General features: G+C 53.1%; 11 protein-coding genes, 2 long non-coding RNA genes and 1 pseudogene across 22 annotated transcripts; 8 read left to right on the top strand and 6 right to left on the bottom strand.

Moving 5' to 3' along the window:
• Nucleotides 1-46963: 46963 nt before the first annotated feature.
• On the top strand, nt 46964-47393 carry LOC308591472 (large ribosomal subunit protein eL30 pseudogene; annotated as a pseudogene). The gene has a single exon. The product of its transcript is annotated as a large ribosomal subunit protein eL30 pseudogene (transcript).
• A 2531-nt stretch (nt 47394-49924) lies between these two features.
• Nucleotides 49925-50950, top strand: LOC308591465. Its single transcript, XR_014010183.1, has 2 exons — nt 49925-50452; nt 50564-50950. It is a non-coding gene; the product is annotated as an uncharacterized lncRNA (long non-coding RNA).
• An 8271-nt stretch (nt 50951-59221) lies between these two features.
• LOC308590728 lies at nt 59222-59844 on the top strand. Its single transcript, XR_014009888.1, has 2 exons — nt 59222-59283; nt 59440-59844. It is a non-coding gene; the product is annotated as an uncharacterized lncRNA (long non-coding RNA).
• A 19455-nt stretch (nt 59845-79299) lies between these two features.
• DHX34 (DExH-box helicase 34) lies at nt 79300-242769 on the bottom strand. Of its 3 annotated transcripts, none has more exons than XM_081200170.1 (17): nt 242164-242769; nt 96455-97100; nt 94643-94954; nt 93157-93414; nt 92935-93037; nt 91901-92118; nt 90858-91032; nt 89430-89629; nt 87541-87642; nt 86292-86510; nt 84434-84607; nt 84167-84284; nt 82924-83030; nt 82454-82723; nt 81561-81740; nt 81202-81355; nt 79300-79852 (listed from the first exon to the last, which is right to left on the bottom strand). In XM_081200170.1, exons 1-17 carry the CDS (start codon nt 242346-242348, stop codon nt 79719-79721), a joined length of 3555 nt encoding a protein of 1184 aa, XP_081056296.1. In that variant the 5' UTR covers nt 242349-242769; the 3' UTR covers nt 79300-79718. The 3 variants fall into 3 exon arrangements, with proteins under 3 accessions (XP_081056296.1, XP_081056298.1, XP_081056297.1); XM_081200172.1 differs by lacking the exon at nt 242164-242769 and adding an exon at nt 98478-98526; XM_081200171.1 differs by lacking the exon at nt 242164-242769 and adding an exon at nt 98405-98500.
• C5AR1 (complement C5a receptor 1) lies at nt 107440-111886 on the bottom strand. The gene is made up of 2 exons (XM_081202333.1): nt 111664-111886; nt 107440-108980 (listed from the first exon to the last, which is right to left on the bottom strand). The coding sequence occupies exon 2, from the start codon at nt 108972-108974 to the stop codon at nt 107868-107870; it is 1107 nt and encodes a 368-aa protein (XP_081058459.1). The 5' UTR covers nt 108975-108980; nt 111664-111886; the 3' UTR covers nt 107440-107867.
• Nucleotides 112884-130534, bottom strand: CCDC9 (coiled-coil domain containing 9). 2 transcript variants are annotated; one of them, XM_081200373.1, is made up of 14 exons: nt 130391-130534; nt 130074-130178; nt 128065-128223; nt 127700-127957; nt 127537-127620; nt 127248-127427; nt 126114-126313; nt 125021-125067; nt 122668-122809; nt 122453-122552; nt 120310-120682; nt 119358-119513; nt 119194-119258; nt 112884-113486 (listed from the first exon to the last, which is right to left on the bottom strand). In XM_081200373.1, the coding sequence occupies exons 1-14, from the start codon at nt 130391-130393 to the stop codon at nt 113466-113468; spliced, it is 1893 nt and encodes a 630-aa protein (XP_081056499.1). In that variant the 5' UTR covers nt 130394-130534; the 3' UTR covers nt 112884-113465. The 2 variants fall into 2 exon arrangements, with proteins under 2 accessions (XP_081056499.1, XP_081056500.1); XM_081200374.1 differs by having other exon boundaries at nt 127248-127424.
• Nucleotides 144223-146610, top strand: LOC308591426 (uncharacterized protein). Its single transcript, XM_081202162.1, has 4 exons — nt 144223-144350; nt 144579-144795; nt 145861-145997; nt 146262-146610. The coding sequence occupies exons 2-4, from the start codon at nt 144594-144596 to the stop codon at nt 146376-146378; spliced, it is 456 nt and encodes a 151-aa protein (XP_081058288.1). The 5' UTR covers nt 144223-144350; nt 144579-144593; the 3' UTR covers nt 146379-146610.
• SAE1 (SUMO1 activating enzyme subunit 1) lies at nt 147698-176138 on the bottom strand. 3 transcript variants are annotated; one of them, XM_081200491.1, is made up of 10 exons: nt 175827-176138; nt 170389-170548; nt 161413-161524; nt 156050-156223; nt 155207-155349; nt 154839-154938; nt 152287-152392; nt 149099-149243; nt 148235-148304; nt 147698-147979 (listed from the first exon to the last, which is right to left on the bottom strand). In XM_081200491.1, exons 3-10 carry the CDS (start codon nt 161491-161493, stop codon nt 147887-147889), a joined length of 912 nt encoding a protein of 303 aa, XP_081056617.1. In that variant the 5' UTR covers nt 161494-161524; nt 170389-170548; nt 175827-176138; the 3' UTR covers nt 147698-147886. The 3 variants fall into 3 exon arrangements, with proteins under 3 accessions (XP_081056617.1, XP_081056616.1, XP_081056615.1); XM_081200490.1 differs by lacking the exons at nt 170389-170548; nt 175827-176138 and adding an exon at nt 169214-169369; XM_081200489.1 differs by lacking the exons at nt 170389-170548; nt 175827-176138 and adding an exon at nt 166152-166540.
• On the top strand, nt 169770-195408 carry ZC3H4 (zinc finger CCCH-type containing 4; the record flags this gene model as incomplete). Of its 3 annotated transcripts, none has more annotated exons than XM_081200160.1 (14): nt 169770-169954; nt 180331-180547; nt 181525-181638; nt 182306-182522; nt 183153-183295; nt 183900-183996; nt 184191-184330; nt 185385-185498; nt 187859-187970; nt 188287-188396; nt 188607-188965; nt 189277-189551; nt 190112-190366; nt 191173-195408. In XM_081200160.1, the coding sequence occupies 14 exons, from the start codon at nt 169770-169772 to the stop codon at nt 192696-192698; spliced, it is 3864 nt and encodes a 1287-aa protein (XP_081056286.1). In that variant the 3' UTR covers nt 192699-195408. The 3 variants fall into 3 exon arrangements, with proteins under 3 accessions (XP_081056286.1, XP_081056288.1, XP_081056287.1); XM_081200162.1 differs by lacking the exon at nt 169770-169954 and adding an exon at nt 170320-170351; XM_081200161.1 differs by lacking the exon at nt 169770-169954 and adding an exon at nt 176409-176575.
• Nucleotides 196042-208927, top strand: LOC308590545 (cdc42 effector protein 2-like). 2 transcript variants are annotated; one of them, XM_081200688.1, is made up of 2 exons: nt 196042-196628; nt 205422-208927. In XM_081200688.1, exon 2 carries the CDS (start codon nt 205685-205687, stop codon nt 206348-206350), a length of 666 nt encoding a protein of 221 aa, XP_081056814.1. In that variant the 5' UTR covers nt 196042-196628; nt 205422-205684; the 3' UTR covers nt 206351-208927. The 2 variants fall into 2 exon arrangements, 1 of the variants encoding a protein (XP_081056814.1); XR_014009788.1 differs by lacking the exon at nt 196042-196628 and having other exon boundaries at nt 204580-207039; nt 207073-208927.
• On the bottom strand, nt 212466-220461 carry PPP1R14A (protein phosphatase 1 regulatory inhibitor subunit 14A). The gene is made up of 4 exons (XM_081200774.1): nt 220225-220461; nt 214865-214945; nt 213955-213987; nt 212466-212892 (listed from the first exon to the last, which is right to left on the bottom strand). The coding sequence occupies exons 1-4, from the start codon at nt 220444-220446 to the stop codon at nt 212752-212754; spliced, it is 477 nt and encodes a 158-aa protein (XP_081056900.1). The 5' UTR covers nt 220447-220461; the 3' UTR covers nt 212466-212751.
• SPINT2 (serine peptidase inhibitor, Kunitz type 2) lies at nt 225475-238820 on the top strand. The gene is made up of 7 exons (XM_081200650.1): nt 225475-225596; nt 230652-230816; nt 233017-233067; nt 233720-233776; nt 233896-234063; nt 235526-235600; nt 237222-238820. Exons 1-7 carry the CDS (start codon nt 225527-225529, stop codon nt 237386-237388), a joined length of 753 nt encoding a protein of 250 aa, XP_081056776.1. The 5' UTR covers nt 225475-225526; the 3' UTR covers nt 237389-238820.
• Nucleotides 242770-245854: 3085 nt separating the features above from the next.
• On the top strand, nt 245855-248059 carry LOC308590553 (uncharacterized protein). The gene is made up of 3 exons (XM_081200699.1): nt 245855-246194; nt 246338-246465; nt 246571-248059. Exons 1-3 carry the CDS (start codon nt 246050-246052, stop codon nt 246931-246933), a joined length of 636 nt encoding a protein of 211 aa, XP_081056825.1. The 5' UTR covers nt 245855-246049; the 3' UTR covers nt 246934-248059.
• A 566-nt stretch (nt 248060-248625) lies between these two features.
• YIF1B (Yip1 interacting factor homolog B, membrane trafficking protein) lies at nt 248626-253388 on the bottom strand (the record flags this gene model as incomplete). Its single annotated transcript, XM_081202281.1, has 8 exons — nt 248626-249294; nt 250098-250191; nt 250469-250624; nt 251372-251429; nt 251571-251649; nt 251846-251950; nt 253053-253237; nt 253340-253388. The coding sequence occupies 8 exons, from the start codon at nt 253386-253388 to the stop codon at nt 249139-249141; spliced, it is 882 nt and encodes a 293-aa protein (XP_081058407.1). The 3' UTR covers nt 248626-249138.
• Between the last annotated feature and the right edge of the window lie 24738 nt (nt 253389-278126).

Genomic DNA, 278126 nt, shown 5'->3' with positions numbered 1-278126 from the left:
TCTTGCTGGATCTCGTCGAGGGCTTGAGATTCTCTCTCCCCCTCCCCCCACCCACTCTTTGAAATCTGGAGGTGCAAAGTCATCCCTGGCACTTGGGCGACCTGGGATGCGGTTGCCATGGTGACAAGGTGAGCTTGCTCTCCTCGTCACTGGCTGCACAGGCGAAAAGTGGCAGCAACGCACGCGCGCGCGCACACACACACACCCATTTCTGCCTAGTAACCCTTGGGCTGTACTTTCCATTTCTCCTTCTTTCCCTCTTAATTTGCATGTCGCCTTTCCACATTGCTGCAGGCCAGCTGCTTTGCAAGCTGAGGAGATATATGCATCAAATATGCACTGCAACAGTGCAGAAAAGTCCCAGTGAAAAGGTATGTCTTTAAAACAAACAGGTTATCTCCCATAATGCATTAAAAAACCATGTAAAGGGACTGAATTGAGCAGGGAAGAGTCGCAGAACTTACATTTAAAAGTTATTATTTTTTTAAGCTACAAGAAAGGAGATTCCAGCTTAAACATTAGGAAGAACATTTGAAGGGGAAGGGCTGTTCAACAGCGGAAAGGTCTCCCCAGGGAGATTGTGGACTCTCCTTCCTTTGAGGCTTTTAAACAGAGCGGCCATCAGTCCTGGATGATCTAGCTGAGATTGCTGCAATGCAGGGGGTTGGACTAGATGACCCTCGTGGTCCCTTCCAGCTCTATCATTCTTTGATTCTCAGGGTGGTAAGGTGGGGCTCAGGAGCCCTGAATGGGACCTCGTTCTCCTCACCACCTTCCCACCCAGCAGGAAAGAGGGAGGGAGAGCGCTCTTGATTCAGCAGCCCGGCTCTTCTTATGGAGGCCTATTGTGACAGCAGAACCTCCATGCCCAGGGACAGTCTACCTCTGAATACCAGATAATGGAGAACTACAACTGGAGACTATACTTGCACCCAGGGCTTGCTTGTGGGCTTCCCTCGGGGGGCATCTGGCTGGCCACTGTAAGAACAGGACCCTGGACCAGAGGAGCTCCCTTTGGCCTGACCCAGCAGCCGGGCTCTTCCGATCTTCCTATGGAACCTCCAGGTCCTGTGGCAGTCTACTGGTTTTCCCAGTCGTGATGTATGGAAGTGAGAGCTGGACCATCAAGAAGGCTGATCGCCAAAGAATTGATGCTTTGGAATTATGGTGCTGGAGGAGACTCTTGAGAGTCCCATGGACTGCAAGAAGATCCAACCTCTCCATTCTGAAGGAAATCAGCCCTGAGTGCTCACTGGAAGGACAGATCCTGAAGCGGAGGCTCCAAGACTTTGGCCACCTCCTGAGAAGAGAAGACTCCCTGGAAAAGACCCTGATGTTGGGAAAGATGGAGGGCACAAGGAGAAGGGGACGACAGAGGACGAGATGGTTGGATAGTGTTCTGGAAGCTACCAGCATGAGTTTGACCAAACTGTGGGAGGCAGTGGAAGACAAGAGTGCCTGGCATGCTCTGGTCCAGGGGGTCACGAAGAGGCGGATACGACTAAACAACAACAAAAAGGATTTATTGGGTATTTGGCCAGCGTGAGAACTGGGTGCTGGATCATGTGGGGCCCCATTGGGCCTGATCCAGCAGCCGGTCTCTCCTGCTCTTCCGTTCCTCTGCTCCCTCCGTGCCTTGGACTCCCTCAACCTTCTTCCTGCAATAACGCTGTCAATATCACTCAGGGCTTTTATGGGGCATAATCTTGTTACAATCTCGCAAAGAGGGCTCTTTATCTCCAGCATAAAACGCTCCTGACATTTACAATCTCGAGGTCAGAGGAGGTCCCTCCCCCAACCCTCGCTTTCTCCAGATGATCCGGGCAGAGGAGAGGAGACCTGGCCACCAGCTGTGGCTTGCGCAGGGGGAGGGCCCCCACCCTCCCTAAAAGGGGAGCCCAAGAAGCCCTTCCGCCCAGGGGCCACGTGGCTTGCTTAGTCGCTTGGACTGAAGCCCCCTCTGAAGCCCCCACCCCACCCCTGATCAAGTCATTTCCAATGCTGGGTGGGGCAACGGGAACAAGCAACATAATCTCTTGCCCCTTCTCCCCCAGGAGGCAGGCAGGGGCCAAGCAGGTGAGGCTGAGAGATGCTGACTGGCCAAGATCACCCAGAAAGACTCCTGGCCAACCGTACAGGCTGCCCCTCTTGAGCGCCATCCATATGGGTGTCCGTACGGGATGCCACACATGCGCAGTCTCTACGGGATGCTGTGCATGCGCAGTCCTTTTTTTTAAAAAATAAATTTTTATTGGTTTTACAACATTTTTAAGAAAAACAAACAAACACAAACAATAACAAACATATAAAATAGTTTCAAAGATATTTTCATAAACCTCTTTTCTTGGACTTCCCCATACCCCCCCTCTCCGCATCCCAATGTCCATATTTGAACTAGCAACTCCCAATTGTTACTTTCTAATCTCTGTCATCTTAGTCCTCTTTTATTGTCTAACCTTGTATCCCTGTACCCTATTGCTTCTGGGTGCATGCGCAGTGCAATAGGTGCATGCGCAGTCCATACGCATGTTGCGCATGTGCCACCAGATGGTTTGCCCTGCCCCTCGGCGTCCTGCCCCGGGTACCAGAGAAGGTTTCTCCACCACTACATCTTCATCCAGCAGAGTTAAATCGGTGGAACTCCCCACTGCAGGAGGCAGCAATGGGCACCAAACTAAAGGTAAAGGGACCCCTGACCATTATGTCCAGTTGTGGCTGACTCTGGTGTTGCGGTGCTCATCTCACTTTACTGGCCAAGGGAGCCGGTGTACAGCTTCCGGGTTATGTGGCCAGCATGACTAAGCCGCTTCTGGCGATCCAGAGCAGCGCATGGAAACACTGTTTACCTTCCCGCTGGAGCGCTACCTATTTATCTACTTGCACTTTGACGTGCTTTCGAACTGCTAGGTTGGCAGGAGCAGGGACTGAGCAACAGGAGCTCACCCCGTCACGGGGATTCGAACCGCCAACCTTCTGATCAGGAAGTCCTAGGCTCTGTGGTTTAACCCACAGCGCCACCCGCGTCGCTGGCCACCAACCTATACGGCTTTAAAAGAGAATGAGGAAAATGAGACTATTGATGTCTACCAGCCTCGATGGCTGGACTCTGGCTCTGCAGTCAGAGGCAGCGATGCTTCTGAATATCAGCTGCTGGAAACCACAGGAGGGGGCAGCTGCTCTTGTATTCGAATCCTGCTTGAAGGATTCCCCCAGGCAGCACTTGAGCTACTGTGGGAACAGGACGATGGCCTCTCCTTCCTTGGAGGCTTTGAAGCAGAGGTTGGGTGGCCACCTGCCAGGAACGCTGCAGTCGTGATTCCTGCATTGCAGGGGGTTGGGCTGGATACCCCTTGGGGGTCCCTTCCAACTCTACAGTTCTCTGCTTCTATGACTAGTTGGGCCATGGAAGAAGCTGGGCTCTTCTTCTGTCCTTATGGAACCTCCAGGTCCAGAGGCAGTCTATCCACATTCCAGGGTTCCTGTGTGCATTTGGCCAAAGTCAGGACAAGATTGTGGGATGTGAAACACAAGAGCAGCCAAGGACAACATTCCTAGAGTGAACATGTTTACACAAGGGGAGGAATGTTTGTCCAGCCAGCAGGTCAACTTCTGGGCTGGGACAGACTTCCTCTGCATGTGACTAGAGGTGGGTGTGGCCTCACCTGTGAAGGTAACGACAAAAGCATAGGGCAGGGCAGCCATCTCTCTCTCTCTGACTACATGCATTGAAGAAGCAACATCTGCTTAGCCAAAGATGCTCTCTTGACCTCCAGCCAGGAGAGGACAAAGGGACTGTCTCCTTATGAAAAAGTTTCCAGGTGTATGTTACCTTTCTAAGCTAAGTCTGCCTTCTGGGATCTGATTGTGAACAGAATGTGAGTAAACTCTTTTTATACTTTTATAGAAGACTGTGTTGTGTCTTATCTTTTATGAGGGAATAAGAGGGAAATACCAGAACAGTTATTATGGAGGCTTTAGTGAGCCTGAGCAAACGCATCTGCTGTGAGTTTAAAAAGGGGAATGTTACTCTGCTAAATTGTGAACTTGTTAACACAAGTTGGAAAGGCTATAATCAGGCAATATATCCTCTCCTGCATCCCTGAACATTCCCACAAAAAGGAGGCTGGAAGAGATGGGCCCTGGGCTCTCCTTATGGAACTTCCAGCTCCAGAAGCAGTCTACCTAGAACACCGGCTTCTTAGGGGCGTTTGGCCCTTGTGAGGACAGGAGGCTCGACTAAGCTGTGCCTTTGGCCTGATCCCGCCAGCTCTGTTTAGGCTCACCAACTTCCCTACAGGCCTTTCACAGCTGCTGCCTGAGCTCCTGGGGGGGGGGCTGGGGGGCGTCTTCCCTCAGCATCCTTTGCCAGGCTGAGAGCAATGCCCCTCTGGTGGGCAAGAGGAGTGTGCGAAGCAGCTGCCTGGTGTTGGGCTCGCAGGCACGTGCTCTGGGGGCGCTAATGGGTCCCCCCCCCCCGCAGCAGCAGTTCTTTGCCAAGAGAGTGTCTCTTTGTCTTGATAAGGGCTGCGGATAATGGCAGCGTGTCCCTGAACCGCATTTGCAGCCCAGCCGCCACCTGTGCAACCTGGCGCTTGCGCTGGAGACACACGTGTGTGTGATCTGGGAGCCTGTGAGGTCCAGAGGCCCTTGGCTGACCCCCAATTTGTGCCTGGGATGCACACACACACACACACACACCGGATTTCTCTCTTGCAACCAGAGGGGTGTCCTGTGGGCCTGGACCCATGGCAGGCACCCACCCTCACCTGCCTGAGCCATGCACACAGAAACGCCCCTCTGCCGCCCTCTTGACATGGGTTTGGGCAGTTTGGGGGATCGGCTCACCCCCCCCAATTCCTTTTGCAAGCTGGGAGTCCTGCTCTTAGAGCCAGCCCTATCTTCACAGCCGTGGCTGCCTCTCTCTGGTCACAAAAGGTGCTAGAAGGGTGTCCTATAGCATGGGTAGGCAAACTAAGACCCGGGGGATGGATCTGGCCCAATCGCCTTCTAAATCCAGCCCATGGATGGTCCAGGAATCAGCGTGTTTTTACATGAGTAGACCGTGTCCTTTTATTTCAAATGCACCTCTGGGTTATTTGTGAGGCATAAGAATTTGTTCATTCCCCCCCAAAAAATGTAGTCCGGCCCCCCACAAGGTCTGAGGGACAGTGGACCGGCCCCCAGCTGAAAAAGGTTGCTGACCCCTGTCCTATAGAATCCACGAATTGTAAGGGAGGAAGGGGACCCAAGGATCATTTAGTCCAACCCCCCCTGGGCTCCCTCCCAACCCCACAATTCTATGAGTCATTGGAGGTCTTTAGGCAGGTTGGATGCTGCCTGCCAGGGATTCTTGAGCTAAGATGTCTGCATTGCAGAGGGTTGGACTAGATGACCCCTGGAGGCCCCTCCAGCTCTACAGTTCTGGGATTCTGCGCTGCTCCTGCATTTATCTCTCCGCCAGAGATAAATGACTTTCCGGCGCAGCTCCCCCCCTCCCAAAGGCCGCCTGAGTTTCACTTTTTCTCTTTTGAGATTGAGACTGGCGACTTCCCCATTATCCTCTCCAACCATCTTTCGGCGCTTTTATTCCACTCTCGCCAATCAATTACAGCTGATGCTGTTCAAGATCACAGCTCCCAACACATCAATTCAACCCTGACCTGACTTACAAGCGCTTGGAGGTTTTTCCTCCCCGTGGCCCGAATCCTGCAGCTCCTGCAAGGGACGCACAGCAGATCTGCGCAAACCCAGAACCACTTCAGACGGGTCTGGGGGCTTGTCGGGGCTGAAGTGGGGTCTCTCCTGAGCCCCTGAGCTGAACTGAGGGCCTTCAAAGGGACGCAGGTGTTTGGAAAGGAAAAGAGAGCTGGGCAGGCAGCAGGTCTGCAAAAGCTGGAACATTTCTCCCCAAGAAGAAATGCTTTTGTGACTGGCGGGGAGAGCGTCCAACCAGAAGGTTTGTCGGGGCCATCCAATCACAGTATTTCGGAGGAGGGATGCTGAAGTACCCTATCCCCTTGTCCTCCTGCGATCCTTGATTGCATAGGGACATAAGATGCTGATTTATACAGAGTCAGACCATTGGCTCCATCCAGATCAGTATCGCTTACACTGACTGGCAGCAGGGGCGTTCTATGGTGCCTGGCCGAAGCCCAGTGTGGAGCTGCCAGTAGTGCTTGCTTGGGCAGCGCTGAGCATTCAAGCCCTTCTGAAATCTTGAGAAATCACAGAATCACAGACTTGGAAGGGGCCCCCAAAGGTCATCTGGCTGAACCCCGTGCAATGCAGGAACCCAGAACAAGAGCGGTTCTTTACTGCAGTGGCTGGAAGTGCCTTTGGCCAGCTGTAACTAGTTCAGCAGCTGCAGGCTTTCCTGGAGCAGGCAAGCCTTGCCACAGCGGTTCATGCGCTGGGGACTTCAGTGCTGGATTCCTGCAATGCACTCTTAGTGGGGCTTCCCTTGCACTTGATCTGGAGGCCGCAGTTGGCGCAGAATGCTGCAGCACGATTGCTGACAAGAGTGAGGCCTTGAGGGGAAAAACACCTCAGTGCTCAGAGCTCTGCACTGGCTGCCCATTTGCTGTGGGAATGTTCAGGGAGGCAGGAGAGGATAGATTGTTTATTAATATCCTTCCTTACTTGCGCTAGCAAGTTCCTTAATTTAGCAGAGTTTTACATTCCCCTTTTAAACGCACAGCAGATAGCTGGTTGCAGGCTTGTGTAAGCCTCTCACTATTACGTCCCTGGCAGGTTCCCTTATATCCCTCTTAAAAGAATAAACACACGGCAGTCTTGTGTAAAGTATATAAAAGAAGTTTACTCACATCATCAGTTCACAGTTGGATCCCTGAAGGCAGACTTAGTTACAAAGGATATACATGTGGATCTATCCCATATGGAGTTAATCCCAATGTACTTTGTTGGCTGGAAGCCAACAGAGCATCTCTAGCTAAAAAGCTGCTCCAATGAGGGAGGAAGTCAAAGAGAGAGTGTGCTGTGTGCCTTGTCCTTTTGTTACCTGGACAGGTAAGGTCACGGCCGCCTCTAGTATGTCCCAGCCAGGAGGAAACAGGAAGCTTTCAACTGGCTGGTCTAAACATCTCCTTACACATCCACTCTAGGAAAACAAGGAATGTTGTACTCAGCTGCTACTTACATATCACCATCCCACATTTGCTACCAGGCTGAGTTCAAGGTGCTACTATTAGCATATGAAGCCCTTAAAAACTTGGGTGCATACTCCATATATATCCACATGACCACTTTGATCAGCAGAACTGCTGCTGTTGCAGGAACCATATAATCCTTTTTTATAATAATTTTTATTAATTTTCTAATTTACATTATTCATTTAAACGATCTTAAATCAATGACTTCCCTTCCTCTCATTCCATGGTTCAGTTTGCACGCCATACATCCCTGCATATTTTACATAATCCAAACCATTCAGAATTCCAACATTGCATCCATCAAACCTGCCTACGCTGCTGAATTTATCCCAGTGCTGCCAGTGTTTTCATATCCCGTCTAAGTCCAATGGCACAGCTGACATCATTGCATTATGACAACTGTGTTGTGACATCACTTTCTCCTTGTGTCTTTGATCTTAGCTGACAATGACTTGGAAGGAAGGCCCCCAGACTCTGGCAGGCTCATGACACGACCCTTCCATCCTCCCTCCCTCCCTCCCTCCCTCCCTCCCTCCTTCCTTCCTTCCCTCCCTCCCTCCTTCCTCCCTCCTTCCTCCCTCCCTCCCTCCCTCCCTCCCTCCTTCCCTCCTTCCTTCCTTCCTTCCTTCCTTCCTTCCCTCCTTCCTCCCTCCTTCCTCCCTTCCTTCCCTCCTTCCTTCCTTCCTTCCTTCCTTCCTTCCTTCCCTCCTTCCTTCCTCCCCTCCTTCCCTGGGGGGGTGGGCTGGAGAGGAAGGTGCTCAATTGCTCTCCCTGAAAGCCTCTGATATCCCTATGTGCAAAACGACTTCTATGCCCATTTCTAATTTCCAGAGAAATTATTCATGCTTTTAAAACAAAATTATGGCAATTCCCTATTCTTTTCTCTGTGGGATATAATGAGTACTTTCTCAATCGGCTTAGCGGCTAATTCTCTTGCTTTTATTACTCAGAGAAGTCATAGGGAAACTGGAGGTCTCTCTCTCACACGCTTGCTCCCTGCCTGCCTTCTGAGCCAGAGGCCTCTCTCTTTGGAATGGATCTCCTGCCCCCTGCCCCACAAAGGGGCAGCCCCTCTGCAGCCAAGTGGTTGGTCTGCATCAGGGCTGTGGGAGAGGGGAGCAGTGGGGGTCTGGCGCCCAAGGGAGCCACGCTGAGCTTCCACAGAGGGAAGCCTCTGGAGAGACACTCTGCGTGTCGGCCAGAGTAGTGCCTGCCAAATGCCTGGCTTACACCACGCAGGGCTCTCAGCTCAAGCGTCCATGACAGAGGCCTCTGCTCAAAAACCTCCAAGGAAGGAGAGTCCATGGCTTCCCAAGGGAGTCTAAACAGGGAGCTCCGCTGCTGAACTGCTCTTCCCGTCAGAAAGCTCCTCCTGATGTTTAGTCAGAAGCTCCTTCCTTGCAACTGGAAAATGTAAGATTGGATTAACAACAGATAAATTAATAGGATATGAATTTGCTGAATTAATTTCTAAAAGGGGATACAAGAATGGGAGACGTGAGGAAGTTGGGAAAATAAGTTAATTGAAGATGAGAAATTAAGAAAGAGGGAATTTTTGTTTTTTGTTAATATATGTGTTTTTATCTCTTTTTTCTTCTTCTTTTGATGTGTTTAATGTTTGTATTTTGTATTGTATTTTTTGTGTGTGTGTGATTTTGTATTTTCTTTGTCTTTGTATGCTTTTTTATTGTGAAAACTTAATAAAAAAATTATTGAATAACTACAAAAAAAAGAACCTCCTTCCTTGCAACTGGAATCCATTGAATCGTCATGCAATCTTAGAATTGTCGATTTTGAAGGGTCACCTGGTCAACTCCCTGCAATGGGTCACTTGGTGAACTCCCTGCAATGGGTTCGAGTCCTACCCTCCAGAGCAGGAGAAAAGAAGCTGGCTCCACCTTCCATGGGACAGCCCTGGAGATATTGGAAGATGGTGGCAATATCTCCTTTTCAGTCCCCTCTTCTCCAGGCTCAACAGACCAAACTCCAGACCCTTGATCATCTGGATAAGCTGGAGAATTTCTCCCTCCATCCTTGAACATCCTTTCCCCACCAGTACAGGGCAGGTGGGGGTGTATATCAAGGGGTGAATCTCTCTCTCTCTCTCTCTCTCTCTCTCTCTCTCTCTCTCTCTCTCTCTCTCTCTCTCTACAAGTGGTTATAATTCTACTGCTTAATGGCACCATTAATTAGTGCTGTAAAAGCCCCAAGAAATATCTACAGTTTGCTTGTTTGAGTCCCAATAAATACCCACCTCAGGAGACTATTTCTGAAAGCGCAGACAAATCTTCCCGGGCTGTGAGGAGAGGAGATGATAGACTTTAATGGGCTCTAGAGGCTCTGTGTGTGTGCGTTTGTGTGTTTCCCAGGCGCCTTTGCGGTGGGTGAGGTGGTGCCATGGGGTGGAAAGCAAGGAGGAAATCATAAAAGAGCATTTAAAACATTTTTGAGCTTGCCTTAATCCTCATATATTGCCAGCTGTTCTTTATTTAGTGCAATGAATGGGGGCTTCCTGGAGAAACCACCATCAGGGGGCTGCTTTATGGGCTGGTTTTAATTCCTATGATTGTAAAGGGATCCCTGAGGGTCATCCAGCTCAAAGCACTGCAATTCAGGAATCACAGCTGAGAAATCTATGACAGACAGCCAACTTCTGCTTAAAAACCTCCAGCGAAGGAGGGTCCGCCACCTTCTGAAGAAGAAGAAGAGTCTGGATTTGATATCCCACTTTATCACTCCCCTTCAGGAGTCTCAAAGCGGCTAACAATCTCCTTTCCCTTCCTCCCCCACAACAAACACTCTGTGGGGTGAGTGGGGCTGAGAGACTTCAGAGAAGTGTGACTGGCCCAAGGTCACCCAGCAGCTGCAGGTGGAGGAGCGGAGACGCGAACCCGGTTCACCAGATTACAAGACTACTGCTCTCAACCACTACACCACACTGGTGTGGTCCTTTGTTTCAACCTGCCATAGTTCTTAGGAAAGTAAGAGAAGATCTCTGCTCTCAAAGCCCATGTAAAGCAGAAATGTTTTGCCCAACATGAGACTCGAACTCATGATCCCAAGATGAAATCTTACGCTCTACTGACTGAGCTATCCCAGGTTTGGCTTTTGTTTTATTACGCATGCCCTTTGAACTTTGGATATACAAATTCAATAACTATTATTATTATTATTATTATTATTATTATTATTATTAATATTATTATTAATTGTAAGCTGCCCATCATCATCACCCCATCATTGCTATTATTTATCTGTCCTGAATCTTCCAACCTTCATATATCCACAAGTTCTAGCGTTATGGGAGAGAGAGGGGGAAAACATTTCTCCATCGACTTTCTCCTGTTATAAACGTCCATCATGTCGCCTCTTCCTCGCCTTTCGCCTCAATTCTCAAACGCTGCAACTTCCTTCAGAGGGGAGCCTTGCACTGCTGTCGCGGTTCTTAAATGACAGCGAGTGGCAGCAGGGGTGACTCTCACGCCAGGCCATTTGACTTGGCCCCCGAGCCTTGGAGGGAGAGCTGCCTGCCCCCCCTGCCCCCCTGTTGCCTCTGTTGGTCCCCAGGCAGCCCCTTGACCACGGGTGACCTGCCTTGCTCTCCTGCTTCTCCCCTGTGGAAAGGAAAATCAATTTCTGGCCAGGCCAGCTGCCAGGGTGTCAGTCAGCTAATGAAAAGATCCATTTTCACTTAATCTGCCCTGACTGGAGCTGCAGACCTCCCGAAGCAGCTACCTTCCTCCTCCCTCTGCCCGATCGATTGCTCCCAGACATGCAGGTACCCATCCATCTCAGGAGATCACTTGGTGGATAACAAGCGGGGGCTTGTTGGGGTCGGGGGCTGGCAGAAGAAGGTCTCCTGGTGACGGTCATTGAATTGTGGAGAGGGAAGGGACCCTGTGCAATGCAGGAATCACAGCCAAATAATCCCTGGTGGGTGGCCCCCCAGCCTCTGTGGAACAAAGGAGAGTCTCCCCACCAGAGTAGAAATCGTATATCGAACAGAAGGAAAGCTCTTCAATCTGAGCAGGCTGACAGCAAAGAGTAAGGTTACTGTAACTTCCATCAGAGAGCTTCAGTATGCTGATGACAACATAGTGTGCGCACACTCAGATGATGACCTCCAAACCATCCTGAATATCTTCCCAGAAGCTTATGAAAAGCTTGGCATATCACTTAATGTAATAGGTATGAGTTACTCGTGCGTAAGCTGGTGCCTTTCTCGGTTAATTTGCCTTGTTAAACCTTTCTGACTGCACAGCCCCTTCTCATGGTGGCTGCCTCAGTCACTGGCAGAATCCGTCAGTGGGCGTTTCTTGAACCTCTTCCAGCATAAAAGTTGTTTGACACCCAGTCTCCTCCTCCTCTCACTGAGCGGGAGTCTTCTGCGCAGGGAAGGCGTGGGTAGCGGAGGACCTGGGCTCTCCTCACTGATGTCCAGTGAAGAGTCCTGGAGCCCTCTCTCCACTTCCACCGTCTGCCCCCCTTTATCCCCGGTGTTGCGCTGATTGGCTTCCCCCTCCACTGAGCTGTTTCTCCCCCTGCTGCTGGGTCCTTCGCCCGCATCATCTGGGAGGTTCCCCTTCACCTCTCGCTCCGATGTCAGTTCCCTGACACTCAACATCCAAAAAACCAAAGTGCTGCACCAACAAGTACAAAACAACCCCTCTGCAGCGCCACAAATCCAACTCAATGCTGCGACGTTGGGAAATGTTGATCACTTCTCCCACCTGTGCAGTAGGAGGGCCGACACTGATGCCAAAATCCAGCATTGCCTGAGCTCTGCGAGTTTGGCTTTCTCCTGATTGAAGTGCAGAGTCTTTGAGGACTGGGACATTCACAGGGAAACCAAAATGCTTGTTTACAAAGCTATTGCACTACCAACCTTACTATACGCTTGTGAAACATGGACCACTTATAAACGCCTTCCCCAACTCCTCAAAAGATTCCATCACTGGTGTCTCTCTTCTCCAGGCAAAACATGCCCAACTCCCTTAACCTCATAAATAAGGCTCGGTTTGCAGGCCCTTCGCCATCTTGGTCGCCCTCCTCTGCGCACCTGCCAGCTTGTCAGTCTCCTCCTTGAACCAAGGTGCCCAGAACCGGACACAGACTTTCCAAACCAGCAGTTCCAACTAATTAACCAGTTTGCTTTTTTAAAATCACCTTAAGAGATTCCTGCCTTCGACTGGACGGATCCCAGCCAACTTGACAGTTATTTGATTCTACTATTGCTGATATTTTAAGGTGTTTTTTTCCTCCAAAGAAAAGCATTCTGAGCTGGAACGGAAAGTGTGAGCATAATTTCTTGCACTCTTTGGAAGGTGAGTGGCCGATGGCGTTAGCCTCGCTTGCGGCAGGCCAGCGACTCCAGGCTCTGGCTGAGTTCCAGACCTCATGCAGCCCCTGTGACCCCAGCCCCCCAGATCCTGCGATTTACAGCCCCTCGAATGACCTTCTCTAGGAACCAGCTTCCTTCCCAGCCACTGCTCAGAAAAAGCCACATGTCATTTCTCAGACACAAACTGAACGCGGCTGTTAATTAGTTGGAACTGTTGATTTGCAAAGCCTGGCGTTTTGGAGGGGGCAAAAAGCACTTGCCACCATGTCCTCTTTTGATTAGAAGAATGACACGATGGCCGCAGCATCCGCCTGGCACAATTGATCCCCTCCCACAGGCAGCCGTCCTTATTGGTCGATGGCGAGGATGGGCACCTCCGGGCAGACCCCTCCCCCGACGAGTGGCACCCGCGTGGGCAGAAGCAGGGCGACGTGGGAGCCCACCCACCTCCTGCCCCTCTGCTCCCTCCTCCCTGCCAGGGCAGCGTGGCAGGACTCCCAATTACGGAGATTGCCAGCTTTGCTTTGGGAAACCGAGGCTGGACTTAATTGGAAAAAGGAAGTGTCTTGTCTCGTGTTGCCTTTGGGCAAATTGCACGCTGCGGCTTAATAGAAAGTGTCTAGAGTTGCTTTCCAAGTAATTAAGCAATAATGTATGGCTCTGCCGCGCGGGTCCCTCTCGGGCGCAAAGGTGATGGAGCTGGCACGAAAGGCAGGCAGGCAGGCTGGAGTGGGCCACGCAGGGGAGCAGCCTCTCTCCCCCAGGATGGGGGCCGCTGTGGGGCCAGAGAGCTCTGCAGGGAGCTGCCCTGGCTCTGTGGTGGGACACCTGCTGGGCATGCAGAAGGACCCGGGCTCATTCCCCCTGCTGCTGCCCCTTCAGGTGCTGGATCTCACGAAGCCAGGGAGCCTGGAAGGGGAGTCGCTGCTGCTGCCGGCCTGAGCCAATGCAAGGCCACTTGACTGGGCAAGCAGAATTATGCCTCACAATTGCCACCTTCAGTCTGAGGATAGGAAGAGCCATCTAGTGCCGCCTCCTGCTCTCGCAGTGCCTGTGGGAAGCCAGAAGGAAGGATCTGACCACAGGAACAACACACACACACCCCTCCTGGGGTTTCCAGAATAATCTGGGATTCAGAAGCCCCGCCGCCTCCCACTGAGGAGGGCAACTGAGGAGCCATCTTGGTCAGGAGCCATTGGTAGCCCTCTCCTCCTCCAATCCTCTTTTAAATCCATTTAGCGCTGGATCTAGATACATCAAATAAGCATTTCGGTTAATTGCGTTGCAAACTTTGTGTGAGAAATCGGGTGAGCAAAAATGGGACTCCCCAGCGCCATCTGGCGTCACAGTGCCAGAATGCATAAACAATGCATATAAAGGGATTTTTCTTTGCCAGTGCAGCTGAGTCCTAGGCTGGTGGCCATCGCTGTGTCCTGTGGCAGGGAGTTCCGTAGTTCAACTTTGCATTGCTTGAAGAAGGACTTTCTTTTCTCTATCCTGAATCCTCCAACAGTCAGCTTCATTGGACGTCCCCAACTTCTAGTGTCATGAGAGGAGGAAAGCCTTACTTCGTAAGAGAGTTCCTCCATCCTGTTGATCATTTTGGATGTCCTGGGGGGTCAGAACAAGTCTCCCAGGGGCCAGATTTCCTTAGCAAACCTCAGAAGACAAAAGGGCTGTTTCAGGACATTCTCAGAACCAAGACTGAGGGGATGGAGTGAGAGCACCTGGCCATATTTTCTCCTCTTCTCTCCTCGTTTTTTTATGTGACTTGAATTTTCCCAGACAGCTCCCTTGTGAGTTGCTCGCTGAGTAAAGGGGCAGGTCTGGGCCAAGTCCTGAGTAAGTCTGGCCTTGTTAGGGACTGACCTGGCCTTCAGCAGCAGCAGCAGAGTCAGACCGGAGGCTCAAGGGATACGCTTCTGTCCTTCCTTGCTCACGGGGTGACCTGCAGGATTCCTGCCTGCGGAGCTGGGGCCCTGCCGCTGCGCTTCAGGCTTCCAGGGTGCCCCTGCGAGGGGAAAGGGGGGCTCGCCATATTAATGTAAACAAAATCTGCTCCTTATGGGGTACCCAAGAGCCCGTACAGAGTCCTTAAGTGGGTTCCCTATCATAGGAGAAAATAACAGAGGCCAACCAGAGAATATTGAGAAGCAAAGCAGCTTGTAAGCCTGATCTTTATTGATCTCTTGCAACAGGGTCCCCCACTCCCCACACGCAGGAGGAGGAGGAACCCAGAACAATGGTGTGCAAGCCCTTATATAGACTTTTGGAATTGCCCACCCTGTAGCTCAAGACCACCCCCCAAAACATCATACATACATGACAGAAGGAGGCGGTCTGCAGCAGGAAACCTGTCTGCCAGGATACCTGACAATGGTCACTGATGGCTTTTACCTGGGCATCCTGGCCATTCTTTTGTGATGGTAAATACACAGTTCCTGAATCCAGATCACAGGCTCACCCTATTCATACACAGATAGGCCCTTAAGACAGGATTTCTGAGCAAAGAGACAATGAGGAGGCTTTCCCATTTCCTTCCTCCTTGCAGAGAAACATTTGAGGTCCATTTGGGAGTCAAAATGGTTTCAGGACTATTTTCCTGTACTATTACAGACACGTGGTTTATATAGTTACGTATGTGTTTGCCTTGTAAATTTATGAACATTTATTTTATATATATGAGATCCTAGAATTCCTATCACACTTGCACACAGGGTGACCTGCAGGCTTCCTGCCTATGGAGCTGGTGCGCTGCCGCTGGGCTTCAGACTTCCAGGGTGCCCCTGCGAGGGGAAAGGGTGAGTCTCTTCGAGACGAATTCTTTGTAGGAAGCAATAAATCAATGGCAAGGGCTGTGGCTCAGTGGCGGAGGGTCTGCCTTGCAAGCAGAAGGTCGCAGGATCAATACCTGATGGTGTCTCCTTCAGGTACAGTCCAGAGAGACTCCTGCCTGAAATCCTGGACAGTCGCTGCTGCCAGTCAGTGCAGGCCACACTGAGCCAAGTGAAGCAAAGGTCTGGCAATATCAGAGGCAGATTTCTGTGGTTTCTATAACAACAGCAGCAGGATGCCTTGTGCCTGAAAGCAAACAGGCTTTGAAGGGATGATTCCCCCCCCCCTTCTCCGCAAAGATGAGGGGGTGGAGCGTGCTTGTGAAAAGCAGGAGGGGGGCAGTGGTGTGGGGGGACAAGGAGGGACCCCCGCAGAGGCTGCCTGCTGAGATGCTGGTGGGTCTTGAAAGGCTTCATTGCAGGACAAACCCAAAAGGCTCCAAATTGATCATTATCATCCCCCAGAAGGAAAGAAAGGCTCTCTGGCTGTTCTTGCGATTGGCAAGACTTGGGTGGCGAGAGAGGAGCCACGCGGAGCTGGCAAGCGAGGGAGTCTGGATGACGCCCAGAGGGCGGACCCCCGGCTGCCAAGCCCTGTGCCACCCTGGGGGGGAGGCACATCCGTCCGCCAAGCCTCGGGTTGTGGCTTGGCTGGCATTGGGGGCCTGGCCTCGCCAGCAGGGCACAGACCCAGGCCTGGCATCTGCGCTGGCCCTGCAAGGGAGCGGCAGCCACAGCCTCACATGGGAGGGGGGAGGCGTGGATTAGGAGCCAGCAGTCAAGCAGGAGGGCAAAGCAAGATCACCCCCCCACCCCCGGCCAGGCTGCTTTAGGAGCTTCTAAGAACTCCTGCTGCTGCCTGGAGATGGATCCTGGCCACCTGCCCAGAGGAATGGGCCAAGGACAGGCATTTTCCCAGCACCCGGAGCAGGAGGAGGAGGGGGGGAGCAGCTGGGTTGAAGGCTGCCAAGGCTGCCTGGGAGTCTGCTTCTGCTGTTTCTTCTTCGGCGATCACTCGTAGCATCACTTGTAGCCAAGTAAGATTGTCTTCCATAAACACGGTTTTAACAATGAGTCGGTAAGTGACTGTGGAGGCCAATTCTGGATCCACACATCCTTCCAGTGGGGACATTGGTTTCCGGGCAGGAGTTGATCCTGGTGTGGATTTGCCAAGCATGGCTTCCTCTCCGCACGTTTCTCCCTTGCGTCCTGAGTTCGAGTGTCTTCAAAGCCCAGGACACCTATGACGAAGGCTGTTCTCCAACTGGAGCGCTCGCAGGCCAGTGTTTCCCAATTGTTGGTGTTTATACTACATTTTTAAAGATTTGCCTTGAGAGAGTCTTTAAACCTCTTTCCTTGATCACCAGCATTATGCTTTCCATTTTTAAGTTTGGAATAGAGGAGTTGCTTTGGAAGACGGTCATCAGGCATCTGCACAACATGACCAGTCCAACAAAGTTGATGTTGAAGAATCGTTGCTTCAACCCTGCTTCATAAATATGTTGGAACCAGGTCACCTTGATACAGTGGCGTAGCGTGGGGGGTGCAGGGGGGGCGGCCACACCGGGCGCAACATCTGGGGGTTAGGGGGCGCAAATCCACGGATTAGGGGGCGCAAATTACTTGCCTTGCCCCGGGTGCTGACAACCCACGCTACGCCACTGCCTTGATATGACCCTCTCTTCTGACTTCCTTCCTTCCTTCCTTCCTTCCTTCCTTCCTTCCTTCCTTCCTTCCTTCCTTCCTTCCTCCTCCAATGCCAAATGTAGATGACTGGAGCAGGGAAATGGGGGGGGCCTCCGAAGCACCTAAGCAGAGGCTGCAGAATCAGGCCAAGAGCCCATCTAGCCCCTCATCCTCTTCTCAGAGTGGCCGACCAGATGACCATTATCAGGATCTGAGCACAGAAGCAACTCTCCCCTGCTGTAATTTGCAGCCCCTGGCTACTTTTTGCAAGAGGAATTCCACCCACCCCGTGGGAGAAGCAGGAAGAAGCCCAGAACAAAGGGGTGCTCCTTCTTTTATAAGTTTCCCCTTTTCCCCATAAACGCCTCTGGTGAAGCATCATGCAGACATCATGGATACATCACACATATGTCACAAAGGAGGGAGGTCTCTGGCAGAAACCGGTTCCTCAGGTTCTGCCAGCCTCCTCCTCACACCCACCGAGATCCTGCGCCACCGGAAGCAGCACCAGGCGCCCCCCTGAGAACTGCGGCCCTGGCGGGGGCCTCTCGAGGTCAGGTGAGCCTGGCATGGGGGTCAAATTCCTCCTCCCCCTGGTGCTTTCCCTCAGCCTCATGAACTGACCCCCTGCCCCTCTCCTTCCTTCTTGAGCTGCCCTGAGCCTGGACTTGGGGGGGGGGGCTCTTTACACCTGGAAGAGCATAAATAAAAAGGTGTGGCTTTGATTAAAGAGCTGGGCTCTGCCTTGTGGCTTCTAGTGGGGCGTCACGCAAAGGGCCCCTCGATTTCCCCAAATCCAAGAGTCCTTCTGGGTTCAGGAGCAACACTCTTCACCAGTGGAGAGACACTTGGGTCTTTCTTAAGAGTAGCCTCCTGGATCTGGCCTGCGGCCCATTGTGAACACCTTTGGTGACGCATCATGTGTACGTCACAGACACATCACACATATGTCACAAAGAGGGAGGGGTTTTCAGGCAGGTTTGCCCCCAACTCTCCCTTGCCCACCCCCAGACACCCCAGACATCAAGTGATGCAGAAGAAACATCTACAAGTCCCTGTTTTCCTGGTCAGGGTAACCACACTCCTTTGTCCTGACGGAGGACCTAATCCATCCTGGAGGCTCTGCCATTGTCTGTGGGATAGACCAGTAAGAAGTAAGCAGCACACAAAACACTACCAATCCATTCTACGTTCTAAATCTTATATTAATAAGATGTGCTGGTGTGCTTTCGAACTGCTAGGTTGGCAGGAGCTGGGACTGAGCAACGGGAGCTCACCCCGTCATGGGGATTCGAACCACTGACCTTCTGATCGGCAAGTCCTAGACTCTGTGGTTCAACCCACAGTGCCACCCACATCCCTGCCCCCTCCCAACCTTTACATAAATTCTGGTAACGCCCCAAACCTTTCCCAGCCCTGCAATATCCCTCATGAGGTAAGGCAACCAGAACCGCACATGATATTCTTCCGAATGCAGATGCACCATAGATTCCTGTAGCGACTTGAGGTGCCAGCGCTCTGATCTCACCCAGCAGCCGGTGTGGCAGGAGAATAAGGAAGGTCATCTCTGGCAAGGTGACTCTGCTTATCAGCTCCCCTTAGCAGAGGAAGCCGCTCTCTCGCCCTGACACTTGATATATGGCCTCAGCAGCGTGGATCCGGCCCCCCACTGCGCATGAGTGATGCCTCAGCAGTTCCACTGCAATAACCCTCCCGGGCACTTTGCAAGTTGCCTGCGAAGAAGTCGCTCCAGGCTCCAGGCTGGCACATTTTCCTTGACTAGAAAACTCTGCTAGCGAGAAACCTCTCCAGCTCCCTGCCTGCCCCTTCGCTGCAGAATCATAGAAATGTACAGTTGGAAGCGGCCCCAAGGGCAGGGCCGGCCTTTCTCATTTCACCGCCTGAGGCAAGACAGGACGGTGCTGCCCTGAGCCGCCGCTGAAACCTCGCTTGCTGGGGGGAGGGGGCAGCGGCAGCGGCAGCTGCTTCCGGGATCCAGCAAGAGCCTTGTGAGATCTCATGGGGTTTTCCAAGGCTCCCACGAGATCTTGCTGGAGCCTGGAAGTCCATGGCAGTGCCCCATGGATTCTGCCGCCTGAGGCATGGACCTGCTCCTTAGTATCACAGAACTGTTGAGCTGCAAGGGACCCAAGGGTCATCTAGTCTGACCCCGTGCAATGCAGGAATCTCAGCTAAAGCCTCCATGACAGATGGCCATCCCACCTCTGCTAAGAAACCTCCAAGGAAGGTGCCACCTTCCAATCCACTGTCAAACAGCTCCTGCCCTCAGAAAGTTTTTCCTGACGTTCAGCTGGAATCTCCTTGTCACTTGGAGTCATGGGTTCGAGTCCTGCCCTCCGGAGCAGGAGAAAACCAGTCTGTTCCCTCTTCCAGCCCTTGAGATGTTTGAAGATGGCTATCACATCTCAAGTCTCCTCCAGGCTAAACCTGCCCAGCTCCTTTGAGCATCGATTCCGGACCCCCGGCCTTGGTTCGGTGGAGTGTGGGCTCCCCCCCACATCAAGGGCTGGCGGTGTGTGTGTGTGTGGTTCCTCATTGCGAGGAGGAGAGGCCCAGTTGTCGATTGCTGCAAAGCGATGCCATTAAGTGGGTCAGGCTTGTGCGATGGAGGAGGGAGGGGGCAGCGAATGCCGCACGAGCAAAGCTTTGCAGGGATGGTAATGAGCTATTTACAAAGCAAGGCCATCTCTGCAGTGAGCAGCGCAGCTCTGAGCCGGTCCACCTCCCAAGGGCTCCTGGTCTCGGCTTGGCTGGTGGTTTCCCACAAGGGGCATCCGGTTGGCCTCAGGGGGAACGCGGTGCTCCAAAAACCAGATTCTTCTTGTGTTCTGAAGGAGCCTCCAGGATTGACCTGTATTTCAATGTGAAATCCTACATCCTGTATTGATACAGTTTTATCCTGTATTTCAGGTCCCCCCTCTCTCTCTCTCTCTCTCTCTCTCTCTCTCTCTCTCTCTCTCTCTCCTAAGATAGGGATCAATTCCAAATGCATGTGTTTGAAAGCATATGTGGAAATTCATTGTTATGGAAAAATCTAGGTGTGAGGCTGCTCAGTCCCCCAGCTCCTTGGGCAGAGTCCGCAGGTCCCTGCAGAAGAAAGAAGGAGTCCAGCCAACCGGAGCAAATAGCTGTAGACCAAAGTTTATTGCGCAACAGGTTCAAAGGGGAATTTTGAACCCTGAGGATGGGGTGACCAGGACTTCTAAACGTTTCTATCTTATCTCAGTATACAGTTCATTAAGCATCATCACTACATCATTGCTACATCAGAAAAGGGGAAGGTTATACATGATGGTGTCAGCAGATACATGATGTATACAGCAGATGGTGACAGCAGTCACGAAATTAAAAAACGCCTGCTCCTTGGGAGAAAGGCAATGGCAAACCTAGACAGCATCTTAAAAAGCAGAGACATCACCTTGCCAACAAAGGTCCGTATAGTTCAAGCTCTGGTTTTCCCAGTAATGATGTATGGAAGTGAGAGCTGGACCATCAAGAAGGCTGCCATCGCCGAAGAATGGATGCTTTTGAATTCTGGTGCTGGAGGAGACTCTTCAGAGTCCCATGGACTGCAAGAAGGTCAAACACATCCATTCTGAAGGAAATCAGCCCTGAGTGCTCACTGGAAGGACAGATCCTGAAGCTGAGGCTCCAAGACTTTGGCCACCTCAGGAGAAGAGAAGACTCCCTGGAAAAGACCCTGATGTTGGGAAAGATGGAGGGCACAAGGAGAAGGGGACGATGGAGAATGAGATGGTTGGACGGTGATCTCAAAGCTACAAACATGAGTCTGACCAAACTGTGGGAGGCAGTGGAAGACAGGAGGGCCTGGCGTGCTCTGGTCCAGGGGGCCACGAAGAGTCGGACACCACTAAACGACTAAACAACAACAACAACATAATACATGATTAACATAGGAGGGATGTGTTGGGGCAGCAGGCAGATACAGGATATGTGTTGGGAAGTACATTCTAAGCACCTACTACAAAGGGACAATAGAACTTTGGTTTGCATAGTCTGTCACCTGGGCAAGTCCAGAGGAGTGCCTTTGCCCAGCGATTGACATCTATGAGTACTTTCCTGTGAGCAGGTGACCTCCCGCTTGAGGGATTGTGGCAGGGACCGAGTGGCTTCCAGTTCCTTGGCCAATGAAGCAAATTGGCGGTGGAATGAAGGAAAGTGGCAAAGGAGTTGATTTTATATGATTTTTAAAGCTAGGTAACTTCCCTGAGCTGTCAAGTCGAAAGGATCATAGAATCATAGAATCATAGAATCCTAGAGTTGGAAGAGACCACAAGGGCCATCGAGTCCAACCCCCTGCCAAGCAGGAAACACCATCAGAGCACTCCTGACATATGGTTGTCAAGCCTCTGCTTAAAGACCTCCAAAGTAGGAGACTCCACCACACTCCTTGGCAGCAAATTCCACTGTCGAACAGCTCTTACTGTCAGGAAGTTCTTCCTAATATTTAGGTGGAATCTTCTTTCTTGTAGTTTGGATCCATTGCTCCGTGTCCGCTTCTCTGGAGCAGCAGAAAACAACCTTTCTCCCTCCTCTATGTGACATCCTTTTATATATTTGAACATGGCTATCATATCACCCCTTAGCCTCCTCTTCTCCAGGCTAAACATGCCCAGCTCCCTTAGCCGTTCCTCATAAGGCATCGTTTCCAGGCCTTTGACCATTTTGGTTGCCCTCCTCTGGACACGTTCCAGTTTGTCAGTGTCCTTCTTGAATTGTGGTGCCCAGAACTGGACACAGTACTCCAGGTGAGGTCTGACCAGAGCAGAATACAGTGGCACTATTACTTCCCTTGATCTAGATGCTATACTCCTATTGATGCAGCCCAGAATTGCATTGGCTTTTTTAGCTGCCGCGTCACACTGTTGGCTCATGTCAAGTTTGTGGTCAACCAAGACTCCTAGATCCTTTTCACATGTACTGCTCTCAAGCCAGGTGTCCCCCATCTTGTATTTGTGCCTCTCATTTTTTTTGCCCAAGTGCAATACTTTACATTTCTCCCTGTTAAAATTCATCTTGTTTGTTTTTGCCCAGTTCTCTAATCTGTCAAGGTCGTTTTGAAGTGTGATCCTGTCCTCTGGGGTGTTAGCCACCCCTCCCAGTTTGGTGTCATCTGCAAATTTGATCAGGATGCCCTTGAGTCCATCATCCAAGTCCTTGATAAAGATGTTGAATAAGACCGGGCCCAAGACAGAACCCTGTGGCACCCCACTAGTCACTCTTCTCCAGGATGAAGAGGAACCATTGATGAGCACTCTTTGGGTTCGGTCAGTCATCCAGTTACAAATCCACTGAGTGGTAGCATAGTCAAGACCGCATTTTACCAGTTTCTTTACAAGAATATCACGGGGCACCTTGTCAAATGCCTTGCTGAAATCAAGGTAGGCTACATCCACTGCGTTCCCTTCATCTACCAGGGTTGTAATTCTGTCAAAAAACGAGATCAGGTTAGTCTGACATGACTTATTTTTCAGAAATCCATGCTGACTATTGGTGATCACAGCATTCCTTTCTAGGTGCTCACAGACTGTTTGCTTAATGATCTGCTCCAGAATCTTCCCTGGTATTGATGTCAGACTGACTGGGCGGTAATTATTTGGGTCCTCTCTTTTCCCCTTTTTGAAAATAGGGACAACATTTGCCCTCCTCCAGTCTGCCGGGACTTCGCCAGTTCTCCAGGAATTCTCAAAGATGACTGCCAGTGGTTCTGAGATCACATCTGCCAGTTCTTTTAATACTCTTGGATGCAGTTCATCTGGCCCTGGAGACTTGAATACATCTAAACTAGCCAAGTATTCTTGTACTATCTCCTTAGTTATACTGGGCTGTGTTTCCTTTGCTGAATCATTTGCTCCAAATTCTTCAGGTCGGGCATTGTTTTCTTTATCGGAGAAGACTGAGGCAAAGAAGGCATTGAGGAGTTCAGCCCTTTCTGTGTCCCCTGTTTGCATTTCACCATCTTCTCCTCTGAGTGACCCCACTGTTTCTTTGTTCTTCCTTTTGCTACGAACATACCCATAAAAGCCTTTTTTGTTGCTTTTAACCTCTCTAGCAAGCCTGAGTTCATTCTGTGCTTTAGCTTTTCTGACTTTGTGTCTACACGTGCTGGCTATTTGTTTGAATTCCTCTTTGGTGGTTTCCCCCCTTTTCCATTTTTTGTACACATCCTTTTTTAATCTTAACTCAGTTAAAAGTTCTTTAGATAGCCACCCTGGCTTCTTTAGGCACCTTCCATGTTTCCGTCTCAATGGTATTGCCTGACGTTGTGCTTTTACTATCTCCCTCTTAACAAACTCCCAGCCATCATGAACTCCCTTTCCTTTTAGTATTACTGTCCATGGGATCTCACCCAGCACTTCCCTAAGTTTTATGAAGGATACATTTATGCATAATATTTGTAACATTTAACAACTTTAAAGATGTGCCCCCCCTGTAATTTTTGTAACATCATGCATTTAAGTTCTGGGTAGCCCAGCACAGTCAGATTTGCAAATTTGTGTGTGTGTCTGTGTGTGACAAATTCCAGAGGGGCTGTCCTGTGAGGCTGAAATAGATTGCAATGGATTGCTTGGAAGCCACTTCCGCACCCGATGGAGAGAAAAAATCAACCCCCCAACTGCCTCGCCCAGCCCTGCCCTGTATTCCTGTATTTTGCCAGAACAAAGGCGGCAACCGTCCTCCAGGCCCAGGAGCAGTCTACCTGGACTTCTAGGTCCAAGGGGGCATTTGGCCAGTGTGAGACCAGGAGGCTGGACCAGAAGGGCTCTCCAAGGCTGACCCAGCAGGCCTGGCTCTTCTGATATAATAATAATAATAATAATAATAATAATAATAATAATAATAATAATAATAATAATAATAATAATAATAATAATAATAATAAATTTATACCCCGCCCATCTGGCTGGGTTTCCCCAGCCACTCTGGGTGGCTTCCAACAGAACAGTAAAATACAATAACCTATTAAACATTAAAAGCTTCCCTAAACAGGGCTGCCTTCAGATGTCTTCTAAGAGTTTGGTAGTTATTTTTCTCTTTGACATTTGGTGGGAGGGCGTTCCACAGGGCGGGTGCCACCACCGAGAAGGCCCTCTGCCTGGTTCCCTGCAACTTGGCTTTTCGCAGGGAGGGAACCACCAGAAGGCCCTTAGAGCGGGACCTGAGCGTCCAGGCTGAACGATGGGGGTGGAGACGCTCCTGAGGGTCTGGCATTGTGTCCCGAGAGAGTCTGAGAGAGGCACTTTCCCCCTGATACGGAAGGGGGGGGGCATGTCTTCTTCACCTCCTTCTTCGCTACAATATATCCATTTATTTCCAATTGTCAATGTCAAAAGGGACTAAAATCTATAAAATCCATAGAAAATCAACGTGCCAATTTGCTCAATTTCTCTAGGACCCCATGACACCCCCCCCCTCCATAATCCCTCAAGCAAGGTGTCAAGACCCTAATCCGGTCAAATCGCTCTGCCAAGCCTTTCCTCCGGGCAATGCCAGGTGGCAGACCATGCATACATGGACCGTTGTCTTCTCAGGATGTGCTTATCTGCGCATATCTCCAGCTCTCTGCATATTCCCCCCTCCCTCCTCCATATGTTAATCTGGTGTAACCCAACCTCTTCTTAATGTATTCATGATGTAATCTGTGTAACCCAACCTCTTCTTAATGTATTCATGATGTAACTGGGATGTATTTTGCACTGTATTCTGGGACATGGAGGGAAGTTACAAAAGTTCATGTCGCCCCATTCTCGGGGTTCAATCTCGCCTTGAACCTGTTGCGCAATAAACTTGGATCTTCTGCAGTTTGCTCCTGTCTCCGGCTGAGCTCATTTTCCTCCGCAGGGACCCGCGGACTTAGTCCGACCAGCTGGGTGGCAGAGTAGCCCCGCACCCAGATTTTACCCCAGAGGGCCAGGCGCAAGTGGTCAGCCCTGCAGCCAAGGCAGGGGGGGGGCTGGAGTGTTTGTGCCGCTGATATTTCCCAAAGTTAAGAGCTCATTAATTCCAGGCCTCGAACGTAAGCACAAACACCAAGCCGGTACATATTTAATGTTTTATTCCGGCCCTGTAATTAAATTAAATGAAAGCAATTTCCCATCAACTCAGGTTACCCAAAGAGAGGGGGTTGGAATTAAAATGCAGGTCTGCATTCTCAGCTGCATCAGCAGAGCAATTACAGGGAGAAATTAAAACCCCTTTAGTGAAATAATGAAATGTTGCTTTGTATCAAAAGTGTCCAAGATTTCATTTTGAGCTCTGACAGGTTATTACAGATTCGAGGGCCGGACGGAAAGCATATTTTAATTGCAGGCTCATTTGCATTTGAAGCAGCACCTGATCTCAGCTGCGCCAGGGTCTTCCCCGCCTCCTCCCACCCTTTCTGAGCAGCCCTGGGGGGCAGTGCTGGGACTGGGGGGGCAGGACAAGGGGGCAGGCGCAGGGAGGGGCTTTCACCAGCCCGGAAGGGAGGGGCGGTTTTTCCTCCTTGCAGGAAGGATTCGTCAGGGTTGGAGCTTTGATATCCCCCAGGTATCAGATCCCTTGGGAATGGTCACGGGAGCAGGGTGGCATTTATTGTGGCACACCGTATGTTGGCATGTGATATCCATGCAGAGCAAAACGTGGCGCGAAAACTCAGTCAAATCCTGCTCCCACCAGCTCCACGTGATTCACAAGGATGTCAGAAGAGCCTGCAGCCCACCTGCGCCAGACTCCTGTCCCCCCAGGGGCCCCCCAGGGACCTCAAAGGGGAACCGCAGCCAGGATCCAAGCCCCTCTGGTGGCTTCCAGGAACTGCAGCTTAGAAGCATCTCTGCCTCCAGCCATCCTGGTGTTATAAGAATTCGAAGGTCCCAAATATAAAATAACATTCATAAATGTAAAAGGCAAACACATAAGTATATAAACCACGTGTCTGAAGTAGTACAGGAGAGCAATCCTGAAGCCGTTTTGACTCTCCCAAATGGACCTCAATATATTTCTCTGCAAGGAGGGAGGCAAATGGGGAAAGCCTTCCCTCTGTCTTTTGCTCACAAATCCCGCCTTAAGGAGTATCTGTGTATGAACAGGATACCGTGCCAAGGCCTAAAACCGCCAAAGTTGTGACGAAATGCTACGGGGAAGGCGAAACCTGCCAATGCAGGAGAAATTCCTTCCTGGTTCTGAATACACCAACCATCTTACAACCGCAGCAGCGCCAGCTGAACTGGAATGCAAAATAATAGCCTGTAACGAAAAGAATCATTAATTTGAAGACCACTGACCTAAGATGTCTTGAGAGTCCCATGGACTGCAAGAAGATCCAACCTCTCCATTCTGAAGGAAATCAGCCCTGAGTGCTCACTGGAAGGGCAGATCCTGAAGCTGAGGCTCCAAGACTTTGGCCACCTCAGGAGAAGAGAAGACTCCCTGGAAAAGACCCTGATGTTGGGGAAGATGGAGGGCACAAGGAGAAGGGGACGACAGAGGACAAGATGGTTGGACAATGTTTTCAAAGCTACAAACATGAGTCTGACCAAACTGCAGGAGGCAGTGGAAGACAGGAGTGCCTGGCGTGCTCTGGTCCAGGGGGTCACAAAGAGGCGGACACGACTAAACGACTAAACAACAACAACAACCTAGGATGAAATTATGGATGCAAGAAATTATTCATTTGAGGGAGGGTGGGTGGATGATCCTGGGAGGAAGAACAGGAAAGAGGCTTGAGCAACAGAGTCATCCTCTGTCCATTGTCCTCCCTGGCCAAGGGCGGGTCAAAGGCCGGCCCAAGCAGGTGGGTGGCACCTGCCCAGGTGGGTGCCGCAAACCTCGCCCACCTGTGGGGAAGGGAGGGCAGATATTGTGTATGAATAGGGTGAGCCTGTGCCCTGGACTCAGGAAATAAACTATTAACCATCACCAAAGAATGGCCAAGCTGCCCAGGAACACAATCAGTGACCATTATCAGGTATCATGGCAAACAGGATTTCTGCTGTGGACCGCCCCTTCAGTGATGTATGTATGATGTTTTTCGGGGTGGTCTTGAGCTACGGGGGGGGGAGGGGGAGTTCAAATGTCTATATAAGAGCTTGCACACCAATGTTCTGGGTTCCTCCTCCCTCCTGCGTGTGGGGAGTGAGGACCCTGTTGCAACAACTTTAATAAAGATCAGGCTTACGAGCTGCTTTGCTTCTCAATATTCTCTGGTTGGCCTCTGTTATTTCTTTCAACTCTGCACACTTTCTTCCACCTGTCCTGAGAACCTCCCCGCATTCAGCCTCCTTTTCGCCCCTGAGTTCTGCTGAGAGGGAGGGAAACTTTTCTCAAGGCCAGGCACCATCTAGTTCTAAGAAACTAATTTTATGCAGCCCAGCTTCCTGAGACTCCTCTCTCAGCTGGATTCCAAAAACCAAGAGCTCGTTTTTCTCTCTTCCTCCTTGAGCTCCAGCCAGGGAGGGGGAAGGAAGACTTGCCCCCTCTGGGCTCACCCTTTGCAGAATAAGTCCCTTCTGCTGCATGGAGTCCCTTCAGAAGAGACTCTGGATATTGAGGTCCTTGTTGCCCCAAGATCACATTACAAAGGAGATGCTTAAGAGACCGGGGGGGGGGGGCTATTGACTTAACAAAATAAAATGCTTTCACTGGACCCAAGCTAACAAAATGAATTTCCATAGGGACAAACGTAAGGCTCTGCACTTAGGCAGGAAGAACCAGATGCACAAATATAGGGTGGGGGCACCTGGCTTCCTGGTTTTCCCAGTAGTGATGTATGGAAGTGAGAGCTGGACCATCAAGAAGTCTGATCGCCGAAGAAGTGATGCTTTTGAATTCTGGTGCTGGAGGAGACTCTTGAGAGTCCCATGGACTGCAAGAAGGTCAAACGCATCCATTCTTAAAGAAATCAGCCCTGAGTGCTCACTGGAAGGACAGATCCTGAAGCTGAGGCTCCAATACTTTGGCCACCTCATGAGAAGAGAAGACTCCCTGGAAAAGACCCTGATGTTGGGAAAGATGGAGGGCACAAGAAGAAGGGGACGACAGAGGACGAGATGGTTGGACAGTGTTCTCGAAGCTATGAACATGAGTTTGACCAAACTGCGGGAGGCAGTGAAAGACAGAAGTGTCTGGCGTGCTCTGGTCCAGGGGCCACGAAGAGTCGGACACGACTAAACAACCACAGCCTGGCTTCCTAGCAGTGCATGTGTTATAAGAATTTTAAGGTCATATTAAAAATATGTTCATATCTTTATATATAAACCATATGTCTGAAACCCCACAGAAAAGGTCCTGAACAAACTGACCTCAAATATTTCTCTGCAAGGTCAAAGTGGGAAACCTCCCCGTTGTCTCTTTCCTCACAAATCCTGTCTTAAGGGCTCATTCAAGATATGAATAGGGTGTGAGCCTGTAACCTGGCTCAGGAACTAAGAATTTATCATTACAAAAAACTGGCCAGGCTCCCCAGGCAATCCAATCAAGTAAGCATTAACAGGTAACCTGCCAGACAGGAGATAAACAATGCACTCAGATTTCTGTTGTAGACCGCCCTTTCTGTGATGTAGGTATGATGTATCTGGGGGGTGGTCTTGGGTTACACCCCTTCTGTGATGTATGTATGATGTATGGAGGGGTGGTCTTGAGCTCCAGTGCAGACAATTTAAGATGTCTATATAAGGGAAGGCACACCTTTGTTCGGGGTCCTCCTCCTTTCCTGCGTGTGGGGAGTGAGGACCCTGTTGCAACAGTTCAATAAAGATCAGGCTTACAAGCTGCTTTGCTTCTCAATACTCTCTGGTTGGCCTCTGTTATTTTTCTCCGACCGATGGAGAACCTCAAAGGACTCTACAAGGGCACTTGTGTCCCCCATAAGGGAATAAGGGCAGATTTCCATTTATTACAGAATCAAATAGACTGCCTCTGGAGCTGGAGGCTCCCTCTTCCATCCATCGCTCCCACCGACCCCCATTGCATGGGGTTGGTCTAGATGTTTCTTGGGGGGGAGATCTCTCCCAACCTGAATGTTCTGTGATTCTGCAGCTCCCTGTCTCTTCCATGGCCCTGTAATGCTAAAATTAACACGTTTCTGATTCGCAGTTTCCTGCAGAAAAGGTCCCTTGTGGGGAAGAAGGGAAGGCTTCATTTAAAGTAGCTAAGCTGCTTTTTATTTGGGGTGGGGGTGGAGAGGACGCATTTTCCAGCCCCCGCCCCCCACTTCCTGTGCCGCCACCTCCTGCCTTGCCAGTAGCTCTTTGGCAAGTTGCCTCAGACGGGACCAAAAACGTGCTGAGTAAAAGCTCAAGAGGAACAAATAAGTAAATGGTGTGCTATATTTTTGTTTTATTGATCCGGCTCCTGAGGAGACGCTGGAGGCCCAATAAGCAGCGGGAGAAGATCAAGGAGGTGGGGAGGAAGCCGGGAGGCTCTGGAGATGTGCCAGAAGGAGAACCTACGGGAGGGGTCCTAAACGGCCCAGTGGGACCCCAAATACCGAGTTGGAAGAGTGGTTTTTTAAAAAGGAAGATGGGAACCTCTGGGAGCCAGAGACACCAGCCGGGAGGATTCATAGGAACACCAGAAGCGCCCGGCTGCTGGATCCGGCCAGAGGGGGCCCTTCTAGCTCAGCATCCTGTTCCCAGTGGCCAGGTACCCCAAAGAACCCAGGAACCCAGATAGACTGCCTCTGGACCTGGAGGTTCCACCAGAACATAAAGAGGCCTGTTGCCCAGTGGGGAAGCAGTCAGGACGATAAGGGAGGGCCACCCGTGTCACCAGCCCAGCCCCTTCCCTACCACTCCGTGGGGCACCTGCTCTTTGGGGTGGGGGCAGCGGCTTCCCACCCCCAGGGGCAGCCATTCCCCTCCCCCTGGAGAGCCTCACGAGCCCCAGGCACAGGCTGGCGCTGGGTGCAAAAGCGTGTTTGTTGGGGAAACCGTCCTGCTCTTCCTTCTGGGAAGCTCAGCTCAGCGGACGACAACCTCCAAAGAGCATTCAGGCATTTAGGACAACGGTGGCGAAAAAATTAGGATGGCAGAAGCAGGAGAGAAACACAGTTGCAGGAATTTATGTATAGGTGGGGGGGTGTTGCCCCTCCAGCAGATGTCATGCACATGCAGCCCACTACCAAAATCAGCACAGTCGCTTTTGTGACTTGTCCCCACAAAACACTTCATCGCAGTTTCTTCCTATCTATTCAAAGGGCCTTTGCTGCATGATACCAAATGTAAGAATTCACTGATAAATTATCTATGTACTGGCTCACTGGAAACCTTCAGAAATTCATCTAGACCTGTGAGCTCAGCTCCTCAGCAGCCCCTCTGCCTGAGGGATAATCCCTGGCCTCCTGATACCTGAGTGCCAGACAGGTAGCCATTCCAGAAATAACAGACCCAGGGTGGGATTGACTTGGCTGGGAAACAAGGAAATGTAAAGATCTCTTTTCTTACACTTGATGGGTGTTTGGTGGAGGGCAAGGGGAACCATGGGGCAGGGTCCAGGATGCTCATATTCCTGCCACCAGACTTCCCCTTTCATGATGTAACCGTGATGTATTAGTGACATAGTTTGGGGGGGTGTAACGTGGGGATTGGCAGCTAATAAAAGTTTGGTGGCTCTTTTGTTCGGGGCTTCCATCTTGTTCCACCTGGTGGCAGGTGGGAGTCCTGTCGCCACAGTCTTCAATCAAGACCAAGCCTACGGGCTGCTGTTTTGCTCTGGTATTCCTGGCTGGGGTCCTTGTTTTTTGTCCAAGGGAGCCCTCAGATTTCTCCTTTAACACCGCTTGGGGCGACCTCTGAGCCCCCCCTCCAGCCCCCTCCTTTCCTGAATCTGCACCCCAAGGCAGATAGAAGAGTTTGCTAATAAGCAGCTAATCCAGGTCAGATGCTGATGGTGCTGATTTCTATCCCCGCAAAGGAGCCTGGATGGGGCTGGTGAGCCAAGCAGGGTCTCCCGAGGACCAGGATTGAGACCGGGCCTCCTAATTTGTTTGTTAATGACACGGAGGGCTGAGCAGTGAGGTGGCCAAGTTTGCTGAGGAATGCAGAAAAGAGGAAGGTGGGAGCTCCAGAAAGACATTTCCCACCAGGGGGGAAGGGGCAGGGAAATGGCAAATGGAACTCAACGCAAGAGAGCGGAAAGCAATGCAGACCAGAGAGAGAGGAAGGAAGAGTCTGGATTTAACACACATGCCTTTGGGGGTCTGGACTGGCTGGGAGCAAGGCCTGCAGGTCATAGCAGAGAGTTCATGGGCCCCGTTTGCAACATCTGTGGAAAAGCCCAGCTCCATGCTAGGGCGGGAATTGAAAATAAAACTGCTGATGTCCTAATGCCCTATTATGTAACTCGATTTGGAATAAACGTGTCCAGTTCTGGTTGCCTCCCCTCCAAAAGGATATTGCAGAGCTGGGAAAGGTCCAGAAAAGGGCAGTGGGGTGTCAGGGACAGGCTGAAGGAAGAGGAGCCAGCCGGGGAACCCCCCCCCCAACGGAATCCCAAATGGAGGAAGGCTCAGAGCCAGGGGGTTGGTGGTGGGACACTGAGGAAAGGTCAGAGGGAGAAGACTGGGAGGAGGGACCGGATGCTGAAGGGGCAACAGGGCTTAGTGAGCAGGAGGAGTCTGTGACAGGGAGCGGTTCAGACTCCGAGGCTGAAGCAGAGGAGGGGGATCAAGAGAATGCTGAAGAATCCAGGGGGGTCTCCCTCTCCGTCTGCAACAAGCACCACCCCCTCTGGTCTCCAAGAACGTGCAGGATAATGAGGAGAGCAGAACAGAGGCCAGAGGTGCGCAGGTGCAGTTTGAGGCTGCTTGGGAAACATCCGGAAGGGGAGGGGCCTTGAATAGTCAACTTCACCCAACGGCATCAAAGATTTGCTTCCTTTCTTGCTGACCTGCATCTGACTCAGGCGTGGAGAGTCCTCCCTCCCTTTGGTAACTTCACAGATAAGAATTAATGAGCAGTTGATATATTTATAGTCCTTTTATTACAGAATCATGCTGCAAGCATAAATGCACAGCTCTTCGCAAGGAGGGCAGTTGGCTACTCTAAACCCTCCTTCTGACTTCCGCAGCATTTTAGGCGCCAACGGGAAGTTCCTCCCTCCCTCTGAATCCTTTGCTCTCTGATACGTTGGGACCTCCGAGTCCGTGGTGAAGGGGGGGTCCCCCCACACTCTCTCCTTGGTGCCCCCTCCCTTCCGGCTCCCTTGTCATTATCTCGTAACTGGGCAACTCCTCCCTAATCTGTTCAGCTTCTGTCTCTCTGCTTCTGAACACGCTGTGGGCGGGGGGGGAGGCAACTCTTCTCCATCAGAGAGAAGCTGGTCTGCCCCAGAAGGCGCCCCCCACTCCTCATCTTCAGACCATCCCCTGACACTCCAGCCCTGTCAAGGCACGGCTCCCTTAGGAAGAATGGTTGCAGCCTTTGGGACTTCTTAGTTTAGCAGAAAGGTTAGGAAGAGGCAGCATGAAGAAAGAGAGAGAGAAAAGGTTTTCTCCCTCTCGCATAACGCTCTGCTCCTTTTGCGAAGAGCCTGATCCGTGAAAAGCAGCTGACGGGACTCCCCAAGTGTGGAGACTGCAGCTGTTGGCTGTGGTGGCGCTAGGGGCTCCAGCACCCAGAGCGGCACACATGCTGTGCGCCCGGAGGAGGGCTGACCTGCCCATGGGGGTGGGCATGATCCGCCCAAGGGGCCGATCACAATGGCTGCAAGATCCTCCCCAGGAGCCGATCTTGGCATGGGTGGGGTGCCGAATGTCCCCCCCCTTCAGGCTGAAGGGGGGACATTCAGCATGCCCCCGTGACTCCCAAGCCTACAGTGAGCTGGGGTAAGGGGGAGAGCTGCAGCAGCTGCTTCGCTGTTTGCCGCTTGGCCCCTCGCTGGGCTTGGGGGACGTGGATGGGGTGGGCCACGCCGAATGTCACCCCCCTTCAGGATGACACCCGGTGTGAGCCGCACTCCCGTTGCTACGCCCCTGGCTCTTGGGTTTGCAGGCTTCCCAATGGGGGAATCCGGTTCAGTGGCGGAGCAAGCCAACTGGGAGCCTGGGGCGGTGTGCGTGCCCAGCTCCCCGAGGCGGGGCCAGCTCCCCACTGGGGTGGGGCGAGCCAGGGCAGGACGCTCCGTGGGGCCTCTGGAGTCTGCCTGCCTCCTCCCACTCAGCTGCCCTACAGATGAGGGGGAGGTGGTGGGGGCACCGTCTGGGCAGTGCGGAGCTTGCAGACGCCCAGGCCACCACGTCTGTGCCAGGAGAGATGCGTGGCTCGGGCGCTATGCAGGCCCCACGGCAGTGGCGTAGCGTGGGTTCTCAGCACCCGGGGCAAGGCAAGTAATTTGCGCCCCCTAACCCGTGGATTTTAGCACTCGAGTCTCTTCCGCGCGCCCCCCAGATGTTGCGCCAGGTGCACCCCCCACGCTACGCCACTGCTCCCACCACAAGTCTTCAGGACAGCCATCCGAAGGCTGACGTGAGGAGAAGGTCTCTCCGCCCCACCGCCAGGCTTCGGAGCAGCCTTCCGAAGCCTGGCGGCGGGAGGAGGTCTCCCCGCCCCACCGCCAGGCTTCGGAGGAGGTCCAAGGACAGTGGGGAAGACGCGCTGCGCTTCCCCGCTGTCCCGGAGATTTCCCTATGGACTTTCGTCTTGCGAAGGGCCGGCCAAACGCGCGCCCCCCCCCAATGTTGCGCCCGGTGCGGCCGGCACCCCTGGCACCCCCCACGCTACGCCACTGCCCCACGGTGAGTGCAGCCCAGCATTTTGCCCCACCCCCACCACGCACCCCTCCCTCCCCCCTGATCTGGTCAGGCCTCTGACATCAGCATGCTGGACTGGACAGGCCAGATCCAGCTTCAGGGATCTCCTTACTGTCCGTCCCCCCCCCCCTTTGCTGTTGTTGCATTCAGGGCTGCTTCCGTTCCGTCTCTGCCAGCGCTGAGAAGCCGGCACTTCCTCCAAAGACCTCCATCCAGCCTTTCCGTTTAAAAATATCCACAGCAGCTTAACCGTGAGAAGACAACATCCAAACAAAGCAAAGCAGCGGAGGCTGGAACACACAAAATCCATCAGCAGAGGAAGCAGCAGCGTGAAAAGGCGCACCCCCCCCCAATTTAGATGCCCCCAGAGGGCAGGGAGCTGAAGGAGCTGAAGGCTGCTCATTTGGGGCGGAAAGAGTGACCTGGATTAGCCCTTTGCCATCTGCGACGCAGCAAGGAAACAGGAGAGGGGCTCTTGGGCTGGGGGCTGGGGGCCGCCCAGAGGTCTTGGGGCTTCAGGCTCCCTTCAGGCCCAGGCGGGGGGGGGGGGCAATGGCCAGGGAGGAAGATGGGAGCTGGGATCCAGCCACCTCTGAAGGACCAGAGGGGTTCCCCATCTCCAGTCTAAGAAACTGAAGCACTGGGCTGTTGGCCATCATCTCTGTGATGCTCAGGATTAGGGATGTGCCCCCATGACCTGAGGGCAGGAGGGCAGTTCTCCTGCACAGCAGCCAGCAGGGACAGGCCTGGGAGGACTTTGCACAGCAAACCTCCCCTCAGTGCTCTCTCCTTCCTTGGAGGCTTCTTAGCAAAGGTTGGAGGGCCACCTGCCATGGCTGCTTTAGCTGAGATTCCTGCACGTGTGGATTAAATGAAGACTAGGACCTGGGAGAGAGCCGGGTTCAAATCCTTACTTGGCCCTGAAGCTGCCACACCTGGAATACTCTGTCCAGTTCTGGGCACCACAATTTAAGGAGGATGTTGACAAGCTGAAAGGTGAGCAGAGGAGGGCGACTGAGATGATCAAGGGTCTCACAACCGGAGTGAGTCTGCCTGGTCAATAGAGGCCCAATATGTTCCCTCTCAAGGGTCAGGATGGAGCCCAGCCCCCCCCCCCTGCTGCCCTAGGGAGGCCAGAGGGATGCTCGGTCGGAGCGCAATCTTCCTCTTCCACCTGGAGAATTGATCCCATCCTTCACACCAGAGGAGGAAGGAGGCCCCCGGTCTGGCGGCAGCGGCGGCGGCAATTTGGCTAAAGTGGGCAGATCCATCACGGAAAGTGGCAGCAACCAGCCAGCCATCAGGAGAAGAAATCAATGAGGAAATGGAGATTAAACACACACCAGCCTCCTCTGCCCAGCACAGACCCATTCATAAAGGCAGAGCTGAGTAGCAATCATCACCGCAGGAGTTGCTGGAGAAGGGGGAGGGTTGGTTTTTTTGCTGTGACTGAAGGCCATGGCTTTGGGGGCTCCCAGTAGACCTCTTTGCCCGCCCGCCCCCTTTGCCCCTCCCCAGCCTCTTCCTCCAGCCCCCCTCCCTCGCCAAGCCTACCTTTCAGGACCAGCTCATCATCAGCACCTTTCCCTCTCCACCTGCCCTAAGAACCTAAGAGGACCATCCAGTCTGTCGTTGTTGTTTAGTCATTTAGTCATGTCCAACTCTTCGTAACCCCCTGGACTAGAGCACGCCTGTCTTCCACCGCCTCCCTCATGCTGGTAGCTTTGAGAACACTGTCCCACCATCTCGTCCTCTGTCGTCCCCTTCTCCTTGTGCCCTCCATCTTTCCCAGCATCAGGGTCTTTTCCAGGAAGTCTTCTCTTCTCCTGAGGAGGCCAAAGTCTTGGAGCCTCAGCTTCAGGATCTGTCCTTCCAGTGAGCACTCAGGGCTGATTTCCTTCAGAATGGAGAGGTTGGATCTTCTTGCAGTCCATGGGACTCTCAAGAGTCTCCTCCAGCACCATAAAATGCCACTGGCAACCTAGGAATCCAGGTACAGTGGTCCCTTGGTTCTCAAACGCCTTGGTTCTCAAACAACTTAGAAACCAAACACTGCAAACCCAAAAGTAAGTCTTCCAGTTTGCGAACTTTTCCCCGAATGTGCTCTGTTTTGAGTGTTATGCTTCTGATTTGAGTGTTACGCTCAGGTCTGTCTGTTTTTGCTATTCATTTTGAATATTTTGCGTTTTCGCAGCTCTTTTGTTGTTGTTTTGTTTTTGTGACTGTGTGGAACCCAGTTCAGCTGCTGACTGATTGATTGATTGTGTGACTGCAGTACATTGTTTGTTGCTTTCGTTTTATGGATCAATGGTCTCATTTGATAGTAAAATTCATGTTAAATTGCTGTTTCAGGGGTTGCTTTTAAAAGTATGGAATGGATTGATCCGTTTTGCATTACTCTCCCTGGAAAAGCGGGCCTTGGTTTCGGAACACTTTGGCTTTAGAATGGACTTCTGGAATAGATTACGATTGAGAACCAAGGTACCACTGTAGACTGTCTCTGGGCCTGGAGGTTCCAGAAGATGCCGCTGCAACAGGCCAGAGGGGGACCCTGAAACCCGGGCTCCTCTTCTCAATAGTGCCAACCAGATGCCCGTCAGGGGAAACCCTCAGGGCCAAATCCGACCACAAGCGCCTCCTGTGGTTTCCAGAAGCTGGTATTCGGAAGGATCTCTGATTGTGGAGAGTTCTGAGAGATCCTTTACAGCCCTGTGATTCCCAGTATGTTTCCCAGCACAATTCAAAGTGTTGGTGCTGACCTTTAAAGCCCTAAACGGCCTCGGTCCAGTATACCTGAAGGAGCATCTCCACCCCCATCATCCAGTCCGGATGCTGAGGTCCAGCTCCGAGGGCCTTCTGGCGGTTCCCTCCCTGCGAGAGGCCAAGATACAGGGAACCAGGCAGAGGGCCTTCTCGGTGGTGGCGCCCGCCCTGTGGAACGCCCTCCCACCAGATGTCAAAGCGATAAACAACTACCTGACATTCAGAAGACATCTGAAGGCAGCCCTCTTCAGGGACATTTTAGTGTATTTTTCATCTTTGTTGGAAGCCGCCCAGAGTGGCTGGGGAAACCCAACCAGGTGGGAGGGGTACAAATAATAAATTATTATTATTATTATTATTATTATTATTATTATTATTTATTTTTATTATTATATTGATTCAGGGGCCCTGGAGAAAAGGAGGACCTGCTGAAAAATGGTGAGAGCATTTTCTTTTGTTAAGTCAATAGCCCCCCGCCCCCCCCCCGTCTCTGAAGCATCTCCTTTGCAAATGTGATCTTGGGGCAAGGAGGACCTCGATATCCAGAGTCTCTTCTGAAGGGGCTCCATGCAGCAGAAGGGACTTATTCTGCAAAGGGTGAGCCCAGAGGGGGCAAGTCTTCCTTCCCCCTCCCTGGCTGGAGCTCAAGGAGGAATCTGCAGGAGGAAGAGAGAGAAACAAGCTCTTGGTTTTTGGAATCCAGCTGAGAGAGGAGTCTCAGGAAGCTGGGCTGCATAAAATTAGTTTCTTAGAACTAGATGGTGCCTGGCCTTGAGAAAAGTTTCCCTCCCTCTCAGCGGAACTCAGGGGCGAAAAGGAGGCTGAATGCGGGGAGGTTCTCAGGACAGATGGAAGAAAGTGTGCAGAGTTGAACTATGGAACTCCCTGCCACAAGGTCCTCTGGGATCAGCTGGGCTGCAGCCAGGACTGGAATGAGATTTGATGTGGCCCTCAGCTCCTGAAGGTAATGGGGCCCTTTATATGTCCAGCTGTCCTTGGTCAACAACAAATGGTCAGTGTTTTTCTGTTGAATATATGCTATATGGTAATTTATGGACCTAATAATAATTTAATAATAGGTATCTAAAGCAAACCAGTGATATTTTGGGGGCAGACAGGCAGGCGGGGCCCATGACTTGCATCATAGGAGCCGACACAACACAAAACACGGCTGCTGGATGTAGGTTTTATTTTATTTGTTTTTTACCTTATATTTTGGAAATGTACATCCAGGTTTTTTCCCTCCCTTTAAATTTTTTGGGGGGCCCCAAGAGAGTGGGGCCCTAAGCTAGAGCTTGTTTAGCTTATACGTAAATCCGGCGCTGGCTGCAGCTCATTTGTCTTAGAATCATAGAATTTTGGTGCTGGAATCGGAGCCCGGGGTCATCTAGTCCAACCCCCTGAAATGCAGAAATCGCTCTTCCCCCCCCCCCAACATAGAGCACAAACCCATGAGATTAAGAGTCTCACGCTCTACCCACTGAGCTTTCCCATCTCTCTGCTGGATCTTGCCCTGCCTGGAGCTGCTCCATCCTCAGCCTTTGAGCCCAGAGAAGCCAATATAGATCTGCAGATAGCGGGATTGCCTTCTTGTCAGGAAGCAGAGCCCCCCCTCCCTGGAGGAGTGGGCCTGGGGAAGCCAAGCCCCCCTCCTGCCTTGGACCTTTCAGCCGAAGTGCAGCTACCCAGAGGAATCTTGTAAGTGTTCCCAGAAACCAGCCATGGGGGGGGGAGGAGGAGGAAGGGAGAGGCCAGGAGTCCATTTCTGCTGCGGTTTTGCTCCCGAGGGCAGAAGCTACTGGTCAAAACAATGATTGTAGAGTTGGAAGGTGCTGCCCAGGGGCATCTAGTCTAACCCCCTGCAATGAACATAAGCAGAAATAAAGCAGCAACAAGAGGAAACTTTTGACACGTCAAGAACACATGGCAGGAAACCAGTTGGGGGGGTGTATTAAATTTGTCTTACTTTGTGGTGAAATTTGGAAAATCAATATATATTTATGCAGAGGCTGCTGGATGGAGCCAAAGGGACACTATCTAGTCCAGCCTCCTGTCCTGGAAGTGGCCAGATGCCTTTAAGACCCTAGGAACCAAGATAGACTGCCTCTGGACCTGGAAGTTCCATCAGGACATCAGAAGAGCCCAGATGCTGGACTGAGCCACTGGCCGACTGGGTCCAGCCTCCAGTTCTCACAGGCTGACCAGGTGCCTCTTTTGGGAGGCAGGATCCGACCACCAGACAACTCGCTCCTCTTGCAGCTTCCAGCAGCTGGCTCCCCAAAGCGCTTACTGCCTCTGACTATGGCGCCAGGGCAGAGCCGTCCTCCCTAGTAGCCCCCTATAGTCCTCTCCTCCTCCTCCGTAAATAGGTCTGATCCTCTTTCTAGGGCCACCTGTTGTAAACAAACATCTGCCCTTTTCCCTTATGGGGTACCCAAGAGCCCATATAGAGTCCTTTTGTAGGTTCTCTATCGGTCGGAGAAAATAACAGAGGCCAAGCAGAGAATACTGAGAAGCAAAGCAGCTAGTAAGCCTGATCTTTATTGATCTGTTGCAACAGGGTCCTCACTCCCCACACGCAGGAGGGAGGAGGAACCCAGAACAATGGTGTGCAAGCCCTTATATAGACTTTTGAAATTGCCACCCTGTAGATCAAGACCACCCCCAGAAACATCATACCTACATAACAGAAAGGGCGGTCTACAGCAGAAATCTGAGTGCTTTGTTTACCTCCTGTCTGCCAGGTTACCTGTTTAATGGTCACTTGATTGGATTGCCTGGGGAGCTTGGCCAGTCTTTTGTAATGATAAATGCTTAGTAAATGATAAATTTTCTGAAGGAAATCAGCCCTGAGTGCCCACTGGAAGGACAGATCCTGAAGCGGAGGCTCCAAGACTTTGGCCACCTCATGAGAAGAGAAGACTCCCTGGAAAAGACCCTGATGTTGGGAAAGATTGAGGGCACAAGGAGAAGGGGACGCCAGAGGACGAGATGGTGGGACAGTGTTTTCGAAGCTACAAACATGAGTCTGGCCAGACTGCGGGAGGCAGTGGAAGACAGGAGGGCCTGGCCTGCTCTGGTCCAGGGGGTCACGAAGAGTCGGACACGACTAAACGACTAAACAACAACAACATCAAATGATAAATACTTAGTTCCTGGGCCAGGCCACAGGCTCACACCCTATTCATACACAGACAAACCCTTAAGACAGGATTTGTGAAGGAAAAGACAAGGGGGAGGCTTTTCCAGTTTGACCTTGCAGAGAAAACATTTGCTCAGTTTAGGAATCAAAATGGTTCCAGGTAGGCCTTCCTGTGCTGATCTATGTACATGCTTGGTACATTTATTATATATCTAAGACCTTAAAATTCTTATCAGAATGGTGCATGCTCTGGTTATCTCCCGCTTGGACTACTGCAATGCGCTCTACGTGGGGCTCCCTTTGAAGGTGACCTGGAAACTACAACTAATCCAGAATGCGGCAGCTAGACTTGTGACTGGGAGCGGCCGCCGGGACCACATAACAGCGGTCCTGAGAGATCTGCATTAGCCCCCAATACGTTTCTGAGCACAATTCAAAGTGTTGGTGCTGACCTTGAAAGCCCTAAACGGCCTCGGTCCAGTATACCTGAAGGAGCGTCTCCACCCTCATCGTTCAGCCCAGACACTGAGGTCCAGCGCCGAGGGCCTTCTGGCGGTTCCCTCATTGCGAGAAGCAAAGCTACAGGGAACCAGGCAGAGGGCCTTCTCGGTAGTGGCGCCCGCCCTGTGGAACGCCCTCCCATCAGATGTCAAAGAGATAAACAACTACCTGACATTCAGGAGACATCTTAAGGCAGCCCTGTTCAGGGAAGTTTTTAACGTGTGATATTTTATTGTATTTTTGGTTTTTATGGAAGCCGCCCAGAGTGGCTGGGGAGGCCCAGCCAGATGGGCGGGGTATAAATAATAAATTATTATTATTATTATTATTATTATTATTATCACACACCCAAGTTGGTGGAACATCACCTGGGACTTCTGAGCCCAAGGCCTCCCATTGGTTGAGGCTGGAGACCCCAGACATTCCCCCTCCAGCCGGCAAGAGGCTGTCCTTTAAGACCCCCCCGGCTGCCCAGGATGGTTGGGTCTGGCTTGGAGGGGGCAGTCCCTGATGGCTCTGCTTCCCCCCCCCCATTCTGAGGTGGTTTCTCATCTGCCCAGGCCCCCCTCCTCTCCCGCCCCAAAGGGGCTTGTCCCCCCCCCACCTGCGGCAAAGGAGAGCCAGAGCATGTTGTGCTCGCAGGCAAATTGGTAGAATAATGAGAAAACAATTAAGTTTAATGAAACTGAACAAGCGCTTCCCCCCCCCCCACAGGAAAGCCCTGGGCATGAAATATGCAGCAGCCAGAGCAAATGCAGGGGCGGCCCAGAGTCACAGAATTGTAGAGTTGAACTGGGGGGGGTCCCCAAGAGTCATCTAGTCCAACCCCCTGGGGTGCAGGGATCACAACTAAAGCAAAGCTCTGCTTCCAAACCTCCAGGCCTTCCAGTCTTCTTGGTTTTGGGGGGAGGGCAGAGCCAAGGATGTGCCAAGGCCATGCCAATCATCATCATCATCATCATCATCATAAATAATAATAATAAATTTTATTTATACCCCGCCCTCCCCAGCCAAGACCGGGCTCATAAAAACAATATATATAATAAAAACAAATTGATTGAAATGCAACTTTAAAAACAAGATTAAAATACAACTTTAAAACATTAAAATGCCCCCCTCTGCCATATTGGGGGGGGGGCGTTTTCTTTATTCCAAGAGGTGGGGAGACGGTATCACTTGCAGCCACTCCCTCCCTCTTCTCCTTTTGAGAACAGAAGATGGAGAAATGACTGAAGGGAGAGAGGGAGAGACAATCACAAGGCACTCCACCTCCCCCCCATCTGGGGGAAAAAACACCCCACCCATCCTAGGTGAAGAGCACAGCAAGAGTGGGATGTGACTCAGATCGCCATGGCAACAGGGACCAAAGCACCAACAAGGTTGGAGGAGCCTTTCAGCATCTCCTCATCCCATGAAATTCATTTTCTCTGGTCAAGGCCAGATTCCAGCAGCTGGAAATGTCAGTGCTAAGTGGGAGGTTGTTGGTGGGGGGGGGAGAGAGACGCCCAGGAAGAAGACCCCCCCTGGGAACCCCCTGGCCAGCCCTCCCTGCAGAGTCCCCTTTGGCCAAGGCGAGAGGGTTGGCTTTCTTCACATGCTTGTGGGGTTGGCAGCTGCAACGCACCCCTTCTCAGGACCCCCACCCCAAAGAAGGATGCCGGGGGGGGGGGCAGGAGCTGAGCAGCTGCAGCCATAACCCAGTTGCTACCCAAGAATTCATCTCATCTGCTTTTAAAGCCGCCCTGTGGGAGGGAGTTCCACAGTTTAACTCTGCGGAGCACGAAGAGCGCTTGGACCTCTGACCAGCAACAAGAGGACACCATCACCTGTGAGCAAATGGAACAGCTGCCAAGAGGACACCTGGGCTTCAGGGTCAAGGACCACCTGCACCAATATAGGATGGGGAACACCTGGCTTACTGGCAGTACATTTTAAAAGGATCTTGGGGTCTTGGTGGGCCACAAGATGAACATGAGTCCACAGGGTGAGGCAGCAGCAAAAAAAGCTAATGCTATTCTAGGCTGCATCCACAGAAGTCTAGTGTCCAGATCAAGGGAAGTCATAAAGGTAAAGGGACCCCTGACTGTTCGGTCCAGCCGTGACCAACTCTGGGGTTGCGGCGCTCATCTCGCTTTATTGGCCGAGGGAACCGGCGTACAGCTTCAGGGTCATGTGGCCAGCATGACTAAGCCGCTTCTGGCAAACCAGAGCAGCGCACGGAAACACCGTTTACCTTCCCGCCAGAGCGGTACCTATTTATCTACTTGCACTTTGAGGTGCTTTTGAACTGCTAGGTTGGCAGGAGCAGGGACCAAGCAACGGGAGCTCACCCCGTCGCGGGGATTCAAACTGCCGACCTTCTGATTGGCAAGTCCTAGGCTCTGTGGTTTAGACCACAGTGCCACCCACATCTGTGGGAATGTTGTGGATAGTAGGAGAGGACATATTGATTAAATATTATCCTTCCTCACTCACGCTTGTGAGTCAGCAACAGGGCAACATTCCCCTGTATATTGCAGGGAGCTGGTTGGTAGATTCGTTTGAATCTCTTTAGTAAAGCAATCCAGTCTGGCTTGTCCAGATTGGAATATTCCTGGTAATTTCCCCTTTAATCCCTCTTTAAAATAATAAAGACACAACAGTCTTCTATTAAGAATAGCAAGAAGTTTACTTACATTCAGTACACAGTAGGTTCCTTAAAGGCAGGCTTTAGCCTGGAGTTACAGAAGGGAGAGTTTATCCCGTATGGGAAGGAGCCCATGGGCTGCTGGCTGAGAGCCAGCAGACAGCAAAGCATCAAGATGGTATAAAGTGAAGAAGAAGGGGAGATGGCTGCATGACCGGCCCTTTTATGGGGTCTCCCAGGTTCACACCCACCTACCTGGTCAAACACAGGGGGAGGATGCGCCAAACAGGTGTGACAGGAAGTTCTCCTGGCTGGAGTAACAACCCCTGGCGTGTCCACTCTGGGCAAACAGGAAATGTTGCACTTGACTGCTTATGTTACATCCCACACACCCAAGTTGGTGGCCATCATTGCCTACTGGTGGAGGGAGTTTCCCAGTTTAACTCTTCGCTGTGTGAAGAAGGACTTTTAACCGCCTTCAACCTTCTGACATTCAGTTTCATTCTCTGTTTCATAGTTGCAGTGATATGAGAGAGGGAGGAAAACTTTTCTCACTCCGCTTCCTCCAGGCCAGACATCATTTCACAAACTCCGATCGCGTTGCCTCTTCCTCGCCTTTTCTCCAAACTAAAACCCCAAATGCTGCAAACTTTCTTTATCTCCCCCCCCCCTTGATAATTCTGGTGGCCCTTTCCCAACCCCACAATATCACTTTGAGGCGGTCACTCCAAAGTCCTAGGAGAGGCAAGAGGGGAAAATGGTCCCAGCATGCTTTTGTGTAGTGTGGTGCAGTGGTTAAGAGCGGTAGTCTCGTAATCTGGGGAACCGGGTTTAAGTCTCCGCTCCTCCACCTGCAGCTGCTGGGTGACCTTGGGCCAGTCACACTTCTCTGAAGTCTCTCAGCCCCACTCACCTCACAGAGTGTTTGTTGTGGGGGAGGAAGGGAAAGGAGAATGTTAGCTGCTTTGAGACTCCTTTGGGTAGTGATAAAGCAGGATATCAAATCCAAACTCTTCTTCTTCAACACCGTCCACCACCCGGCCACCTGCAGCTTCTCTCTCTGGCACACCTGGCCAATGGAGGCTGGCACTTCCTGGGACAAGGAGATCAGGGCCCCCTCCCTCACAGGGGGTTGGACTGTATGACCCCTAGGGCCCCCCCCTTCCAACTCTGGATTCTATGACACAGAAGGAGGAAGCGAAACGGGAGCCTGGGAGGTTGCAAAAGCATCCCGGAACTTTTTAAAGCTTATTTCTCGGGACCTTGAAAGAGAGCAGAGGAGAGTCTGCAAAAGCAGCAGCAGAACAGCCAAGCCAAAGCTAAACCTTTCTGGCAGGCATTATTAGATCAATAAAGAGTTTGTGCGTGTGTGTGTATAGATATATATATGTATAGGAGGTCTTCCTGCTCTCTCTCTCATGGAGGTTGAATCTCCACAATTTACTGGAGCTTTGGTCAGGGGTGGGGTGGGGGTGGCAGGGTGAGGAGGGCAGTGGCGTAGCGTGGGTTGTCAGCACCCGGGGCAAGGCAAGTAATTTGCGCCCCCTAACCCGTGGATTTGCGCCCCCTAACCCTAACCCCCAGATGTTGCGCCCGGTGCGGCCGGCCCCCCCTGCACCCCCCACGCTACGCCACTGGACGAGGGCCCTGCTTGAGACATGGGCTGGATCCTGACTCTCCTCCTTTTCCTCCTGGACAGCTGGCTTCTCCCTCCTCCTCCTCCTCCTGCTCCTTGGGGTGGGGAAAAGGGAAAGTGGGGCAGCCTAACTCATCTGCAGTGAGGCTTCTTGCCCTGGGGGATCCCAACAGTTGCAGGAAACCCCCTCAATCATTCAGTTTATACAAACATGACACACACACACACACACGAATGAGCCATACATCAGATCTGTACCATTCCACTTTTATTTTACACCATGAGGGAAGGACTATCAAAGGGGGGAGACTTGACACAAGGCAGCCAACACGTCCGCAGTGAGCCTTACCCAGTTGGCATGCCAACCTTGATGGTCCTGGACAGAAGACCATCACACTCACAAAGGACCTGCATATGGAAGTGGATTCAGTATGGACTGAAACACAGGACAGTGACCAGCCCTTCCCTCTGGGGGCAGGAAACAGTGAACTCCCCTTTGTCCTCAGGAATGTAATCGTGGGGAGGGGAAAGGAGGAACTGGCCAGGTGACAAGACACTCAGGTTACCACCACAACTCCTCCCTCAACCCCTCCTCTTTGTGATGTGTCAATGATGTAGTTGTGATGCAGTCTTGGGGGTGTAACATGGGGGCTTAGCAGCTAATAAAAGTTGGGGTTCTCTCTTGTTCTGGGCTTCCATCTTGTTTCTCCTGGTGGCAGGTGGGAGTCCTGTCGCGACAGTCTTCAATCAAGACCAAGCCTACTGGCTGCTGTTTTGCTCCGGCATTCCTGGCTGGGGTCCTTGTTTTTTGTCCAAGGGAGCCCTCAGATTTCTCCGTTAACAGAACCCATGGCTCCAAAGAAGGGAGGTTCCAAATAGACATCAGGAAGAACTTTCTGACAGCAGGAGCTGCTTAACTGCAGAACAGTCTCCCTCCTTCCTTGGAGGTTGGATTATGGCCACATTCCCTGGATGCTTCCTCTCTCTCTCTATGGGTCCAGGAGCCTCCAGGAATTGCTCTAGGGCAGGGGTAGGCAACCTAAGGCCCAGGGGCCGGATGCGGCCCAATCGCCTTCTCAATCCGGCCCCCGGACGGTCCGGTAATCAACGTGTTTTTACATCAGTAGAATGTGTCTTTTTTATTTAAAATGCATCTCTGTGTTATTTGTGGGGCATAGGAATTTGTTCATTATTTTTCCAAACTATAGTCCGGCCCCCACAAGGTCTGATGGACAGTGGACCGGCCCCCTGCTGAAAAAGGTTGCTGACCCCTAATCTAGGGGATAATGGCCATAAAGGAGACCCCCCCCCTCCACCTTCCACAACCAACCCCCTTCTCAGCCCACCCCCATGATAAGGTGGAAGAGCCAATCTGGCCCTGACGCAGAAGGTGGGAAGAATATTTTCTGTTTTGCAAGTTGATTGGTAACGATGAAGGGATCCCAATCCCACATACATATCAGGCAAGCTTTGCTGTTTCAAAGTTTTGACCCTGCTTAGGAAATGACAGCAAAATAAACATGCTAAATTAGATCTCTTTTTCCTCCCCAGCAGATGAGATTATTATTTTCCTGATGCTAATTACCCTTGTTTGATATTGGAAGAGTTTCCAATAATTCAGAATATCCCAGGAAGCCTCCATTGATACGTGCTAGATCAGCCAAGAGGCATCGTTCTGGTCTGGCTCCTTGTTCTTTCCCTTCTGACTAACCCTGTGGACTCTGTCGTGGGAGCTGAGATCCCTGCATTGCAGGGGCTGGACTAGATGCCCTCAGGGTCCTCCCAACTCTGTAGTTCTATGATTCTAACTCCCACGCCTCCAAAAAAAAAAAAAAGGGTATGTAAGCAGGAACAGGAAGGCCACAGCTCGCCCTGAACCTTTCTGGCCCCCACATCTCCTTGCCCCCCCTTCTGTCCTGGGCAGGAGGGAGGTAACGGAGAACTCTGAGGGCTCCCTTGGACCAAAAACAAGGACCCCAGCCAGGAAGACCAGAGCAAAACAGCAGCCAGTCGGCTTGGTCTTGACTGAAGACTGTCTCGACAGGACTCCCAGCTGCCACAAGGTGGAATACAATGGAAGCCATGTACAAAAGAGCCCCCAAACGCCAGCTCCCATGGCCAGTAAAGCGAGATGAGCGCCGCAACCCCAGAGCCGGCCACGACTGGACCTAAGGGTCAGGGGTCCCTTTACCTTTACTGTCCACAACATTCCCACAGGGTGGCTTCAAAAGAGGCAAAGACAAATTTGTGGAGGGGCAGAAGGCCATTGCAGGCTGCTAGCCAGTTCAGGGGCAGAAATGTTTCTGAATGTCTTTTGCTGGAAACCTCAGGAGTTCGGTCTTTCTCTTGCGCTTGCGGCTTCCCCTTTGAGGCCCCCGAGTGGCCCCTGGGGGAAGAAGATGCTAGATGGGCCATGGGCAAGATCTAGCATGTTACTTACTACCTACGTTCAGAAAGTAAAATACCCGGATGTGCCTCTCTGGTAACGGCAGAGCCGACAGGATGGTGGCCGCCAAGAAGACGAAAAGGTCCCTTCGAGTCCATAAAGACTTCAGCTGGTTATGAAAAGTGGTAAATATGTATTGGGATACAAGCAGACTCTGAAAATGATCCGACAGGGCAAAGCCAAGTTGGTCATCCTAGCCAACAACTGCCCAGTTCTAAGGAAATCAGAAACAGAATACTATGGTATGTTGGCCAAAACTGGTGTGCACCACTGCACTACAGAATTGGGTACAGCTTGTGGAAAGTACTAGAGAGTGTGTACACTTGCCATCATCGACCCAGGTGATTCTGGCATCATTAGAAGCAGGCCAGAGCAAACCAGTGAGAAGCAGATATTGCTAAACTTTACATTTTGTGTAATAAAACTGGTTACAAATCTAAAAAAGAAAAAAGAAAAAGAAAGGGAGCAAAAGACCCCCTGAGCAGCTGGGAAATGTTCCAGGCTTATTTTTACTCCCACAAAATCCAAGTGAGAAGTCAGGTTGCGCTTGGGGTCTCCTCCCTCTGAGACGCACCTGGAGAACAACACCCCACAAACTGCCGCCTTTTAGCCGGAGGGCACCGCCAGTTGCCACCCTCCCACCAGCGCCCACCGGGCCCCTCGGGTGACCTTCGTCGAGCCACCAGGTGCGGGCAGGGAAGGCGCACCCAGAGGCCCCCCCCAGCAGCGGGGAGGGGGGGTTCAGGAGCTGGTACATCTTCCAAGTCAATAAATAAAGATAATCCTTAAATGCCCATTTAGCTCCACTTCCCGGCAGAACCTCAACTGAATTTAAAGTAAGCCTCCGGCGAGCAAATGCGCCGCTTGACAAGGACCTTCAGGGAGGCTCCGAGAGTCGCCTAACCCCGCTGGCAAATGCGCCCAGATTTGCAAATCGTGCAGAAAGCGAGCCTTTTATCCAGCGCCATCTGCTCAGAGCGGCATCGCGGAAGACACAGCCTGCCTCGTGGAGATAGGAGGGGGGAGCGGGAAACATGGGGAAGGGGCTTCGGAGATTCTTCTCCACCTCCCCACACCCTCCCAGCTCCTCCTCCTCCTCCTCCTCTGGGCACGCGGAGAGGAGAATGCCATACTCCAAAGGAGGGAAGAACAGGAGCAGAACCGAAGGAGGCCCGTCTAGTCCATCTAGTCCATCCTCCTCTTCTCATGGTGAACCAAGCAGAAGAGAAACCCACAAGCAGGATGGCGGCCAACAGGTTGAGGCTGAATCCTGACAAGAAAGAAGGACTGTTTGGGGGGGACAGGGGGCAGGTGGGTGTGGAGGACTCCCTGGTCCTGAATGGGGCAACTGTGCCCCTGAAGGACCAGGTGCGCAGCCTGGGAGTCATTCTGGACTCTAGCTGTTGATGGAGGCATAGGTCAATTCTGTGTCCAGGGCAGCTGTCTCCCAGCTCCATCTGGAACGCAGGATGAGACCCTCCCTGCCCGCGGACTGTCTGGCCAGAATGGTGCATGCTCTGGTTATCTCCCGCTTGGACTACTGCCATGCGCTCTATGTGCGGCTCCCTTTGAAGGTGACCCGGAAACTACAGCTAATCCAGAATGCAGTAGCTAGACTGGTGACTGGGGGCAGCCACCGAGACCACATAACACCGGTCTTGAAAGACCTACATTGGCTCCCAATATGTTTCTGAGCACAATTCAAAGTGTTGGTGCTGACCTTTAAAGCCCTAAACCGCCTCAGTCCAGTATACCTGAAGGAGCGTCTCCACCCCTATCATTCAGCCCAGATACTGAGGTCCAGCACTGAGGGCCTTCTGGCAGTTCCCTCACTGCGAGAAGCAAAGCTACAGGGAACCAGGTAGAGGGCCTTCTCAGTGGTGGCGCCCACCCTGAGGAACGCCTTCCTGTCAGATGTCGAAGAGAAAAACTACCAGACTTTTAGAAGACATCTGAAGGCAGCCCTGTTTAGGGAAGCTTTTAATGTTTAATAGACTATTGTATTTTAATATTCTGTTGGAAGCTGCCCAGAGTGGCTGGGGAGACCCAGCCAGATGGACAGGGTATAAATAAATTATTATTATTATTATTATTATTATTATTATTATTATTATTATTATTATTATTTGAACACAAGAGCATCATTCTCCCCTCCTTTGGCTTCCAGCAACTGGGGTTCAGAAGCCTTCATAACCTAAGACTAGCCTGCTGGAGCTGGCCCAGCATTCTGTTCAGAGAGTGGGAAAACACCCCTAAAAGCCAGAAGAGTCCAGATAGGCTTCCTCTGGACCTGGAGGTTCCATCAGGTGTTCCCAAGCAGGGCTTAGCAGGGCCGATTCCCATGTTGAATTCAAAATCCTCCCTAAGGGCAGTCATCTCCCCTTTCAGACGTGCCAGCAGGGGGGCGGGCGAGCCAGGCCTCCTGCCTGTCCCCTGTGATGCCCAGAGGGGGGTGAGGCAGACCCTCAGAGGCAGGACATGGGCTTTGCCCAGTTCCCATCTCCTCCAAGGGGGAACAGGTGACGTGCAGAAGAAGGAAAGAGGAGGGGAGTCCTGGTCCTGCCTTGCAGGTCTTTTCCCACCTGGCCTGAGAGGGCAGGGTCCGGACTGACTCCAACTACAAAAAAACCCCTGAGGCTGCTGAACAGACTCTTGGGCTGGGGGCGGTACTGTTTGGAGAGGGGGGCATTGTTGCTGCTGCTGCTGCTTTTGGCTTTCTGTGGTTTTGTTTTTCATTTTGTTGTACAGTAATTTATGTGGCAATTGTTCAGTTTGGTTTTGTATCCTTTAAAGCTTTATTTATTCTTTATGAATGACAACCTAAGTTATGTTGCAGATACACTTTCTTTTCATGCTGTAAGGCAGCCTCAACACAGTTTGAACCGTGGAAATGCAGCATGCGAAGAAGGAGGGAGGGAGGGAGGGAGGGAGGGAGGGAGGGAAGGAAGGAAAGGAAGGAAGGAAGGAAGGAAGGAAGGAAGGAAGGAAGGAAGGAAGGAAGGAAGGAGGAAGGGGAGGGGAGGGGAGGGAAGGAAGGAAGGGTGTTTCTCTCCTGCACTCCTGCAGTGTCTCCCAAGACAGAATGGGGGTAGGACTCGAACCCATGGCTTCAAGTCACAAGAAAGGAGATTCCGACTAAACATCAGGAGGAACTTTCTGACAGTCAGAGCTGTTTGACTGTGGGATGGAAGGCGGTGGCCTCTCCTTCCTTGGAGGGTTCTAAGCAGAGGCTGGATGGTCCTCTGTCATGGATGCTTTAGCTGTGCTTCCTGCTTTGCTGGGGGGTTAGACTAGATGACCATTGGTGTCCCTTCAGGCTCTGCAGTTCTATGATTATACCTTTCTACCATGTTTTCTTCAGAGTCGCCTCCTGATTTCAGAACTGGTCCTGTCACAGGCGCCACAGAACACCTGCTCCGCCTTCGAAGTGGTGGCACCTGCACTCTGGAACTCCCTGCCACTTGATACCAGGCCTTCCCTGTGCTCTTTTCCACACCTGCTAAGAACATTTTTGCCTACCCAGACACGGACGGTGCCAGTGTACGTTTTAATCTCTTTTCATTTCATTGCTGACTTTATTTCTGAGTGTTTTAAAGAGCTGTGTTTACCGATCACTTCATTGTTTCCTTCTCCTTGCGGACTGCTGCGCAGCTGTTGTGTTTTACAATCGAGCCGTGTCTAAATTTCACGGAATAAAACCCAAATAAAGCCCAGAGTCTCCTGCTGCACTTTCCGAGTTCGCCAGAGGACGGTTTCTCCAGACATCTCTTTTTCAGAGCGTCATCTGAAGAGATGGCGAAGAGACTGGCCATCACTGCCTTGCCCGACATTTGCCTTTGCTGCAGTCAGCCTCCTCTGGAGTAAAGCCATGGCAGCCAGCTGCCTGCCAGCTGCCCCTTCCCCTCTGAGCTGCAGTTAAGCCAGGCTCCTCCAGGACAAGGCCAGCGCCAGATTGTCACTTAACTCTGCTTTGCATTCATCTACTTAAGCCTAGATGGTTTCTGTCTTGCTGTGCTTTGTAATATAGAATTTATTCCATGTTTGCCTTTGCTGTCATTTGAGTTTACCGACATGCTCCGTGTTTTGTCTCTTTGAATTTCCAAGGCTCTGTGTTTCGATGTTTTGAACGTTTGCTGGAATCAGCTAAGGGTGGATCTCCTGCTCAGAAAGCAGCATCTAAGTAATCTCAGTCCGTCCGTCCGTCAATCAATCAATCAATCAATCAATCAATCATCTTTGCTGATGCCCCAGAGGTATGCAGGGAGGGGGGAATGGAGGGGGTGTCCCTTCCCTTCCCTTCCCTTCCCCTTTTATGAAGATGACCCGCTCTGAGACCCCACAGCTAATTCTCCCCAGCCTCCTCACTGGCCCAGGTAGCACCAATTCAGCCAGCTAGCCCTGGGGATTATCTAACTGATTTTTTTTATTTTTATTGTTATTCATATTTTTATACTGTATTGTCTGCTGCTTTTATAATTAAGTGTTTTAAATTATCTGCCCTGAGCCCGGTTTTTGAACTGGGAAGGGTGGGGTATAAATAAAAATAAAATTGAGTGGCTGGGGAAACCCAGCCAGATGGACAGGGTATAAATAATAAGTTGTTGTTGTTGTTGTTGTTGTTGTTGTTGTTGTTGTTGTTGTTGTTGTTGTTGTTGTTGTTGTTGTTCAGAGGCACAAAAGGCCCCCAGGTGGCCAGGAGGACGGGCTGGGATCAGGGAGGATGACAGAGCAAAGGGTTTCCGTGGGGTGGGGAGGAGAAGGGGAAATTCTGGTTGAGGAGCTGAGAAGGTGATGGAAGAAGGGGAGTCATTCTTGGTGCTGCTCCTGCAGTGTTGCTGAGCGATAAGAGGAAAACTAAGGGGCCCCGCTTTGATGTGTGTGCCTATGGAGCCAAGAATCCAAAAACACTCATTATTCCAGGTTGACACCAAAACAGGTGCAGGGGCAGATTGAAGCACCCTTTGAGTGCTGGATGGTGCCTTGCAGGGCTGGAGGAAAGGCAGCAGGGCCCCCCATTCGATCCAGCGCAGGATGCGGCCTCAAAAGGTGTCAGCTGCCTCTTCAGCTTCAGGCCAGAAGCTGTTCAGGGCACAGCGCAGCTCCTGCAAAACCCTGCTGCAAGAGGCTGGGAAGTGGCTCTGCTCCACGACCGAGGGTTGCCATATTTCGAAGAACGAAAAAGAGAACACACCTGCCAACTTTTAACTAGCGATCACTGTGATGATTCTCGTTTTACATACCCATGGAAAAGAGGACGTGTCCTGGGAAAAGAGGACATATGGCAACCCAGGCACCACCATAACTTCTCCCAGCACTAGGCACAAGAAAATAAGCAGAGCCTGGCTGCTGGATCAGGCCCACCTAGTCCAGAATCCTGTCTTCACAGTGGCCAACCGGACGCCTCAATGGTGTTACAGAAAAATCTAGGTGTGAGGCTGCTCAGTCCCCCAGCTGGTCAGGCAGAGCCCGCAGGTCCCTGCGGAATAAAGGAAGGAGTCCAGCCCCCAACCGGAGCAAGACCCAAGTTTATTGCCCAACAGGTTCAAAAGGAGATTGAACCCAGAGGATGGGGTGACAAGGACTTTTAAAACTTTCCCACCATATCCCAGAATACAGTTCATATAGCATCATTGCTACATCACTGACATGTCACAGAAGGGGAGGGTTACACGTGATTAGCATAGACAGATGGGTCAGGCAACACACAAGTATAAGATGAGCATAGAGAAATATGTCTTAAGTACCCACCACCCAAAAGTACAATAGAAGTTCCTTTGCATGTCTGGAGCCTGAGGCGAGTCAGGTGATGAGATTTGGCTTCCTTTGGCTGACAAGGAGCCCAGCAATTGTCACCTCTGGGAACTTCCTGGAGTCCTTTTTCAAGGGTAAAATAGCTTTGGAATGGAGGAAACTGGGAAAGGAGATGATTTTATATTATTTTTAAAGCTAGGTGACTTCCCTGAGCTGTCAAGTTGGAAGGATATATTCAGGCATAATATTTGTAATATTTAACTTTAAAGATGTGCCCCCCCCCCCCGTAATTTCCGTAACAATGGGAAGTGTGCAAGCAGGATTTGAACACAGCAGCAGCTCTCCCCTCCTCTGGCTTCCAGCAACTGGGAATCAGAAACATCTCTGCCTCTGACCACAGAGGGAGCCTCTGGCCATCGAGCTGAGTAGCCATCAGTGGCCTTAATTTCCTCTATGAATGTGTCTAATTCTCTTTTGAAGCCATCTAGCTTGGTGGCTTTCTTGGGAGAAAGGCAATGACAAACCTAGACAGCATCTTAAAAAGCAGAGACATCACCTTGCCGACAAAGGTCCGTATGGTAAAAGCTATGGTTTTCCCAGTAGTGATGTATGGAAGTGAGAGCTGGACCATAAAGAAGGCTGATCGCCGAAGAATGGATGCTTTTGAATTCTGGTGCTGGAGGAGACTCTTGAGAGTCCCCTGGACTGCAAGAAGATCAAACCTCTCCATTCTGAAGGAAATCAGCCCTGAGTGCTCACTGGAAGGACAGATCCTGAAGCTGAGGCTCCAAGACTTTGGCCACCTCATGAGAAGAGAAGACTCCCTGGAAAAGACCCTGGTGTTGGGAAAGATGGAGGGCACAAGGAGAAGGGGATGACAGAGGACGAGATGGTGGGACAGTGTTCTCGAAGCCACAAACATGAGTCTGACCAAACTGCGGGAGGCAGTGGAAGACAGGAGGGCCTGGCGTGCTCTGGTCCAGGCGGTCACAAAGAGGCGGACACGACTAAACGACTAAACAACAACAACAGCTTAGTGGCCATTGCTGCCTGCTGTGGTAGCCCCATGTAGGGGCATGACAAGATCCAGTCCTGGGGGGCACTGAAGAATCTGGGGCAAGATCCCTCTCCTTCAGAAAGGTGTGCCACCTGCACAGAGGGTGGGCATTCAGCTGCAATGTGAGAAGTGGGTCTGGAAGGGGGCAGCCCCAAAGCAAGCATCTCCCAGAGCCCACCAGTGCCGGCTGGGCCTGAAAAGCGGAAGGGATGGGGGGGACATTTTACCACATGTGGTGGGATTGTAATGAAATTAAGAAATTTTGGGAAATGATATACAATGAATTGAAGAAAACGTTCCATCTAACATTTGTCAAAAAACCTGAAGCATTTCTGTTAGGGATTGTAGGAAAAGATCTGCCAAAGAAGTTGAAAATATATCTTCATGTCTGTGACAACAGCGCGAGAGTCTTAATAGCACAAGGATGGAAGAATGAGGAAATCCCGACTAAAGAATTATGGCAAGAGAAATTGAGGGACTATGCAGAACTGGCAAAATTGACACATAAACTACGGGACAAGGATAACTGTGACTCCAAAGATGAATGGGAACCCTTTACAAAATACCTGAAGATGCAACCAAGTGAATTGGACTCCTTGGCAGGCTTTGAATAAACACTCACAAACTTTTTATTGATAATTATCAGTTAGATAAATTAAGGACTTATACAATTCTGTAACATGCAGAGAATAGCATTTATAGAGAAACCAGAGATTGGAACTGGGGGAAGTGGGGGGGGGAGGGAGGGGGTTGTTTTATGGGAGGGAGGGGGAAATGGGGGGGGGATTAAGGATGATATGTTTTAAGATAATATGTTTTGTTGAATTACCTAATAAAAAAGAAAGAAAAGAAAAGTGGGAGGGAGGTCAGCCTGGCCTTGGCAGCGCCTCTCAGGCCCCTGGCATCTCGCAGACAAACAAGCCCGGTTCCTCGTTTGCATGGCTTGGCAGGCGCGGCGGGGTAAGGAAGAGCCGTCCGTGCTCTCGGCAAACACCTCCCTGCGCGCTGCCAGCGTGGAAACTCATTAGATGAAGCTTTAATATCAGATCCATCCATGCACGCCAAGGCCTGATTGGCAGGAGGGCTTTGCGAGACGTGCCAGGCAAGGTTCTCCCCCAGAACAAGGCAGACTGATCCGCCCTCATTGGGATGCAGAGGCAGCTGCCGGCTGTCAGGCGGAGGAGGGAAATCGGGGGGGGGGAGGGACCTGCGGAGAGAGGCGGCCAGAGGCAGGCGGGCAGAGAGGCCCCTTCCAAAGGGAGGACCGGCCCCTCCAGCCAAAGCCCAGCCTGCCGTCCAGATGATCTCCATCACAAAAATGGGGGGAATCTGCAAAATCCATCCCTTGAATTGTGGCATAAAAATGTACGCAACACAGCAGTCGCTGAGAAAATAACTCATAATCTCCACATCCTAAAAGGAAAAGAACCCAGGGAATGTTTTTACACAATGTGGCAGGACTTGAACGTTTTGCGTCTCAACTAGCAAACTGCAGGACTCCGGTGAAGGAAAGAAGAGAGACAATCAGACTTCCTGAGGAGGAGAGCGCTTTAAACGTCTAGATGGGAATAGGGGGAAATAAGGTAAAGGACCCCCGGATGGTGAAGTCCAGTGAAAGGCGACTCTGGGGTTGCGGCGCTCATCTCGCTTTCAGGCTGAGGGAGCCGGCGTTTGTCCACAGACAGCTTTCCGGGTCATGTGGCCAGCAGGACTAAACCACTTCTGGTGCAACAGGACACTGTGATGAAAGCCAGAGCACATGGAAACGCTGTTTACCTTCCCGCCAGAGCGGTATCTATTTATCTACTTGCACTAGTGTGCTTTCGAACTGCTAGGTTGGCAGGAGCTGGGACTGAGCAACGGGAGCTCACTCTGTTGTGCAGATTCAAACCACCGACCTTCTGATTGGCAAGCCCAAGAGCCTCGGTGGTTTAGGCCACAGCGTCACCCACGTCCCTATACTTCCCTGTACAACATAGACATCTCAATATTGACTTTCTAGGCTTGCATATTAGTTTTGCTGTTGTTGTTTGTAAAATATAACGAGCGTTCTTCATTTTATAAAACTAATAATATTAATAATAATAGAGTCATAGAGTTGGAATGCACCCAAGGGTTATCTAGTCCAGCCCCCTGCAATGCAGGGATCACAGCTGAAGCCTCCAGGACAGATCACCCAATCTCCGCTTAAAAGCCTCCAAGGAAGAAGAGCCCACCCCCTCCTGAGGGAGACGGTTCCACAGCTCTGACTGTCAGAAAGTTCTTCCTGCTGTTTAGTCGGAATCTCCTTCCTTGCAACTTGAAGCCATGGGTTCGAGTCCTGCCCTCCACAGCAGGAGAAAAGAAGTTTGTTCCCTCTCCCATGTGAACAATAAACAAACCTGTCACTCACATAATCATAGAACCGCAGTATTGTAGTGTTGGAAGGGACCCCCAAGGGCAATCTAGTCCAACCCTCTGCTATTTTGGTTCTGGAGCATCCCTCGGTAACATCCAGCAGAGATTTGCAAGCTGCCGGGTCCGGCTAACACTCCCCTGTTCTGCTCACAAATAAAACAGCAGCAGCGTTTCCTGCATTTTGTGTATCCCAGTTGCAGACCAAGGAGCACAGCTACTTTCAGATCACTGCAGACGTGCCAAGCCAAGTTGAGCTGAATGAATTCTAGAAGAATTGGCAGGTTGCCGTGCAATTCCTACATAGGGACGGCGTAAGCACCTCAGTTTAAGGAGGAGATTGGCAAGCCTGAAGGTGGGCAGAAGAGGGTGGCTGAGAGGGTCAGGATTCTGGAAACCAAGCCTTGTGAGAAACGGCTGGGGGAATTAGGCATGTTTAGCCTGGAGAAGTGGGACGCGGGTGGCGCTGTGGGTTAAACCACTGAGCCTCTTGGGCTTGCCGATCAGAAGGTCGGTGGTTCGAATCCCCACGACGGGGTGAGCTCCCGTTGCTCGGTCCCTGCTCGTGCCAACCTAGCAGTTCGAAAGCACATCAAAGTGCAAGTAGATAAGTAGGTACCGCTCCGGTGGGAAGGTAAATGGCATTTGCGTGCGCTGCTCTGGTTCGCCAGAAGCGGCTTAGTCATGCCGGCCACATGACCCGGAAGCTGTACGCCGTCTCCCTCGGCCAATAAAGCGAGATGAGCGCCGCAACCCCAGAGTCGTCCGTGACTGGACCTAAGGGTCAGGGGTCCCTTTACCTTTACCTTTCAGCCTGGCGAAGAGAACTCTGAGAGAAGACATGAGAGCCATCTTCAAATATCTGAAGGGCTGCCCCATGGAAGATGGAACCAGCTGGCTTTCTCCTGCTCTGGAGGGTACGACCCAAACCAATGGATTTGAGCAACAAGGAGGGCGATTCCGACTAAATACTGGGAAGACCTTTCTGAAGGTAAGAGCTGTTCAGCAGTGGAACAGGCTCCCTGGAAAGGGGGTGGACTCTCCTTCACTGGATGTTTTTAAGTAGAGATTGGAGGGCCACCTGCCAGGGATTATTGAGTTGTGATTCCTGCATGGCAGGGGGTTGGACTAGATGACCCCTGGGGTCCCTTCCAGGTCTACCATTCTATGCTTCTAAGCTAGTGGAACAGAAGGGTGCTCGTTGCCAGTGTGGAGCAATGGGGCTTTCCAACCAACTTTGGCAGAACTGACGAACCAATGCCAGCCGTCCGGGTTGTGTTGTTGCCAAGCGCTTCCTTTAGTTTTCTCACATGGTTGCGATATTCAAGGTCACCTTCCCGGGGGCAGGGAACTGTGCTACTCTGCAGGAGATTCTGGACTTGTCATCCGGAGGCTCGAAGCTCCAACTGAGCTTTCAGTTCAGCTTGAGAAGTCAAATGGGGTTCAGTCAAAGAACAAGGTCCTTCAATAAGGGATGGCCATCGTCATGCTGTTCTCCACACTGAGCTTCCTGGCCATTTCCAAGATTGTCACCTCCAGTGTGTCTCTCAGTAAAGATTTTGGTGATTTTGGTGGTAAAGGTAAAGGGACCCCTGACCGTTAGGTCCAGTCATGGCCGACTCTGGGGTTGCGGCGCTCATCTCACTTTATTGGCCGAGGGAGCCGGCGTTTGTCCGCAGACAGCTTCCGGGTCATATGGCCAGCATGACTAAGCTGCTTCTGGTGAACCAGAGCAGTGCACGAAAACGCCCTTTACCTTCCCGCCAGAGCGGTACCTATTCATCTACTTGCACTTTGACATGCTTTTGAACTGCTAGGTTGGCAGGAGCAGGGACAGAGCAACAGGAGATCACCCTGTCGCGGGGATTCGAACCGCCGACCTTCTGATCAGCAAGTCCTAGGCTCTGTGATTTAACCCACAGCGCCACCCACGTCCCACGGCTTTGGTGGTACTGGAAGCTATTACTATGTTCAACGGGTCTTAGAGCAGATGGCGAATTCAGATATTGTACAGTACGGTGAGATTTCGTCTCAAGGCTTAGCTTGGAAATCGCCATCTGGGACAAGAGCTTCTGCCTCTCGCCAGACCAGCAGTATAGCAAACCCCATTCTGCAAGATCCGTCTTTCAGCCAAGCTGTCAGTGGAGTTACAAATATGTGGAGCCCGTGGTTTGTCTTGTCTCCTGCCTTAATTTGGAAATAAAGTTCAAGAGCCTTTTGCACAAGCAAAACTTGGTTTCTGAGATTTAAGAAAATACGAGGCCTGTTGGCTGAGACTAAGACCCCTGATCTCACAGTGGCCAGACTCAAGTCAGACCCCGGCCCAGGAGCCTTCTCCCCTCCTATGGTTTCCATAGGAGTTCAGAAGAATTGCTATCTCCACTGTTAAAGGCTGGGAACTGTTCCTTTTCCCTTATGGGGTACCCAAGAGCCCGTACAGAGTCCTTAAGTGGGTTCCCCATTGGTAGGAGAAAATAACAGAGGCCAAGCAGAGAATATTGAGAAGCAAAGCAGCCAGTAAGCCTGATCTTTATTGATCTGTTGCAACAGGGTCCTCACTCCCCACACGCAGGAGGAACCCAGAACAATGGTGCGCAAGCCCTTATATAGACTTTTGAAATTGCCCACCCTGTAACCCAAAATATCATACATACATCACAGAAGGAGGCGGTCTACAGCAGAAATCCTGCCTGCCAGGATACCTGATAATGGTCACTGACTGCATTACGTGGGCAGCCTGGCCATTCTTTTGTGATGGTCAATATTTTAGTTTCCTGAGTCCAGGTCAGGGGCTCACCCCATTCATGCACATATACGCCCTTAAGACAGGATTTGCAAGCAAAAAGACAATTGGGAGGCTTTCCCCATTTGCCACCCTTACTGCAGAGGAATATTTGAGGTCATTGGGAGAGTCAAAATGGCTTCAGGATTGCTCTCAGACACACATACTTAGTTAGATATGTGTGCATTTATGGATATTTATTCTATATTTGAGACCTTAACATTCTTGTAACACCGTGGAGGGAGAGCGTAGCTGTCATGGCTCATAGCCAATGATAGCCGTCTCCTCCTCCATGACTTTCTCTCTTACTCTCATGCAGGCTGTGGCATCAGTCGCAGCTGGTAGCCAGCATTTCTGGGCCTCCCGTGGCAGAGGCAGCTCCAGACAGTGGCGTAGCGTGGGGGGTGCAGGGGGGGCCGGCCGCACCGGCCGCATCATCTGGGGGTTAGGGTTAGGGGGGCGCAAACCCACGGGTTAGGGGGCGCAAATTACTTGCCTTGCCCCGGGTGCTGACAACCCACGCTACGCCACTGGCTCCAGAAGCACCCAAACGGTGTTCCTGCCCTTTCACGGAGAATGCAAACCCATCCAGGCGAGGGGAGCAACCCGTTTTCCACACGTGAGATTTGTTCACTCCCATGGCCTCTGTCTTGCCAGATTCAAGCGCAGCTCATTCCCCCTCATCCAGCCCAGACCCCACACAGCCCCTCTGCATTCAGGGGCCACATGGAGAACCACGGCCAAGTCTCACCAGCCTCCTTCGCCCCCAAACTCATGAGTTTCCCCTGAGGCTTCGAGTGTCAGTGGGGGCGGAGAGGTTCCCTAACTAAGCATCAAGGCAAGAGAGGTTTAAAGAGAGTGTCACGGAATCAAGCTCATCCATTTCGTTGAATTAAATAAACTAAATAGGTTTAATTGGGTTTTGAATAAATGTGCAATTAGCTGCTACTGTTTTGAATTTTATTGCGTTATTATATTCCTGAGCTGGTTGTGCAAATCGCTATTCCGAATAACGCTTTTATGGGGGGGGGACTGGGGATGAATTTAGGGAGCCAGTGGGGTGAGGCCCAAAAAAAGTTCGGGAACCGTTGATGTAGATGTGAAATGGCATTGGGAATAGACTAGTGCCCAGTGGCACCCCATAGCATAAGTGCCAGGGGGTCCAAAAGCAGGGGCGGAGGGGGAGCTTGGGATGGGGTCGCTGAGGGGCCTAGGAGGTGGGATGAGGCTCTGCTATGGGTTTCGCTGTGGGTGCTGGAAGGTGTGGGTCCACAAGGACCTTCCTGTGGACAGAATGAATGACAGGCACCACAGGACAAACATCTGTTGAACATAAGAGGAGCCTGCAGTCAGGCCAATCTTCTTCTTCTTCTTTGGTGATCCTTCATAGCTGAGTAAGATGGTCTTCCACGAACACGGCCTTAACAATGAGTCCATAAGTGACTGTGGAGGCCAATTCTGGATCCACACGTCCTTCCACAGTGGGGACATTGGTTTCCGGGGGGGGGGGAGTTGATCCCGGTGTGGATTTGCCAAGCATGCCTTCTGCTTAGCACGTTTCTCCCTTGCGTCCTGAGTTCAAGTGTCTTCAAAGCCCAGGACACCTTTGGTAAAGGCTGTTCTCCAACTGGAGCGCTCGCAGGCCAGTGTTTCCCAATTGTTGGTGTTTATACTACATTTTAAAAAATTTGCCTTGGGAGAATCTTTTAACCTCTTTTGCTGACCACCAGCATCACACTTTCCATTAGTAAGTCCGGAATAGAGGAGTTGCTTTGGAAGACGATCATCAGGCATCCGCACAACATGTCCAGTCCAACGAAGTTGATGTTGAAGAATCATTGCTTCCACACTGGTGATCTGTGCTTCTTCCAGTACACTGGCATTAGTCCGCCTTTCTTCCCAAGTGATGTATAAAAAATTTTGGAGACACCGTTGATGAAATCTTTTGAGGAGTTGGGGATGGCGTTTATAAGTGGTCCATGTTTCACAAGCATACAGTAAAATTGGTAGTACAATAGCTTTGTAAACGAGCATTTTGGTTTCCCTGTGAATGTCTGGTCCTCAAACACTTCAAACGGGAGAAAGCCAAACTCACAGAGCTCAGGTGATGCTGGATTTCGGCATCAGTGTCGGCCCTTGTGGAAAGACAACTGCCCAGGTAGGAGAAGTGATTGACATTTTCCAACGTTACACCCTTGAGTTGGATTTGTGGCGCTGCGGGGGGTCATTTTGGGGGCCCCCTGGTCCAGCCCCCTCTGCTCACGGGGGCCAACCAGCTATGGAAGGCAGAGCGGAGCCACCCTGCCTCGGAGCCCCCAATGGCTCTCTCCTCCTCCACCGCCTTCCACCTGCTGGACTTCCGTCTTGGTCTCCAGTGGGGCGCGATCCCAAAGGGGGCAAAGCTCAAGGCGCCAGGCGCTATCTTTCCCAGCGCTGGTGCCTCCGTTGCTCCCTCCTCCCAGCAAACTGCTCTCCAGATCAAAGCGAGGAGGGAAAGTTAAATTGGCGATTGATCTTCAATTTCGAGAAGATTGCAGATTTATCTTCTGAAGGCACCGCAGCCCAAGGAGCTGGAGGGGGAGGCGAGGCGCCACCAGGAGAGGCCATAAATTATCCCGCCGCCCAGATGACAACGCCGTATTTCAAACGAGGGCGAGGCGGTGTTAACGGCCTAAGAGGAGCGATTCTCGTTTGAGATACAAGTTGGCAAACAGGATGAGTGATGGCTGCACATGGCAGGCGGCCGATGAATTAATTACGGTTTCAAAGGCATGGTCAGAGGCAGCGGGGGCAGGGGGGGCAGGTTTCTCTCTTTAAAAATACTACTCAAGTTTCACTTTGTCCTTTATACTCGTTTGAGCTCCGCAGCCCTGACAGATGTGCTGCGTCTCAGCAGCAGGGCCTGCCGTGACAGAAGCATGCTTTCCTGACATGGAGCCAATTAACCCCTCCAGAGTTAAACACGCATTTTGCAGTTGTTGGAGCCCAAGGCTTAACTCCTGCTCCACCCCCCACCCCCACCTGCTTCCTCTGAAAGGGTCTCAATCTCACTGGAGATGGGAAAGAGTCTTCCCTGACTGAGAGAGCCCTGGAGGGCGGCTGTCAGTTACGGCTACATACCAGGCAGGTTCAGATGTCCAGAGAGTCAGGCAGAACTGCTCCCTCCTCACAGCAGCGGTGGATCCCAACAGAGAGGGGCGATTAAGGGCCTGGGAATTGTGGGAATGTTCAGGGGTGCAGGAGATGATATATTGTCTGATTATAGCCTTTCCGACTTGTGTTAACAAGTTCACAATTTAGCAGAGTAACATTCCCCTTTTTAAACTCACAGCGGATGCGTTTGCTCAGGCTCACTAAAGCCTCTATAGTAACTGTTCTGGTACTTCCCCCTTATTCCCTCATAAAAAATAAGGCACGACAGAGTCTTCTGGTATAAAAAGGTTTACTCACACATCATTCTGTTCACAATCAGATCCCAGAAGGCAGACTTAGCTTAGAAAAGTAACACACACCTGGAAACTATCTCATAAGGAGACAGTCCCTTTGTCCTCTCCTGGCTGGAGCCAAGAGAGCATCTTTGGCTAAGCAGATGTTGCTTCTTTGATGCATGTGGTCAAAGAGAGAGAGATGGCTGCCCTGCCCTGTGCTTTTGTCGTTACCTGCACAGGTGAGGCCACGCCCACCTCTAGTCACATGCAAAGAAAGTCTGTCCCAGCCCAGAAGGAAACAGGAAGTTGACCTGCTGGCTGGACAAACGTTCCTCCCCATGTGTAAACATGTTCACTCTAGGAATGTTGTACTTGACTGCTCCTGTGTTTCACATCCCACAGAAATCAGTCCTCATGAGGAAGGGTTGAGAGAGCCGGGGATGCTTAGCCTGGAAAAGAGGAGAGGTAACATGAGAGCCATCCTCAAATATATGAAGGGTTGTCACATAGAACCGTAGAAGAGTTGGAAGGGGACACCGGGGGTCATCCAGTCCACCCCCCTCTTGCAATGCAGGAATCTCAGTTCAAGCGCCCACAACAGATGGTCATCCAACATCTGCTTAGAAACCTCCAGGGAAGGAGAGTCCACCACCTTCCGAGGGTGGCCATCAGACAGGGATTCTTTAGCAGTCAAAATGCATGAGGACTAGTTAGTGCATGAAGGAATTAAGGCCACAGAGTTGGATTCCTAGACTCAGCTTGGTCATGGCTCTTATATTCCAGCAAAGGAGGAAGTAAGCCTTCTCTTCCTATTCTCTCTCCGTGCCGTGCTACTCATGAAAGAAGCCATGCCCAAGCAAACTCCAAGCTCACAGCATGTGTTTGGAGCTATCTTTCTGTATTTCTTACCCAAGAGTATTCTGCCTGTGTTTTCCTTCCTGCTGTTTGGATTCATGCATGAATCTGACCTTTGTAACATTTTGTAAGTAAAACATTTTAAACTTACTTAACAGTGCATGGTCTGTTCATTGCAAGAAAGGCAGAAAAAGAGGAGGTGTTTGCAAGCTAACTAAATGGGATAAAAAGGCTTAACAGCCTACATTCCTAATGCTTCACTGTGCTGCGTGACTTTTATGAGTTTCAACTCTGCTACGAGGGGTTCTCTCCTGCTGGAGTGCGTGCGCTGCAAAGACGCACGTTTTGGAACCAGGCACCAAGCTGGTTCTTTTTAAAATTCCCCCCACAAACGTGGGTTACAGGGTTTCACATTCTCCCTCCCACAGAGACCTGCATGACTGGGGGTTGGACTAGATGGCCTTTGGGGATCCCTTCCAACTCTACAGTTTTATGAAATGTTCAGAAGAGCCACCCAGAGTGGCTGGGGCAACCCAGTCAGATGGGCGGGAATAATAATAATAATAATAATAATAATAATAATAATAATAATATATTATTTATACCCCACCCATCTGGCTGAGTTTCCCCAGCCACTCTGGGCGGCTCCCAATCGAGTGTTAAAAACAATACAAACAACAACAACAACAACCACAACATCGTCATCATCATCATCATTATTATTGACAGCAATGCTTTTGGACTGTCTGAATGACTGATGCACAGCAGGGGGTGGGGGTGAGGGTCTTAAGCCCCCTGCCAAGGCCAGGCTCCTGAGACTGCCTCCAGGGGGTGCCAAACTGTTAGCGGAGAAATCTGAGGGCTCCCTTGGACAAAAAACAAGGACACCAGCCAGGAATACCAGAGCAAAACAGCAGCCAGTAGGCTTGGTCTGTATTGAAGACTGTGGCCACAGGACTCCCACCTGCCACAAGGTGGAACAAGATGGAAGCCCCGAACAAAAGAGCCCCCAAACTTTTATTAGCTGCTAATCCCCACGTTACACCCCCACAAACTACATCACTCATACATCATGGTTACATCATGACAGGGGAGGTCTGGTGGCAGTAATCTGAGCATCCTGGACCCTGCCCCATGGTTCCCCTTGCCCTCCACCAAACACCCATCAAGTGGAACAAAAGAGATATTTGCATTTCCCTGTTTCCCAGCCAAGTTCATCACACCCTTTTGTCTTCATCTGGGTTTGTTCTTTCTGGCATGACTACCTGTCTGGCACTCAGGTATCAGGATGCCAGGGATTATCACTCAGGCAGAGGGGCTGCTGAGGAGCTGAGCTCACATGTCTATAGGAATTTCTGAAGTTTCCCCTGTGAGCCAGTACAGAGATAATTTATCAGTGGATTCTTACATTTGGTATTGTGCAGCAGAGGCCCTTTGAATGGATAGGAAGAAACTGCGATGAAGTGTTTTGTGGGGACAAATCACAAAAGTCACAAGAGTGATTGTGCTGATTTTGGTAGTGGGCAGCATGTGCATGACATCTGCTGGAGGGGCAAGCCCCCCCCCACCTGTACATAAATTCCTGCAACAGTCCCAAAGAAGCCCTCCCCGCGAAGCCCAGGTAAGCGCAGAGCACCTTGGGGGAAAGCCGTGTCAGTCCCCCTCCCAGGGCGGAGGAGGAGGAGCCCCCCCTCTCTGCCCAGGGATGTGAGCTGCAGCGCGTGACTAATGACTCCTGCAAGGGAAGGCTGGATAAACAGGGGAGGAGAGAGAGAGAGAGAGAGAGAGAGAGAGAGAGAGAGAGAGAGAGAGAGAGAGAGAGAGACGCCAGGAAAGGAGAGCAATGCCGCCGCAGCAGCGCATTCCCCCCCCCCCTCTGGGAGACGCTGCTCGGAGGGAGGGAGACAGCGCCGCTTGTGCTGATGCGAGGAGACAAGGCTCTTCCGTGTCAGCTGCAGGCGCTCGCAGGAGAAGCACCGGCCCCACTCTGGCTGCTCAGACTCAGTTTCCACACACACACACACGGTTCTTCCAGGGCTGGGGCTTCGGCAGCCCTGAGGCACAGCTCCCCCTGCTTCTCCTTGCAACGTGGCAGGTGTGGTGCTGTGGGGGGGGGGGTCGGTCGGGCTGGGACCTGGGAGAGACCGGGGTTCAAGTCCGCCCACTCCATGACGGAGTGTGTGACCTTGGGCCAGTTAAACAAGCTAAATCTTAGGGCCCTATTCTCCTGGGGGCCTCTGTTAACGGAGAAATCCAAGGGCTCCCTTGGGTAAAAATCAAAGACACCAACCAGGACAACTGGAGCAAAACAGCAGCCAGTAGGCTTGGTCTTTATTGAAGACTGTCGCGACAGGACTCCCACCCACTGCAAGATGAAGTAAGATGGAAGCCCAGAACAAAAGAAGACCCCAACTTTTATTAGTTACTAATCCCCCAAACTACACCCCTAAAACTACATCACAACTACATCAATGATACATCACAGAAAGGAGGGGTTGAGGGAGGAGTTGTGGTGGTAACCTGAGTGTCCTGTCACCTGGCTGGTTCCTCCTTTCCCCCTCCCCATGAGTACTTTCCAGAGGACAAAGAGGGGTTCACTGTTTCCTGCCCCCAGAGGGAAGATCTGATCACTGTCCTTTGTTTCAGTCCGTGCTGAATCCACTTCCATATGCAGGTCCTTTGTGAGTGTGATGATCTTCTGTCTAGGGCCATCAAGGTTGGCATGCCAACTGGGCAGGTTTCCTGCAGACGTGTTGGTACACTCGAGAGATTATGGCTGCCCTGTATCAAACCTTCCCCATTTTGTAGTCCTTCCTTTGTGGAGTAAAATAAAAGTGGAACTGTGCAGATCCGATATATGGTTGATTTTCTATGAATTTATAACAGAAACGTCGCATATGTCGTGGGTGAGTGTGTCGGGTTTGTACAAACTAAATGTTGGGGGGCGGTTCCTGCGACACCTCCAAAAAATTTAAAGGAAAAAACCCTGGATGTACATTTCCCAAATATAAGATAAAAAACATATAAAATAAAACCTACCTACAGCAACCGTGTTATGTGTTGTCTAGGCTCCTGCTGCTGCTGCGGCTGCCACCACCCATTCTCTGATTCCCTGGCCAGTGAGACGTTCCGGGGGCAGGAGACAGCACTGGAGATCTAACTCTGCCATCATTTTTGTAGTATTTGCTTTATTCCCAAATACACACCACAGAGAGCATTAAGTGGAGTGAAAGAGGAGACATTCCTGCAAGATCCAGTAGCCCAGAGAAAGGGAGAGGAAGGGAGGCAGTGTTGTGTGGTAGTTAGGGATGCGGGTGGCGCTGTGGCCTAAACCACTGAGCCTCTTGGGCTTGCCAATCAGAAGGTTGCCGGTTTGAATCACTGCAACCGGGTGAGCTCCCGTTGCTCAGTCCCTGCTCCTGCCCACCTAGCAGTTCGAAAGCACACCAGCGCAAGTAGATAAATAGGTACCGGTCCAGCGGGAAGGTAAACGGTGATTCTGTGTGCTCTGGTTTCCATTGCGGTGTCTCGTGCCAGAAGCGGTTTAGTCCTGCTGGCCACATGACCCGGAAAGCTGCCTGTGGACAAACGCCGTCTCCCTTGGCCTGAAAGCGAGATGAGCGCCGCAACCCCATAGTTGCCTTTGACTGGACTTAACTATCCAGGGGTCCTTTACCTTAGAACAGGCACCCCCAAACTCGGCCCTCCAGCTGTTTTGGGACTACAACTCCCATCATTCCCTAGCTAACAGGACCAGTGGTCAGGGATGATGGGAATTGTAGTCCCAAAACACCTGGAGGGCCGAGTTTGGGGGTGGCTGCCTTGGAGTGTCAGACTAGGACCTGGATGGGGGACCCAGACCCAGGCATGCAAGAAGGGCTTCCCTCTCCCATCACACGGCTGAGGGTGACTCTGGGGTTCAAAATCCTGCAGCAGCCCCCTCTTCAGTTGCTGCAAGGGATGGTCTGGCCAGGGCCAGAAAGGCCTGAAGCTGGAAGGGAGCCATAATGGCTACTAGCCCTCAATAGCCCTCTCCTCCTCCTCCTCCTCCTCCTCCTCCTCCTCCTCCTCCTCCTCCTCCTCTGTGAATTTCCCCAGTCCTCTTTCAAAGCCATCCCTGCCTCCTGTGCAATCAAATTCCAGAGTTTGTGCTGTGTGAAGAGAGCTCTGACCTCCCGTTCCAGATGTGAAGGATGGAGGAGCAGGTGGAGGCCAACAGCTGCCTGCCTGCCCAGCTGCCTGCCTGCCTGGCTGCATCACTTCAGAATTTACGCTGGCAGAGCCGCTACTGGGGAACCACCACTTTCCTTGTGCACCTCAGCGCCCAGCAAGCTGATTTATTTATCAGGATGTCTCTTTTGATGCCAGGCTCTGGCGTGGCCGCCTCTCGGCACACTTTGATTTGCAGCCTCTCGAACTGAGCCGAAGCAGCGAGGAGCGGCTCCCTGGTGGCGTCGTTTGCAGGCCCAAGGATGTGCCAGCGGTGCAGCGCATAAATCCCGGGCAAGGCAGGGCTTATTTCATAAACATTTCCGATGAAAGACAAGCTCTGAATGAGCTCCTGTAAATCCATCGTCAGGTTTGGGGTGGGGGGTGTTTGACACATCCCCTTGAAAAGAGGCCACATCGCCTTTGCAGCGGGTTCAGGGGGGGCCACAACTGTGGGGGAAGTTGGTTCATTGGTGGGGGGCAATTTTAATTAAGAGAGACTTAATTAGGGTCTGTCCACACTTGACGAGAAAATCCAGTCTTTTGTTGTTCAGTGTGTCGTCTTTGGGACCGGACTTGAGTGCTTTCCATTTGGAATTCTCTCCGGAAAAATCTGAATTTCTCCACACACTCTTTTCCTGCTCGTATCTGCCTCCAGCTCCTCCCACTTGTCAGGGCCGAGAATTGCCCTTTAATTTTGTGTGTGTGCCAACCAGTGGCGTAGCGTGGGTTCTCAGCACCCGGGGCAAGGCAAGTAATTTGCGCGCCCTAACCCGTGGATTTTAGCACTCGAGTCTCTTCCATGCGCCCCCAGATGTTGCGCCAGGTGCAGCAGGCCCCCCTGCACCCCCCACGCTACGCCACTGCTCCCACCACAAGTCTTCAGGACAGCCATCCGAAGGCTCTCCGCCCCACCGCCAGCCTTCGGAGGAGGTCCGAGGACAGTGGGGTTCCTGCTTCCTCGAGGAGGGCCGGCCAAACGCCCCCCCCCAAATGTTGCGGCCGGTGCGGCCGGCACCCCTGGCACCCCCCACGCTACGCCACTGGTGCCAACAGTATTTTGTGTAAAATCGGGCATCCGGACGTAAGCAGAGAACTCTCTACTGTTTGGGATTCCTCTTTGAAGAAGCGCAAAGCAAAAAAAGGAAAGTTTTTAATAAATAATGATGATGACGATGAAGAAGAAAGGGAAATCAACGCGCACACTGCTCAGAAGTCAAATCCCCAAATGGTGGAATGGCAGAGTTGTACTTGGTGGAAAACAGGAGAGGAGGAGGAGGTGGTGGTTTTCAAGGTCTCCTAGCCAGTATGAAGGCATCATGTTCCTTGCTGGAGACCACGGGGGGGGGGGGGAGAGGATTCTCACACCTGGGTCCTGCCTGGAGGTTTTCACTGGGGAGGACAGGAGGCTGAACTGGATGAGTCCCCCCTGGCCCGACCCGGCAGCCTCTCCTGAGGTTCTTATGGTGCTTTCTAACAATATATAGATATGGTTTTAGAGGACTGATTACATAATTATCTCCATGAGTCCTTTTGTCCCCCTCTCGCTCTGCTTACCATCTCCTCCACCACCACCCCAAACAATTCTGGAGAACAGCTTGATGCACCTGCTGTGGTCCCCTCGTGCTTTGTGCCATGAGGAGCCAAAAGAGTCTCTGCTGCTGTTTTCCTCCTCAAGGAAGACGCCCCAAGCAAGGATTTTGCTCCTGAGGAGATGGGGAATGTGCCTCCGTGACAGAGCACGGCCTGACTTATCTCCCCCTGCAGCTGGAACATCTGCCTACTGGCAGGGCCGGCACTTCAGGGCCTCCCTGGCTTTGCAGAGGGGACGCTGCACGCCATGTCTCAAGTTCAGCAGCGGGCGGCAAGTGGCAAAGGCAGCAGCCAACCAGCCTCTGGTCTGGGTTCTGCTGAAGCTGCCAGTCTTCAGGGCACCCCCTAGCCCCACAAGCTCCCCCTTGCCCAGGACCTGCCCGATACAGCCAAGGGGCGCCCTCCTCTCTGTGAGGCTGGCATTCCTCCTAAGAAGAGACCTGCCAGCCTTTTCCTGGAGGGAGGGGGCTGGCAAAGGCTGCTTCCCCCAGAGGCTACGCCCTGCCCTCCAGTTGGAGGCAGCCCTGCTTCTGAATAGCAGCTGCTGGATGAAGGGAGAGGGCTCTGGGTGCGAATCCTGCTTGCTCCTTTGCCACAGGAACCTGGCCCGCCGCAGTGAGAATCTTCCTATGCAAAGAGGCGAGGGCTCCCCATTCTTTAAAGCCACTATATACACCCTCATTGACTCGTCCCTCCAAGCGGCCCCCAAAACTGGAGGAAACCAGAGCCCCCTCCTTACTCCTCCTCGCGCCCCCCAACTCCAGCGGAGTCTGCAGCAAGAAGACGAAACGCCGGCCTCCATCTCCGCCAAGCCAAACGTTGGATGGAGAGAAAATCTGACAGGCAGAGCTGCGGGGGGTGGGTTTGCTGACACCCCCCCCCGATGTTCTTGACGGTGCAATTACAGCCCCCCAGGGCGCCTGTGGCAGCTCATGCCAGCATCAACCAGCCGCGCAGCGCCTCGAAGCCCTCCCCTGCCGCTCCTTCTGCCTGGGCTTCCCAAGGAGCCTCTGCCCCGAAGAACCTCCTCTGGGCGGAAGCGGACGAGGCTGCTGCTGCTACTTCAGCGCCGCTGCCTAGTTTTGGGGAGGGGGGCGCAGGATCCGTAGGAACAGCATACCAGCTGCGTTATACCGAGTCAGAGCGCAGGTCCATCTATGTCCTCGGTACTGTCTGCACTGGCCGGCAGCAGCGCCTCTCCGGGTTTCGCGCAGAGATGCTCTCCCGGCCTTGCCTGCCAAGCGGCCACTCAGCTGCGCTTCCCCCTAAAAAGAAAGCGGGATCCTGGTCCTGCTTGGGGCGGACAGAGTAGCAAACGGAAGGAACGGGAGAGCTCTAGTTTAGCTGAGCGGGAGGGGCTCGCTCGCTCTCCCCTCCCCTTTCTTTCTTCCTTCGGTTTCCAGGCGCATCTCCGGAGCGTGGGCGGCGGCGGCAACAACAGAGCCCCCCCTGCGAGGCTGGTACAGCTGCCCCCTCTCTGGGGGGCGGCGGGTCAAGAGGCTTGTTTCTCCCCCGCTTCCCCCCACCCCGCACCGTGGGCTCCCCGGCAGCGAATCCAGCGTCGAGGGCCTTCTGGCGGTTCCCTCGCTTCAAGAAGCCAAGATACAGGGAACCAGGCAGAGGGCCTTCTCGGTGGTGGCACCCGTCCTGTGAAACGCCCTCCCACCAGATGTCAAAGAGAAAAACAACTACCAGACTTTTAGAAGACATCTGAAGGCAGCCCTGTTTAGGGAAGCTTTTAATGTTTAATAGGTTATCGTATTTTAGTGTTTTGCTGGAAGCCACCCAGAGTGGCTAGGGAGACCCAGCCAGACGGGCGGGGTATGAATAATAAATTATTGTTATTATTATCATCATCATCATCACCACCACCGGCCGTTCCGTCGGGCGTGTTGAGGCCAGAGCGATGCGCTCCCGTTGCGCGCGACCCCAGAAGCGGAGCCGCAGCTGCCCGCCTCCCTTCCCGAAACGGGGTGGGGGTTCCTGGACCTCGGGAGGTGCTAATGGCTTGCCAAGGCCTCCCTTTTGGGGATGCCGCGCACGCACCCGCCCTCCCTGCCTCCGCCGGCGGACAGCTCCTCTTGGCAGCTGTGACCTTTCCCTGCAAGGCCGCGTCTCTGGGTCGCTGCTGCAGCTGCTGCAAATGTTTCCCTTCGCCTCATCCATCTTGCGGGTCCCGGAGGCCGCGGAGCTTTCCAATTCCTGCTTACTCAGACAGGCGCCGCCGCCGCCGCTGTGCAAGCAGGCAATTAGGATGGCGGTGATTAGCCATTAAACTCAGCGGTGCCAACTTGAATAAAATATTGGGGTGCCCAGGTAGGCTCCGCCCCGCATAATCAATCACATGGCACGGTGCATGCAAACCAATTCAGTGGCAATGGCCATCAACTTGTGGGGGCCCTCCAATATTTTATCGGGGGGCCGAAGACCCCCTAGCCTCCAGGAGTTGGGTCCTATGATGAAATTTAAATGCGGCCCTTCATCCAAATATCACAGGGTGGTTGACAATGTAAAAGCACAGAATGCATAACATGACAAGGAAGAAAAACCAATAACGCCCCCCAAAAACACGCAAAGGGTGGATCTACATACTGGGGGGAGGGGGACGCTATAAATAAGTCATAAATTACATTGTCATAACAAAAGGAAAAAACACCATTTAATATCACATAGAAAAGTTTTGTGCTCGACAGCACCACCTGGTGTTGCGTGCTTAGAACGTGTTCCAAACGCTGTGGTTTTTTTTTACTAATGTAGCTGTCCTTTAAAGTCACATTTTAAAGGCCACCCAACTTATTTATTTATTGCAGTTCTAGACCCCCCCCCTTTTCTCCCAGGACCTCAAGGTGAGTTCATGGTTCTTCCCCTCCTCGCTTCATGCCCTCGCTGCCCTGCCACGTAGGTGAGGCCAGAGGCAGAGCGACTGATACCCAAGGGGAGCTGCCTGGTCTTCCAGCCGCCCTCTTCCTCTGTCCTCCCGCCCCCCCCTCCTCCCATCACCCTGCGGACGCAAAAGGAGCCTGTCTCTGGGGCCAAGCGAGGTCCTCTCCCCTGGTCCTGCCCGCCTCGGGTCCTTCTCCGCAGACTCCTGGCTTCCACAAGATCAGCAGCTTTGGGGCTCCTCCAACCCGCCCCAAAAAATGGTGTGACAAGATTTATTGACTAATTAAAGGGCGAAATCCCCCCCCCCCCGTTTTTATTGCCTCCGATGCTCTGCTTTCATTAGCGTGGCTGCGGCTAAATTAATCCCGCTCCTTTATGGGCAGCCGAGCCTTATTTAATTTTCTGCGATGCAGATGCGCGTCTCTGCCGGTGGGTCCAGAGGAGGAGGACGGGGAGGCGGCGGCCACGAGCCGGGAGCTCCTCGCCGCCGCCGCCGCCTCCGTCCTCCTCGCATCCCGGCCGGGCGCCGCCTCGGATCGCTTTCCCGGCTGCAGCGCCGCGCCCTCGCTTCTCTTTAATGAGGAGCCGTCGAGGAGGGCTCGCCTTTAATCAGCAGCTTAGTGTGACTTCTCCAAACCATCCTTCGGCTGCCTCCGCGAAGGAGAACCCACAGCCCGGATCCTGACACAAACACGCAGCGGCAGCGGGGAGGGGGCGCCAGGAAGCGGCACAGGAAGGGAAATGGGTGCAGGAGGAGTCCCGGACTCCTGGGTTCCTCTCCCAGTTCCGAGACGGAGGGGCTGGCCCTGGGCCCAGTTTGTTGTTTTGGTTGCTGGGAGCAGCTCCGGAGGGCCCGGTCCCCTGCCTGCCTCTGGGGCCTCTGCCGCCCCCCCCCCAAGGGCTGGAGACCCCAGGAGGGGGGAGGCCTCTTGAGCTGGGGTCCACAGAGGCATCTGGTTGGGCCCCGTGAGAAGGTCAGGTGGGCCTCTGGCCTCATCCAGCAGCCAGGCTCTTCTTAGCTTCTTCTCCAGCTGCAGAGGCACTCTCTCCCCATTCCTGGGCTCTCCCCACTGGAGGAAGAGTCCCCTTGGCCTGATCCAGCTGCAGGTTCTTACGAGCAGCGCAAGAGAAGCAAACAATTCACTCTTGGGTTGGAAGAAGGACAGACGAGTAGCAAGTGTCATGTGAGAGGCATCTCTGGAGCAAGCCCCGAGAAGACTCTCTTATTGAATAGGACAACATTGCCACAGGTGCGCTCGTTGCTGATTGGTTGATATGAATACAACGTAAGGGCATTAATCATGAAGGCTGGGAAAGGGAACCCATGGTTACGAATGACTGATATTGCACGACTTGAAAGAACATAACAATCGCAGTCCGTAGATGTGGTCAACAATGCCTTAAGACCAGGTCAAGGTACACTGTTTCATGAACTCAGTGGGAACTGTTCAGAACATTCTCAGACTCATGTGCAGAGGCAAAAACTTCCCAGCAATTCACCAGCCCAACTTCCGGGGGCAAATTATCCTGTCTGATACTGAGCACCCCCTAATCTGTGCTGAGGGACCCACTTCTTTTTTCCCCCAGAGGTCCAGTGGTGGTTTCCTGCTGGGGTCCAATTTGCAGCCGTTGATCCTAGCGCCCCCCCCCGACCCCACTGCTCCCCCCTTGAAAAGGCCAAAGAACTCCCAAGGTGCCCCCTGTCCCGCTGGGCCCCTGGAGGCCCCTGAATGAGGAGGGGCTCTGTCTGGGGGACGATGCCTCCCCCCCACCATCGCAGGAAGCGGCAGCGCCTCCACTGGGAGAGCTGTGTCCCCCCCCCCCGGCTGCCTCCTCTAATGTCCCCCTAGGCAGCACTCGGGATAATTATCCTCCCCTACAAATAAGTTGTAAATGAGATGAACAGAGTAGCTTTTAATTATGTCAATTAAAATGCAGCCCATTACGGTGCCTGAAACGCAAGCCAGGATGGCTTCGCACGGCTGCCGTCAGGAAGGGGGCACCTCAGGAGGGGGCGCCCCCTCTCTGCCCACCAGAGGGGCCCCCAGAGCCCAGCAGGCTGACTGCAAGGGCCCTTGGGGGCTAGGGGAAGGGGTGCCCCCTTGCTTGCAGTGGGACATATTCCCAAGGAAGTGCAGGAATGGCCCCAACCCTCTCTTCTTCCTCCTCTCCCCCCCCCCTCCTGTGGGGCCTCAGTGTCCCTGGTGTGGAGATGATGCTCTGAGCTGCAGCCTGGGGGTCCCTGGCTCTCCTTTAACCATGGATCCCATATTGCAGTGAGTTGCGCTAGATCTCCCCATGGAAGATGGCGCATGTTTGTTTTCTCTTGCTCCGGAGGGCAGGACTCGAACCCATGGCGTCAAGTTACAAGAAAGCAAATTGGGACTCCAGGAAGGACTTTCTGAGGGTAAGAGGCTGTTCAAAAGTGGAACAGTCTCCCACAAAAGGTGGCAGACTCTCCCTCCTCGGAGGTTTTTAAGCGGAGTTTAGATGGCCGTCTGTCATGGACCCTTTAGCTGAGATTCCCGCATTGCAAGAGTGGGTTGGACTAGATGACCATCGGGGCCCCTTCCAATTCCAGTTCTCTGATTCTCTTTTTGACAGACACTTTGGGCTCCAGCCTTCTCACCCCGACCCCACCCCCATCACCTGCCAGGAGATTTTGGGCCTCCCAAGAATTTATTAATATAAAATCAATTGCTCTGAATTATTCACCAGGCATCCATTAAAGATGCGTGATCAACTCCCGCACGGAAACCAATGTCCCCACTGTGGAAGGACGTGTGGATCCAGAATTGGCCTCCACAGTCAATTATGAATTCACTGTTAAGGCCGTGTTCATGGAAGACAATCTTATTCAGCGATGAGGGATCACCCAAGAAGACGGATTTCATGGAGGGAGGGAAGCAGATGAGGCTGAAGGGGGCGCTGAGTGAAGCTGTAATTGAGCCACACTTTGCCGGGAGTGAGGACTCTGAGAAGCACCCAAAGATTTTGCAGCACTCGTGGGCTCCCAACGGAGCAGAACCTTGGAAGGGCCAGGGTGGAAAGAAGAAAGGATTTCTCCCTGCCTTGCAGTGTTAACCTGTGGAACTGCCTCACACAGGAGGCAGCAATGGCCACCAACGGAAATGGCTTTAGGGGAGGATTTCAGAAATCCAGGCTGCAGCAAAAGCACAACACAGCGTCTACTTTTGGTTTGGCCACAAGGCTTCCAGCTGAGCCCCTTCTTTGGCTCTGACTTGTACCTCCACGCAGCAGCAAGATTTAAGTATTTGCATCATCATCATCTGGGTCCCAGGAGAGCCTCTGCTGCACAACCCCCCTGCCCCTGCAGCCTCCTCTGCCCCCCCCCCGGTTGGCATTGCTGGGGCCGGTTGCCCAAGACTCTCCTGAAGGAGAAGATGGAGAGGAAACCCCCCACCCCCCCTGTGTTTCCACAGCTCTCCGCCCGCCCTGCTAGGCCAGGGTGAAGCAGAGGCTGTGACTCCTTCTCCTTCTCCTCCTCCCTGGGCGTCCTTCCTTTGCCCCCCCCCCGGCCTTGGCACCCGGCCCAGCCCTCCCTCCCTCCCTCCCCAGAGGTCTCAAGCATGCAGAAGGCCAGTCCGGCCCATAAACAGCACCAGCCGGGGAAGGCGCATTATGCCACATTTATGGGCCGGCCATAAAGCGTGAGCACTCCCTTCTTATGAGGTGAGCCTTTTGCCTCCACTCTTAATGGCAGGTGAGCTGAGGGGCTTTGACTGCTGTGATTAAGTCTCATGGGGGGGGGAGTGGAAAGGGGGGGACCTCCTTCTGTGGCTCCGATGGCTTCTCTCAAGAGCACCAGCCAGGCAGAGGGGAAGCCAAACGGCAAGAAGCCAGATAGACTTGAGGGGCCACGCCTGGCTCCTTGGGGTGCAGAGGTTCGTTGGGGCTGCCAAGGGGTCTGGGTTCGGTGATCTGCAAGTCCTCCTGTATTTTTATCTTGTGAGCTGCCCTGAGACCTTTGGATGAAGGGTTGGGCTAAATGACCCTCAGGGTCCCTGACTCCTTCTTCTTTGGTGATCCCTCATAGCCAAGAATGTCTTCCACAATCAGGGTCTTAAAAGTGAGTCCGCAAGTGACTGTGGAGGCCACTTCTGCATCCCCACGTCCTTCCACAGTGGGGACATTGGTTTCCGGGCAGGAGTTTGCCAAGCGCGGCTTCCTCTTCGCACGTCTCTCCCTTGCGTCCTGAGTTCGAGTGTCTTCAACGCCCAGGACACCTTTGGTCAAGGCTGTTCTCCAACTGGAGCACTCGCAGGCCAGTGTTTCCCAGGTGTCAGTGTTTATACTACATTTTTTTTAGATTTGCCTTGAGAGAGTCTTTAAGCCTCTTTTGCTGACCACCAGCATTACGCTTTCCATTTTTAAGTTCAGAATAGAGTACACTGGACGCTCAGGTTGCGAATGTGATCCATGCGGGAGGCACATTTGCAACCATCAGCGTTCGCAACCCACAGTGCCGCGTCTGCGCATGCGCTGGTTGCAATTTAGCACTTCTGCGCATGCGCAAAGCGCGATTTAGTGTTTTTTCGCATGCACGAGCTCTGAAACCTGGAAGTAACCCATTCCAGGTTTGGTGAGGTGTGAAAACGTGCAAGCTGAAGCGTATGTAACCCACGGTATGCCTGTAGTTGCTTTGGAAGATGATAATCAGGCATCTGCACAACATGACCAGTCCAACGAAGTTGATGTTGAAGAATCATTGCTTTGACACTGGTGATCTTTGCTTCTTCCAGTACACTGATATTACTTCTCCTGTCTTCCCAAGTGATGTGTAGAATTTTTTTGGAGACACCTCCCTGAATCCACAGCACTCCTCCAGGGCCAATTTCATAGCTCACCTTTGAGCCCGTGATGCTCAAAGTTTGGAGAGAGATTTGGGGGGGGGGGGGGAATTGGTTTGCTTTAGCAGTGCAGCAGCAGCGCCACCTCCAGGACCAAAGTGGATTTGCAGTGCATGTCGGCAATGGAGAAATTCAGCAAAAGTTGCCAGCCACCGAAAATATTTCCTGGTGGGGCTCTGGAAGAAACGCTGAAACGGACGCAGTTTCTTTCCGCTGAACAGGTCAGTGGGGGCGGGGGGAGCGCATTGAAATCTGGCAAACAGAGACGCTCAAGGGGGGGGGGCTCCTTCCCTGCACGCAAGATCACATTCTGACATGCTCTGCTCCGACCAACATCCCAGCCTCCCTTGAGGAACGGCTTCAGTTGTGGCCGCGGGAGAGGCAAAGGCCCCAGAGAAACTCAAAGAAAGGCCATTTCAAAAGGTGTGGAACTCCCTCCCACTAGAGGCAGTGTTGCAGGAATTTATGGATAGGTTGGGGGGGGGGGGGGTTGCCCCTCCAGCAGATGTCATGCACATGCAGCCCACTACCAAAATCAGCACAATCACTTTTGTGACTTTTGTGACTTGTCCCCACAAAACACTTCATCACAGTTTCTTCCTATCCATTCAAAGGGCCTTTGCTGTATGATACCAAATGTAAGAATTCACTGATAAATATATGTACTGGCTCACTGGGAAAACTTCAGAAATTCCTATAGACAGGTGAGCTAAGCTACTCAGCAGCCCCTCTGCCTGAGTGATAATCCCTGGCCTCCTGATACCTGAGTGCCAGACAGGTAGCCATTCCAGAAATAACAAACCCAGATGAAGACAAAAGGGTGGGATTAACTTGGCTGGGAAACAGGGAAATGTAAAGATCTCTTTTGTTCCACTTGATGGGTGTTTGGTGGAGGGCAAGGGGAACCATGGGGCAGGGTCCAGGATGCTCAGATTACGGCCACCAGACCTCCCCTGTCATGATGTAACCATGATGTATGAGTGATGTAGTTTGGGGGGGGGTGTAACATGGGGATTAGCAGCTAATAAAAGTTTGGGGGCTCTTTTGTTCTGGGCTTCCATCTTGTTCCACCTGGTGGCAGGTGGGAGTCCTGTTGCGACAGTCTTCAGTAAAGACCAAGCCGACTGGCTGCTGTTTTGCTCTGGTCTTCCTGGCTGGGGTCCTTGTTTTTTGTCCAAGGGAGCCCTCAGATTTCTCCGTTAACAGCAGAGACGGCCCCAAACCTGGGTGGCTTTGGAAGGGGACTGTAGAAATCCACGCAGGAGGGAATTCATGCTATGGGGGGCTATCGGCCATGATGGCTCGGCTCAGGGGAGACGCAGCAATGCTTCTGAATGCCAGGAGGGGAGAGTGTATCTCTTGCCAGTTTCCCACAGGCAACTGTTCAGCCGCTGTGAGAACAGGATGCCGGGCTACATGGTGTTACGGAATTTATGTAGACATCACACACACACACCCCAAAATCAACACAATCACTCCTGCAAATGTCCCCACAAAATACTTCATCATACAGTTCCCCCCAATCTCTATTCAAAGGGCCTCTGCTGCACATTACCCAATGCAACAATTCACTGACAAATTTATCTCTGTACTGGCTCACTGGGCAAACTTTAGAAAGTCATATAAAATTGCTCCAGTATCGGATTTGCGCCGTTCCAACTTTGTTCTGTTCAGGGAAGGAATGTCTCCCAAGGGGGGAGCCTGGGATGTGGGCAGCCATAGTCCCCCAAGCCTGAGACCAGGTACTCAGCAGTGCCCAACAGGCAGCCATCCCACAGTCAATGGCAGAGCCTCCAGGATGGATTAGGTCTTCGGTCAGGACAAAGGAGTGTGGTTACCCTGACCAGGAAAAACAGGGACTTGTAGATGTTTCTTCTGCATCACTTGATGGGTGTCTGGTGGTGGGCAAGGAAAAGTTGGGGGCAAACCTGCCTGAAAACCCCTCCCTCTTTGTGACCTATGTGTGATGTGTCTGTGACGTACGCATGATGCGTCACCAAAGGTCTTCACAATGGACCACAGGCCAGATCCAGGAGGCTACTCTTAAGAAAGCCCCAACTGTCGGGGAGGGGGTTGTGAAATCCCCAAAAAGGATGTTACTTTTTTTCTGTATGCCACAACAGCTGCGAGATATTACTAGCGAAGAATTGGAAGAAACAAGATTTGCCAACTATCGAAGAATGGCAGATGAAGATGAAGGACTATATGGAATTTGCCGAACTGACCGGGAGACTCTGAGACCAGAGAGAAGAGATGGTGGAAGAAGATTGGAAGAAGTTTAAGGAATATTTGAAAAAAAAATATGTTAATATTTAAATCTTAGAATAGCTTTGGAAGTGGATACAGGCTGTAGGGTTAGAAGTAGAAGATAGTGTATTTTAAAATAGTATTATTTGTAAAGGATAAAATGTGAAGATTATTATGGTAAAAGTAAGGGTGATTAAAAAATGGTTAAAAATATGATATATGTAAACTGCTAAAGGTGAGGAAAATGAAAATCAGATAGGGGGGACTTGGGGAAGCTCACCTAACAATGTTTGGAAAAAATAAGGACAAGACAAGAATTTGTTTGTATTGTTTGTTTTTCCGTTTGTGTTGTTTAATTGTGTTATAAAATGAATTTTAAAAATTGAAAAAATAGTAATAAGAAAGACCCTAGTGTCTCTCCACTGGTGAAGAGTATTTTTCTTCAGTATTGCTCTTGATCCCGGACGGACTCTTGGATGTGGGGAAATCGAGGGGCCCTTTGCTCCAGGGTGGCACCCCCTAGAAGCCACAAGGCAGAGCCCAGCTCTTTAATCAGAGCCACACCTTTTTATTTACACTCTTCCAGGATTACCCCCCCCCCAAAAAAAATGTCCAGGCTCAGGGCAGCTCAAGTAGGAAGGAGAGGGGCAGGGGGTCAGTCCGTGAGGCTGAGGGAAAGCGCCAGGGGGAGGAAGAAGGCGACCCCCATGCCAGGCCCCCGCCAGTGGCGCTGTTGTCAGGGGGGCGCCTGGTGCTGCTTCCAGTGGCGCAGGATCTCAGTGGGCGTGAGGAGGAGGCTCTGCTGGCAGGCGGGGCAGTGGTACGGGCGCTGCAGGGCAGAGGTGCCTGATGGGGTCTCCGTTTCCTCTTCTGGGGAGGAGCAAGAAACTTGTGAAAACTCACACAAAACACAGCGCCCCAAAATGTGCAGCGGGGGGCTCCCCTTGCTCCGGGTCTGGAGGCTGCAGTGTGATTGCTGACGGGTGTGAGGCCTTGCCAGCACTTCAGGGATCTGTGCTGGCTGCCCCTTTGCCACCCGGCCCGGGTTCAAGGTGTCGCCGTTGGTATATAAAGCCCTTCACAACCTGGGACCAGTTTGCCTGCAAGGTCGCCTCCCAGCAGATATTTACCCCCCCTCCACCGCTTCGATCCAGCGACTGCTGCCTGGTGATCTCTGCTCTGCATTTGTAAAAGCGCCATGACTGAGCGTGGCAGCGCCTGCACTGCGGAACTCCCTGCCTCTTGAAATCAGGGAGGCCTTTTCACAGCACTGCCCCAAAACCTCCTTGCTTAGACGAGGCTCCGCAGGCGTGTCAAGTGCGGCTGCGAATCCTGGTCTGCTTTTGGTTTATTCTTGATTTTGAATGTTTCCAAGAGTCGTCTCTGGCGGTCCTTTCACCCTCTCTGCAAACCGCGCTGTGGAAAACCTCGCGGGACGAAGAACCGGAGCTCTTCTCTCGCAGAGAACCTGACCTTTTATTTCCCTTCCCTTCCCTCACCCGCTCTGAGACCCCAGAAGCCAGACCAGCAAGAGGGATTGCTGCGCAGTGAAAGCAGCTACAGTGGTGCCTCGCAAGACGAAATTAATCCGTTCTGCGAGTCTCTTCGTCTAGCCGTTTTTTCGTCTTGCGAAGCAACCCTATTAGCGGCTTAGCGGATTAGCGCTATTAGCGGTTTAGCGGCTATTAAAGGCTTAGCGGCTATTAAAGGCTTAGCGGATTAGAAAAGGGGGGGAAGGGGGGAAAAATTGCAAAACTCGCAAGACTTTTTCATTTTGCAAAGCAAGCCCATAGGGAAATTCGTCTTGCGAAGCGCATCGAAAAACGGAAAACCCTTTCGTCTTGCGAGGCATTCGTCTTGCGGAGCACCACTGTATCCTTCTTGCTGTTCTGGCTTCTGGGATAGCTGCGCAGCCTGCATTCGCTCCAAAAGACGCACACACATTTCCCCTTACTTTTTAGGAGGGAAAAAGTGAGTCTTATAGAGCAAAAAATACGGTAAGTGTTTTAAATTTGTTGTTAGCTGCCCTGAGCCCGGTTTTTGAACCGAGAAGGGCGGGGTATAAATAAAAATTATTATTATTATTATTATTATTATTATTAGAGAACAAGGTCCCTCCCAGCCCCCCAGAAAGTAAGACCCCCCTGCAAGCCCCCAAACTGCAACCCCTTTGGGGAAATGCCCCAGCGACCTCCCCCTGCTCCCCCCGCGGGGCTCACCTTCCTGGCTGGGCTGCTCCCCTTCTTGGCCTGGGGCCTGGCAGGCCTCCTCGTGAGCCAGGCGCTCCATGGGGGTGAAGGGCATGTAGAGGCCGCAGCGAGGGCAGGTCCAGAAGCTGCGCAGGCAGTCGCTGTACAGGTCGCCCTCTGTGCCCTGCGGGAGACGGAGGGACCAAGAGGGGTTGGCGCCACCCCACCCCCAGGCAAGGGAGGGGCAGGCTCCGCGCCCCACAGCCAGGCCCCGGCCTGCCCCCTCGCCTGCCCCCCCTCCGCCCCCAGAGGACAAAGAGCGCTCCTGCGCCGCAGAAGGTTGGGCTACGTGGCCTCTGGGTGCCCCCTCCCCACTCCCCTGAACTCACCGCCAGGCAGTTGAACGTCAAGAAGCTGCCCACTCTGCAGCCGCCCTTCTCCTTGTCGGGGGCCACCTCCACCCCCTGGAAGAGGCCGGGGGGCACATCCCCTCCCCCAGAAGCCCCCTGAGGACCCACGTAGAGGTTCTGCTGCTCCAGCGGCATCAGGCGCCGCAGGCTGTGGGGCACCTGGGGGGGGGCAGCAGAGGAATCATTATTATTAGTTAGTTAGTTAGTTAGTTAGTTAGTTAGTTAGTTGATTTCCCACCCATCCGGCTGGGTTTCCCCAGCCACTCTGGGTGGCTCCCAACAAAATATTAAAAATACAATTAAGCATCAAAGGATGGCAGGGTTAAATTTCCAGTGCTGTCTCCTCCAAAGCAGACCGAATCCACGCTCCATCGCCCTGACCCTGGAACGTCTCACTGGCCAGGGAATCAGAGAATGGGTGACATCATCATCATCATCATCATCATCATCATCATCATTTCATTATTTCATTATTTCTACCCTTCCCCAGCCACTCTGGGCAGCTCCCAACAGAATATTAAAAATACAATAAAGCATCAAACATTAAAAACTTCCTTAAACGGGGCTGCCTTCAGATGTCTTCTAAAAGTCAGATTTATTTCCTTGGCATCTGGTGGGAGGACGTTCCACAGGGCGGGCGCCACCACCAAGAAGGCCCTCCGCTTCTGGATCTGGAGGCTCAGTGAGAACAGCCCCGCTGCTGCACCTGGGGTCTCTAGGGAGATGCCCGGAAGCAGGATCCAACCTCCCCTCCTGCAGTCTCCAGCCACTTGGGGCCTCCTGCATGGAAGCCAGAAACCACAGACATGCCCCCCCCCGGCCCAGCCGCCCCCCACCCGCTTCTGCCCGCCCCGCAGGGCCCGCAAGCACACCTCGGCCTTCAGGAAGTCCAGCAGCTCCTGGGTGAGTTGGCGCACCTGCCGGGCGCTGGGCCGCCCCTCCTGGGCCTCCTCCCCCCGGGCCCCTCGGCTCTCCAGCTGCCGGTCCAGGACCTTCTCCCAGGAAGCCCGGAGGCGGAGGGCCGCACGCAGCAGGCGGAGGGCCGCTTCCGGGGAGGGAACCCGCAGCTCCAGCCAGGAGTCGGCCACCAGGCGGGTGCAGTCGCCGTTCGTGTCCAGGGAGCGGGCCAAGAGCAGCAGCGCCTGTGAGGCAGGGGGAGAGAGGCAGGATTGCAGGGGACACCCAGGGGTCATCCAGCCCCACCCCCTGCGAGGCAGGAGTCACAGCTGTGGCATCCTCAGCAGACAGCCGCCAGAGCTCTGCCAAAGAGCTGCCCGGGTGTTTGAGGGGAGGGGAGAGGGCCAGGACGCCTGGGGCCCCTCACTCGGGGGGGGACGATCACCTGAAGAGCCGGCAGGCGGAGGCAGTTGACCAGGTAGGGCTTGTTTGTCTCCAGCAGCGAGACGAAGGCCAGGATCTGGTGGCGGCTGCTCAGGCCGTCCTTGGCATCTGGAAAGAGGGAAGGAGAGGTTCACAGGCTGCCCCACCCTCGGCCCCAGCAAGCTCCTGTCACCTTCTCATGGAGCTTCCATGTCCAGAGGCAGTCTATCTCACTTCCTAGGTTCTTGTGGGTATTTTTGACCACATGGTGAGAACGGGGTGCTGGACTAGATGGGCTGGAAGACCCCATAACAGGGCTGGTCACGCAGCCACCTTCCCTTCTTCTTCGCTTTAGTCCACCTTGATGTCTTTTGCTGTCTGCTGGCTCTCAGCAGCATCACACGGGCTCAGTCCCCACGTGGGATGAACTCTCTTCTGTAACTACAAGCTGAAGTCTTCCTCCAGGGAACCAACTGTGAGCTGAATGTGAGTAAACTTATTATCATTACTTTTAAAGAAGATTGTTGTGTCTTTATTCTTGTTAGGAGGGAGGAAAAGGAAATTTAACAGGAACAAAACCCAATCTGGACAAAGCCAGACTGGAATGCTTAACTCCAGGCATAGGCAAACTCGTCCCTCCAGATGTTTTGGGACTACACCTCCCATCATCCCTGACCACTGGTCCTGTTAGCTAGGGATGATGGGAGTTGTAGTCCCAAAACAGCTGGAGGGCGGAGTTTGCCTATGCCTGGCGTAACTCAAGAGATTCAAACGAATCTACCAACTGGCTTCCTGCTATATACTGGGGGATGTGCTCTGCTAATGACAAACCAGCGTGAGTGAAGAAGGATAATATTTAATCAATATATCCTCTCCTACTATCCACAACATTCCCCCAGACTGGAGGCTGAGCTGGATGGGTCCGCAGAGCAGGCGCTCAGACCAGCATCGCCGTGGGGCTGGAAGGGACCCCAAGGGGGCATCCAGCTCAACCCCCTGCTTTGCATTCATGGCAGGTGGGGCCCCGGCCTCTGCCTAAAAACTGCAGAGAGACCTCCTTAAAAACCTCCAGGAATCGGCCACCCACTTCAATTCCCGCTTCAATCAAACTCGCACTCGCAGCCCTGGCTCCAACTTTCCCCCACGGCTGAGTTTGCTCATTCCCACCCAGTACAGGATCGTGCCCCGCCCCACTCTGCCCCCCCGGCCCAGGATGCAGGAGCCCCCGATGCCTGGAGGGGGGGCGGCAGGGGGACCCCTCTTACCTCTCTGCCCCCCACGTTCCAGACCCCTTTCCTGTGCTGGTTGCAGCAGCTCTGGGGAGGCAGAAAAGACGCTGGTGGGGTGGAGAACGACCCCCACCTTCTCCCTGGTGTGGAAGATCTGGGGAGCAAAAAGGAGGGGGGCTCAGCGTGGGGGCAGGGGGCAAGGCGCCCACACGCAGACTGAGGGTGGGGGGCTGCTTCCCGAGACCCCTCCTCACCCAGAGACCCCTCCCAGCTCCCCCCACCCACAGGGGCCCTGGCACTCGCCTGGTCAGAGTCCTTGCGGGTCTGGTTGAAGGGGTCCGGCACGGCCAGCTGCGGGTAGAGGCCGCGCCCCAAGACCAGCTGCAGGAGGGCCAGCCGGCCGGGCGACAGGGCCTGCCCCGCAGAAGAGGCCGCACGCAGCTCGGCCATGTCGTGGCGCAGCTGGAACTTGACGTCCTGTTGGGGGGGGGAAGCAGGAGGATCAGGGGGGCCGAGGTGCGGGAAGAGATCCCCACGGACCTAGGGACCGAGGTAGGCTGCCTCTGGACTGGGATGTAGTGATCAGATGGGATTACTATCAGGAATTATACCATATTTTTTGCTCCATAAGATGCACTTTTTTCTTCCTAAAAAGTAAGGGGAAATGTCTGTGCGTCTTATGGAGCGAATGCCTGTTCCCTGGAGCCAAATTGCCCAGGGGTGAAAAGCAGATCATACTTTTTATTTTTAAAGAGGGAAGGGGGTGTTGAAACAAAGCCGCTGATTGTTTGCCGATCGGGAGAGAGATAAGGGACGCTAGAGATAAAGGAGGCTGCCTGGGAGGGGGAAGGTAAAGACAGCAAACTTGCAAAGGGGGGAAACAGGAAGACTAAAGCAATAAGGAGAGAAATTGGAAGAAAAGGAGGAGCAAAAAACTTCTCCAGCTAAGGAAAAGACACTAAGGCAAACAAGAGGGAAGGGGGTGTTGAAACAAAGCCGCTGAGCAGCTGATCGGCAAGGGATCGGGAGGGAGATAAGGGACTCTAGAGATAAAGGAGGCTGCCTGGGAGGGGGGAGGTAAATGCCCATGGATCCTCAGGATTTTTGCATTGGGTCGCCCCAAATTCACCATCAGATCACATAGCATGTCCATGGCTACAGCCTGCACCCAAAAAACCACACCCCCACTGTTTTGTGGGGCCGCAATGGTGCAAAAACGTGGTTACAAAGCACGGATCCACATGGATCCTCAGGATTTTTGCATTGGGCTACCCCAAACTCACCATCAAATCACATGTCTGTGGCCACAGCATGAACCACAAAAATCATACATCCACTGTTTCGTTCAGAATATTTTTTTTCTTGTTTTCTTGTTTTTCTTGTTTTCCTCCTCTAAAACGTCTTATGGAGCGTCTTATGGAGCGAAAAATACGGTGAGCTATGCCTCTAGCCGTTGTTTCGGCGATGAAAGCATGGCATTGACTGGGTTTGATTCATTGGCAATAATTTCTGATCAAGCCCCACAAGCCTCTCCATCTCTGCCATTTCCCTCTCCTGCCCATTTCTCTATGTCTGACAAGCACAGATAAGCATTCTGGGACACAGACCGGTTGCCGGTTGCTGCCCCAGGCACCCCAGGCCATAACGTGAATAGGTTACTTTGATGTAGTTTGTTAATCTTGAGGGAGATCTTAGGGCCAGGAAGAGAGTTCACAAAGAGATGGTCAATTCTACCCATCCTTCCTCTCCTGTTTATTGCTGTTTAAGACCTCCGGGTTTGCTGAATGCATTCCTCCTCTAGTCCTGTTTTATTTACTCTCGGATATGTCTGCATGCTCAGAGTAGTCTTTGTAGTTAACAGGATTTCTCCTGATCTGACTTTGTCCTACGTGGGGGCTTTGAAATGCTCAGATTGGTTCTTACGGACACTGTGTCAAAAGTTCTTTTGTGAATAAAACGACCTGGGCTGAGGGGTGGAGAGAATTATTATTATTATTGGCACCCCTCCCAGAGTCTTGCTGGTCAAGCCTGGTGTGTATTCTATGAATCAGAGTCCAATCCCTCCTTGCTTTGGGACCCCACACTGGGAGGCTCCATGGGAGCAGAGGAAGAGCCCGGCTGCCGGGCCCCCGAGGGGAAGGGACCCCTCCGGACCCCTCACCTGGATGTCGACGCCGCGCTGGGGGTCCCCTTCCCCTCCCGAGGAAGAGCTGCCCCCCTCCTCCTCCAGACGCAGCACCTTCCTCCGCCGCCCCTCCCCCCGATCGTGCTCCCTCTTGATCCGCTGCAGCTCACGGCGCTTGCGGTGGCGGCTCTGGCGGGCGTGGGTGTCGCTGGGGCGGGCGGGGGGCTCCAGCAACCGGTGGTCCCGCAGCAGATCCTGGCAGAGAATAACAATTACTACTACTACTACTACTACTACTATTATTATTATTAATATTATTATTATTATTATTATTATTTAGGGGCTTCTAAAAGTCAGATTTGGGGACACGGGTGGCGCTGTGGGTTAAACCACTGAGCCTCTTGGGCTTGCCGATCAGAAGGTCAGCGGTTCGAATCTCCGCGACAGGGTGAGCTCCCGTTGCTCGGCCCCTGCTCCTGCCCACCTAGCAGTTCAAAAGCACGTCAAAGTGCAAGTAGATGAATAGGTACCGCTCCAGCGGGAAGGTAAATGGCATTTCCGTGCGCTGCTCTGGTTCTCCAGAAGCGGCTTAGTCATGCTGGCCACCTGACCCGGAAGCTGTACGCCGGCTCCCTCGGCCAAGAAAGCGAGATGAATGCCGCAACTCCAGAGTCGTCTGCAACTGAACCCAACGGTCAGGGGTCCCTTTACCTTTACTAAAAGTCAGATTTATTTCCTTGACATCTGATGGGAGGGCATTCCACAGGGCAGGAGCCACCACTGAGAAGGCCCTCCGCCTGATTCCCTGTAACTTGGCTTCTCGCAGTGAGGGAACCACCAGAAGGTCTTCAGAGCTGGACCTCAGTGTCCAGGCGGAACAATGGGGGTGGAGACGCTCCTTCAGGTATACTGCGCCGAGGCCATTTAGTGCCATGGACCCCTGCCACCTGCCCACTCGGTCGCAGAGCAGAGCGGGGACACTGGCCAGTGCACACCTCCTCTGCACCGGAAATAGCGTTTGCGCATGCATGCGCACACTCCAGCCCACCGCAGCATATGTGGGACCGTGAACCGGCCGAAGCCACAAAAACTTTGCCGACTCCTGGTGCAGAGCATGCACCACTCTGGCGAGACAGTCTGCAGGCAGGGAGGGTCTCATCCTGCGCACCAGATGAAGTTGGCGGACAGCTTCACTGGACACAGAGGGATTGTGCGCTGGGAAGGGGCACCCCAGGGGCCACGTAGACCAACCCCTTGTCCTCCCCTCTCCCAGATTCACACCCACCTGGAACTGGCGCCGCAAGTTGGCGGCTTCGTAGAGCCGGTGCTCCTCCAGGCCCCGCCGGCGGCACCAACGGCGGGATCCGCTCCGATTCTCCGATTTCTCCTGCCGGACAAGAAGGAGATTCGACTCCGTCAGGACGGACCAAGACAGACGAAAGCGGGGACAAAGGCCAGAAGAGAGAAACTCAGGAAGAGCCCCGGTCCTTTTCGTCGGGGATAATTCAGACTGAAATTCCCAGGTGTCAAAAAAGGTTATTTATGTATGCCGCTACTGCGGTCCATGTTTCGTTAGCCGAAAAAATGGAAAACGAGCAAGGTCCCGACTAAAGAGGATTGGTAACTTAAGTGGACAGAATATGCAGATCTGACATATAGAATAAGGAAGCAAGAAGAACATATGTTTAAAGAAGATTGGAAAATGTTTGTTGAATATATGGGGGGGAATTCATAGAATCATAGAATCATAGAGTTGGAAGAGACCACAAGGGCCATCGAGTCCAACCCCCTGCCAAGCAGGAAACACCCTCAGAGCACTCCTGACATATGGTTGTCAAGCCTCTGCTTAAAGACCTCCAAAGTAGGAGACTCCACCACACTCCTTGGCAGCAAATTCCACTGTCGAGCAGCTCTTACTGTCAGGAAGTTCTTCCTAATGTTTAGGTGGAATCTTCTTTCTTGTAGTTTGGATCCATTGCTCCGTGTCCGCTTCTCTGGAGCAGCAGAAAACAACCTTTCTCCCTCCTCTATGTGACATCCTTTTATATATTTGAACATGGCTATCATATCACCCCTTAACCTCCTCTTCTCCAGGCTAAACATGCCCAGCTCCCTTAGCCGTTCCTCATAAGGCATCGTTTCCAGGCCTTTGACCATTTTGGTTGCCCTCCTCTGGACACGTTCCAGTTTGTCAGTGTCCTTCTTGAATTGTGGTGCCCAGAACTGGACACAGTACTCCAGGTGAGGTCTGACCAGAGCAGAATACAGTGGCACTATTACTTCCCTTGATCTAGATGCTATACTCCTATTGATGCAGCCCAGAATTGCATTGGCTTTTTTAGCTGCCGCGTCACACTGTTGGCTCATGTCAAGTTTGTGGTCAACCAAGACTCCTAGATCCTTTTCACATGTACTGCTCTCAGGCCAGGTGTCACCCATCTTGTATTTGTGCCTCTCATTCCCCCCCCCCCCCAGTGCAATACTTTACATTTCTCCCTGTTAAAGTTCATCTTGTTTGTTTTGGCCCAGTTCTCTAATCTGTCAAGGTCATTTTGAAGTGTGATCCTGTCCTCTGGGGTGTTAGCCACCCCTCCCAGTTTGGTGTCATCTGCAAATTTGATCAGGATGCCCTTGAGTCCATCATCCAAGTCGTTGATAAAGATGTTGAATAAGACTGGGCCCAAGACAGAACCCTGTGGCACCCCACTAGTCACTCTTCTCCATTGATGAGCACCCTTTGGGTTCTCATTATTATGTATGTTTGCAAACGTGGGCAGCATTAAGATAAATTCAGCAGCATAAATAAGTTTTGATGGATGCAATAATGGAACACTGAATGGTTTTAGCTTATGTAAAATATGCAGGGATTTATGATATGCCAAATGAACCATGGAAAGTGAAGAAGGGAAGTCATTGATATTTTAAGGTTACTTAATCGAATATTCTGAAATGCAAAATAGAAAATTTAGTAAAAATTACACAAAACAAAAACCCAAGAAGAGACCCTTTGGATCAGGCCAAAGAGGCCCATCCAGCCCAGAATCCTCTTCTCCCCTTGGCCAAATGCCCCCCCCCCAAACCCAGGATGCCAGATAGACTGCCCCTGGAGCTGGAGGCTCCACCAGAAGAAAAGCTCTTCCCAGATCAGGCCGAGACAGAGCGTTCCTCACCCACCTGCACCCAGGCATCAAAGACGTTGAGCAGCGTCAGGGGGTCTCCCAGGGGGCTCTCCAGGGGCCGGCGGGCCGTGGCGCAGTCCGGGTCGCTGCGCCCGCTGCTGCTGCGCAGGAAGGGGGAGGGCACGCTCAGCGCAGCCGCGACCGAGAGGGTGGGGGCCGCCAGGCCAAAGAGGGTCCCCAGAACCAGCATCTTCCCTGCAGACAAACGGGAGCAGCCTCAGCCAGAGAGCAAGAGCCCCTTCGCCCCCCCCCCCAGGAAGCGCCTCCTCCAACATTCCTCATTTAATCCCCACAAGAACAGCCCTGCAAGGAAAGCCAGGCTGAGAGGCAGTAAGAAACTCATGGCCAATAATTAGGGAAATGTGTAAAATTAGGGAAATGTATAAACTTGAAAAGTATAATAATATAATAGAACATAATATAATACAGTGGTGCCCCGCAAGACGAATGCCTCGCATGACGGAAAACCCGCTAGACGAAAGGGTTTTCCGTTTTTGAGCTGCTTCGCAAGACGATTTTCCCTATGGGCTTGCTTTGCAAGACGAAAACGTCTTGCGAGTGTTCCGATTTTTTTTTGCTTCCCCCCCCCTTTTTCTAAGCCGCTAAGCCGCTAATAGCCTTTTAGCCGCTAATCCGCTAAGCCTTTAATAGCCGCTAAGCCTTTAATAGCCGCTAAACCGCTAATAGCGCTAATCCGCTAAGCCGCTAAGCGGGTTGCTTCGCAAGACGAAAAAACTGCTAGACGAAGAGACTCACAGAACGGATTAATTTCGTCTTGCGAGGCACCACTGTATAATATTTAAGGAATATCTTAAAAATCATACGGATAAGGCAAATCTCCCGACAGATATAGAATGAATCTAGAAAATAGAGAAAATGCATAGCAAAGTCTGGTTAGGGGGGAAAAAAGATTTGGAATAGAAGAAGAATTAAAATGAAATGCATATAAGTGGTAAAATAGCACATTGCGAAGAGTGGGAAGTCAAATGTGTAAGGTGTGTCTACGTTAGGTATATATTAAGGTAATGCATGTAATATATGTTTTGTATATATTGTATTGTTTGAGTGTATTTTAAATGTTATATAATAAATCAAATCAAATCAAATCAAATAAGAAGTTCATGGCTGAGTGGGAGGAATCGAACTCTGGTCTCCCCTGATCTCCGCCTAACCCTCTAACCACACCACCGGCTCTCACCCAGAATAAGATTCCTGGCATGGGGAGGGGGAGAGATGCCCCCGCTTTCAGCCCCCCCCCCCGGGCAGTCTCCCCAAGGCACTCTGTACATGCTCACTCCGAAACGCCACAGCACATAAACCCAAAGCAAAATCAAAAGAGCTGGGCATCCTGCAGAGGCTCCCATGGGTGACTGGCACAGACGCCCCCCCCCCAGTCCATGCGGCCCCCCCTTCCCGGACTCACCAATCACCACGTCGACCGGCAGCTGGGCCAGCAGGCTCCCGATGGGCGTGAGGTTCTCCTCTGGGTCCAGGGCCCCCTGCTGCTTCAGGTAGCGGATGGCCGTCTCCAGGCTGGCTGGTGGGGGGGCCTCCAGGAAGGGGAAGGCGCGGGGGTCGCCCAGCCCCATGCTCTTCATCTGGGGAGGGAACAGAGCCGAGGAGGGAGGCTTCTTCCACCGTCCCCCAATGCCAAATCCCCCCCCAGCAGCAGGACGCAGCCCCTCCTTTCCGACAAAGAATTGCAGAATTGTTGAGCTGGGGGGCCCCCGAGGGTCATCCAGCCCAACCCGCTGCAATCTGCCACCTGACGGGAGACTCGAACCCACGACCCTGAGATGAAGTCTCACGCTCTACCAGCTATGGGGAATGTCGCCTGCCTTCCCACTCGCTATGGGTCAGGCCCACGGCCGGATTTAGGCATCAGCTCAACAAGCTCTAGCTTAGGGCCTCACTCTCTTGGGGGCCCCAAAAAAAAATTAAGGGGAAAAAACTGGATGTACTTTTCCAAAATATAAGATAATATGCTATTTTGGTTTTAAAATCCAAATGCGATTTTGGTTTTAAACGCAGTGTAAGGTAGTCTCTGGGACGTGGGTGGTGCTGTGGGTTAAACCACTGAGCCTAGGACTTGCCGATCGGAAGGTCGGCGGTTCGAATCCCCACAACGGGGTGAGCTCCCGTTGCTCGGTCCCTGCTCCTGCCAACCTAGCAGTTCGAAAACATGTCAAAGTGCAAGTAGATATATAGGTATCACTCTGGCGGGAAGGTAAATGGCATTTGGCGGGAATGGTAAATGGTTCGCCAGAAGCGGCTTAGTCATGCTGGCCACATGACCCAGAAGCTGTCAGTCTGACATCAATACCAGGGAAGATTCTGGAGGAGAATCCTAATTGATGCTGTTAATTTAAATCTGTAACGTGAAATTTAATTTAAAAAAAGATTTTAACAGAAGGTGGGTCCCAGCCCCCCGGAGCGAAGGGGTTGGTGCCCCCTGCCTCTGCCCACCTGGAGGACGAGGGCGTCGAGCGCCACCCGCTGGATCTCTGGCACGGGGTAGGGGGCGAAGGCGTCGTAGTCGGACTCGGCGTAGAGGCGGAAGCAGACGCCCGGCCCCGTCCGGCCCGCCCGGCCCTTGCGCTGCTCGGCGCTGGCGCGGCTGATCCAGAACTCCTGCAGCCGCTGCAGCTTGGCTTTGGGGTCGTAGCTCAGCTCCTTCACCTTCCCTGACAGAGAGAGACCAGGAAGAGGGGGCCCCTTGCCCCATAAGTCACATTAACCTGGGGGCAGCTGACATGCCAGCCTATTTAATAACTGTTAATGGAGAAATCTGAGGGCTCCCTTGGACAAAAAAACAAGGACCCCAGCCAGGAAGACCAGAGCAAAACAGCAGCCAGTCGGCTTGGTCTTGATTGAAGACTGTGGCCACAGGACTCCCACCTGCCACCAGGTGGAACAAGATGGAAGCCCGGAACAAAAGAGAACCCAAACTTTTACTAGTTTCTAATCCCCATGTTGACAGGACGCGGGTGGCGCTGTGGGTTAAACCACAGAGCCTAGGACTTGCTGATTGGAAAGTCGGTGGTTCGAATCCCCGTGACGGGGTGAGCCCCCATTGTTCAGTCCCTGCTCCTGCCCACCTAGCAGTTCGAAAGCACGTCAAAGTGCAAGTAGATAAATAGGTCCCGCTCCAGCGGGAAGGTAAACGTTGACTCCGTGCGCTGCTCTGGTTCGCCAGAAGCGGCTTAGTCCTGCTGGCCACATGACCCGGAAGCTGTACGCCGGCTCCCTCGGCCAGTAAAGCGAGATGAGCGCTGCAACCCCAGAGTTGGCCACGACTGGACCTAATGGTCAGGGGTCCCTTTACCTTTACCTGTTTGACTATTGATTCAAAACCCCAAAATATACTTTATATAATTGACTTTTTGTTTCCATTCTTTGTATACTGTATTGTTGCATTATTGCTGATGCCAATAAAGATTCGTTCATTCATTCAAACCGGCTGCCCCCCAGAGCCCGGGGCAGAAGCGGCCGCCCCTTACCCGAGTCCACGACGAACCGGACGCCGTCGATGGTCACTGAGGTCTCGGCGATGTTGGTGGAAACGATGCACTTCCGGACTCCTGGGGGGGGCAAGTCGAATACCTGCAAGGCAAGAGAGCGTTCCGTATCTCCAGGGCCCACGGGGAACGACCCATGTGTGCCAAGGGAGCCTCTTTCTGGGAGGCTGGGAGGGGCAGACCCCCAAAAGAAGCCCCACCCACCTTGTCCTGCTCGGCCACGGACAGGGTGCTGTGGAGAGGGAGAACCACCCAGCGCTGGGTGTGGGTGGCGTAGGTCTGCGCCGCCTCCACGACAGCCCCGATCTCGGCCACCCCACTGAGGAAGACCAGCAGGTCGCCCCTCTCCTCGGGGGGGTACTTGTGGTCGATGGACTGCAGCACCCGCAGGAAGGGGCGGGGGTCCAGCCTCTCCTTGCGCCCGCTAGCGCCCTCCTCGGGGCGGGGGGGCTCGTACAGGACCTGTGCAAGGGGGCAAGGAGAGAGGAGGCAAGCCGTGAGATGCTGCCGGCCTGGGATGGCCCTGCCTGGCCCTTCCCCAGCCAGGCAGCTGTTCCTTCCCTTCATAGCCCATCTCCAAGGAGCTCAAGGGGGGGCATGCTCCCCTCCTCGTGGAATCCCCAGCACAATAACAACTCTGCAGAGGCAGCATGCCCAAATGGGTGGATCTGAGCCCAGGCCTCCGGCGCTCTTAACCACGACACAACCACTGCCGCACACCGCAAGTTTCTAGCCCTCAACGTTACAGAAGTGGAGCTGGGGAAACACAGGGGCGGTTTCCGGAGATAGGGCACAAATTAGGAAGTTGTGGAAGGGGCAGTCAAAGGGCGAGGGTTCGAGGAAAGAGAGCAAAAACTCACACCCACACCCACACACATGAATAACTGAGAATTGTGCAACTGGAAGGGAACCAAAAGTCATCTAGCCCTGGGAATGCATGGGCCTTATAAGAAACTGGAGTGAAAATACGCCCCAGCATTCTCCGGGCACGGCCTTTTCCTGCCTTCCTTTGCTGTCCCATCACTCTCTGAATTCCAGGGTCTCCTGCAAGAGAACCCCCCCCCAAAAAAAGAGGGGGGGCAGGGCCTGTTCAGAGCACCTGGTCCCCAGGCATCATCATCATCATCATCATCATCATCATCATCATCATACAGTGGACGCTTGGGTTGTGAACGTGATCCATGTGGGAGGCACGTTCGCAACCTGCAGCACAGCGTCTGCGTACACGCGGGTCGCGATTCGGTGCTTCTGCACATGCACAAAGCGCATTTTAGTTCTTCTGTGCATACGCGAGCGCCGGAACCCAAAGTAACCTGTTCCAGTACTTCCGGGTTCAGCGCGGTGTGCAACCCAAAATCGCGCAACCTGAAGCGTCTGTAACCCGAGGCATGACTGTAATAATAATAATATTTATACCCCAGCCACTCTGGGCGGCTCCCAATAAAATATTAAGAACACAATAAATACATCAAACTTTAAAACTTCCCTAAACAGGACTGCCTTCAGATGTCTTCTAAAAGTCAGATAGTTGCTTATTTCCTTGACATCTGATGGGAGGGTGCCACCACCGAGAAGGCCCTCGGAGCTGGACCCCGGTGCCCGGGGTGGAGACACTCCTTCAGGGATACTGAGGCAAATGAGCCACAGATCCGCCCCCCCACCCCCCACTCCCATCCGGGCTCCCCCTCACCGTGATGGGGAAGAGCCGGCCGGGGACCTGCACCACGGGGGCCCCCCCAAAGTAGTCCGCGAAGAGGCGGATGTTGATGGTGGCCGACATGAGCACCAGCTTGAGGTCGGGGCGGGCGGGCAGGATCCTGCGCAGGACGCCCAGGAGGAAGTCGCTGTGCAGGTGGCGCTCGTGGACCTCGTCCGCAATCAGCACCCGGTAGCCGGGCAGGGAGGGGTCGCGCTGGGCCTGCCGCAGGAGGAGCCCCTCCGTCAGGAAGACGATCCGCGTGGCCGGCGAGCGAGTGCTCTCAAAGCGGATCTGGTAGCCAACCTGCAGGGGGGGGGGAGAGGGGGTCAGCACCCAGGAAGGCCAGAAGGAGGGAGGGAGGGAGGGAGGGGCTTGTCTAGGGGGGGCACACAAGACCCCCAGGGACTCACCAGCTCCACAGGCAAAGCACTTTCAACAACCTCGTCGGCCCATGAGCAGGGCTGGATCAGGCCAATGCCCATCTCACCCAGCCCCCTGTCCTCACCAGTCTGGAAGCATTGGTGCCTCTGACAGCAGGCACTCTGCCCATGCTCATGGGTCCTCATGCTCCCCAGCTCCAACCCTCTTCCTTTTTTTTATAAATCATTTTTATTAACTTTTCCATTTTAACAATCCAATCAAATCACATTAAATATTCCAAATTCTACATATGCATATGAAATAATCCAAATATTCTGCCGAATGATCATTTTTTTATTGGGACTTCCCATGCTTCAAGTTCGGGGGGAGGGCTGATCATCTCATATCTCTACTGCTTTTGAGAGTCCTTTCTAATAGTTCCTATAAATCTTCCTGTTAACCTCCATCCCTCTTCCAAAAGCCCACCTGAAACCCCCTGGACGTGATGCAGTAGAGGAAAGGGCGCTCTGCCTATGCTCAGGATAAGGTAAACTTTATTCGCATTAGCCAACGGCCACAGCAACATAAAACAAGCAATATATACAAATAAAATATATACAAATAAAATAGACAGCAATGGGTAAAAAGGGCAAACCAATGGCCAAGATTATTGTTCAGATAGCGGCCCTTAATCTCACTGCACCCTCGATCAACCTAGCAACCTTTGCTGATGTCTGATCATTTTGATCTGATAACAGAAAGAACAACGTGGCCTCAGATGGGCGGCCTGGGAGGGTGAGCAGGAGTGGGGTGATGATCTCCTTCCTCAGATCTTTATTGTTAGGGGGCAGGACAGGAGAACATGAGCCACTGTTTCCAGGCTGCCATCTCCACAGGGTCAGAGTCGTTTCTCAGTTGGACTCTTTTGGGATCTGCCCCCAAGTACGGCAGAGGGCATCGCATCCAGTCTGGCCAGTGCGAAGGCATGTCTGTATTTTGGGATAGTTAATTTATACAAATAAGGTGCCAGGGAATCAAGCTGAGAAGGGGGGGAAAGGCATACGAAGGACAGAGTTTCTTTATAATGGCCAGATTGATCTGTTGCTCCTAAGTCCTTCAGGCGCTGTCCAATTAGCCTTTTTGCTTTAATAAAGGCCGTCATGAGAAGCTGATGTGGGTGGAGTCACGTTTCTAGATCAGAACCTGATAAATTGTATTTTTAGAGAAAGAAATCTATTCAAAAATGAAAGGATAGAGCTACTAATTTTGGGAAACAGAGCAGCGATAGCTCCCCTCGTGGGCCCCAGGGGTGACAGGAGGCTAGGAAGGGAGGATCAAAAAGGAAAAAACCCTAAACAACAAAACAGATCCCAAATGAGCCAGCCGGACCATCACAAACAAGATCCATCCATTTTAAAAATGAAAGATACCTCCTAGGCTCACCTGATCTCCGTACTGCTGGAGGCTCTCGTAGGCCACCCTCTGAGCCAGCGCCACGCAGGCCAGGCGCCGGGGCTGGGTGCAGGCCACGTGGCTGTAGCCGGCGGCCAGCAGGTACTGGGGCACCTGGGTGGACTTGCCGCAGCCCGTGTCCCCGGCCACCACCACCACCTGCCCGCTCGCCACGGCCGCCAGCAGCCGCTCCCGGTAGCGCGCAATGGGCAGGGCGGCGCGCTCCCGCTGCAGCCGCGCCAGGCGGGAGAAGCTCTGCTTCTGGCCAAAGTCCCAGAAGTGCGCCAGGGCCGCGCGGAACTCCCGCAGGCGCTCGGGGGCCACGCCAGACACCTCCCGATGCGGCGCCCGCAGGTTGGCGCGCAGCCGGGGGTCGTAGGGCCGCGGGGGGCCCGTCGTCGCCGCCCCGGGGCCGGTCTCAGCCAAGGGGGCTCCTTCCCGAGGCTCCTTCGCACCGGGGAAGCGCCGCCGTCGAAGCCGCTCAAAGAAGGTCCAGAACTGGGCGCGCTCATTGGCGTTCACGTGGGGCAGGTATAGCTCCTCCAGGCGGGCGCGGAGGGCCGGGCAGCCCCAGGGCCCCTCGGGGGGCTCTGACGACATCCTGGATCTCTTCTCGCAGGTGCCCGGGAGGATGAACCTGGAATAATAATAAGAATGATAAAATTTAATAATAATAATAATAATAATAATAATAATAATAATAATAATAATATATTTATACCCTGGCCATCTGGCTGAGTTTCCCCAGCCACTCTGGGCGGCTCCCAATCGAGTGTTAAAACAATACAGCATTAAGTATTAAAAACTTCCCTAAACAGGGCTGCCTTCAGATGTCTTTTAAAGATAGGATAGCTGCTTGTTTCCTTCACATCTGGTGGGAGGGTGTTCCACAGGGCGGGCACCACCACCAAGAAGGCCCTCTGTCTGGTTCCCTGTAACCTCACTTCTCGCAGGGAGGGAACCGCCAGCAGGCCCTCGGAGTTGGACCTCAGTGTCCGGGCTGAAGGATGGGGGTGGAGACGCTCCTTCAAGTCTACTGGACCTTTGAGGCCATTTAGGGCTTTCTAGGTCAGCACCAGCACTTTGAATTGTGCTTGGAAACATCCTGGGAGCCAATGCAGGTCTTTCAAGACCGCTGTTATGTGGTCTTGCTCCCAGTCACCAGTCTAGCTGCCGCATTCTGGATTAATTGCAGTTTCCAGGTCACCTTCCAAGGTAGCCCCACGTAGAGCGCATTGCAGTAGTCCAAGCGGGAGATAACCAGAGCATGCACCACTCTGGCCAGACAGTCCGCGGGCAGGGAGGGTCTCATCCTGCGTACCAGATGGAGCTGGGAGACAGCTGCCCTGGACACCAAATTGACCTGTGCCTCCACGGACAGCTGTGAGTCCAAAATGACTCCCAGGCTGCGCACCTGGTCTTTCAGGGGCACAGTTACCCCATTCAGGACCAGGGAGTCCTCCACACCTGCCCGCCTCCTGTCCCCCCAAAACAGTCCTTCTGTCTTGTCAGGATTCAGCCTCAACCTGTTAGCCGCCATCCATCCTCCATCCGCCTCCAGGCACTCACAAAGGACCTTCACTGCCTTCACTGGTTCTGATTTGAAAAAGAGGTAGACCTACTCAGGTCAGGAAGGTAGCCATGTTGGTCTTACGCAGTCGAAATATATTTAATTTTTTAAAAAAAATGTCCAGGAGCTCCTTAGAGGCCAACAAACTTTTAGTTTCATATTTTTATATATATTATTATTTATGGGTTTCCCCAGCCACTCTGGGCGGCTTCCAACAAAATATTAAAATACAATAATTCACCAGAGATTAAAAGTTTCCCTAAACAGGGCTGCCTGGAAGGGGCGGGAAGCGGCAGGCTCGTGAGAACCGACGGACACGCATCCGGGAAAACTCCCGACTCCTCCCTCTCCCCTCCCCTCTGGCCACCCACCGGCTGGAGACCCTTCCCCGGACGCTTCCCCCCCCGTCCTGCCCGCACCCCCGCATTCCCACGTTCTCTTTACACGCGTCTCCCTTGCCTCGGCGAGTCGAGGAGGGCAGGCTGGCGGCTGAGCATGCGCAGTCGCTCGTGGCGGACGAGCATGCGCAGGACGGGCCGCCGACGCTCCCGGCGCGCGTCATGCCCGCTTCCCGTAGCCTATAGATCTAGAAGCCGGGTAGAGGAGCGCGCCCACGGGCAACTGCCGGGCTCCTCGGGAGACTTCGTGGATGCTTCGCTGGCGGGCTCTGCTCGGTGCAGACGGGCGCTGTGCACGTGAAGCCCCAGGGCTAGACTGGGGCTGGGGGCGCGTGCAGGGGGGGGGGCTTGATCAGAGAGGCTTCTGCCCAAGGGAGCCCCCTTTGACCGCGCCTGAGGCTCAAACCAAAGAGACGGGGCGGAGAGATGCGACGGGGCGGGCAAGGAGCCTGGCAGGCAGCCCGGACAACCGAAGCCTGTTTTCGGGTGCCCCAAAGGCCAACTGGGGAGAATCGCCTGCATTTTGGGGAATCCGCGGACCGCCCTGCTGCAGGAGTGTCCGCAGATGGCAGTGACAAACCTAGACAGCATCTTCAAAAGCAGAGACATCACCTTACCAACAAAGGTCCTTATAGTTCAAGCTCTGGTTTTCCCAGTCGTGATGTATGGAAGTGAGAGCTGGACCATAAAGAAGGCTGATCGCCAAAGAATTGATGCTTTGGAATTCTGGTGCTGGAGGAGACTCTGGAGAGTCCCATGGACTGCAAGAAGATCCAACCTCTCCATTCTGAAGGAAATCAGCCCTGAGTGCTCCCTGCAAGGACAGATCGTGAAGCTGAGGCTCCAAGACTTTGGCCACCTCATGAGAAGAGAAGACTCCCTGGAAAAGACCCTGGTGCTGGGAAAGATGGAGGGCGCAAGGAAAAGGGGGCGACAGAGGATGAGATGGTGGGACAGTGTTCTCAAAGCTACCAGCATGAGTCTGACCAATCTGCGGGAGGCAGTGGAAGACAGGAGGGCCTGGCGTGCTCTGGTCCAGGGGGTCACGACTAAACGACCAAACAACAAGATGGCAATAGGAGCAACGCCCTGCCCCCTTGCAGGGCTGTTGTGGGCATATTTACATATCAGCTCCAGCTTAGGGCCCCACTCTCTTGGGGCCCCCAGAAAATTAAAGAAAACAAAACTGGATGTACATTTCCAAAATCTAAGATGAAAAACAAATAAAATAAAACCTACATACAGCAACAGTGCTTTGTGTTGTGTGGACTCCTATGATGTACATATTTTGTGATGTGCAAATGGTTTTAGATACCTATGAGGTCCATAAATTACCATATAGCATACAGTGGTACTTCAGGTTACAGACGCTTCAGCTTACAGACACTTCAGGTTACAGACTCCACTAACCCAGAAATATTACCTCGGGTTAAGAACTTTGGTTTAGGATGCTTCAGGCGGCGGCAGCAGGAGGCCCCATTAGCTAAAGTGGTGTCTCAGGTTAAGAACAGTTTCAGGTTAAGAACAGACCTCTGGAACAAACTAAGTTCTTAACCCGAGGTACCACTGTATATTCATCACAAAAAAACCGCAACCATTTGTTGCTGACAAAGGACAGATGGACATATAAAGGGAACCATTACCTTCAGGAGCTGAGGGCCGCATCAAACCTGAATGCGGCCCTGGTTGTGGGAATGTTGTGGCTAGTAGGAGAGGATATATTGATTTAATAGTATCCTTCCTCACTCTTGCTGGTGAGTCAGCACAGAATACAACACAGAATTAGAGATCTGGAGCTCTTCTTGGAAGCAACAGAGCACACCGTCTCCACCAAGAAGGAGACAGGGGACTCCCCTGAGAAGGAGGCTAGTTCACCAACACAGGAGCCAGATATATGGAGAAACGTGACTCAAAGAAGTAGGAGGCCCAGGGTTCACTCTGATTGTTTAGAAATACACAATCGCTTTGAGGTCCTCTCCCCTAGCATGGAAGACGAAGAGCAGACTCCATTTGAGGATCTCTCCCTCATTACAGTCGATCAGGTATATGAAGACGAGCAGCAAAGTCAGTCCTCAGGGAATGTGCAGGCAACCTTGGAACGGACAGCTCACGGAAGAACCCCGACCAAACCTAAGAGGAGGCGTGTAGTGGTGATAGGGGATTCCCTACTGAGGGGAACAGAAGCAGTGATCTGTGGGCCTGACAAGATGTCTCGGGAAGTGTGCTGTCTCCCCGGTGCTAAGATCCAAGATGTAACTGAACGACTGCAAGGAATCATAAAACCCACTGACAAATACCCCTTCCTCTTGGTTCATGTGGGAACCAATGGCACTGCAAGCAATAGCCTCCAGAAGATCAAAAGAGACTACGAGGCTCTGGGCAGGAAATTGAAGCAACTAAATGCACAAATTGTCATCTCATCTGTCCTCCCAGTTGAACGACGTGGCCCAGGGAGAGAGGGAAAAATTGTGGAAGTGAACAGCTGGCTTCGCAAATGGTGTAAACAGGAACGGTTTGGATTCTTAGATCACGGACTGCAGTTTCTTGAAGATGGACTTCTGGCAAGCGATGGGCTGCACCTCACAACGGTTGGGAGAAATGTTTTTGCCAAAAATCTCAGAAACCTCATCAGGAGGGCTTTAAACTGACTAATGTGGGGAAGGGAGACAGTGCTCCTGAAGGTAGGAGTCTATCAATTGATGAAGATGATCATCCAAATGTCACAGACCAAATGGAGCAAACAGCACGCAGACCTAGTGGTGGGAGGAAAAAATCCTTAAATTAGAAAACTAGCATCTAGATCAAGGGAAGTAATAGTGCCACTGTATTCTGCTCTGGTCAGACCTCACCTGGAGTACTGTGTCCAGTTCTGGGCACCACAATTCAAGAAGGACACTGACAAACTGGAACGTGTCCAGAGGAGGGCAACCAAAATGGTCAAAGGCCTGGAAACGATGCCTTATGAGGAACGGCTAAGGGAGCTGGGCATGTTTAGCCTGGAGAAGAGGAGGTTAAGGGGTGATATGATAGCCATGTTCAAATATATAAAAGGATGTCACATAGAGGAGGGAGAAAGGTTGTTTTCTGCTGCTCCAGAGAAGCGGACACGGAGCAATGGAGCCAAACTACAAGAAAGAAGATTCCACCTAAACATTAGGAAGAACTTCCTGACAGTAAGAGCTGTTCGACAGTGGAATTTGCTGCCAAGGAGTGTGGTGGAGTCTTTAAGCAGAGGCTTGACAACCATATGTCAGGAGTGCTCTGATGGTGTTTCCTGCTTGGCAGGGGGTTGGACTCGATGGCCCTTGTGGTCTCTTCCAACTCTATGATTCTATGATTCTATGATTCAACCCCCAGTGTATAGCAGGAAGCTAGGTGGTAGATTCATTTGAATCTCTTTGCTTAAGCAATCCAGTCTGGCTTTGTCCAGATTGGGTTATTCCTAGTAATTTCCCCTGTTATTCCTCCTAAACAGAATAAAGACACAACGATCTTCTTTATAAATAATAGGAGGTTTACTCACATCCAGTTCACAGTTGGATCCCTGAAGGCTTAAACTTGTAGTTACAGAAGAGAGTTTATCCCATATGAGGACTGAGCCCATGTGTTGCTGGCTGAGAGCCAGCAGACAGCAAAAGACATCTGTACTGTACAGTGGTACCTCTGGTTGTGAACGGGATCCGTTCTGGAGCCCCATTCACAACATGAAAAGAGCGCAACCCGCAACGGCGCATCTGCGCACACGCGTGTTGTGATCTGTGCATGCACGTGATGTCATTTTGTGCTTCTGTGCATGTGCAAGCAGCGAAACCCGGAAGTAACCCTTTCCAGTACTTCTGGGTCGCCACGGGACTTATCCTGAAAGAACATAACATGAAGCGGAGATAAATTGAGGTATAACTGTATCAGAATGAACCTGTTGCAGGAACCCCCCCCCCCAATCATTCAGTTTGTACAAACTCCACACACACACACACATGACATACGCTACACTTCTGTTATAAATTCATAGAAAATCAACCATACATCGGATTTGCACTGTTCCACTTTTATTTTACTCCATGAAGGAAGGACTACAAAATGGGGAAGGTTTGATACAGGGCAGCCATAATCCCTTCAGCATCCCAGCACATCCACAGGAGCCCTGCCCAGTTGCTATGCCAACCCTGATGGTCCCAGACAGAAGACCATCAAGATCACAAAGAACTTGCATATGGGGGTGGATTCAACATGGACTAGAACAGAGTACAATAATCAGATCTTCCCTCTGGGGGCAGGAAACTGGAAACTCCCCTTTGTCTCCTGGAAGTGACTCATGGGCAGGGGGAAAGGAGGAACCAGCCAGGTGACAGGACACTCAGGTTACCACCACAACTCCTCCCTCAACCCCTCCTTTCTGTGATGTGTCAATGATGTAGACATGATGTAGTTATGATGTAATCTTAGGGGTGTAGCATGGGGGATTAGTAGCTAATAAAAGTTGGGGTCTTCTTTTGTTCTGGGCTTCCATCTTGTTCCACCTGGTGGCAGGTGGGAGTCCTGTCACGACAGTCTTCAGTAAATACCAAGCCGACTGGCTGCTGTTTTGCTCTGGTATTTCTGGCTGGGGTCCTTGTTTTTTTGTCCAAGGGAGCCCTCGGATTTCTCTGCTAACAAAACGAAGAAGAAGAACAAGAAGGGCAACAAGGGAAGATGGCTGTGTGACCCAGAGACAGAAATGGCTGCTCCAGCACCCGGAGGCGGCACACATGCTGTGCCCCTCACTAGCGTGAGGAAAGATCATCTTTAATCAGTATATCCTCTCCTCCTATCCGCAACATTCCCAGGGAAAGGGTGGCCCCTGGCTCTTTCTGACCAAGGGGACGCCAGAGCCAGTTCCCCAGGTGCCTCACCTTTCTCAGGTGTGCACCTGCAGCCCCTTTTTCGCATGTGAAGAGGACGGCTGGACCCTCTCCACCGGGGGGGGGGGGTGCCTGACAGGCTTCCTAAGAACTGCTGCTGCTGCTGCCCAGCAAGGACTGGGATACTGGGGGGGGGAGTTGTGTCGGGGGGGGGGGTTGCTTTTATTGATATTAATTTTTGTATCTTTATTTTTATGTGGAAATTGTTCAGGTTGGTTTTGTAGTCTTTGATGTGTTTTATTCATTTTTATGACTACAGTCATACCTCATGTTACGTTTGCTTCATGTAACGTTCTTTCAGGATACATCCCACGGCGACTCAGAAGTACCGGAAAGGGTTACTTCCGGGTTTTGCTGCTTGCCCATGCACAGACGCGCAAAATGACGTCACGTGCATGCGCAGAAGCAGCAAATCGCAACCCGCACATGTGCAGATGCGCCGCTGCGGGTTGTGCTCTTTTCATATTGCGAACGGGCCTCCGGAACGGATTCTGTTCGCAACCAGAGGTACCACTGTACTTTGCTATGTTTGTAAATATGTAAATCTTTTCAGATTGTAAGCCGCCTTGAGCGTTGTTTAAACTATGGAAAGGCAGCATACAGGTCAAATGGTGGTGGTGGTGGTGGTGGTGATGGTGATGGCATCTGGACTAGGGGGGCTGGGGGGGGGGAGACCAGGGCTTTTCTCCCCCTGGGAAGGCAGTTTGGGTGACTTCATGTGCGTGGATAGAGTGAAGCCTCCATTTCCTGCCACAACAGCAAAAGAAGAAAATAGATTCTCCTGCCTCATCAAAACAGGCCTCTGAAAAAGAGGAAATATTCTGTGGTGACGTGACTCTCGGCTGAACTTCTCCACAGCAGAAACGACACCACACACCCAGAGTGGCACCCAGAGCGACCACACCAGTTGCACTCCCCTATCCAGGGCCGCCGTCTCCAAGCTTCATCTGGTACTCAGGATGAGACCCTCCCTGCCTGTAGACTGTCTTATCAGAGTGGCGCATGCTCTAGTTATCTCCTGCTTGGACTACTGCCATGTGCTCCCTTGGAAGAACTACAACTAATCCAGAATGTGGCAGCTAGACGGGTGACTGGGAGCAGCCGCTGAGACCACATAACACCAGTCCTGAAAGACCTACATTGGCTCCCAGGACATTTCCAAGCACAATTCAGAGTGTTGGTGCTGACCCTGAAAGCCCTAAATGGCCCAGTAGACCTGAAGGAGCATCTCCACCCCCATCGTTCTATCCAGACACTGAGGTCCAGCTCCAAGGGCCTTCTGGCGGTTTCCTCCCTGTGAGAAGTGAGGTTACAGGGAACCAGGCAGACGGCCTTCTTGGTGGTGGCACCCGCCCTGTGGAACGCCCTCCCATCAAACGTCAAGGAAATAAGCAACTATCTCACTTTTAGAAGACACCTGAAGGCAGCCCTGTTTAGGGAAGTTTTTTAATGTCTGGCATTTTAATGTAGTTTTGATCTTTGTCGGAAGCCGCCCAGAGTGGCTGAGGAAGCCCAGTCAGATGGGCAGGGTACAAATAAATTATTATTATTATTATTATTATTATTATTATTATTATTATTATTACTACTACTACTACTAAGTCCACCTCTGATCAGAGGAAACAGTGCTTCTGAGCCCCAGTTGCTGTTGAAACCACAGGAGGGGTTGGATCCTGCTTGCAGCTTTCCCTCGAGGGGCCTCTGTTCAGCCACTATGAGACCAGGAGGTGGACTAGAGGGTCGCAGCTCTTTTCCTGTTCTTCTGCAGAACGAGGGGTGTGAGGAACCTGCCTTTGTCACGGGAACCTTGGTGCATCTCAGGGGATGTGGGCCCCACGAGGCCCCCAGAGACATCTTGCCTGCCCCACTCTGACCCTCTTGCTACCCAGCATGACCCCAGGCATCCTGGCTTGGACTGGAGGAGAAGAAGAGTGAGGCGGAAATGCCTGGCCAACTCTGGGGTAAGAGGCTCAAAGAGAGGCAGCGGTGGTGCAGTGGTTAGAGGGTGGGACTGGGATCTGGGAGAGACGAGGGTTCAAACCCTTGGATGATGGACTCAAGGGCATCCTGATCAAATTTGCAGATGACCCCAAACTGGGAGGGGTGGCTAACACCCCAGAGGACAGGATCACACTTCAAAACGACCTTGACAGATTAGAGAACTGGGCCAAAACAAACAAGATGAACTTCAACAGGGAGAAATGTAAAGTATTGCACTTGGGCAAAAGAAATGAGAGGCACAAATACAAGATGGGGGACACCTGGCTTGAGAGCAGTACATGTGAAAAGGATCTAGGAGTCTTGGTTGACCACAAACTTGACATGAGCCAACAGTGTGACGCGGCAGCTAAAAAAGCCAATGCAATTCTGGGCTGCATCAATAGGAGTATAGCATCTAGATCAAGGGAAGTAATAGTGCCACTGTATTCTGCTCTGGTCAGACCTCACCTGGAGTACTGTGTCCAGTTCTGGGCACCACAATTCAAGAAGGATGCTAACAAACTGGAACGTGTCCAGAGGAGGGCAACCAAAATGGTCCAAGGCCTGGAAAGGATGCCTTATGAGGAACGGCTAAGGGAGCTGGGCATGTTTAGCCTGGAGAAGAGGAGGTTAAGGGGTGATATGATAGCCATGTTCAAATATATAAAAGGATGTCACATAGAGGAGGGAGAAAGGTTGTTTTCTGCTGCTCCAGAGAAGCGGACACGGAGCAATGGATCCAAACTACAAGAAAGAAGATTCCACCTAAACATTCGGAAGAACTTCCTGACAGTAAGAGCTGTTTGACAGTGGAATTTGCTGCCCAGGAGTGTGGTGGAGTCTCCTACTTTGGAGGTCTTTAAGCAGAGGCTTGACAACCATATGTCAGGAGTGCTCTGATGGTGTTTCCTGCTTGGCAGGGGGTTGGACTCGATGGCCCTTGTGGTCTATTCCAACTCTATGATTCTATGATTCTGTGAAACCCACCAACTCGGCCCTGAAGCTCCCACCGGCTGACCTGGGGGCCAGTCCATGTCTTCTCCTTGCAAGGTTGTTGTGGGGATTAAACAAGGAGAGGGCGGAACCTTGAGCTCATGAACAGAAATAAACAAGAAGAGCTCTCACCTGAGCCTCGTGAGCAAAGCTCATCATCTGTCAGGAGGTAAATTTCTCCCAATTATATATCCGCAGGGATAGTCAGTGGGCAAGGGATGCACACACAGGCACGGGGTGGGGGGGAGAGAAGGGACACACAGTAGAAAAAACTGTGGGATGAACATTAACAGTCAAGTACAACACTTCCTGTTTGCCCAGAGTGGACATGCAAGGGGATGTTACTCCAGCCAGGAGGACTTCCTGTCCCACCTGGTCTTGAATATCATCCCCCTGCGTGTGACCCTGGCAGACCCCATAACAGGGCCAGTCATGCAGCCACCTTCCCTTCTTCTTCGCTTTATTCCATCTTGATGTCTTTTGCTGTCTGCTGGCTCTCAGCCAGCAGCACATGGGCTCAATCCCCATGTGGGATGAACTCTCTTCTGTAACTACGAGCTGAAGTCTTCCTTCAGGGAACCAACTGTGAACTGAATGTGAGTAAACCTCTTATCATTACTTTTAAAGAAGACTGTTGTGACTTATTCCTTTTAAGAGGGAACAAAGGGGACTTACCAGGAACAAACCCAGTCTGCACAAGCCAGATTAGATTGCTTAAGTAAAGAGATTCAAGTGATTCTACCAACTAGCTCCCTGCAATATACAGGGGAATATACTCTACTACTGACTCACTAGCGTGAGAGAGGAAGCATACTACTAAATCAATATATCCTCTCCTACTATCCACAACATTCCCACAAAAATAAAGTTTCCTCTGGGCATCACTAGGCAAACTGGGGAGGCATCAAAGGGGTTGCCCCTCCCATCCCTTGGAGTCACCTGGTCTGAATACACACACACACACACACACACACACACACACACACTTGTCTTGAAAGGTTTTCCTGTATCCCTTATTATGGCTCCTTTGGTTCCCTCTTTTTGTAATTTTGTCTGTCTCTTCACACATAGTTGAGCAAGGTTTGAACTGTGGAAAGAGAGCGCACAAAAAAAGGAGGAGGATGGCTTAGTAAATCTATTGCAGTTATTTTATTTCATAATGTGCATGCATGGCTTGATTGTTTTTTTAAAAAAACGCCTCAAAGCAGCTGACAAAAAGATAAGAAAACTGAGAAAAATGTACAACAGTACTTTAAAACATACAAAAGTTTAAATACTCCAACAGGTTAAAATCCACCTCGACTCTCTACGCTTCTGGGTCGGCTTGTCTGAGCAGAATGTTTTTCGCAGGCGCTGAAAGGAGCACAGGAAAGGCCGCCTGCTTGATGTCTACGGGCAGGGAGTTCCCCAGTGAGGGGGGCGGTGCAAATGGTCTCAGGGGTCGAGGAGCCTGCGGAGACTGCTGGGGTGGGGCTGGCCCCCTCCCAGAGCTAAGCAAGGAAGAGGAGGGGCGTTGCGCAGACAGAGCGCCCCAGCAGGGTCTCCTTTGTGGTGGCCCCTCCTCACACGACGGTGCTGGCGCTGCGGTCGCTGGGGTCGCTGCGGTCCTCCGTGGCGGCGGCGCACGTGTCTTGCGTCCCCGCGTGGCCGTCGGCGAGGGAGTGTCCGAGCGCGGACTCCTCGCTGAAGACGTTGCGCAGGAGCGCCTTGACGGAGCGGCGCATCTTGCTCTGGAAGTCGTGGCCGGCGAGGACGTAGATGACCGGGTTGATGCAGCTGTTGACGTAGGCCAAGCACACGATCAGGGGGTCCGCCTGGTTCACTGAGTCGCTGAGCCAGCTTTTGGGGGGCTGGGAGGCCTGGATGAGGCCGGCCACGTGGTAGGGCCCCCAGCAGACGAAGAAGCCCACCACCACCACCAGGACCACCTTGAGGGTCTTCTGCGAGCGCTGCCCGAAGCGGGAGCTGCGCACCCGGCGCAGGAGCAGCCCGTAGCAGGCGCAGATGACCACCAGCGGGAGCGCGAAGGCCAGCGCGAAGCGCGTGGAAGCCACGGAGACCTCGGCCACGCGGGGACCTCCGGGGAAAGCGGCGTAGTTGGTGCTGCACAGGCTCTTATTGAACTGCGTGACGAGGCGGCGGGAGAAGAAGGTGGGCGCCGTGAGCGCCAGCGCCAGCAGCCAGGCCAGGGCGCAAGACCCCCAGGCCAGGCGCACCGAGCGGTGGTTCTGGCACCAGACGGGCCTCAGCACCAGGCAGCAGCGGTCGAGGCTGATGAGGACCAGCAGGTTGACGCTGGCGAACATGTTGAGGATGATGAGCGACGGGAAGAGCTTGCAGGCGAAGTCGCCCAGCGCCCAGCGGTGGTCGGCGGCCAGCGGCGCGGCCAGGAAGGGCAGCGCCAGGCAGCAGAGCAGGTCGGCCACGGCCAGGTTGAGGAACCAGGTGGCGTTGACGGTGCGCCGCATCTGGAAGCCCACCACCCAGACCACCGCGCCGTTGCCCAGCACGCCCACCACGAAGACCAGCACGTAGACGGTCAGCGCCACCCACAGGAGGGGGCTCAGGCCGGGCTCCTCCAGCACCAGGGGGCCCGCGTCGGAGGGGTCCGGGTCGGAATCATTGTACTCCGAGTAGAAGTCGCTGAAGTCGTCCATCACTGAGCCCATGGAGTCCTGCGGGGGGCAGACAGGAGGGAGAGAGGAGTCAGGGCCGGAGGCGGGAGTCGGCTCTAGCCCAGGCAAGGCCCGGCCTCTTGGAAATCATGGAACTGTAGAACTGAAAGGGACCCCCAGCGGCCATCCAGTCCAACCCCCTACACTGCAGGAATCGCAGCTGAAGAACCACAGAATCCTAGATTGGGGGCTCCCAGTGTCATCTGGTGCCCCCCCGCCCGCCCCCCCGCAGTGCACCAGCCTGGTCCCCAAAAGCTTACCTTTGCGCACACGAACATCTACAGAGCGAGAGAACATTTGCCCAAAGCTCTGATTATGCAAGTGGCCCTAAAATTTGTGTGTGTGTGTGTGTGTGTGTGTGTGTGTGTGTGTGTGTGTGTTTTCCCCAGGCCGGGACTCAAGGCGGTTCACACAAGTAAAATCAAACACAGATTAATAGACCAGCGTTTGGGAACAGCTCCCGGTTGCAGCCGCCAAGGAGTTTAAACAAAAATCAATTTGTATTAGTTGTCATTGCAGTTAATTGCACAACACATTTGTTCTTTATGATGAAGATCGTGGCGTCATTGTTAAGGTCCTGTTCTGTACAGCGCTGGACTATTTTAGGTGCTGGGTAAGAAACTTACATTTATTTATTTTTTGCAATAAAAGCAAAGAGAGCCATTCTACCCCTAAACAGAAGGGGGCGAAATCTTGCAAATTTTACTCGTGAAGCTTCGGGACGCAATGATAAAATACAACATAAGCTGAAGAGACTATAAGGCAGCCGAGGTCAGATGACCATCTCTTGGGGCTTCTGCGAGTCCGTCTCTGGGCAGAGGGTCGGACAACATGACCCTTTGGGAGCGGGGAACGGATGGACAAAAACGAGACCCTGGAGAAGCCCGAACCCGTTTGGACTCCGCGGTCTTATTCTCTGGCAAATTCTGATATGAAGTCGATTGAAGCTGCTTCGGGGGCACCGCATCTAAGGCTGGTTTCTTCCGGGACCGCTGGGCTCCTATAACTCAAGGATTGCTTCCCGTCTGTCTGTCCGGGTGTGAACAGCAAAAGAGACCCCAACCGCGTTGCCTTTTTGCCCGCAAACCAGACATGCCGCCCGCAAATTAAGCCTTGTTCTCTTCCCCGCCAAGGCAACGCCCGGAGCTGCCTCCTTCCTCCCAGTCCAAGCCCCCCATCCTCGCCCTCCAGCCCCGCTTCGCCCCGAATCTCCCAGAGCCAGGAAAACCCTCGCGCGCAGGAAAGAAGGACGGAAGAGCGATTTTGCTCCTGTCTGGAGGCGCCTCCTCAGAAACGTCAAGTGCAGCGGGAAGGAGGGAGGGGATTTCACAGACACCGTCCCCGGCTAGAGAAGCGCAGGCACCTGAGAGAATCCTCGCGGCTGCACAGAAAAATGGGCAGCCCAAATTCCTGGAAAGCTGTGAGCGGAGCTGCTGGAGACCAGGAGAGGTCGCCCAGAAGGGGGGGGGGCGGAGAGGGCGGGGGTCCCGCGTGTGCCAATGATGCCAAGCGCAGGCTGGGGAGGTGCAAGTCTGCCCTCGAATCCCTCTGGCATTTTCTCCTCAAGGAGCTCCAGGGGGCAGCGCGTTAATCCCCCCGACAACCCCGCGAGGCCGGCCAGGCTGAGAATCAGAGACCCAGGGTGTAGATTTTTTTGATTTAAAAAATATTCCAATATTAGTCGTATTGCACCTTTGGCTAGAAGGTACCAGGCTTGATTTTGGGTGGCTGCATTCTCTGCCTCCTTCCGCAGAAGCCAGATGGGAACCTTTGGCAGGTGCCAATAAGCTGCGCTACGAGGCATTGAGCCTCAGTGTCACAACATCCACCCTTCCTCCGCCCTTTCTCTCTCTTCCCGGCTTCTTCCCCTTTTGCCCCCTCCCTCCCTCCCTCTCTCCTATGCCAGCCCCCAACCCAGCCGGGCTCTCCTGGGCTCCCCCTGTTCCCCTGCACCCTAGATCCTGCGAGACGCTCCCATTACCGGAGAGCAGGTGGGGAGGGGGCAGAGAATCGGGGCGCGGGGCGAAGTCGCCTTTGCCGAGGGTGCATTGCCCAATCTGGTCTTGCAGCAGAAGCAGAATCGTGTGACCCGGAGGCAGGCGGGCAGAGAAGAAGAGAGAAAGGTCTTCTGGGGGCTTTGGCAGCCTACTAGATTTGGGGGGGGCAACCTGGGACCCTGCAATTGTGGCACGCCGGCAGCTCCTTTCATCTTCATCCCCTGCAGGACCCCATTCCTCCCAAGAAACGCCCAAAGGCATCAGACATAAAGGGGGTGAGAAGCACCCAAACCCAGCTGGGGAGGGGGGGAGGGAGGAGCAGCGGCTCCCCCCCCCCCCGCATTGCGATACAACCAGTTTTGGGGGGTTCACTAGGGTCAGGGGGCAGCAGTTCCTGGCCTGACAAGGGAGCGCGTCGCGAACTATCCGGAGCCAAATCACTCCCAATAGGTCATTTTTTGGGGGGGGGAATAGCACCAGGTGCAAAGATAGATGGGGTGCAGCAGCGGGAGCCCCTCCGCTAAACACGCCTCTCCCAGCCTCCCCCCCCCACGGCAGACTGCCACCTCTGCCCTCTGCTTGCGCGCAGGAGCCCTTGGCCAGCACCGCTCCGATCCGAGGCAGCTCTGCCCGCTTCCCTTTGGGGTGGCCGGGTTTGGGGGGGGGGCGATCTCCCACCCACTCACCCTGCGGAGCAAGAACCAGGCAGCCGCTCCCTCTCTCCTGCTTCTGGGGCGGCTGTTGGCCGGCTCCCTCCCCGTTTATACCGCCCGAAAGAGGAAGTCGGGGTCTGGTTTAGGAAATTTGCTAAATTTCGCTCGCTGCCTCAGTTTCTCTCCCCGACGAGCCTTCAGACGACGCCCGGGCGCTACGCCTCCATCTGCTGTCCCGGCGCCAGTCCTCGCTCCGGATCTTTATAGGGACTTCCAGGGCGGGGCGGGGGGGGGCAGACAGCGGTTCCCTGGGGGGGCGGCGGTGGAATTACCTGGGGGGGGGGTAAGAGGAGCGCAGGAAGAGGCAGCGATTCTCCGAAAAGAGCGTCTTCGAAAAGCTGCTCTCACAAGCTTATCTCTTCCGTTCCGCGATTTCCATCAGCGTTTCAATTGATGGCGAAGGGTCTGCAAGCCGAGCCTCAAGAGGAAAGGCTGAGGCAGTTGGGGATGTTTAGAAACGAGGAGAAATGCTAGCCTTCCTCAAATATCCCAAGGGCTGGAAGAGGGAGCAAGCTCGTTTTCTCCTGCTCGGGAGGGCAGGACTCGAACCCGTGGCTTCAAGTCACAAGGAAGGAGATTCTGCCTCAACATCAGGAAGAACTTTCTGGTGGGACAGCGGCGGCCTCTCCTTCCTTGGAGGCGTCTAAGCAGAGGCTGGGGGGCCAGTCTCTCTGGGGTGCTTTAGCTGAGATTCCTGCAAGAGAGGGTGGGTCTAGATGGCCCTTGGGGTCCCTTCCGACTCTACGGTTCTGTGAATTAATTGTTGCCCTTAGCCTTCGACTGTGCTATTATCTCCCTTAGTGGGTCAGGAGAGGGGGGGCTGGGGGGTTGCCCACCTGCAGCAAGAACCTCCATGCTCAGATCCACTCTACCACGGGGGGGGGGGGGCAAGGGCAAGTTGCCTCCAGACCCAGCAGCTGGGTGGGCTTCCTCCAGGCACCTTCCAGCCCCTCTCAAGGGGGAAATAGGGGGCTGGACCTTGCAGAGTGGCCAGCAAGCCCATAGCCATACTTGGGGAGATTCTCACCCTAAATTTTCCTGCCCAAGAGATACAGCCCCAACTATTTAAAACGAGGGCACGCTGAATCCAGCCCAAGGCATCCGGCGACACCCCCACCCCCTGGAGAGGAAGACCCCTCCTCCTGAGAAACCCCCCCCCCATTCACTCTAGCAAGGGAGGACAAGGCAGAAAGTCGCGGGAAAGGCTTTATTGACAGGAAACCCTTTCGCTTGCACATGATATGGGGCAGCCCCACAGACAGCCCTCACCCCAGCAGAGGGGGCAGCCCCTCCCAACACAAGGAGCTGCTGCTGCTGCCGCCGCTCCCCCCACCAGACTGGGGGCCTTGCTCTCCCCACCCTCAGAGCCCCCAATCCTGGAAACGGCATAAAAGAGCGATGCACAGAAGGGGGACGATGACGACAGGGACTGCAAGGGGCACAAAGCAAAGTCTCTCCCCCCCCCCTTGAAAAATGTGCCTCATCTGGCAGGGGTCTGCAAGAGCCTCACATGCAGCTGGGGGGGCACTTTCCCCACCTGCCAGGTGACTTGCGTGAACAGCAGCAAAAGGCATTGGGGCAGGGCGGGGCGGGGGCTGGCGTTCCCCCACTCATTGTATTGGAGGCTGTGCAAAGGAGTGGTCCAAGCAGGCAGATTACGAGGGGGGGGTGCAGATCCCACCCCCTCCATGGAGGAAGCTGCTCTGGCTCCGAACTCTCAGGACTTGCCCCACAACCCGGGGTGAACAGAGCGACAGGGAATGTCCTCCTGGACCTCAGGCCTCCTCCGTCTGCTCCTGGGGGGGCGGGAGGGAAAGAGAGTCAGTCACAAGCGGGGGGGGGAGGACAGGTCCCACCTGGGACCCCCCCCCAACATGCACACACACACACACCTGGACGCAGGTGAGCCAGGCAGAGAAGTGGAGAGGAAGCGACCCATTAAAAAAAAAACACCAGCCCCCCCCCCCCGTTTGGTGTTTCTTGACTCTTGCCTTGAAATTCAACACACATTTTAGTCTCGCTGGGAGTTTGGGCTTTGTTTTGATCTAAGGCGGGCCCAAAATAAGCAAGCCCATTCCAAAAGTGAATAATGAAATACCGTATTTTTCGCTCTATAGGACACACTTTTTCCCCTTCAAAAATGAAGGGGCGAAGACGCCATAGCCCCGCGCGCGCTAAAGCAGCCCCCCGCGACCCTCTCCCAGCTGGAGAGGTGACGCGCGACTATGGCAGCAGCCTCTCAGCTGCACCTTTCTGCTGCTCCCTGAGCTGCTCTTTGGGGCTGGTGGTGGGCTCCCCCCCCCCCGCCAGCCCCAAAGAGCAGGTCGAAAGGAACCTGAAGCCTGGAGAGCGAGAGGGGTCAGTGCACACCCCTCTCGCTCTCCAGGCTTCCAAGGTAGCCGCCTGAAGGCGTCTGAACGCACCTTAAATGGCACCTTGTTTTAGAGGGGGAAAACAAGAGGGGGAAAGTTCTCCCCCTCTCTGTGCAGCGCCTCCTGCCGCTTCACTGAAGGGGCGCTGGGCAGAGAGGGGGAGAATTATTTTTTCTTGTTCTCCCCCCTCTAAAACAAAGTGCGTCCTATTGTCCGGTGCGTCCTATGGTGCGAAAAATACGGTAATCATGCTACGAGAGCCTTCTTCAAATGTCTGAAAGGCTGAAAATGGAGAGAGCTGCTCCAGATGGGAGAACGCGAACCCGTGGCTTCCAAGGGCAAGGAGGGAGATTCCAACTAAATATCAGGAAGGGAACATTCTGAGAGACGGGGCATCCGAGAGGAGAAGGGGCTCCCTGGGAAGGCGGAGGGCTCTCCTTCGATGGAGGTTTTTAGGCAGAGTTCAGACACCAACCTGCCAGGGATTATTTCGCTGCGACTGGCGTTGGGCAAGATGGACTTGGGCGCCTTCCAAGGCCGCAATTCTACGAACCAGGGGCAAAAACTCCCAAAGAATGATCAAGAGCCATTGAAGGCTCTCCATTCCCTGTGGGAGGGGAAGGTTTTGCGGGAAATGTTCTGAAGAGCGAGCCCTGCCCTCTGCTCTTGCCAAGGCCAAATACCGTATTTTTCGCTCTATAGGACACACTTTTCCCCCTCCAAAAATTAAGGGGAAGTGTGTGTGCGTCCTATAGAGCGAATGCAGGCTGCACGGCTAAGCCGAAAGCCAGAACAGGGAGACGGAGTGCTGCGGAGGGCTCCGTCTTGCTGTTCTAGCTTGGGGGTGGCTGCGCGCAAAGCCTCTGCAGGGCAGTGGGGTGCAGCAGGGTGCCTTCACCCCACTGTCCTGCAGAAGCTAGCAAGGCTGTTCCCAAGCCAGAACAGCGAGACGGAGGGCTCCATCTCGCTGCTCTAGCTTGGGGACGGCTGCGCGCAAAGCCACTCCAGGGCAGCAGGGCGCTGCGCTCCAAAGGCTTCAGGGATCTTTGAGGCTGCTTCCCCCCACCGCCAGCCCCACACACACGGGTGAATGCACCTTGAACACACCTTGTTTTAGAGGGGGAGAACAAGGGAAAAAATTATTTTCCCCTGTTCTCCCATCCTATGGTCCGGTGCGTCCTATAGAGCGAAAAATACGGTACTCTTGAAATTCAGGTACAAGGAAGGTGTGGGAGGGAGAGACAAGGGCCACTTCCTCTTCCCAGGTAAAAAAGTATTATCATTAATTCTGTTGGGAGCCACCCAGAGTGGCTGGGGAAACCCAGTCAGATGGGTGGGGTATAAATAATAAATTTATTATTCTTATTAGCATTATCCTCCTGCAGGCTAATAAAGATGATATGAATGGGCTTGTCTTGCAGTGCCCTGCTTTCCCAGCAGAGGGCAGCATCCCCCTTTCAACTGCACAGCTGAAGAAACACGGAATTGCAGGGCTAGGTGGGACACCGGGGGGTCATCCAGCCCAACCCCCACAATGCCGGAACTGCAGCTGAGGAGAGCCCAAGGCCACTGCCTGCCCCTTCCCAAACATCCCTTTGCTCTCTCTCCCCCCCTCCCCGCAAAGAAACTCCTACTGGAGGGGGTCTCCTCTCTGCCACAGCCCATGAATCAAGCCAGCTGGCAATTCCTGGGGGGGGGGGGTCACCCCAAGGCGGTGGGGGCTGCATGCACAGAAGAGGAGAAAAGCCCAAAGAGAAGCGTCAGAGAGAAAGAGAAAAGGTTTAATGCGGCAAACGGAAGCAGAGAAACAGACACGGACTTTCCCCAACCGGCAGCTGTACGTAGCTCCTGCCCTGAAGCACAGCCTGCAGGATCAGGCCCTTGGCCCAGCTGGCAGCCCTGACAGTGGCTAATTCCCCATAGAGATAGACTGCCCCTGGAGCTGGAGGCTCCACTAGCACATCAGAAGAGTCCGGCCAGCCTCCTGTTCAATCAGATGCCCCAATGGGAAACCTGCGGGCAGGATCCGACCACGAGAGCAGCACTTGCCCTTCCTGCGGCTCCCAGCAACGGGTCTTCGGAAGCATCGCTCAGGGTGGATTTGATTTAAATCAAATCGATTTAAATCACGATTTAAATCACTAGTCAGTAAGACACAATTTAAATCATTTTTTTTAACAGAAAGCCTCATTCCTGCTGGTATAATCTTAATATTTAAAACCAGGTTTGACTTTTGAAATAATAAATTTTCACAGTGGTTTTTACAGTTATATCAAAAATTACTGATTTGGTTCTACTATTAGAAATACCTTGACAGATAATTATGAGATTATGGTGAGGTGTCATAAGTTAACTGTTGATATTTGGACAACTTTTCTGCTGTACTTGATTGGAAGGAGAAAAAATAATCATTTCCTTAATAACAATTTATTTAACTAAAACAATAACATTATAGCATGTATATCCATGTTTGTTAACCGATGTAGCTAATTTTTATTTTTATTTTAAAAAACAACAGCTTAGACTGAGTTTTAGCACCCATGAAAAATTTAAAACAAATCCTTATTTCCTGATGAATCTTTGGACTCGAATGTAACTTAAATAGAAAACTACCTTTAGAAAGATTTTCCCTCCCAAAGCAGTTTATTTTAAAAATCCAATTTAAATTTTAAAAAATCCGATTTTTTTAAAAAAAATATTCTTTAAAAGAAATCATTGATTTCCACCCACCCTGGCCTTGCTCCTTCTGACTGTGGGGAGCAGAGCGTAAGAGCCACGGGGGCCGGCAGCCAACCATACCCGTCTCCCCCCGGTTCCCGCGATGCCAAGGCCGCCATGCTTCCATGCCAACACTAAAAGGTTGGCGGAGACCTGGATTTGGCAGCGGGTTGGGCTAGATGACCCCTGGGTATCCCTGCCAACTCTGCAATTCTGATTCTATGAAGCTGCTCAGAGCCTTTGGGACACACCAAGCCCCCCCCCAAAAAAAACAGGCTTCTGGCCAGCCCCCCCCCCGTTCCAAGTGTCAGGGTAGGATCCGGAAAACCAAAATTCAAATTCCGCCCCCCCCCAAGCCAGGAAGCTCATGGGGTGTGACTTTGGTCCAGTTACTGCCTCTGGCCCAACCCACTTCGCAGGGTCGTTGGGGGGGGATTAAATGGGGGGGGGAGAGAACCCACCTCCAGCTCCTTGGAGAAAAAGGCAAGGAATAAGTTAATAGAAATAAATGTGATTCCTGAATGTGGGTTCCTATTAGTGTGTCTGAAGAATCTACTCTCCGCCCCCCCCCCTACTTTGAATAATTGCACAATATTTCCATGGAGGGAAGTGGCCAGGATTCCACCAGGGAAGGGCTGGGGGAATTCCTGCAGAGACTCTCCAGCCTCCTTCCCTTCCGCCCTGCAGCCTCTCCTCGCTTTGGACCCCAACTCACTCCCACCAGCTCTGGCCACCCTCTTCGCACCTGTGGGCTCGGGGGGGGGGGAGAATAAATATAATAATATTTATACCCTGCCCATCTGGTTTCCCCAGCCACTCTGGGCTGCTTCCAACAAAATGTTAAAATACAGTAATTCATCAAACATTAAAAACTTCCCTAAACTGGGCTGCCTTCAGATGTCTCCTGAAGGGGAAAACTCTCCTCTCTCTTGGGACATGGGGGGGGGTCCTGCCCCGATCCCTGCATTCCTGGCCCAGCAGAAATGCAGCTGCGCCCATTTCCCAGGCCAGTTGAATGTTGCCACAGAGGAGAAGGGTCAAAATCCTCCTCGTTTGGAGGGGAAATGCTTACAATAATATTTTATTCTCTTGTTCATTATGCCGTTTTAAATGTGCATTTTATATCTGACTTCACTTAGCAATGTTTTTTTTAAAAAAAAGTTTCAGTTTGTTTTTTCGTTAACTTTGTTTGCGTCAAATATGTATTCTGCAGCTGACCTCCTTTACAATGTTTTATTTTGATTTTAGATAATATTTTAGTTTTCTGTTAGTTATGTTGCTTTGACTGTATATTCTACAGTGGTACCTCGGGTTAAGTACTTAATTTGTTCCGGAGGTCCGTTCTTAACCTGAAACTGTTCTTAAACTGAAGCACCATTTTAGCTAATGGGACCTCCTGCTGCTGCCGCGCCGCGGCTGCACAATTTCTGTTCTCATCCTGAAGCAAAGTTCTTAACCTGAAGCACTATTTCTGGGTTAGCGGAATCTGTAACCTGAAGCGCATGTAACCCAAGGTACCACTGTATATTTGACCTTTTTTTGGAAATGTTTGATTCAGGATTGTTTTTATTGATGTTTCAATATGCTGCAAACCACTTTGAGATTTTTCTTAAAAACATAAAGCGGTATAGAAATGAAATAAATACTGGACAACAAAAGCCCCTTCGGGAACGCCTCCCCCCATAGCTGCTCAGCTGTGCCAATGGGGGGCCCTGCCCTGGGGGGCCCAGAGAGGAGGCTGATGCAGACCCCTATAACAACAACCCACGGGGCTCCCCCTTTTTGTGAAGATTCCCCGCTCTGGGATCCCACAGCTAATTCTCTCCTGGTCTCCTCGCTGGCCCAAGTGGGACTAATTTAACCAGCCAGCCCTGGGGATCATCGAATGTTTATTGGATGGATTTCCCCCCTAAACTGATTTTTTATTTTATAGTTATTTACGCTTTATACTGTATTTTATGCTGTTTCTTTTTTTTTTGCAGCATCAATTAAGTGTTTTAAATTTGTTGTTAGCCGCCCTGAGCCCGGTTTCCTGAACCAGGAAGGGCAGGGTATAAATAAAAATTTATTATTATCATCATTATCATCATTTGGAGCAGAGCTGCTTCCCCGCAGGCAGAAAGTCTGTAGTTTGACCCTCAACCACGGCATTTCCGGGTGGGGCTGGGAGAGACCACCCCCCGGCCTGAAACCCCAGAGAGCCCCTGCTGCCAGGAAGTGGGGCGGAGGGGTCCGGCCAGCCATGCAGAGAGGAGGACAGGCGCATGCAAGGGGCGAGAAGAGGGAGCAGCCAGGAGGTGGTGCCGCAGAGCCAGTGCAGGGAGACAGAGAGGTCCTCGCGCCCCATGCCAGGGCCGCCCCGCAGGGAGGGCGCCCGCTAGAGCCCGCTGGGGGGCAGCTTACAGAAACGCACCCGCTGGAAACCGGTGATCTCCACCGCGCCGGACGCAGCCGCCGGGTCCTGCTCCATGGCAGCGCCTGGGGGGGGAGAAGAAAGAGGGCTTCAGTCCCTGAGGGAGAGCCAGGTCTGGCAGAGAGGGGGGCCTGGGGGGGTCCTCCCTTGCCCCCCCCCAGCACCTGGCCCTCCAGGCTCCTGGGCAGCCACGACTTCCGGGTCCCCCTCTTCCTTCTCCTCTCTCGCCACAGCCGGGGGGGCCGCTATGGGGCCAGGAGGGGCCGCCCCTTCCGCTGGAGGGGAGCCCTGCTCAGCTGGAGGGTCTGGGGGCTTCGTTCCTGCAGAAAGAGAAGGAAGATGATATAGCAGCAGAAGATGGGGGGGGGAGAGAGAGAGGATTTCCCACCCCCCTCAGTTACTTTATGCGCTGGGAGGACCCAAGCCGAGTTCTGACCAGGGTGGATAAAAATCAGTGATTTATAAGCAAAACAAAAAAAAATCTGACTTTTAAAATTTAATTTTGATTTTTTTAAAATTTAAATTGGATTTTTAAAATAAAATGCTTCTGGAGGAAAAAAATCTTTCTAAAGATAGTTTTCTATTTAAGTTCCATTTACGTCCAAAGGCTATTCAATAGGATATAAGGATTTGTTTAAAGTTTTTCATGTGTGCTAAAACTCGGCCAAAGTTTTTTTGTTTGTTTTGTTAAACCACATCAGTTAACATTTAAATCAAGTCTTACTGACTAGTGATTCAAATTGTGATTTACCGTATTTTTTGCTGTATAAGACTCACTTTTTCCCTCCTAAAAAGTAAGGGGAAATGTGTGTGCGTCTTATGGGGTGAATGCAGGCTGCACAGCTATCCCAGACGCCAGAACAGCAAGAGGGATCGCTGCTTTCACTGCACAGCGATCCCTCTTGCTCTTCTGGCTTCTGAGATTCAGATCCCCCCCCCCTTATTTTCCTCCTCCAAAAACTAGGTGCATCTTGTGGTCTGGTGCGTCTTATAGAGCGAAAAATACGGTAAATGGTTGAAATCAAATCCACCCTGGTTCTGACCCATGGGAACAGCAGCGCTTGGGAGCCAGGGCCCCTGAGCCGGACCCCCACCCCACTCCGCTTGGCCCCTCACCTGCCGTGGGGGGCGGCCCCTCCCCAGGGGCGGCCAGGGGGTTCTTGGGGGGGGTTGCCCGGGGCGAGCTGAGCTCCATCTCCTCTCCCCAGTCGGAGACGGGGCAGTAGCCCTCGGCCGGCGAGAAGGGGGTGAGCGGCTTCCCCTCTGCGCTGGGGGTCTCTGCCTGGGGGGCAGGCATGGTCAGAGAGAGCTGTCCGTTTCGCCCCGGGGGCCGGGGGGGCAAACCAGGCCCTTCCTCCTCCTCCTCTGGCTGGCTGCCGCTGCCTTCGGCCTCCTCCTCCTCCTCTCCCTCGCTGACGTCCTCCCACTGGTCTTCCTCCTCCTCCTCTTCCTCCTTCTCCCCGGCGCTGGGGGAGGCGGGGGCCCCCGCCTGCGGAAGAAGACGGACCAGGCCAGGGGTCAACGGGCGAAGGCCAAACACTCCAAAGAACCAACAAGAGAGGCACGGAAGGCAGGACCCGAACCCGTGGCTTCACATTTGTAAAGCACAGAACTGTAGAGCTGCAAAGGGACCCCCAGAGGTCATCCATTCCAACCCCTTCCAATGCAGGAAGCTTCACTAAAGCATTCAGGGCAGAAATGGCAAGATTCTGGTTCAAGATTAGAAAGAACTTTCTGAGGGTAACAGCTGATGGTGGTGGAAGGGGAAACCCAGCCAGATGCACAGGTACAAATAGTAAATTATTGTTGTAATTATTGGACTCTTTCCCTCCTCAGAGGCATTTAGGTGGCGCTTGGACGGCCATCAGCCACGGATGCTTGAGCTGCGATTCCTGCCTTGCAGGGGGTGGACTAGATGATACCTTGGGGTCCCTCCCAGCCCCTACAGCCCTATCATTCCCTGATCCTGTACTGCTTAGGGGCAGCGACTATAATCAGGAGATGTCCTTCTCGCTTTAGGACAGTGGTTCTCCAAGTACGCGGCAGGAAGAGTCAAGGTCAAGCAGAGAAACATTTAAGCGTTTCAGTGCAGTGTAGTCTACAGTCCTACCTCAGAAGTCAAACAGAATCCATTCCGGAAGTCCATTCAACTTCCAAAACGTTCAGAAACCAAAGCGTGGCTTCTGATTGGCTGCAGGAAGCTCCTGCAGAAGGCCAATCAGACGTTTGGCTTCCAAAAAGAGTTTGCAAACCGGAAGAGTCACTTCTGGGTTTTTGCGGCGCTCGGGAGCCAAAACGTTCGGGAACTAAGCTGATCAGAAACCAAGGTATGACTATATACTATAAAAACAATTTTTTGTATTTGCAAGACGTGGATAGCCATTTTTTCAAAATGCATCAAGTGATATTATTATTATTATTATTATTATTATTATTATTATTATTATTATTATTAATCGGAGGACAATTCTAGTTGTCTTTCCTGATGTATTTCTTATTAAAAGGTTGGTGTGGCACAATCGTGGAACACTGCGTTCAGCGCCAACCTTGTGGATATGAGCACTGCAAGTGTATCGTGGGGGATCAGACTGTTAGTATTCCTGCTCCGTGATTGCAGTCATGGGATTGTTGTCCTTCACATGACGGTGTATGTTTTGACTCCACAGAGTGGGAAGTGACGGAGACAGGATGTTTGTGTTCCTGTGTCCCGCAAAGTGGGACTATTGTCCTTTGTTCTCTCTCTTTGATGCTAGAGAGAGAGGGAGCCATGTTGCAGTGCTCCGTGTGTGTTTAGATGTAAATAAAGTAGATTAGCCAAAATGCTGAGTTGCTGAGAGTCTGTCATGCATGCTGCGCAAACTCTGCGGATACTTAAGTGTGCCGGTGTCGGTTGGCATCGGTCGCTGTGATGTTCGGGCTGAAGAAAGCTTGTGAAGCTCCTGAACGATCAAACAGGAGGGAGAGAAGATGCCAGTTGGGCATGCCAGGGTCCTACTCGCGTGTAGGCTGAGCTCCTGACACAGACTAGATGGCACTTGGAACCCCAAATCTAGAATTCTATGGTTCTTCAGCTGTGATTCTTGCCTGGGGGGGGCTGGGCTGGATGACGCCCTGGGTGTCCCTCCCAACTCTTAAGATGCCATCGGATTCTTATTCTGAAAGGGGGGCCCAGAGAAAAGAGTTTGAGACCCACTCTTTAGGGGAAGCCGGTGGAAGACCAAGACCCCACCCCCAAAAAACCCCTCCGCTCCCATCTGACCTGCTGGGCAGCAGCCCTGCCTGGCTCCTCCTGCTCTGGGGCTCGATCCGCCGCTGGTGCCGGCTGCTCCTCCTGCTCCTCCCAGCGATCGTCATGCATGCTGGCAGGAGAGAGACCCGCAGTTAAGACTTGCCCCGACAGAGGTGCCACCCCCCAGGGGGAGAATCAGGGGGTTGGGGGCCTGCCCCACTGATCTCCGCAGAGGCCAGCCTCACCTGTAGGGCTTGGGGGGTCCCGCTCCCCCTCCTCCTCGCCTGCCTCCTCCTCCGCGGCCGCGGCCCTTCCTGCGTCGCTCCGGCTGCGGCTCGGCCAGGAACTGCCCGAAAGTGGGGGGCTTGGGGGGCCGCCTGGGCTCATCTGTGGGGAAGAGGAAGGGAGGAAGGAATCAGGTGGGCAGGAGGGCAGAGAGCAGCCAAGGAGGGCTGCCTCTGAAAAGCTGGTGACTTTTTTCTCCTGCCAGCAAATGGTTAAGGAACGGCAGCCTCTGATTGGCCGTGGTTCCAGGAGGGAGGGCTTAAAAGGAGAGGCTTTGGAAGGAGAGAGTCAGTTGAGTGGCGGTGGGTGAGGAGTCAGGCTGAAATATAGAGTGTGTTTAGAGGAGACCCGTTACCATAAATCAGGGGTTAGCAAGGCTTACTGAGCAGGGGCTGGATCACTCCTGCCGAGATTCACCATGGGCCACACCAGCGGAGCACAGGAAATTGCATCTGCGCATGCCCAGATGCCAAAAATCGCGCCTTTTCAGCATCTGGGTATGCACAGAAGCGATTTGCGGCACCGCAAACATGCAGAGACGTGATTTCCAGCAGCTGGCCATGTGCAGAAGCAATTTTCGGCATCTGGGCATGCGCAGGTGAGATTTCCAGCGCTGTGGACCTGCACAGATGTGATTTCTGGTGTCTGGGCATGCGCAGAAGCGATTTCTGGTGAAGCGGAAGGGAGTCCCCACACGGCGCTGGTTGAGTGCAGCGCGCAGGGACTCGCCGAACAGATGGCTCAGTTCGGGGCCGGCCCATGGGCCCAAGGTTGCCGACCTCTGCCATAAATAAAGAGGTCTTAAAAGGATTAAGGGACACGGGAGTGGAGGCTTCCTTCATACACTCCAAGCTGGTACAAAAAGAGCACATTTTACCTGACAAATCCTACCAGTTGAAAGGCATATATAGGCCCGAGTTTGGAGGGAGAAAGTTAGTTGAGTTGTGATTGTGGAGGGAGTTGGAATTGAGGTTGGGAGTTAGGTTAGGAGACAGGTGGAAACAGACAGAGCGCTGAGGAGAGAGCGCTGGATCTGGAGAAAACATCCACCCGGAGGGTACAGTGAGGACTGAGTGCAGTGTCCCTGCAGGAGTAATAGGACCGGATCCTGCTGGGAGACTGAGAGACAGGAGGAGGAGGAGCTGGAAAAGATCAGGAAGAGACTTCCAAAATCCAGTGAAGGAAGGGGGGGTGAGCCCTTAAGACAAGGGGTCGGCAATGGGCAGACTGTGGGCCGGATGTGGCCCGTCAAGACCATTTTACCGGCCCACAAGCCACCCCCGAACTGAGCCGCCCACTCAGCAATTCCCCCATGCGCTGTGCTAAACGGGTGCAGCGCGGTGCAGGGACTTGCCGAGCGGCACCGGAAATCACATCTGGGCATGTCCAGACGCCGAAAATCGCTTCTGTGCAGGTGTGATTTTCGGCATCTGGGCATGCACAGAAGCGATTTCCGGTGCTGCGGACATGCGCAGATGTGATATCCAGCATTGCGCTGCACCAGCCCAGCCCAAGGACAATCTCCGTGGGAGTGATCCAGCCCGTGGCCGGTAAACCTTGCCGACCCCTGCTTAAGACTATTCCTGAAAATACCTCAGGAGTTGGATTTGTTAAAGGGGTGGGTAACCGAAGGAAAGTGCCACCTCAGAAAAGAACCAAACTGAAAAGCCAAAACCTCTGTGAAACAAATTACAGTCATACCTCAGGTTGAAGTCACTTCAGGTTAAGCCGCTTCAGGTTGCGCACTGCGGCGACCCGGAAGTAACAGAGAGTGTTACTTCCAGGTTTCACCACTCACGTATGCACAGACGCTCAAAATGACATCACACACTTGCACGGAAGCGGTGAATCACAACCTGCGCACGCGCAGACGCACAAAGCGTTTGCTTCAGGATGCGAACGGGGCTCCAGAACGGATCCCGTTCACATCCAGATATACCACTATAAAATAAACTAGTGTAGCAATTTTGAAGTAACTGGTGTTTTCTCCACTTTTATTTTACTACATTGTTTTAAAAATAAACCATTATTGTTTATTTGAAGAACACCCACTTGAAACTCCAACTTATTGGTTATCCCCCACACAAAGATCCCCCCTAGGATACTCTGGGATAGTTATAATTTGTTTTAAGGGTATGTTCAGGAAGGTGGGGGCAATATATGCAAGAGAGCGGGCAAGTCAGGAACTGCCCGAAAATGGGGGGCTTGGGGGGCGGCTGCCTGGGCTAATCTGTGGGAGGAGAGGAAGGAAGGAAGCAGGAGGGCTGCCCACCCAGAGGGTCTCCCCAAAGCCCCTTCAAAATTCCTCCTTACCATGCCTTCCGCCGCTTGGACCGCTGGGCTTGGCACCCTCTTTAAACCTGGGAAAGGGGGAAAGGGAAAGGACAGTGAGGAGGATCAGGCCTGGTTGCTGCAATGCCAGGGGTTGGGCTGGATGACCTTGGGGGGTCCCTTCCAGTTCTATGAGGGGGAAGCAAACCCCCAGGAAACCTCTTTGCCTTCTCCAATGTTTCAGGAGTTTATAGTAATAATATTAATAATAGTAATTTATTATTAATACCCCAAACATCCAGCTGGGTTTCCCCAGCCACTCTGGGTGGCTTCCAAGAGAATATTAAAAACATGATAAAACATTAAATATTAAAAACTTCCCTAAACAGGGCTGCCTTCAGATGTCTTCTAAATGTCAGATGGTTGCTTATTTCCTCGACATCTGCTGGGAGGGCGTTCCACAGGGCAGGTGCCACCACCAAGAAGGCCCTCTGCCTGGTTCCCTGTAACTTGGCTTCTCACAGCAAGGGAACCGCCAGAAGGCCCTCGGAGCTGGACCTCAGTGTCCGGGCAGAATGATGGGTGTGGAGATGCTCCTTCAGGTCTACTGGGCCTTTGAGGCCATTTAGGGCTTTAAATGTCAGCACCAACACTTTGAATTGTGCTCAGAAACGTACTGGGAGCCAATGCAGGTCTTTCAAGACCAGTGTTATGTGGTCTCGGCATTCCCTCCCAGTCACCAGTCTGGCTGCCGCATTCTGGATTAGTTGTAGTTTCCGGGTCACCTTCAAAGGGAGCCCCACGTAGAGCGCATGGCAGTAGTCCAAGCGGGAGATAACCGGAGCATGCACCACTCTGGCCGGACAGTTTAAAATTACCATTGCTGATTTTTTTTCTTATGGGTGATTTTACTGCTTTGTAAACTGCTTTGAAGTTTTGTTTTTTAAATATAATTTTCTGAAACAAGTAAATAAAGGGGGCCCCTCCCCCTGCATTCCCTGCTCTGCAAGTGAGTGGGCCCAGGGTCACTCAGTCCCATCCCCCCACTGAAAGCATGAGTCCAATCTCCCCCCCCCCGGAAAGCCCCAAGGCCCCCCTGCCTCCTCCTCCCTCGCCCCCTGCCCCCCTGACTCACGCGGCCTCCATCTTCTGGGCGTCCCACTCGCGGCGCCACTCCCCCGTGGGCTGGCGGTGCCTGGCCAGGCGCTCCTGGTCAATCTGCTCCCGCTCCTGCTTCCACCGGACGTACTCTGCGCGCTCCCGGCCCGTCATGGAGAGCGTCATGTCCAAGGGGGATGCAACCGGAACCCCCCGGCGCCGGGCGCCACCGCGACCCTGCCAGGGAGAGCCAGTTCTCAAGCCGAGGTCGGACCCCTGCGCTGCCCGGGGGTGGGCTGGATGACCCTTGGGGGCCCCACTCTAAAGATCTATGAGGGAGGTCAGCGACCCAGGGCAAAGAGGAGCAGACAGGGGAGGGACCCCTTGCTGCAAGGATGCGGCCCCCAAAACCAGGAGAGCTGCAAAGGGGGGTCTGGGGCACCGAGGCCAATGAAGGGAGGGGGCCCCCAGAGGGCCAGGGGGCCACACGGCACCCACATCCCTGGGGCAGAAACACATCTTCTCCACCAGCCGGCAACTCCTTTCCTTCTGGGATGGTGTTCCGTATAGTGGAACCTTGGTTCTCAAAATTAATCCGTTCCAGGAGTCCATTCGCCTCCCAAAACCGTTCGAAAACCAAGGCGCAGCTTCCAATTGGCTGCAAGAGCTTCCTGCACTCCTGCAAAAGCCGCACCGGACGTTCGACCTCTGAAAAACGTTCAAAAACCGGAACACTTTCCGTATTTTTCCGTATATAACACACCTCCATGTATAAGACGACCCCCTATTTTGGGGGACTCCAAATTGAGAAAATGGTGGGAGACTGTATCTGTGTATAAGGCGACCCACAATTTTGAACGTATTTTTTCAATAAAAGTCTTATACACAGAAAAGTACGGTACGTCCAGGTGTTCGGCATTTGGGAGCCAAAGCATACAAGTACCAAAGCAATTGAGAACCAAGTTACAACTGTACACAGCATGCTTAGCGTTAAGACTTACTACATATAAGTTATGGTAAGTTAAATTAAGCCTGCGGCAAGTGGTTTTCTGATGGAGAGGGCCAATCCTGCAAAGCTCTGCTGGATGAAACGCAATGGCCTCTGGTCTATTTGGGGGGAATCCTGCAACGTGTTTAAGTTGTTACTCTGCGGCAGAATTGGGCCACATACCGGGGGCGACCACTGCTTGCCCTGCTCCATGCCCGTCTTGACCTTCTCAAAGTCGGCGCCCCCCCAGTTGCGGACGTGGCGCCGGCTGCCCTCCCGCCGGTCGGTCTCGGCAAAGGCGCCACTGCGCCGTGGGTCGTCCAGGAAGTTCCGGATGGGATTCTTCTCCTGGGCCCCGTCCTGCTGGGAAGAGAGAGGGGGAGACCCCAAGGTCCAGGCCAGGCCAGAGACTCTTGCCCCATACGGACCCCACCTCCCGGCAGCACAAGCCCCCTCCCCACCCCCGACTCACCCGCTGGCTGCGCTCGTACTCCGCAATCTTCTCCATCTCCTCGTTCATCTTCTCAATGTTTTGCCGGCGGCGCTCTTCCCACTCCTGCCCAAAAAGAGGGGCTCAGTGGGGGGGTCCGGTCTCCCCGCTTCCCACCCCCCTCCCTAGGCCCCAGACCCCTCACCTTGGACCTCCGGTCAGGCCCGGCATCGCCAGCGGGGGCCCCCCGGCCCCTCGCCCTCTGTCCGCGGGCCCCTCGCCCTCCCCCTCGCCTGCTGGCCCCTGGGCCGTCCGGGCCGGCCCCTTCCCATCGGGGCTGCTCCGGGGGTCCCTCAGCTCGTGGGGAGCGGGGGCCTGGGTAGGGGGCGCCTCGGACGGAGCCCCGGGGGGCGGCTGGGCCGGGGCGGAAGGACTTCCTGTCGCTGCTGACCAGGCGCTTCTCCTGCAGGGAGACGGAATTGGGAAAAGGGTGAGGGGGGAGCCCCCATTGACCCCCCTCCCCAGCCACGGCCCCCACCCTTCTGCCTCTCCCCCCTGCACAGCACCCACCTCTGGAGACAGCAAGACCTGCACCGTCAGGGTGGGGGCGTCCAGCTCCCCCCGCCGGCGTTCTGGGCCCTCCCCCTCTGCAGAGCGGGGGTGGCGATGATGGACCCCCGTCACAGCAATGCCCTCCTGCTCAGCCTTCTTGCGGTCTTCTTCTATCTCCTGGGGGGGGAGAGAAAAGTGTGTCAGGTGGGGAGGCAGGCAGCCCACCCCCCAAGAAATCACAGGCCTCTCGAGGGACCCCCAGCTGCATCTTCGGGGCAATGAATTCCAGCGGCAGAGAAGGAGAAGTCTATGGGGAAGGGGTGACCCGGAAGGCAGTGGCCTCTCCTTCTGGCCAGGGGTTCTTGAACTGTGTTCCCTGCGCTGCAGGGGGTTGGGCTAGATGACCGCCGGATCCCTCCATGATCTTGGAAGGTGGTGGGCGCCCCTTCTCAGGAAGCCTTGGGGCAGAGGGGCCCCGGTCCCCCTCCCCAGGGATTCTTGAGGCGTGACTGCTGTGCAATGTGAGAGATTTTACTCTCTGGGGCTCCATGATCCCTGCAGATGGTGACAGCAGTCACGAAATTAAAAGACGCCTGCTCCTTGGGAGAAAGGCGATGACAAACCTAGACAGCATCCTAAAAAGCAGAGACATCACCTGGCCAACAAAGGTCCGTATAGTCAAAGCTGTGGTTTTCCCACTACAATGGTACCTTGGGTTAAGAACTTACCGTATTTTTTGCTCTATAAGACACACTTTTTCCCTCCTAAAAAGTAAGGGGAAATGTGTGTGCGTCTTATGGAGCGAATGCAGGCTGCGCAGCTATCCCAGAAGCCAGAACAGCAAGAGGGATTGCTGCTTTCGCTGCGCAGCGATCCCTCTTGCTGTTCTGGCTTCTGAGATTAGAATTTTTTTTTCTTGTTTTCCTCCTCCAGAAACTAGGTGCGCCTTGTGGGCTGGTGCGTCTTATAGACCGAAAAATATGTTAGGTGTTTGCCAAGCCTGGGACAGAACCATGTGTCACTCCACCATGTCACTTCTTTTCAGGGTGGTGAGACGTTGATTTGTGGTCTTTCGGGACAGTCCATTAGGATTGCCGTATCTTGAAGAGCAAAAAAGAGGCCCGAGCGGTACAGTGGTACCTCGGGTTAAGGACTTAATTCGTTCTGGAGGTCTGTTCTTAACCTGAAGCACCACTTTAGCAAATGGGGCCTCTTGCTGCTGCCACGCAGCTGGAACACGATTTCTGTTCTCATCCTGAAGCAAAGTTCCCTAACTGGAGGTACTATTTCTGGGTTAACAGAGTCTGTAACCTGAAACGTATGTAACCTGAAGCGTATGTAACCCGAGGTACCACTGTAGTGATATATGGAAGTGAGAGCTGGACCATAAAGAAGGCTGATCGCCGAAGAATGGATGCTTTTGAATTCTGGTGCTGGAGGAGACTCTGGAGAGTCCCATGGGCTGCAAGAAGATCCAACCTATCCATTCTGAAGGAAATCAGCCCTGAGTGGTCCCTGGAAGGACAGATCCTGAAGCTGAGGCTCCAAGACTTTGGCCACCTCATGAGAAGAGAAGACTCCCTGGAAAAGACCCTGATGTTGGGAAAGATGGAGGGCACAAGGAGAAGGGGACGACAGAGGACGAGATGGTGGGACAGTGTTCTCGAAGCCACAAACATGAGTCTGACCAAACTGCGGGAGGCAGTGGAAGACAGGAGGGCATGGCGTGCTCTAGTCCAGGGGGTCACAAAGAGGCAGACACAACAACAGCAGCTGTGCCCTGGCAGGGGGTTCGGCTACAGGACCCCTGGATGCCCCTTCCAGCTCTGTCTGCCTGGCCGCCCCTGCAAGGTCACGCGAAGCAAAGGCGCCCGAGCCTCGCTAAGCCGCTTAGCCGGGCGACGCCTCTTCCTCCCCCCGGATTAGCCGCCCGAGGGACTCTGCGCACGTGCAGAGCGCCAGGCTCCCCTGTCCGCCCCGGCGCGGCCCCTTAATCCGGATCCAGCGGCTGCGTCTCCCCGGCCCACCTGGTAGCGCTTGATGAGCGCCTGGTTCTTGCGCCGCAGGGCCTCGATCCGCTTGTCCAGCTCGGCGTCTTTCTCCTCCTTCGACTTCAGGTCCAAGGAAGCGGACTGGGCGGGGGGGGGGGGAGAAAGAGAGATCAGGGGGCGCCTCCTGCTGCTGCTGCTGCGCCCCCGGACCCGGAGCGGGCGCCCCGTCGGGCAGGACCAGGCGACGCGGAGGCGCCCCCGGCCCGGCACAGGCGCCGGCCCGGCCCGCAGGAGCCTCGGCGGCCAAGGCGCCGCTCCCCCCCCCCCGCCGCCGTCGCCCTTCCTCCCCTTACCATCGCGCCCGAAGGGGCGTCCGGGGAACCCAGGCGTCCGGGGAACCCAGGCGTCCGGGCGCTGCCTCCCTCGCCGCGCTCCCCCACCGGGAGACGCGGAAACTCGGCCGCTCCGCCCTCCCCGCCCCCACGTGGGTCCCTCTTCCGCTTCCTTCCCACCGGCGGGGGGGGAGGGGCTGGTCACGCAGGCGGCTGCGCAGAAGGGCGCCGAGGCTGCGCCGCGCATCTTCCTGCGCGCGATCCTCCGCGTCCCTTGCGCCCAGGCTCGGAGCTGCTGGTGGGGTGCGGAGGGGGGAGCCCCGCAGCGAGGTTGGGGGGCGGCAGGCGCTGGGTCCGGGCGAGGAGCTTCTCCCTCGGAGCCGCGATCCTGGGACCGGCGCCCGTCCATCCATCGTGGGCGGATCGGGCGCAGAACAATGGCCCGGGGCAGCCTCAGTGGCCTCGCAACCTTAGAATAGGAGAGTTGGAGGGGGACCCCGAGGGTCATCCATCCCAACCCCTTGCAAAGCAGGAATCTCAGACTGGGGCGCATCCGAAACCTCCGCGGATGGAGAGTCCGAGGGAGTCAGCGGGGGGGGGGGGGCAGCAGGGCTCCTCCGCTGCACCAGTTTCAAACCAGAACTGGGCAAACTGGCCATTGTGGGGACAGCCCTTTCGAAATTTCTGCCAGAGTTTTTGCTTTGATTCATTGTAATTGTTCATGTATTTATTACATTTAAATACCGCCCGTCACCCGCAGGTCACAGGGTGGCTGTCAACATAATAACAAAAAACATAATAACAACATAATAACAAAAAACAATGAACTGCCACCTCCCCAGTCACATTTAAGAGGCCATAGATTGTTTAATCCAGTGGTGGCCCTCCAGCTGTTTGGGGACTACAAATCCCATCATCCCTGGCTAACAGGACCAGAGGTCAGGGATGATGGGAATTGCAGTCCCCAAACAGCTGGAGGGCCGAGTTTGGCCACCACTGGCTAATCAGATTTTCCTCTTCCCTCCCAGTCCCCTTTTCCTTGTATGCCGTTGTTTCCTTGTGTGGTTGCGTTTTAGATTGTAAGCCCACAATGCAGGGACCTCCTTGTTTTGGCTCCATTTTTAACTGCCCTGGAAGCTTTTTCAGCTGAAAAGGAAGAGGGGACCAATGCTCTCCATAATAGGCAAAAGAATAACTTACTCCATCGGAAGTGTGGGGAGGGAGCAGGGGACAAGTAAAGGAGCCAGAGGCTCTCAAAGGAGAATCCCAGGACAAAGAAACATTTGAAGATTTCAGGGCTGTACAGTCTCGCCTCAAAATATTTTCCTTTCTTTGCAAAATATGGCCGGGTGTCTTTTCCAAAGGGGAGCAGAGGCACCGAGTGAGACTGAGGACACCCCGAGTTGGGATCCAGATTCAAGCGCAGCGCTGGGGAAGATCCCTTTATCCTTATATTGGGGGAATGCCTCATGTTCTTGGGCAGCTGCAATGGTCTATAATTTCTGGATGTCCCAGGGATAGTATCATAAAGCAGTTGCTCCTTTTCGTTTTCTTATCAATAAAAAAGTTGTTGTGGCACAAACATTCTGAAAGCGTGGCCTAGAGAAGAACCACAATGTCCTACCCCCCCCCCCCAATTATTATTTTTTAAATTCCTCTTCAACCAGGCCTTGGGCTGCTTAATATTCCCCAGCCTTTTAAATGTATTTGTGGGAGGGGCGGGTTGTTGTTATTTTTTTTCATTTTAACTGTTTACTTGAGCTTGTACCTTGTATTTTACCCTGTATTTTACCACCCTGAGCATGTGAAAAAGGCTGGCATTTAGGGAAGTTTTTAATGTCTGATGTTTTACCGTGCTTTTAATATTCTGTTGGGAGCTGCCCAGAGTGGTTGGGGGAAATCTATTATTATTATTCACATCAAATAATATTGACCACACTTCCTGGTGAGTCTTGCCTGGCGCTTCCTTTCCAGACCACGAGATGGCAGCATCCGCCAGCCAGGATTCCCCTTGTGCCAGGGCAAGGCGGCTGGCAGAGAGGCTGGCGCAGGCTGCCTTCCTTGGCTGCCCCTCTGATCTGCTTCCCCACCAAGAAAGTGTGCCTGATATTTCCCCCCCCCCCCCATATTCCATGGAGTTCTGGGAAGTGGGAGGGGCAGCTGTGGCACATCAGGAAGCAACATCATTATACGAGAGGCAATGTGGCACAGTGTTTAGAGCAGTGGTGGCCCTCCAGCTCTCTTGGGTCTACTATTCCCATCTTCCCTGAGCACCGGTCCTGTTAGCTAGGGATGATGGGAGTTGTAGTCCCAAAACAGCTGGATGGCTAAGTTTGGCCATCACTGGGTTAGAGGGTTGGATGAGGGCCACAGAGACCAGGGTTTGAATCCCCGCTTGGCGCTCACTGGCTCCAAGAATTTGGGCCTCTCAGCCTGACCCACCTCACAGGGTTGCTTTTTCCTTGGAGGGAAAAATGGGGTGTGGATTGAGTAGATAAATGTACAGGCAGGATTTTATTTTTGGTGGACTATTGTTCCAACCTTGATGGCAGAAAGTGAGGAGGAATTAAAGAACCTCTTAATGAGGGTGAAAGAGGAGAGCGCAAAATATGGTCTGAAGCTCAACATCAAAAAAACGAAGATCATGGCCACTGGTCCCATCACCTCCTGGCAAATAGAAGGGGAAGACATGGAGGCAGTGAGAGATTTTACTTTCTTGGGCTCCATGATCACTGCAGATGGTGACAGCAGCCAGGAAATTAAGAGACGCCTGCTCCTTGGGAGGAAAGCAATGACAAGCCTAGACAGCATCTTAAAAAAGCAGAGACATCACCTTGCCAACAAAGGTCCTTATAGTTCAAGCTCTGGTTTTCCCAGTAGTGGTGTATGGAAGTGAGAGCTGGACCATAAAGAAGGCTGATCGCCGAAGAATTGATGCTTTTGAATTCTGGTGCTGGAGGAGACTCTGGAGAGTCCCATGGACTGCAAGAAGATCCAACCTCTCCATTCTGAAGGAAATCAGCCCTGAGTGCTCACTGGAAGGACAGATCCTGAAGCTGAGGCTCCAAGACTTTGGCCACCTCGTGAGAAGAGAAGACTCCCTGGAAAAGACCCTGATGTTGGGAAAGATGGAGGGCACAAGGAGAAGGGGACGAACAGAGGACGAGATGGTGGGACAGTGTTCTCGAAGCCACAAACATGAGTCTGACCAAACTGCGGGAGGCAGTGGAAGACAGGAGGGCCTGGCGTGCTCTGGTCCAGGCGGTCACAAGGAGTCGGACACGACTAAACAACAACAACAAATTGTTCCCAGCTGGTTCTCTGCAAGTTTCCCTCCCCCTGTGACTTTAAGGCGGCTCTGCTGCTCCCCAGTCCTCCAGATCACAAGTCCCGCACCCCCTGCAGCTGGTGTGGGTGTCTCTCCCCCCAGGGGCCGGGGCTTGGGTTCCTCGCCATGCTCTCCCCACAGTGGTCTTTGCAGCAGGCCAGTCGCTGCCTCAGTTTCCCATGTGAGGAATCGCAGGGAAGGAATTGGAGGGTTGTGGGCACATGAAACGGGAGAGGCCAGGCAGTGGGGTTTGATGCCCCGGCTGTGAGTGGGCACCCCCATGCCAAGGGCACCCAAAGAGACTCACAGCAGCCAGAGGGGCCACAGGGACCCCTCTTCCCTGGCATCCTGTCTTTCCTGGGGGCCAGGCAGGTGCCTCCCCCCAAGCAGGGCTGGATGCCAGCCTCCCCTCTCCTCTGAACGGTGTCTGGCCAGGCTCCTCGAAGGGCAAGAAGGCCTCTGCCAGAAACATGGTTGCTGTCAAGCTCTTCTCCTCCTTTATAATTATGTACTTGGGCCTAAGATTTATTTTATTTTATTTTTTGGCTTTGTTTTGTGTTTGCCAAATTGTTATTTTTGAATTTATTGACATGCTCTGTGTCTTATATATTTGCATTTCCAATGCTCTGTATTTAGTTGTTTTCAGTGTTTTCTGTAAGCAGTTTTGTGTGCAGCTTGGGGTGGGAAAGCGGCATCTAATATTAGTATTAGTATTATTTATTAAACTCAATCAATCAAACTGATGAGGAACGGTTGAAGGAGCTGGGTGTATTTATCCTGGAAAAGAGAAGACTGAGAGGAAACATGATAGCTATCTTCAAATATCTCAAGGGTTACCACATGGAAGGGGGAGCAAGCTTGTTTTCTCCTGCTGTGGAGAGTAGGACTTGAACCCGTGGCTTCAAGTTAATAAGAATTAGAATAATTTCCAGAGCAGGGGAGGGGGCCCTTTATTTACATGTTAATAATAATAATAATAATAATAATAATAATAATAATAATAATAATAATAATATTCCTTCCAGTAGCACCTTAAAGACCAACTAAGTTAGTTCTTGGTATGAGCTTTCGTGTGCATGCACACTTCTTCTTCATACCAAGAACTAACTTAGTTGGTCTTTAAGGTCCTACTGGAAGGAATTTTTTTATTTTGACTATGGCAGACCAACACGGCTACCTATCTGTAATAATAATAATAATAATTTATGACTTATACCCCGCCCATCTGACTGAGTTTTCCCAGTCACTCTGGGTGGCTCCCAATAGAATTAAAAGCACGATAAAAACATCACACTTCCCAAAACAGGGCTGCCTTCAGACGTCTTCTAAAGGTCAGGTTTACTTCCCTGGCCTCTGCGGGGAGGGCGTTCCACCGCCTGGTTACAAAGAAGGAAATTCCAACTCAGCACAAGGAAGTACATAAATACGTAAAAACTTTCTGACAGTAAGAGCTGTTCCGCAGTGGGTCGGCAGGTGGCGCCCTCCCCCTCCTTGGAGGGTTTTCAGCCGAGCTTGGCTGGCCTTGGAGGCTGAACTGAGATTCCTGCATTGCAGAGAGGTCGACTGGAAGACCTTCAGCAGCCCCTCCACTGAGTCCACGAGTCCACGAGTCTGTGAAACTGTTGCCGGAATGGTTGTTGTTGCGAATATGCCGCCCACCTGACTGACTTGCAGCGAAGTATAAAAAGACAATGAAACATTGAACATTAGAAGCTTCCCTCTCCAGGGCTGCCTTCAGATTGTATCCCTGGAGGGATACAGGGGTACCTCGGTTTACAAACATCTGTTCCAGAAGACCGTTTGACTTCCAAAACGTTCCAAAACCAAAGCGTACATTTCTGGAAGCATTTCTGCCCAGAAACTCAATCCGGAAGCCGCGTGGCACATTCAGCTTCTGAAAAGCATTCGAAAACCAAAGCAGTTACTTCTGGGTTTTCATCGTTCAAAACCAAAACATTCGACTTCTGAGACATTCGGAAACCGAGGTCCCACTGTACACGGATGAGGCCATTTAGGAGGAGAAGTCCGGCAGCACCTTTGACACCCTGGGGGGCAACGAGGGGGCTGGCCCACCCGCGCGGCAAGGTGAGGCAAGCGCCTCAGGCGGCAGAATCCACAGAGACAGCGGATCCCATGTAGACCTTTATCACCCCCTTGTTCCTGATGTAGGCCTACACTCTCCCCTGGTGAGGAAGGGAGGCATGATTCTGCGTTTGCTTCACAGAATCATAGTATTGTAGAGTTGGAAGGGGTCCCCAAGGGTCATCTAGTCCAACCCCCCCCCCCACAACGCAGGAATCTCAGGTGGCCGCCCAAGCTCTGCTTAAGGAAGGAGAGGCCACAGCCTCTTGAGGGAGTCCATTCTGCCATCAAACAGGTCTTGCTTTCAGAAGGTTCTTCCTGATGTTGAGTCGGAATCTCCCTCCTTGTAACTTGAAGCCATGGGTTCGAGTCCTACCCTCCAGAGCAAGAGAAAACAAGCTTGCTCCCTCTTCCACGGGACAGCCCTCTAGATATTTGAAGATGGCTCTCATATCTCCTTCTCAGTCTCCTCTTTACGAGGCCAAACATACCTACCTGCTTCAACCGTTCCTCATCAGGCTTGGTTTCCTGACCCTTGATCATCTTGGTCACCCTCCTCTGCACATGTTCCAGCTTGTCAATATCCTTAAATTGTGGTGCCCAAAACCGGGCACAGGACTCCAGGTCTGGTCTGACCAAGGCAGAAGAGAGTGGGACTTCCCTTGATCTGGACACTGGACTTCTGTGGATGCAACCGAGAATAGCATTAGCTTTTTTGGCTGCTGCCTCACACTGTTGACTCGTGTGAAGCTTGTGGTCCACCAAGACCCCAAGACCCTTTTAAAATGTCCTGCCAGTAAGCCAGGTGCCCCCCATCCTCTATTGGTGCTTCAGGTGCCAAACTGTCATGGGCCGGCCCTGCCCTTGGGGGTCCAGGAAAAGGAGCTGTCCCACCTGCCGGGTCCCAGGCCCCAGGAAGAGCCTGAGGCTGCGTCGGAGGGGCGCTTGCTCCCTTAACTGGCCCTCCCCGTCTGAATCAGGCCCCCGAGACTTGCAACCATCCCAGCGGAGGCTTCTGGTGGCTTGCTGGCCAGAGGAGCCCCGCTAGGCCTCCCTGGTCCGGTTGCCCTTGTGCTGGGAAACCGCAGGCAACTGTTGGGCCCTGATCCAGCATGCTCTCCTTGCTCTCTTGTAGGCACCTCTGAGCATGCGCAGGCTCCGGCCCGGCAGCAGCAGCAGCGCCTTCCGCTCATTGGCGCGCGCGCTGGGCTCGGCTGCCCCCGTGGCTGTTGCTGAGCCCCGTGATGTATTTCCCAGGCTCGCGCGCGCCCGCGCTCCGGCCCTGGCCCTCCTCCTCCTCCTGGCTGGGCTGCCCGGGCCCCAGTGCCCCAGTGCCCCAGACGTGCACCCGCCACCCTCCTGGGCACGGGGCTGGGCGCGAGGGCGCCGCCGCCTCCTCCTCCTCCTCCGCCGCGGATGCTGGGATGCTCTGCTGCCTCCGCCAGCCGCGGATGCTGTTTCCATGGCAGTTGCTTTTCCTGCTGGGATGGCGGGCGCTGATTGGCTGCGCCGGCCCGAGTGCAGGAGATGGTTGGAAGGGACGGACCCAAACGCGGCGGCGGCGGCGGCGGCGGCATCGGCTGTTGTTGCGACGGGGCCGAGGCGAGAGGGCGGAGGAGGAGGGGGGGGGGGAAGGCCTTCCCTCGCTCTCGTGCGATGTGTTTTCCTGGCGCGTTTATTTATTTATTTGGGGGGGGGCGCGAAACTTAACTTTTGAGTCCTGCCAGCTGCCATCCCTCCATCTGGGTGGGGAGGAGAGGTGCAGCCGGCCAGGGGGGGGGCGGGGAGGGCAGGGAGGAGGGGAATCCCCAGGATGAGGTCAGGGGATTTCCCTAAGAGCCCCTCGCGGGGATCCTAATCTCCCAGGGCCAACCTCGCACCAGCAACCCGGGAGCCGAGGCAGCCGCCCTCGGGGGAGCAAAAGGGGCTCCGGGGCTCACGGCCAGCAGCCCCCTCCCCACTGCCAAGTAGGGACCCCCGACCCCCGAAAAGCAACCGACGCCTTTGGGGCAGGCGAAGGGGCGGCCCTCGGGCACTCCTGGGCCCAGTGTGGCCGCTGCACTGGGAAAGAATGGCAGAGCTGAAGGGTTGGGAGGGACCTCTGCGGTCATCTAGTCGAACCCACTGCAATGCGGGAATCACGGTTCCAGAATCCCTGGCCGATGGTTGAGAAAGGATCTTGCCGCCAGAAAGTTCTCCCCTCCTTCCCCAAAGCCCCGCCAGCCAGGCCGGTCTCCGGGGAAGGCCGAATCCAGCCCGCCGCCCCTGCCTCGACGTGGCGCCTGTGGCTCAGCGCCTGACGTGCCCTCAGAGGGCAGCTTGGAGGTCACCTCGCCCAACTCCGGCGCAGCCCAGGATTAGGAGGCCGCTCAGGCGCGCAGCTGCGTCCGCACGTGGCCCACGGAGAACATCTGGGCATCGGCTGCGCCACCAGCCTGCTCTCCCCCCCCCCAAAGCTGCCCCCGGCGGGCAGAGCTGGGTGCTGCCTTGGCACATAGCTGTCCACCTTCCCCTTTCTTGCGGGAAATTCCCTGATTCTCACGCCGTTTCCCGCTGCTATCCCGGAATGTTAGATCTCCCGTCGACCGTCCCCGGGACAGGGGAGGCTGCTGATCCCTTATTTTCAAATCTGGAAGTTGACAGCTATGCCTTGGCGCCCATGGACCACAGGCTCTTAGAAGCCGGACGGGACCCCCAGAGTCATCTAGTCCAGCCCCCCTGTGCCTCGCCCCACCGCCTGTGAAATGGGGCGGGGGCGGGGGCTACGCCGTCGGGGCCTGTTGGGGGGACAGAGGGGGAGAAGGAGCTCCCCACGCGGGGCAACGGAGGCCGGCCGAGGCGCAGCCGGCGTGCCGGGGAACCCCACCCATCGGGGGCGCGCAAGCCAGGCCGGGCCTCCCCCGTCTCTGCCGCGCCTGCCCGTTCGCCCGCCCGCCTGCCCGGCCGGGCCGTGTTGCCGTGGCTCCGCGCGGCGCGCGTGGCGCTCTTCCTTTGGAAACAGGCGCCTACTCGGCGCTGAGTGGCTGCGCGCCGCCGCCGCCGCCAGCCAATGGGAAGGCAGGGGGGGCGGGGGTGTCCAGGCAGCCGAGCGGAACCGGCGGGGGGTTAGACACGCTCCGCTGCCCCTGCTGCAAAACAAACCCGCGCAGGGGGGCTCCTTCCTCGCGAGTAGACGGGGAGCCCCCTTCTCCCCAAAGCCCCGTGCATTGCGCGGGTTCCGGGAGCATTTGGGGTGGGCACGGGGGGCGTCCCGACCCTCCCCGGGTGAGGAGCCCGAGAGCCGGGCAAGGAGGTCGCCAGCCTTGCTTGGGGGGCACGAGACGACCCCCCTGCAGGGGAGCCCAAACGCAGCTGGGCTGGACACCTGGGTCTGGAGAGCTGGCAGGGTCCCCAGGGTCACCCAGCCTCGCCCCCTGCAATGCGCGGGACTGCGAAAGGGTCCCAGGGCGCAGGCTGTGGCGCAAAGGGGCGCCCCTGCCTCTGGCCTTGCTGCCAGGCCTCTTGCGCCCCTTATCCCGAGGGAGGACTGAGGCAGGGAGACGGGGCCCCGCTGGGAAGAGCGAGGGAGTCGGCCCGGGGACGAGAGCCCCCTGCCAGGCCTGCCTCGCCGGAGGACCAAGGACAGAGGCGGGCTGGTCCTCGGACGCCCCCTCGGGCCGCCTGGGCCTCATCCAGCCTCAAGGAGAAGCAGGGCGGCCGACGTCGCAGGGGGCTGTTGCCTGGCGGGAGAGAGGCAGAGAGCGAGGGAAGGAAAGCGCGTTGCTAAGGAGAGAACTCCCCGTCGATGTTCCGGGGCCGAGAAACACGCCCCGCCCGGGACGCCTCTGGGGGGCTGGACTCCCAGCATGTCCTTATTTCATTCGGGGATAAGGAGAGAGGAAGAGAACCGCGGGCTTGACTCGCTCCGAGCTGGGAAGCGGGATGCGCGCAGCCCTGCCCTGCTCTTGCGAGGCCCCCCCGCGTGGGGCTGGATCAGGCCCTTGGCCCACCTCGTCCAGCCCCCTCTGCTCGCAGTGGCCCAATGCCCCTCCCTGCCTCGGGATCGAGATAGACTGTCTCTTGGCCTGGAGGTTCCACCAGAGCGAAGGGAACTTGGCAGAGGAGGCGACCAGCCGGTGGGCCATGGGGGGGGGGAGGAGGAGGAGGACAAAGGGGGGGCGCGGGGCGGGATCCTGGCAGCAGGTGGGTCCCTCCCCTCCCCGCCATCGCGCGCGGGCCTCTGCAACAGGAGCGTCCTGCGCCGCGCGCGGGGCCAGCCGTGCGCTTTTGGCACTGGCGCGCGTCCGCCCCGTCGAAGGAGCGCTGCCTGCTGCCCGCCTCCCCCCTGCCGCCCCCAGGGGTGACATCATCGCGAGGCGGGCATCTGCTGAGTGGCTGTCACTGGGCAAATTCGCCCTGCGCCGCAGCCGCCACAGCGAAGCGTTACTCATGCCCGGCCGAGCGCATGTGCCAGCCCAGCGCCCCCCCCCCCCCGCTCTCGGCGAAGGAGGAATAAACAGCCAGTGATGTCAGCGCGGGAGGACGGGGGGGGGGGCAATAGAGACAGCGGCGAAGGCGCTCCGACGGCCCGACGCCTCGCGCTGCCATTGGCCGCGGCCCGCCTGCTCGTCCCGGCGACGGGGCGCTCGTTGGCTCCGCGGCGCTTCGGCTCAGCCAGCCACGCGGCGGGATCCCTCCACCGGAGGGCACGGGGGGGCAGGGGAGGAGCAGCAGCAGGGAAGCGGGAGGGGGCGGCGCCACTCCAGCCCCCCACCCCTCGCCCGCCTGGCACTCGGGCCGCCTTGCCCATGCCCACGCTGCCCGCCCGCGGAGATCCAGCACACCCAAGCTACCAAGCATGGGGGGCTGGCACTCTTCGCATGCTCAAAGGCGCTCCTGTTCATCCTCATGTAAACAGGTGTCTCCGGGCGAGGTCCTCTTCTTGGCGGCGTCAGTGACCTTCCCAGGTGAAGGGGAAGCAGCTTCACGGCTGGTCCTGAATTCTAGGATGATTAAGGAAAACGAGCCCTTTATTTCCATGGACTGTCTCCAAGCCATCCATCATTTTAGGAACTTCCATTGTGCCCATTTGGTCATCGGATTCCATCTGAAAGACCCTAAACACGACCTGTCCTTCCTTAGCACAGAAGACCCCCAGCCCCTTCTCTGAGCTCTCAGTCTCCCTGCCCCACTGTCCTCTCCACTGGGCCCCTTCCTCTGCTGGGGACCCCCTGCTTTCCCCGTCCCTTTTGCTGCTTGGAGTCGGGCTTGTGTCCCCCACCCCAAATCCTCTAGTTTGAGGCTGTAGCTCCCTCAGTTTGGTGGGAGTTTGCACAGCCAGTGGGATTTCAGCCTGTGGAACTCACTCCCACAGGACGGCCACCAGTGGGTGGCTTTCAAAGAGGACTGGGCAAACCATCCAGGAGGAAAAGACTCTCAGTGGCTCCAGACAGCTGTGCTCTTGTCTTCACAGCTGGAGGCAGCCGTGCTTCTGAATCCCAGTGCCTGGTCACTGCCAGAAGGGAGGGGAGCTCTTGGTCCATTGGGGGCACATGGCTGGTCGCTGTGAGAACAGGACGCTGCAGTGGCGTAGCGTGGGGGGTGCAGGGGGGGCCGGCCGCACCGGGCGCAACATCTGGGGGTTAGGGTTAGGGGGCGCAAATCCACGGGTTAGGGGGTGCAAATTTCTTGCCTTGCCCCGGGTGCTGACAAACCACGCTACGCCACTGGGACGCTGGACTAGGCTGCACTGGGGTCCTGAGCTGACCATGGGCAGAGAAGCAGCTCTGACCTGCAAAGAGTGACTTGACGGCTCCTTCTGCCTCCAGGAATATTCTTCCCTGCTTTGCTCCCTTACAGAAACACGCATCCCTTTGAACCTGGGTCCTGAGCATACCTAGGTGTTGGGTGTACAGGATGGGGCCTCAGAAGGTGAAGGTAAATGACCCCTGGACGGTTAAGTCCAGTCAAAGGCAACTATGGGGTTGTGGCGCTTATCTCACTTCAGGTCGAGGGAGCTGGTGTTTGTCCACAGACAGCTTTCCGGGTCATGTGGCCAGCAGGACTAAGCCGCTTCTGGTGCAACAGGACACTGTGATGGAAACCAGAGTGCTGTTTACCTTCCTACCACAGTGGTACCTATTTATCTACTTGCACTGCTATGCTTTCGAACTGCTGGGTTGGCAGGAGCAGGGACAGAGCAACAGGAGATCACCCCGTTGCACGGATTTGAACTGCCAACTTTCTGATCGGCAAGCCCAAGAGGCTCAGTGGTTTAGACCACAGCACCACCCGTGCCCCAGGGGCCTCATAATGCCACAATGTCCCCACCCACCACATCTTGGAGTCAGGAAGGACTGCTAATAATAATAATAATAATAATAATAATAATAATAATAATAATAATAATAATAATAATACTGTAATAGTAACGATGATGTTACTCTTGTCAGCCTGTTCTGCCATGGGACCTCCATTCAGGCCCCTATTTCAATGTGAGTGAGAATCCCAGCGAGGACCTGTGAGTGACACACGTGTCCCACCAACATCTTCATACATGATACTCTGCTCCAATGCGCAAGCAGACACACACCTGCACAGCTTTGTACACCAAAGCCAGGCACCTCCGCCAATGTGCGCATTGGCAGGCCATGGATGACACTCCCCGCCATAGGCCAGGCCAAAAGGTTCAGCTAGAAAACGCCTCCCCTCCTCCCTCCCTCCCTCCCGCTCAGCTGTGGGGATGACCCCCTGACCCAGAGCCCAGCACGGGGCCCCTGATGGGGAAGAGGCCCACAGCACAACTCCACAAAGGGTCAGCTGCTGGAAATCCCCCGGCCAGCCTCCTTCAACAAAGGCTGCCTGACTCGGCTTGCCAAGGAGGCCTCCTCTCCTCCTAAACGCCCCCCCCGCCCCCTTCCAAGCCTTGGGAGTTTGCCTTCCCCTTTCCCAAGAGTCGCAGCCTTGTCCTGGATTGATCACCATGGGGGAGAGCGCTCTGGGAGGCTCTCAACAGAATATTAAAAATAGAATCAAACATTAAAAGCTTCCTTAATCAGGGCTGCCTTCAGATGTCTCCTCAAAGTCACATAGTTGTTTATTTCCTTGACATCTGGTGGGAGGGCGTTCCACAGGGCGGGCGCCACCACCGAGAAGGCCCTCTGCTCTTCTTCCGCAGCCAGAGGCAGCCGTGCTTCTGAATCCGTGGCTGGAATCCACGGGAGGGGAGAGGGCCCTAGTGCGCGGATCCTGACTGCAGATTTCCCGTGGGGATATCTGCTTATTCACCGGGAGAGCAGGAGGCTGGAGTAGACGGGCCAGGGGTCGGATGCAGCAATTTCTCCTAAGACCCTGCGTGGGTTTCCCAAAAACAAGTCACACCAGACGAACGAATCTCATTTTATTTTTGGATAGAGTCACAAGCTTGGTGGATCAGGTGAATGCTGTGGACCTAGTGGATCTTGATTTCAGGAGGGCTTTTGACAAAGCTCCCCAAGATTCCATGACTCAGTCGGGGATCCCTTCTGGTGGAGAAGCTGGTGAGATGTGGGCTGGGACAGTGGATTTGTAACTGGTTGGCTGACCCCAAGGGGAAAGGCCTCTTGGGCATGGATCCTGCACGTGGCCTTCCCTTTGACAGGCTGCTGGACCTGATGAGCCACAGACCGGATCCAGCAGGCTCTCTGCTTATGCTCTGATGCCTGGCGGGGGAGGGGACCCTGAGCAAGGCTGATGTCTTGGGAGAAGCGTCTAGCCTCTTTGGGGTCAGGTTGCCCCCTTGCTTCAAGCAATGGGTGGGCAGCACCTGCGTCCAGACCTTCTGATGTGACCAGGAGCCCCCCACCCCAGGGGCTTTGCCAGCTGCGCCCTCTCCTGGGAGCTGTGCCTCTGCCTGGCAGGTTAGATTACTGCACTGCAAGGCCCTGGAAGACAGCCCAGCAGGCTGCAGCCAGGAAGGATTCTACCGGGCCGGGGGCTCTGATCTGGCTGGGGGGAGCTGCTTGCCAGGAGAGAGGTGCCCCCCCCCCTCATTTTTGACCCTGGAACTCCCTGGTTGCACAACATATGGCTGCCTGTTTTCAGTTGTGGCCCTGAAGCGGAGGAAAGCTCTTCCGTGTCCTTTTCTGGCTGGAGCCCCTCCGCAGGGCGCTAGTCCGCGGGGAGGCGGGTGCCGCCTGTTCTTTCCTCCGAGGGAGGCGGGGCGGACGTGGGCCAGCCTCAGTTGCTGGCGCGGGGAATGGGTCGAGCGGGGAGCGCGACGGAGGGGGGGGGGGGCGCCTGCTGCGCGCGGTCCCGCCGTCCGGCCGCGCCCCTCGCGGGGATCCCCGGCTCCCGCACAAGCCCGAACTTGCCCCCGGGAGGCGGCGGAGGGGGCGGGGCTCGGTGACGTCAGGGCGGGGGCGGGGCCCGGCTCCGGGGCTGCGCTGCCGCTGCCCGCTCGCCTGGCAGAGAGACTCTGGCCGCCGCCGCCGCCGCCGCTCCAGCTCGCCGGGGTCGCTCTCCTGCCTCGCCCGCCGCCGCCGCCGCCACCGACGGAGCCCCTGCGCTGCCCAGAGACCCCCGCCCCGCCCCCGGAGGGTTCATGCAGCTGCAGTAAGTGGGGCGGGCGATGCCCGGGGAGGGACCGTCCCGTCGGGGGAGGCGGGAGGTGCGCGGGGCGCACGTGGCTGCAGGGGGGCGGCAGCCCGGAGCGGGGCGGGGCGGGAGGAAGGGAGACGAAGCCCCCCCCCCGCGAAGCTGGCACGGCGCGGTTTGTTTACAAACACCAGCCCGCTCGCCCGACCGCCCCCACCGACCGCCCCGTCTCGGCTCGCCCCGCAGACCCCGCCGAGCGCCATGGCCAGACCACTGCAGGAGGGGAGCCGCGCCGAGCCGACAGCAGCTGTGTCCGGGAGCCCAGCCTGCCCTGTGGGGGGGGCGCTGGCCCTGCCGCCCCCCCTCTGCCGCGCGCCCCTCGCCTCGCCCCCCCGGCTGAACGGCCTCTGCCGCTGCGGGATCGGACACGAGACCTTGCGGATGCGCTCCGGGGCCACGCGAGGTGAGTGCCTGGGGAGGGGGCTCGAGGGGGGCGGGGCGCCTGCTGCTCGGGCGAGGGGAGGGCGGCGGGACCCCCGAAGCGCCTCTGAGCATGGGCAGAGCGCCTCTCCCATTCCCGGGGTGCCAGCCGGGGCGATGGTTGTTGCGCAGGAGCTGTCCCGCAAGGAAAGGGCTGGCGCGCCCCCGGGGCGCGGCTCAGCCCCTCTGTCTCCCAGCCGCAGGTGCCCGCGGAAGAGGGGCGGACCCTCCGCTCCTCTCCCCACCTGAGCAGTCCTGGGGGTCGGGCACAGCCCAGCCCCTTTCTGCGCCCCCGCCCGTCAAGGACAGACCTTTGTTTTTCCGCGACGGGCGCTCCTCCTTCCGGAGCGCTGCGTCTCCTTGCGGGCAACACGCGGCGGCTGCGAGCACGTGGGAAGGGGCTCAGGCGAGGCACCCAGATCGGGCGCCAGACTGTTCTCTTATGGGCTCCTTTTATTGCCCCCCCCACCGAGACCAGACCACTTTCCGCACCCCTAGACCCCCGGGAAGCGTGCGCGCAGGTGGCAGGCATTGGGCGGGGGTCTCGCGGGTACCCCGTTTGCCCCTGTCTGCTTTGGTCCCGCCCCACTCGGCCGCACTGCACCCAGGGGGTGCCCCCCAGGCGCCCTGCCCTTCTCGAGCCTGGCGTGGAAACGCTGACTCATCAAAAAAATGCGTGTGTTGGGGGGGGGCAGACTATGGGAGGGGCCGCCCCCAGCTAAGCGCGGCGAGGAGGAGCATCCCTGGCGGAGAGCAGCGAGTGGCAGCCCCTTGCAACCATCGCCCCCCAGTCTCCCCGGGGTGGGGGGCTGCAGGGCAAGAGGCAGCTGCAGGCGCGCTCCCCGCGGCGCCGCTCGCCCCAGCCAGCCAGCCAGCCAGCCGGGGGGGGGGCCGTGTCCTGGAATGATCCCTTTTCCCTCCGCAGTTGCCAAGGAGACAGGAAACGGCCCCCTCCCGCCCGCCGGGGGAAGACAGGGGCTCCTCGGCTTGCTGCTGCCGCCCTCCCCGCCTCATCGCCGCCCTCATCGCCGCTGCCTTCCTTCCGCAGGCGACGCGCCCGCCGCCGCCCCCCGCCCGGAGGAGCCCCCCGTCCAGCTCAGGACCCCCGCGCCCGGCCTGGAGAGAGCCATCGGGGCGCGCCTGCGAGTCCTGGGAGACCAGTTCCAGCGCGAGTACGCGCACAGGGTAAGTGGGTGCCAGGGGAGGGGACCACCGAGGGGGCGTGTGCCCGGGATGCTGGTGGCACGGGGGGCCCGACCGCCCAGCCCCGTCCTCCGCCGCTGCTTTGCCCAGGGAGCTGGGCAGGCGCCGCCGCCGCTGACTCACCTCCTATAAATAGCGCGGCATGGCAGGCAGGCGGCCGGGCACGGGAGCTTGGGCAGGGCAGTGCCCGCCCCGCCGCTGCCCCCCTGCCCCGCTCACCTGCGCCCTCTCCTCCTCTCCCCGCAGGAGCAGCGCCGGCCGCGGGGCGCCCTCTGGGGCCACGTCTCCCACTTCGTCTTCCAGCTGCTGGGCATCTTGTACAACCTGCCGGCGGAGGGCCTGGCCGGCCTGCGCCCCAACTAGCCGCCGCCTCCGCCTCCTCCTCGTGGTCCTCCTGCTGGCCAGGGGGGAACCCAGCCGGGACTGGAGCCGCCCCCCCCGCGCCGTCGTCCGCCCCGCCGGGGGCCGTGAGCGAGGGGGGCGCGCAGGCAGGGCTGCTTCCTTCTGCCCCCAGCCCAGCAGTGCCTTAAGGAGAGCTGCTCAGCTGGGACGCCAAGCAAGTTAGCACTATGTCAATACTGTTCAATGGAGCCTGTACAGGGGGGGGGAGGGGGGAGAGACAATTGCACAGGGCCCGGTTTCCTTCTGGGGGGCGGGCCAAGCTGTAAATAGGGGGCGTGGCCATCTTGTACATAGGGGGCAGGGGGGGGCTGTACAGCGGAAGCTGCTGTGTGTATATACATCCTGTGGACAATCTAGAACTTGTACAGGAGAACTTGGTGCTGCCTGCAGATACTTGAGGGGGGAGGAGGGGGGGGGGTCCGGGGTCTGTACTTTGGGGGGAGGCAGAATTTTGTATGTTTCCTTTTCAATAAAAACTGGACTCAGAAGTTGCATTGTCAAGGCCTACATGTGATTTTTGCTTCTAAACAGAGGACACAGGAAGTGGCTTTGCCCCCCCCCCAAGGTCAGGCCTGGCAGCTGCGACTCTCCAGCAGGGGGGAGGCCTTCTCGGTGGAGCTGGGGGGGCTTTGAGCCACAACTTGGTACACACAACTGGAGAGGGGAAGGCCCCCCACTGGAGCAGGCCGTGTGGGATATTGGTCAGTGGGGCTGACTGAGCTGTTGTGATCCTGAGGGCTCCCCCACGGAGCCAGAGAGGGCCAGGCGGTCAGCTCCGGGCCCAGAGGGAGATCAGCCCAGGTCTTTCAAAGTCCCCCTCCCCCCGGCAAGCGCCAAGGTGACCTTTCTCCCCAGGGAGCGCAGCTGTGGGGAAGGAGGAATGCAGAGCTGACCCCAAAGGCAGCCCCACCCAGCAGGACCTGCGGCCTTCCTTGGCCAGCCTCACCTTCGCTTCCGCCAACAGCAGGGCGGGCATTCTGCTGACCCTCTGGCTGCTTGACCACAAAGCAGCCCCACCCTCCCCTGATGCCGCGCCAGGAACAGAGGCCCGTGCTGAGAGTCCCGTGCCCGGCTCTGCCAAGCCACAGAAGAGCACCTGGCCAGGTTAGCAGGGGGACCACCTTCAGCCCCGACAGCTGCCGGGCACAGGCCATCGCCCTGCCCCCAAACCACCTCCCGTGCCCAGCTAGGCAAGAATAGGCAAACAGGAACAGAGGGGGGTCCCCCCCTCTCCATTTAAGGACCCATAGGCTCCAGTCAAACGCACTGCAGGAGAGAAATGGTACTAAAAAAAGTTTATTGAGTGCTAAAGTAAGACACACACACGCCCCCTTTGTGGCAATGCAGGAAGGGGGGCATCAGCAACAGCCCCCCCTCCCAAGGCCAGAGGTGTCACAGAGGGAAGATCCCCATGGGGCTGTGGGCAGCTGGTCCAGGACTACCAAGGGCTCTGGGGTTGTGGCCCAGGCTCAGTTGGGGGTCAGGCACTCCACCATCCCGTTGCCCCTCATGCCGTCAAAGAAGAAGAAGTTGTTGAGGGGAGCATCCCGCTGAGAGAGGGCCTGGAGAAGAGGGGGGAAGGCAGCGTGAGCAGAGAGGCAGAGCTGGGTGGGACAAGAGGGGGCCCGGAAGACCCATGCTGGCAGGGCCCAGGGGGCAGCCAGTGTCCTCCCCCTCTTCTCTCCAGGAATGTTCACAGCTGGGGGGCAGGGGGAAGAGACACCAGATATGGGCTGCAGCTGTGCTGCCTGTGGGTGGGGCCGCAAGCAAGAGCCGCTCCCCCCGCCCCGTGGGGAATCCAGGGCCACGGGCCTCACCTTGACCACCTCCTGGCCCAGCACTCCTCCGACCACAGCGCAGACGGGGGCCACTTCGGAGCAGCAGGAGCTGAGAGAGAAAAAGGGGTGTGTCGGAGGGGGGGGCCCTGTGGAAACATCTCTTTGCAGAGCCCCCACAGAAGCAACATGCCAAGGGGAGCGTTTTCGGCAGAGGGCAGCCACAGCCCCGTGTAGTCGGGGCAACCCAATCCCGGCCTGGTGTTGTCCGTGGGCATTCCACACAGTCCTGAGGGGGCTGGGCAGGCTGCCCCCCTCCCATGCTCCAGACAGCCTTGCTAAACATAGTCCCCAGCCACCCGCCCCCTCCCCACATTCTTCCTCTCCAAACATTCTCCGTTACCCCTGGTGGGTCGCAGGCAGAGACATGCCAATGTGGTGGGGGGCTCAGGAGCCTGGCCTGAGGGGCACAAGAGGGCCTTCCACTGCCCCTCCCTCCAGGAGGAAAGAAGCCGTCGCTCCCCCCCCCAAGGTCACAGAGCTGCCCCCTCCATCCCCACAAGCAGCAGTGCAGCACTGCGGCACCCGGGATTGCCCAAGAGAAAGGCACGGCAGCCGCTCCCTCAGCCACGTGGAGCGGAATGGCCAGAAGAGCCCGGCAGCTGCAGGCAGGACATGCCAGTCCCTGCTCTGGCCCTGCAGACCCACATGAGCCTTCGGAGGGTCCGGCCAGCCCTCCCAGAGAAGGAGGAGACCAGCGTGGTCCCGCCAGGGTTGAGCCACGGCCCTTCCCAAAACACTGGACCTGGGGGACATAGGGCCAGCTCAGGGGAGCAGCAAAGCCTAGTGGTGGGGGTCTGTCCTCAGGGGTTCCTCGTGCAGCAGGCTCAAGGGGCCGCCACCCACCTGGCAAAGTCATCCGGAAGCAGGTCAGCCGCGACCCCGAGAGAGGCCAGCACATCTGCGCGCATCTGCAGGAGCACCTCGGCGTCCTCTGAGCAGCTCTGCAGGGAAGGGTCCCGGCCCTTGAGGGTCCGGAATCTCAGGAGCACTGCAAGAGGCGGCGGCAGAAACAGCATCACAGCCTGTCGCAGCCGGCTTCCCAAACACCCCCCACCCAGACCCCACACCATGTCTGCTGGGCCCTGTGGGGGGCAGGTTCACATCCAAACGACCAAAGTCTCCCTTGGCTTGGCTGGGCAATGAGACCCCTTCTCATGAATCCCAGGGGCGGCCACCTCCAGAGCCCCCGCCACCCAGATGGGTATGTGGGGGGCAAAGAACACGCAGACAGTCCCGTTTGCGCCCAGTGCCCAGCCCACTTGCTCCCGAAGGCCAAGGCAGCTCCTCCAAGGGCCAGCAGGCAGCCTCTCCCTCCTCCGCAGGGCTGCTCTCTGGAGGCCCCCTTTACACCCCCGGAAGAAAAGGCCTCCAGTCTGCAGAGGCTGCGCATGGGTTCAGCCAAGGCAAAGCGAGAGCAGTCTGCTTAGCGCTCGGTTGCACGTGCGCCAGAGCCCACAGCTAAGCAGCTCCGCTTCTCCCACCCGATGATGGGAAGGGACAGCAATCCTGATCTCTCTGGTGCACAGGATCTCGGCAGGATTCCTTTCCCTTCGTATCAGCTGATGTGAGTGTGTGCTGGGGGAGGGAAGCGTTCCTGCTGCAATGCTGCCGGCCTCCCTCTTAAAGGAGACACCTTCCAAAGGAGGGGAAGCTGTTTCAAAGGGCACTTTGCAAAGTCACAGCCCCACCCACCTGCCAAATTTGGCTGGCGGATGCACCAAGGTCAGACCCGGCCTCAGGCAAAGCCCCGCCCAACAGCAAACACAGCCTACTGGGCCCGCCCCAGTCCTTCCTGGCCCTGCTGGAAGAGAAGTGAGATCGCCCAGCAAGGACAGGTCGGCCAAGCCAGAGCCACAGGGGCCAAGGGGCAGCTGCGGATGTTGCAGAAGAATGAATCGGGACAGATTGGAGAGCTGGGCCCAAAGCAGCAGAAGGAATCTCAAAGAGGACAAATGTCCGGTTTTGCACTTAGGCAGGAAGAACCAGCTGCACCAATATAGGATGGGGGGGGGGGGACGGACACCTGGCTTACTGGCAGTACATGTGAAAAAGATCTCTGGGTCTTGGTGGGCAACAAACTGAACATGAGTCCACAGGGTGATGCAGCAGCAAAAAAGCCCAAATGCTAGAAGTCAAGTGTCCAGATCAAGGGAAGTCATAGTTCCACTCTATTCTGCCTTGGTCAGACCACACCTGGAATACTGTGTCCAGTTCTGGGCGCCACAATTTAAGGATATTGACAAGCTGGAACATGTGCAGAGGAGGGCGACCACGATGATCAAGGGTCAGGAAACCAAGCCTGATGAGGAACGGTTGAGGGTGTTGGGTATGTTTAGCCTGGCAAGAGACTGAGATGGAAATATGAGATCCATCGTGAAGTATCTCGAGGGCTGTCACATGGAAGAGGGAGCAAGCTTGTTTTCTGCTGCTGCTCTGGAAGGTGGGACCTGAACCGATGGAGTCAAATGATAAGAAAGGAGACTCCATCTGAACATCAGGAAGAACTCTCTGACACTAAGAGCTGTTTGTCAGTGGAATGAACTCCCTTGGGAGGTGGTGGACTCTCCTTCCTTGGAGGTTTTAAAGCAAAGTTTGGATGACCACCTGCCATGCATGCTCGAGATGAGATTACTTCATTGCAGGGGGTTGGACTAGATGACCCTCAAGGTCCCCTGCCAGCTGTAAAATCCTATAATTCTGTGATAGCAAAGCCTCACTGGCACCCCAGAAACAGAACTCCAGGGGGGCAGGAAGAGGGACTGGCTAACCCCGCTGCTGTTATCCTAAGTTCTCACAATCCTCAATTACTATATATATATACAGGCCAGAAGCTGGCATCAAGACCAAGTGGCCCTCCGAGGAAATGGCCCACCTCCTGATGCCCTCATACTCTGAGCCCAGGCGGCCCTTGCCAGCCCAATGAAGCTGGCAGCAACAGCCCACGTAGTTCCCTGTCCAAACATGCCATTGCTGCCGCCTCCCCCCCGACCCCTCTCAAACACCGATTAATTCAGAATTCCTCCACTTTGTGTAGCTAAACCCCAAGATGCAAGAATCTCATTGCACTGATGCCAAGCATTAGTAGAATAGCAGCAGCAGGAATCGCAGAATAGGGGAATTGAAAGGGACCCTAAGGGTCATATAGTCCAACCCCCTGCCATGCAGGAATCCAAGCTGATAGGAGGGAAGGGAAGGCACTGTGTTTTAGAGAAGCCAAGGAAGCAGAGGAGAAGCTAGGGGGAAATCTCCCCTGAGGAACTTCCTCTCCTGGTGGGGTTCTTGACAGCCCCTCCCTCCCTCCCGCCGCCCTGGGACTGTCTCAGCACTCTCCCCTTTGCGAAGGCCCAACAGGGCTGCCTGCGCACACCAGGCCCACACAAAGGCCTTAAAGCTCCCCCCACTGGGGATGGGGAGGGGAAACCGTGAGGGCAAAGGAGAAAAATGAGCTTCAGAAGCGACACGGACTGGAGCGAGACCAAGACACAAAGCAGCTCTTTGATTTGTGCAATCCAGAGATGCTGCCCCAAGAACTAGGCCTCTTACCCAGAGCAAGGCCGATCAATAAGGACACACACGAAGCCCCGCTGGCTGGCAAGAGGGCTCCCACTTCCTCCTCCCTGGACGGTGGCAAGGGGCAGAGCGCCTGCTGCTTGGAGCCCGGCAGCCTTGCCCTGGCAGGGAACCAGGTGGAGCCCATGGCTGCCCACCCCCCGCAGGCCCCGCTGAAGAGAGCTGGGTCCTTGTGCCACTAAGCAGATTTGTCCCAGGGATGAATGCCGGGCCTGTTCCAGAGACAGCCCCCCAAGCCCCTCTGCCCCCCACTCAGCTGCACACGGGTAGGACTCTCCTTGGGAGCGCAAGGGGCTCACGTGCCGGCAAGCGGGACACAGCTTCATTGTCTGCTGGCGACCAGGAGTCATGTGGGCCTAAGAGCAGTCAGGTGACCAGCTGCAACACCAACTGCCCTCCTGCTCACACACACTCCCCCCCCCCATAAACGCTCCCGCTGGCCTCCAAAGGGAGCATCTCACCTTGAAGAAGGAAGTAATCGGGGGCCGTGCGCTTCAGGGCAGCCTTGGCCTTCTCGCCGCTCCAGTCGACAGTCAAGGCCTCTTTCAGGAGGCAGAAATTCACACACTGGGGGGAGAGGACAGAGAGCCCCACCAGGGTCACGTGTGCAGCTGCCCGGCTTAGCCACCAAGGGATGCCCCTTCCAGCAGCTCATGGCAGCCACACTCCCTCTTCCTCCCATTATGGCTGCTTTCGGTGGCACCGCCATTGTTTTCAGCGTTAAGAGAGCAGGTGCTACCTTTCTGTTCTCCTCTTTCACAGTTGCTCCTTCTGAACGGCCCGGGGGGGGGGGGGAGGTTGAGGAAGGGCATTTGGGCAGGAAAAGCAGGCTGGACCCCTCGCAAGCCCAGGAAGGTCCCTGCCATGGATGCTGAGTAGTGGTGGGAGGCACCGGCTGGGAAGGCGGCTCAGAGGCTGGGGCGTGGTGGCGGGACAAGGATGCCTGGTCAGAGGGAGAAGAGGGGGCAGGCGGGGAGGAGGAGGGCCGCAAGCTGAAGAGGCAACAGGGTTTAGTGAGCAGGAAGAGGCTGTGGCAGAGAGCAGACCAGGATCCGAGGCAGGAGACAGAGATGAGGCAGGTTGCTGGAGAAGCCAGGGGGTCTCTCCCTCCTGCTGTGACCAGCTCCCCTCCCCGCTAGTCTCCTAGAAGCCAAAGAGGCATGAAGAAGGCAGAGCAAAGGCAGGCAAGAAGAAGGGACTCCCCTGTGGGAAGGCAGGGGTCTCCAGTCCTTGAAATTGCCTCACTGGGGCAAGATCTACCGGGAGGAGATCTACCAGGAGACCTGGCCTCCTGAGCTGTTTTGTCTCTTTGAATAAAGAGAGTGAACTTCACTGGCACTGTGTGAGTTATCGCTGGCTTGATCCTGACACCCCCCCCCCCGGGGCAGGGGGCTGAGGAAAGATGGGGCCTGATCTGACAAGCAGCAAGGAGAGCCGCCTCCTGACGCCACGCTGGGCCAACTCATGACTTACAAAGTGCTTCCTGCCTATTCAGGAAGGGGCTGTGGGACTGCTAGGATGCACACAGAAACCGCCAGGCACCAGGAATGGGGAGCAGAGCTCTGCAAGAGAGCAGCCCAATCTGATCTCTGGAGGCCATGACCTGGGAAGTGGACGAAAGAGGCAAGAAGCAGCCGGTGGAGCTCTGAGCCGTGCCTGACACTCTGGCCCCCATCCTCCAATACCTGCGGTGGTATAACCAGGTGAGAACCATTAGGAGGCTGCACATCTGGCAGCCCACACGGAGGCTTGCTTTGAGGAGAGGAGGTGGCAGCTGCTTTGCCCCTCTCCAGCCGGGGTTTGGCTTATCTATGCTATCAGAAGCCAGGCTCTGGGCTTGGCTGTCCTTTACAAACCTGGGTCACAGCCCAGGGGGAAAAGCAAAGCAGCTGTGATCTCCTCTGTTGGGAGCTTCACTAAGCCATGGTGTAGCTTAAACTAGTAGCCCATCGCTAGCAGCTTGCCATGCTAGCTCAGAACTGGCAGGTTTATGTATCTAAAAGACATAGAACTGGCCAGAAACCTGGTTTCTGCCTCTTCAGTTGTAGAAAGAGGCTTCAGAAATCCATGGGCGCGGACTGGAGATGGCTTAGATGATGAATGGCCCGGGCACTGACCGCGGTGTTTGCTAACAGACAACTATCAATGAGCCACCAGTTCTTTATTTGTTACAATTAATAACCCATCCTTTCTCTTGGAGGACCCCAGACAACCACGTGCACCCACCCTCACCACCACAGCCCCACCCCTCTCACACAGCCCACCACTTCCGGGGGCCTCCCTGCCCCTCCCTAAGGAAGAATCCCAAAATGCTTCCAAGATATCAACCCTAGAAACCTAGCTATATAGGGCAGAGGCAAGTTGACTCAACAGGCCTTCTCTGCTCCAGTCAGAGTCTGCCCAGCCCAGCTGAAGCGCAGAGCTTCCCGGAAGGACCAGTCCCTTCAATGCACTCAGGACCCAGAAGGGCCTTGCTTTTGTCCATATAGTGAGCAGCGGGACACAACATCCTTTCCTTTATCGTTTTGCACAGAGGCCATGATCTGCCCAATGGCAGGGCTAGGTGGGGTTTCCACCTGAGGCTCATTCACCCCCCTGAACTATTCCTTCTCATCTCGGCATCTTTTAATTCAGGGATAGGACAGCTGTGATGCTGAGACTCCGATGGTCAGGAACAAGGGGAATTCTAGTCCAACACCACCTGAAAGGCCACATGGTCCCCACCCGGCTCTTAGGGGAAGGGGAAGGCTGGGACGGTGAGCTTGTCTGGAGCCCAAGCAAAGAACGAGAAGCCCCTGACAGACTGAGAGGGCTGCACTGGGGCAACGGCAGACCTGCCTGAGGGAGAGGGAAGAGGAGGAGAAAGGCAGACTCAGCTCAGAGGAGTTTGGGGGATGAAGACCAGGAATGCAGCCATGTGGCCACTGCGTTATGTGGCGTGGGGGGGGGGAGCAAGGCACAGACCCGCTCCTGCCTCTGTTCCAACTGGCCAGAGAGCTCTCCCAGCACGCACCTTCTTCACCAGCGTGGTCTCTGTGAAGTCCAGCTTGGCTTTCTTTGCGTCCGGTCCATCCTCCACTCCCTGGCTGGCTTTGGCAACTTTTGTCTTCTCTCTGCAAGGCACGGAAGCAAATTAACACTGCGGCCTGCGGCCCCCTCCCCTCCGGCCAGTGGAGGACCCCTGCTCCACAGCGGCCTGAGTTTCAACTGGTTAGGAGTCGGTGCAGCGCTAGAGAGGACAGTGGGCACAGGCTGGCTCTCGGGCTCCCTCCAGTGGCCAAACTCCAGAGAGGTTTCCCCAGCAGCACCTGACAGGCCTACAGCCCCCCCCCCCACGAAGGGCACTTCCCAGCCCCATTGCCAGCTCCCAGGCAGACTCACTCCACAAATTCGTGCTTGCCCAAGTTGGCAAACATGTAGCCGTGGTAGCCAAAGACGTCTCCCGCAAAGAACTTGACACCGTTCTTGTGGCATATTTGGTCAATCTTCACCAGGACTTCCTGGGAGCAGCACGTCACGCAGACCTGGAAGGCGAAAGCCCCGGGGCCAGAGGTCAGCTGCCTGAGCATATTACTCAAATTGTTTATTTAATTTGTAAATTGTTTATTTAATTTGTATGCTGCTCTTCGTTCAATGATTACAGGGCAGCTTACGACATAAAAACAAAATGCAGAACATAATATATAAAAAAATCAATAGCCGCTCTGTACAGACACAGTTTAAAAGGCCACAGATTTCATCAGCCCAAAAGAGGAACCTTTTCACCCGGCACCTGGAGGTGTCAGGCGAACCTTACTGGGGACGGCATTCCACAAACAGGGAGCCACTGCAGAAAAGGCCTCATTCTCATGTCGCCACCCTCCAGACCTCTCCTCTAGCTCAGGCTGCCAAGTGGCCTATGAGACTTTCTAAGAAAGGCCAGAAAAGGCCTTCATTGTCATCTCCTCTCTCCTACATGCCGGCTGGCCTCTGCTTTAAGACCCCCTCTGACAGCACCAGAGAGGGCAATCTGGGAGCAGAGGCGTTGTGAAAATGGTGGCCCACCGAGGCCACTCACTCGGACTGCCTCCCCTCGCTGGCTTCTCCCGCCAGAACGTTTAAGCAGAGGCTTGACAACCATATGTCAGGAGTGCTCTGATGGTGTTTCCTGCTTGGCAGGGGGTTGGACTCGATGGCCCTTGTGGTCTCTTCCAACTCTATGATTCTATGATTCTATGAACGTACCACGTCAAAGTGGGTGAAGAACTCCTCGGGCTTCTGCTCGACGTTCCCAGGGTCCGCTTTCACGTCCACCATGGGGTTGAGGTCCTGAGCCCGTTCCAGCGAGGCTTCCGCCCTGTTCTTGCCCAGGGACCCCGCAGGGATCAGAAACTGAGCTTGCGTATCTTCCGGCGACACCTGGGAGGGGAGAAGGAAGTAATCAGAGCAGGGCAAAATCCCAGGCCTCCTGGGATAAACAGCAGCACCAGGACACCTGGACCTCACCTGAAGCCACACAGCAAAAGGTTTTGTTTATTTATTGCATCTACATCCCACCTCTTCCTCGAAGGAGCTCAAAGTGGCGTACATGGTTCTTCCCCTCCTACAGCAACCCTGTGAGGTAGGAACTTCTACCAGGGACTTCTAGCAATTTATCTCTGGAAAGCAGAACCACGGGAGGGAAGAAAGATCTCAGCGTGGTTCATCTGCATGAAAATGCAAGCTAAAAAACCACGGGAGGGAAGAAGGGGAAGAAGACGAGGGGGTATTGCTGCCCTTTACTATTATTATATTAAGTAACTGGAGTTTTATGGTTTAAACTGCTCTGTGGTCTCTTGATGAAGGGTGGTCTATAAAGTTAATAAATGTTAATAGTAGTAGTAGTAACCACAGGGCCTCCTGTTCCAAGCTCATTTCATTCACTTCTTTAGGGTCAAGGATGCCTAAAAGGTTCCCGTCCCCATTTTATCCTAACAACAACAACAACACAGTAAAGCAGACAAAGCTGAAGCACGGTGATTGAGCCCAGGCGGCCCCGTGAGCTTCGTGGCTGAGTGAGGGTTTAAGAGTGGGGCTCCCTTGCTGCAGTCCTGGGTTCTGCCATTTATTATCAAATTTGTCTATTGCTCCTCTTCTGTAGCTCTCAGGGTGCTTCGTTTACATGAAAATGCAAGCTAAAAAACGCAAAATACGTCACAAAAACAAGAACCAAAACAAGCTAACAACCCCCTCCCCCAACACATGCGAAAGGGTCTCAGATGTTAATCAGCCCAAGGCCTGGTGGAAGAAGGTTTTTACCTGGCACCAAAAGGTGTATTATGAAGGTGCCAAGCGAGCCAGTCCATTACCGAGGGAAGACACCAGTCCAGCACTTCCACTGATGTAAAGAGAAGCAGAGCTACGTGTCATCAGCATATTGCTGACAACGCCAAACCTCTGGATCAGGCTTCCTCAACCTCGGCCCTCCAGTTGTTTTGAGACTGCAGTTCCCATCATCCCTGACCATTGGTCCTGCTAGCTAAGGATCATGGGAGTTGTCGGCCAAAAAGACCTGGAGGGCCACGGCTGAGGAAGCCTGCTCTGGATAATCCCACTCAAGAGGTTTCATGTTAAACAGCACAGGGGATAAAATCAGACCCTGAGGAATCCCACATTGAAGGCTCCATTGGACCAAAGAACGCTCCCCCAGCAGCACCCTCTGGGAACAACCATCGAAGCAGGACTGGAACCACCGCAAATAGGTGCCAGCCACCCTGAACTTGGACAGCCGCTCCAGAAGGATTCTTTCTTCTTTGGTGATCCTTCATAGCTGAGCAAGATTGTCTTCCATGAACACAGCCTTCACAGTGAGTCCGTAAGTGACTGTGGAGCCAATTCTGGATCCACACATCCTTCCACAGTGGGGACATTGGTTTCCAGGCGGGAGTTGGTCCCAGTGTGGATTTGCCAGACGAGGCTTCCTCTTCGCACGTTTCTCCCTTGCGTCCTGAGTTCAAGTGTCTTCAAAGCCCAGGACACCTTTGGTCAAGGCTGTTCTCCAACAGGAGCACTCGCAGGCCAGTGTTTCCCAGTTGTCGATATTTAGGCTACATTTTTAAAGATTTGCCTTGACAGTCTTTAAACCTCTTTTGTTGACCACCAGCATTACGCTTTCCATTTTTAAGTTTGGAATAGAGGAGTTGCTTTGGAAGACGATCATCAGGCATCCGAACAACATGACCAGTCCAACGAAGTTGATGTTGAAGAATCATTGCTTTGACACTGGTGATCTTTGCTTCTTCCAGTACACTGGCATTAGTTCTCCTGTCTTCCCAAGTGATATGTAAAAATTTTCTGAGACCCTGTTGATGGAATCTTTCAAGGAGTTGGAGATGGCATTTACAAGTGGTCTGTGTTTCCCAAGCCACAGTAAAGTGACTGCCTGGGGTGACCCTACTGGGACCACCTGCTCGAGGACTTTACCCAGGAAGGAAAAATGAGTCACTGGTCAGTAGTTACTATGGTATCCCAAAGAACTTCTGCCCCTGACCGCGGAGGCAGAGCACACAGATCCCGGCTAGCAGCCATCAACTGCCTTCTCCTCCATGAATACTTCTTATTGCCTCTTTGGCAAAGAGCTCCTGGTAGGTACCTTTTATATCAAGAGCTTATGTAGCACAAAAGAGGAATGGGGGAGGGAGTTGAATTCAGCTCCGCCACATCCAGGTGGAGCTGAGACCCAGATAAAGCCCCGTCCGATCCAGCTGCGCACTCTGGCAAAGAATGTGCCTGGTCCCCCAGCTGCTGCCACTCAATCTGTCCTTAGCGACTGACTTAAGAGCATGGGGGGGGGCAATCAGTTGAAGCCATGGCAAATGGAGGGCTGGCACATTGCTCTCTGGCAGGGCTTCTCTCTCACAGTTCAATGCTGCGCAGGAAGTCAACAGGCTCAGGTTTTTTTGTGCAAACACAGAATGGGGGAACTTCCAGCTGCTGAAAACTCATGCAGCCATCAGAACCACAGGAGCGACTGAGGAGTTAGAACAGCTTGAGGACTGCTCAAGAAAGGGAAAAGCAGGCTCTCTCTTTGCTGTTTTCTCTGAGGGGACTATGTGTGCTGGCTATGTACTTTGGCTCTCCCCACCCTGATCCTTGCACACTTCCTTCTCTACAAATTCTTGCTCATCTTCTGGCTAAGAGGCCAGTTTGCATCCTCATTTCAGCGTGAAGGAGCTCCACCTTGTGGCCCAAAGTCGCAAGCGCTGCCGTGTAGTGGGAAAGTTAAGCCTGCTTTCCACACCCGAAACTTACACAGGGGCAGTGCTCCCCCCCCAATGTTTAGGGGTACTCTCATTTTGACTCAAGAAAATCACCATTTTATAGTTCAAATCACAAAAAATAAATACGGTAAATGGACAAAAGTAAAGATTTACAAAATGTTTAGGGGTATGCGTACCCCCAGAAAAAGCACTACAAAGGGGTTACATGCCAGGGGTTTGTGTGCAAAGGCAAAATCACGCAAAGTCAGGAAGACCCCCAGAACGGCCCTGCCACAGGTCCATCCTTACCTTACTGGACTCTGGAAACTGTGGGAGGCTCCTGCAAGATCTCACAGAGCCCCCCCCCCCCGACATCTTGCAAAAGCACCTCAAGATATTGCAGCAGCCCCTCACAGCCTTCCAGAGGCCTCATGCAACCTTCCCAGAGCATGACAAACAAGGCGGAGGTCTAAGAAACTCTTTGTGCAGCAGGAGAACCCAGAACAGAAAGAGCTTCTGAAACCCTCTGGCGTTACTTATAGGGCTCCAGGAAGGTTGAGAGATCTTGGTTGAGAGGTTGAGAGCCCCTTCTAACTGTCTCGCACCCACCCACCTTCACTCTCCATTTCTTATTTGTTTTCCTGCCACCCATGCAAGGTGCAATCACATAAGTAAATCACAAGTTAAATTGGCGATCAACTGTACTTATCTAATCAAAATATCTCCCCCTCCAAATGCTTTCTCCCTCGTGCCTATTTTGTTGTTGTTACTGATTTCTAAAGTCTTTGAACCTCCAGATTTTTTCAATACTTGATTTACACCTGATTACAAGCATCTCTCATCTGGGGAAAGTGTATTTCTAGACTGATTTGTGTTGTATTCTGTGTTAGTCGTCCTCAAGAGAAGACCCACTTAAATTAAAGTTCTCAAGCTACAGCCAATGATTTCAATGGCTCTACTCCAAGAAGGACTAACACCCTCAGTAGAACTAATGTCGGCTGCAGCCCTTCATTGGCAGAAAATACGCACAAGGAAAGGTTGTGGCTGGTGCCACCAGGAAGAGACTGGGCGGGAAACGCCACAGGAGCCCTGAAGACTGAGAGCCAGGGGGCAGAGTGGTTAGTGTCAGACTAGGACCTGGGAGAGCAGTGTTCAAACCCTCATCTGGTCATGAAGCTTGCTGGGTAACCTTGGGCCACTCACTCACAAGGCCTAACCCACCTCACAGGCAGAGAAACCAGGAGGAGAACACTTCAATCTCAGAAGTCGCTGAATTACAACTTATTACTAAACTGAAAGCTATGGAGAGCCCTGGATTCTTGTCTCATTACACGTGCTAAAGCTATTTTTGGTCATCTGCATACTACCCCTTGCTTTTTCCTGTAGGACTAATTGCAGTTTTTACATAAATAGAATCTGTCCTTTTATTTAAAATGCATCTCTGGGTTATTTGTGGGGCATAGGAATTCGTTCTTTATTCCTTTTTCCAAATATAGTCTGGCCCCCACAGGGTCTGAGGGCCAGGGGCCTCAGGGGTCCCAAGCAAGGACATTCCTTTCTTGAGAAAGTCTCCATCTCCCGGCCTGCGACATACAACCCTCTCCTCGCCACACATGCGCTCTCTGTGGGGCTTCCCTTGCACTTGATCTGGAGGCCGCAGTTGGCGCAGAATGCTGCAGCACGATTGCTGACAAGAGCGAGGCCTTGAGGGGAAAAACACCCCAGTGATCAGAGATCTGCACTGGCTGCCCATTTGCTACCAGACTGAGTTAAAGGTGTGACGACCAGTATATGAAGCCCTTAAGGACTTGGGACCACTTATTTGTGAGATCACCTTGCCCCCGTGGGCCCACTCAACTGCTTCGATTGAAAGAACTGGCACTCCTACAGGTGCCACATAATACTTGTTCTGCGTTTGTAAGAACTCAGTCATTTAGTGAGGCGGCCCCTACACTTTGGAACTCCCTGCCTATTGACATCAAACCCTCGCTGTATTCTTTTCGGCATCTGCCAAAAACATAATTGTTTAGACAAACCTACCCAGATCTTTGGAAAGTTGAAGTGAGTTTTAATTTGTTTCAATCTATCGTTGTTTTAAACTTTTTGTGTGTTTTAAATGATCGCTGTAATTTTTTGTAGGGTAAATTTTATCATCTTTTCTGTAAACCGCTTTCAGGCTCCCCCCCCCCCCCCGGTAATCAAGCAGTGTTTAAATTTCATGAAATAAATAATTTTATGGACACGCGCTTTTGAGTACAAAGGAGCAAGATCACGCATATCCCATTTCAGGACCAGGGGACACACAGGGCGGCAACAGGAAGCCCAAGGGAGGAGCCCCCCCCAGGACCCGGCCCCTTGGGCAAGACTCACCTGCTGATGGTCAAGCAGCGTCAGGGCTTTGACTCCTGCCAGGATTAGGTTCTTGGCCACTTCTGCCCCCAAGCCTTTCATGCCCACCAGCAGCACCCGAGACGCCCGCAGGCTGCAGAATACAAGAGGAAGCCATCAGTGTCCCGATGCCCCAGAGCAGGGCCTCCAGGAGGCAGAAAGGAGGCAGTTCAGCCCCCCCCACCCCCCAGGCACAAGATGCTGGTCAAAAGGAAGTGGCCCAGGATGGAGATGGAAGGGTTAATCCAAGGCCAGCGGACGGGATCCTTTTGCCAAATGATCAAATTAACCTGACGGGTTTTGATCTTCAAAGCTCTGAAAAGAGCTATATAACCCCGGGGGTTCTAATGGCAAATTGTATCCCTGCTATTCCTTGTTTTTATTGCAGCTTTTCTCTCCTGTCTTTGCTGTTCTAATCCAAAGAGGTTGCAACGAGAAAATGGCAGTACGTGTTGCTGAGGGTGATATTTATAATTAGAATCATAGAATGGAAGGGGTCCTGGGGGTCATCTAGTCCAACCCCCTGCAATGCAGGAATCTCAGCTGAAGAATCCCTGACAGATGGTCATTCAAATCTATGCCTAAAATCCTCCACGTGGTCACCTTGCTTATTGGAATAAAGGGGGCTGCCCCTCACTCCCATCTCCTCCCCTCTTGAATTTTCCCAAATGCCACCCTCTAGAGATGATTATGCAGTGATTTATGATAGCCAGGGAGAATCCTGGTATCACACTCCCCCTTTGAAAAGAGGGAGATTAAATGGAATAAACCTCACTGGCAGTTGCTCGGAAGGAGCCACTCCTCACATGGAGACAAGCTGCTCTTTGCAGATGAGGAGCGTCTGGGTGAGAAGAACTGCCATCGGGCCCTTCAGGGTAGCTCTTAAGGCAGGGGTAGGCAAACTAAGGCCTAGGGGCCGGATCCGGCCCAATTGCCTTCTCAATCTGGCCCACGGACGGTCTGGGAATCAGTGTGTTTTTACATGAGTAGCATGTGTCCTTTTATTGAAAATGCACCTCTGGGTTATTTGTGGGGCATAGGAATTAGTTCATTCACACCCCCATATAGTCTGGCCCCCACAAGGTCTGAGGGACAGTGGACCAGCCCCCTGCTGAAAAAGTTTGCTGGCCCCTGTCTTAAGGCATCAGCTCAGCAAAACCTCCCTTCTATTTTTGAGGCGGGAACTAATTACGACTGAGGCGACCCATCTGCCTCTTGCCCAGGACGCAAATTGGCTGCTGGCATAATAAGAGACATTAATTAACAGGCTGAAGAACAAAAGCAAAAAGCTTATCTTAATTATCCATCAACCCCATTGATTGTTGGTATTGCGCAGCGATTATTGGCTAAGCCAAGCGATTATTGGCTAAGCGATTGCAAGAGATCAGAATGAAGAAGGTGCGCAGAATGAGGAAGGAAAAGAGATCAGAGAAATGCCAGGCTGAAGAATCCATAGGACCGGGGGGGGGGGGACGGGACCGATCGAGATGTGCCTAAAAATGAGAGTGGAATGGAAAAGAGGGAGATGGCAGAGGATGGAAGGGAGAGGCATGGAGGACTGGAACAGATCAAGGAGGAGAGAAATGGAACAGAGGACAGAAAAAGACATGAAGGAACCTTCTGAGATGGCCAAGAGAGAGCTGGGAGAGCAAGGCTCTTGCGTGCAAGTGGAGGAAGACTCAGAGGGATAGGCCACCCAGACTCTGGAAAAAGAAGGGGGCATGGAAGGCGCTTCTTCCTAAATCAAGACAGAAACTCCTAGCCAACAGGAAATGGGACCGGAAGATACGGAATTGGGTATGAACTAATGGACATACAATAAGTAAAGAGTTACGGATCATTATCCTAATAAGGGAACCTCTCGGAGATAAAACTATTATACATTCATACCTTGCGTTATGTCCTGCCGCAACCCGGAAGTACCGGAAAGGGTTACTTCCGGGTTTTGCCACTCGCGCCTGCGCAGGTGCTAAATTGTGTCTTGCGCAGACACAGCACTACGAGTTGCAGGCATTTCACGCTACAGACGGGCCTCCGGAAGGGATCCCATCCGTAACACGAGGTACCACTGTACTGGAGGAAGACTTTTCTGGATATCTAGGGATAATAACAATGGAAGATCCTCTTTGGGCCTTTTTGCACGCAAAGGAAACTGAACGAACATGAGGCAAAGATGGAGAAAATGTCATCTGAGGCCTGCAATGAATGGGTGGAATACTTTAAATAACCTGGCTATACCATATTATTCTGTATATAAGACTAGGTTTCCCCCCCTAAAAATAATGTCAAAAATTGGGGAGGCATCCTAGACACAGATACATCTCCTCCCCCATTTTCTTAAATCAGAGTCCCCCAAAATAGGGGGCATCTTATACATGGGACATCTTATAGACGGAAAAATATGGTATATCGTGGGCAGATGGAGAATCCAAGGTTCCTGCTACTTCCTTCCTTTATCTCTCTTTTTGATTTTTTAAATGCCACTTTGAATGCTATGTAGCTTTTGACCTTTATGGGGGACTCATTTTATTTTTGCATTTGGTTTTTTTGTTGCCTTCTAGTTTGGGTTGACAGGAAGGGGATGGAGGAGAGACCAAGAGGCAGCGAAGGCTCCAGTCTTTGTCCCCCCCCCCCCTTTCTTTCCTTTTCTATTTTCTAAGTTTTATTTCTATTGTATTCTATGCTGAAAACTTTCCATAAAAAATTCAGATAAGAATCCCACCCCCGATGCGAAGGCAGGCGGACATTTTGAAGGGGCAGCTCTGAAGAGGGGGGAGAGAGGGAGGAAAGAGGGGCAGAGCGAGGAAAGGGGGCCGGGCAGGGTGGAGAAAAATCAAGGATTTAAAAAATAAAAATAAAAAAAATCAGATTTTAAAAATTTAATTCAATTTTTTTAAAATTTAAATTGGATTTAAAAAAAATTAAAACTGGATTTTTAAAATAAAATGCTTCTGGAGGAAAAATATTTCTAAAGATAGTTTTCTATTTAGGTTACGTTATAGTCCAAAAGCTGTTCGTCAGGAAATAAGGATTCAAGTTTTTCATGTGTGCTAAAACTCAGTCTAAGAGTTATTTTGTTTGTTTTTTTAAATCGTTTAACCACATTAGTTAACAAACATGGATACATATGTTATAATGTTGTTGTTTCAGTTAAATAGTTTACATTGCTATTAAGGAAACGATTGTTCTTCTCTTTCCAATCAAGTACAGCAGAAAGGTTGTCCAAATATCAACGGTTAACTTATGACACCTCACCATAATTTCATAATTATCTGTCTACATATTTCTAATAGTATCACCAAATCAGGAATTGTTGATATAAATGTAAAAACTACTCTGAAAATTTATGATTCCAAAAAGGAAACCCTCCTCTGGGTGTAAATATTAAGGTGATAACAGCAAGAACGAGTCTTTCTGTAAAAATAAATGATTCCAATCAAGTCTTACTGACTAGTGATTTCAATTGTGATTTCAGCCCAATGCCAGCCTGCATTTGGGGGGCAGCCCTGAGGCCTCGCTGGGCCCCCAAGCCGGCGTCCGAGGGGCCACACGAAGGAGGCCCCGCTCCCTTCAGGCCCCACACCATGGCCAGGCCACCTTCGGAGGGAATTTCATCTCAAAAAACCAGTAATTGTTGATGTAACTGTAAAAAACTACTCTGAAAATGTCCCAAAAGGGAACCTTCCTCTGGTTGTAAATATTAAGGTGATGCCAGCGAGAGCGAGTCTTTCTGCAAGAAAAGATGATTTCAATCGGGTCTGACTGACTCGTGATTGAAATCAAATCCACCCTGGTTGAAAGCAAGCAAGAGCCCCTCGCGGGAAATGCTGGAGGGGGGGCTCAGCAGCCCCCTCGTAAAAGGGGCCCCCTTGGAAGGAAGGGCCCCCGGGGCCAAAAAGGCCTCCGAAGCTGCCCTGGCCGTTGGGGGGACAGCGCCGGAAGGGAGCAGGGCTGGATTGCCACCATCTTTTTTTGCAGAATGACTCGCTCTTGCTGGCATCACCTTAATATTTACGACCAGAGGAAGGTTCCCTTTTGGGACTCCTACATTTCCAGAGTAGTTTTTTACAGTTACATCAACAATTCCTGGTTTTTTGAGATGAAATTCCCTCGGAAGGTGGCCTGGCCATGGTGTGGGGCCTGAAGGGAGCGGGGCCTCCTTCCTGTGGCCCCTCGGACGCCGGCTTGGGGGCCCAGCGGGGCCTCAGGGCTGCCCCCCCTTGCAGGCTGGCATTGGGCTGAAATCACAATTGAAATCACTAGTCAGTAAGACTTGATTGGAATCTTATTTTTTTTGCAGAAAGACTCGTTCTTGCTGGTATCACCTTAATATTTACACCCAGAGGAGGGTTTCCTTTTTGGACTCCTAAATTTCCAGAGTAGTTTTTTACAGTTACATCAAAAATTCCTGATTTGGTGATACTATTAGAAATACCTTGACAGATAATGATGAAATTATAGTGAGGTGTCATAAGCTAACTGTTGATATTTGGACAACCTTTCTGCTGTACTTGACTGGAAAGAGAAAGAACAATTTCTTTAATAAAAATGTAAACCATTTAGTTAACTAAAACAATAACACTGTAGCATATGTATCCATCTTTGTTAACCGATGTGGTTAAACGACTTATTTAGTTTTTTTAAAAACCTGATTTTTTTTGATTTTTATATATAAAAACCATTCATTTTTACCCCCCCTGGTTTCAATGCCAGCCGCTCGCCTGGGGCCCCTCACAGGCCCAACCAGCCCCCCCCCCCGGCGGCCATTTTCTGTGGCCCTCGCTGAGGAGGCGGAAGGCCGGGGCCCGGAAGCTTCCGTGGCCGTTGGGTAGGGGAGGAGAGGGACCCCCCAAAACCAGGCGGCCTCCGCCCCAGAAGCGGCAGGAGAAGCCCGGGGGGGCAGCTGGTGTGGGAAGACCCCCCCCCATGGCCAGTCCAGCGCTCCTGGGGAGAGCCGGGAGGCGGCCATGACCCCCTCCCTCCAAATGGGGGCCAGAAAAAAGGGGCCTGCCAAGCACCTGCCCCCCAACAGGCCGGCAGCGGCAGCAAGGGGGCTGGCGGGATCCAGGGGGCCCAGCAGCAAGGGCCCCGCCATCTTGAGGTGGGGCAGCACCCCAAAGCCCCAGGAGGAGGCCTCCACCGGCTGGAGTGGCGTGCTGGGAGCCCCCCAACAGGTAAGCCCCCCCCCCCGATCGGCTGGGACCTGGGGGTTCTTTGTGGGGTATTTACGCTCCCCGTTTTTCATAGCATGCAGCCCCATGAGACGCCCCCTTGTCAGCGGGAGACGGGGCCTTCTCTGCTGTGGCCCCCATGCTGAGGAAGACCCCTCCCAGCCAGCAGAGGGCCTTGGCCTTGCCTGGCAAGACGCCCCTTCCAAAGAGGGCTGCCCCACTCTCTTTTAAGGGCGTAGGAGGGGCCCCGGGGCTGAATCCGGCCCCTCCAGCCCCATGCCCTCACGGCGGCCAGCCAGATGCCCCCAAGCAGGAGCCCCCCCCCCCGGCAAGCGCCGGAAGCAGACCACAGGCAGCACTGGCCGTCTCTCTCTGCCAGGGAGGCTGCAACTGAGCCTGGTGGCAGGGAGTTCCACAGTCCCTGTCTGCCTTAGATTTCAATTCGTTTTGAGACCGTGTTTTCGGAGGAGCCACCCGATGTAGCGCTTATGCAGCTGCTCTGAGCCCGGTTTTGGCATAAATAATTATTATTATTATTTATTATTATGCACTTGGAAGGCGAGGTGCTTTTGTTGTGCCTTTATCCCGTGTTTTGTGTGGTTCTCTTTTCTGCTGTGAGCTGCCCTGGCCTCTGTGGAGGAAGGAGTCAATAAATAATAATAATACTAATAAATGGGCTGGCTGGAGTATGGGGGTTTGAGAGAGCTGTTGCTGTTACTGATTTTAGTTTTGGATCTTATGATTTACGTGGAAATTGTTTCCATTTGGTTGTGTGCTTTCTGATGTGTTTTATTCCTTGTTTATGACTTCTGTTATGTCTGTAATGATGTAAATCTTGTCCTATTGTAAGCCGCCTTGAGCAGTTTCACCTATGGAAAGGCGGCATACAAACAAAATGATGATGATGATGATGATGCTATGACCGGGCGGCAGCAGCCCCTCCGTCTGGCTTCCACCCGCTTTGCCCCGATGCTTCTCTGCCCCGAATCCTAGGGATGCGCCTGGAGCTTTGTTTTAAGCCGCCATTGGGGAGAAGGAAAAAATGCTCCCAAGGGGAGGGAGATTTCACCACAGGACTGGGCAGGGCCGGATTGAGGCTTGATGAGGCCCTCACCTCCTGAGGGTAATGGGGCCCTTGATATGTCCAGCTGTCCCTTGTCCACAACAAATTGCCACTGTTTTTTGTGCTGAATAGATGCTAGATGGTCAATGATGGACCGAATAGGTATCTCAAGCTATTTGCACATCACAAAAGGTGCATTTTATCAAAGTACCGTATTTTTCGCTCCATAGGGCGCACCGGACCATAGGGCGTACCTAGTTTTTAGGGGGGGGGAATAAAGATTTTTTTTTATTCTCCCCCCCCAGCCCCAAAGAGCAAAGAAGCCAAGACAGCCAGCGGGATCCATCCCGCTGGCTGTCTTGGCTTCCTCTTTAGCCACGCACAACCTCTCCAGCTTTGTTTTTAGCCGCAGGGCTGGGGCAGGGGAAGCCCAAGCTTCCCCAGCCCCCAGAACAGGTCCGGGAGCGGAGGCAAGGTTGAGCAGCCTTGCTGCCTCTCCCGGAGCTTGCGGGCTGGGGGAGTGCTCCAAAGGTTTGCAGATAGCGCAGTGGGAGCTGGCACTGTGCTCCCCGGGCTTCAGGCTGCAATCCGCCAGCCTTCAGAGCCCGGTGGGAACCGACCCGTCTCGCTCTCCAGGCTTCAGCGAAAGCCTGCATTCGCCCCATAGGACGCACACACATTTCCCCTTCATTTCTGGAGGGGAAAAAGTGCGTCCTATAGGGCGAAAAATACGGTAGTTGTTGAACTGAAATACAATTAAGAAGTATATTAATGGCGAAATACAATGAAGCAGAAGTATAGTAATAGTGAAATAATTATTAAGCTCTAACTTAGAATGATTGGGGGTCCATGACTTACATCCTAGGACCCTCACAACACAAAACACTCTTGCTGGATGTAGGTTTCATGTCATTTTGTTGTTGTTTTTTTATCTTACATCTAATGTTAATGCTGTATTGTGTTTTTAATGTTTGGCTGGGAAATAAATCATCATCGTCCTGTAATGGTTTAAAAGAATATGGAAAAATTGGATTTTTAATAGGTAAAAATTGGATTTTTAATAGGTAAAAATTTAACGTTATAATATATTAAGATTAAAGATCAGGATAATGAGGGAAAGGAATTGCTGAAGTAATAAATTGAACTGGAATACAAAAAAGGGAGGTATGAGGAGGTCCGGGAAACAAGTAAATGAAAGTGATGTAAAGATGGAATTATTTTTAACTGTTTTTTATTTCCTATTTTTTCTTTTTCATTATGTAATATTGTGAAAACTTTAATAAATATTTATATATATAAAAAAGAAATAAATCATCATCATCATCATCACCAACTTATATTTTGGAAATGCACACCCAGTTTTTTGGGGGGCCCCCCAGAGAGTGGGGCCCTAAGCCAGAGCTTGTTGGGCTCCTGAGTAAATCCTTCTCCGAGAGGGTCTCGTGCCTCTCCCCGCTCGGGGCCCTGGGCAGGAGGCAGCTCCGCCGGCGGGGAGCGTGGAAGGGCCCCCGGCATCCTCGGGGCTCCCGGCCAAAGCGGGCGGCCTTACCGTTTCTGCGCCTCGAGGCCCCAGAGGCGGATCTGGCGGTCGTACTGGGCCGCCTCCTCCTCGCTGATGGCGGCGGCGGCGGCGGCGCTGGCTGGGCCGGCCTCGTCCTTCTTCTTCTCCTGCTCCTCCTTCTCCACCATGGCTGAGACTCGCCGCTGCCGCCGCCGCCGCAGGCCCCGCCCCTCGCCCCTCGCCCCGCCCCCCGCCTTCCGGCCGCGCTCGGGCGTTTCCGGCAGTGGTCGGGCTGGGCGCGGGGCGGCGGCTGCTGCGTGTGCGCGAGTGTCGGGCGGGCGAGGCGGCGGGCGCCATTTTGTGTGGTGCAGCCTCGGCAGCAGCAGCAGCTCGCCAGCCCGGCAGCAGCCAGCCCCCCGTGTGCCCGGCCGGCGCCCCGCCAGCCCAGCCCGCCAGCGGAGCGCGGCGCCTCAGGCCCGCCGAGTACAGTGACTGTGCCCCGTCCCGGTGCGCCGCCTCCTCCTCCCGCTCCTCGTCCCGTCCCTCCTGCTCCGCCCGCCCGGCTGGCTCCCTCGCCCGCCCGCCCGAGCCCCGGCCGCCCCCCATGGCCGTGGAGAGCCCCACGGTGCCCCCGCCCAGCAGCCCCCACGCCGCCAGGCCCCCTTCCCCCTCGCCGGCCGCCGCCTCCCTCCTCCACAGCCACCACCACCAGGGCAGCAGCCTGGGCCTCGGCGGCGCCAGCGCCCGGCCGCTCCAACAACACCACCACGGGCCCGGCCCGGACGAAAGGTCCAGTACCCGCCTCTCTCTCTCTCTCTCTCTCTCTCTTTCTCTTCTAGCGGGGGGGGGGCGGGAGGGGCACGGGCGGGGGGAGGGGAGCGGGGGAGGGCAGCGCAGGGCCCCCCCCCACATCCCGGCATGGCGGGGGGGGGGCAGGAGGAAGAGCAGGAGCAGCGGGCCCGGCCTTTGGGGGCGCCCCCTCCCGGGCCAAGCCGGGCATTGGGACAGGCAGGGGGATCCTCCCTCGAGGGCAGGTGGGCAGCGCAGGGTCGCCGTGGGTCTACCTTGGCGCGCGCGCACGTGTGTATGCTCGCACACGGGGCGCGCGCCTCCCCCCCTCCTTCCCTCCTTCTCTTCCTCCCTCCCTGTGGAGTTCTCTCTTTCATGTGATGCAGGGGTTGGGTTGGTAAGTAATCTCTTTTATTGAATAATTCAATTTGTACCTTGTTCCTTTCTTTCCCCGCCACAAACAAAAGGCCAGAAGTCAGTAAGCATTTCGTTTAAGGAACCGAGCAGAACGGTGCCCCTTTCTGTTGGGCTGCTTGGTGCCCCTTCCGTATGTGACGTTAACTTAGGAAAGTACTCACAAAAGCACACACCGTCCTGAAAAGAAAAAGGAGATGTTTCGGATTACTGTATTTTTTAAAAAATAGCTCAAGCCCTGCTGTAAGCTTTGCAGGGTGAGCGGCTGCCCCCTCGCCCGCCTCCCCCCCAGCCAAGGGCTATGGAGCTCCACCCAGGCGCTGTGTCTGCAGACTCCCTCTTCATCCGGCTGTCTGGAAAGTGGACACACGCTGCACTTAGTGCAGGCTTGCAAAGTTGTTTCCAAAAAGGATAAGCAGTTCCAAAGTGTAACAAATCACAGTGTCCCCAAAGTCATCAAACACTTCCACCCTCTCCCTCATTTGGTAAGCAAGAACCATGTACAGTGTAAGCACCTTATTGGCAACCCCTTTCTTCCTGTTTCCATCGTCCTTTTGTTAACTACATGTTCTGTGCAAAGTTCATGTTTGTACCTCACACAAGACAAGTGAATCCAAATGACAGTAACTCTGTGTTGTGTACATTAGACTCCTTGTCCCATAACCCAGCGCTTTCCAAATCCCACCGCTCCTGTTCTTCATGTAAAACAAGGCCGTACACTTGGTCCCATAGCGAGTGCAGTGTTTTGTCCTGCTTATTCTGATGAAACGGAAAACGGTCTACGAGGGCCACACACTCACTTATGCAAAATAGCATTGGCCTGTGCTTTCCTGAACTACCAAAAATTTTTTACTTTTGTGCGCATGTGCCAGAAAACATCTACAAAACAAGGAAACTACTAAGTTGTCCACTAAAGAACAGTATGAAATTTCTGCTTGGGGTGACAATAATTATAACAGTAGCAATTTATTACTTGTACCCTGACCTTCTGACTGAGTTGCCCAGACACTCTGGGCAGCAAATGATAGTTTAAAGGCAAATTTCATAGTGAAGTGTTAAGTTTAGAGTTTTTTTAAAAAATCACCTTAGCGTGCAGTGCTAAGCTCCCTTATTCTGATTGGCGGGTGGGCTGGTAGATAAGCTGCCTCTTCCCCAACCTTCATTGGAGGAGAGGGGGTAGAAGATCTACCTGAAGGAGCGTCTCCATCTCCATCGTCCAGCCGGGACACGGGGGTCCAGCTCCAAGTTCCCTTCAAGATGTGAAGCTACAGTGAGCCAGGCAGAGGGTCTTCTTGGTAGTGGCGCCCTCCCATCACGTCAAGCAGATAAACAGTTATAGGACTTTCTGAAAGCAGCCCTGTTCAGAAAAGTTTTTAATGGTTCATCTTTTATTGTGTTTTTAATATTTTGTTGGGAGCTGCCCAGAGTGCCTGGGGAAACCCAATCAGATGGGTGGAATATTAATAGTAATAATAATAATAATAATTAGTAGTTATTATTAGGCAGAAAGCTACTGCCAGCAAAGGCCTGAAAAGGAGGTTGTTTGGGGAAAGGGGTGTTGGCAGCTTTGGGTGCAAAGCGCTGAGGACCCTGAACCATTAGGTCTCAACTACCTGTACCTGGCACTGCAAAATGGTCTCTCCCACCCCTTTCTGCCCTGACCACCTCAAGCAGGCAAGGCCTGGGATATGTCCCTAGACCCACCCCTCTCTGGTCAGATTCATCTGCTGCTAGTGCTGCAGTCACACACCCCTTTTCTCTTTGGGCCCCGGCTCTCGCTGCGTGGTTTGGCTCTGTTCACTCAGCGACATTGGGGGCAGAGGTACCACTGCTCTTAGTCTGGTTGAAATTTCCTAGTCAAACTAACAGGAGAAAAGGGTTCCTTTCTCCATCACTGGCCCAGCTCTGGTGGTCAAAATACGTTAGGTGGTTTATCTGTATGTTGGTAGCTCTGGCAGGGACCTTAAAGCACAAATTCGGCCATTAACTGTTACAAAAGCCCACCTTTCCGCCAATTAAAAGCTTGAGCCATTTTATTTCTACTTGTGACTGATCTAGCTGCAAGCTCTGAGATGGGCTGAACTTGCGCCTGCTGACCGTGTCCTGGGCAGCCCGAGTGCATGTTCAGGGAGTTTGAGGTGGCTGAATGAGGCAGCCAAGGCCTGGCCTGATGTGCTACCAAGAGTTGTGCTACCAGGTCAAGAGACCTGCTTCAACTTTGAACATAGATTATTATCTCACTGCTGTGACTTTATATTCCTCAATTCGTAAGAATTTACGTGGCACTTCTGAGTTAAGTGCATTAATTCAGCACTGCCAACAATAAGCCATTGTTGAGGCAGGTCTGGCAGTGCTTTGTAAGATCTGCTGGATTTTTACATTCTTCCTATTGACAAAATTAGGCTGGGAGTCAGAGGGAGAAAGACAGAATAAGGATGTGCACACTTGGAAAGTACGAAGTCCTCGGCGCTGATCCTCTTGCCGTTTTGCTTGATGTTAAGTGGGGAGGGATTAAAATGCAAACTCTGTAGCAGCATTTTATGCTGGTTACAGTCAACACATTTTTAAGGGAAGTCTTCTTGTGCCTTTAGTAGTTGGATGGAAAGGGGGAACTTTTGCAGATAAAGAGTTTCTTCTCCTGCCCCTGAGGACACCTGCTGGATTTCTGCTTCTCTCCCATTGTTGGCAACGTAGGAGGCTGCCCCCTGTTGAAACTCATGGGCATTCTTGGGTGAATGACGTCAGCTTAGAATGCCGTGAGTCAACAGTGTGACCAGCAAGGAAGATGGGGGAGGAAACGTGGCTAATTTCCATTACAGAGCTAGATTGCATATTAACTTCTTTGTGAAATGACCTTTTAAATTTAATATTTGGCAGGTGCATATAGCGCTTAATGCAACCACGAGTGACTCGCAGAGTAGTTAGTGGTGGTGATTTTTTTTACTTTCTTCTGATTTTTTTTTGCCCAGGGAACCTTGAAAGCAGTTTTGGTAGTAGGAGCAAAAGGTGGCCAATTCCTTCGGAAGAAGGTGTCCTACATTCCTCCATGGCGGCCTCTCTTGACGAAGGGACCTTTTAATAGCCAGCTCTGCGGGTTCCATTCTCCTCTGTGCTCTGCCCTTGAGCTTCGTTTGGCTCATCAGTCCATAGCACCTGGTTCTGCTGCAGGCTCTTGTTTTGAAAGGTGCAGAAATGATACTGGGCTGAAAGCCGTGCTTTTGGGCAGGTTGAGGCCATTGAAATAATTCCAAAATGTCTAAGTCTCATCTCTCCCCAGCCCCTAGCTGGAGGGCGGGTTTTTCAGAGAGGTCCAAGTTAGCTGCCTGCCTGAATTAAAGACATAGTTTGTCTTGATCGCCTTTGAAAATACAGTTATCTCTAGCTTTAAGGAACTGGGGTTAGGAAATCCTCCACGAAGGTTTCCGGTGTCTCCACCCTGCAGTGTATGCTGCTAAACCAGAAAAGGAACTCCCACTCCTGCAGGGTCTTGCCCTAGATGATGAGCGTGTACTTAGGGGCTGGTCCCACTCCTGCCAAGTCCCATAGGGCCGACTCCCACCCCAAGGCATGTGCGTTGTCACACCGATGACAGGTCCCTTTTCATTTCGGGAGAGCTGAGCTCCAAGTGCTTGCCTTATTCCAGATTTCTTAGTGAGCTCCTTCATAGCATTTCCCCGGCATTCCGAGTTCATACTTTGGGTGAAGAAAGGTCATGGTTTCAATCCCCGCCTGCATCTCTGAGCAGGGCTGGGAGCAGCCCCGGTCTGAAACCCCAGAGAGCTGTTGCTAGTCAGTGTGGGCCATACAGAGAGAGAGAGAGAGAGACCACTGGTTTCGCTTGGTAGAAGGGAGATGTTCATAAGATGCATTAAGGTTTTGTACAATAATGCCAGAGAATGGCATTTTGCCTGCTGTAGAAAGTGCATTTATATTCTAGTGGGCAGGGACTCGCTTTCCACCTGCTGACTAGAGTTCCCCGTGGCTGGTTAGATTTCCTTAAAATGTCATTGGCCAAGAGTTTTTGTTGTTGTGGAGTTCCTCACTCCAGGAAACATCCTGGCTTTTCTGAATTCATAGTTCACAGCACCCCAGCTCCTCCCCAGTTTTGCTCTCACAGGAATCATTCACTGGGTAATTACAGTTTGGTGTTCCCTCCAACACCTTCTTCTGCTCCAGTGTGTGAAATCTCAGGCCTTTGCTGTGGACCTGCAGCCGGCACAGATTTTAGCTGATGTTGTAGAAGGCTTCCATAATTGCAGCTAAGCTCTACTCAACAGTAGATCCTTCCAAATTAATGAACCCAAGTTACACCCATTGTGGTTATGGCTGATGTTGGGTCCAACTGTGTTTCCTTGAAGTAGACTCATTAACAGACTTGTTACCTTGCTGGTTTCAGTGGGCCTACAGTGAGCATGAGTAAAGTTGAGCACAGCCCTAGGTTTCAGCAGTCTCCTAGGTAAGCAGTAGTGCTAGAAATTATCCAGGCGCTTTTTGCGACAGGCACGGGTCCAACTGTGACCACGTGGAGATCTCTGGCTGCCAGATGGGCGACTGACATCTCCGCCTGGCTGGCCCCTCCAGCTTTCTTAAGCAGGTCAGCAGAAGAGCTTATTTATTGCATTTATATCCCACCTTTTTCTCCAAAGAGGACACGGTTAATCCTTCAGCAGCCCTGTGAAGTAGGTGGAGGCTGTGGCTGTCACCCACTGAGCTTCATGACTGAGTGGGGATTTGAACCCTGATCTCCCAGGTCCTGTACCACACTGGCTTCCTACAGTCCTCATGTTATGGGACAGCTATATAAATAAATATAGGGCAAGCAAAATGTCACTTAGAAAAGGATCTGAAATATTTTTCTTGAAGCTTGAATATGTTTCATTCTCAATTGTTTTATTTGATTTTAATGTGTTGTAAACTGCTTTGCTATTTTTTCTTTAGATTATAAAGTGGTATAGAAATGAAATGAAATAATAACAACAAACTCAATTGGAGGGGCGTGCCTAGACATACCATTGTGGCAACCATAACCTAGGTTCAAGGTGCCATTTGGCAATCGGCTCATATAGCTGAGTGTCTTAACACTGGTATGCAGGTCAGGGGAACGATATCAACCCTATTTCATTTTAATATTTTGTTTGTTCAATCCAAAGTTTAGAGACCAAGGTGGTTTTTCCGTGTCTTTCCCATTTCCCACCATCAGAGGGCAGCAGAGACACTGGCCTTGATTTTTGACCAGAGAAGGTCTTACTATATCTATTAAGTTTCAGACACAAAGTAAGAAGGCAGAAACTATTCTCATAGAGAGAACTGACATATTTCGGTTGCAGTAATTAAATAAGAGCTTGATATTTCTGTAAACTGTCCAGTAAAGCAAAACCACATACCACTTGCTCTGAGGCCCTTCTGTCCTGCAGTGTTTCTGTTCCTTAATCAACTTAGAATATTCTCCTAAAATTACCTTTCTGCCTCATTGCCTTGACAGTGTGGCTTCTCTCTTTACGTCTGTGTGCTGGATCCCTGTCATCTTTCATTCAAAGTTACATGTCAGGCTCAGTGGCTTTCCTTTTGTTTCCCTCCGGTCTTTTCTTCACGCTCATCGCCTGCTGCCCTCCTTCGGCACCTGTTCCCACTCCCACTTTTCCGTTCCGTGCCAGGCATCTCCCTGTATATATATGCCTGGAGGAGCCCCCCATGCCCCCCGTGGGCCTGTTGAACCCAGCTCCTTCTCTTGACCTCTGAGAGGTGACCTTTGCCGTGCTGATCTCTGCCATTACACAGCCTTCTCCTGCCATGGCTTCTTTCCTCAGCCTGGTATTCTTTCTCTGGCAGATGTGATCTTTCAAGCGCAGTGCCTTTGCCGTGCCTGGGTTTTGTACTGTTGGCACCAAACACCCGCAGAAGCACGAGCACCCGGAGAAGCTTCTGTGCTGTTCTGATCCAGGCCTTGGAAGGGTCTGTTTTCTCCTGCAGCAGGCTCCGGTCACGTGACCTGTGAGGTCACACAGGGAGACTGTGATGTAATACTTTTCATGAAGCTCAGCATTCTGCTGCAGAGGTAGCAAAGGGACTGGCTCCTGAGGAAAGCCCCCAAGAGCCGTGGTGGGCCTGTTACAAGGCTAGCGTTTCCCCCAGTGTCAACTTGATTCTCTGAAAGCCCTATAGCCACATGGCAACCACGCTGCTTTGCCCTATAGCCACAGTGAACACGTATGGCAAGCTCTACTATGAAGTTGACAGAGCCCTGTAGCTTTTAGTAATAATTACTGTACTCAGAGTTGCTGATTAATAGCTTTTCACACAGCATAAAGCCACCAAGTTTTAGATCATTTTGACTGCCAGAATAAGGCTACAATCCTAACCACACTTACTAGGGAGTAAGCCCCATTAAACACAGTAGGACTTACTTCTGGGTAAATATGCATGGGATTGCACATGTATCTTGCATGCTGAAGCCCTCAAGGCGTTCTCTATTACCAGGCTAAGCATGGTCAGGGCAAAAGCTGTGTATTTATGCCCAGGTGGAAGAGGTTTAGGTGAAGGGATCAGTGCTGCCATTGGAAAGTGGATGGCAGAGATGAAGTCCAGCCGCCCTAAAAAGGCTGCGGCTTCCCTTCTGTGCCCCCCGTCCAAACCCCCTCTCTCCCAAGCATTCATTTGGAGGGGTGTGAGGTGTTGGGTGCCGTTTTTCTTCTAAGTTATTTTGAGAGTTGGAACAGTTATAACTAGTAAATTGCAGCGCCAGATTTGGCTCTGTTTAGGTCTTGGAAGCCCCTATTGCACATGCTTCCAGTTGTGGAAGAGCTGCAAATAATTCTGAAGGTTGCTGCCAGCTTTAAACGGTTCCCTGTCTGAGATGCAAACACTCACCCTGGAGGTGGTGGCACTGTCCTGGCACTGCCCTGGCTGGCCACGCACTACGGTCAGCACCGCGTCACTACTGTGTCCTGCTTACAGGGAGGAGGAGGCACCTGAGTGAGGACAGCCGGGGGGGCTGAGTTGTGGGCAGGGACGTGTCAGCTGGCTGGCAGGCTCTGGGGAGAAAGTCAATAGTTTTTGTAGCAGCGGCAGCAGCCTGGCTTCCACCATATGTGCTGCAGAGGCAATTTGACTAGCAGCAGACTTTTAGTGTGAGGTGGAGGAAGAGAGGGCTTCACTGAGGTGAGGCATGGATATACCCGAGGAGCAGGCAACCCTCATCCAAGCCTTTTTCCCCCTTCCCTCTCTTCCCCCACCGCCCCCTGAGATCAGGAGAACAATCCTGTTTGCTGTACTCAGGTAGCACCAGTAGCTCCTTGCAAGTAATGCTGGCTCACGCCAGAAAGGATGTGAGCTTGTCTCCCCCGGCAGCTCTTCCTTTCGTGAAACACATCGCTTCCTTGAGTGCCTGCTGTTTCTTAGCCCTGGAAGTCAGATAAACCACATCCTTTACCTATTGCCTTCAGTTTACAAGCACAGAACATGGACTAGCATAAGACAGGCAAATTGATGTGGTTCCTTATTTGAAATACATTTTGAGTCAAAATGTAGTGAGTATTCTAGTTTTAAGTGCGTGTGAAGTTTGTGAGTCCAACCTTCCAGCAGAAAGTGGGCATGGTTGCAATTTCCACATCTGACGGTCTACACTGATATGGGCTTCTTTTCTTAAATGAAGATTACGTCCATTAAAAGTGTCATATGGGAAGCTGGCCCCATTGCCTGCTTTGTATCTTGGCCTATAATTTGCTGTATGTCCTTGGGCCTCACTGTTGTACTTGGCTCACGGATACTGACGGAAGCAGCTAAACCGTTTGTGGCCTGGAGAGTGCCAGCCTAGAAGTTTTGCTTTCGTAGTGACTGGCTGGCCTGGTGCCTGCAGGGCTTCTGCCATAGTGGTGGTGGTGCTTGGAGTGGTGGTCTTCAGAGCACCCGCTGACCTGTCCCCACTGCTGGTGCCTCTGCACAAACCGCAGTAGGCAGCCAAGACAAAAGAAAATAAAAGCCTGTGTGTCATTCCAAGTAGGAGAAGAGCCCCTTTCAATGGCTGTTGAAGGGCTCAAGCAGATATTCAGGAGATGTTGGTTTCGCTAGAAATAAGATTCCCACTCAGGAATTTGGTCGCATGTAAGGAAAGCTTATAAGCTGTTGGGGCAGAGGGATGGTGAGCACGACGTATCAGCTGAATCCTCGGTTCTCAGCTCACACTGGGTCTCGCCGCCCGGCCGCCCTGGGTCAGCCCATTATCATCACCCTCCTAGCTGTATTATGGAGGTGATAAAAATGGCAAACCTTTTTTAGTAAACACTTAATTTATGAGATGAAACCATGTCCTGCATGAACTCCTTTGAGCAGTTTTGGGGACTTGCTTTAGAAATACGTGCGTTATTTATCCTTTCAGCCTTGCAGAAGAGTGCAGGGTTCCTCGGCAAATGGTTCTGTGGCTTTGGATTGGGGATGGAAGTTGTAGTGACTTTTGTCTTTGGACGGGAAGAAGGTGGCACTTCATTTTTTTTTTAAATAAAATTTTTATTGGTTTTTCACAGTTTTTATAAACACAAACATTATACAATACAAACAAACAAACACACAAACAAACATGTATAATTTCAAATCCTTTTTTCTTAAACCTTACTTCACCGACTTCCCCATACCTCCCCTTTCTGCAGCCCAATTTCCAAATTTGTTTCAGCAAATCCTACCCCTTGGTTTTATCAAATTTTCCCTTATTCTTTTCTTTTACTTAATCTTTTGCAGCTGTAATCCCCTTTTTTCCAAAACCTCAACATTTTAGCATTCCTTAATTTTACAATGTTTCTTAAGATAAATTTTAAATTTCTTCCAGTCTTCATCCGCCGTCTCTTTCCCCTGGTCACGGATTCTGCCAGTCATTTCAGCCACTCCCATGTAATCACCTTCATCTGCCATTCTTCCAGAGTGGGTAGATCTTGTGTCTTCCAATACTTTGCAATGAGTATTCTTGCTGCTGTTGTAGCATACATAAAAAAGTTCTGTCTTTCTTTGACACCAATTGGCCGACAATGCCCAAGAGAAAGGCCTCTGGTTTCTTAGGGAAAGTACATTTAAGTACCTTTTTCATTTCGTTATATATCATTTCCCAGAAAGCCTTAATCTTCGGGCACGTCCACCAAAGGTGATAAAAAGTACCTTCAGTTTCTTTGCATTTCCAACACTTATTATCAGGCAAATGGTAGATTTTTGCTAGCTTGACTGGGGTCATGTACCACCTATAGATCATTTTCATAATATTTTCCTTTAAAGCATTACATGCCGTGAATTTTATGCCGGTGGTCCACAACTGTTCCCAGTCAGCAAACATAAAGTTATGACCAATGTCCTGTGCCCACTTAATCATAGCTGATTTAACTGTTTCATCTTGTGTATTCCATTTCAACAGCAAGTTATACATTCTGGACAGATTCTTGGTATTGGGTTCTAACAGAAGGTGGCACTTCAGCTTTAGGCTCAGCTTTGGGCTTTCTCAGCTCTTCTTGCGTTGCCACTTTGCTGTATTCTTGGGCTGGGGAGGAGTAAATGGGTGACCTTGCGGTGGCAGTGTAAAAAGGCAACACTTCATTTCTGTGTAGATACCAAGCAGTTGTAATAGCCATGTCTCTTGCTTTTGTTTAACTCTGAGGTTTCCAGTCACAAATGTGTTTGCGCAGTCAGATACGTAGCCAGCCACTTGAGGGTTGCTTTTGCTGGTGTGTGCATGCATGTGTGTGTTTCTATCCTCTCCCGGAATATCGTCTTAGGGCTGGAGCTGCATTCATTTTTGCAAATGCTCTGCAGAATAAGGACCTGTTCTGGGAGGAAGCAGGACTGGTTTGTTCTTTCCCAATGATCAGGCCTGTGACCTTTGACAGGCAAGCGACATGCTATTTAGCACAGTTCCCTGCTTTGAAACTCCCCTCTGTCACCTGCCCTGCTCCTTCCAGCCAAATGATTCTGGTTGTGTGTCTTTACAGGGAGGATGGGGAGCTGGAAGAAGGGGAGCTGGAAGATGACGGGGGCGAGGAGCCGCATGAAGCTTCAGAGTCCCGAGAGAAGAGTCGGAAGGACAAGAGCGAGAAGCATCATAGTGACTCGGATGAAGAGAAGACTCACCGGAGGAAAAGGAAGCGTCGGAAAGAGCGCGAGAAGGAGAAGCGGAGGTCCAAAAAGAAAAGGAAGTCCAAGCACAAGGTGGGTGAGGCCAGGCAAGCTTCAAGAACATCAGTTTCAGACCCCTCCTCAATCTTTCCTTTGATGTTTGCCCTGGTCTGGGGTCGGAGAGCTGGGGACGTAAAGCGGATGCCAAGCACAGACTGTCTCCTGCATTTCTTAACAAGGATCTTGGTGGGCCCAGAGCCTGCTGTGCCAATGGCATGCTGGTCTTCAAAAGGGTGGGGGGCCACACAACTGCATGAATGAGATGAGAAGTGATCAGTGATGAACTAGAATCAAAGGTGGCAGAAATGTTTGGAGGCTAGAAGAGATCGCTCTTGATTAAAAGCAACTGCTTCTAAGGTGAACAGATGATACGAGGAACCAAAAACAGTTAGACTTGCATGTGGAAATACTAAAGTATCTGAAAAATCATGTAAACTAGAGTGCATGTGCTGGAAGCCCAATTTCAAGTTGCATTTGATGCCTTTGAAAACTGCCTGCTTGCTCCAGGCAAGCAGTATTTTCCAGCTTTTTTCCATCCATCCATCTATCTATCTATCTATCTATCTATCTATCTATCTATCTATCATCTATCTATTTTCAACTGCTACCCATTAGCCAGAGCTTTCAAATCCCTAAAAACCAAGGAGGGTCATTGGCCTATCAGGTTTATAATCTAAAAAGACACAACACAAAAGATACAGGGGTTGGGAGGGAGGAGGAAATAAGCAATCTAATGGCCAGCTGGCATGAAAAAGTTAATGGAGAGGAGGCACAAAAAGTTGCTTGTCTCTCTCTTGTGCCGATGGAGTGTCCCTGCTGCCCTTGTCTTCTGTTGGCTGTTACAGCCTGATGTAGTGACTGCTGCTTCATAAATAGTTGGAATTCCCGCCTGTGTAGAGAAGTCTGTGCTGAAAACATTGAAGCTCCTTTTAAGCAGTAGGCAGAGCTGGGTGGGGAAAAAAGAGCACGATCTGGGGAGCAGCCGGTAACAGCCTTGCCCTCCTTTGCAGCGCCATGCCTCTTCAAGTGACGATTTCTCCGACTACAGTGAGGACTCAGACTTCAGCCCTGGCGAGAAGGGGCATCGGAAGTACAGGGAGTACAGCCCTCTCTACTCCTCCTCCGTAAGTGCATTTGGAAGTTCACCGGGAATCGGGCTGGGGTCTCAGTCCCACCCTGCGGTTAAGGCAAAGGCTCCCACACAGCAGGGGCCAGCGGGATTTGTGGCAGAACACTGGCAGGTGGCAGTGGAGGCCTCTGTGCCAGAGGGGAAAGTGGGCAGCTGGGGAATGTCTGCTCCCGGAAAGGGTGGTTTGGAGGAGAGCCTCCCCCAATGTGGTGCCCTCCGTCCTTTTTGGACTACAGTTCAGCCTCAGCCAGCATGGCCAGTGATCAGGGATGGCGCTCTGGAGAGGCTGGTTTAGAAGATGCATAAGGAGCCCATTTGTACCTCAAGGCCCTATACACCTGAGGACCAGGTTATCTGAGAGACCGCCTTATACCCGCGGCCTACGGGAGAGTTTCTCCTGCAAGTCCCCAGGATCTCAGCAGCCCTCCTCCACAGGAACTCAGGCCAGGGTTTTTGGTGTGGCTGCCCCTGTGGTGTGGAGCAGCATTTCTGTCGAGAGACGGGCAGCTTTCCCAGTTGGCTGAGTGGGTCTTTGCCAGGAGTGCCTATGGCACCCTGTTTTCAGTGCATTTGCTGTTTTCATTGTACATCTCCTTGAGATGATGGGTGATGGTGATCAGCTTGTTATGCCTGGTAATAACTCTGTGTGCGTTCACTTCCAGTCTCACCAGCAGTATTCGTCATCTCACAGCGCCCCCAAAAAGGGATATTCCAAAATGGAAAGCAAGAACTACCCCATGTACGAGGAGTATGAGAACGAGGGCTATTGTGACTATGAGGGAGAGGATGACGAGGACATGGGCAAAGAGGACTATGATGACTTCGCGAAGGAGCTGAACCAATACCGGAGGGCCAAGGAGGGGTCGCACAGGGGGAGAGGTACACACCTGCCTGTGCTCAGCCCTCATTCCAGGTGCTGGGGAAGTGTTGGCTCCCCAGTACAAAAATGACGCCCAGTGTGAAAGTTAGTCAGCATTCAAAGGGATCAAACTTGCCTTTTTAAAAGGCACTTTAGGCTCAGTGCAGATTTTTGTTCTGGGTTCAAACTCAGAAAACAATTGGCATCAGGGTTGCGTTCCTGCCTGCTTTTTGTCATCAGGGAGGAGTTGAACTGTCTCTGCCTGTTGGGCTCCCTTGAGGCCAGCTGCATGTTTTGAGTCAGATTGACTTGGGTACCGAAGGTGCATTAGCTCCTTGGTTACGCAGCATCCTCCCCTGGGACTGAGGTCCCTTGCCACAACATGGCTGCTTTCCTTTCCCTTGAGATCTTAGTCATAGAAAGGCAAGACAACATATCCCCCCCCCCCGGGTGTGTTGTGTCCTCTGGTCCACAGAATCATGGAGGCAGGACTGTGCGCCATTGCATGGGAATTTTGCTGTTCCTGATAGACAGATGCAAAACGTTCTGCTGTTCCTGCTTACAGGGAGCCTTGGCAGGAAGCGGGACGCAGCGTCTCTTTATGCCCCAGAGTCTGATCCGGTTCCGCTTTGTTTGTCTTGTGTCCACAGGGGGTCGTGGCCGAGGCCGAGGGTACCGTGGTCGTGGAAGAGGCGGGATGCGAGGGCGAGGCATGGGCAGAGGCAACCGTGGCAGGGGAAGAGGAGAGCACCCGGAGGAGGAGGAGGAGGAAATGTATGAAGAGGAAATGGAGGTGAGCTGGCACGGTTGGGGCTTGCAGCCAGCCCAGTTTCCTGCGTCCTTGTGTGGCATCTAATCAGAACATACACAACTGTATACAGTGGAAGTATAACACATACTGAATGTCCCAATGCAATTGGTATCATGACCCAAAATAATATCCACTTGAGGCCTATGTGTACAGTGGCAGAGAACTTGAAAAAAACATATATGCAACCTTGCAAATTGCTGTTCAATATAACCGAGAGTTCAATAGTTCAACTATGTAGTGAATCTTCTAGATAAGATGAAGGACTCTGGCCGACAAGATGCCTGGGTATTGTCTTCATTTCACATGTGATCTTCTAGTTGGTTCAGACACATTGCTAAATGATACATGTCATGCTGTTATTACAATGTACATTGCGACTGTACATTGCATGGACATTATTTTGTCCAATTGCATAATATCAATTCCATCAGGACATTCAGTTCGTGTTATACTTTGATTATATACACAGCTGTGTTTGTTTTGGTTAGATTCTGTTCTCTGCATTCCTTCATTGTTGGATACTCCTTGTGTGGCATCTCATGAGCCAAACCCCACTTTGCTGATTTCTCCTCTTTCTGAATGCCAGTACTGCGAAGGAGAAGAGCCTGCAGGGGGAGAGGAGTATGACGACTATTCCAAAGAGCTGAACCAGTATCGCAGGAGCAAGGAAGGAAGGGGAAGAGGTAGGTGGGCCAGGGCTCTGGCGGTTGGCCAAGGCTGCAGTCACCCCTCTGGCCGGCCGGCTGGAGCCCTCACAGGCCTCACTTTCCCTTTTGTTTGCACTGGCACTATGTGGTCCAGTTGCCTGCGTGGACTTGAAGTGATGGTGTGTCATCTGTTGCCATTTAAGAAAATGTTGTTGCTTGACTTGTTCCAGGCTTAGGTCGTGGCCGAGGCCGTGGCTCCCGAGGGCGAGGAGGCAAGGGGATGGGCCGAGGAAGAGGCCGGGGGAGAGGAGGCATGGGCAAAGGAGGGGGCATGAATGAAGAGGACGACTACTACGATGACGACATGGGGGTGAGCGACTTCCCCGACCCCCTTCTGCTTCCATGGGGCCAAAGCCTGATTGGTCGAGATGCAGTTGCAATCAAAATTACTCAACCACCATTGCAAATCAAGTTTACAGTGGAACCCCGGTTTTCGAACATAATCCGTTCTGGAAGACAATTTGACTTCCGAAACATTTAAAAACCGAAGATCAATGAGCGGTTGGCAGAATCCATTGAAAAAATAGAGAAATGTGCCTTGGAAGCCGTATGACTTCCAAGGCGTGTTCGAAAACGGAAGCAATTACTTCCAGGTTTTCTGCGTTCTGGTTCCAAATTGCTCCACTTCCGAGACGTTTAAAAACCGAGGTTCCACTGTATTATCAGAATTTGCAGACTTTCAGCTGTTTGCAATGAGCAAATCAAACAAAAGCAATTGAAATATCTCAGTGCAGCAGATGCTTCATGGTTCCCCAAATTCAGCTGAAATTGCAACTTATACTGGCTTCTCCAGTCTCGCTATTATTCAGCCCCCTGCATAGAACCCCTCACAGCAACACAAATACACCAGGTGTTGTCTCAAGCACACCTGGTACAGCTGATCAAGGGCTCCACTAGTTGCACCAGGTGTGCTTGAACACATGAAATACCTGAGCTGGCTAGGGGGTTGCAGAGTGTCAGATTTGGCTGCATGGTAGAAATATGGCTAAGTCAGGAGAATGGTCCAAGAAGGTAAGAGAAGAGAACATTGCTCTTCACAAACAAGGAGCAGGATACAAAAAGATAGCAAAGGCACTGCATGTTCCTAGAGACACTGTTGGCAGCATAGTTTGCAAGTTCAGAGTTAAAGGAACAATGGTAACACAACCTGGATGGGGCAGAAAAAGGAAGCTATTTGCAGCAGCGGCCAGACTTCTGAGAAGGCAGGCTGGGAAAAACCCTTGAGTGACTACAAAATTGTTGCAGCAAGACTGGGTGGCAGCAGGCAATATTTACAGATTGTTTTGTTCTAAAATTATGTAAGCTACTTTCGGAGGCTTTGCATGAATAACATTGGTAAATAAAGTGTCTTGTGATTGCCATAGGATGGAGGCGGAGGCGGGAATTATCGGCGGAATGACCATGATAAATCTCACCAGCAATCAGATAAGAAAGGAAAAGTCATCTGCAAATATTTTGTTGAGGGAAGATGCACCTGGGTAAGTGTTGAGGACCAGCGTTCGCTCCTGGCTGCCTGGTGATGTGGCGACTAGGTCTGCAGGCCTATGTGCCATCAGAGTCTGTTGCAGCAGAAACAGCAAGGCGTCTGTCTGGTGGCACCTTAAAGGCTCATGGACTTGCTGTGGCATAAGCCTTCTTGTACTAGAGTCCACTTGCATCAGAGGCTTGTACAGTACAGTGGTACCTTGGTTCTAAAGCTTAATCCGTTCCGGAAGTCCGTTCCAAAACCAACGCGTTCCAAAACCATGGCGTGCTTTCCCATAGAAAGTACTGCAGAATGGATTAACCTGTTCCAGACTTTTAAAAACAACCCCTAAAACAGCAATTTAACATGAATTTTACTATCTAACGAGACCATTGATCCATAAAATCAAAGTAAAAATGTACTACAGTCACACAATCAGTCAATCAGTAGCTGAATGGGGTTCTACACAGTCACAAAACAAAACAAAAAGAACCACAAAAACGCAATATAAATAGCAAAAACAGACAGACCTCAGCATAGCACTCAAAACGGAAGTGTGGCGCTCAAATCAGAAGTGTGGCACTCAAAACAGAGCACGTTCAGCTTCCAAAAAAAGTTCACAAACCGGAACACTTTCTTCCGGGTTTGCAGTGTTAGGGTTCCAAGTTGTTTGAGTACTGAAGTGTTTGAGAACCAAGATGCCTCTGTAGTTATGAGGCTGGTGGGTTTGGAGACAGGTGTGTGGCTAACAGTTTCCAGAGGCTTCCATAGTAGGCTGGAGAGCATGTATCCAGTGCAGGAAGAGCCACTGCTTGGGAAGATAAGGGGGGACAAGCCCAGAGGGCTGCTGGCTCCGCTGTGCACCTTGCTTGTGGCCTGCATTGCAGTGCTGGAAGAAAGCTTGCCTGCTTTTGCATCCGCTGGAGAGCCGTCCGTCCCATTGCTTATAGGAGGCCAAGTCAGGAGTGGTGAGCAGGCAGCAGTTCTTGTGCCTCAGTAGGGGTCAGTGAGCAAGCGGTTCTGGGCGTTGCTGGCTAGATGTTCTCTTGGCCCTCATGCCTCAGCTCCGTTCCCCTGTTGGTGGTGCCCATAATGGCCACATTTGGTGGTTCCCCTGCCGGTGGTTGAATTGTGGAGACACAGAAGCTTCCATCTCATTTAGGGATCTCTGTCTCCAGTTCCTGTGGCCTCATTTTTGCTCTGATCCTGCCAGGAAAGGGGGACATGAGCATTTGACTAGAATGAGCAGCAGATGAGGTGAAGTGCCTGTTGGGCTCCCCTTCACTGCATTTGGGGTTCATGGCCGATGGGGGCCCCAGGGCATACTTGCCCTGTGTGGAGGACGCAGTGGCTACCTCTTGGGGGTTTTTTAATATATACATTTAACACTATATATACATATACCTTAACACTCCTCCTTCCACAAGGTTTATTTAACTTTTAACATTTTAATTGCCCCAAATTGTTCAAACCTACTCAAATAATATTTTCTCAAACAAGTGGCTACCTCTTGAAGGAGGGATAATTGTTTCATCACTATTCTGTTTTGTTTGTTTATTTTGTGTGCCCTTCACAAGATCTCAGTGTGGCTATAAATGTAGAAATGCAATAAAAGAAAAGAAAAATCGGCAGCCAAAGCGTTAAATTGTGCACCATTCCCCATCGCCAGAGTCACGTTCTCTTGGGAGGAGGGCAGAGCAGTGTGGCCCCATTGCATGTGCCTGGAAGTCTGCAAGGCATGTGGTGATCTGTGGCTGGTTGCAGAGGGAGGGCAGCAGTGGGCATCTGTTGCTCTCTAGAATTTGCTGGACTCTGGTTCCCATCAGCCCCGTCCAGCACAGCCGGTGGCCAGGGATGGTGGGAGTTTTATTCCAACAGTGCCTGGAGGGCCATGGGTTCCTGAACTCTGCTGTAGGGGAAGAGATCACCTTGGGCTCTCCATTGACTTGGAGCATATTAGATTTCACCTCTTTTGCAGGCATAATGTTACGCCGCTAGATGCCCGCTAAGTCCCGCTTCTGTCTTGCTGTACCACCAGCTCTGCCCATTTTGGTCTCCTGTGCCAGCAGTTTACTGCTGATGTCACAACAGCACCTGCCCTTCCAGGGTCCATCACAAAGACCTTGAGTGCTGAGCCTGTCCTTGTAACTTGGGAAGGAGTTCGTGGTTGTACATGGTTGTTGCTGTTCTTTCCAAAGGAGAAGTTCTTCTTTTCCCCTCATTGTCTGATTGTGTGGAAAGGTGGCTCATCTCACCTCTGGGGTTGATGGGGGGGGGGAGTGTTTCCAGGGATTAACTGCTAAACATTCTTTGTGCTCAGGTGTCACACTGTGCAAAAGTCAGCTCTTTGCACCTTCTGCTTTTTCCTGGCAGGGCGAACACTGCAACTTCAGCCATGACATTGAGCTGCCAAAGAAGCGGGAACTGTGCAAGTTTTACATCACTGGCTACTGCGCCAGAGCTGAAAACTGTCCCTACATGCACGATATCCTTTCTGCTTGCTTCCACGCCGGGGTTTCTTAGATTTGCCTCCTCTGAGTCCTGCATTTTTAGAGGAAAGCTAATATCAAAGGGTAGGTGGGGAGGTTTAATCTGACTCTCCATACTGTGGACAACGGCCAAGCTTCAATCAAAGGTTTTGAGCTGGGCCAGGGTTTCTCTAGGGAGATCAGCCCCGCTTCCTTGGTGTGAGCGCCCTGAGTCTGTAGGTGGGCCTGCTGCAAGCCGAATTCTGGCCTGGGGTGCGTTAGTTCTCCTGTGCCTTTGCCCTTGGCCTGATTACTTTCTTTAATGCCTCGCACGGGACTTCCCTTGCAAGCTCTTCCACACGACTGGGAACTGCATCAATGGAGACGACTGCATGTTCTCCCACGAACCTCTCACAGACGAGACGCGGGAGCTTCTGGATAAGGTGAGTGGGCCGGGGGGCCGCTGAGATTTGCTTCCGGTCGTGGAAGCCCTTTGCCGAGGGCGGTGCCTTCCAGTTAGCAGTTGTGGGGGGCAGGGATGGTTCGGGAGCCATGCAACCGGCGTGTGGGGATAACGGGAGACTCCTCCTGCCTTACCACCCGAGGCGGCCCCTGCCTCCTTTGCCCACGGCCTTGTTTCGCTTGCCCCTTAGATGCTGGCGGACGATGCTGAGGCCGGAGCAGAAGACGAGAAGGAGGTGGAGGAGCTGAAGAAGCAAGGCATCAACCCCTTGCCCAAGCCGCCCCCCGGGGTAGGACTGCTGCCCACCCCCCCTCGGCCGCCGGGGCCGCCGGCTCCCACGTCGCCCAACGGCCGGCCCATGCCTGGCGGGCCGCCTGCTCCGCCGCCCCCACCGCCTCCCCTCCCGCCCCCGGGGCCCCCGCAGATGCCGCCTCCGATGCACGAGCCCCTCTCGCCCCAGCAGCAGCAGGACCTGTACAAGAAGATCCCCTCCCTCTTTGAGATTGTGGTGAGGCCCACCGGCCAGCTGGCGGAGAAGCTGGGTGTGAGGTACGTGCCACCTTCCCTCCAGCGCGTACGGGGATCTGGTGAGGGGCAAGGAAGGGGGTGCGCCTGGGGCCTCCCCCTCCCTCCTGGTGGCAGCCAGAGTGCTTCAGGTCCAGGCCTGGGAGGGTGGGTGGGCTGGCTCCTCTTTCCAGGCCACGCTCCTCCTCCTCCTCCATGTCCTGCTGCCTGGCTGGGAGCCACATGCGGCAGGTTTGGCTTGACCTGCCTCACCCTGTGCTGAAGGGAGCCGCCTCTGAAAAGGCTCCTCTTCCTCCTCGGCCGTTTTCTGACCCTCGCTGCGTTCTTTCCTCTAGGCACCCAGGCATGTCTCCGCCTATGTTCCCTGGGCATCCCGACATGCCCCCCGACATGCCCCCCGACATGCTTCCTGACATGTGCCCTGACATGTGTCCCGACATGCCCATGGGCCCCGGCATGAACCCTGGTCCTCCCATGGGCCCCGGGCCCCCAATGATGCCCTTTGGGCCTGAGGAGATGCCCCCCGGCCCACCAGCACCCGACTTCTATGACGGCTTCTACCCGCATCCAGAAGGCTTGGAGATGGACCCCAACCTGATGGGTGGCCCAGGTACTTCCTCCCTCCCTCCCTCCCTCCCTCTCTTCCAAAGGAGCCCAGTGGCAAAACAACACCATTGCAGGCATTTAAAAGGAAGCATGTGAAAATAAGTCAACGTCTGTGTTTACTCATTTGAAAAAAGCAGTTAAAAATAGGTGAGCGTCAGCAGTGTGGCTAAAGAGAAGCTGTGGGGCAGTAGGCCTATCATCATCATCATCATCATCAGACACCCCACCTTTCCCCCTTATGGGACTCAAGGCAGCTTCCGTATGAAAACAAGACCCGTTGGACTACAACTCCCATCATCCCTGACCCCTGGTCCTGCTGGCTAGGCATGATGGGAGTTGTAGTCCCAACAACATCTGGGGACCCACAGGTTGAGAAACACTGCGCTAGAGCACTGAGTCCGATGGGCCCTTTGGCCCCTGCAGCCTGGAGAGGCCCGGGGCCCCCAGGGCCACAGTTTGCTGGGAGGCGGCCGCTCCTGGAGGCTCCCCCGTCCCCAGCATGGCTGTGCTTGCTCTCCCCGCCCTTGTTTCTCACGGCCTCCTTGCCTGCGCTTTCCCTGACAGAGGGCTACGGGAACTACGATGAGATGGACGAGCTGCCTGGGGAAAACATCTTCCCCGACCCTTCCCTGGAGCCAGACCCCTTCTGCGACGGAGGGATGCCCAGACTGCAGAAGCCTCCCCCCACCAACGTCCCCGACTTCCTGCCCTCCACGCAGCGGGCTCTGTACCTGCGCATCCAGCACAAGCAGCAGGAGGAGGAAGAGAGGGCTCGGCGGCACGCGGAAGGCTACAAGCCGGATCGGGAGCACGAGGAAGGCAAGTGGCTCCGGCAGCCCCTTGGAGTGGCAACTCTAGTCCTTGGAGGGGGGGGGGGAAGCTGCTCTGGTCGTTCAGCCTGGCTGTCTTGGTGTCCTCCTAGGTCAGAGGTTGGGAAGTGGACCCCCAGAACCCCCTCCCTCCATGGACCACTTTCACAGTTGGGCAAGGCTGCCTACCTGTCAGTCACCTCCTGTCATAGGACGTCAGGTGACTCAGCTTCAAACCTGCAGCTTGCAAAGGAAAAACCAGGCACTCACCTAAGTCGTCCCCCCCCCCCGCCCCCCGCCTTCTGAGTCTTCCTTCTTTGCCAGTGGCAGAATTTGAGACTTTTTGAATTCGATGCTTTTTTCTGCAGGTTTATTTGCCCCGTCCCACCCTGTCACATGACTTCAGGTGATGAGCAGGGGGCCATGGGTGGGGCCAGAGGTTGCCCGTCCCTCTCTTAGAGCCCCTCCTCCTGGGGTTCTTGAGCTGCAGCTGGTGAGAAGGTCTCTTCATTTAGGCCGAGGACACAATCATCTGCCATTCATGACGGAGTCTGGCATAGTCCAGAGCCCTAACTGACCTCTAAAGCTTGGGTGGTGCTTGTCTCAGAGACAGACAGAGAGGCAGACCTTTTGCTTGGGGTGGCAGTTTGCATTTAATGTTGCCTTAAGCGCTTCGGCCAGGCAAGGTTTGCATTTTGCAGTTTCAGGTATCTGTCAGTTATCCCTGATTTGGGGGTTACTATAGCCAGGAGTGATACTCCAGCTTTGCCTCATGACTCATTCTATTGCCTCCTCTCTCTGCTCCCCCCCCCCCAGGTGATACTGGCAATTGGTACTCCAGCGACGAGGACGATGGCAGCAGCAGCGTCAGCTCCATCCTGAAGACTCTGCGGCAGCAAAGTTCCAGCCGGCCCCATGAAGACGCTCCCAGTGGCGCTGGCCCCGCCTTGGGCAGGAGCGACCCTCGCCTCCAGAAAAGCCAGCCCCCGGGAAGCGGCCGGCCGGCCGACCCTCGCCTCCTGCGCGACCCCAGGCTTTCTCGAGGCGTGGAGCCTCCCGCTCTGCCCGGCGCGGGGGACGCGGGGCCCACAGATCCCAGGCTGGCGCGGCACATTCCCCCCTCTGCCCCTAAAGCAGACTCTCTGCATTCCAGCCCCTCGGTTGGGCAGAAGGGCGTTCCGGTTCCGGAAGAGGAGGAAGGGGAGAGGGCCCTGAGGGACAAGCCGGTCACGATTCCCCTGGATGCTCTGCCAAACCACACCCTGAGGGACCCTCGGGGTCAGCTGCAGCAGTTCAGCCACATCAAGAAAGACATTGTCCTGGTCATGCCCGGTTTTGCCCGCACGGTCCTGTGGAGCCCCGAGGACCTCATCCCGCTGCCTGTCCCCAAGCAAGAGTTCGTTCCCGTCCCGGCGGCTCTGCAGGCTCTGCCTGGTCTGGATCCGCGCCTGAACCGGCCTCAGAACTCCACCGGCCTCTCCGACCCCAGGCAGCGGGCAGCAGCCCCAGCAGAAGCCTCGGCCGGCTCTGGCTCCAGCCTCCCGGACTTTGAGCTGCTCTCGAGGATATTGAAGACCGTCAACGCAGCAGGCAGCCCAACCCCGAGCGACAAGCCAAGCGACCCCCGGATGCGCAAAGCCCCTGCTGACCCCAGGCTGCAAAAGGCTTCTGAGCCAGCGCCCTCGGCGCCCTCAAAGCCAACGGAGGCCGCCAGCACGTCGGCAGCTGGCCCTGCTGCCTCCTCGGAGGCAACCCCCAGCATCGCTCCCTACGACCCCCGGCTGCTGACGGCGGGAGGGCTGAGCAGAGGCACCGGCCAGAGCAGCGTCCTGAGCGGGATCAGCCTCTACGACCCAAGGACTCCGGGCTCAGGCGGCAAGGCTGCGGAGCCAGCTGGGGAGGGCAGCCCGGCGGCCAAGGGCTCCGACGGCAGCAGCAGCAGCAGCAGCAATAGCAAAGGCAGCGCCAGAGGGAAGGAGCCCTTGTTTGTTCGCCGGTCGGCCCTGGACCAGCTGGAAGCGGAGAAGCCCAGCGCAGAACCGTCAACCGACAGGTACAACAGCTACAACCGGCCACGGCCCAAGGCTGCCGCCGCCACCACCACGGCCACCACTGCCGCCACCACCACCACGCCTGCTGCCACAGAGACTGCCACACAGCCTGGCATCCACAACCTTCCGGTGCCCCCCGTCTATGGCATGGTGAAGCAGGCGACCAAGTCCGGGGCAGGTAGCCCCTTTGCTGGAAACAGCCCTGCGCAGGAGGGGGACCCGCAGGACGCCGGCTCCTTAAAGGATGTTTTTAAAGGCTTTGACCCCACAGCCTCCCCGTTCTGCCAGTAGTATTAAAGACTTGCCCCTGCAGCCTTGTGCCCGAGAGAAGCAGCAGTGTTCGAAACTTGTTCTCTTATTTTCCTTTGATTCCATTAATCCACCCCCCTCCACCCCAGCCATATAACTTGTATATACATCCTTTGGGTTTTGCTCAGTGCTGTAGCGTGTAATATCCAAGCTGCATTGTAAACAAGTAATCAGAGTATCTTAAGTAGTACTAGCCAGTATTGTCTGATGCCCTGGGCCTTCGTTTGAGGCTCACCTGAAATCATTCATTGTCTTCAAATCTTCTTTGGAAACCTGGGCCAGCAATCCCTCCAGCCCTTAGCCTTCCTTTGCACAGTGGGCTACGTCCGAACCCCTCCTCCTCCTCCTCCTCCTCTGGTGTTCTCTGTGGGCTGGAGGAGAGGCTGGGGAGAGAAAGGTGGTTCTTTCCTCTTGCGTAAAGGGATGCTGCTGTCAGCCATGCTGATCTGTAGAATATATGTATCTTCATTTCTTAGCTGTAACAAAATAAGTGTATCATAGCCTTTTTTTAAGAAGAAGAAGAAGAAAAAAATCTAGTGCGGTGAAAATTACCCTGGAGAAATAACCATGTTGGATTATTTTTGTAATTGTGTTGGATTTTAAGTACTTGTTTGCCATTTCCTGGAGGTTGCTGGATCCAGATCCAGCTGAACTAGAACAGGGCGCTACATCTGGGGTGTTGGGGCGGCCTCTCAAAAAAAGTGATGCTTTCTACCAAAACAGAATTTGTAGTATTGAAATTAAATTATTAATATCCCTTTGATTCCACTTGTCTGTCTTCTGCACTTGTCTTAATAAGCAGGCACTGCCAGGGCTCCCAAGTGGCCTGTAGATTATGTAGCTCCTATGAGAACAGGCAGTTTCGCAGGCCGTCTTAGGGAGGTGGAAGGGGGCAACCGTAGAGCAGGCAAGCCAGGGCGCAGAGGCTCTGCTGCAGAGCACATTCACTTAAAATCCAGACTGAATAACTGGAGATTCCACGTGGCTCTAGAAGTGGAAACGTTGCTGCAGGTGGACGGTCCTTTTGGAAGCATCAGAAGAGCAGGTGTCTGGCGTTGGTGCTTCAGAATCAGCTGATGAGGACCAGGAGCAAGAACCAGAGATTGCAACGTCTGTTCTTGAGAGCTCATCGCAGTCAACTTGCCTGCTGGCTGTTTTAAAGCCCAGCCAGAATCTCTTCTCGGAGGGAAGAGGAGTTTGCGGCCTGCGCTTGCTTCGTAGCCCCCTGCCCTGCATAGTACTACTGCCTCTCCCCTGCCGGCGTCGTGAGGTTGGCATCTCATCGTCTTTGTGTTAAAGCACACAAAGCTGTTTGGCCTGATCCTGTAAGCGCCTGCCGCCTCTTGGCAGCCTCCTTCAGTTGGGGCTGCTGCTCTTCGTCTTCTTCCTTCTCACTTGTCCATCTGCACTTGAAGGCAGGAGAGAGACTGGATGCTGGCCTGGAAAAAGTATTTCTCAACAGCAAGGGTATTTCGCGGCTATTTGCAGTGTTCTGGAAAAAGCATGAGCTCTGTCAGCTCGACAGAGAAGAGGTGCTTGTGCCCTTTCTGCACAAGGAACCTACCCAGAAAATGAGGAGGAAGAGGCAGCCGAGTCTTCCCCTCTGCTTTGACTGAGTCTGTCTTAGCGACCCAGTGTGGTCAGAGGAAGCATCCTGCAACCATGCTCAGCACACAGCATGGATTTGGAACAGGTCTCTCCCCCTGCCTGGAGGTCATAGTCTTGAGTGGTGAAGGCAGTAAACACCGTGAGCGGAGTGTGTCTTGGCTGAAACTGACTAGCTGTAAGAAGGTCTTCTCTTCCTACCGTGTAGTATATATCTATGAGAAGTGGTGGGGTGCCTTTTATTCGGAGAAAAAAGTATTTAGGGTTGGGGAAACAGCTTTAAGGCATTTGCATTGCTGGGAACGTTTTGAGTGCTGAACTTGGCAGTGTTTACTTTAAAAAGGGCCATCAGGACACCTTGAAAGGTTGGTCGTTCCCCCAGACCTGTGCCGCTGCAAATCCTCCTGTTCCAGGCACATTCATTTAATGGAGATGTGGTTTGGCTCTTACCCGGGAGCATAAAAGCCACAGTGTATTGGAGGAACTGGTTTAAGAATAGGAGGGACGTGTTCCATCTCACTCCAAACTTAAATCAGTTTTCCTTGGTGAAAGCCAAGACAGTTAAGCCAATTGTCCGTTCTACAAACTTAGCAACCGTAGGTCCTGTGGGAGGGACAGTGAACTAGAACAAAATTCTCATCAGCCTCCCCAAACTATCATTTCCAGGGCTCCTTGGTGCAGCTATAGCTCTCAAACTGGTGTAAAGTTTTTGAGTGTAACTTTAACCGGGGAGGTTCTTTGTGAAGTATTCTGTCTTGCGTGCTTATTTAGATAGAGATGCTCAGTGACATTTGTATAAAAAAACTGATCTTTTGTAAAAACTGTAAAATCACTTCAATAGACACAAATGGCAAAAAAATTAATTGATGAAATTGGTCATCTACCAGAGCTTTATAAACATGCTATAAAATGTAAATACTATTTGAAATGGGGTTTGTATATATTGTACCGGTATTTTTACAGTGAATCTTTGGTTGCATGGCTCTCTACTTTCTTTTGTATCACACATTTGTCTTCCAACAATGTCATCCAGACTCAAGTCTCCTATCATTGTACTGCTGACATTAAATGATGCAGTGATTTTAAAGGCTGCTGTTGTTTGGCTCTGGTGTGGAATCCCTTTGTAACAGAAATGGCGCCCCCCCCCCCGGCTGCAGTTTTTCAGCCAGAGATGCTTGGAAGAGACAGAAGGGAGGGGAGGGGTCCCAGGATGGTGTGGTATAAGGTAACAGGGGAGGGGGAGGATGGCATTTGCGGAAGGAAGGTGGCAAGGCTGTCTGGCAAGCTTGGCATCTGCCATTCTTGGATTTCCCAAACTACTCCTGAGTGACCAGCCCACTGGTCCTCTGCTCTGAGATTACAGTGACAACCACTTAGCACACATCCCGAACCAGTTGTGTTTTGGGCTGGGGGGCTGCGCTGTGCAGTGTCATTGCGCAGGGGGGGCTGCTACTTGGAGAAAGGAAGCGAGTGGGACCTCTTCCAGCCAGACCAGGAGAGGCTGCAGAATGTGGAGCAGGAAGGAGGGCTTTTGTCTAGGCCAAAACTACCCCCCCCCCCGGGCAAACTGGAGGTTGCTGCTGTGGGGGCCAGGGTAGAACCCCAGGAGCCCGCTGGGTAGAGCCCAGGAGGGTGGGTCTGCAGCCTCCGTCAAGGGCACAGCATCACAGACGTTGGCGTACTTTCGTCTGAGGATCAGAACGGCACCTGCTGGCCTGCCTGGTCCAGGATCCTTTGGGCACTGATGCGCCAGCCTCCTCCTTGGGCTTGTGTTCAGAGGCATGCTGCCTTTGATACTGGGGGGAGTGCATAGACGCCATGACCAGAAGAAGAAGTCATGGTTAGCCTTATTCTCTGTTAATTCGTCTAATCTTTTCAAGCATCCCCGTCGGAGGCACTTGGGACACCTTGCGGTCCCTGGGTTTCCAGGCTGGCTCCTCACAGTCTCTCCCTGAGGGTAGGCTGGGCGGACACCAGCAGGTAGTGTAGGGGGCAGTCCTCAGGTGAGGGTGGGCGGGCATGATCCTGCCCCTTTTGCTTGGATACATGGCCTGGAAATGGCAGTATCCCGCTCTTCCAGGCACCAGGAATGTCAAGCGTTGAAACTAACCCTCTGCTGCAGCTTAGGTCTGGAAAGAGCCGAGCTCAGAAAGGCGGAAGAACGCGCCGCTCATCTGCCATTGAAGACAGGAGGCTGAAGATCCTGGCCGTGTGGGCAATCTCTCCACCAGCTGCAGACCTGGGTCGCTGCCCTCCTCTGACGGTGGCAGCCCAGCCAGCTGCTCTGCTCTTCGTCCTCCTAGACGGGTAAGGGCTAGACTTCCCTTCTTGTGGAGAACGTTCCTTGCTGCCTGCGCGCTTGGGTCAGGGGGCAGCACAAAGCCTGAATGCTCTGCAGCGCTGGGTTGATGGCCTGCACCTGCAGAAATGGGGGGAGCAGTCTGCGAAGCCCCCAGCATCCTGGTCTCACAGGGGCCATTCAGATGCCTGCAAGCGGGATCCGAGCGCCAGAGTTCGCGCTCTCCCTGCGCTTTCCAGGAATTGTGATTTGGGGGCGTTGCTGCTTCTGACCGCGGAGGCAGAGCTAGCCATTGTGGCTAGTGGCCTTCGGTAGCCCTCGCTGAATTCGTGTAATCCTCTTTTGAAACCATCCAAGTTGATGCCTACTGCAGGCAGTGACCGTTTTACACGCGCCCAATTGACACGGGCACACACTCCTCGCCGTGGCCCCAAAATGATGGGGCAGGCTTACACACGCTCCTCCGATGCACACGGGGACCAGGAATGCAACTCCCACAAAAAGGGGAGTTGCCTGGACTGCCTCCTATGGGAGCCAAATTCCCCAGAGTTATGCGCTGCCGGAATAAGTACTTTTATCTCAGCTGAATCTTCCCACATTCAGCTTCATTGCTGCAGTGGAGGCGGGCCGCCCTGGGTGTCACCACTGAGGGGGGTGACAAGATGCCAGGCGGTACTCACCGTGGGGCCTGCAGTGCGCCCGAGACGTGTCTCTCCTGGGAGAGACCGGGTGTCTGGAGCACGCGCAGGCTCCACCGCCTCTCTCCCCCAGCTGTGGGAGGAGGCAGGCATACTCCTCGCAGGCCCCACGGAGCATCCTGCCCCTCGGTGCAGGGCACATGCGCCACCGCAGGCGCCTGACCGGCTTGGTCCGCCGCTGCATTGGTGTCCATGGGGAGCAGTGGAACGGACTCCCTCAGAAGGTGGTGGCCTCGCCTTCCGTGGAGCTTTTTAAGCAGAGGTCAGGTGGCCTCTGCCAGGGATGCTTTAGCTGACGTTCCTGCGTTTCAGGGGGTGGACTGGATGACCCCTTGGGGTCCCTTCCAAGTCTGCAGCTCTAGGATTCTGTGAGTTCTAGCCTTGTGAGAGAGGGAGAAAAGCTGTTCTTTATCCACTTTCTCTATTTTTTGAACTTCTATCATGCTGCAGCCTCTTGCTTGCCTTTTCTCCTGGATGGAAAGTCCCAAGTCCCGTCCCCTTTCTTCCTTCAAAGGGGGGGGGGTCACTCTGTTCCCCTGGTCATTTTGGGCCTTTGAGTGCCTGTGCCTGCTCTCTCAGCGGGGACACAGTCCATTGACGGGCGACCTTGGGAGCCTCTCTGTGTGTGCACTATAAATAGCTGTGAATCGGCTTATGGTGAAAATGGGTCAGGAACTTAGAGGCTTTATTGCCTGGGGCCGATTAGCGCAGGGCAAAGTGTTCTGGCTAATCTGTGTGCGCTGCCCTTCCTCGAAAGGGAGGGTGTGGCCTGGCTTTTGGCTGCAGGGGTCAGTGGCTGGAGCTGCCCGCCCAGACCCCTCTGCCCCACGCCAAGAGAGTGGTTAGCACTCTGGCTGCTGGCAAGCCTGTCTCACAGTTCAGGTTGCAGCCTGGTCTGTCCAGCTGCCTTTAAGACATTTCAAATCAAAGCATAGTTGCTGCTAATTTCCAGTAGATTGATAGATCGTTAACATCATTCGCATCTGGCTTTTAAAAATGTTTTTCTTCTGGAGCAGCAGCCGGCAAATCGTGGTTAACGGTGGTTAATCCATCACAGCTGAATGCCTGGATTTAATAAATGGTTTAAACAGTTGCCTTTTAAAGTCCCAAAGCAAGGGAGGGAGAGCCCTGGGCAAGGCCAAGGGAGGGCACGGAGGGAGTGGTGCCCCCGCCACCTTTCACTGGCAGTGCCCAGCCTGGGACGTGGCTTCGGGAGGAGGGGAGGGGCCCTCGCTGGCTGCTCTGAGAGGACTCCCCCTTCTCCATGGAGGATGTGTGCCTGGGAGCAGCCTGCTCCTGCCTGGAAAGGGGGCCTGTCTCTCTCCACCCCCAAGTCTGCTCCTGCCGCAGGTGCGCTTTCCACCTCCTGCTTCCTGGCCTTCTGTCTCTCAGGCCCTCCTGGAGACGGGGGACCCCGCTGGCTGGCAGGCCGAGAGCCAGCGTCTCCAGGCAGAAGGCATTTGGGTGGCCAGCCTGGGAGAGGCCCCTGCAGCCCAAGTCCTTCCAGAGCAGCAGCTCCCAGTTCAGGCGGGGAACACGACCGGGCTGTTTCTTTTCCTTGTGCCTGGCATGTAACAAAGTTGTTGTTGTTTAGTCGTTTAGTTGTGTCCACCTCTTTGTGACCCCCTGGACCAGAGCACGCCAGGCCCTCCTGTCTTCCACTGCCTCCCACAGTTTGGCCAAACTCATGCTGGTAGCTTCGGGAACACCGTCCAACCATCTTGTCCTCCGTCGTCCCCTTCTCCTTGTGTCCTCCATCTTTCCCAACATCAGGGTCTTTTCCAGGGAGTCTTCTCTTCTCATGAGGTGGCCAAAGTATTGGAGCCTCAACTTCAGGATCTGTCCTTCCAGTGAGCACTCAGGGCTGATTTCCTTCAGAATGGAGAGGTTTGATCTTCTTGCAGTCCATGGGACTCTCCAGAGTCTCCTCCAGCACCAGAATTCAAAAGCATCCATTCTTTGGCGATCAGCCTTCTTTATGGTCCAGCTCTCACTTCCATACATCACTACTGGGAAAACCAGAGCTTGAACTATACGGACCTTTGTTGGCAAGGTGATGTCTCTGCTTTTTAAGATGCTGTCTAGGTTTGTCATTGCTTTTGTACTTACAAAGTACAAGGGGACAAGTCTCTGCCCCAGGGAGCTTACAGTCAGACTTCCATGTTCTCCACATCATCCATCATTTCAGAAGCCTCTTAACCTGCCTTTTTCTACCCACCCCCAACACTGAAACCTTTCATCATAGTTGCTCCATCTCCCTTTTCTGAACCTTTTTTGCAGCCCTGCAATGTCCCTTTTGAGGTGGGGACCAGAGCTGTACATATTATTCCAAATGCAATCACACCCTGAATTTGCATAATGGCATTATGATGTTGGCAGGTGTGTTTCCAATTCCTTTCCTCAGATCCCTGGAATGAAGTGCTGCCTGCTGGGTCGACCCCCAGCCCTCCAGTCACTTCCTTGACTGGGCTTGTCCAACCACAGGCACCTTTCCCAAAAGTATTCTTTGGGCTAAAGTCTGATTGTTCTGCTTTTCAAAAAATAACCCCAAAGCATTTGGGAGAGATTAGGCCCATTTGGCTTTCCCTTGCAATGTCCTTTTTACCAATTTCTTCATCTTTGGGAACTTTCCTCAGATGGAACTCTGTCAGGCTATCTTGGCCATTTCCCACTTAGTCTCCGTTGAATTGCGCAGCGCTGGGAACCGGCTGCTCCCAGCTAGCTGCACAAGGCTTGCGTTTCACAGGAGGTCCTGGGTGCAGCTTCAGATTAACCCGCCATTCTCTCCCATCAGTTGCTTCCGTGACCAACTGTTCTGGGCCACAGTTGTCCGAGGTGTCTAAAAACCCAACCTCTCTGTTGTGGCTGGAACACGGATGTGCCAGTCGCTCTCTAGGAGAGGGCGGTCGAAGTCTTGTTCCACCTCAAGATCTTCATCACCCTGGGTGTTAGGCCTGGCTGGGAGGTGACCGTACATCCTGGTACTAAATGAATTTGGGAGCTTGCCCTTGGGCTCTGTGGAGCAGCAGTCTGACCACCTGAGATGTGCCAGAGTCCTGCCTTGCGCTTCCTCTGGAGGGTCCTGCTGGTTCTCATCTCCTAATCCCACCATATCTATGCTCTGCTTTCAAGCCAGGCCCTCCAGCTCGCCCACCTTGGAGGCTCCTAGCAGAGAACCGCCTCTGCAGCGTCAGTCCAAGAGCAGAAGGACAGTGGCCAGCAGCCCACCCAGTCCAGCATCCTGCTGTCTCAGAAGCGCCAGTCAAAAATGCCCCTCTTTAACCAGGCCTTTGGGGGTTATGGGGTTGTTCCTGTTTCCATTTTGATTATGCATTTTGTGTTTTCACGTTGTGATTTTCCTCCTGTGAAGAGCCCTGAGACCTGCAGGTACAGGGCAGTATGCAAATGGAATAAGTCACAAGTAGTAATAATAGCCAGATGCCCCGAGGGGAACGCTAAGAAATAGAGGCCCCCCTCCCCTCCTGTGGCTTCGCTGCCTCTCACTGTGGAGGCAGAGCAGAGCCATGGTGAGACAACCTCCATCGCCCTCCATCTTAAAGCCACCTAGGGCCTTGCTCTGCGCAAAGAAGGACTTTCCTTTTATCTGTCCTGAATCATTCAAAATTCCATTTCTGCTGGTGTTGGGAGAGCAGGGCCGGGTTGAGGTTTGATGTGGCCCTCAGCTCCTGAAGGTAATGGGGCCCTTGATATGTCCAACTGTCCTTTGTCAGCAACAAATGGTCGCTGTTTTTTGTGTTGAATAGATGCTCTATGGTCATTGATGGACCTAATAGGCATCTCAAGCCATTTGCACATCACAAAAGATGTATTTTATCAAAGTAATTGTTGAACTGAAATACAATTAAGAAGAAGCATATTAATAGTGAAAAACAATTAAGAACAAGTATATTACTGAAATAGTTTATTGTCACTTGTACAACTTGTATATAGTGAGATTACACAAGCACCCCCACTCAGCTCTCTTAGTCTTAATTACCCTCGTTTACTGACGCACACCCACAAAACCCAAAAGTCAGTTGCCCTGTTGTTATCTTTTCATTTAACAGCCTAACAGCCCACGGATAGAAGCTGTTGGTGCAACTAATGATGCTTCTATATCTTCTACCTGAGGGCAGGAGATCAAGAAAGTGCCGGCCAGGGTGTGAATAATCATCCCTGAGAATTTCCCTCACTCTCCTGAGGCAACGTTCTTCCGCTATTTCATCCAGCGTATTCACGGGACAGCCCATAATATCTTGTTATTAATATTAATTAATTGATATTAATAACATTCCTTACATCATAGAACACAAAACACTGGATGTAGGTTTTATTTTATTTGCTTTTTACCTTGTATTTTGGAAATGTACATCCAGTGTTGTTTTGTCTTTAAATTTTGGGGGGGCCTCAATAGAGAGTGGGGCCCTAAGCTGTAGCTTGTGTAGCTTATACGTAAACCCGGCACTGTAGGAGAGAGTGGGAATGTTTTTTCTCCCTCTCCTTTCTCTGGGCCCTGCATAACTTTATAAACTTCTCTCTCTCTCTGGCCTGTGCTTCTTCCTCTGTGGCCCTTTGACCTCTTGGACCAGCTGCCACATCCTGTCCCTTCCTGCTTCTCCCCAGGGCTATGGGGAGACCAGCTTGCTGCCATTGATTTGTGTAGCAAAGGGGTGATGTTCTTCTTCCTCCATGTGGACAGAGCCTCTCTGCGCTGGCTGGGCTGGGCTGGGCGGAGCGCCTGTCTGCAGCCCCTGGGGGGGGGGGGGAACGAGGCGGCATAAGCTGGGCTTTGGCTTTGCGTCAGAGGCCGGCTCAGACTCCTCCTCGGACTGGGGCTGGGTGTTCTCACAGGCTCCCTCGGTGTAGCGTGGAGCAAGAAGGTGCTGGGCAGCTCCAGGCAAGTGCAACCCTCGTGGGTTGGAGCTGGGAGGGTGGGGAGCCTGCCAAGAAGCAGGGCAGGGCAGGGCAGCAGGAGAGAGATGGGCGGACAGGGGACTCAGCCCTGGGTGCAAGGAGGGGAAAGGGGTTGGCAGGCTGCCGGCAGGCAGGAAACAGGAGGGAGGGGGTCCCTTTCACAAGCCCCTTGCAAGGAGGTTTAGCTAGCGGGGGGGGGGGCAGAAACAGCAACCACACCATCTCGTCTGGTCCTTTGACTCCTTGACTTCCTGCCCTCCGGATGTTGTTTGCCTCCAACTCCCAGCACCCCCCTCCTGGCCCCTCCTGGCCCCATGCCAGCCGGGTGGCTGGGAGTTGTCATCCCAAACATCTGGGCGAAAGCAGAGCAGAGGTGCCGCATTTCCCGGCCCCCACAGACCCCTGCTGCTCTTCCTGGTTCCCTTCTCACCTGCGGAGATGCTCAGGGCTTGGCCACTTGGTCACCTCTCTCCCCATCTCTCTTTGGCTCCGCAGGTGAGCCTTAAATGGGGAAGGGGCTCACTAGGAGGCATTGCTGTCGGGTGGCCAACTTTGGGCAGGAGTTTGTGGTGAGGTCAGGCCTCGTTTGGCGAACGCACCCTTCCCCACATGTGTACCCAGAGATGTGCAGGGTGGTAGGGAAGAGGTCAAGCCTTGCCGGCACCCTTGGGGAGGGGTGTTGCTTGGGAGGGGCGGAAACTCCAGAGGGCCCGTCCTCCTCCTCTCCTTGTTTTGTGCCACTTGCCAGAGGAGCCAGGGCCTCATCCAGACTTGGGATTTGTCGGGGAGCAGCTGTTCAGAGAGCAAGATCAGAAGAAGGGCAGAGGAAACTGATTTCCACGATAAGCCTGTTACATAAGGGAGCAAGTGCCGCTCTGGGGCTGGCCTAGGAGGCATCTCTGAGCGCTGCCCTTGAGCCCTGGCAAGGAGGCTGAGGGAGGGGCAGCCCTGAGACTTCCTCCTCCTTGCCATTGGAGATTGGTGGGTTCCTGACTCCTGAGGAGGAGGGGTCCTTGGAGGGGCACTTTGGGGTTGCCAGGGTCGCCTTTGCAGAGCAGGAGGCTGCTTCTTTCTGGGCACTGCAATACCTGTCCCTCCCGGGAATTTCCGAGGTCTGCCTGTCTTCTTGGGGGAGGGAGCAGGGGGCTATGTGGGGAGCCCTAGGGGAGCAGCCTTGGCACTGGGGTCGAGTGAGGAGAGCTGCTTCTCCCCTGAGCCAGCTGGTGGGCGTGGCAAAGAGGCTCCCTGTGCCCCAGTCACCTGGCGGCAGGTTATTCATAGAATCATAGAGTTGGAAGAGACCCCAAGGGCCATCGAGTCCAACCCCCTGCCAAGCAGGAAACACCATCAGAGCACTCCTGACATATGGTTGTCAAGCCTCTGCTTAAAGACCTCCAAAGAAGGAGACCCCACCACACTCCTTGGCAGCAAATTCCACTGTCAAACAGCTCTTACTGTCAGGAAGTTCGTGGCTCCTCCTTCTCCTCCTTGTTGACCCCCTTGGACAGGCAGGCCAGTTTTCCTGCTTGGCTGCTGCACTATTGATCTCGGCTGCTGCTGCTGCGGCTGAAGTGCTTTGGGCCAAGCGGGTCCATAAATCATTCCAAACACATCTGGGGTCAGCCGGGGCGGGGGGGGGGGGCTGGCCTTGGTCTGATGCACCATCCCTGGGGGGTCTCCCTCCAGCTCTTCCCTTGACTTCCCCCTTGGATAACCTCTCTGTCTCTCTGGGGGGTGAGGGAGAAAGAGGGGACAGGGGTCCTTGTTTGCCTGCCTGCTCATTTGAGGCATTTGCACACAGCATTCCCATCAGATGTCAAAGCGATCAACAACTACCTGACATTCAGAAGACATCTGAAGGCAGCCCTCTTCAGGGAAGTTTTTAATATGTGACATTTTAGCGTATTCTTCATCTTTGTTGGAAGCCGCCCAGAGTGGCTGGGGAAACCCAGCCAGATGGGCGGGGTACAAATCAATTATTATTATTATTATTATTATTATTATTATTATTATTATTATTATTATTATTATTATTATTTTATTATTACAGCAGTTCATTAACATCCATCCCTCCGTATTTTACGATACCATTTTCAATCCCAACCAGCAATAAGAATCCACAGCGGCTCCTTGCAAGGACAGCAGGCTGCTCACCCGGACTTTTGGGGGGTCGCGCCCCTTGCCCTCCCGGCCCTTCCGAGGGGACGACCCTGAGGCAAGCAGCTTTTGCTACCTGGCAAAGCAGCCCAGCGGCCGGAGGAGGCAGGACTCTCTGTCCCACTGGGGGAAGGAAGCCCTCCAGGACACACCGAAAGGCCAATCTCGCCCTCCTCTGCCCAGGGCTCCTGCTGGGGCCTCTTGGCCTGCGGAGCCCTCTGGGTACCTGAGTCTGGCTCCAGCCTCCAAGCAGGGCAGGCCATGGCCTTTGGCTGAGCACCAGAGGTCAGGGGAGCTGTGCTTTGGCAGGCTTTCTTCCTCAACTGACTGGCTGGGAGGGGAGCCTTAGAAACCAGTGGCCTCTACTCTCCCCATAGGTAAAGGTAAAGGCCCCCTGGATGGTTAAGGCCAGTCAAAGGCAACTATGGGGTCGTGGCGCTCATTTCGCTTTCAGCCCTAGGGAGCCGGCGTTTTTCCACAGGCAGCTTTCCGGCCAGCAGAACTAAACCGCTACTGGCGCACAGAGGACTGATGAGTGCCAGAGCGCACAGAAACGCCATGTACCTTCCCGCCACAGCGGTATCTATTTATCTATTTGCGCTGGCATGCTTTCAAACTGCTAGGTTATCAGGAGCTGGGACAGAGCTCACCCCATCATGGGGATTCAAACCACTGACCTTCCAACCAGCATGCCCAAGAGGCTCAGTGGTTTAGACCACAACACCATCCACATCCCCACTCTCCCCATAGCAGGGCTCAGCCCCAGATTTGCTGGGGGAAGAGTCAGGCCTGTGCCTCCCCTGCCCAGCAGCTTGCTTCCCACCCCCTCCTTGCCCAGCCTGGGCAGATCGATGTGGCTGCCTAGATTTTGCTGGCAGGGATGGGAGCAGGATGTGGAGCCTGGACCCCTGGCCTGGCAATGTCCCCCGGCCAGAAAGGCACAAGGAAGGGGACGTGTGTGCAGATTGGAACTGGCGAGAGATCCCTACAGCCTCTGCCAGGCTCACCTGTGCCTGTTTGCTCCTCCCACAGGGCTCAAAATGCCTCCCAGGGCAAGGGGCGGCTGAGCAGAGGAGCTCCGCGCCCAAGAAAGGTGTCTGGCACCACGGAGGAGGAGTCGCCATCGCTGTCTTCCGGTGGCACTGGAAGGGGCACCTGCTAGTCCTGTGAGAAAAGGCCCCTCTTCCAGCCACGTTGTCAGCTGCCCTTCCGAGGAGCCTCTTGGGAGAAGTGGCCTTTGACCTGAGGGCGCAGCCAGCCCAGCCGCTGAGTGTCACTCCCTGCGCCCCCCGGAGATGCCAGCCAAGACCCCCATCTACCTGAAGACCTCGACCCCCAAGCGGGGCCGGAAGCTGCGCCTGCGGGACGTGCTCTCCAGTGACATGATCAGCCCCCCGCTGGGCGACTTCCGCCACAGCGCCCACATCGGCCTGGACGGGGAGGGCGACATGTTTGGGGAGCTCTCCTTCCTGCAGGGCAAGTACGACCTGCTGCCCCGCCTGGGCCGCTGCGGGGGCTCCCCGGGGGGCGGCTACCGCACCCTCCTGAAGAGCGCCGTCTCCCTGCCCGCCTTCAGCGGCGCCCAGGACCAGGCACCCCCCAAGCCCCCCCGCCTCCACCTGGAGGAGATGCCCAGCGGCGGGGGGCAAGGGCGCTCCATGTCGGTGGGCTGTGCCAGCGCCGCCGAGGGCCTCTCCTTCTCCGCCACGGCTGCCGCCCACTACGAGCCGCTGGCCTCGTCCGTCTCCTTCTCGGCCCCCCCACCAGAAGGCGGCTGTTTTGTGGGGGGCAGCGGGTACCGTGCGGTGGGCAGCCAGGAGTGCCCCTGTGGGGGAGCAGCCCCCCTGCCTCGCTCGGAGTCCCTGCTGCGCCTCGACCTGGACCTTGGGCCCTCCATCTTGGATGACGTCCTGCGCATCATGGAGGAATACCAGCGCCCTCCTGTGCCCAAAGCCCTGTAGAGCGTCCGCCTGCCCACGCGCCCCTCCTCAGCTCCACCGGTGGGGCTGCGGCCTTCCTGCTGAACGTCCCCAGAGGGGCTGCACCTGCGGGGTCCTGGGGTGACGAGGAGAGGCAGCCCCATTTGCCTGCTCAAGGGCCCAGGCAGGCAGCAAGGAGAGGCAGGGGCTTGGCCAGGAGCCGAATTGAGGGGGGTCTTCGCTGAAAGAGAGTGGGGGGCAATGCCAGAGGAGGTCCCACCCAAGGGACGGCAAGGAGGCACCACCTTGCAGCTGCCCCCTCAGGCCACGGCCAAGGTCCACCTGGCCCAGGGGCCACAGAGACACGAAGGACACGGAGGCAACAGCCCCCTCCAGCATCTGCTCTGTGGAGATAGACTTCCTCTGAATATGAAGGCTCTGCAGAGCTGTCGTGACTTGTGAGCCACTGGACAGACCTCCCCCGTCTCCATGATGGTTTTATTTTGATGGCATCCTATATTGGGACCCAGAGTGATGTTTTGGGACAGTGGATTCTGTACATTAAATACTGTCCTCTTGCCTCAGAGGGAAAGTGCTCCAGCCCCCTCGTCACTTGGGTGGCCCCTTTCTCAGGTCTACAGACGTGCTCAAAGCATTCCAACGTAATAAGATTTGTTTCAGGGCATCATCATAGAATGGTAGAGTTGTAAGGGATCCCCAAGGGTCATCCAGTCCAGCCCCCTCTTGCAATGCCGGAATCTCAGCTCAGGCTTCCCTGACAGGTGGCCCTCCAGCCTCTGCTTGAAAGCCTCTGAGGAAGGAGAGGCCACAACCCCCAAGGGAGACTCTTCCACTGTGGAGCAGCTCTTGCTGCCAGAAAGCTCTTCCCAGGGCTTAGTCACAATCTCCCTCCTTGTAACTGGAAGCCTTTGCTTCAGACCCGACTCTCTGGAGCTGGAGAAAACAAGCTTGCTCCCTCTTCCACGGGACAGCCCTCTAGATATTTGAAGGTGGCTCTCATATCTCCATCTCAGTCTCCTCTTTACGAGGCCAAACATACCCAGCTGCTTCAACCGTTCCTCATCAGGCTTGGTTTCCTGACCCCTGATCATCTTGGTCGCCCTCCTCTGCACATGTTCCAGCTTGTCAATATCCTTAAATTGTGGCGCCCAGAACTGGACACAGTATTCCAGGTGTGGTCTGACCAAGGCAGAATAGAGTGGGACTTTTGCTTCCCTTGATCTGGACACTGGACCTTCTAGCATTTGGGCTTTTTTGCTGCTGCCTCACCCTGTGGACTCATGTTCAGCTTGTGGGGCACCAAGACCCAGAGATCTCTTTCACATGGCCTGCCAGTAAGCCAGGTGTCCCCCATACTATATTGGTGCGCCTGGTTCTTCCTGTCTAAGGTTCTTTATGTTTGTCCCTACAGGGAATCATTTTGTTAGCTTGCACCCAGTTCTCCAATCTGTTAAGGTCATTTTGAATTCTGATCCTGTCTTCCACGGCATTAGCTACCCCTCCCCGTTTGGTGTCTTCTGCAAATTTGATGAGCATCCCCTCAATTCCTTCACCCAAGTCATTTATACAGACATTGAACAACAATGGGCCCCGGATAGAACTGGGCGGCCCCCCACTCACTTTGCCCCAGGATGGCGGGGTTCCATATCATACTGGCAGTCTTATTTTTATCCCTTCCCTAATGCTCCCTAATACGAAATTAACCTTCTTCAAAGCTGCTGCACTCCGGGTTTATGCTTTCCCTGAGCTATCCACTGTGACCCCACGATCTCATGCAGTGACGGTATCTGAGCTCCCAGGAACCTGTACAATGGGCTTATTTTGCCCCAGTGAGCATCACTTTGGCCAAGTCCCGTCTACTGTGCCAGACATCTGTGCAGCATGGAGCGTTCCTCCCAAGTCTGCTTTTATTCCAGTTGCAGATAGTTTGGTGTTGCCTGCCACCTTCAGACTGATCATGAATAAAAGATCCCAGTACCAATTGGTGGGGACCCCACTGGCTGCTTGCATTGCTTAAAAATGTTTTTCTTTTTAAATGCAGATTCCATCAGGTGTTTGGGCTGATAATTAAAGTGGTCTGTAGCAGGTGTGGAAGGAGAAATTAACCCTGGATCCAGAAGTGGGGTTTTACTCTGGCCTGCGTGGAAAAGAGAAAGGGTTCGCTTTCTCCTCTTCTGTGCCTGGGCTGATCCCATCTGTTACCAGGCGGTCAGGAGGATGTGATTTGCATTTTCAAAAGCCTTCGCGTTAGAAAAATTGAAGCGCCTGGCCTTAAGTGTCCCCAGCATCTCGTGAAGCCTCAGAGCTGTCCGTCCTTTCTTTTGTGCAAACCTTCCCTGCACCCCGACACTTGCTTGATTTGGGGGTGGGGGGCCTGACACCGTTGAAGGTGCTGAGAGCTTTTCCTTCCTGAGCCAGAATGGAAGAGACCTAGCAGGGCGCAGCGCCTCCTGCAGCCACCAGGGGGCAGCACCTGCCAACTTATCCAGCGAGGAGGCAGCACATTAACCCTTTCCGTGACAGCCAGAGTCGAGCAGGAGGGTTTGCTGAGGGATCAGCCGTCAGGTTGCAAATTCAGAAAGCGAGTGGGGAAGCCAAGAATGGAAGTGAGGGTGCAAGAGAGAAGAGGTCCTGGACAAGTGATACCAGCTGAACATAGGAAGAGCGGAGGGGGGGCACCCAGTGGCTAATTAAATGCCCATTACGGGAAACCCACAAGAACAAACTTCCTATTTCAAAGCCATCCAAGTCAGTGGCCATCACTGCCTCCTTGGGGGGGGGGTGAATTCCAGCTGCTGCCTGCCAGCCCCCCCTTTTCCTAGGCTGGTCTGGGGGGTGGGTTAACCCTTTGCCTCCACCCACGCAGAGGTACCATCCCTGCCTCCACCTTGCCAGGGCTCCTGCAACAGCCTGAAAGGGCAGAGCAGGCCTGCCACCACCTCTCGTGGGCTGCCCCTTCCTAAGGTCTCCCCCTTGGGCCTGGGGCCAGTTATGTGGCACCCTCCCCAGCCCCAGTCTACTGGAAGAGGCACAGATCAACAGTGTCAAAGCAATGATTCTTCAACATCAGCTTTGTTGGACTGGTCGTGTGGTTCAGATGCCTGATGATCGTCTTCCAAAGCAACTCCTCTACTCCGAACTTAAAAATGGAAAGCGTAATGCCGGTGGTCAACAAAAGAGGTTTAAAGACTGTCAAGGCAAATCTTTAAAAAGTAGTATAAACACCAACAATTGGGAAACACTGGCCTGCGAGTGCTCCAGTTGGAGAACAGCCTTCGTCAAAGGTGTCATGGGCTTTGAAGACACTCGAACTCAGGACACAAGGGAGAAACATGCGGAGAGGAAGCCACGCTTGGCAAATCCACACCATGATCAACTCCCGCCTGGAAACCAATGTCCCCACTGTGGAAGGACAACTGGATCCAGAATTGGCCCCCACAGTCACTTACGGACTCATTGTTAAAACCTTGTTTATGGAAGACAATCTTACTCAGCTACGAGGGATCGCCAAAGAAGCCGACGACTGAATCTGCCAGAGGCAGTCCAGGGAGCCCCCCACCGCCATCCTTTGCCTCTTGCCAAATAAGGAGATCAGAGCCAGGCTCCCCAGGGAGACATCACTGGGTGCAACCGGAGCCAAGGCTGGGGGGGGGGAGCCTGGTGCCTTTCTCCACCGAGGCAAAGGAGGGGCTCACCCCCCACAGCACCAGAGGGTCAGGCTAGCCTGCACTCCCTGCACAAGGGGGGCAGAAGAAGAGGCTAGGTTGCCCACTGCCAGTCTCGCCTCCTTCCCTGCCACCTCCTCCAGCTGGCCAAGCATCCATTGTTCAGCACCCAGCCAAGGGCACAGAATCATGGGCTTCTTGTGGCTCTCGTTGGACTCCCTGCAAATGCAGGAGCCGCGGTGGAAGCCTCATCGCTGGGGGGCCACCAGAGCTTTGCACAATTCAAAGTGTTGGTGCTGACCTTGAAAGCCCTAAATGGCCTCAAAGGCCCAGTAGACCTGAAGGAGCGTCTCCAGCCCCATCGTTCTGCCCGGACACTGAGGTCCAGCTCCGAGGGCCTTCTGGCGGTTCCCTCCCTGCAAGAAGTGAGGTTACAGGGAACCAGACAGAGGGCCTTCTCAGTAGTGGCGCCCTCCCTGTGGAACGCCCTCCCATCAGATGTCAAGGAAATAAACAACTATCTGACGTTTAGAAGACATCTGAAGGCAGCCTTGTTTAAGGAAGCTAATATTTGATGAATTCTTGTATTTTAATATTTTGCTGGACGCCGCCCAGAGTGACAGGAAACCCAGCCAGATGGGCGGAGTATAAATAATAAATTATTATTATTATTATTAAAAGCCACCCCCCTGAAGGAGAGTCTACCACCTTGAAGGTGGGAGGCGAGTTTCCAGCTGCCTGCGATGCGGCAAGAGGCCTCTGGGCAGAGGCTGGCACAGGTTGGCACAGCAAACCACAGAGCGCCATTGAGGGAGAAGAAGACAACAGGCACGTGTGCTCTTTGGGGAGGGGGGCAGGCAGGAGGGAAGCGGCAAAGGCATGAATGCCCCACTGTATCTCCGCTGCTGCGAGCGCCAGGGAGGCCGCCGTGGGGTTTTCCGCCTCCTCCTGCTGAAAGGGGCCAAAGGGCCGCGTGAAGTCATTGTTTTTGGAAGGACAGCCTGAAAAGAGTTCATTTCCAGTCATTAAACCTGGTAGTTAAACGGTGTCTGCCGTGCCAGTTGGGTCCATGGCTGCAAGCTAAGCAGACCATAAAAGGCCCTCCGCCCCCCAGGTCCCTGCTGCGCTGGGGTTGCCAGAGGAACTGAGGAAAACAAGGCGCCGAGAGGAAATTGTGCAACTATGAAGGCGCATCACAGAGTGCGGGGAAGCGAATGCCAATCGAGTGTCCAGATCAAGGGAAGGAAGTCCATTTCCCTCTCTTCTGCCTTGGCCAGGCCACACCTGGAATACTGCTGCCGGTTCTGGGCAACACATTTTAATCTGGGCGATGAAAATAATCCCGGGTCTGGAAACCGAGCCTTATGAGGAAGAGCTGAAGGGGTTGGGGGGGTGTGGCCTGGAGGAGACTAAGAGGAGATAGGAGAGCTGTCTTCCAATATCTCAAGCGCTGCCACACGGAAGGAGGAACACGCCTGTTTCTCCCTGCTCTGGGGGGTGGGGGGTGGACTGAACCGATGAAGGAGAGTCTAAGAACCAAGAACTTGGTGACAGAAAGAGCTGCTTGACTCCCTCCAAAGACTGTGGTCTCTCAGAGGTTGGGTTGGCCATCTGCCAGAGACGCCTGCCTTGAAATCAGGGTCCCGTCCGGCTCTCTGAATCTATAGGGAAGACAACCGGGGCAGGAGAAGCCTGTTTTAAAGCGAAGAGACGAGGCCAGCTCTCTCCAGGAGGGGAATCCCCCCACTGGTGAAAAGGGCAGCCTCCCCACCAAGGGAGGGGGGTGGGACCGGCTCCCCCCCCCCCCCGCTGCCCAAACCCTGACAGAGCTGGAAATGCAGGAAGAGGCGGCCTGGGAAGGAGAGGCCAGCGGAGAAGGCCTTGTTGTTCCCGTCCAAAAGGGATGTGCTGCGTGCAGCTGTTTATCCTGAGCTGTAAACAAGATCGGCAGCTGGGAGAGGCTGCGTCCCGGAGACGGCCACTGGGCCCACGCAAGGCTGCCACCCCCCAGCCCCAAAGGCCGCTGGAGGCCAGGCTCACGGCCCCCAAAGGGGGGGAGGGCAGCAGGGGGTCACGGAGGCAGCAGCAGGAGCCGTCCTCAGAGCCCAGCCACACTGGCATCATTTTTGAGCTGGAGAGGAGCCCCAGAGTTTGCCGCTGGCAGACAGAGAGAGAGTGGGGCAGGCACGGACTCTGGTTCACGAGAAGCAGAGCTGGAGGCAGGAGCCCCAAAAGAGGCTTCTGGGCACGTGAGGGGGGCCCAGCAGGATCCAAAGCAGCAATTCCTGCATTGCAGGGGCTGGACTAGATGGCCCAGGGGGTCCCTTCCAACCTCATGATTCCCTGATGGCTTTGGGGGGCCACAGGCTGCCTATCCCTGCAGCCGATCTCAGCAGCAGGTGTGCGACAGGTACCCCCTCCCCAGAAGAAAGCCCACCCCGCAGCCGAGGCAGCAGCTGACCTGTGAGCCGTTTGAGACAGAGTGCTTTATTACAGGATACACGGAAAGCAGACAAGACTGTTCACTGTACAATGGGGAGGGGGTTCAGAGATGCTGCTGGGGGGCGCAGGGGTGCAGCAGCTGGGGGGCTGGGGGACGTCCCTGCAGCCAGATGCAACTGGGGGGAGAGGACCTCATCCAGACACCATTGGGACCCTGGCTTGCTGCTGCCACTGGCAGCCTGACCTCTATATTGCCCCCCCCCCGTCCTCCCCCAGGAGTCCACCCCTGAGGCTTTCGGCAAGACCAGGCGGCTCTCACACTCGCTCCTCCGGGCTCCCTGGGCCCTGATCCGCTCTCTCCCGGCTGCCGCCGCCTGCGCTGTCGGGGCTGGTCCGGCGGAGGACGTGCTCTGTCCGAAGGCCCCTCAGCTTCCCCAGCAGCTCCTGGATGAAGTCCTGCGACAGGAAGGAAGGAAGGAAGGAAGGAAGGGGTGAGTCCCGCCTCTCTCCGGCCGGTGGGGAGAGAGGGTCAGAGGCCAGGGGGGGCTCACAGCTGGGTCAAAACGGCTGGCAAGGGAGGAGGAAAGCATTCCCAAAGGAGAGCCAGGCTGCCGGATCAGACCAGGGGCCCATCCACTCCAGCATCCTCTTCTAAGGGACCAAATATCCGTCTACCTAAACCACAGAGCCTAGGGCTTGCTGATCAGAAGGTCGGCGGTTCGAATCCCCGTGACAGGGTGAGCTCCCATTGCTCAGTCCCTGCTCCTGCCCACCTAGCAGTTCAAAAGCACATCAAAGTGCAAGTAGATAAATAGGTACCACTCTTGCGGGAAGGTAAACGGCGTTTCCGTGCGCTGCTCTGGTTCGCCAGAAGCGGCTTAGTCATGCTGGCCACATGACCTGGAAGCTGTACGCCGGCTCCCTCGGCCAAGAAAGCGAGATGAGCGCCGCAACCCCAGAGTCGGCCACGACTAGACCTAATGGTCAGGGGTCCCTTTCCCTTTAGGAGTCCAGGTAGACTGCCTCTGGAGCTGGAGGTTCCATAAGGACATCAGAAGAGCCTGGTTGTGGTCAAAGGGGCCCCACCCTCTCCAGCGTCTTCTTCTCACAGTGCCCCCCCCCCGAAACTGCTCCCCAGCTCCCTGCCTTGAGAGCAGCCAGGCTGGCTAGCCCTGGGGGGAGGGGCTCCGTGCTTCTCAGCAGAAGGGATCCAGTGGGGGAGGCAGGGGATGCTCTTAGGAGTGACCAGCTGGGATTGGAACGCCAGGAATCCCGGGAGGATCCAGCAGCCATCCCAGCAGCCACCAGGAGGGAGGGGGGAGGGGGGAGGCTGTGTTGTGTATCTGGGTGGGGAGGGCTTTGCGCCAGGGATGGGAGCTGCATCCCCTCCTCCTCCTGCTGGGAGAAGCTTCATCCGGCAGGTGCTCTGGAGGGGGGGCAGAGCGGCTAATTCCCCTCCCCCCCCTGCAGGGTAAAAGCCAGAGGGGTCCCTGGGGGTCAAAGAGCAAAGGCACCCACCTCTGTGTCCTTGTGGCAGGACTCCAAGATGCTCTGCAAAGAGAGGAGAATGAGGAACGGCTGGGGGAGCCCGCCTTGCATCTCAGCCCCCTCCTCTGACCCTGGAATTTGGGGAGGGGCAGCAGCAGAATCCCACTTCTCTTCGCTCCTGGTGCAGCTGTGAACCCCACCCCCCAGAAGCCTCCCTCCTGCCCAGGCCCCCTGGCCCCTTGGCCTGCTGCAAACTCATCTCCCCTTGGATAAAGTTTGGATGCCCCTCCACTTTAAGCTCTTTTGGTTTCGATTTATTACTATCTGGATTTCTTTCCAGCTGGCGCGGCAACATGGCAGGTGTGCTTATCAATTGCACCAATGGCCTTTACCCCGCGGATCCCTGGTCATTGCACCCAGGCCAGAAGCAGAACTCGCTTGCTCACAAATGCACAGAGGCTGGAAATCTTATCATCAGGAGCGCTGGATCCTGCCCACCGGCCTTGGGAGAGGACTGTAAAGAAGCCGCCTCATACAGAGTCAGACTACTGGTCCATCTAACTCAATACTGTCTGCACTGGCTGGCAGCACCTCCCGGCCAGCCCCACCTGGAAATGCCAGGGATTGGACCTGCAGCCTTGTGACCTTCCACACTACACGATGTCTCTTTCAGGGATCTCACCCAGAGGGGTTCCCTGCACAAAGCTCCCTCCCTCCAAATTTGGGGCACAGGAACATGGGGTCCTGCCTCAGCCTGGGTGAGAGCGCCGTCTCCAGGCTGACTTGGGAAGGGCTCTGCAGGGTTTTGGACACAGGGCTGTTTCCCTGCTCTACCGGAAGATGCTGCCAGGCTAGGATGGGTAACCCCTTGCAAGCCACGCAGCTGCCCTGGCACTGAGACAGAGCCCCCCCCCCGACGGCAGCAGCCCCCTGCGCCAACCTGCAGCTTCTTGGCCCGATCCTCGTCTGCGGCCATCTCCAGCAGATCGTCGATGTTCACCTCGTCCGGCATCTCTGCTTCCTGCAACGAAAGCCAGGGGGTGGAGTTGGGTCTCTGCGGGACCAAGGAAGCACCCCAAACCTCAGGAAAGGGATCTTGTGCCCAAGCAAGGCCTCACCAGGGACCAGCCCCTTGAGAGGACTCTGGAATAGGGGGGCCAGCCCCACAAGCAGGCTAGCTAGGAGACCCTAAGAACAGAAGATGGGCCAAAGACCCCTGGGATCCCGCAGCCTGCTCTCACAGTGGCCAACCCAGTGCCCTCATGGGAAACTCATAAGCGAGACCCGGGTGCAAGAGCAGCTCTCTCCCCTCCAGTGGTTTCCAGCGGATCCAGAAGCATCGCTGACCAGACAGGCAGAGCGTTGCTATTAGCCAGAGAGCCCTCCCTGTATGCTCTGCAAAGAGCAGAGGCCGGCAGCTCCATCCCAGGAGCAACAGCCTTCGTCTCCATCGCAGTTGGCCCCCCTCCCCCTCCCAAATGCCCCCTTTGCCACCCTCCTTCCCGAGTCTGCCCCTGCCGCTTGATGGAGGTAGAAACTGTCTCTCATGCCTTGTGACGCTGCCGTTTCTACAGGGATCTACACTCGGTATTCATCACTCCTGTTATACAAAAATCTCAAAATGGGTCCGAACTTCAATGTCTAAAACTCCTGGTAGAGGACAAGGATCTGGAGATCACGCTCAGGGTGGCCAAATTCTGTGCAACTGCCATAAAACTTAGGGAACAAGTGGTACTACCAAAATGATTAAGGTTTTAAATGATAATTTTAGGTTATATTTTAGTGATCAAGATTTTATATATATTTAACTGCTGCTATATCTGAATTGGGAGTGCCTGATCACCTCATCCTGAGAAATCTCTATGTGGGACAAGAAGCTACAGTTAGAACTGGATATGGAACAACTGATTGGTTCAAAATTGGGAAAGGAGTACGGCAAGGCTGTATATTGTCTCCCTGCTTATTTAACTTATATGCAGAATTTATCATGCGAAAGGCTGGGCTGGATGAATCCCAAACCAGAATTAAGATTGCCAGAAGAAATATCAACAATCTCAGATATGCAGATGACACAACCTTGATGGCAGAAAGTGAGGAGGAATTAAAGAACCTTTTATTGAGGGTGAAAGAGGAAAGCGCAAAATATGGTCTGAAGCTCAATATAAAAAAAACGAAGATCATGGCCACTGGGCCCATCACCTCCTGGCAAATAGAAGGGGAAGACATGGAGGCAGTGAGAGATTTTACTTTCTTGGGCTCCATGATCACTGCTGATGGTGACAGCAGCCAGGAAATTAAAAGACGCCTGCTTCTTGGGAGGAAAGCAATGACATACCTAGACAGCATCTTAAAAAGCAGAGACATCACCTTTCCAACAAAGGACCGTATAGTTAAAGCTCTGGTTTTCCCAGTCGTGATGTATGGAAGTGAGAGCTGGACCATAAAGAAGGCTGATCGCCGAAGAATGGATGCTTTTGAATTCTGGTGCTGGAGGAAACTCTTGAGAGTCCCATGGACTGCAAGAAGATCCAACCTCTCCATTCTGAAGGAAATCAGCCCTGAGTGCTCACTGGAAGGACAGATCCTGAAGCTGAGGCTCCAATATTTGGCCACCTCAGGAGAAGAGAAGACTCCCTGGAAAAGACCCTGATGTTGGGAAAGATGGAGGGCACAAGCAGAAAGGGACAACAGAGGACGAGATGGTTGGACAGTGTTTTCGAAGCTACAAACATGAGTTTGACCAAACTGCGGGAGGCAGTGGAAGACAGGAGGGCCTGGCATGCTCTGGTCCAGGGGGGCACGAAGAGTCGGACATGACTAAACAACTAAACAACAACAATATCTGAATTGTCTCTGTTGTACCCAATTGCAATTGCATTTTGTGTTTTATGATTTTCCTGATATTGTAAGTGACCTGGAACTGGTCTGTGACCGTAATAATAAAATTCATTCATTCACCATCCTTCCTGCAAAGACTTGGCTGGCGGCGCCACTCCCAAACTCCCTCTAGAAGGAGGGAGCTGCTGCCCCTCTGCCTTCCTCCAGCCCTGGGCTGCTAAGAGGGGTCTTGCAGAGGGGGCTGCGGAAGGCAGAAGAGGCCGGGCCACGCTCCGCTTGTGCCTTGGCCCCAGCAGCACCCAGCCCTGTCGCCCACGGAGGAGTGGGCCAGCTTTTATTTGTTTTCATTATCTTCGTTTTGCTGGCTGAAAGGGTCAAAAGCCTTCTGGGGTGGCCTGCAAAGTGGAACCTGGCTATGCACACACACACATACCAAACATTAAAATATCCCTGAAAAATAAAAGGGCAAGATCAGTTAAAGGCAGGCGACTCCCTCCAGGCCTTTTCCAGACCTGTTTGTCAAGGCGGGAGCCTATTCCGTAAGGATCGGGCATCCCATAGGGATCAGGCCCTGCCGGGAAAGGCCGCCTCCTTCCTCCTCTGCCGTCCAACCGGACAGACCTGCACTGCAGGGCCTCCTGATCAGAGGCCTGAGCTGCTGACACGCCTGCAGACAGTCCTGGAACCCAACCCAGCCCATCGGGGCCCCAAAGGGAGACCAGCAGCGCTTCGCCCTGGGCTCAGCCAGGGCAGCCGGCAGAGAACCAGCTCTCCCCATTGCTTGCCCCAGTAGCTGCAGCCTCCCAGGGCGTCCTGACCTGAGCAAAGGGGTTCAGGGGGAGGTCTGCAGGCAAGGCGGGGGCAAAGGCTGCTGTGTCCCCCCCCCCACTGCTGTGCGGCTGCAGAATTAGCCGGCCAGCTGAGTCCTGCTCCGCTCGCTGCAACTCCCCTGGGATGCGCCAAGCCAGCCGGGCTGGAAACTTTCCTTTCATGGCAGGGTTGCGGGCGCCTCTTTTATAGATGGGTCTGGCTCCTCTCCGCCCCCCGCCCCCCCAACTCGCTCCCTCCCAGGCCTCAGGCTGCAGGAATGCATTCTCTTCCTCTCGAAAAGCCACTCTTTTGTGGGACCAGCTGAGGTCTGCCCCCCTGCAAGCCACCCCAAAGCAGCCCCTTCGTGGGGGGGGGGACAGGAGGAGGAGATGCTCACCAACAAACCGCCCTGTGGGCTTGGGATGAAGGGCAGGATAATAATTCAATTAATAAAGGCAAAGTCAATAGGTCCAGGTCACCTCCAAGAGCAGCACAGAAATGGTCTTAATTATTATTACAGATAGGTAGCCGTGTTGGTCTGCCATAGTTAAAATAAAAAAATTCCTTCCAGTAGCACCTTAAAGACCAACTAAGTTAGTTCTTGGTATGAGCTTTCGTGTGCATTCAGGTATCTGAAGAAGTGTGCATGCACACGAAAGCTCATACCAAGAACTAACTTAGTTGGTCTTTAAGGTGCTACTGGAAGGAATTTTTTTATTTTAACTATTATTGCTGCTCTTCTTAATAATCACAGGGGCAGCATCCTTGCGTACTTCCAGGGGGGTCTGGGAAGGGACCCGAGTTCTGATTCTGCCTTCCATTGCTCTGGAATATTGGGAGGCAGAAGCCACACTGGCCGGGGGGGGGGAGCAGGCAGGGGGCCCCTCCAAGAGGAGCTGGACTAAGGTGGGGTGGCAGCAGGGGAGGGAGAGGGGATGGGCAAGCCAGACCAGCCCCACGGCGGGTGGGGGGCAGAGGCCTGTGCATGTGGGGGTGGGGGGTGCAATGTGGGATCCACAGGAGAAGAAAGGCCTGGATGAGAGAAGGGAGGAAGGATCCAGACTCTCCAGCCAAATCAGAGCAGAAAAGGATCCCCATTAGGAGACGGTGCAGAGAGAGAGAGTGTGGCATAGCGGTTGGAGTCGGACCTGGGAGACCAGGGGTCAAAGCCCCACTCAGCCCTTAAGTTCACTGGGTGACTTGGGGGACAAATCACGGCACCTCTCAGCCTAGCCGGCCTCACAGGGATATACCCTATGCCTCTTTAAAATGTGTTTTTCTGTTGGGGGGGAATTGGGTTCTTGTTTTTATTTTTATTATGTATTTTGTGGTTTTATATCTTGATTTTATTTTGTGAACCTCCCTGAGACCCCGGGGTATAGGGTGGTATATTAATAATAATAATAATAATAATAATAATAATAATAATAATAATAATAATAATAATAATAATAATAAATGGGGAGGAGAACCACACGCCCCACTTTGAGCTCCTTGGAGAAAATGTTGGGGAATAAATGCAAGGAATAAATAAACAAGGCAGGCCAGCTTCCTTTGCCAGAATCTGACCGGCTGCCCCATCTTGCTGGGACTGGGCAGGGCTCTCTGGTTCCCCCAGTCCTGCCTGGGGCCTTGGCAGTTCCCTGCCCCTGAGCTGAGCCCCTCTCCCCCCATTTCACATCCTGGCACCATATGTCTTGGGCAGTGGCTTAATCCTGCCCGAGGGCACGTAATCCAGAAAGATCAAGAAAGGGATTTGGCGAGATTAATGGGGATTCTGCCCATCGGAAAGCCACATAGAAATATTGGGGTGGCAGGAGAAGAAAATGGAAGGGGGCCAGGAGGGAGAAGGGGCTGCAGCCGCCCCCCAGGGGTGCCAGGAGGGAGAAGGGGCTGCAGCCGCCCCCCAGGGGGGCCAGGAGGGAGAAGGGGCTGCTGCAGCCGACCTGTTCCAGCTTCAGGGATGCCACACAGCTGGGCGATGGCATCTGGGGCAAGAGAGGAGCAGGCCTGGCTGGATCACAGATCCCTAGCACAGGAAGAGAAAGGATCACAGACCTGCAGGAATCTTTTGCCCAAAGGGGGGCTAAACCCCACGAGCTGCCGCCCCAGCAATGACCAGAAAGTGGGGGCAGCTGGGTCAGGGGGAGCAGCTCCACCCTGAGGCTTCCTGGAAACAGCGACTTCCTTCCCGGTGACCTACAAAGAGCCCACGCAGAGGCTGGGAGTTCCGCAGGCTAAATGAGCCCTGCTTCTTCCGTGAGAGGATTCTGCTGCCGCACTCCTGTTGCCCAAGGCTCCCTCTCGGCAGCTTCTGAGCGGGGAGCCATCTCTTTGGCCCGACCCGAAAGCCTTCTTCCGTGCCTGAGCCTCCTTGGGAAGCAGCGATGCCCCCTGGAGCTCCCTTCCAGCTCCACGCTCCTCGGATGCTCAGCCCACACGCCGCGCCACGCCGGGCCCCTCGCTCTCCAGGGAGAGACCCCCGCCTCCAGCCCCTCACCAGATGGCGGCCCGCATCCTGCCCCCTCTGTCGAGGCGGCGCCTGCAAGGGGAGCGGCATCAGCAGCCGCGCCGGAGGAACCCGCCGAGTCTCCCCGAGAGGCTTCCGACGGGGCGGGCGTCCCCCCGGCTCGCCTCCCTCGGCCCGCTCACCTGTCCCCGGTAGAGCTCCTCCAGGCGGCCGTCGATCCACTTCTCGGTGTCGAGGCGCCGCTGCAGCTCCCGCCGGTCGTACTTGACGGTGACCCTCGCCTGGCGCCGCTGGATGCCCGGGCTGGGCGTCCTCTCGGCCGCGCGGCCGCCCCCCGGAGACAGCCCGGCCGGGCGCGCCGGCGAAGCCCGTCCCAGGCGCCGCCCCACCCGGTGCGCAGCCATCGCTCGCGCCGCCGCCGCCGCCGCTGCCCGACGGGGCGCCCGCCGCCCCACCGCGCCTTATAGCGGGCGAGGGGCGGGCGGGCGGGGCGGAGGGCGGCGTGGCGCCCCGCCCCACGGCGGGCCCGGACGGGGCGGGCGGACCCCCAGCGCCACCTCCCGGCCGGCCCCGTCCAGGCCAGGCTGCGCGCCGCGGGGAGACCCGAAGGCTCCGCGTCCCGTTGCGCGTGGAAGTCTCCAGCCAGATGCCGCGGAGAGGCTGTCCTCTTGGCAGGTAGACTGCCCTGGACACGGAGGCTCCATGCGCCCCCCCCCCAATATATTTCTTTCCTCCATGCATTTGTCTTTTAAGGCTGCTGCCCATCATCTCAGGGCGAGGGATTCCTTAACAGGGAAGGGGCGTAAAAGACTTTTCGGCCCCTTGATTCCTTGGGTCCTTCTGAAGTTGGGGTGCTGGGCGCCCAGCCTTTGGGAGGCGGGTGGGGGGAGAAGCCGGGGTTAGAGTACAGTGGTACCTCGGGTTAAGTACTTAATTCGTTCCGGAGGTCCGTTCTTAACCTGAAACTGTTCTTAACCTGAAGCACCACTTTAGCTAATGGGGCCTCCTGCTGCTGCCGCGCCGCCGGAGCAGGATTTCTGTGCTCATCCTGAAGCAAAGTTCTTAACCCGAGGTACTATTTCTGGGTTAGCGGAGTCTGTAACCTGAAGCGTATGTAACCTGAGGTACCACTGTAGAGGGCAGAGGATGATTTGGGGTTGGGGGAGTGGGAAGGCGGTGAGACCACTCTAGGGCATGTGAGGGGGGTCTTGAGCGGGGGTCTCCGTGCTTTGCCCACCCCCACAATTGCTCACAGCAGCTGAGTTCCGCCCTGTGGGAAGCAAAAGTGGGGGGGGGGGAGCAGCCTGGGAGGTGGGGGCCTCCTCCGGGAGAGGCGTGGGTCTCCCCGACCCACTTCTGAACCAGGCAGCTGGGCAGGAAGGAAGGGAGGAAGGAAGGAAGGGAGACGCGCAGCTCCTCTGCCTGTTCTCATCCTTCTTGCCAACGTGACGCCCACGGGCTGCAGAGGGAAGCGGGGGGCAGATGGGGCTCCACAGCCGGGGAAGGGAGAGCTGTTACAAAATTTCGGGGTGCACAAATAGCAGACACACGGCTCACAGAAAACCAACCCTTCAGATTTTGGAAAATATTCCCTAAGAAAACTACCCTTTTAGCACACAGAACAATCCCAAACAAGCCATCTTGGCTCTCTTCCTGACTCCAAATATTTCCTTAGAGCCCATTTAGGAGAAGGAAATAAAACTCGCATCCTAAACCTCTTCTGCCTTGTGGGATTTTCCAGAAGAAGAAAAGGCTAAGGAATAAAAGCTGCACAAATCTGGAGTGGAGTCCCTGAGACGGTTTGATGGCACCTTGCACTGCGACTACTGCGACTAATCTTATTATTATTTATAATATTTTTTATTGAATTTTCAATTTTACATTTCCAAATAAACATTTTACAAACTGAAATATCGAGTGACGTCCTTTCTTCTCTTTCCATGGTTCATTTTACATATCATACACCCCTGATTATTTTACTATAACTATTCAAATCATTTCTTCACTTTTACATCCATCAGAAATTATTTACTCTGTTGATGCTGCCAGCGTTTTGAGCTGCATAGGTATTTTCCATATCTTCAATAAACGTTTTCCAATCTTCTTTAAACCTATGTTCTTCTTGCTCTCTTATTCTATATGCTAAATCTGCAAGTTGTGCATATTCTGTCACTTTAAAGTCAGCGGTTCAAATCCCCGTGACAGGGTGAGCTCCCGTTGCTCAGTTCCTGCTCCTGCCAACCTAGCAGTTCGAAAGCACGTCAAAGTGCAAGTAGATAAATAGGTACCACTCCAGCAGGAAGGTAAATGACATTTCCGTGTGCTGCTCTGGTTCACCAGAAGCGGCTTAGTCCTGCTGGCCACATGACCCAGAAGCTGTACGCCGGCTCCCTCAGCCAGTAAAGCAAGATGAGCGCGCAACCCCAGAGTCGGCCACGACTGGACCTAACGGTCAGGGCACCCTTTACCTTTAACTTGTGCTAGCAAGTTCCTTTACTTAGCAGAGTTTACATTCCCCTTTTAAACACACAGCGGGTAGCTGGTTGCAGGCTTGTGTAAGCCTCTCACTATTAGGTTCCTGGTAAGTTCCCTTATGTCCCTCTTAAAAGAATAAAAACGCCACAATCGTATGCAAAATATATAAAAAAGTTTACTCACATTCAATTCACAGTTGGATCCCTGAAGGCAGACTTAGTTACAAAGGATAAACATGTGGATCTATCCCATGTGGAGTTAATCCCAGTGTCCTGTGTTGGCTGAAAGCCAGCAGAGCATCTCTAGCGAAAAAGCTGCTCCAACGATGGAGGAGGTCAAAGAGAGAGAGTGTGCTGTGTGCCTCGTCCTTTTGTTACCTGGACAGGTGAGGTTACGCCCACCTCTAGTCACATGCAAGAGGAAGGATGCTCCAGGCCAGGAGGAAACAGGAAGTTTTCGACTGGCTGGACCAAACATTCCCCTGCATGTCCACTCTAGGAAAACAAGGAATGTTGTACTTGACTGCTTATACATTGTCTGTCCATATTAACTCTCTTAATTGCGATTGCTTCAATGGGAGATAGCCATAAATGTGTTTTTATTTCCAGCAGATTTTTATAATTCTCAAAATTTATATATCTCAAAATATATTTGCAAATCTGGCAGAGGAAAGCCTCCTCTTTCTTTTGTATCTATCATAATTTTATGTTTAATTCTTGGCTTTCCCCCCTCATATAAATTTTGAGATATCTTTTTTCCATTCTTTGAAGCAGTTTAAATTATTCACGATTGGGATTGATTGGACTAAAAACAGCATCCTAGGCAATAAATTCATTTTAATAGCTGAAATTCTACCTAACAGGGAGAGTTTCATTCTTCCTCATATCTCCAACTCTTTCTTAACCTCTTTCCACAATTTAATATAATTATTTTCAAATAGGATGAGATTTCTTACTGTCAGTCAAATTCCCAAATACCTAACTTTTTTGCCTATTTTTAGACCAGACATCCTTTCTTTAAAAAATGTCAACTGCTCATCCATGTTTTGAAACATTTTGGTTTTATCTGAATTTACTTTAAAACCTGCCACTTCTCCAAACCTTTTAATTTCTTCTAATGTATTTGGGAACACTCTCCAAAGGTTGTTCTCGTGTCAGCACCACATCATCAGCAAATGTCCTTAATTTATAAACTCTACGTCCCACCTCAATACCTTTAATTTTCCTATTTCTCCTTATATTTCTAATGTCATAATAAACAACAGTGGAGACAGGGGACATCCAACGTCCGACTCCGCTGCCTTCTGCGGTTTTGAGAGAGGGACAGCAAAGGTCCCCTCCACTTTCTCCAGGCCACGCGGCAGCATTGTATGCTTGTGAAACATGGACCACTTATAAAGCCCATCTCCAACTCCTCAAAAGATTCCATCGGCGGGGTCTCCGAAAAATTCTACACATCACTTGGGAAGACAGGCGAACTAATACAGTGGTACCTCGGGTTACAGACACTTCAGGTTACAGACTCTACTAACCCAGAAATAGTACCTTGGGTTCAGAACTTTGCTTCAGGATGAGAACAGAAATTGTGCTCCGGTGGCAGCGGGAAGCCCCATTAACTAAAGTGGTGCTTCAGTTTAAGAACAGTTTCAGATTAAGAATGGACCTACAGAACGAATTAAGTTCTTAACCTGAGGTACCATTGTACCAGTGTACTGGAAGAAGCAAAGATCACCAGTGTCAAAGCAATGATTCTTCAACATCAACTTTGTTGGACTGGTCATGTGCGGATGCCTGATGATCGTCTTCCAAAGCAACTCCTCTATTCCAAACTTTGAAATGGAAAGCGTAATGCTGGTGGTCAACAAAAGAGGTTTAAAGACTGTCAAGGCAAATCTTTAAAAATGTAGCCTAAATATCGACAACTGGGAAACACTGGCCTGCAAGTGCTCCAGTTGGAGAACAGCCTTGACCCAAGGTGTCATGGGCTTTGAAGACACTCGAACTCAGGACGCAAGGAAGAAACGTGCTAAGAGGAAGGCACGCTAGGCAAATCCACACCGTGATCAACTCCCATCTGGAAACCAATGTCCCCACTGTGGAAGGAGGTGGGGATCCAGAAGTGGCCTCCTCAGTCACTTACGGACTCACTGCTAAAATTGTGTTTATGGAGGACAATCTTACTCAGCTACGAGGGATTGCCAGAGAAGGAGAAAAATCGGACTCACCAAAGCCAGACGGGAAACCCACCTCCAAAGTGGAATATGAGCCAGGCTGAAAAATAAACCGACAACCAGCATAGAAATGAGGACTGCCATATTTCCGGAATTTCCCGGGCAGTGGCTCCACGGAGACGCCATAGTCTTTTCCCCAAGAGGGCCAGATTGGATGAAGTGAAGGGCCGTGAGGACTCACCAAGGGGCCAACCCAAGCTGTTGAGCTTTTCGTAGGATTGAAGTTGTTGAGGATTTTACCCCAGGAAATAAAGTGCCACAGGGGCCGGATTAAACCGACCGGCGGGCCGGATGAGGCCCCGGAAAGGAACTTTGGACGTGCCTGCCATAGTCTCTTGCGGACTGACTGTTAAGACCCTGTTCAGGGAAGACAATCGGACTGGTCTGCGAGGGATCGCGAAGAGGAAGAGGAAGAGGAGGAAGAAGAAGGAGTTATCCGCTGCCCCCCCCCCGCGTCCCCTTGCCGTTGTTTCCCCTCCGCCCGCGGGAGCGCGCCGGCCCCACCGCCGGGACCCCGGAGTGCTGCTTCGGGGGGCGCCTTCTTCCCGTGGGGCAGCCCCCCCCCAGCAACAGGACCCGATGGCGCCGGACACGGGCCGGCAGCAGCCGGAGGGGCGCGGCCTGGCCAGGTGCAGGTGCGCCGAGGGGCGTGGCCGGCTCCCTCCCCCTTGTGACGTGGGGGGCGGCGATTGGCGGCGCGGGCGGGGGGCGGGGCTCACCTGCGGGGTCCGGGGGCGGCGGGCGCGACGTGCGCAGTTGGGGCTTCGCAGGCGGGCAGGATGGGGCGCAGCGCGGGGCTGATCCTGATGGCCGCGATGGTGCTGGGCGCCGCCGCCGAGGCGCTGCCAGGTGAGGGGGGGGAGGGAGGGAGGGGGTGCGGGAGTCACAGAAATAAATGGGGGGGTCCTCTTTCTTTCTTTCTTTCTCTCTCTCTCTCTCTCTCTCTCTCTCTCTCTCCCCCGACGTGTTTCTTTTTTTGGGGGGGGGGCGCCGTCAACTGCCGGCTTCCCTTCCCCCCCGGAAGGGGGCGGGGCTTCTCTTCGGTCCCCTCCCCCTCCCCGAGGGACAATGGCTGCCCGATCCCTTGTCTTTTTGGGGGTGGGGGGGTCCCATCCCTGGCCGGCCCCCCCTCCGCCCTGGTCCTCTATGGGGCCCGCGCGGGGCCTGGGAGGGGGTGGCCCCCCGGGGGGAGGGAGGGGAAAGGCGGGGCGCGGCTTCCCGGCGGCGCAGGTGAGCAGGTTCCCCTCCCCCCCCCGGGAGGAGGAGGAGGAGGAGGAAGCGCTCTCTCTGCCCAGGTGTCTCTGCCAAGCCCCCCCCCCCCGCGTGTGCCCCTTGTTCCTGGTTCAGTCCCTCGGTGCCAGGTGCGAATTCTGCCTGAGGCTTCTAGCCCTGGACAGGGGCCGCCCCATAGAGGTCTGTGCCAGGGGACTGAGCTGCCCCCTCGCCCTGGGCTGCCCCAGGAGGCCGGCCTGCCGCCCAGATCGCGTCTGCTCTTAAAGTCGAGGAAGTTGCCTGTTTACAATCATCATCATCCTCATCATTTATGATCTCTCCATCTGGCTGGGTTCGCCCCTCGTGGGGGGAGGAGTTGGGTCCCGAGTGTGGGAGCCAGAGCCGGATTGGCAGAGGCAGGGATGGCCCCATGGGCCTAGAGTTGTGCCCCCTGGCACTCTTGCGCCACTTTGGGCATTACCTGGGACGGGACTCCTGGCTGCTTTGCTTTTATTTCCGGAAAGCCCTTTCCTTGGAGCCACCCCAGGGTGGGATGTGGAGGCTGTGCTCCCTGGACCCCAGATCCCAGAACTGGAGAGTTGCAGGGGACGCCCGAGGTCATCCAGTCCCACCCCCGCAGTACAAGGCTGCGCCTGGAGCCCAGAAACCTCCCTGCCCTGCTTCCTGGGACAAAGAAAACCGCCTTTCTGGGTCAGGCTCCCGGGCTGCCTCCGCCTCCTGAACTGGCCTGACCGGGTGCAAAGGGAACCTGATCCGCAGGGCTGGGCAGCGCTCTCAAACTGGTTCAGCCTGTTGGTGGTGAGGTCACCAGAGCCGCTCTCCCTGAATCACCAGGCGGGGGGGGGGGGCTTCGCTCTCTGCCCCATGGAGGCCAGACTTCCTGGTGGGGAGGGGGCAGCCTTCCCTTTTATTATTATTATTATATTGATTAAGTTTGCATTTTATTGCATTTAAACCAATCCTTATTGTGCTCATTACATATTTGCTCAATTGAGGTTCGACTCCCCCCCCATATGGTTGCCAGAATTCATTCTTACTTCATAGCATTTATACATTTTCCCATTTACGCTTCACTCCTTCCGTTAATCACAAATTTTAAAATTAAATATTAAAAGGTACAAATCCTTAACGCTGCAAGTTTTTCTTGCAACAGCCCTGCAAGTGGGGTATTGGTTATTCCTTTCATGTCCCGCTCACCTTCCTTAAACCTAAAAAAGAGCAGCACAGGACTACCCCCTTTTCTTAATTAAAAAAAATAAAAATCACATTTTTTTGCAATTTTTTTTACAAAAACAAATCCACAATAAAAAGGAAAAAGTTTTACCATATCCATATATGAGATTCTCTGAATCTCGTGACTTACCCCCTGCATCTCATTACATTCTCCACATTTTTCATTCTCTAAATTGTCCATATTAGGGGTTTTTTTACCGTCTAGCCAACGTTTTTATTTGATTACAATGGTCTCCTAAGTAAACTATAATTTGCCCCAGGTTTTTTTTTAAGTCCTTATCTTCTTGATTCCTGAGTCTCCCTGTCAGTTTTGCCATTTCAGCATAGTTTGGTTTTTAAAAAATCAAATTCTTTCCACATAGAACACCATCACACTGCACGAATGAATCCTGGAACATCCCATCTTGACCCAGAAGGTGATTCTAAGGCAATACATGCGAATTAGCAACCGAACGATGCAAATTCTTCTCCCCGAACTGCTGTTTGTACAGAAGGCGATAAACAATTTTAAGTTAGCTGAAAGGTTTTCTGCTGTGAAGTGTGTCCTCTGATTTCCGCTTCTTGGCCTTGCCACTTGCATCATGAAGCTGTGAGATTCAGTCACAGAAGAGTCTTTGTGTTTCATTTTATGATCTGATTTCTCCACAAGTGCTTTTTTATGGCCAGGCTTTGTTGGGCCAGTTTGCCAGAGAACTTGAGCTGTTCTTGTTTTCATCCATAAGCCGCCTTGAGTTCCTGTCGGGGGAAATGGCGGAGTACAAATAAATATGTCAATAATGATCCTAAGAGACGCCCCCTAAATTCTTCCAGCATCTCCTAAGAAGAGGACTGATTAAAGTTTTAAGCTGTTAAATTAATATTGTCTCCTTGGACGTCGAGAGACATTTTGCCCAGTAATTGCTTTTTTTCGGATTCTTTCTCTCCTCCGTCATCCCCCTCCTTTATGACAGGCACGTCCAGCTCCCAAGAGACTGCGATCTGCTCCCAGTATAAAAAAAAACGCAGTGATCTACCCATTGTCCTTGCAAAGTGTTGTTGAGCTTTTAATGGGGGGGGGGGAGTGCAAAAAATTGCTCACAACCGTCCGCCGCCCTCTCCCCCCATTCTGCGATGGGGGCAGACATTCTTTTTTAAATTATTTTAAATTTTTTATTTTGAATGCAAAATTACAACAAAAATTACAAACATTGAATCCGAAATAAAACAGTACAAACAAGAAAAAAAACCAGAACACAAAAGAAAAAAGAACAACAAAGGCAACAAGAAAAAACAAAAACACACATCTCGAAATAAAACCATATCATCATTCTAATCTGGTTATTATATACATATATGGTGGGGACATTCTTTGTCCACTTGACTTAATCCCGAGATCAGTCAGGATCTACCTGTCGAGGGGTTGAACATGTCTTCTCTCAGAGGGTAACCCAACTGAGCTGAAGCCCTGGGGCAGCTGCCTGGCGTGTAGAAGGGAAAATCTCCCAGATGTGGCCTCTGTGCAAAAGGACACCCCCCCCCCCGACTGCTTCGCATGGAGGAATAGACTCCCCTTGCCCCCCCCCCCCGGGGCAGACTGGGGTCCCACCGTAGTTGAGGGCGACCCTCCTCCGGTCCTCCTTTCCCAGCAGGAGGGCGGCTGTGCCTCTGCCCATGTGAAGAGTTCTGCCAGTGGTTGGGGAAAGTGCTCTTGAGGTTGCTGCTGCTGCTTTGCCACAAAGGGAGGAGGAGAGTTTTGCCTGGAGCATCATCCTGGGGGCCGGGCCAAGGGAAGGCAGCCTGCGTATGCTCAGAGGCACACTTTCCTTCTCGTCGTGCCGCAGCATCCCGGGCAAAGCCTTGAACTCTGGCTCGCCCTTCTTTTATGATTGAGCTTTGATCTTTTAATAGCTAGGAATGTCATAAAAACAAACAGCCTGTGAGCCTGAGAAGAGATTAACTCCAAAGGGCCGCCCCGGTCCATATTTAGATCTGCATTTAACTCCCAAGTTAGAGAGAGAGCAGAAAACTCCAGCAGCATAAACAGGAAGCAGAGACTCTCTGGGTAGCTGTGCAAACTTGGCTTATCTCTGGGAGAAGCAAATGCAAATCGTCCGCCCCAAAATGTGGTTGACTCCTGTTTAAAAACAGCACCTTTCCTGTGGAGGCCGTGACTTTGGTTCACGGAGGGCTCCAGAAATGGGTGCAAGTTGGCCGATGGTGTTGGCTGTCGGGTGTCAGCAGTTGGAGCAGTTGGGGAAAGAGGGAGACAGTAATATCTATCTATCTATCTATCTATCTATCTATCTATCTATCTATCATCTATCTATCTATCTATCTATCTATCTATCTATCTATCTATCTATCTATCTGGATTAGCAAAAAGCCTTATATTCATTAAGTAGATTCCGTCAGGAAAAGAACAGAGTCTTGTGTCGCCTTTGAGACCGATGAATTTATCATGCTGTGACCCCCCCCCCCTTTGGGGCACCAGCTCCCATGCTCCTTTTCCCTTCGCCCCTCTAGGTGGGGCAGGGAGCCCCCCCCCTCTGCCTGAAACCCAGAGAGCCACTGCTGCCAGTCAGTGCAGGGAGCAAGGCGCACCGATGGTCTGACTCTGCGGGAGGCAGCTTCTGGTGTGGGTGGGGGTCCCCCTTCCCCACGAAGGAGACCCAGGGAAAGCAGCTTCTCCCGCACGGCTGCGCCTCCAGCTGTGCCATCATCCTGCAGCTTTGACTTTGTGACGTCGCTGCCGTCTGGGGGGAGGGAGAGCGATTTCGGCCCGTGGTGGCAAACACCACAAATTCTCTGGTGGCCCTTTGGGCGGCGGAGCGGAGTTAATTGAAATCCCCGACCGCCTGGGAATGTCAGGCTCTGGCATCTCGCTCAGTGCGATGGAGAGATCCTCTCCCCTGCTCAGGAGCAGCTGCCAGCAGAGTCTGCACCTCTGGGCCTGGAGCTGTCCCCTTCCCTAGCGAAGAGGGTGCAGCTGCTTTGCAGCGCCCCCTGCCTGTGGGGTGCGCGTCCTGCCTCCTCTCCCTGGTGCCTCGTTTTGCTGCCGCAGGGTTGGAGTCAAGCCAAGTTCCTGGGCTCGAGAAGGAGGAAGTTTTTTCTCCTTCGCTTCGGCTGTTTCAAGGGCAGGTCGGACAAAGCAGGTTGCAGGCAACTTGCAGCGAAGAACACAAAAATTAAAAATTGCACCAACAAATAAGACGCTGCAGTGAATCGCTACGAGAAATATGATAGCAGCCGCTCCCAAAACTTTCAGGCCCTTCCTCATTTTGGGGGGAAATAAAGCTAAACCCAGTGAGCTTCCTGGCTGAAGCGGGGATTCGAACCCTGGTCTCTCCGGTCCTGCTCCATCACCCTCAGCCTCCCCCTCCCCTCCCTGTGAGCCTCTGGATGCGTCCCCTCCTTGTCGCAATAGCCACTGAGCCTGCTGGCCCCTCTGCTTCCTTCCAGACGACTGCTACCTGCCCAAGGTGGTGGGGCGCTGCCGGGCTGCCTTCCCCCGCTGGTGGTTCAACGCCTCCAGCCAGGCTTGCCAGGAGTTCATCTACGGCGGCTGCCGGGGAAACGCCAACAATTTTGTCTCGGCCGACAAGTGTCGCCAGATCTGCGCTGCAGGTGAGTGGGGGGTTTTCTGGTGCAGGCGAATCGCCTGACTTTACGGAATTGCAATTGTTTTTTAAAATAATATTAATTATTAAGTTTTACATGACATTTAAATTCAAACACACCCGTCACCTCCTCTCTCTTGGCTTCCCTCTGCCCTTCCACGGTTACCATTATCAACCCAATTTTACATCTGCTTCTCTTATTTCTCTTATTTCTCTTATTTCCCTGTTCAGGGAAGTTTTTAATATGTAATGCTGCACTGTTTTTAACACTGATTGGGAGCCGCCCAGAGTGGCTGGGGAAACTCAGCCAGATGGGCGGGGTATAAATAATAAATTATTATTATTATTATTATTATTATTATTATTATTATTATTATTATTATTATTATTATTATTTGCTCTAGGAATATTATCCATTTTTCCATTTTATTTTTTTTGTATATTACAAGCATTACTCTAACCCTGCCAAAGTTTTTAGTTGTTTACAACTAAAATTAATTGTATTAATTGTTTTATGTATATATATAATTAGATTTCTTACCCACTGTCCACCAAAAGATCCCAGGGCAGGTTGCAACAATATACAAATGAAAACAGCAGCAAATCATGAAACAAGGATATTAAAAATCAATTTGCAACAATCCATATGTAAAAATGTACAAACATTTAAAAACAATTCCACCAATAAGAACAGTTTAAACCAGGCGTCCTCAGCCTCGGCCCTCCAGATGTTTCTGGCCTACAACTCCCATGATCCTTAGCTAGCAAGACCAGTGGTCAGGGATGATGGGAATTGTAGTCCCTAAACACCTGGAGGGCCGAGGTTGAGGAAGCCTGGTTTAAAAAATCGGTGCAATGGTTCTTTGCTTTATAAGCTGCTGTTTGTTATTACAGATTTTTTTTAACGCTAATATGAGCTGCTTAAACTCAACATTTGTTGTTGGGAAAGTGGAATACAAATATAAAATCAAATAAAATCTGAAATGGGGAGTCGGCGGATGCTGTTTAGCTCAGCACCAACACTTTGAATTGAGCTCGGAAACGTCCTGGGAGCCAATGTAGGTCTTTCAAGACCGGTGTTATGTGGTCCCGGTGGCCACTCCCAGTCCCCAGTCCAGCTGCCGCATTCTGGATTAGTTGCAGTTTCCGGGTCACCTTCAAAGGGAGCCCCACATAGATCGCGTTGCAGTAGTCCAAGCGGGAGAAAACCAGAGCATGCACCACTCTGGCCAGACAGTCCGCGGGCAGGGAGGGTCTCATCCTGTGTGGAGCTAGGAGACAGCTGACATTGAATTGACCCATGCCAGATAGACAGACAGAGAGACACACTTTATCTGTAAGCCGTGATGAGTCCCTGCTGGAGACAAAGGCAAGATAGGGATAAAGGCGGGGTATACCGTATTTTCCCATGTATAAGACGCCCCTATTTGGGGGGACTCAAAATTAAGAAAATTTCCACTCTACACTATCCATGTATAAGATGGCCCCCAATATTCAACATTATTTTATCAGAAAAAAATCCTAGTCTTATACACGGAAAAGTACAGTAAATAAATACAACCACAATGATTTGCAAGCCCCCAGCTGGACTGGAGGTCCCATTCGAGATCCCCATTCAGGCAAGACCCAAATGAAATGGAGGACCTTTCTTCCAAAGTCTGCCAAGCGCCTCTGGTGAGGTGGACTTTCTGGCTTTATAATAATAATTAATAAATAATAAATAATAATTTATTATTTCTACCCCACCCTTCCGGCTAGGTTTACCCAGCCACTCTGGGTGGCTCCCAACAAAATATTAAAAATACAATAAAACATCACACATTAAAAACAGGGCTGCCTGCAGATGTCTTCTAAAAGTCAGATAGTTGCCTATCTCCTTGACATCTGAAGGGAGGGCGTTCCACAGGGTGGGCGCCACCACCGAGAAGGCCCTCTGCCTGGTTCCCTGCAGCCTCACTTCTTGAAGGGAGGGAACTGCCAGACGGCCCTCGGAGCCGGACCCCGGAGTCCTTCAGCCTCTCCTGCTTTTCACACATTGGGAGGAGAGCAGACTCGACGTCTCCCCCTTGCCAACCCCAGGAGCTTGAAAAGATGATCTTCCCCTTTGCTGAAGAGCTGCTGTGTCCTGGAGGTCTCCCCCCCGGGCTCAGGCCCACCTTGGGGGGTCTTGGCTGCGGCCGCCTGACACACACTCTCTCGGCTTTCAGATGGCGGCCGGGGGGGCACAGAGGGAGAAGCAGCGGCACCCACCAGCAATGGTAAGGAGATGGGTGAGAAGGTCTTCGGGGGGGGGGGGGGAGCTCTGTGCCTGGCCCCTCCTTGCACAGGGAGACTCATGGCACCCTGCCCCCCAAGGATGGGTGGCCTTCCTCATATGGGCGTCCAGGAGTTTTCCGAAGGGTCCAGTGTTGGGTCTGAACTCTGGAGGAAGGGAAAGGAGATTGTGAGCCACTTCGAGACTCCTTAAGGGGAGGACGCAGGTGGCACTGTGGGTGAAACCACAGAGCCTAGGGCTTGCCGATCAGAAGGTCGGCGGTTCGAATCCCCGTGACGGGGTGAGCTCCCGTTGTTCGGCCCCAGCTCCTGCCAACCTAGCAGTTTGAAAGCACATCAAGTGCAAGTAGATAAATAGATACCGCTCTGGCGGGAAGGTAAACGGCGTTTCCGTGCGCTGCTCTGGTTTGCCAGAAGCAGCTTAGTCCTGCTGGCCACGTGACCCGGAAGCTGAACGCCAGCTCCCTCAGCCAATAAAGCAAGATGAGCGCCGCAACCCCAGAGTCGGCCATGACTGGACTTAATGGTCAGGGGTCCCTTTACCTAAGGGGAGTGAAAGGTGGGCTACCAAGTCCAAACTCCTCCCCTTCTTCTTCTTCTTCTGGAATGACTTTCTCTGCCTTCCCTCCCTGACAGCTGCATCCAGATCCGGCCACCGCCATCTTCCAGGAGATGACCGAAAGGGCTTCCAAGGTAACCGGGTGGGGCGGGGGTGGCAGCTGGAGGGGGAGAGGTGGCTCCAGCCCCCCACCACTTCTGGCTTCTCTCCAAGGGCACCTCTGAGTCTCATTTTCTCTTTCCCCCCCCTCCAGAGTTTTGCGCTGCCCCCCCTGAGGTTGGGCGCTGCCGCGGAGCCTTCCCTCGTTGGCACTTTGACCTGGAGACCCGGACCTGCAAGATGTTCATCTTTGGCGGCTGCGGGGGCAACAAGAACAACTATGACTATGAGGAGCACTGTCTCCAGTGCGCCAGAGACGGGGGTAAGAAGGGGAGGCTGGGTGCCCAGGCCAGAGCCCCCCCCCCAGGCTCCTTTCTGAGAAGCTTCCTTGCCCAGGGTGGGAGGGCAGATTCCCCCCTCCCCCAAATCCAAGGAGATTTGGAAAAGTTCCAGAGACTCCTCACTCCCTTCTCTTTAAGACTTTTATTGATTTGTTAGCCAAGGGGAAAAGGGCAAACTTAACTAAAAGAGAAAAGGGAATCAAAAATTTAAACCACGGAAGCATCACACAAGGGCACAGATCCAGGACTGCTCCAGAGTATGTTCCCTTAGCAAAGAATAAAGATTTATAGAAATAAGAGTGTTCTCCGCCTGGGAGTCTCATCCTAAAGGAGATTAGAGGTTCTCCACCGTCTCAGGTGAGCCAGGTGATTGTCCTGGTGGCTCTGAATGCGCCTCCGTGTTTGTCGAAGGCGTATCTTGTCATGCCTTGTCACAGAGCAAGAAAACCGGTCGTTCAGGCTGTGCCCTCTCAATCCTATTAGTTCCAGGAGGGCCATTTGCCAAAGCCTTGAATGTGGGCCGGCCGGTTTATTAAGACTCACGGTTTCCTGGATTTGGCAATGGGGCCCCCGGCTGCTTTGAGGTGTTTTAGAAGTCAGCTCCTACATTTGCCTCTCCCCTCCAGAGACCTGCCAGGAAGGCCCCGATCCTGTCCTCACCAGGCCTCCATTTGGGCTGGGCTCTGAGGACTCACAATTCCCGTGGCTTCTCCTGCTGGAGCATGGGGTGGTGGATTGAATTTATATGCCGCTCTGTACCCGGAGGGCTCAGGGCTGTTCACGGAAAAGATCACAATATATAAAATCAAAATAAGAACAGTAACCCAATGATACCCCCCTCCAAAAGAGCCACATTTTAAAAGGATATCGGATGTCGATCAGGTCTACCAAAGGACTGGTTAAAAAGGAACATTTCTGCCGGCGCCTAAAGGTGTATAATGGAGGCGCCAGGCGAACTTCCCTGGGGAGAGCATTCCACAGACGGGGAGCCACCTCAGAGAAGGCCCTGTTCTTGTGTTGCCACCCTCCAGACCTCTCAAGGAGGAGGCACACGAAGGAGGGCCTCAGAAAATGTTCTCAGGGTCCGGGTGGGTCCATATGGAAAGAGGCGGTCCTGGAAGTCTTGCGGTCCTGAGCCATTTAAGGCTTTAGAGGTCCAAACCAGCCCAGGACAGGGAGGCAGTGGGTGCTGCCCAGCCCCTTCTCACCCGCTGCCCTTTGTCCTGGAGGAGAGGGCTCTGCGGGGGTCCTGGGCACGAGGGCCCTGCTCTGCCCACAGCCAGAGGAAGGGATGCTTCTGAATGCTGGTCACTAGAAACCTCAGAAGGGGAGAGTGTTGCTCTGGTGCCCGGATCCTGCTTTGGGGTTCCCTGTTGGAGCACCCAGGGCCTGATCCAGCCGCAGGGCTCCCCTTGCATTCTGACACGTCTCCCCACTTTTCAGAGTTAACGGAAGAGCCGCTGGAGCCCAAGCAGCACAGCCACCTCTTCCCAGACCCCATGATCCACTCCACCAGAGGTAGGTGCCTGGAGGGGGGAGTTGTGGGGGGCAGGGGGGTCGCAGCGCCAGGCCTCTGAGTCTCCTGGAGGAGGCCAGGGGCTGCAGTGTTTGTCGTTTAAATTCTACTCAAGATTGATCCAGAGCAGAACTCTGACATATAGTTAGCATATTAAAAACTTAAACACATTGCAAGATTCCAGAGGCAATTCTATTTCAGCCAGCAGAGCTTTGCTGCTACTGAAGGCAAAGGAGCGTAATGGTCGCATATCCGATACATTCAAGATTTGCCCTGTCCAATTGCAGCAGACTTAACTTAAACTTATCATAACTTATAAGGGACGCGGGTGGCACTGTGGTCTAAACCACAGAGCCTAGGACTTGCCGATCAGAAGGTTGGCGGTTCGAATCCCCGTGACGGGCTGAGCTCCCATTGCTCAGTCCCTGCTCCTGCCAACCTAGCAGTTCGAAAGCACGTCAAAGTGCAAGTAGATAAATAGGTTGCTTCCGTGCGCTGCTCTGGTTCGCCAGAAGCGGCTTAGTCCTGCTGGCCACATGACCCGGAAGCTGTACGCCGGCTCCCTCGGCCAGTAAAGCGAGATGAGCGCCGCAACCCCAGAGTCGGTCACGACTGGACCTAATGGTCAGGGGTCCCTTTACCTTTACCATAACTTATAATAAGACTAAACCTTAAGCAAACTATGTACAGAACCCCAGAAGGAAAAGAGATAGAACGAGAAAGTGAAATCCATGCTCCTCCTGGCCTTACCATTATGGTTTGCATGCCCTTGACTGAAAGAGATAACAGGACCAGTTTAAACCAGCTGTATTCCTTTTCTGAAGGAATAGCCCAAACATCAGGAACCTTCTGCTTGCTTCTTTCAAACAGAGAAGCTTCCCGAACCCGCTTGAATTAATGAGAATAGGAAAGACCTCGACACATCAATACTTTCTGTTCTAAGAAACGCAAAGGGACAGTGTTTGGGGGAGCCTCTGAAATCCAGAGGAGATTTGCCAGGGGGGCTGGCGAAGCCTTTCCCCCCAGGGGTCTGTCCCTTGGGGGCATCTGCTCCTAGGCCGCCCCCTCCCCCAGCTGGCAGGTTTCCTGGCTCCGCCTCCAGCCTCTCCCTGGAGCTTCCCATTTGGGGAAGTGGCCTTAAGAGCGGCGCAGTCAGAAGGGCATCCCCAAAGGCAGAAATTGCCATGGAAGAGGCAACATCTCTTGGTTTCTCCTCCTGGGGGCCGAGAAGTCTCGGCTGCCACCAGTCATATATGTGTTCTCTGATCTCTTCAAATTCCTCGAGCTTTAATTTTCCTTCTGTTTCTGTTAATAGATCTCTTCATGTAGGCCATTTTCCTTCCCTATTTATTTGTTTCGTGGGGTTGCTTCTATTGGAGACAACCGCCATGGGGTTTTTTGCTCTAATGAATCTTTATGTTTCTCCCACGCTTTGAAGAGTGATATCCTGATTATATGGTTATGAAATCCTTTGTGTATTTTCCCTTTGTTATACCACAAATAGGCATGTCTTTCCAGATCTAACAGATCTGCATTTTCTAACTTAATCCAATCTCGGATCCAGGTAACGCAGGCAGCTTCATAATAACTTCCCCTGACGCTTTAACCCTTTCCCCTCTGCAGCGGTGGTGCTGGCGGTGCTTCTGGCCCTGATGGCGGCTGCCCTGCTGGGCTCCATGGTGCTCTTCCTGGTCAAGATCTGCCGGAGGAGCCCGCAGCTGAGCCTGGGGCCGGTCTGGAGCACCCTGGACGACAAGGAGTACCTGATGAGCAACGCCTACACCCTCTGAGCCCCAGGGGCAGGCGGGCTCCCTCTGGCCGGCTGGGGCTCCAGCTGCATGTAAATAATGGAGACGAGGGGCTCTCCCCCCCCGCCCTACCCGCCCCCTCTCTGGGGCCAGCTTTGTAGAACACGCTTGGATCATAAATCTCTCCCAGGGAGGGGACTTTTTTCTCATGATGCTGGTTGTCTCTCCAAGTTTGCTTGCCCCTTCTCTTCTAAGCACAGCCGCCGGGAGCAGGAACACGGTCGGGGGGGGGCTCTATCTGGGACCCCACCTCCCCGGAAAGGTTACTTGGAGCATGGGGGAGGCCTGTGCCCCAAACATGGAAGGGAAGGGCGCCTGGGCAAATGCAAGAACCTAAGATACACGGCCTGCCCCTCTCCCCCCATTTATCACAGCTGCCCTCCTCAATGCCAGTGCAAGTTGGGGGGGGCACCTCCCCACCCTTGGGATCCGCTGCTGTTCCCAGATTCCCGTGGGTCTGGTCTGTGGGAGATGCACAATGCAGGCGGTGAAGCCCATTCGTTACAGCGGGTGGTGTTTTTTTTTTTGGGGGGGGCACAACGCTGGAGTCCCTTACTCCATGAAGCTGTGACTCCTCACTGCAGGGTAGAGATGTGAAGGTAGAGAGGGAGAAACTGGCCAGGCGGGGGCCCTCTTCTTCCCCCCCCCCCAGTGGTACGAAATTTTGCTTTGTAGGGCAGGGAGCGAAGCGTCTCCCACTGAATGTTCATTCCCCTGCCCCAGTCTTCACAGCGCTGCTCCTGAGAGTTGGGGGGGGGGAGGTCAAAGTCTCTGTGGGGTCAGGAATGCCCTGCTTCTACCTGGGCGCAGTCTTTGCTGCAGGGAGCGCCCTGTGTTTTTGCGGACTTTGCCCTCTGTTTTATGGCCTCTTGCTGCGAGGGGGTGGGAAGGGACAGCGGCTGCTGTTTCTGCTTCCAGAGAGACTCCAGCCATTTCTCACACCCCAGACAGACCCCCCCCCCTGGGTGGCCCTGAGCCCCACAAGCCAAGTTTGGCCACAGGTGCTCTGCTTGCCCGGAAGGGGGCTGGCCCTGGCCCTGCTCTCCGCAGAAAGACACCCCCCAGGCAGGCAGCATGACCCCCCCCTTCAAGGCCCGCTTTGCTTTGGCCCCTTCCTCTCCTCCCTGAGCTGCTCCTGCCTTCTTCAAGGTTTCTGCTTTCTGTGTGTGTCCAACTCTGCTGGCTACGCCCTTTTGTTTTGGATCAGTTGAAGTGCGTTCTAGTTCCACATTTGCCGGAGAGGCCTTTCCTCTCTTTCTGAGCTGCTGCTGCTGCTGCCGCCTTCCCCTCTTTCCACCTGCAGCTTTCCCATCCCTCCCTCCATCCTGGCCCCTTTCCTGGCCTTCACAGGTGTGCTTTCCAGGTGTCCCTGCCAGAGTCATTGCAGCAGGAGAAGCTTCAGGAGGGGGAAAAATGGGAGGCAGGTTTTCAGTTTGGTCCCAAGTCCTCCTCTGTGGCCTTGAAATCCCCTTGTGCTTCTGGAACCGGCTGCCCTGAACATGTCTGCATCTTCCGGATCTTTGGGGCACCATCAGGCTCCGGCGGGAGGAGCAGGCAGGCCACTTCCCTGAGAATTGTGGCTCCTCCCTGGGAGCTGGGGCTGCTGGCCCTCTTCCTTTGGAGAAAACGAGGAACTGACTCCCCCTTATTCCCCCCCCCCTTGATGGGCAACCAGGGCGCCCCCCTCTGAGCAAAATCCGACTTGTGTGTAGCATTCAGTGGGTTTTTATACTTTTTTAAAAAATTGAAACTTGATTGCGTCGAATCTTTTGGAATTGTTCTTTTAATTGCCTTTTGAAATCTGGAAGGTCTTTGAATAAAACAGATCAAACTCTTGCGGTGGTTGGAGTCGTCTTGTGCTGGACAGCCGGGGGGGGGGGGAAAGGTGTGTGTGCAGCTTTCGGGGGGGGGGACACCCCTGGCTCTTGAGAGGGAAGGGAAGGGAGAGAGGCGGCAACCCTTGCGCCCCACCTGGGGGGGGAAAGCCGGAAAGCCTCGTCTCTCTCTCTCTCTGCATCCCCGCTAAGGACAAAGCCATTGGGGGGGGGCAGCTGCCTGGGTGCCATTCCTGCTCCAGGCCTGTTCTGTGTGTTCACCTGGGGTGACTCCTGTCGTGGAGAGGGGAGTCTAGCCCAGTAGACCTGAAGGAGCGTCTCCACCCCCATCGTTCAGCCCGGACACGGAGGTCCAGCTCCAAGGGCCTTCTGGCAGTTCCCTCCCTGCGGGAAGTGAGGTTACAGGGAATCAGGCAGAGGGCCTTCTCAGTGGTGGCACCCGCCCTGTGGAACACCCGTCAGATGTCAATCAAACAGACAACTATCTGACTTTTAGAAGACATCTGAAGGCAGCCCTGTTTAGGGAAGCTTTTAAGGTTTTATGTATTTATCGTGTTTTTAATATTCTATTTGGAGCCGCCCAGAGTGACTGAGGAAACCTGGTCAGATGGCCTGGGTATAAAATTATTATTTATTTAATTAATTATTTATTTATTGCCGGGACAAGCCTCTCTGGCCTCTGTCACATTACTCTGCCCAAAGGAGGGACTTGTGAGAACTCTAGCCTTCTCCTGCCCCACACCCACCAAAAGCCCCACTTTCTGGGAAGGCCACAATTCTGCCACATCCAAATCCAAGCTTCACACCGCAGCTGCTGCAAGGGAACATTTCCTGCTTGAAACAGAAAAGGCCTGGCAGGCCCAGCCGCCTCCTGGCAGGTGCCCAGACCCACAGCTTAGGGGCAGTGGCTGTGTGTGTGTGTGTGTGTTGTGTTTAGCAAGCAGAGGGATCAGCTATCTCCCTCTCTCCTCTGTATCAGAAAACACCCCCCAAAAGCAGCGCAGAGGGGAGAGGGGAGAACAAAGAGGGTCTGCATGCTTTCCTCCTGTGTCATGAATTAACCCCCTCCTGCCTAAGGCTGGGCCCAGCAGGAAGCAGCTGCTCTGCAAGTCAACCAGCTGGCCTGTTGCACCACTGGGGGGGGGGGCAGCCCTTAAAGATACAGGCACCCCAACCTCCCAATTAGCAGAGCACGGTAGCACGCAGGGCTGTGGCTGCCCCACTGCACGGAGCGAGACCGGTTTCTGCTGCCCAGAGGGCAGGACCCTAAGCGAAGGATTCACCTCACAAGGAAAGATACTGCCTCAAAACACAAGGAAGAACTTTCTGGTGGTAAGAGCTGCTGGACAGGGCAGTGGGTTTTTAAACAGGTTGAATGGCCCTATGCCAGGGGTTCTTGGTTCCTGGGGTTAGACTAGATGACCCTGGGGTCTCTTCCAGTTCTCTAGTGCTGTCAGACCATCCTATTGTCATAGAAATTCTAAGGTCATATATATATATATATATATATATATATATATATATATATATATATGACCTTAGAATTTCTATGACAATATATATATGCAGGTTTTGGTGTCTTCGGGTGTCTTCCCGTGTAAGAGTTGGGGTGTCTAGGCGACGTTTCGACGAGGTCTCACTCGTCATCTTCAGGCTGGTGCTGAAGTATTCCTATAAATACTGTTGAGGGGGTGTGGTGTATAGCCTCCAACGTTCTGGGCAGAGAGGAAGTTCCCAGGTTAGTGTGCCTTTTCTTCTTTTGTTCATTAATTACTTGAGGGATATCTTGAGGCTATACACCACACCCCCTCAACAGTATTTATAGGAACTCAAACACTGAGATCCTGCTCTGTTCCAGTAACAAGAAGCCGAAAGCACCAGCCTGAAGATGACGAGTGAGACCTCGTCGAAACGTCGCCTAGACACCCCAACTCTTACACGGGAAGACACCCGAAGACACCAAAACCTGCATTCCTGTACCCGTGAAAATCTACGAAAGCATATATATATATATATATATATATATATATATATATATATATATATATAATAATAATAATAATAATAATAATAATTTATTATTTATACCCCGCCCATCTGGCTGGGTTTCCCCAGCCACTCTGGGCGGCTTCCAAAAGAATATTAAAATACTGTGATACATCAAACATTAAAAGCTTCCCTAAACAGGGCTGCCTTCAGATGTCTTCTAAAAGTCTGGTAGTTGTTGTTCTCTTTGACATCTGGTGGGAGGGCATTCCACAGGGAGGGCGCCACCACTGAGAAGGCCCTCTGCCTGGTTCCCTGTAACTTGGCTTCTCGCAGTGAGGGAACCGCCAGAAGGCCCTCGGCGCTGGACCTCAGCGTCCGGGTAGAACGATGGAGGTGGAGACACTCCTTCAGGTCTACTGGGCCAAGGCCGTTTAGGGCTTTAAAGGTTAGCACCAACACTTTGAATTGTGCTCGGAAACGTACTGGGAGCCAATGTAGGTCTTTCAATGTAGGTTAGGGTTAGGGTTAGGGTTAGGGTTATATGTTATATGGTCTCTGCAGCTGCTCCCAGTCACCAGTCTGGCTGCTGCATTCTGGATTAGTTGTAGTTTCCGAGTCACCTTCAAAGGTAGCCCCACGTAGAGTGCATTGCAGTAGTCCAAGCGGGAGATAACCAGAGCATGCACCACTCTGGCGAGACAGTCCGCAGGCAGGTAGGGTCTCAGCCTGCGTACCAGATGGAGCTGGTAAACAGCTGCCCTGGACACAGATTTGACCTGTGCCTCCATGGACAGCTGTGAGTCCAAAATGACTCCCAGGCTGCGCACCTGGTCCTTCAGGGGCACAGTTACCCCATTCATGACCAGGGAATCCTCCACACCTGCTTGTCTCCTGTCCCCCAGAAACAGTACTTCTGTCTTGTCAGGATTCAACCTCAATCTGTTAGCCGCCATCCAACCTCCAACCGCCTCCAGGCACTCACACAGGACCTTCACTGCCTTCACTGGTTCTGATTTGAAAGAGAGGTAGAGCTGGGTATCATCCGCATACTGATGAACACCCAGCCCAAACCTCCTGATGATCTCTCCCAGCGGCTTCATGTAGATGTTGAAAAGCATGGGGGAGAGGACAGAATCCTGAGGCACCCCACAAGTGAGAGCCAGGGGTCTGAACACTCATCCCCCACCACCACTTTCTGAACACGGCCCAGGAGGAAGGAGCGGAACCACTGTATAACAGTGCCCCCAGCTCCCAGCCCCTCAAGACGGTCCAGAAGGATGCTATGGTCGATGGTGTCAAAGGCCACTGAGAGATCCAGCAGAACTAGGAAACAGCTCTCACCTTTGTCCCTAGCCCGCCGGAGATCATCAACCAGTGCGACCAAGGCAGTTTCAGTCCCGTGATGAGGCCTGAATCCCGACTGGAAGGGATCCAAATGGTCCGCTTCTTCCAGGCGTGCCTGGAGTTGTTCAGCAACCACTCGCTCAATCACCTTGCCCAAGAATGGAAGATTTGAGACTGGGCAATAGTTGGCCATCGTGGCTGCATCTAAAGATGGTTTTTTAAGAAGCGGTTTAATAACCGCCTCTTTCAGCGGGTCTGGGAAGGCTCCCTCACGGAGGGAAGCATTCACCACCCCACGAAGCCCATCGCCCAGCCCTTCCCGGCTAGCTTTTATAAGCCAGGATGGGCAAGGATCCAGGAGACAGGTGGCTGGCTTCACTTGTCCAAGCAGCCTGTCCACATCCTCGGAGGTAACAGATTGGAATTGATCCCACGCAATTTGACTAGACAGGACTCTAGAACTCTCCCGCCCCGGCCCTGCTCCCACAGTGGCGTCTACCTCTTCCTGAATCTGAGCGACTTTATCTGCAAAAAACTTTGCAAAATCATTGCAGGAGATCATGTGGCCAGTACTGGGCTCCGATGTAGCAGGTGGTTCCACTAAATTGCGGACCACCTGAAAAAGTCTCCTGCTGCTGTTTTCTGCAGATGCAATAGAGGCGGTGAAGAAAGTCTTCTTCGCCGTCGCTACCGCCACTTGGTAGGCTCGACATTGAGCTCTAACCTGTGTCCGGTCAGCTTCAGAATAGGTCATCCATCACCGCCGCTCTAGCCGTCTCAACGATTGTTTCATTGCTCTCAGATCCATGGAAAACCACGGGGCTGTCCGGGCTCCATGCAATCGGAGAGGGCGCTTCAGAGCCAGACAGTCAATAGCCCTGGTTAACTCCACATTCCAGCGGGGCATCAGGGAATCAGCTGAAAGGCCATCAACATGGGATAAAGCATCCCTTACCACTCTCTGGAAACCATTTGGATCCATTAAGTGGCGGGGGCGGACCATCTGAATCGGTCCCACCTCCCTGCAGAGGGGAAGGGTCGCAGAGATTTCCAGTTGCACCAGGAAGTGATCTGACCATGGCACTTCTTTCGTTTCGCTTTTACTTAGTGTCAGATCACCAACATCCATAGAGGTAAACACCAGGTCCAAGGCATGTCCGCGGCTATGGGTTGGGCCAAACTTATTCAGGGGCAGCCCCATGGAGGCCATGCTTTCCACGAAGTCCCGAGCGGCCCCTTGTAAGGTCGTGTCGGCATGGATATTAAAATCCCCTAGGACAACCAAGCTAGGTGTCTCCAGGAGAACATCCGCCATGACCTGAAGCAGCTCGGGCAGGGAATCCTTGGTGCAGCGGGGAGGTCGGTACACCAAAAGGAATCCTGTACTGCCCCTATTGCCCAACTTCCAGAACATGCACTCGGAAAACTGGGTCTTCCCAATAGGACGCCTGGTGCAAACTAATGACTTCCTAAAAATCACTGCAACCCCCCCTCCCCGCCCCCAAGGCCTGGGTTGCTGTGCGTAAGAGAAACCTGGTGGACAAGCAGCGGCAAGGACAGGCCCATCTGCTTCCTCCAACCAAGTCTCTGTCACACATGCCAGGTCAAATCCTCCATCCATGATCACGTCATGGATGGCAGTGGTCTTATGAATCATTGACCTGGCATTGCACAGCAGCACCTTCAGGTCATGTGGGTATCCCTTGCTGATTCTAGTATCCATCCGGTCAGGACCAGACCCGGAGCAGGAATAGTCCTCAGACAACGACTAAACCTGCCTCCTCTGTAATGACATGGTCTGGTCTTAGCGTAACTCCTCCTCCTACCCATGATCACTGAGATCGGTTGTCCCAGCGCATCCCCCTCTGTGGAACATACCCCAGCCATTTTGTTGGCTGGGACCCACTCCCCGGCAGCCCTGACCCTTCCCCTTAAGAACAAAATAAGACCTTAAAACAATAAAAACAAAAACAAAAAAACAAAAAACCCCAGAAAACAAAAAACAATACAAATGAAAAACTATAAAAATTACAAATCCATTAAAATCAAACAAATTCCCAACTAAACATCCACCCCACCCCCGTCCCTCTGTGCCCCTCCGGATCCCCCTGGGCCGCAGCAGCAGTGACAGCAACCGTCCCTGTGAGGCCTGTCAGGCCCCGCCCCAGGCCAGATGGTGAGTGGCAGGAAGGAGCAGGGCCCTCAGGCACCCACACAGGAGAGTCCTCCTGGGCAGCAGACGCAGCAGTCCCTGTGAGTCCTTCAGGCCCCGGCCTGGGCCAGATGGTGAGTGGCAAGAAGGAGCAGGGCCCTCAGACACTCACACAGGAGAGTCCTCCTGGGCAGCAGACGCAGCAGTCCCTGTGAGTCCTTCAGGCCCCGCCCTGGTCCAGGTGGTGAGTGGCAGGAAGGAAGGAGCAGGGCCCTCAGACACCCACACATAAATGTTCATAAATGTACAAGGTAAACCACGTGTCTGTAATAGTACAGGAAAATAGTCCTGAAACCATTTTGACTCTCAAATGGACCTCAAATGTTTCTCTGCAAGGAGGAAGGAAATGGGGAAAACCTCCTCATTGTCTCTTTGCTCAGAAATCCTGTCTTAAGGGCATATCTGTGTATGAATAGGGTGAGCCTGTGATCTGGATTCAGGAACTGAGTATTTACCATCACAAAAGAATGGCCAGGATGCCCAGGTAAAAGCCATCAGTGACCATTGTCAGGTATCCTGGCAGACAGGTTTTCTGTTGTAGAGCGCCCCTTCAGTGATGTATGTATGATGTTTTGGGGGGTGGTCTTGAGCTACAGGGGAGGCAATTTTCAAATGTCTATATAAGGCCTTGCACACCAATGTCCAATCCGTGCAACGGGGTGAGCTCCCGTTGCTCAGTCCCAGCTCCTGCCAACCGAGCAGTTTGAAAGCACCTCAAAGTGCAAGTAGATCAATAGGTACCACTCTGGTGGGAAGGTAAAGGGTGTTTCCGTGCGCTGCTCTGGTTCGCCAGAAGCGGCTCCGTCGGCCAATAAAGCGAGACGAGCGCTGCAACCCCAGAGTGGGCTCCCTTGACCTTTTTTACACCAATGTTATGGGTTCCCGTCCTCCCTCCTGCCTGGGCTGAGTGAGGACCCTGTTGCAACAGTTCAATAAAGATCAGGCTTACGAGCTGCTTTGCTTCTCAATATACTCTATCTGCCCTCTGCTATTTTCTCCTACCGATAGAGAGCCTACATAAGGACTCTAGGGGGGGGGGGCTCTTGTGTCCCCCATAAGGGGAAAAGGAGGTGTTTTTTTCTTCTAACACTGTCTAAGCTCGGGACCTCTGGCCAGGCGGGCAGGGGGTGTGCGCGCCCTCTGCCCCCCAAGCTCCGGCCTCCGGAGACCCCCCTCCCCGTCTCTCGGCCACTTCGGTGCTTCTGCGCCCGGAGGAGCCCCTGACGCCCCCCGACGGGGCGGACGCAGCTCCGCCCGCCCAGGATGACGCCCCGGGGCGGCTCCCTCCCGAGCCAGCGCGCCGGATCCCTCCTCTCCGGGCGGCGCCTCGCCTCGCCTCGCCTCTCCGCGGAAGCGCCCCGCCGTCGCAAGGGCGCACCTGGCGCGATGGACTTCGAGCTGGCGGCAGGTGAGTCGGGGCGCGCCTGGCCAGGCGGCTGGCTTCTCCCCCTTTTTTGTCGGGGGGCGGGGTGTCCCCAAGGCCAGGACGCCTGGGTCCCCTCCAGGTGAGGCCCCCTGTCACGCCCCTTTCCCTCTCTCATCCGCCTGCAGCGCTGGGGCCCGATCCCCCGAAGCCCGACCCCGTCGCGGAGATGAAGCCGGGCCCGCGCAGCGGCGGCGCGCCTGCCCAGCCGTCGGGGGCGCCTCCTGCGGCCGAGGGCGCAGCAAAGAGCCTCGCGGTGAGTTGGGGGGTCCCTCCTCTCCCCTTCCCCGCTTCCAAGGGCCGCGGTCTCGCTGGAGCAACTGGCGGAGACCCCCTTCTCACTCCCGCTTCCCCCTTGCAGGAAGGCGGGCCCCGATCCGCGTCCGACTCCAGCAGCAGCTCCTCCTCCTCCTCCAGCGACAGCGACCAGGAGCGCAAGGCAAGAGGCGGGGGCGGGCAGAGGGACCCCCGTCCAGGAGAAAGAGGCCTGACCCCCCCTCCTCTCGCAGACCTTGGTTGCCTTTGTCCCGTCCCCCCCTTCCCAGGAGTGCAGCTGGAGACCAGACTGGGAGAGGGGCTCCAGCCCTGGGTCTCCCATCATGGCCCCCTGGCCGGCCTTCTAAGGAGGGGGGGGGGCGGGATGGAGGAGGTGGCCACGGGTCTCTTCCTGACTTCCAAGCCAGGTGAAGAGGTGCCTCTTTGGCCAGGTTTTGAGTGTTTGTGAGGTCAGGCTTCCTGCCCCTTCTGCCTGCCTTTGGGAGTGGAGATGCTTGGTTGCAAGTCATTCGGTCTTTGGTGACAAGCAATAGCTTCCTCCATGTCAGGACTGTGGGCAACGCTTGGCTCCACCCCCCAGGCTGGGTGCTTTGACCCCTTCCCAAAGCTCCCGGGGGGGGGCCAGGGCCCCTTCCAACTCTACCATTCCAGGGCTCCACTCTCTGGGCAATGTAGAAACTTCCTGCCTGGATGCCCACTGGCCTTTGACAGTCGGTGGTGGCCGAGTCTCCACAGGCTCTCTTCTCTTCCGTGTCCCCCTCCCCATTTCCTGGCCAGCCCTATCCATTCCCCCCCCCCCACTGGGAGGGGACACAGCCTCCCTCAACACACCCGGCCCTGGATTGAGGGCTGGCTCCTGGTCGAAAGGCAAACCTCCCTTGCCTGCTGCTGCAGCTGGTGGGAAATGTAAGTTCTTCTGCCCCCCCCCCCCCAGGAACCTGGCACTGGCCGCCAGAAGAAGCCCAAGAAAGAAAAGAAGCCCCATAAGGAGAAGAAGAAGAAGGAGGAGGAGGAGAGAAGCCGCTGAGCCTGCCCACCTGCCTAAGCCCCCCCGGAGCCCAGCACACGCTGCTCCTCCCAGTCCTTTGGCTCAGGACTAACGGAAGGCGCTGCTTTCAGATTGATTGCCAAGCATGTTCTGCTCCCTGGCGAGGGTTCAGCAGGGGAAGGGCTTTGCCTTTTGAAGGTTGGAGCACCAGGGGGCTGGAAGGCAGGCCTTGCATTGTGTGCGGATGTGCTTTGCTTTCTTCTGCCAGCAGCAAGAGCACCAACTTGGGGAGGGGGCTTCCAAAGACTGGACCAATTCACAGAGGAGGGGGAGGGGAGGGCCAGCGAGGGCTCCTGGCCACAGAGGCCGTCAGTGCTTCTGAATGGCAGGCGCTGGAAGCCGCAGGAAGGGAGAAGGCTCTCGGGCTCACATCCTGATCGCTGGCTTCTCAAAAGAGGCACCTGAGTAGAGGGTGCTGGACTCAGATGGACCCCCTCTGGTCTGATCCAGCGCGCTCGGCTTGTGTTTTTTCCTGCTTTTTGCACTATTGGTGGGACAAATAAAGGGAGCAGTCTTTTCTGTTGCACTGGAATGTCTATGGAAGAAACTTCAGCGGAGTAAAAGAATCCAGTCCTTTTGGAGGCAAGGAGCTGTGAGGGTGTGTTAGTTTGCGGACCTGGAGCGCCTCCATCCGGGCCCCAGGAGAGGCGTGAGGCTGGAGGGGGTGGCTGAGCTGGAGGGGGCCACAGGGGGGCAAAGGCCGTGGGCAAAGGAGGATGTTGCTCTGAGCAGATTCAGCCTCGCCTTCTCTCCATGCCAGAGAGGAACCACAGTTCAGCCCCAGGCCCCACTGGTGGACCAGGGACTGCGGCAGGGGGTGAGGAGTTAGTTACAAGGAGGAGGGCGGAAAGGACTGTCGTTCTTCTGCGAGGGCCAAGCCCTAGTGCTGCGCCCCCCCCATGCCCCCCAACCTCTCCTCCCTGCTTTGCACCCAGTATGCAGTGGCACGGTGTTGCAGGCGGAGCGAGCGACGTGAGCTGCATGCTCTGCCGAGAGGAACCACCGCAGCCTGCAAGAGCCTTCTTGCTCCAGAAAGAAAGCCCCACTTTCTCCCTCCCCCCCCCCCCACGCAGCAGAGAGCGACCCCCGGTGCAGGTTTCATTCTTTATTGGGCTGGTGTTGTGTGCACAGCACCAAAGGCTGTGAAGTTGGACAGAGAAGCAAGCAGCTTGTGGGCTGGGGGGGGCAGGCGGGTGTAGGGCAGCTGCTCCATGACCCCCCCCCCCGGCAGCCTCCCCCTGCCCCCCCCGTAGTAATACTGAGTTGCTCGCAAGCAGCAAAACCTGGCGCATGGGTGGAGAACGCCATGCGCTCTCCAGTGGTGTGCAGTGATCACAAGGGCTCTGGCATGCAAAGGGGGGTGGGAAAAGGATGCTGCCCCCCAGGCAGAGGGAACTGAGCGGAAGCCTGCCTGGGACCCCTGCCGGAGCCTCCCCCCCCCCCCCGCATCTACAAACAGGCTCCTGCTGCCCACCCACCCCTGACAACATCCACCCACCCCAAGGTCACTGAAGCCAGAGCCACAGTGGTCTGTGTCCAGCCTGCCACACAGACCCCCCACCAGGAGGGAGGACCCCTGCCCTGCCCCTTTGGCAGACCCGTCCGTCAGTAGATGAGGTGAAAGGTGAGCCAGTACATGATGAGCGGCTGCAGGCCGGCCACAGCCATGGTCAGGTACATGCGCAGCTGGTTCTTGGCTCCCCGCACCAGCACCCCCTCGGCCGCTGCCTCCGACAGGATCTTCAGGCGCAGGGTCCTGATCTGGAAAAGACAGAGGAAAAGGCGAATCGGGGGCGGAGTGCAGGGAGGGACACGGAGGCCCGGCCTGCCTGGGGCTTCGCCAAGCAGGAGGGAGGGTTCTTGTAACAGGCGCAGTTTTATTTAAAGGCCATCTGCATTCTGCTTTTTCACCTCGGAGGGGTTTGCAGCAATAAAGCCATGCAATAAAACCCACCCAAAAAGTTACAAACTGACAGAATTTTGTTATTCTGGAAGGAAGTATTCTTAGTTGCTGGCATACGACTGGCGGAACAGAAAAGGTTTCTGCGGGTGTTTAAAATCTGGCACAGAAGGTGCCTCTTGCCTCTCCAGTGGCAGAGCGTTCCACAGGACCAGGCACTAAAGGCCCAGCTCCTTGTTGTCAAGTGAGGATCTCCTACTTGGGGAATGGCCAGCGACACTCCTGCAGGTGATCTCAGTGACTGAGCTGGGACCGAAGGCTTCAGGGCTCTGCTCAGTGTGTGGCAGAACCAGCCTCCCTGCCCTAAATCCATCAAGCAAGCTGGTAAAAGGCTGCTGTTACTGGCAGTGGCGTAGCGTGGGGGTGCAGGGGGGGGCGGCCACACCGGGCGCAACATCTGGGGGTTAGGGGGCGCAAATCCATGGGTTAGGGGGCGCAAATTACTTGCCTTGCCCCGGGGGCGGACAACCCACGCTACGCCACTGGTTACTGGAGGCCAACACAGAGCCTGAGACCAGGCCTGCTCCTGCTGTGCAAAATGCTCAAGAAGCGCAGAAGAATTTGGGAAACGACCCCCCACCACACACTTCCTGGAAGTTCTTACCATGAAGACAAAGATTGTGACGCAGCACCAGCTCAGCAGCAGGTAATAACCCGTCTTCCCAAAGAGCAGCCCAGCCAGGAGGCCGACAATCATCCTGTCACAGGAGGGGAGACGTGTCAGGCCCAGAGCCCGGCTCTTCCCCAGCCCAGCGTGAATGAATGAATAAATAATAATAATAATAATAATAATAATAATAATAATAATAATAATAATAATAATAATAATAATACCCCCCCATCGAGCCTCCCCAGCCACTCTGGGCGGCTTCCAACAGGATATTAAAAACAATACAACATCAAACATTAAGAGGGGCTCAGTCTCGCCCCCCCCCCCCGGCTGGATCAGGCTGCCCTCGCCTCCTGGTTACTCACCCAACGTACTTGTACCCTGAGAAGGCCACCAGGTCAATGGTGGAGAGGTCCGTGTTGACGGTGACCAGGTAGAGGCTGAGGAGAATGGCCAGCACCTCGACAATGAGCCAGGCCAGGGCTGAGCTCGCCTGCAAGCCCAGCAGGTCGGGGGAGAATCTGCAAGGGGCGGGTGAGGGAGAGTATTGAGCGGGGGGCGGGGGGGGCTCCCTGGCCACCCAAAACTGCCCAGGCCTCCGGGGCCACAGGAGGGCGCTCACAGCCCCACACCCTCTCACGCCTCTTCCGTGATTCCAACTAAACCTTCGGAAAATATTCTTGACAGTAAGAGCCTGTCCACAGCGGAACAGATTCCTTCAGAAGGTGGCAGGCTCTCCTTCCTTTTAAGCAGAGGTTGGGGGGCCACCTGTCAGGGACTCTGTGATTCCTGGACTGCAGGGGGCTGGACTAGATAGAGGACTATTCTAAGGGAGCTGTTAGGAGACCCCTTATCCCCTCCCAGAGCTACGGGGTTCCTAACGACTCTCTTTTTAGATATTTATATATACATATACATATATATATTATTGGTTTTTTCCACACAACATGAAAAATATCAAAAAATAACGATACACAAAACATAAAAACCAACATTCAAAACAACAAGAGCAAAACCCAATTCCATATCTTACAAGTTAATAATATAAACACTAAAAAGAAAAACAAACGTTGACAACACTCAGCATGCTTCACAAGCTACACATCCTGGGATTTTTTACAGGATGCCATGCCTGCTTGGGCTGAACCGGCCAGGAAACGAGGATGGGGTCCAGGTCTTCCTGGGAAGCTCAGCCGCGTTTGGGGGAGCTGCCTTGCCCCGCCTTCCCTAGGAATGCCAGCAGAAAGGTGATCCCCAAAACCTCTCACCTGTTCTGGGTCCCCAGCGCCAGCCCTGCCACCAGGATGTAGGTGATGAACGCCATGACTGCGGAGGGAAAGGGCTCCTTAGCCATGGGGGAGACTGGTGCTCAGCCCTGTCACCATTTCCCTCCCCAGGGCATCTCTCCCCCCCCCCAGCCACCTCAGGGCTGGTGCCACCCCAGGGACCCCCAGAGACCTGCCGTACCTGGAATGTAGAGGTCAGGAGCGTTGACGTCAAAGCGGGGGGCCACGGGGGTGTCCTGCTGGTACTGCACCTGCCAGTCCTGCCAAAGACAGCCAAGAACCCCCACAGGCTACCAACGGGCTCCCTGCCCCCAAGGGACCAGGGTGGGCAAAGGGGCCGGGGTGGCACAGGGAAAGGCACCCTGGCCATAGCAGGGGGCAGCTTGGAGCAGGGCGATGCCCCGCAGTTCCCAGCAGCCCCCCATCCCGCCAAAGCCGGGGCCCTTTGCAGCTCACCTGGTGCAGGAAGGGGAAGAGCAGCAGCCCCAGCTTCTTGCCCACATAGACGGTGTCCACAGCAAAGTAGTACTTCAGCTTGGTCACGGGGACAAAGCGGTCAATCTGGGAGGGCGGCAGAAGCAGAGCATGAGCAGAGAGGAAAGAGGAGCCGCTGATGGAGCATCTCCACCCCCATCATTCTGCCCGGACACTGAGGTCCAGCTCCGAGGGCCTTCTGGCGGTTCCCTCATTGCGAGAAGCAAAGCTACAGGGAACCAGGCAGAGGGCCTTCTCGGTGGTGGGGCCCACCCTGTGGAACGCCCTTCCAGCAGATGTCAAAGAGAACAACAACTACCAGACTTTTAGAAGACATCTGAAGGCAGCCAGTTTAGGGAAGCTTTTAATATTTGACGCACTATTGCATTTTAATATTCTGTTGGGAGCCGCCCAGAGTGGCTGGGGAAACCCAGCCAGATGGGCGGGGTATGAATAATAAGTTGTTGTTGTTGTTGTTGTTACTTCCTCAAGTGTCCCAAGGGGATTTCCTTTGCTGTATACCACTGCCTCTGTCTGCCCAGCGAGGATTTAAGTGAGGAGGCTGGGAGAACCACAGTTGCCCCCCTGCGCTCCTCAGAGTAAATGCCATGCAATCAATAATATGGATGCATTGAATTGGGATTCCTGCCTGGCAGGGGGCTGGACTAGATGGCCCCCGGGGGCCCCTTCCGACTGTATGATTCTTGGGTTTTAAGAAAAGGGGCCAAGCTTGTTTCCTGCCACTTCAGAGGGGGAGGACCTGAACCGGTTATGATCTGGGGTTATTTATGGGAGCAGGGCCAGATGGAGGTTTGATGCGGCCCTCAGTGGGGGCCCTTGATATGTCCAGCTGTCCTTTGGTTGCTGTTTTTTGTGTTGAATAGATGCTAGATGGTCATTGATGGACTGAATAGGCATCTCAAGCCCTTTGCACATCACAAATAGGAGCCTACACAACACTGTTGCTGCACTATGCAGGCTTTATCCTATTTGTTTTTTCTCTTATATTTTGGAAATGTAGGTTTTTCCCCTTGAGGGGCTGCCTCTTGGGGCCCTAAGCTGTAGCTTGTTTAGCTGATGCTGGACACAAGCCCTCCGGCCTGGGAGGGTTTTCAGGAGAGCCCCGGGGCCCCTGGGGTCCCTCCCACTGGACGCTTCTAGGCCCGGGGTCCCCGCTCGGCTTACTCACGTTCCTGCCCACGATCTCCTTGCCGTGGCTGGCCAGGCTGCTCCCGTAGGCGGCGGCGAAGCTGGAGACGGGCTCGGCCAGGAGGGCGCCGGCGCTGGTGTCCTCGAAGAGCCGCGTCCGGAGGGCCGGGCTGGAGGCCGAGGGGCCGGGCGGGGGCGGCGGGGCGGGCGGGCGGCGCTTGGGGGCTGCGGGGGGGGAGAGAGAGGGGCGTCAGGGGGGGGCCCACCTGGCGGGGCTGTTGTGTCGCCCGGGGGGGTCCCCCTCCCCTCCTCCCACGTGACACCCACGCAGGCGGCCGGGCGGGGCTCCTCCCGGCGCGGCGCCGGCGCGCTCCATGTCGGCGAGGGAAGGAAGAGAAGGCGGGCCGCGCGGCGCAGGCGCACTCCCAGCCCGACCCGCGGCCAATCAGCGTGCCCCGCCGCCGCCGGCAAGAGCCAATCGCCGGACGCGTCGCCGAGGCGCCTCTCCGTCGGAACCGCCGGAGGGAGGGAGGAGAGCGCGCCGTTGCCATGGGGACGAGAGGAAGAGCCAGCGGCTCACATGACCCGAAAACAAGCCGTTTCCGTGAGGGGGAAGCGCATGCGCGCGGGGGGAAAAGGCGCGGAAAGAGGGCCTGGCGATCCCAGCAGCCTTTGCGTCTTCCGTCCCAGAAGCCTTTGCTGCGACTGTGGAGTCCTGAGGGGAGTTGGAGGGAGGGAGGCTCTGCCGAGGCAGGCGAGGCCCGCGCGGGCCCGGGACCCTCCTGGCGGGAGAAGGAAGGCCCCGACCCCGGGGCTCCAGGGCAGGAGCGCCACGGCATCCCCCGGCCCCTTCAGCCGAGAGGGAGCTGCAGGCCACGTCAGGCCGGAGAACGTGGTGCTAAGGGGGAAATCCCGGTGGGGGGAGAACCTAGTCCAGAGCCCAGCTGGTCGGGGTGCGAGTCCCCCGAGGGTCCATGAGGTCAGTAAATGAGGGAAGTTCCAGCCAAGCAGACCACGGTCTTGATTGCTGCGCAAGAGATTCCCACATGGAGGAAGAACCCTGAGCATGGAGGGACCTCCTCTTTCAAACCTTCCCTCTTTCCCCCAGAATACACTTCGAGGGGCATCACTGATACAGCATCACTACATCACTTGCATGTGACAAATGGGGAGGGGTACACAGGGGTTAGGGACACGGGTGGCGCTGTGGGTTAAACCACTGAGCCTCTTGGGCTTGCCAATCAGAAGGTCGGCGGTTCGAATCCCCGTGACGGGGTGAGCTCCCATTGCTCAGTCCCTGCTCCTGCCAACCTAGCAGTTCGAAAGCATGTCAAAGTGCAAGTAGATAAATAGGTACCGCTCCAGCGGGAAGGTAAACAGCATTTCCATGCGCTGCTCTGGTTCTCCAGAAGCGGCTTAGTCATGCTGGCCACATGACCCGGAAGCTGTACACCGGCTCCCTCGGCCAATAAAGCGAGATGAGCACTGCAACACCAGAGTCGTCCGTGACTGGACTTAACAGTCAGGAGTCCTTTACCTTTTTACACAAGGGTTATGTCAGTGTTTGAAAAAAGCAAAAAAAAAAAAAAAGAAGGAAAGGGTTCTGACCTCCCTTTGTCTCCTCAGCCTGGTCCTCGGACCCTTGTCGGCACAAAAAGAGTCCACGAGAATATCCTTGCAGAGTTTTATTCTTAAAAGTCTTTGTGCAAAACACGACTGAATACCTATACACACCAGTACTAACCAACCAACCCAAACACCAGCCTCAGCAACAAACTAAAATTTCTCACTTATATATACAACTTGGTGCAGACCGCTGAGTCATGCTGACCCAGCTTTATTCGCATTAAAGAAACAGCGGCCATTTTAGCCGTGACACCCCTTCTGTTTCTTAAATGCGAAAAACCCCAACAGAAACAATACATACATGCATTACATACATAAACCCAGTTTTGTCATCAATTCATTATGGCATGTTGCTGGCAAAGGCTTGGTAAACAAATCAGCAATATTATCTTGTGACTGACAATACACCAGTTTGATTACCCCATTCTGTACACAATCTCTCACATTCGCATGACAGATAGCAATATGTTTTGATGCGGATTTCATTATTTCCAAGCCTGCTAATGCAATGCACGATTGGCTATCTTCATACACTTGGATAGGCAAGTCTACTTTACAATCTAGATCTTTTAGTATCTGTATAAACCATATGATTTCGTTGCATGCTAGCGTTAGGCTCCCATATTCTGCCTCACAGGATGAGGTCGCAACAAATCCTTGTTTCTTTGACCTCCATCCAATTATGGAATCGGCAAACATCATAACCATTCCACTTGTAGATTTTCTAGTAGCTACACAGCTTCCCCAGTCCACATCAACAAATACTTCTAGTTTTTCGTCTTGTGTACTAGATATCTTTAAACATACATTTAATGTCCCCTTTAGATATCTGATAAGCCTTTTCAAAGCACACCAATCGGCAGTACTGGGTTTAGATACACGTTGGCTCATGTGCATGTGCATTTGTAGCACATGCAATGTCCGGCCTTGACCACTGGCTTAAGTACAACAGTGATCCTATTTTTGAGTGATACAACTCAGGCTGATCAAATTCATCATCACACAGTGTCTTTGGGAAATCTGGTGTCATGGGAGTCTGAACTGGCTTGCAGTTTTCCATGCCAAACTGCTCTATCAAATAAAGAATTTTCTCTTTCTGGCTCAATAGGAAGCTTCCATCAGCTTCCTGCCTTACTTCTACTCCCAAGTAATTGCTTACAGGCCCTAAGGCTTTAAGCTTAAACCTCTTTTCCAGCTGACTTGTGAGCTTCTGGATCTCATCTGTGGAACTCCCTGCTACAAGCAAATCATCAACAAAGACTAAGAGCATTAGATATTTGTTGCCTGTCCCCTTGGTGTACAGACATGGATCCGCCACACTCCTTTTAAAACCAAGTTTTACGACTTCCGGAGGCGGCGCGTTCAGCAATGGCGGTCCTCTTCAGCTGCTGAAGAGGGGCTCCGCGGAAAAGGGTCGTGCGCTGCGGCACAGCGACGACCCACTTAGAGAAACCACGGGTAGAGTGAGCCCGTGGCCGTGGGGTTCGGCGGGCACCAGAAGCGACCTCGGAAAGGGGTATCGGAACGTGGAGGGGGTAGCGGTGCTGTGAATCCATCGCTCTTTCCACGGAAGTGAAGCCGTGCGGCTGCTGCTGATCAGCGCTGACCTTTCTTCCTTGAACAACAGAACTAAAACAACTTGCTCGTGAGTAAGAAACCTGAGGCTCTATCTGAACTTAATTTGGCGAAATTTGGCTGAAAGCGGGAGACGCTAAAAAGGAAGTCAGTCTTCCGGCTCTGTTTAAAGTGCCGAGCAAAGACTTTTCTAAAGCGGAAGCATTGAAAGGAGGTTAAAAGAAGTTGGAATTTACTTTGCAAATTCGATCTAGATTGCTTAAAACTCAAAAAAGTTATAACAGCTTTGTAAGTGGATAAAGACTGTGGTTCCTCTTTCTGTTTACCAGTGGATTACAAAGTTACGAAACCTGGCTATCGGTCTGCCTGGATACAAGTAACATTGGACTGCGGTAACTGTATATAAAGCTATATTGGGCCACCTTGTATCTTTAAAAAAAAAAGGAACTGTTGCATGCACCCTGGTTAAGAACTTTTATTCTCTGCAGTTAAAATTGAATGGAGGGTTCCCCCCCGGTTCTGGACTTTATTTAATTTTTTTTTGTGTGTGTGTCTGGGAACTTAATGGTGGAAACTTTTCATCCTTCCTTCCTAACTTTTTTTGGGAGCTCCCCCTACTGGATTGTAGAATTATTAATCTCTGAGAACTGCTGGCTTTTATATCTGGATGTTTACTTTCTTTTGGATTGTTTCCCATGGGATTTACAATTTGACCTTGACTCAGGGACAGCTGTGGAATGAGTGGCGCACCAAAAACAAGGGCTGGAAAGAAAGCAAAACAAACTGAACTCTTGCAAACAACTTTGCCTGTGCAGCTACGTAGATCGTCTGTTCCAATTGTGACAGGCCTGCAAGAAGGACAACATATACAGCCATCTCTTGGGGAGATGGCTGCAGGAGGGTTAGATCCTGTCTCGAAAGAAATATTGGACCAACTGGCAGCACTGAATAAGAAAGCTGATGAACAAGCAGCTAGATTTGATGAACAATCTGCTAAATTTGATCAGGTGACAGCTTCTATTGATAAATTGACAGACCAGGTCACTAAGAATACACAGGCAATAGGTAATATTGAAAAGACTACATCAGAAAACCGAAAATTAGTCGAAGAAGTAAACACAAAAGCAGAAGAAAACAAAAAGAGGATAGAGGAATTAAGAGGGGAGGTAAGACCACTGAGTAGACAGGTTACTGAACAGCAAGCGTACCTGTCCCTGGCAGAATTGAAAAACAGGGAAAGCAATTTGAGGCTTAGAAATATCCCAGAATCAGAAAAAGAGGACTTGATCAGTTTTTTGACAACAGAAATATCTAAATTCTGGGGATTGGCAGAAGATAAGGACTTTAAAATCGTCACCGCCTTTAGATTAGGAAGAGTGGCCAAGAAGGATAAACCAAGGGATTGCTTGATCATTTTGAGATCCAAGCAAGAAAAAGATAACATACTCGGCCTGCACTTCAAAAATTCATTGGTGATTCAGGGAAAGACGGCAGAAATCTTCAGAGATATACCAAAACAGCTGTTGGACTTAAGAGCTACATATAAAGACCTAGCAAGCTTATTGAGAAACAACACAATCCCCTACAGGTGGGAATTCCCTCAAGGATTATCTTTCACCTTGAAAGGGAGGAAGGTAAGAATCAGAACAGCAGAGGAGCAAGAAAAGTTCCTAAACGACCACGGGGAGGACCTTCGGAAAGGAGTAGCAGGAGCTTGGCCACCTCCTTCGTTTGGCCTCAACCCGGTTCCACCTCCAGATAAAGAAGACAAAGGAGACACCCCTACTGGTAAATAAATTGATCCAGGATGTCTCTGCAGCTTCTTAGTTGGAATATTCATGGCGCAAACTCTCCCGAGAAAAGGAAAAAAATCTTTCATATATTGAGAAAAGAACAATTGGACGTCATTTGCCTTCAAGAAACACATGTGACTAGGCTCCACAGGAGAGTGCTAATTAATAAGAGACTAGGCCAAGAATTTATTTCATCAGACAAGGTTAAAAAAAGAGGAGTAGTGATCTATGCAAAGGAGAGCTTAGCACCAAAATTGGTTTTTAAAGATGAACAAGGAAGAATTTTGGCGATTGAAATACAATCACAAGGAGAAAAATTTTTGATAGTTGGAATATATGCACCAAACGATGGGAAATCGGAATTTTATAAGAGGCTGCATGAGATAATGCTGGACCACATTGACTACACCAACATCATCCTGATGGGAGATATGAATGGGGTAGTCTCCACGTACATGGATAAGTCACAAAACCAAAATTTGAACAAAGACGGCAGACTTCCAAAGACTTTTTTTGAACTGACAGACAATATGGACTTGATTGACATTTGGAGGACAAAGAACCCTCTAGGTAAGGAGGGAACATTCTTTTCTGAGGCCCACCTATCTTGGACAAGAATCGACCAAATCTGGATATCTAGAGGACTGGCACCTAAGACAAGAAAAATAGAGATCTGCCCCAAAACTTGCTCCGACCATAACGCTTTGAAAATGGACTTGAGACTCACACCAGCTGGATCCTTCAGATGGAGAATGAATGACCACTTGTTTAGAGATCAGGAGATCGTGAAGAAGGCCCAAAAAACGTTGAAAGACTATTTTGAAATAAATTTGAATACCTCGGTGGAAAAGAAAGTAATCTGGGACGCGAGTAAAGCTGTTATGAGAGGGTTCCTGATACAACAGAACACTATTAAGAAAAAACTCTGGAATGGTAAAAAGGACAAGATTTTGGACAAAATAAGAGATGGAGAGAAAAAGCTGAGACTAAATCCAAAATCAAAAGAAGTTTTAAGAGAAATAAAATTCTACCAAACACAATATACGAAATTGATAAACCAAGAAATTGAATGGAAAATTAAACAGATGAAACAAAGATCATTTGAATCGGCAAACAAATGTGGGAAGCTGCTGGCATGGCAGCTGAAAAAGAGACAAAAATTGAACTTTGTTACCAATCTGGAGGTCGAAGGTGAATGTATTCAGAAACCAGAAGAGATTAGAAAGTGTTTCCAGAGATATTTTAAAAAACTCTATACCCAAGGACCCCAAGCAGAGATAGAAATAAATAACTTCTTAAAAAGTCATGGCCTTCAAAAGCTAACACAAGACAAACAAACAGCCCTGAACTATAAAATAACACAACAGGAAATTGAAAGTGCCATTCAGAACATGCAAACAGGCAAATCCCCAGGCCCAGACGGACTTACCTCCAAATACTATAAGACACTGAAGGAATATTTGATACAGCCACTAATGGAGGTATGTAATCAGATTTTGGAAGGGAAGGGGGCACCAGAATCGTGGAAAGAGGCATTCATCACCCTGATACCAAAATTGGAATCTGAAAAGACTCAACTTAAGAATTATCGTCCCATCTCACTCCTAAATGTGGATTACAAAATTTTTGCTGATATTTTAGCAAACAGACTGAAAAAAGTTTTGAATGAAGTAATTCATAAGGACCAAGCAGGCTTTCTCCCTGGTAGACATTTGTCTGATAACACTAGGAATATTATTGATGTCTTGGAGTTACTACAGACAAATATGAATACGAAAGCAGCTTTGATTTTTATAGACGCGGAGAAGGCCTTTGACAATATATCTTGGAAATTTATGAAGAAAAATTTGGAAGGGATGGGAGTGGGAAGGGCGTTTCAAAATGGTATCGAAGCAATCTATTCAGAACAAAAGGCTAAATTGATAGTAAACAGTGTGGTGACAGAGGAGTTTAAAATTGAAAAAGGGACACGACAGGGGTGCCCCCTATCACCCTTGTTATTTATTTCTGTCCTGGAGGTGTTGCTGAATTTGATTAGGAGGGATCAGCTGGTGGAAGGAATACAGGTCGGAGAAAAACAATACAAATTGAAGGCCTTTGCAGATGATTTGGTTTTGACATTACAGGAGCCAGAAGCCAGCACAAAAAGAGCTTTAGAACTAATTTCTGAGTTTGGTCGGGTGGCGGGATTCAAGTTGAACAAACAAAAAACTAAGGTTTTGGCAAAAAACTTGACACCTTCAGAAATAGACGGGTTCCAGAAGGAAACAGAATTAAATGTGGTTACAAAAGTGAAATACCTGAGGGTTAACTTGACTGGGAGAAATTTGAATCTATTTAAAGATAATTATGAAAAATGCTGGTCGGAAATTAAAAAGGACTTAGAAACTTGGTCAAGATTGAAACTTTCCTTGTTGGGAAGAATTGCAGCAGTTAAGATGAATGTATTGCCAAGAATGTTGTTTCTGTTTCAAACCCTCCAGATCGTGGACAGAGTGGAATGTTTTGGAAAGTGGCAGAGGGATATCACGAAGTTTGTCTGGCAGGGCAAAAAGCCCCGAATAAAATTTAAGATACTAACAGATGCAAAGGAAAGAGGGGGGTTTGCCCTGCCGGACTTAAGATTGTATTATGAAGCTGCATCCTTCTGCTGGATGAAGGATTGGTTTCTGTTAGAAAACACTGATGTCCTAGATCTGGAAGGGCATAGTAATGCTTTTGGGTGGCATGCATATTTGTGGTACGACAAGGTAAAGCTTCATAAACTGTTTAAAAACCATATTGTCAGGAAAGCTCTATTCATTGTCTGGACTAAATATAAGGACTTACTTGAAAGTAAGACCCCAAGGTGGTTATCACCGACGGAGGCTAAAGCCATTAAACTACGTAACATGGGGAGTGGCTGGGCAAAATACTGTGAGTTAATTGAAAGAGATGGTGATACTTGGAGGTTGCAGAGCTTTGAAAAATTGAAGGGAAAGGTGCGAGACTGGTTTCATTATGCCCAAATTCTAGAGGTGTTTAAAAAGGATAAAAAAATTGGTTTCCAGGTGGAAAAATCAAAACTAGAGACAGAACTACTTGAACCTAAGACGAAAGTGCTTTCAAGAATGTATAACTTGTTGCTTAAATGGAATACTCAAGACGAGACAGTTAAATCAGCTATGATAAAATGGGCTCAGGACATTGGGTACAACATTATGTCTGAAGACTGGGAAAGGTTATGGACCACCGGTATGAAATTCACGGCATGTAGTGCCTTAAAAGAAAACATTATGAAAATGGTATACAGGTGGTACATGACCCCAGTCAAACTTGCAAAGATATACCATCGGTCTGACAATAAATGTTGGAAATGTAAGGAGGCTGAAGGAACATTCTTTCACCTCTGGTGGACATGCCCGAGGGTGAAGGCTTTTTGGGAAATGATTTATAATGAGTTGAAAAAGGTGTTTAGGTACACCTTTCACAAGAAACCAGAGGCCTTCCTCCTGGGCATTGTGGGCCAGAGAGTGTCAAAGAAAGATAGAACTTTCTTTTTATATGCAACTACAGCAGCAAGAATCCTTATAGCTAAACATTGGAAGGCACAGGAGTTACCCACGCTGGAAGAGTGGCATTCGCAGCTGATGGACTACATGGAATTAGCCGAAATGACAGGCAGAATCCGAGATCTGGGAGAAGAGGAAGTGGAAGAGGACTGGAAAAAATTTAAGGACTATCTACAAAAACACTATAAGTTATATGAATGTTGAGAATTTGCTAAGCCTTTGGAAAAAACAAGCTTCAGTATTGAGATTGGTAAATGATGGAAACCAAGTTATGATCTAGAAAAGTATAAATTGCAGACTATATAACCAAATGAAAACACAAAAACATATGAAATAAGGTATTAATTTGCTGTTTATTTTTATTGTAAAGAAAGCAGGGGATGGAGGACGTGGGGAAGTCCGGTTGATCATGAAAATTGATTTGAAAAAGTGAACTTTCTTTTATAATTTCTTTTTTCTTTCTGTAAAACCGCTTTTGTTGTGTTATTGACGATGTATTCCGACCTTGGAAAAAAAGCAATAAAAAAAATTATTATTATAAAAAAAAAAAAAAACCAAGTTTTACAAGGGCTTCATGTAAACACTGGTTCCAACCCCTTCCACTTTGTTTGAGACCATAAACAGCCTTTCTCAAACGCCAGACTGCACCATTCCCCTCTTCAAACCCAGGGGGTTGTCTCATTAACACTTCATGGTCTAAATTTGCATGCAGATATGCAGCATCAACATCAAAATGGTGCACTTCTAGTTGTCTTACAGCAGCAATAGAAAGCATTAAACGAAAAGTTTCACTCTTTACCGTGGGAGAAAACACTTCATCATAACTCTCCCCTTTAATTTGAGTGAACCCTCTGGCTACTAATCTGGCTCGAAAATGTGGTTCCCCAGATGCAAGGGTTTTCCTTTTGTAAACCCACTTGCATGACACCACTCTGCCACCAGGTGGTGGCATTATGACCTCAAACACTTTGTTACGTTTAAAAGAGTCCATTTCTTCTTTCATAGCTTGTTCCCACAAAGCACGTTCCCCAGGGGATAAGTCTAAGACTTCATTATAACTTTGAGGTTCCACACAACTCACATTGCATACTCTCACTCCTCCTAGGGTCAAACGCTGAGGAGGTACACCCTTGTTTGAACCCTGGGAGCGCCTAGGCACAACTACTTCTTCTTCCCCCCTTATCTCTGGCTCTTCTTCCTCTTCCTCTAGAGAAGTAGTATTATCTATTGCCACAGCTTTTGGGGAAATCTGTGCCTCTTCCTCATCCTGCTCCTGTGTTGCCAGTGGCTGAGAAGAAGCCTCTTCTCTTACTTGCAGGAGCAGTAGGCAATCTGGGTTGGCATGGATCACAGTCCATCTGTCCTGGTCAGCGAAGTCTGCACTTTGTGACAGAACCACTCGTCCTGGGCGTAAATTGAAACGCCACCCTTTGCCATAGGACTGATATCCCACAAACCACAGTTTCTGTGCTCTAGCGCCCCCTTTCTGGCACTGAGCTTTGGGGATATTTACATGTTCCCAAGCACCCCAGTTATGGAGCATTGTCCAGTCTGGTTCTTTACCAAACAACACACGATAAGGAATATCTTTTATAGAGCTAGACCAGGTTTTATTAATCAAAAAGTTCACTGTCAGAAAAGCCTCGCCCCACAGCCTATGGTTGTGACCCAATCCTGCATCCACTAGCAGGCAGTCCTTTACTGACTGTATTACAGCCCCACGTCTTTCACACAGACCATTTTCAGCAGGGCTATAAGGGTTAGTCAAACGGTGAGTGATCCCCTTACGTCGCAACCATGCCCCAAATTGTTTGTTCAGAAATTCTCCGCCCCTATCTGTTTGCAACTGCACAACAGGCCGAGCGAAGAGCTTTTCAGCTTGGGCAACCCATTCTCTGAATGTGGGGAAACACTCAGATTTCTGCTTTAACAAAAACAACCAACTAAAACGTGATTTGTCATCTATTACCAGAAAAGCATATCTGGCGCCCCCTTTAGTCTTCTGTGGAAAAGGGCCTATCACATCACAATGGACAAGTTCTAAAACCTCTTTAGATACTCTGTCACTTTTAGAAGCCACAGGCTTCCTCTTAGATTTGGCCATTTTACATACATTGCAATCTAGGAAACAGTTACAGCTATTTACTTTTAGGTTCTTGCACGCCTTTTGCATCTGCAAGCACACAGAAATTGGTGTGACCCAGTTTTCTGTGCAGTTCATGTACACACCCCTTATGAACTGGCAAATTATCCTGAACCACCTGTGTCGAGCACTGCTTTAACAGGCTTGTCCTGCATTACATATAACCCATTTTCCAACTTTGCATGGGCACATACCTGAGTTCCATTCTTTATCAGACAGCCATCCTGCGTGAACTTAACACTATACCCTGCATTAATCAAACAGCTTACAGACAGTAAACAATAGTCCAAACTGCTGACAAACAGTGTCTCTGGTAGAGTAGTGTTCAAGCACTGCAGGAAACATGTTCTCTGGCCATCAATCTTGCTTCTACGACCATCAGCAAGATAGATTGAGTCTTTTCCATCAGCTGGCTTCCCCAGGGTCTTAAAGTCCTCCTGACGGTTGCAGATACAGTGGTGCCTCGCAAGACGAAAAGAATCCGTTCTGTGATTATCTTCGTCTAGCGGTTTTTTCGTCTTGCGAAGCAAGCCCATTGAAGGATTAGCGGATTAGCGCTATTAGCCGCTTTTAGCGGCTTATCTGCTGATCGGATCAGCTGATAAGCGGCTTAGCGACTTAGAAAAAGGGGGGGAAGGAAAAAAAACCAGCAGGAACTCGCAAGACATTGTCGTCTTGCGAAGCAAGCCCATAGGAAATTCGTTTTGCGAAGCACCTCCAAAACGGAAAACTCTTTCGTCTAGCGAGTTTTCTGTCTTGCGAGGCATTCGTCTTGCGGGGGACCACTGTAATCCTGCTGCTCCCAGAGTCCAGCAACCATGTTCCTCGAAGTATCTTCCTCTCCTCTCAAGAAAATGCAGAAACAAACTGAGTAGAACGCGTGTTCTTCCTTGAAGAGAACCCCTTCTGCTTACGTTTCTGCGTCGATTGCTGTCTCTGCTCCATGTCGTCTCCTGGAAGTCTTGCCCTGCATTGACGTTGGAGATGCCCGGGTTGGTTGCATCTATAGCACCTCCTCACCGCCATGGCCAAGTCCAAACCTTGGCGTTGCTCCATTGGCAGATTCTGCTGCTGGCCCCCTCGGATGTAACTCCTCCGCTCTTGGAGTTCAGCCTGTTTATCTGACCTTCTTTCTGCTTCTTCGGTCAATCTGCCAACCACATACTCAAGGGTCAGATCTCGGGGACGCATACTCTCCATGCTGTTAATCACAGGCAACCAGCTTTCAGGCAAACTTGAAAGGATAATGTAGGTTTGGTCAGTCTCATCATAATGCTTAACTCTCTGCTGTAGTTGAAGAAACAGAGATTTTAGCATTTGAAGATGAGTTGCCAAACTCCTTCTTTCATAACAGTCCTGAACAGCCTTCTGGTCAGAGAAATGATAGTTCCAGCAGTTTCTCTGACATGCATTGCCCTTAATAAATTCCAGCACTCAAACGCTGTGCTGGCATTTGCTACATGCAATAACTGAGAGTTGCTCAAACACAGCATAATTTGGGCACAAGCCCTTTCATCCAGCCGGTTTTCTCAGCAGAGTCCCGTCTCAAAACCTCAGTTTCAACACAGTCCCATAGTCCATGTCTCCTTAACAACTGCTGCATTTTAATTGACCAACTCAGCCAGTTGCTCTCAGAGAAGTTCAAAAGGGATGCCTCCCCCAATATTTACAACTTGGGAAGACTGGAAATCTGCCATCTCTGCTGGTGCTTGCTGAGCCCCTTCTGTGGGGCCTCCAGCAATCTCTCCTGACTCTCTCTTTAGAGTCCAACTGGATGGTCCTGGCTGGCACTCACTGGCTTTTAGCTGCTGCCTCTGTTGACCCTCAGGTCCCGCCTGGCTCTGCAACTGGTGTAGCCGCTCTGTGAGTCGCCTACTGTGGTCCTCTAGCAGTTCAAACTGTTCCAGTAGCCGACGCTGAGTGCTTTCCTGATCCTCAGATCCTAGCCGCTCCAGCGTCGCTGCAGACAGTTACAGCTTGCCACCAACTGCTCCAACGCACAGCCACTGGCTCCAGGCACCACCAGGACTCACCAGCTCCCTGCTGAGATGCTGTCAGTCGTTTTGCACTCTGCACATGCTCAGAAACACTGGGCCCATAACCTGTCAGTGTTTGAAAAAAGCAAAAAAAAAAAAAAAAAAAAAAAAAAGAAGAAGAAGAAGGAAAGGGTTCTGACCTCCCTTTGTCTCCTCAGCCTGGTCCTCGGACCCTTGTCGGCACAAAAAGAGTCCACGAGAATATCCTTGCAGAGTTTTATTCTTAAAAGTCTTTGTGCAAAAACACGACTGAATAACTATACACACCAGCACCAACCAACCCAAACACCAGCCTCAGCAACAAACTAAAATTTCTCACTTATATATACAACTTGGTGCAGACCGCTGAGTCATGCTGACCCAGCTTTATTCGCATTAAAGAAACAGCGGCCATTTTAGCCGTGACAGGTTACACAAGTTCAACATTAGGTTACTTTATCAGACCCCTTTCCCAACACCTCTTAAGTCCCCATCACAGAAATAACAATGAAACTCTTGACATCTCCTTGCCCTCAGGACTTGTCTGGAGATAGGCTTTCAGAACACCTGAGTTGCTAAACTGCCTCTGCGGATGTCTAGTGTTACCCCCTTGGTCACTCCCTGGGTGGGGGGCCCTGTTATGCTTTCACGCTTGGGGAATAATGGCGGGATGCCCTGTTCCTGCTGCCCATGTGACTTCCTGCTTCTTGGTTCATGGAGGGAGGTGGAGCCCAAATTCACCTTTCAGGGTTCAAATGGCATTGGAATGGAGGAAATTGGCAAAGGGGCTGATTTTATATGATTTATAAAGCTAGGTATCTTCTCTGAGCTGTCAAGTCAAAAGGATACATTTGTGCATAATATTTGTAGCATTGTAACAACTTGAGAGTCCCATGGACTGCAAGAAGATCAAACATATCCATTCTTAAGGAAATCAGCCCAGAGTGCTCACGGAAGGACAGATCCTGAAGCTGAGGCTCCAATACTTTGGCCACCTCATGAGAAGAGAAGACTCCCTGGAAAAGACCCTGATGTTGGGAAAGATGGAGGGCACAAGGAGAAGGGGAAGACGGAGCACAAGATGGTGGGACAGTGTTCTCGAAGCTACCAGCATGAGTTTGACCAAAGTGCGGGAGGCAGTGGAAGACAGGAGTGCCTGGCATGCTCTGGTCCAGGGGGTCACGAAGAGTCGGGCATAACTGAATGACTAAACAACAACAAAAACAACTTTAAAGATGTGCCCCCCCCATGTCATTTCCGTAACAATGGGAATCCGCAGGCACAGAAGTGTCCCCTGGCTGGCTGAAGAGGCTATCGCATGCAGCAGTGGGCATTGTGCAGGGCGAGGTGTGCCTTTCAGAGGAAGTCTTTGACACAGGCGAGACGCCCCTTTCCAGAAGAAGAGGCCTGACAGGACCTACGTGGCCAGAGCACAGGAAGCAGCCCCTGGATTCAGAGCAGTGAAGGATCGGGTGACTGCTGCTCTGTGGCAAGGCGGCTGGGCACTTGATCAAGCTGTGCTTGCAGCATAGGTCTGAAAACCGCCATGCCCTCAAAGGCAAGAAGAAGGATGAGAGAGCTGAAAACAATGCCAATATATTTCACATCTGGCAAACCAATAGGCCCCTTTGGTTTCAGATAGTACGTGGGTAAAGGTACCCCGACCGTTAGGTCCAGTTGTGGACGACTCTGTGGTTGTGGCGCTCATGTCGCTTTACTGGCCAAGGGAGCCGGAGTACAGCTTCCGGGTCATGTGGCCAACATGACTAAGCCGCTTCTGGCAAACCAGAAACACTGTTTACCTTCCTGCCAGAGCGGTACCTATTTACCTACTTTCACTTTGACGTGCTTTCAAACTGCTAGGTGGGCAGGAGCAGGGACCGAGCAAGGGGAGCTCACCCCGTCAAGGGGATTCGAACCACCGACCTTCTGATCGGCAAGTCCTAGGCTCTGTGGTTTAACCCACAGCACCACCCATGTCCTTCTGGTGGGTAGACGAGTCTAAAAAGCCCAGGACACCAGTTTTCATGGCCCTCTAGTGGCTATGGTGGCTAAGTTACCAGAAGTAATGTCTTTAGTGTTAGCTGTGGAAGTGTATACTCAATTCTGATCCAACTAAGCCTCCTGATGTATATTGTGCTCTAGGAAGACAACAAGCTTCCCATGCTCTGCAGAAAGGAGGCTCTGGCTGGGGCCAGCTAGAAGTGGACTTGCAAGCAAAGCCACTCATCAGTTACCACGTTACTTTTCAAGATTTCAAGACCCTCAAGCAGAGGCATGAGATGCCCTAGTGTCCCCGTGGCCTCAAGGCCTCCTCTACGCATTCCCACCTCAATCCATCCTTCCATGGTCCTTCGCAAGATCAGAGAGGAAAAGACAGAGGTGGTTCTGCTGCCTTCTTTTTGGCCCCGCCGACTGTGGATGCCAGAGCTTCAGGCCCTCTCAGCTTCTCCTGTCCGGCTGCCTGAAAAAGGTTCAGCGGAAAGGTTTACTTTAGAGGCAGCATCAGCGTTCCAGGGCTTTAGCCCCAGGGTGCGCCTAGCAGCTACCTAGGATGCCATTGCTCTAGCTGCAAACAGCATGGAGTCCATGGAGGCATCTGCCATAAAAGCTCGAGCTTTAAGGAGTTTGGTCAGAATCTGGTGCTGTCGAGTTGGATCTTGGAGAGGAGATTGCAACAAATCCTCAAGCTTGAGCACGTGAGGATGCTACGCAGGCAGCTCTCGTAGAGAGGGCCGTTGCATCATGGGTGTTACAGAAGGCAAATTCAATTCTCCTATCAGTAGTGTCCAGAAGTTGAGCATTTCCTTCCTTGGGGACCAGATGTCACAATGACAGATTTAAAATTGGTCTGTCTATAGTAGGAGTCTTAATATATGCCATGATTCAGGATCCAAGTCATATAATTTGTTAGCTAAGGCAGGTGTTTTTTTAGAGTGCATAGGCACATCAAGCTCAGATTTAACTACTGCTTTAAGCACTGAGGGAACCAACATGAAGTTGGCTGGGGTACGGCTATTAGTTAACAAATACAGATCCTTGGATAAGAGCTTGCACACCGTTGTTCTAGGTTCTTCTCCCGAGTGAGCGGGGGACCCTGTTGCAACAGTTTAGAAAGATCAAGCTTACTAGCTGCTTTGCTTCTCAGTATTCTCTGCGTGGCCTCTGTTATTTTCTCCTAGGACTCTATACGGGCTCTTGGATACCCCATAAGGGAAAAGGAACAGTTTCTTTCTTATAGCAGTTAATTTATGTAAAGTTTCTGTTTGAGGTTGCCCCTCCAGCAGACATCATACACCCCCCTGACTACCAAACTCAACACAATCACTCCTGCAAATATCCCCACAAAACACTTCATCACACAATTTTTTCCTATCTCTATTCAAAGGGCCTCTGCTGCACATTAACAAATGCAACAATTCACTGATAAATGTATCTATGTACTGGCTCAATTGGAAAGTCATATAAAATTGATCCAGTATCGTATTTGCACCTTTCCAACTTCGTTCTGTTCAGGAAAGGAATGTCTACCAAGGGGGGGAGCCTGGGATGTGGGCAGCCATAATCCCCCAAGCCTGAGACCATGTACTTAGCATCCTCCTTGCCTGTGATACGGAATGGGGGTGTGTGCCTCCTTTCTCCCTTCCTTTGGAACATCCGAGGCGATGACCTCGAGGGTGCCCGCCGTACACTCACCCTCAGTCCCCTCACCGTTGCATAAGCACCACACTTTTCACAGACCTCAGTGAAACCCTCCTTTCCCCTCCCTTCCACTAGCGAAATAAGCTCCAATGTATATATATCTCCCTATCTCTTCCTATGCCTATTCGCGCTCCATACTTATAACGAGTAGACCGTGTGTGGCTGTATCCCCGCTTATTCCTATGGCCGCGCTTTAGCCAATCAGGACAATGCATTCCCTTTGCAGGACTAGCTCAGCTAGCTCTTGCATGCCTCATTTAACTCCCTGACAAGCCGATGACGGCCCCCCACGGCGAAAACAATGGAACTGAAACCAGCGACCTCGTAAAACTGTCAAAATCTTGTTACAATGTATCCATTCTTGCTACAATGTATCTATTGATACACATTTGACCGGCAAAGGGCTGAAACCTTCAGAAATTAATATAAAATCAACCGTAACTCCGATTTCCTTCATCCTGGTATTGTTCGACTCAGCTCTTCCCGGACTCCATGATGCTACCCCCGACTCCATAATCCCCGGGACGACAGGTCACGTACTCAGGAAGACCCTAATCCTGTCAGATCGCTCTGCCTGGCCCTTCCTCCGGGCAATGCCAGGTGACAGACGATGCATATCTGAACTATTGTTTCATCATCACCGGTACTTAGAAAGTGTTTACCTTTGCATATCTCTCACTCTGCATACTCCCCCTCCCTTCTCTGAAATGTTAATCCACGAAGTCCCACCTTTCTGTAACATATTCATGATGTAACCCAAGGAAACCCGACCCCTCCATAATGTAATCATGACGTTTTTGCAATGTATTATGGGGCATGGAGGGAACTTTTAAAAGTCTATGTCACCCCATTCTCAGGGTTCAATGCCATTTTGAACCTGTTGCGCAATAAACTCGGATCTTTGTAGTTTGCTCCTGCGTCCGGCTGAGCTCCTTTCTTTTCCGCAAGGACCCGCGGACTCTGTCCGATGAGCTGGGTGGCAGAGCAACCACGCACCCAGATTTTTCCGTTTCACCTGGGTGATAACCGCTGGCATCCTGGCCCCTGAGTGCCAGACAGGTAGCCATTCCAGAAACAATAATAAACCCAACCTAAGTTTATTAGGATCTTGGTCAAGACAAAGGGGTATGATTAACTTGACCAGGAGAACATGTACATACCTTTTCTTTTACTTAATGGGTATGAGGTGGAGGTCAAGGGAAGGGTGGGGGAAACCCTGATACTCATGTCTTCCAGGAGACCCCTCCCAGATTATGACATGGCTGTGATGTATATATGATGTCTGTATAATTCTTCACTAAGAGTGTGATGGGTAAAAGGGGAAACTTATAGAAAAGGGAGCCATCCTTTCTTTGGGGCTTCTTTCTGCTTCTTCAGTGCAGTAGTTGGAAGTCCTGTTGCAGCAGTTCCTTGAATAAAGACCAGGCCTACAGGCTGCTGTTTTGCTCCAATATCCTTGGCTGATATCTTTGTTTGGCAAATCCAAGTGAGCCAGGAATTTTCCTTCTGGAGTGGCTGTCTGAGCTAGGGGTGGGTGGCCCTGCTTTGTGGTGGCTCCAGTCCTACTTGGATGGACATTTTTAAGGAAGGTGTTTCAGTCCTGTGGAGCAACCCCCAATCAGGGTTTGATTTTATCCCCTGTCTACACAAACTCGCTGTGTGGGGTCATCTGGAGTTTGCTGTCAGCAATTTGCTGACAACTCACAACTCTCCTTCTCCCTTACACCTGCAGGTCAGGCAGTGGAAATGTATTGCCTCAGTAACAGACTGGATGAGAGGCAACAAACTGAAACTCAATCCAGATAAGATAGAGGCAGTTAGTTATACGTAGGGCTGCTTCTGAAGGTGGTTCAGAAACTTCAGCTGGTGCAGAAGTTTCAGCTGGTGCAGAATTTGGTGGCCAGGTTGCTCACTGGGGCAAGATGGTTGGAAGATATTTCACCATTCATGGCCCAACTTTCCTGGCTGCCAATTAGTCTCCAGGCCCAATTCAAAATGCTGTTTTTGGCCTATAAAGCCTTAAATGGCTCAAGACCTCAAGGGCCACGTCTCCCCATAGGAATTGACCCAGATCCTCCAATTATCACCTGTGCCTCCTCCACGAGAGGTCTGGAGGGTGGCAACACGAGAATGGGCCTTTTCTGCAGTGACTCCCCATTTATAGGATGTTCTCCCCAGGAAGGTTCAACTGGCACCTTCAGGCAGAGGGCCTTCTCGGTGGTGGCGCCCGCCCTGTGGAACGCCCTCCCATCAGATGTCAAGGAAATAAACAACTATCTGACTTTTAGAAGACACCTGAAGGCAGCCCTGCTTAGGGAAGTTTTTAATGTTTGATCTTTTATCACTATTATTGTTGTTGTTAATAATAATAATAATAATAATAATAATAATAATAATAATAATAATAGACACTGTTAGGAGCCAGGCAAAAATGTTCTTCTTCAACAGGCCTTTGTCTGATTTACATCTTACACCCCTTTTAAATGTGTTTGGGGGAGGTGGGAGAGCCAGTGTGGTGCAGTGGTTAAGAGCGGTAGTCTCGTAATCTGGGGAACCGGGTTCGCGTCTCTGCTCCTCCACATGCAGCTGCTGGGTGACCTTGGGCCAGTCACACTTCTTTGAAGTCTCTCAGCCCCACTCACCTCACAGAGTGTTTGTTGTGGGGGAGGAAGGGAAAGGAGAATGTCAGCCGCTTTGAGACTCCTTAAAAGGGAGTGAAAGGCGGGATATCAAATCCAAACTCTTTTTTATATGTGTGTGTTCTTGTTTATATTATTTATTTTGTTTTATTATGTATTTATGTTTTTATCTTGTATTTTTATGTGGTGCCCTGCCCCGAGATCTACAGATGAAGTTTGGTATACAAATGAAATGTATGTATGTATGTACGTTTATAAGCAAACTGCAAAATATCAAAACTCATTTATTTCTAGACGAGAGTAGATGTGAGGACGGAAGTGTTGGGCCTGGTTATTATTATTATTTATTGAATTTATATACCACCCTATACCCAGGGGTCTATATATTTACTGGTATATACTGCCCTATACCCTGCCTGCCCAGGGCAAGTGTGATGCTTTTAAGCCAAAGTGCATGACTTGGTCAGAAATCCGGACGTAACTGCTCCCTGAGCCGCCCGCCAGCAGCCTTTGGCCGCCCTTGAGTTCTGCCTGGCTTTGCTGAGCCCTCCCCACCAAGCCTTTCCCCGAGAGCAAGGCTGCTGGAACAAGCCACTCACCTCTTCCCCACTTCCTCTTGTTTACCCAGAAGCTGTTTCCTACCAGGAAAGGCAGGACGGGAAACCCACTTGCTCCGAGAGCCATGAAGAGGCAGGGATTTGGGAGCAGCAGGCAGTTCTCTGTGTCCAGCAAGAGACACTCGTGACATCCCATCATCGCAGGTGAAATCCAGTTCACGTGCCAGAGGGGAGAGAGGAGGAGACGGGATACCAGGTCCTTCCAGGGGGGGCACGGAGCGTGTCTCATCTGTCGCTCTCTGGGCCTGAGGGACATGCCCAAGGCAGCCTCCCGCTCCTGCTGCTGTCACTTGCGGGTGCCTCCTCCTCAGTCTGCCACCAGAATGGGGCGCAAGCCTTTTGCCAGCTCCAGCTGGTGCCCCTGCAGCACTCTTCCCCAGGGAGAGGTTGGCCCCAGCTACAACCGTTCAGGTTTTCATACCCTCCAGACTTGACTACCGTGACGCGCTCAATGTGGGGCTGCCCTTGAAAAGGGTTCAGGAACTAAAACGCTCCTTCAGGTATACAGGACCAAGGCCGTTTATGTATGTCTCCCTCCCGCCCCAGCTCGCCTGTGCATTCTGCTCAATATCTGAAGTCTTGCCACAGTGCCCTGATGATTGGATGGTACATTAGAGACATCCTCCTTGTTGAGCAACTCCCCTGCCACCCAGATGCCCACCCAATGCCCAGCAGATGCCATGCTGCCCTACAGCTCCCTCCCCCGCCCCTGCCTAGTTACACTACTGGATGGGCATCTCCTAAGGGCGGGGGGGGGGTCTTCTCTGTTGTGGCACCAGCCTTACGCAGTGGAGCCTGGCAGGCAGCCCCCAAACATTTGGGCTTTCAGGTGCCAGGTCCAGCTTTTCAGAAAGGTTTGTTAGGGTTGACTGCTGAGGCTTCCATATGATGATGATGATGGCGATGATTTGGGGTTTTGCATTATTTGTTTTTCTTCCCTTGCTTGGTTTTATGAGTTCCTGCTGGGATCGAAGCCAATATAATTTTTGCTTTATTTTGATGTTTTCTATAATCCACCTTGGATATGGCAGAGGGTGCCAGGGGCATGGAGACTGTGGATGGAGGGAAGTTTTTCTCCCTCATTCAGAATACATCATTAAGATGTGCCGAGCACACATTTTAAAAAGAAAATAAAAATATTCTCCTTGGCTGCCCTTCCTCAGAAAGCCAAGCAGCTCAAGCATCTCTGGAAAGTGACCAAAGAGCCGTGTATCGAAGCTGAATCTTGTAGCACCATCAAAGACAGGTAACTAATTGATTATGGTATGAGCTTTCATGGAGTGGAACATGCCATAAAAGGTTGGTTAGCGTTGAAGGCGTCACAAGGCTCATTTTTGCCGCGACAGATGTAAAACAGCTCCCCTTTTGAAAGGTGAAGTGGTTAAGCGGGTCTTTCACAACCGTGTTCATTTATTAGATTTTTATTCTACCATCTTCCACTGAACGGTACGTGGTTCTCCCCTTCTTAACTTCTACCTCTCCACAACAGCCATGTGAGGCGGGTTAGGCAGAAAGATGGTGACACTCTCAAGGTCTCAGCTTCCTGGCTGAGTGGCAATTTGAACCCAGGCCTCTTAGGAGGAACATTTTACCCCTGCACCTTGCTGTCTCTCCACCCCAGTGCCAGAATTGGGGCCTCTTTTAATCTGGCCAGCCTGTTTCTAAACAAGCTCCCTCTTGCTTCCACCCAGCAACAGATTCACAGACAGAGTGCAAATGCCCCCGCAGCCCCGATCCCTTTATTCTGGCCCCAGCCTCTGGCAAAAGGCAGAGGGTCCAGACGTGACTTGCAGGACGGTGCCAGAGCTGGCTGTGACCCAGTTCAGGGCCCAGAGAAGAACAGGCTGTGCTTGTGATCCTCCGTCAGCTGCCCTCTGTGCCCCCTTGTTGAGCAGTCAGGCTAAGTCCTCTCTGTCAATAGACCATGGACTGTCGGACTCATTTCGAGCAGAATGGGCTTTGTGCGCTGGAAACTGTTCTTGCCCTGCTGTCCTAGCAAAAGAGGACCCTGGCCGGGTCTGGCGGCTGAATTATCTGTTCTGGCCTCTCCTGCGTGGCCAAGGGGCCAGTCACCCCACTCTGCAGGGCCTCCTTATCTCCTGCCTCTGAGGTCCAGTGCTGCTACCCCCCCCCCACCTCCCTGCTCTGTGCTGCAGTTCAAATGGGACTTTTCCTTATAAGGAAAATGCTGCTCCCTTTCCCTTATGGGGTATCTAAGAGTCCATACAGAGTCCTTAAGTAGGTTCTCTATGGGCAGGAGAAAATAACAGAGGCCAACCAGAGAATATTGAGAAGCAAAGCAGCTACAGTGAGGGGGGGGGGGGAGAAAGTATTTGATCCCCTGCTAAATTTGCCCGTTTGCCCTCTGACAAAGAAATGACCAGTCCATCATTTTAATGGTAGGTTTATTGTAGCTGCGAGAGACAGAATAACAACAGGGAAACCCCCAGAAACCCAGAAGACAAAAGTCAGAGATTGATGTGCATTATAATGAGTGAAATAAGTATTTGATCCCCTATCAACCAGCCAGGTGTCAGGCTACCTGGTATCTTCACTGTATGTAACGAGCTGAAATTAGAAGCACCAGCAGTAAAACAGAGGTCTTACCTGTAATCCCAGCTCCTTACAGTACCTGTACAAAAGACACCTGTCAACAGAAGCAATCAATCCAGCAGATTCCAAAGTAGCCACCATGACCAAGACCAAAGAGCTGTCCAAGGATGTCAGGGACAAGATTGTAGACCTGGACAAGGCTGGACTGGGCTACAAGACTATTGCCAAGCAGCATGGTGAGAAGGCGACGACAGCTGGTGCAATAATTCACAAATGGAAGAAACACAAAATAACTGTCAACCTCTGGGGCTCCAGGCAAGATCTCATCTCGTGGAGTTGCAATGACCAGGAGAACGGTGATGAAGCAACCCAGAACTACAACGGGGGGGGGGGGGGTCTTGTCAATGATCTCAGGGCAGCTGGGGCCACAGTCACCATGAAAAGAGTTGGTAACACACTACGCCATGAAGGACTCAGATCTTACAGAGCCTGAAAGGTCCCCTTGCTCAAGACAGGCATGTAGATGACCCTCGGGGTCCCTTCCAACTCTACAGTTCTATGATTCTATGTACAGGCCCATCTGCAGTTTGCCAATGCACATCTGAATGACCCAGAGGAGAACTGGGTGAAAGTGTTGTGGTCAGATGAGACCAAAATCGAGCTCTTTGGCATTGACTCAACTCAACTCACCATGTTTGGAGGATGAGGAATGCTGCCTCCGACCCCAAGAACACCATCCCCACCGTCAAACATGGAGGGGGACAGGACACCTTCACTGCATCGAAGGGATGATGGACAGGACCATGTATCGTCAAATCTTGGGTTGAGCACCTCCTTCCTTCAGCCAGGGCATTGAAAATGGGTCGAGGATGGGTATTCCAGCATGACAATGACCCCAAACACATGGCCAAGGCAACAAAGGAGTGGCTGATGAAGAAGCACATTAAGATCCTGGAGTGGCCTAGCCAGTTTTCATACCTTAATCCCATCGAAAATCTGTGCAGGGAGCTGAAGGTCCGAGTAGCTACACATCAGCCTCGAAATCTTACTGACTTGGAGAGGATCTGCAAAGAGGAGTGGGACAAAGTACCTCCTGAGATGTGTGCAAACCTGGTGGCCACCGACAAGATACAGACGTGTTAGATCTTGAAGGTACGGATGGCACGCCTATTTAATATACAAAAAAGTGAAGGTCCACAAGGGGTTTTTGAGCCATGTAATAAGAAAATCACTTTATAAGATTTGGATTAAATATAAAGGACTACAGGAGCCAAAAAGACCATTGTGGACTTCACCTGCAGAAGCAATAGCAGTTAAAAGGAGGAATATGAAGAGAGTGATGTGCCACTCCACTTTCAAATGTTCAGGGCAGGCACCCGACATGCTTCCCTATCAGTGCTACTGCTGCAGCCCTGTAACCTTCTGTACCGCAAATGTGGGTCTGGTATATATCTGCCACTAAGGCACCATTAGGGCACCAGTGACATGCCTCAGAAGACACCCCCTTCTCCAAGTCTGGAGGGGCCACCAGTGTTACCAGGAAATTGAAAGGAGGGTGAGAGACCTCCCCCCCCCCCAGCCTTGCCTCTCTACACGACCAGGCAAAGACATTACCAAATGTAGCAATTCACTGATAAATGTATCTCTGTACTGGCTCAGTGGGAAAACTTTAGAAATTTATAAGAAATCACATCATTGTACACGTGGTACCTTGGATTAAGAACAGTTTAGTTTATGAACAACTTGGATTAAGAACGCTGCAAACCTGGAAGTAGGTGTTTTGGTTTGTGATCTTTGCCTTGGAAGCAGAACAGGTTCTGCTTCCTGTTGAGTGTATTCCATTTGTAAACTGAGTCCCCCACTGCTATGGGAAAGCATGCCTTGGTTTAAGAATGCTTTGGTTTAAGAATGCACTTCTGGAACGGATTAAGTTCATAAACCACTGTATCAATCTTTCCCGTTCCAATGGCATTTAGGACCCAGGGAAGTCAGATACAGTGGTACCTTGGTTGTCAAACTTAATCTGTTCCAGGAGTCCGTTCGACTGTCGGAACTGTTTGAAAACCAAGGTGCGGTTTCTGATTGATTGCAGAAGCTTCCTGCACTCAATCAGAAGCTGCGTCGGATGTTTGGCTTCCGAAAAACGTTTGCAAACTGCAACACTCACTTCCAGGTTTGTGGCGTTTGGGAGCTGATTTGTTCGGGAGCCAAGCCATTCGACAACCAAGGTATAAGGTGAGGGATGAGTGAGCCCTCCATCATCCCTGAGATGTACAGTCACTTCTGTCTGCAGGGCCTTCCCAAGGAGTCATGATATCCTGCCCCAAGAGCAACATTTTTCAGCCATGGGCCGGTCCACCGTCCCTCAGACCGTGTGGTGGGCTGGACTATATTTTGGGGGGAAATATGAACGAATTCCTATGCCCCACAAATAACCCAGAGTTCCATTTTAAATAAAAGCACACATTCTACTCATGTAAAAACACGCTGATTCCCCAACTGTCCGCTGGCTGGATGGAGAAGGCGACTGGGCCGCATCTGGCCCATGGGCCTTAGGTTTCCTACCCCTGCCCAAGAGTGTCAGACAGATAACCATCTCAATCACAATGCCTATCCACCCCATAGTGGGATGAAGCCTGGACAAGACAAAGGGGTGTATTTGACTTGACTCGGGTACAGTGGTACCTCAGGTTACATACGCTTCAGGTTACAGACTCCGCTAACCCAGAAATAGTGCTTCAGGTTAAGAACTTTGCTTCAGGATGAGAACAGAAATCGTGCTCTGGCGGCGCAGCAGCAGCAGGAGGCCCCATTAGCTAAAGTGGTGCTTCAGGTTAAGAACAGTTTCAGGTTAAGTACGGACCTCTGGAACAAATTAAGTACTTAACCCGAGGTGCCAC

Source organism: Podarcis bocagei (assembly GCF_964188305.1).
Source record: "Podarcis bocagei genome assembly, chromosome: 7".
In the NCBI taxonomy this organism is placed as follows: domain Eukaryota; kingdom Metazoa; phylum Chordata; class Lepidosauria; order Squamata; family Lacertidae; genus Podarcis; species Podarcis bocagei.
The sequence above is the reverse complement of the archived record's forward strand: the minus strand, read 5'-3'. Positions and strand labels throughout refer to the sequence as shown.

Bases quoted from the DNA above. Each gene is read 5' to 3' on its own strand.
- C5AR1 (XM_081202333.1), bottom strand. From the start codon at position 108,974: ATGGGCTCAGTGATGGACGACTTCAGCGACTTCTACTCGGAGTACAAT.
- LOC308590553 (XM_081200699.1), top strand. From the start codon at position 246,050: ATGACGCCCCGGGGCGGCTCCCTCCCGAGCCAGCGCGCCGGATCCCTC. The intron at 246,195-246,337 runs GTGAGTCGGGGC...ATCCGCCTGCAG, and splicing joins GGACTTCGAGCTGGCGGCAG to CGCTGGGGCCCGATCCCCCG. The intron at 246,466-246,570 runs GTGAGTTGGGGG...TCCCCCTTGCAG, and splicing joins GCGCAGCAAAGAGCCTCGCG to GAAGGCGGGCCCCGATCCGC.
- CCDC9 (XM_081200373.1), bottom strand. The intron at 122,810-125,020 runs GTAAGGAGGAAT...TCTTCCCCACAG, and splicing joins TCCAAGCGGCGGAAGGCATG to ATGAGCCCAGGCGGCCCCCC. The intron at 119,259-119,357 runs GTGCTGGGGGGG...CTCCCCCCCCAG, and splicing joins CCAGGAGCCTGGAGGGCCAG to GCGCTGCCATGGAGCAGGAC.
- PPP1R14A (XM_081200774.1), bottom strand. From the start codon at position 220,446: ATGGCTGCGCACCGGGTGGGGCGGCGCCTGGGACGGGCTTCGCCGGCG. The intron at 214,946-220,224 runs GTGAGCGGGCCG...CTTTCGTTGCAG, and splicing joins AGGAGCTCTACCGGGGACAG to GAAGCAGAGATGCCGGACGA. The intron at 213,988-214,864 runs GTTGGCGCAGGG...CTCTCTTTGCAG, and splicing joins ATCGGGCCAAGAAGCTGCAG to AGCATCTTGGAGTCCTGCCA.
- DHX34 (XM_081200170.1), bottom strand. From the start codon at position 242,348: ATGCTTTTCAACATCTACATGAAGCCGCTGGGAGAGATCATCAGGAGG. The intron at 84,608-86,291 runs GTGAGGGGTCCG...CCCCCCCAACAG, and splicing joins AGCGCGGCGTCGACATCCAG to GACGTCAAGTTCCAGCTGCG. The intron at 82,724-82,923 runs GTGATCGTCCCC...CCTGCCTCACAG, and splicing joins TCCGCCTGCCGGCTCTTCAG to GCGCTGCTGCTCTTGGCCCG.
- SAE1 (XM_081200489.1), bottom strand. From the start codon at position 166,525: ATGGCGGGGCCCTTGCTGCTGGGCCCCCTGGATCCCGCCAGCCCCCTT. The intron at 149,244-152,286 runs GTGAGATGCTCC...CGCCTCTTGCAG, and splicing joins CGATTACTTCCTTCTTCAAG to TGCTCCTGAGATTCCGGACC. The intron at 147,980-148,234 runs GTGAGGCCCGTG...CCTCTTCTCCAG, and splicing joins TGGGCCAGGAGGTGGTCAAG to GCCCTCTCTCAGCGGGATGC.
- SPINT2 (XM_081200650.1), top strand. From the start codon at position 225,527: ATGGGGCGCAGCGCGGGGCTGATCCTGATGGCCGCGATGGTGCTGGGC. The intron at 230,817-233,016 runs GTGAGTGGGGGG...CTCGGCTTTCAG, and splicing joins TCGCCAGATCTGCGCTGCAG to ATGGCGGCCGGGGGGGCACA. The intron at 234,064-235,525 runs GTAAGAAGGGGA...CCCACTTTTCAG, and splicing joins CCAGTGCGCCAGAGACGGGG to AGTTAACGGAAGAGCCGCTG.
- LOC308591426 (XM_081202162.1), top strand. From the start codon at position 144,594: ATGGCCAGACCACTGCAGGAGGGGAGCCGCGCCGAGCCGACAGCAGCT. The intron at 144,796-145,860 runs GTGAGTGCCTGG...TTCCTTCCGCAG, and splicing joins GCGCTCCGGGGCCACGCGAG to GCGACGCGCCCGCCGCCGCC. The intron at 145,998-146,261 runs GTAAGTGGGTGC...CTCTCCCCGCAG, and splicing joins AGCGCGAGTACGCGCACAGG to GAGCAGCGCCGGCCGCGGGG.
- LOC308590545 (XM_081200688.1), top strand. From the start codon at position 205,685: ATGCCAGCCAAGACCCCCATCTACCTGAAGACCTCGACCCCCAAGCGG.